The following is a 288,358-nucleotide window of genomic DNA, read 5'->3' as shown; positions in this document are numbered from 1 at the left end:
CTTAAACATAGTTAGTTTAAAATATGTTTGTCATACCTTTTAAGACGTGAATCATTGATCTTCACCTGAAAAACTGAGCATGAATTATCCAAAGCCATGTGACTGCTGATATCTGACTCTTTCTGCAGAGCAGTTTCACTGGAGTAAACTCATAGGGTTGGGGCTTTGTCTTGATGGAAAATAAGGAGATCTGTGGGGCCTGGGAAAGCACCCTGGGTGCTTTTGATTGTGAAATGGGTTATTGATGGATCAATACTCATACAGAAACTTTCATGGAGGGAGAAGTTTTAAATGAGATTACTGTCCATCTTTGTTCTCCCAGTGACTTTTCAACCTACGGTTTCTTTCATTCCACAGAGGAATTTACTGTCTGCTGTGTACCTCTGCTGCTCTTCATCTGACCTTTATTGCTCTGCTGCCCACTGAGTTGTTCTTAAAGCCTAAAAAAGGCATATGTGTCAGACTGGGAAATTTGCTGGAGAATTGTCTCAAACACTGAGACAAATCATGTGAGAACCAAATAGAGCTAGCTGGAAACTATTTTCCCACCTCACAGAAGTGTCACTTTTTTAATTTTGACCTTTATTTCCCCTCTATGTCATTCTGAAATTATGTTGAAAACTTTAATCTGTTTTAATAAAGAAGAAGCAGCATTAAGTAAGAGTGAGACTGATCCATAGCCATCTCTGTAGGCACCTCCTCTGGTACCTTGGTGGAGTGTGTCCCATTGGACAAGCCAAATCAAGCAGAGCAGGGTTTGGAGTTGAATTCCAGCAACCACTTCCTATCCCAAAAACCTGCACTCTGCTCTGCTCTTGTTTACACGCTTTTGTTTGTAACAGAAATTCCATCCTGGACCTGAGAAATGGTTCTTGCTTAAACTTTTGTCAGACCGTTGCAGTGAAAGTTGTTAAGTTTCAATTTCAGCAGATTGTTATCCTCCACTGGAAGAACTTGCACTGAAAAATTCCCAGTCCAGTCTGCTTCTGAGTTTGCCTTGTACATCTTTTTAATGGAAGTCTTCTGATGCAGGACAGTTATACTTTGTGAGGCCATGTTTTAAAAGGCAGAGAGTCTTGAGTCAGAGAACTGACCCAGAGCAAGTATGATTTGCTTCCTAACTCTCTCCCCCTGAAAAATGCAACTGTTGGTGACTGGTAGGGGGAAGAAGTGGGAATGGTTTAAGCCAACCCTGCCCAGTGCAACAGGTGGAAAAGGAGCTTGAGGCAGTGGGTTCCAGTATTTTGCTCTTCAATGCCATAAATAAATTCTTAATGCCAGGTCAGGTGTTTTGGAATTCGTAGTACACCATTCCCATTACCTCCAGCTGTACCTGCTGCGTTCCACGTGTTACCTGGTATTTGTTCAGCTCTTTGCAGGGTGAAAAACAGGAAGGGCAAAGAACTGATACAAGTAAAATAGGGGGGCACTAGAGTGTAGCAGCTGCCTTACAGGATGTGTGGGACACCTAAGGGGAGAGGCAGTAAGTCCGTAAGGAATGCTTGGAACTGTTGTTCATCTGCAGCTATTGGGTTAGCAGTTTAGAAATGGGCCCAGTTCTCCATGATGAAGGGAAGTGCAAATCTTCCAAGAATAGCACAAATCCTGTAAATTTTTTTGCTTGTTTTTTGTTTTTAGGTGATGCTTCTCCGAATGGTACCTCTGAGTGAAGGTGGCAAGATTTGCCAGTGCTTTTTCCTGTCTGGTGTTAATGCAACACTTGTAAATGTCAGGCATAACTAAAGTGATTTCCCTGAAGGAGAGATGGAGAGTAGAAGGAAGGAGTAAAATGAATTAAGAGTAAATTGTTTGGGAAAGAACAGAATGTAGGAAGAAGTAGAAATTAAGTAGGTGGCATTTGAAGTGTGCCTGTGGAAGAGAACACAGAAATGGGAACATTTTTTCCTAAGTCCCCTTTTTGAAATGTATTTCCTCACATTTGAGGGTTTGTAGATTAATTTCTTATGAGCTGGGCGGGGTCAGGAAGAGAAGGAAAGGGAAGATCTCCTTTCCTTTCTCAGCTGCCTGCTGCCCTCTTGTGCAGTGATCTGCTCTCTACACTGGTGTGTTTCATAAAGGCAGTGATAAACTTGGAGTTGCTTCTCAGTTTGATGAAACGCTGTGTTTACAGTGCTGACCTCAAACACTTTTTCACCCCCTGCAGATCCTGTCCTCATATCAACTGGCACTGGCCTTGACCCCTTTGCCATTCATTGTCTCTACGTTTCTTAAGGATTTAAGGGAGGATGAAGAGAGCTGCTTTGTCATAGTGTTTGTCTGATCTGTTATGATAAGCTTGATATGAAACCTGCTTAATCTCCTGCTACAGCAGTTTGTGATTGCTTCCCTCACTTCTTTGACTTCAAAGTGAAAATCTTTCTTTGTTGTCAGGATGTTCCCCTGTGGATGGTAAGGAAGTAAACTTTATATGGACCCACTAGCATGTTCAACTCTTTTTCCATTTTAATGGAATTGTGCAGCTGACAATCTTGCACCTTAGGAGTGTCTGAAAATTCCCTGATAACAGAAAGGAAGCTGGAGGAAGTGTAACAGGAGGAAGAAGATGAACTGGGGTTGGGAGAACAAGTGTGGGGAATTAGAGTTGGGAGGAAGATGGATAACCAGGGGTGGGCATGGAGAGAGGACAGGAAACAGTAGAGAAATTTAATAATAAGGTCATCTTCAAAAAATGGAAAGAGGTAAAAGTAAGAGGAATGTTTATAAAGTCTAAAAAGAGCAGGAGAATTCCTGATAGGTTGTTGGACACTTAATGAAGGGACACACGGACACAGCATCCATTTGTACATCCTCTTGCAAAGGGAAATGAGCAATTGAAGAGCCTGACTGGTGTGGTAAGGGATGCTTTTAAACATGGTCCTCATGATGTTACAACAGCAACACGATTGGACCTTCAGCTGTGTAAAGAGGAAAAAGGAGAACTTAAATGGGAAGTGGAGAATTTAGTTGTTAGGTCTGTGATGTATCTCAAAGCTCACTGTCACGACAGTGATACTCTGCTTGCTTCTTCTGTGTCTCGAACTGCTTTGAATTTCCACACTGCCATCAAAAGGTGGCAGTACAGCAATGGAGATGAGCAGCTTGGACAAGGATATTTGAGTAGGAAACGTTTTATTTCGCCTTTGCTCCTGTTACAACATGGGTGGTCAGCACAAGTTCAAAGCAGAGAACACTGTAGGGAAGTTTTGTAGCTACCTATTTGTAGTGAGAACTATTCCCTGAGGGTTTTCCCGCTGGGTGGAGGGATCCCTCCTGTCTTTGCACACAAGAAAACAGCAGGAATCACATGTGCTGGGATTGATCCAGAATAAACTGTTAGTCAATTCTGACTCACTCAGTGAGATGCATAAATACTTAGGAACAATTTACCCCACTCCAAACCAGGTCTGTGATAGAGGTGGCTGGAAAACCCACAGGGAATAGTTCTCACACGGATAACTACAAAAATACGTTTTTGAAGAAACGAGCAAGAGAAAACGGTATTAGCTAAAATTATTTAATATCACAGGCATATAAATTAATCAGACCACATAGTCCTTAGTACAAACATTCCCTTTACAGAAATGCAATAAATAATTAAATTAGATTAATCAATTGATATAAAAATAAAGAATCCTCTCAGGAAAAGTAAATATTATACAAAATTGTATATACCATGCTAAAACACATCTCAAAGTGCCTACAAAGGGCACTTATGATCAAAATCATAAATATATTGTAAAGCCTCCCTGGGAGGTAACGAGCTTTTATGGCTTACATGATGTACTCTGTTAATGAAACACACATTGTTTCTGCAGAGTGCACTTAGTACAAAGAGAGTTCATTTCATGAAAAGAAAGAAGTCAAGAGGGTGTACAACACATTTAGATTTGTGCTATCTGGTCCGTCCTAAGGTCACAGATTCCTCCTTGGGCATCTTCATTTTTCCTTCTGCGAATGCTGTTGCAGAACAAGATGATGTGTTCTTGAACGCTGATTTGTCCTGCACAGATTTCCTATTCTTCATTAATCCTGTTCTTCAAATAGCACACCCTGAATAATACACTCCATCTTTGATCACTCTGACAAATCAAAGAGTGAAGACAAGGCCACACATCTTGTAAATCAAAGCATATTTGAAGTGCACAAATGACCACAGTGCTTGTGCTGACACTGGCCAGAGGTGTGGTGTTGGCCAAAATCAGCTGTGCTGATTTTGTGATTAATATTCTCTATATGTAGCTGGACTGGTTTGTCCAATTATTTCAATTTTCAGCAAGGTCTCAGAGCAATTAACCCTCTAAAGTTATATTTGTTGCAGTTTCTCACTATTTTTTTGAATGCTACAAGTGAGCATTTTAAATTAAGTTGTTCTGCAGGTACAAGAAATAACCTCAACTAATAAACAAGTATATTGCGTTTAAAACAAGAAAAAATAAGCTTTAGCACTATGTTTGGTGTGATAAAATCCATAGTTAAAAACATTGAAGTAAGTCACTAAACAGAAATAGGTGCATTACTTAACTGGCTCTCAGACAAAACCCAGGCATTGCTGCAGTGTAGGCAGGAGTACCTAGTTAGCTTATGACATTCCTGTAGGGAATTGCTTTTCATTCATGAAATGTCCATCCCAGGCACAGAAGTTCCTTCTCAAGGCTTTGTCATGATTGCTAATAAATATATAATGCACTATGTTGTGTTTATCAGGGCATGCTAATCCCATTTTGTCTGCGCAGCAAAGATTTTAACAGGCTCTTTCAAAGAACACTGATTTCAATGCACTGAGCAATTTACTGGAAAAGACATTTATAGATAAAGAAGTGCATACTGTATTCTTTGTACAAAAATAAAGCTCTTTCTCCAAAACCCTGCACATGCAAATATTCCATGGGTTTGTATGCAAAGTGCTGGTTTATTTGTTGTCCTTCTAGGACTCACGTAAAAATGCACTTAATTAATGATAAAGCTGTTCAATTAAAACCCCTCCATTAAACTGCAAATGTAGAAACATCAGCAGTATGCTGTAACTGCAGGACATGCTTCAATGTTTTCCTGGTTGCTTTTATCCAAATCTGGAATGGAATTTTACCTGGCCTTTAAAATCTGTTGCAGTTACAGCAGCAGCTTTGCATAGTGCTCACCAATTGGCGATGGAGGGACTTCATGGGTAGGTGAAACAAGAGAAACAGGGATAGAAGGTGCAGAAAGAACATCATTTAAACTCAGTACTTTGATTACTTACATATGAGTGGTAGTTCTTTCTTAGTATGTGGATTCTGATGCAGAAATGTGGAAACATTGAGGTATGAGATAGGACATTACCCAGAGGAAAAGCAGGTTTTGAAACAGAAAAAAAAAAGGAGAAGAAGAAGACTTTCTAAATCAAAATGACCATCACCAGAAACAAGGAGAGTTCACTTGGTTTGTTGTGCCCTGGGGATCTTCCTTCCTCTTTCTGATGTACATTTTTGAGGAAGTTCACATGTCAGGACAGTGAAAATGTGGAGGCAGCAAAGCTTTTTGTATTAGTTTTCCTTTAGGCCGACGACATTGATAGGAATGGAAATATTTTTAATGGTACCTCATTATTTCTGGAGGTAACTAAGCCTAACATTTTCCATTGAAACACTAGATACAGTTTTCCAGTTTCCTCTCTCTACCACATTTCTACTAAGTAGAGAGAAAATCAGATGAAAGGTTAATTTTTACTGGAGAGCTTTATGCTCTTTTCCAAGATCAGTTTCCTCATGTGGTACCAATATCTGTTTGGGGTAGATTAGCAGTTATTGCTCAGATGGAAGAACCCAGAGGTTTGGAATCCTTGCAAACAGAATATGGTGGTATATAATTAAGCTGCAAAAATTAATATTAATTAATTAATTTTAATTTCAGTGGTATCTCTGGCCATAATTCCATGGAAATGTTCAGGATTCAGGAGCTGTACAGGAAAGTTTCCACATAACAAAACACTCTACAGATTTTTAAAGAAAAAAAGGCAAATAAAAAAACTGTTAAAATTACTCAGGAGGAGAGAGGTACATCAAATGTACCTGAAAAATGGTACATGAATATGAGGGTAAATGCTGTCCTCTGAGAAGGAGCAGTATGCATTAGAAGTTTTGCTCAGAATAATCATCAATTACTGTATTTATTGGACATTTTGTGGTGGCTGTCACTCCTCTGCTGTATCTATCATGTTAAGATGGGGCAGTGTAGATGAAATTCCTTTTTCCAAAACAGGATTTCCCCTCAGAATCCTGTATCTTCACTTAGAGCACGTGGGTTACATCTCTCCCTACTGCATCCCATGGCAAATGTGCCATTAACTTCAAGATGTTAATCACAGCCATACAGTCTGATTTGTAAATGTTTTTTCCAGTCCTGAGAAGGCAGTTAAATGCAGGATATTTTTACATAGTTAGCTAAGATGCAGTCTAAGAACTTATAAATAAAGCTCTGTGTGTGGTATTATTGTAAATAAGGAAATCAGTCCAAGAAGATTTCCTTTGAGGCTTCAAAGCCTCTGATAATTTTTCGGTTAATTTTCTTAAGAAAGTTGTAGAAATCTCTGCATGGGATTCAATTAAGATCAAAGCAAAAATACAAAAGTAACCGTCTCTTGTATTTCTAGTTCAGCAGAAGGGGGACAATTAAGTCCCTTACAAGAGCCTATTTTTGTGAAATTAGAATTTAATTTTCCCTGTAAGGTGGGGCTAGAATCACTTGCAGAATAGCATCCATCTCACAAATAGTTATCAAAATAAGACTTCTAAATATTTTGGGAGAAGCTTTCACTTACCACACACAGAGAATACATCATAATAGCACTGGAAAGTATTTACATTTTTCACATCTTAAATATAACATAGTGTCTGCTTTAAAAATTAGATTTTCAGTAGCCTTCAGCTCTGGTGTGTCCTAGATTAGTTCTTGAATAGCTGTAAAAACAACACATTGTTAGTAAGGATGTAAAATAAGGAATATCTGTAATGGTTTGCAAAATGTCAAAAAAGCACCCAGGAGGAATGAACTGTGCTTACCATCTGCATTAGATTTGCAAAGCTCTTCAAAAATTCTTTGGGGGTTTTCTTCTCATAAGATTCACATGTATACTCACACTGCTGGAAGATAAAGAGAGTCATGCTACTTCTGAAGAGCACATCACAATCCTAAATCAAACGTCAAACTTTCTCACTGAAAAATCAAGAGGGTTGTAATCAATGCCTTTTCTAGCTGCAAAAGCTTTGACACAAGCTTTTTCAAAAGTGAAGGAATTTAGTAATGACACTTTTCATTCACATTTTTGCAGTGATCCCTGTCCTTCTGCCAGCACATTGTGTGGTTGCCAAATGCACATGTGACTTTTTAGGGTCACAGGGAATGCTTCTTCCAAAACTGCAAAAATTGGACTTTTTAATTTCCAAAGTAATGATGGGCAGATTGATTTTTCTAACAGATTTGCTTTCGACAGTTCCCCATTGCAGGGGGTATCTGCTATAGAAAATAAGGAGGAATGATGACAATTATGAGCAATGTGAGGAAATCCTACCTCTCCAGCGTCTCTGCACGTCAATTTGCTCACAATTCTAATGGCTTTGGTGAACTTTGCATTGTCTTGGCTGCTCACTGGTTGTAGTTTCTGGATGCCCTTCTTGAAGCAGGTCACAGCTGTGTACAGACATGCCTCCTAGAGCAGAAGAAGGAAGTGTTCTAAAGCCAATGTTGCAGCGCTTTTCCCTGCACGTGTTAGATTGTGGTCCATGTGCAGAAGAAGGTATCCAGGATATTAACTGAAAATATTCAACTGTATCTTTTTTTTTTAAGTCAGTTTTAGATATACAGGTGATATTGAGGCTTTACTTTGGCTGTTCTTGCATAATTGCTTGAATTCCACTTGGTATTAATCATGACAGCATTTGAAAGAAAATAATCCTGAAGACCAGATCAGTACATTTTCACCTGCTAAAGCACAAGCATTTTATTTTTACAAAATTACAAATATCTCTCAGTGCTATGTATGGGAATATACTTTTTTTCTTCCTAATTTTTGTCCTCTTTCTAATAATGCCTAGTTAATAATTAGAATTGACATAGGACTGTGTATTTTCAAATGCTATTGGAATGTTCTTATATGATAGCATCAGAAATGATACAGAAACTATCCCCGAAACTAACCTAACCATCAACAGAGAAAGAAAAGCAATGTTTACTGAAGCCAATTTGAGTCGCTTTCTGTTTTCCAAAGATGGAAGCTGCTGATTACACATATCAGAAAGGCTCCAAAGCCATCATCCCTGTTTTGTATACCAACTGCTACCCAAGATGAGTCTCGTCTGCCTCCTGAGATGTCACTGCAGTTTGCTGCTTGGGCAAGGACAAGGCCAGCCTTCATCAATGTTGCTTATAGCAAATTTTGCTAGCAACATTCTATGTTTTATTTTCCTTAGAAGTCACACATTTATGCTTGTTTCAAGCATCCTTACCATAACGGGCCTTGCTTACTGGAAAAAAAAAACACTGCTCGTCTTTTAAAGAGATCGATTTTCCAGCTGAAACTGAAAACATTGTCGGTCTCATCCGTGCTGAGCTGAGAAACCAGCATTTCTCATCTGTGCTGCTTCTTCTGTTTTGCTGAGGTGTCACTTAGAGCTGAGGCAGCCAACTATCAGGGCACCGCAAGGGTTGTGGGGCCCAGCGTGTTGTCATGGGCTGAGCACTTTGGGGATGAGCCATGAAGGAGCACAGACCACTGGAGATGTGTGAGGGGGGCTAGAAACGTGTGAGATATTTGTATCAGAGGCAGTTGGCAGCAGTACTCTGCATCTGACTCAAACTGGCTTTGCAGATGAGTCCGTAGAGCCCTTGCTTCCGGCATTAGTGATCGGCGGGGTGAGATACAGATCCGGGGCACATCAGCATCGTGACACTCAGTGACACTTCAGCTGCCAGTGCCAGCCACCAGCAAGAGAGCTCATTTGCCCTCCAGGGATCACCTTGGTCTTAACACTGCTTTTTCAGTCTCAGCCTGTTTTCCCTTGGATTGATGTCCTCTAACCTCCCCTCATTCAAAGGAAAGGATACTTCATTGCTGAGGGTACAAGGAAATTGTGTGGGATTGAATTAGGGCTAACAGTCCACACAAAGGAACCTCAAGGAAGCCAAAACAGATAGGGATAAACCACCTAACTCTAAATGGTATAATAGGTTATTTTCTCATTGAATATTCAAGAGCAAATGCAAATCTGGCATGAGCAGGCTATAATAAAAAGAATTTCAAGTATTTTGGTGTTTGAAATGCAGTTATGTGAGCGACTTCTTATTAAATTGAGTTTCACTAGGCTGTGATGGCACCTAATCACCCTGAGTGCCACTTTGGCACACTGTGATACGTATTTGAGTCACCCTGTAGGATGAAAAGCTTGTTGATTTGGTTGCTGGTGATTATTATTATTATTATTATTAGCACACTAACAGCTTTTTAACATGTTTTTCATCAGAAGCTGAACTTTTATCAACTTAATACCTTCTAAATATGTGAATTCTCTGTCTTCTCTAGTATTCAGAGGAGGCACTTAGGACCTCCCAGAGTCAGACAGTAAAGCCCTAAGCTGCAAGTGAACTGTTGTTTTCCTTCCTGAGGTGAGCATGACTTTTTTTAAGAAAAAACCCCAACAACCTCATTAAGCAATTAGTCACTAGTTGTATTTGCTTAGTTTCAGAGGCAGCAGGAAACACTGGAGTAAAATGACAGCTAATGATCTCCTCCTTTTCACTTTGACACCACAAGTTAGAAAGAATTTTAGAGGAAAAAGCCCGGCAATGAGTTTGTGCACTGCAGCTGATTCTCGAAACTCAAAGGAATGTAACTGGTTTGCTCATGCTTCTCTATATTTTTTGGCAAGTTAAACATGTGCCCAGCTATAAAGCCTTGGAGGAGACTAACCAAAACCTGTGTGAAATTAGGTGAGTTTTTTTCCTTTCTTCTTGTAGCTGCTTTGCAAGGGACTTTAGAATCCCGAGGAGATAAATTTTTAAGAACGCCTACAGCTTTTATAGCATAGTAATGTATAGTAATCACTTTTATACGTCAGTCAGAATTGTTTGTACTACAAAATAGGACTCAAAAATTTAAGACAGCTGATAACACAAGTGTAATATTAGGTAACCACAGGTTGCTCTAGACCTCAGTTGCATGTTGAGGGATTATCAAAGTAGGATGCATTTACCCTCTAAGTTTTTATGACCTGATTTTACTGTGATTAGCATTTAAATTCACGGTACATCCTGCACCCTACCACTTTTGAGAGTGCACAGACTTGGTGACTCATTGTATATAAGAAGATCTTAACCTTGGAAGATGCAAAATATCAGCACTAAATAACATATAAATAAGTATCTGTATTAAAAAGGGATTCACAGGGTGCTGGTCTCGTTATTTTTAACTAGTTATAAGCTGAAGAGAATATTTGCAGGTGCAGTTTTGTCTTCCTGTTGGTAGCACAACCCCTGCAGAAACAGTTTCAGAGAGAGTAGTGTGACTGCACATGGGAGGAGGCGCTCAGTGACACAGCCTTGCAGTGCCACTCTGGCCATTTGGCTGCTGTGGGAGGCAAGGGAGGGCAGCTCAGCCATGCTGGAGCTCATGGCAGCTGGAGGCACTTTCAGTCCAAATACCTGCACCCCCAAAAGCACTGCTGCTCCTCTGGCTCTTGTATCAATCCTTACTCTTAGCACTATTTCTTAATAAAATGGAATATGTGTAACTGTGGATCTATTGGTGGGTTATGATACACATACAACGGCAAAATAGTAATTATGATGCCAAAATATAAACACTTCTGCCATTAAATATCCAGAAAAAGGAACTTTTTAAACATATTTTCTTATTCAGTCTAGCTTGTGTTAAGAGTACTAGGTCAGAGATGTGAAAAAGAAGACATCTTCCATTTGTCAATGGAATAAACCAGTACAAAATCAAATTGATATAATTATGAAAAGAATGTTAAAGCAGTCTCACCACAGGGTTTTCTGGTGTATGCAGCAATTCAGCATCCTAAAATAAAACAAATCTAAGTTAGAAAAGTTTTAACGTTTGAAAGTGATGTCCCTCACAAAATACGTACTCAGCAATACATAATGCTTGAAAGTAATTTCAGTATTATGACCAATACCATCACTTACCTTATCTTTCACCATAGTTTCTAACTGTTTAATTTTCTGGTGAATCTGTCTGTATGTTACTGTTCTGGATCTCCTGCAGTCAGCATCTGCAGTCAGCACCATAGTGGAGCAGAAGAAAAACATGCAGAAAATAATTGTCCTGTTCATCCTGATGGGTTCTATTTAAAAATGTACCAAGATCAAAGTTGTGCTGTTCAAGTGTAACACTCCAGTTTGAGCTGTGCTCAGGTAAGCTCTGCACCTACCTATATATTGCTCCCTGCTGGAGATGGAGAACCCACCCATTTCAGTTTGGAAAGCTTTGTAGAATGGATTAATGAGTAACCCTTTTTTCTTTTCCACTGGTGCACATATGCGAGCTTGTGCGTGGGGGGGCAGGGATTGGTGGAGTGAAAGAAAATGTGCCCCATCTGCACATTGGGCAGGAAAAAAAGAGAAAAGGGTGAATTCCCATTTTCACTTTGAGTCAAGAAATGAACGTACTAAAAAGTTGGTACTTAGAAACCACAGGCCTAGGTAAATAAAGATTCTGCATTTTTTTCCTGTGTCATACAGTGATGAATCTCTTCAGTCCATCTGCAGCTCTTCTGTACCGTTCTGAAAAAAAAATGTCAGGACTTCTTTCAAATTTAAATATATTTATCCTATTTTATGGCTCCAAGGAATGTTTGTTAGTTGTTTCCTCCTGACATCTATAAACTGTGGCTTTTTCATTCTCAGCTTGGCTTCTGTTAGAGCTGTGAGTAAAAGCTCATCTTAGCATTTAAACCAGCTGAAATTTGCTTTATATTTGCTTGGAACCAGTAGCAGATGTATTAACAACATTGGAGGACATGTCCACGGGGAGTGAATATTGCAGGGAGATACACTGTCCTGGGAGAGATTAATCCCTGAACACACCCATTACCAAGAGGGAGCAGTACTGGAAGAGCAGGGACTGAATCCTGGTGAGTCAGTCCCAAGGGACACTATTGCTTGTGGCAGTGATCCAGGGCTTGTGGCACACATTCAGTTACATCCTTCAGCAACTGAGAATTTCCTTGGGAATGTAGAAGACTGCATGACAAACAAAAGTCTGTGCAGGCACTAGGGACATACTGGATTTCCAGCTCTTGGAATCAGTTGATTTTAAAATCACTGATATTGATATTTCATCACAAAGAGAGGAAAAATAAATTCATTTTATGTATTACCATTATTTAATTACTATCAATACCATTAAAGCGTTCCCATGTGGAATTAGTAGAGTGCAGTTAAAATCACTTGGGCACTTGTGATGTTAAACTTGCAGTTAAAATCACATCACTTGTGATGAATAAAAAGATGGTCATGTGTCTGTCAAATTTTTTCCTCTGAAGATTCCAAATGGCTTTAGGGATACTTTACACGATCTACACAGAGTTTAGAGACTGCAGTTGGATGTCTGGTAACCTGTGTAATATTCTGACATCATATAAAATGCATCTGTATAAACCTGTCTGGTGGGTGAATCTGGGCTGTCAGGCTGGGTCACTTGTTCATTGTTCATTTAAAAATGCGTGTTTAAGCTGGTGAGAGCTCTATCTGACATACTCTAGCATGTTTCTTTTCTGTGTACAAATGATTATTTGCTCTATGCTGTTCATGTGCTTAAGTTATTTTTCACCACTCAGAAAATGAATAGCCTAAAGGAATAAATATTATAGGTGTATGTGTAAATACACATAACTGCACTCAGACTCTCGTGCGTGCACACACAGAATCTCTCCTGGTGAAAGGAGTAGCTACTAACACCCAGTAGACAGAAATCCTGAAAAATAAGAACTGAAACAAGTAAGAAAAAAATACTTTCTCCTACCACATAGTCTGAAATTTTATTTCTTGAAGAAAAGGTGGTGTGATGATTTTTCCCCCCCCCACAGACACATCTTAAAATAATTTCAGATAAGCAGCATAGCTGCACTGTGAAGTACAGAGGATCTCAGTAAGTTTTATTTGAAATGTCTGTTAATTTACAGCTAAGGTTCATTAAAGGAAATCAACAGTATCTTTGGTTTGAGAAACCACATGGTGACCAAAACTTGTTTTTATCCTCTCTCCCTCCATCCCCTTCCTGTGAAGCATTTGAAATATTTTCTTTTATCTGATGTCCAACACCTCCCTGAGGCTGCTGAGAACACAGAGAGATTATTTCTAATACTGGTGGTTCTCTGCACAAAGAGGGGACTTGGCTCTGCTCCTCTTTACCATAACTTTCCTGTAGGTTGCCTGGTAACATGGATGAACGTTCATTTATCCTCAATCCACTTTTTCATTTCCTATTGGAAGTGTTCATAGTAAAGAAACAGGCTGGTGATAATGTTTGCTTTTACTTCTTATTGTCACTATTGCAACTGTGAATTCTTTTGGGAACTTTCTTTGAGCCCAGATACAGTAGGTGGTCGGTAGCACTGTTAGCCGTTTATACATCTTTATTTGGTTGATAGGTTGGGAATTTTCCACTTGGATGTGTAAAAGGACTCTTATTAGCTGTGATGTCTTGTGGTGATTGGCAGTGTTTCATGGAAAGAGATCACTGAAGGTTTTTGCTGCTCCAGACAACTTCAGAACCACTTAAAAACTTCAGTTAATGGCCAAGGTAACTCTCCATGCGTTTTCAGAAGCATAGGGCTTGAAGGGGCAGGGACAGATATCCACCAAAATCATGGGAGGTGAGATGGCTCTGTCTGAGCTAATCCAAATTATATCCGAGATCAGTTTTAAAGCTGTTGGAGTAAATGGGAAGTTAAACAATGGGCATTTGACAATGACAACTTGTGTTTGCATATCAGGTCTCTAAAGCTGCTGTATAGTCTTCTGTTTAGTGTCAGAGGCTGTAAGGCCACAAGAATTGTATCAAGGAAGCCGTGCTGACAGAGAAAGTGAAATGCAAGGACAAAGGAGGACTTCCTCTATTGTCTAGGCAGTGGAGAAAACTCCTTGATATCCCTGGTATCAGATAAGAGCAAGCAGCAGGTTTTTTCTATACGTCACTGCTCTCTTGTGGCTTAGGAACAGGCTGAGTCAAACAATGACAGCCTCTTGCACACTGTCGCCAGCCCAGCCCCACAGGGATGGCTGGAAAGTGGAAATGTGAGAAACCTCCCGGGCCAGCCCTGCCGGGCCAAGTCTTCCTCTTTCCTCGTCGTGACGGTGCCACCCAAGAGCTGCATGACTTCGACCCCGAAAGCCCGGTTCCCCCACCCACATTTTCCTTTACAGGAGAGCTGAATGGAGGCTTTTCCCATGGCTTAGTCATTGCTATGGTTCAGCCAGAAAAGTCTGTAATATACAGGGCTGCTTTCAAAGAATTTTTATAGCTTAGGTTTGTGAAATTTCATGTATGTACTATCTGTGACTTGAAGGGATTTTAGGAGACAAAGGGACAGAGTTATGCTGGAAAATGGGAGACTAAGAAGAAGATTCTTGTAAAACAGATTTAGAAAAACTAGTCTTCAAAATATTTCTGACAGCTTTGCAAGTCAGTTCTATCTCCTTGCAATCTTATTTTCTTATTACAAGCTTTGGTATAATTCTTTGGTCTTTTAGCTTTGCTTTGTAAAGAGAAAACCTAACCTAGGAAAAAAATCTATTCTTGACTTGTATTTGCCATAAAAATCAGAGTAAATATAACTCTGAATGTGGGGCCACAGACACTAGAACATTAATAGGCAACAATATAAAACCATTTACATTCTCTGTAATGTTTCTCCAGGGCTAACTTGTAGCCAACTTCTTTCCCATCCTGCTCCTAGGTCAAGCAGTAGTGCTTTTTAGGCACAGTTTGATGTATTTGCGTCCTTACCAACTACTGATAGCAAACTGTACTGAGGAAACATCCTGTCAACACCTAGAGCCTGAGACAAGCTTAGACCAGTCCTGCACAGAGCCAGATAATCAGAAGTGTCCTCTTGTGGGCACATCCTTTTAAGTCTCCTTCAGAGCTGGGTGCAGCCTCCCACCTCCTGGGTCACAACTTTCTCTTCATGTAGGATGGAAGAAACCTCACTGGGTGACCAGTTGGGATCTTCTGCCACCACAGTCCGCCATATCATGCAATTCCTTTCACATCTCACCTAAAAACTCCTGAATAAGGCCTGAACAGTTTGATCTCTATAAGAGCTTAGAGTTGTGCCTGAGCTGTGTTCCAGCTTTCATAGAGAGCTTCATTCTTCTTTACAGTAGTGCTCGTAACCTTTCCACTACCAGAGGACAGCCACGTTCAGAAGACAAGGCAGCAGCTGACAGGATGTTTGGCTACCACAGTTCTCTTAAAAATTTGAGGGCAGAAAGGAGTTGTTCAGCTGAAAGCCACAAGTGGGGTGAGGTTGGGGCAAGTCATTGCTCCTGCTCTGTGTGGCAGCCAAGACTTCTGCTGCTCAGGCGTTTGGTGCATGGCAGGTCTGCAGGTCTCCTTGAAGGATGGCCCACAGAGCACAGCCCTTCTGCTACAGGACTGTTGTCTGTTTCCCAGCATTCCCAACACATTTCCCAGAGATTCCACTAAGAGAAAGGCCTACGGTGTGAAAAGCAGGGATGTGGTAGTGCTGAAACCCAACAGTGAGTGTCATGTTCATCCCAAATGTTGAGGAAGAAAAATCAGAAGAGAGACACAGAGGTGTTGGACAGGGAATGGAGGATGCAGAATGGCACAATGAAAAATGCTTCCTTTGTTCATTTGCTATTGTTAATGAACAGAAGGAGCAAAAGTCGGAAGAGAGTCACTTCTGTGTTACAATATCAGTAGCATAAAACAAGTAACCTCCAAACCATTACAAGCTCAAGATGGATGTGTCTGGTGCACAGTCTGGTACACAGGTAACTGCTCCACTGGCAGCTGGGACTGTACCCTGTATCTTGACATGCCTTGCACGGTGATCAGCATGACACTACAGTTTGAGTTTTGATAACAGAATTAAAGGTTTGATGTTACAGATTCTTTTGGAAATCACTCCCAGGGTTTGGTGAGGCTGCTGGGCTGGTGTGGGATCTCCACAGCAGAGCAGTTGTTCCCCTCTTCCACAGTCTAAGGCTGAACATGGGGCATGGTAACTGAGGGGCTTTGGGCCCTTTTCCCTCCTCCAGCAGATCTACTCTGATTTGGCCTTATTAATACTTTCTACATAAAGTTATCTTCAACATAAAATGCAATTTTCTCCTTTTTATTATGGTTATTATTGGTAGAAGCAGATGACTGAATACCAGTTATTTCTGACTAGTTCTGCTTTCTGATTTTCAGGTACTACCAAAATACTACAGATTTTAGCCTCCTTCATCTATGTATATGTGTTTGCTCTTTATACTCGGTTTCTAATAGAATTATTTTTAATAATAGAGTTGATTCCAAATCTTACTAAGTCAGTCACATTGTTTTCCTCCCCTTTGTTTTGTGTCTTCCCAGGGACGGTGTCACATCTCATGGTTCTGGGGCACCTCTGGCACAGCAAGAAGTCGTGAGGACAGAGGAGCAGTGTGACACTGCACCGGAGGATGCCATCTGCCTCCCTTTGGAGTGACTCCAAGGCCTTGCTTGCACACCAACTCCTCAGCTTGTCCTGAGCACTGCCACTGTGTGTTCTCAGACCAGTGGATCAGCCACCAGATGTGCTGTACTTCAGCTCCTGCAGCAGAGGAGAGAGAGGCTTTGGCATCACACTGCATAGCTGAAGGGAAGGCTGAGGCAGAAGCCACCTCTGCAGTTCTCAGGGTGTAGGAATGCAGGTGCTCTCTTCAGCTGCAAAGCCATTTAAAGAAATTTCTACCTCAGGTCACTGCTACTCTGTGTCACAGTTTGTCACCATCTGAGGAGCCTCAGTTACAGGGCCTTGGGTCATTATGGTGAAATCCCTGTTGCAAAGAGCTTGTTTGTTCAGCTTTGTTTTGATTGCAATCATTTCACTGTCAACCCTATTTTCTCCTTAGCACACCTGACAAATTTGCAAATAGAAATGAGTTGCCAGAATTCCAAAACTCCCCTTCTACTGGCTTTACTGTAGAACACAGCTGTGATCTCCTATGTAACAAGTGCCTCCTTGGCATGCCAGGCTGAGGGGTCCAGTGGCTCTCACTCAGCAGCATCGTTCCAGGAACAGCAATTTGGTGCCAGTGCAGACAGCATTTCAAGATTCTGGCAATGATTCCATCACTTTATGGAAGGATGTTTAGGAGAATCTTAACTGTGTACCCTTGTCTACATTTAAGACTCTTGAAGGTATGATGGTATTATTCATGATTTGTTGTTACTTTTCAGGCAGTTATATCAATAAAAGCCCTGATGGAGAAGCAGCTATACTGGTCTAGAATTATCTTAAATGGGAATACTGTTTTGTTTCTCATACATTAATTGCTCTGGTAATGAAATGCACTTAGTCATGACTTTTAACTTCATATATAGATTTGCTGTTTAATTGTTTACAGGAGGTTGAAGAATGCTGAGGTGACTAGCTCGTGCTATCCTTAACAGATAAGCTAGTAACTTTGTAAAAACAGTTTTTCTTCATGACCTTTTTTTCCAGATGTCTTTGCCTTCATCTGTAAGTAGATGTACCTTTAGCAGGGATGTGTGTGCCTGTGCCTGCAGATTTGTCTGTTATGTGCACACACATACAGATTTGAGAAGCTATATAGCACAGTTGTTTGCATAATGAGTTTCATTTCTCTTCACAGGTCAGCACCTTAAGCGAACCTTGGAAAAACTGCTGTGTGATCAGTCAGCACACCAAGGCAGCAGCACCCGTTGGGTAGAGCTTGTCTTGGATAAAAAGCTGAATGCTGTGGTTTCACTGACTTGTCGTTGAAACCTTGTGGTTTCTGTGTAGGAGGCTGTATAGGCTGGACACATTCAACATCCTTGTTTCTGAGCTGTGAAATCTGTACATCTAATTTATGAAAATCATCTCTGGCTCAATTTTATTTTTTTTTTTTTTAATGAAGTCAACATATTTTCCTTGCATTCAGTGGAAACAGTAATGGAAATGTTTTAAGATGCACTGTAAGCATGTTTTGACCTCAAAAAGCAAGACAAATCAAGATATTCTTGGTTATGATTAAGGTCCAGGAAGGAAATTTTAAATTAAATACAGAGAGCCACATGTGAGAGGAAAGCATTTTCTCAAGTGTGGAGACAAATAGAGTAAGTAACTGTGGGAAATGACAGAGGCATTATAAAATAAAAATCTTCCACCTGAGAATTTGATTTAAAAGACCCCAAACAGCTAGGTAAGATAATTTAGAATAAACTATGGTACTGGTACCATTTAAGGTAACCAGCAGTATCTGTAGTCTGAAAAGGTTGTCTAAATAAATAAATAAATTTATAAAATCCAAGACTAAAGAATCCAAAAGTAGGACAGAGAGGAAGCTGCAGCAGAAGCAGTAGCAATCACTGCAAAACATAATTGAACAGTTGATCAGTTGTGTGCTCTTCCTTCTGTAGTTGAGTTCCACACTCAGTGGAACAAACATCACTCAACATTCAGTGAATTGACTCTCAGGTTCACAGAATCATCACTTAACTGGTGCTAGGAGAGCCATGAACCCACCTGTATGAGCCTTCATTCCTTCCCTTACTCTCCTCCCTTGTGCTCTGGTGAGTGCCTCCCATCCTGTAACTCCCCAGAAAGCTGAGCTGGAGCAATACAGGACACCTGAACCTCTAATACTGGCAAATTTCATTCCCTTCACTGTTGGCAGCAGTGACTGCAGTGACTGCCCAAACTTTGAGTTTTCACCAACAACAGTTTTGCCTCTGCCAGGCAAGTTCCCAGAAGCATGTACACTCTTCCCTCTAAGTGAACCTATGGGAATTATTAAAAATGAACAAAGGCTTCTGGATAGAAAACGAAGAAGGAGGAGAAAATAATATTCAAGTTAATAAAACAAAATTTCTTGCTGAAATGTAAATGAAATCACTATTTGTGTGAAAAGAACTACTCAGTGTGTTTGTGGGAGTACCAAAATCTGTCTGAAAGCATTAGTCAAAGACTTCTGTGTGAATAAAGATTGAAAGTGTGATCACCCACTTATCTGTTTCAGAGGGATGACTGCAAGATTCATCTTAACAATTTTCAGTAATTTTCATATCAAATCATCAATAGAAGACCATAGATTTTATTTCCTTGTTACTATCTCATTGGTCCCTCCAGGAGAGCTGTTCCTTTTCAAGCTAAAAAAAATAAATCAAAAGTGCTACGTTTACACTGTACCTCTGACTGGAAAATTTAGGTGTCTTGTCCTGCTTGTGTTTTCTTTTCAGAAACTTGAGACAGTAAATATGATGACTGCATCTGTAGATGAATATACAAGAAAATAGTAAAATTGATCTCTAAAAATACTCTTCTGGACAAGGATGTTTTTCTTGCCTGTTACTTATGAGCTTCTTGCAGACTTTACAGTGGATACCCTTTCAGTTCCTTGAGCAGGACAGTGCTGTTTCTCTGAAATAACTTTTGGTTTGGGAAACCAAAAGGCAAAAAGGAGCACTGAAGATCAATGGCAGCTTTTGAAAATCACATTTTTCCCATTATCACTGCAAGATATGCAGATAGGGAGATAACCAAAGATTAAGTTTCTTTTGAAGCACCCGGATTTTACCCAGAAGCAATATCATAGGATTCACCATTCCTTCCCATATTCCCATTTCCACTCCTGGATCCTCCTCTTCTGATTATCGTAAGGATTACACAATTAATTTGTTATTCAACCCATGGAAAACCCCTGTCAATGCCTCTTCTACTTGGTAGCTAAGCCTCCCAGGATAGTTGCATCTCTTAAATCTTCCCTTCTGCAGGTTTGAACCCCTATGTTGAGGGCACAGCTGAAAAGTCAAGAGAGGTGCTGATGGCAGTCCCAAGGCTGCAAAATACTTGATACTGCTGCACAAATGGCAAAAAAGTGAAGTGGAAACATTAAACTTGAGAACAGGAAAACTCATGAGAACCTCAGAAACAGCCTGAAGAAGAGAGACAAAGAAGTAATTTCCAAAACAATGCCCAGGAGATCAAAGGAGGCTGATGCGCTTTCAAACACTCTGTCGGATCTGCAGGGAAAGGTTAAAGAACATTGTTTTCAAAGGTGCTGTGAGAAATGCAGAGTATGGCAGAGAACTAACACACCCTGTAGATTTTTTTTCTTGTCTCTTTTCCTTGCCATTGCCCTCTCCACGACTGATTTGGCCACGCTGAGACAAGTGTCACCGTTCACTTTAAATTGCCTTTAAATTGAGCAGAGATGAAACAGTTCTACCCTCTGATAGAATCATGTGCCATGGAAGCTCTCCTTACTCATTGTCTGAGCTGCATTGTTTTCTCCTTTATTGCTAGACCTAGTTCAGTGCACAAACTTACCCTCTCAGCTCTGTTCATCAAATCCTGATTGATTTTATTAAGTTTGACCAATTCATGTCAAAGCTAATAAATATCTAGAAATGTGAAAATGTTCTGTGCTGTCACTTTCATATGATCATTTCAATTTTCCGTTAATTATATTTAGTTATGAAGTTTTATTTGAAATAGTTTTAAAAGCTGGGAAAGAAACTTTTCTTCACTGTTTAAAGCAGAATGTCCAACCTGCAGTGAGGTTTTTTTTTTCTTGATCATCTCAATAGTTGCAGTGTATTTTATGCCACTTCATATGGTTTATGTCAAATTTAAAAGATCAGATGCTCTCCCTTGTTTAGGTGATCAGTCTAACATTTATAGTCATTCTCTGTACTTTCTTTGATCTTTATGATTCAGTATACATGCTCTGAAAAATTTTTGTTTCTTCACAGGGGACGAAACAATGCCTGGGTTACATACAGTGAGTAACCAGTATTCCAAAAAATGGAGGACAAAGAAGAAGGACACAAGTAAAACCAGACCTTTAGCATAAAAAGCCTGAAGTTGGTTCTTGTCCTTCCTACTTGATGCAGGAGGGTGAAGTGATATAAAAAAGGAGAGGAAAGGAAGCCAGTAGGTAAGGTAGAAATACCCAGGCACTTCAAGGCAGTTCATAAGGGGCAGGGATAATGTAGGTTAAAGGTAAAAGAACTTCTGCCTTAATAATTTTTGTCTGCTTCTAACAGGGCTAGGACAATTTTCATTAACTTACCAGGCTAGGGGATGTGGATTTGCCAGATGTTTGCACAGGCAATAGTTTAATTTTTCTCTGACAAAAAGATAAGTAGTGAAACTTTTGGAATTCAAACTCTTTATGTTGCTCCTTGATGTTTAAAGAAAGAAAACTTCAATGTTTTTATTAAGGCTGAGAAGATGGTTTGGAGAAACCAGTATTTTGTACATGAAATTGTCTTCTCTGTATAAAATTGTATTTCATATAATACATTGTTTTCTCATTAGTGTAAATCATTCTTCAGTGTTACTTAAGATCTTCCGTAAGTTAGTGGAAAATGGCCTAATATGGGTTGCTGTGGTCTGCTGTGCCTTATTAGTTCCTTAGACCTACACAGCACTTTACTGCACCTAGTGAAAATGGGGTAAAAGAGCCGTATTTAACAGTTTCTATATTCCAATTTTATCCATTTCCTGGAATGACAGTCTCTTTGGCTGCCTCTTGCCCTGGCCTTCTTCCAAGAAATCTATATATTCCTTACCGAAGGGATTCAAGGGAACTTGCACCTCCAGGGTGTTGATACACTTTTCTTCTCCTATGAGCTAAGATTTCTTCAAGAATGACACTGTGCACGAAGGGGAGCAGCTCAGTGCCAGGAGTGAGCATTCACATACCCGTATGAATCAAAGCAGCTGAGTCTACACCTCCGTTGCCTCTCAGTCTAGGACTGAGAAAGCTTTCCAGGGCTGATTAGTCATTTGAGTGAAGTGCAGTAAATGTCAGAGAAATGAATTAAAACAGGATCTCACTGAATGTGAGGCATAGCTGCTCTCTAGTGGACTTGTGAATAGTGTCAGCAGCTCTAAGTACACTTATCCCCAGAAAATAATAATATAGATATTCTGCTGAGAGACAGAAGGTGAAAACTCCCTACAGCTGTGAGTTCAGCTGCTTCACTTTCTTGCCACCTCTTCTCTCTTTGTAGCTGACTTACACCAGAGCTACAGTGAAAAAACAATGCAGAAGCAGCTTCAAAAAATATCTCCTGTCCAGTGCTATGGAGAGACAATATTCCATTTTCTCTGTGTTGTGGCTTTGTTTGCAGAGGACAGTGTTTCCACTTAGCATCATGAGAGTGACAAGTATCTTAGAGCTAAGGAAAACTGTTTCATCAGAAAAGGGGGAGGTGTTCAAAGTACAAGTGCCTATTTCCTGAGGTGGCACGGAAAGCAGAGGAAAAAATATCTGCTGCACAGAGGACCTTCACTTTTGGGAACCTGAGATCTTCTTGAGCTTTCTCAGGAGTAAAGTTAATGATTTCTATGGGGTTAAGGTCGAATAAGTGCATGCACACAGAGGGCCTTGGGAAGGCAGATCCTGCCCAGCACAGTCTGGGGCTGGATGTGGTATGGAGCAGTGCTCAGCCTACAAACACCCCCAGGGACAGCACTTCTATTCCTGACCTTCCCAGCAGCTGCACTGCCTCACTGTTTAGCCTGCTGTCAACTATGTTTTGAGGAATTCTCCTACATCCACCAAAATACCCCAAATACCCCAAGCAATAATCTTCTGCCGGTATTGATTCATGGAAAGATCATCTTTAAAAGAATTTCAGAACAAACCTATCAGTTACAGTCTTTTGTTGCAAGAATTTCATCAAAAATCAGTGACACATTTCATAAACAGCCCCTGAAATAACTTAGGGACCAAATAATGTGATTCAAACCCACTAAAGGTTTATTGGAAAGACTGAAAAATCAGTCTTTAACACCATGACCAAAATTAAGTGTGCTACAAATTGCCTTCTGGAGAGAGCCTTGGTGCTGTGCAAGAATTGTTCAGCCACAGGCAAAGCACTGGTGTGTTTGTGAACGTATTTTAATCAAAAATCCAAACAGCCCCAATGGCGCTACTGTGAAGAAAGGGAACTCCATCCTCGATGGAATTGGGACACCCACAGTGATAAAAGTGGTTTGATTATGAATCCTCTGGTTACACTAAGTCACATTCATTCTTTCCTGGCAGGGACAAAGTCCATGATTTCTCATTGTTAATTTGTTGCTCATAAATAATCGTTTGCATCTTCCATTGGGAAGGAGTTCACTGAGTCCTTCTCCCATCTATGTACCTTGAAAGAGGAGGGAGGGTATGTGGTTCTGTGCCTGAAGTGAGGAGCTAAGCTAAGAGTCTGGAAGGGCTTCCACCTCTGCAGAGCAGACTATTAAACACCTTCCTTTTACTGAAATTTAAGAAAGATTTCCTTACCTTATTAAGTAGAAAAATCTGGATTTTGTAGTATGCGTCCCCAGGTAAATGGGTATATTGTCCATTGCCCCTCCCATTGTTTGAACAGATGAGTTGCTGATCTTTGGCATTACACAAGCACCTGAATATTGCAGCATAGGTGGTAGCAGTGAATGGGAAGTAAATCTGACTTTTGCTGCCCTTATGGACCATCACTTCCATCCTTTAGTAAGGAGGTAACGGTGGTTTAAATGAAAAAGTCTCAAACTTTAAATATAGCAAATGCTTTTTTGTATCCATAGGGAACTTAACAGGCACATCTGAAGGACCACCTTGATCTGTGAAAACATGCCAGTCTGATCTCTGCAGAAGTGAAAATATGTACATGAAAACTAATATTGTCTATTTCCTTTTTGTTCAGCTTCCTGTATGCAGAGCCCAGGTTGTTTATTCTTGTGAATGATGCAATGGGTTAACGGATAGTATGTGGGTTATCAGTAAGGAAATCTGAAGGTATAAGGACCATAACAGTACCTAATGTTTCAGTTTGATTAAACTGGTGGAATTCTGTCTAAATGGAAAATTATGAAGGCGTACAGCCTTCATTTCATCAAGAGGATACGGTAGGAAGTAACTCAAAAGACAAATTGTCATATTATTTCTAAATTATTGTCATATTATTTTTAAATTATTAAATGCCTTGAGGGCTTTCAATTCAAAACCCATGCAGTCTTTCTACAAAAGATTTTACAAAATACATGTATAGTCCTTCCTTGCCAAGGCTGAGATTTAGGGAGATGTGGGGCTCATGGGAAGGCAATGGATTTACTTAGGAGCTAAGAGAAATCACCAGGAGTTTGCACTCTCTAACTTCGCTTGCACAAGAAAATTAGTGTGTTTCCTTTTGGATAACGCTTCCATGACAAGCAGCCTTGTGTATGTCAAAGCACTTTATTTACTTTAGAAATCTAAGTAAAAAATAAATATATATCTTCCTTTTTGTTTCTTTGCTGCTTTATTGAGTGTACAGCAATGCAGGATAAAGCTGAGTTGCCTCTTAAAAATGAAAAGAGCTGACACACAAGGAAGCTGCCTTTAATCCCTGACCCCTGAGAGCTTCAAGGTGTATGACAGAGCTTCCCTCATGGGGATCCACACCAGGCCAGGTGTCACCCAAACCTTCCAGGTAAGCCAGGAGAGAGGCTTGAGTATCCCTGCACAGGAAAGGCAGCAGCAGGACTATTTCAGTGGCTGCATCCACCATCCTGCATGTCAATGGTTCTGAAATGCCCTTTTTTGTGTCTTACGCAAAAATATTTGATGCTTTAAATGGCCAGCAATCAAGATTTTCTTTGAGGTGGGTCTAGGAGACACTGTTTGTGTGCCCAACTACTCTTGCTTGAATAAAGATCAAGAACAATATTTTGTTAAGAAAACAGTAGGGAGGTAATGCCCTTGGGTTACCCCACCTTAGCGGCTGCATGTTGATGTTTTGAAACTAGGGTGGGGTAGTTTATATTTTGATAGACCATTACCTAGGAGGGAAGCAAATAACCCTAAACCTTGACCTGATTAGTGCCTTGTTCCTCACCAATGTTGTTGTTGTTTATATGCTGCAAAACTGCCTGTGAGGGCAGCCAGGAGCTAAAGACAGTTCTTTGCACTAAAAGCCAGCAAACAGTTTTCCTGGGATGACCTCACCAAACACATTAGTTTACCCAAGGCTCTGAGAATTAACTGTACAGGCAATATTTTCCTCCTAAATTTATAGGTAAGAGGTACCTCAGTGAGTGCCTTCAGTGCCAACCACATTCATCCTGCTGCAAGGTGCAGGACCTGCATTGGTGTTGGCATCGGTAAGAACCTCTGTGGCATTAGTCACAGCTAGTGGCTACCCACAGTCGCTCAGGCTGTCTGAGCAAGAAAACTTGTGGGTTTGTTTCAGCTTTCTTGCTAGAAATCTCAAAGCCAGACATCCTCATTTTGGGCAAGAGATGTTCTCCCAGACCTTATTTATCCTTTCGTGCTATGGCCCATCCACATCACAAGCTCTGTGCTCCCCTGATGGCGCAGGAACAGCTCCCAGGGTCTCGCTGTTTGTAAAGCCCTTATCTCCCAATTTTCTCTTTTTTCACCTAGTACTGACCATTTCTCTCTCTGCCTTCTGAAACCTTGGTTTTGTTTTAAACAGATTAATTTTGTTTTCCTTGAGAGAGAATTTTTTGTAAAACTCTGCCTCGTTGCTGCTCCACTCCTTCCTAAATCTCAGATGGCAAATGCCTTCTTCTGTCCCCAGACTTGTTTTTCTCTTCTGCTGGGACTGATTTAATGCTTATTTTGCTCTCCCAGTATTGCTCAAAAGACATTGCAGAAAACAAAGTTGTATTGTATTGAAACAGAAAACAATTTCAGAATGGGATGAATCACCCTATCTCAAACCTCCAGATAAAATTAATAAAAAAAAAGATGATTCACAGTAGAAAGTCTTCATGAGGTTTCTCAAATTCAGTTCTGGTTTATCATCTGTGAGGCAATTCTGTGCTTGTCATTCTGGCAATGTGGTATCATTTTACTTGAAAATGGCTTGGAGGTTTTACTGATTCATTCTGGGAGATGACTTTGTTAGTAAATTAGAAGGTTATTTTTGCTTCTTTCATGAAGTATTTGAAGCATATTTCAGACTATAGAAAATTAAAGTAAGTAAAAGTAAATGTATAATAAAACGTAACAGTAAGTACAGTCAAAATGCAACACACACAAAGCCAGTGTGAGACAATGCTTTTTTTATGTGACACACAAGCTGTAGAACCTCAATATCATCGGGTGAAGACATCTGTGAGGTTGAGCACAACTAGGTACACTGGTAACATCATCTCTAGTTAAATTACAGCAAAGGGATGAAAAGAAAACATCAAACCTGGGGGACAGCTATGCCTGTCACACATTCCTTTGGATGCAGCAGTAGTGCCTGGTGACACAGGCTGCCAGAACTACCCCAGCTGGGTACTGGGGCTTGGTGTTCAATCTCCTCAAGCTGGATCTGACCTTGCAGTTCCCTTCACCTGGGCTGTGGCTGTTTCAGCAGCCTCTGTAAGGCTTGGCAAGCAGGACTGATGCCTGGATCTGGTGGTACATTGGCTTCCTTGGGGCTTTAAAGGACAGTGATTCCCCTACCTACACCAAAATTCCTGTCCCTATTGATCAAATCAGACCAAAAGTCTGGTCTGGTGTGAAGTCTGCTTCCAGTTCTAGATGGTGAGCAGAATGAGTATTTTGTAATCTGGCTGAAAATGTACCTTGTTTGTATGCCTGCTTTTCTGTTATCAAATGATTGCACTTTGGTGGAAGTTGAGCTGTGCATCAGCTGCAGGAACACTCTGGAGACCCAGCAGTGTTTGGTGGACTGGCAGAACTGGGTGCATTTGGGGGATTGGTTCATGAGGGTAATGGAAGTTCCTGAGCTCACAATAAATTGCACTGGATTAAAATAAAAAAAAATGTAAGTGCAGTAGTGAATAAAGAATAGTGAAATACCCTTTAAAATTTTCCATTTCCCTAACAGGCTTTTTTCAAAATTTTTGCAAGGAAGATTGTGAAGTAAACAAGCTTTGCTACCCAGGTGAGAGCAATGGAGCAGAGGAGTGGCACAAGCCTCCTCCTGAGCCCTCCCTGCTTGGCTGCCAGCCCCAGCTCCTGCAGGTCAGTGCAGTGCCTGGTGACTCCAGGAGGAAGGGTGACTAAGAGGGTGACAAAAGTTAGTGGAGGCTGCCATGAAGCCCTGTCACAGAAGGTGTGACATTTACGGCAGTGCTGACATACTTGCTGTGAATTGCAGGAAGGCCACACGAGGTCGGATGGCCGAGCTCCTGGGCTGTCTGGACTAGAAACCAGCTGCTGCCTGGTGAAAGCTTTTTATGAATCACTTTTAATTAATACTCGTGAATGGGGGGGGGGCAGTATGAAGAGGGATCAGTGCTGAGTGTGGCCAGAAGCAGCGCTGCTGACAGGGCACACGCTGCTGGCACAGGCACAGCGGCAGCAGTGCTGTTCTAAGATCTGCAGCTGCACATAAACTCCACGTGCTGACAGTTTCCCCAGATAGGCTCTCCTAGCACTGCCAACCAAACTGCCTCTGGAACAAGACCAGAGGAGAGCCACTGAGTTGATCACAGGGCTGGAACACCTCTCCTGTGAAGACAGGCTGAGAGACTTTGGTTGTTCAGCTTGGAGAAGGAAGGCTCCAGGGAAACCTTATAGCACCTTCTAGTGTGTAAAGGTAGAGAGAGGAAGTGGGTCTGAAGAGGGACTTTTCACAAGTGCATAGGACAAGGGAGAATGGCTTTAAGCTCAAGGAGGGCAGGTTTAGATTAGATTTAGGAAGAAATTCTTTACTGTAAAATTGGTGAGGCATGAAACAGGTTGCCTGGAAAAGTTGTGCTCTCCCTATCCTTGGAGGTGTTCCAAGACCAGGCTGGATGTGGCTCTGAGCAATGTGGTCTAGTGGCAGGTTTCCTGCCCATGGCAGGAGTATTGGAACTAGAAGAGCTTTAAGGTGCCTTCCAACCAAAACTGTTCTATTAATCTAAGATTATCCAAATTTTCACAATCAACACACTTTATTAGAGCTACTTTTCATATACTTAACAACCACACCTACTGCTAAGATGGTAGACATGACTTCTTTATGATTTATTTAGAAATCATTTTACATCATTAAACTAGTGTGCTTTGTTTGGGGGAATTTACTGTTCTTCTAGTGTACAATAGATATTCTTCCTAGCATTCTAAGGGTAGTCACATTCATGTGGAGAAAAATGAAATCCCCTGTCCATAACTGAATTTCAAGCTGAATATATCACAAAGAGAAAAGAATATATATATTTTTCATGTTTTTGGTGTATTTTAAGTCTATGAGCTGTCACACCAGTAAGCAACCATGTCTTAGGGGCAGAAATGAAAGCTTCCCTTTACAAACCTGGATTCACTCACACCCATAGGTCACAAAAGCTACAGCAACACGAGCACTGCAGTTCCTCCCAGGGTGCTAAAAGTTCCTTTCACATTGGTGCCCCCTTTCCTCGGTGGGAGGAAACCTGAGACCAGCCAGGAGCTCTCTGTCTACAAGTGTCAAAACCTGCACCTCCAGAAATCCCTCTGGGCTCTGTGGTCACTGGGCTCACACCTGGGCACGTGTGGGTGTCAGTCTGTTCCCTGCCAGCACATATCAGTGTGAAAACTTGTGCTGCTTTGTGGCAAAAGGGACCCTGGGGACATTCACTAACATTTTGTGGGTGCCCGGGCCATGTCTTTATCTCAGAAATGTAGCCTGGCAATGGTACATCACTACTCAGATGATGAGTAAGAGATGACCAAAGCTGTAACTACCCACAAGAACATTAAGCCTGTGGATGACAATAAGGCAGTGTTCTAAAAAGAAAAAAGGCAGTATAATAAGGGATTTGAAGATACCTTTGTTTTAATGATGTGAAATATAAAAATACAGGCTGATTTTTTTTGTCATTTCTACTGTTTTGCCGTACATTTTGCAATCCCATAGTAAATTTTTATTCTAACAGATTTGCTCACAGGTTTGTATTTCTGAGGGTAATATAGACAGGTGTTTTGATGATTTGGTCTTAATTGCAGGCAAACTCATCTGCCAAAGCAATGTTCAGCCACATGAGAATTTTCCAGCAGCAGGTAATCCACAGGTACTGAAAAGATTATCAGATGTTAAAGGTTCTCATTCAAGGTTGCCTTTAAAATGATATTGTCTGTCTCCTGGAAATATTTTATTATTGAAGACTTTGTCAGAGGGTGTTTCCTTAGGTATTTTTTCTCCAAGTGGGAATAGCATAAGAGAGGTTTTCACTTGGTTGCCACTGTAGAAAGTCAAGTTTCACTAAGCAGACTAAGACTCAGATATTCCGTGAAGTTCTGAATTGAATAAAATAAAGTGACAACATCAGTGAATGTGAAGTTAATTTAAATTTACATTTATATGAATCAGAGGCCTAGACAACCTAAAATAAGAATTTTAGGCTTATGAAGTAAAAGAAAAATTAAAAAATAGCAGCACTCACTGTACAGTTTGGAAAGCTGTCCTGTAGTACAGCCAAATTAAGTTCTTTCCTTTGCACCCATGCTCAGAGTTAGGGTAGAAACTTTGATTTCAGCCTAATTATTTCAGAAACCATCTGTTTCTGCATACATGCAGTAACAAACATGAGAGGCATAGCAGAAGGTTTCTGCCAGAGCAGTGCCACCCCCCAAAGGAATGACGCAAACAATGGACAGGTTCATGAATACAGCAAAAAGGTGTTGAAGAAAAATGTCTTTATCCACATACTCATGGAGTACATTGTAACATGGCCAATCTTACCAAGTTTCACAATGAATCGTAGGTGGGAACTGAAAAAAGCAAACTGTTGCCCAAACATTGTTACCGTAAGTGTAAAGGAAAAGAAACATTGTAGGTGGGGATCGTAGTTCTGAGCCATTCCTTTGGTGTCTTATATGTAACTGTCCCAAAAAAACCCCAATAGGACTTCACCGTCACAAATGTCCCGTTCTGCAGACAGCCTGCCTGTTCTTGCCTGGTTGGCCACAACCCCTGAGCACTTCTGACAACAAGAAAAAAAAAAAAAAAAAAAAAGCCATTTGACGTATTTCACATTTCCACTCCTGTTCAGTGATCTTTTTCCTTCTGTCTGCGGTTGTTTAACCTTGATCCAGTCATTCAGGTGAGAACAGAGAAAAGTGGAAACAAGGCTGTGTATTTTTCCTCCTGTGTGTCGAGACACAGCACAGTCAGAGATGGACTCAGTGGCCTTCGAGCTGAAGTGTTCTTTGAAAATAAAACAATATTTTGATTATGGCTCAGTGACATTTAATTTCTGCAGCCAATAGTAATTATTTTACCATCTGGAATAGTGACTGTTGCATTTTCCCCTGGGGATGGCTGAACCACAGAGGAGATTGTGTGGAAGCACAATCAGGTGCCAAGCTTCAGAATCCACTGTGCATCCAAGGATCGATTCTACATTTTGCAAAATCATCCTTTGCCTGTGCTTGTTCAGACTTTGTTATTTGCAAGCTGTTCAGCTGCAACAAAAATTTCCATGGAGTAGGGAGCAGGGAAGCGTGTTTTGGGATAAAATCCAGGCTGCTGTTCCCAGCCTGTGAGCTGCCTACATTGCACTGGCAGCTACAAATTATGTGACTCAGTCCTGTGTGGTCACAGTCAGTCAGAAAATAGCAATGTTTGTGGCATGCAGGGTGCTGTGTCTGCTCCCAAATCAGTGTTTACAATGACCACTGCACTTTTCCTTTCCCTGTTGCAACACCCAGAGCAGCCTGCTTGATTTTTCAGTAGCCAAGTACACCAGTGATAGCAGGGCCAGCACTTCCAGAAGTCAGTCTTGGAAACAGCGGGTGAAAATTGCCTCCTCTATTTAGACACCTAAATAAAATGCCTGCCTTCAGAAACATGTTCTGAAAGCTCTGGACCTTATCATTAGTGACATATTGTTGAGATCTGTTATCTATCTGTGTGGTTCCACAAGTGACCTAGAATAAGGAGAGAAGAATTCTTGTTTTTAGAAATGGAAGAATTTGCCCTTTAGGGAGTCCTCCATGACGCAGAAATATTCAGGCTGTCTGCTGGCCTTTGCTTTGACTATTGACTTGATTTGACTATCACTGCATGGGATGTTCTTTCTTAGCAGTGTGGAATTGCCCAGTGGCAATCAACAAGCAGAAGCACCTGGAGATGATCCAAGATGGTTTTGTTGGCCTTCCCAGGGAGAGCAGGGTTGGGGCAGAAAATCCACCGCAGCGTGAGGGCACAGAAGGAAAGCAGAGCAGGGGGAATTCATGGCGCACCACAGCAATTGTACTGACTGCTGCAGGCCACAGCCACAGTGTGGATTGAGGTTGCCCTCGGATTTTTCACTGATTTCTTTCAGCATATCTGCAGCCAAAAAAATCAGGTCTGGCTTTCTTTTCTCTTCACTTTAGCAGACTTAGCAACACTTAGCCAAAGCAGACTTCCTGCTGTCGGCTGCAAAGGCTTGGGACAGGGTCTGTTCTCAATGTCAGGGAGTAGCACACAGGTCCTGAGTGCAAAGCACAGTAAGGGAACTTGTGTGGGCAGCTAAGGGCATCAGAGGGGTTTGGGCTGTGGATTTCTACTGTTCCATGTTGCACAGGGTCTGGCTGCAGATTTATATCAAATGGGAGTCAGGAAACATGAATATACCATACCACATTTGATTTCGTTATTGTTATTGTGAAGACAACCCACAGACCCTAAATCTAGCTTATAGAAATAACTAAAGCCTATCTAATCTCCACTTGGATTTCACTTCAACTTAGCTCCAATTAAGAATACTTATTTTTTCAGATGTAAGCTCTTGCCAGAAAGAGTAGTTTCCTTTAAATCACTGGATTTAGATGGACATTATAGGACTCAATACATATGCTGAAGTGTTGGTCTAAGTGGAATAAGGAAGAAGTCCTTAATTTGGATTTCTACTTCTAGGTACAACCTTGTAATTTCTCAAACATCATCCTTTTCTGATTGAATAATGAAGGAGAAATGTTTTTTCTCCTTTTTTCTGAAAGGGCTTGTGAGAGGCAGAGCACTGTCTAATATTTAATCAAGACAAAGTTAAATTAGGAGGGGAAAAAAGACTTGCAGGAGACTATTAACCACTTTTTCTGTCAGAAATATGCAAAAAGAATTGCCATGCTAAGCAAAGTCTGTCTATACATCCTAGAAATTCAATATTTAGTAGAAGTATTCACCACTGCAAGATCTTTTTCTCTCTTTTGGTAACCTCCACAAGAATGAATAAAAATGGATAAAGTATATGACCCATCAGTCTTAATCCAGAATATACCTGTCTGCACATGGAGTTATTCAGAAATTCAGTTATTCAGATCTGCTCTTCAGCAGCTCCAGATTCTACCCCTAGAAATGCAGAGCAGGAACATTCCCTTAAACAAGAGTTAAAGTCTTCCAAAACTGGAGACACTATTCTGTAGTCTTACCTTTTTTTAGTGTGCATTCTCCTTCCAAATTACTGATCCATAAAATTGCAAATTCTATTACTGACATGAGAGCCATGCAAAGGGAAAAAAAAGATGATTAAACAATTTGCCTCTGTCAATGGCTTCAAGACAAAAGCCTATATCTGCAGTTCTGCATTTCTTTGGTATAAGAAGAAAGAGGTCTGCAAGGAGGCTTCTTAAAATAAAAGAAATTCAGCCTAACTACTGGTTCTGCCTGTGTGTTAAATACATCTTTTGGCTTGTGGGGGCTTCTCTTACTCAGAATTGAAGTGAGATTCACAGGAACATTTGTTTACTGTGTATCCGATCAACCACTTCCAATCATTAGCACAGCAACTGAATTAGAGAGAAAAGAGCAATGCAGTAGGATAGTACTGGCATTTGTAATGTAGTTTTAAAGGTCTGTTCAAGATGAAAAACATACAGAGCTCATAAGCACATGTTACTGGAATGAAATTTCGTGGGAACCAGAAGGCAACTACTTTTTCAGGGCAAAGATTGCTAAAAGGCATAATGTGACACTGAGAAAGATTAGATATATAAAATAGAGAATATCAGTTCAAGAAGATATAAATCAGAAGTCTCCAACTACAAGTCAGAGACTTACTGCTTAAATAGACTGCACTTGATTCCTCTGGATACAAATTTGGAATGCTGGACTTCAAAATTCCCCAAATTTGTGTGAAATGGAAGATGTGCAGGTGAGGGCATATATCATGTCAAACAAAAAGGAGTTCATAGTCAAAGACCCTGCTGAGAAAACCTGGCATCATCCTCAGGGAATATTTCTTCCTAAAATCCTTAAGCCTGTTTTGGTAGTGATTTATTGTAAACAAAAAATTAAAGGGGTTTGCTTTTGGAGGGTAGAAGAGCTTTTTTCGGGGTGTGGATTGCAGCCAGCACAAATTGAGATGCAAGCACTTTGTTTGTAGATCACACTGGCCAAAGCTTTTATGTCAGGCAGCAGAGTGATTATCACTACTGTTAATTTTCACCTCTGATAATTCTCCTGTATTTTATGAATAAAATGGGGAAACAGCACAATATTGCCTAACAGCTGTCTCAAAGTAAATGTGTTTGTATTAGTAAGGAATGGGGGTGTCTGGATGACTACAGCACAAAAGGGACTGTGGATTTTTTTACAAGACCTCATGCTGGATTTATCTGGTGTACAAAATAACACAGACAATGAGAAAGATTAATAAATTGAGTGCTTTTTCTGTCAATAGCAATAATCCAATGGGAAAATTTGCAAGGTCATGCAATTAAAGGCTAATAATGGAATTCAGCAACAGGCTGAATGAAGGTTGAACAAGTGAATATAACTGCTGCTCTTTTAATTATGAGAGTTGGGCTTTGAGAGACTTATGGACACTGTTTGAGGACAGGAGATGAGTTAATCATGCCTCTCCTGGATTCACAGAGAGATTTGTTTGAGACTCCAGTTTTACTCCAAAAGCAAAATGGTGTTCTCTTACATAAGCCTTATGGTATTAAATCATGGTGTAATGAGATCTAACAAAGTGGCAAGTATAATTTTGAAATACTGTGGGTTTTCACTCTTGCTCTTCTCAAGGTCAGTTCCAAAATCTCAAACAATTCTCCCAGCTCTCCCTCATTGCAGTTATATTGTTCAAATTCTGCCATTCCTGTCAGAACCTTCTTGTTAGGGTCCTTTGAACTGCCCGGAGTAAAGCTCGAGACATTGTGCTGATATCAGAGTCCTCTTAGGTCTGTGACCTCTGAAATGAGATTTGTCCTCTTTGAAAGTAGAAAAAACCTGTGTGTTCTCAACTTCCATCCACTGCAAAAACAAAACCTCCAAAACCTCCAGATACAACACCCAGCATTGCTGTAGAAATGCCTCTGTAATGAACCAGATTCTGCTGTTGTTGAAGAAGTTCTGTCTCTGGCTTTTCTTTCCAAGCTGTCTAACCTCATTCACAACAGAGCCACAGGCAGAGGTGTGGTGTGTGCCTGCACAGTCTGCTCTTATAAACTTATTTTCTGCATTAGTCTCTCACTACAGACTCGTGTTTTCCTCCACCTGCCCATGCTTTTGTACCAGAGCAAATCTCGGTGTTGAGGGATAGGAACTAAGAGGAGGTGCTTGGAACTGTTTCACAGGGTTTCTATGTACAAAAGCATTTCTGAACCACTTAAAATCCTTTGGTTAAAGTAGATCAGTATCTGCCAAAAATAAGCCCTCAGGTGCATTTCCACAGCCACATGAAACAAGCAGCCACCTGTGACTGAGTTGTGCAAGTTGCGTAGTACCAGCAGATCCTGGTTTTCCTCATCTTTTGCATCCTCAGTTAAGGCATGGAAGTTGTATTTGATAGGAGGTGCTGTGGTGTGATGTAAATAAATCAAACCTCGTCTGGTTTGCTGAAGAGGAAATTATCAAGGGTTTCTATCTTTTGATCAATAATGGTGAGAGACTGACTTAGAAAGGAAACAAGGAGCATTGATTAAATTATTAATCAATTTCAAGGAAAATTAGCACTGAAAGCCACATTGTCCTGTGTGCCTGAAGATTTATTTGGTATCCAATGAAATGCTGAGTTACTGACATCAGACTCTGGGCTGCTAAAATCTCTGCACAGATTCTGGACCAAGGCTGTGTGCTGGTGTTTAAGAAGTCATATGGAAAACCTGACAACTGATAAATTTATCACACAAATGTGCATTTTTATGCTTAGTCTTTAACACTGCTATTAAAGCCTTCTCGCTGTCCCTTTCCTTTGATAATTGAAAAGAACCTTTTATTGCACAGGGAAGAAGCTGCCAGCTTGTTAAAAATGAATAAAGAAGGGAGGGTACGTGTCACTGGAGATGTTCAAGGGATGAGCTGAACTGTACCATCCCTCTGCTTGCTGACAGATCAAAAGCCAGTACCCTGAAGTGGTATGGCTGCTGTTAATTTCAGAACAGCACCATGTTTCCCTGGGCTCTGGATTGTGCATACCTGAATGAATCACAGCTCCCTGGGCACACAGGGAATGTACTGGCAATTACACTAGAGAGGTCTTACTGGAGGAGATCATCTTTACACAAAGCAGGGCGGAGGAAAGATGATACTCATTGTATCTGCCAAAAATGTCTCTCATAGCTATTCCCATAGTCACATAAAACAAGCAGCCACCTGTGATCACACTGTGCAACACATCCTGTGTTTAAAGATGTTCATACTTTCGTGCCAGTCTGCCCGTTGGGAGGGATTGGGATTGGGATACAAAACTTGCATTTTCACTCTAAGCCTTGAAGAACTTCCTCCATTGCTCTCTGGTGTGTGCCTCTTGTTTGTGTCTTGAAATGGTCCTCTGTTGTGTTATTCTTCAGTAAAATGTGACAGTGCATCCAAATCTCCTTTAGAATTCAGTTTTTAATCTTTAAAAAGGAAATCTGGAAAAATGGCCCTGATGTTTACTGTGAGGAGCTAGACTGAGGACAGAGCATTATTGTTGTCTAGGGCTGTTCTGTATCCAGGTAATGCTTAAATCTGGATTTGTGTACTCAGTAACATGAAGATTTTATTGACAAGGTTAAGCATTCCTCTTGTATCTCTGTTACTGCAGGATTCTCCTTGACTTTCATGTAATCCTTCCCTGCTACTGCAAAGCTAATTTTCCTAGCCTACCTCTCTACTTAAATAATTTCTGTGATGTCTCTTGCCAGATTGGGTGCAAGTGAAATGCCTGTTCCTCCAAGGCCAGATCTGATGTTCTCTCAGCCTCGTGATCGTCTCTCACTTGCTGTTGGTACATTTCCTTCCACCTTCCAAGGCTTTGACTTTGTGCTCCAAGGCTATGCCACCCTCCTGTTATATATTTAAAAGTGAACTTTTTTAGGGTGTTTCCAAAGCATCCCAGTTTCAGTCATCTTCAGACAGCTTTTCTAATAAATGATTATTGGAAAGATGTTAACATTCCCTGGATTTCTGGCTAATACTGTCTTAAGTATTATCTGTCTTCTGCTGAGGCTGAAAGCATTCTAGGGCATGGGGCTATTACAGTTCTGCCTGGATAGTCCCTAAAACAACTCATATGCAAATAAAAAAGAGTGGTAATTGCTAGGAACTCAGTGAGTGTTATCAAGTAACATCTACTGAAGTTGATGTAATGTTTTTAAAGAGATGGGGCCTTGAACAAGCCAGTCTCTCAATGGAAACTGCTGAAATAAGTGTGAAATTATTTCTTTTTGTCTAAGGCTTATGCCACCTTTTGAACTGCGAAGGTTTCAGGATGGCAACAATGCCACAAAAAATTACTGTTCTAGACTCCATTTTCCATTAAATACCTAGATTCATTTTGAATCAGTGCTTCACTCCTAAAAACAAATAATTTTGTATGTTAAAAGGAATTAATCTGCCACCTTGACATTTCCAGGTGCTGTTCAAAAACCACCTTAAACTTTTGAACTCCAGGACAATGAGCCAGCAGCTCACATGCAATTCATTGATGTAAATTCATTCTAACTACAACATGTAGAAGGAAATTCAGTCTAAGAATGCAGCTGTAGATATTTAGAAATGTCCCAGATGGCCATGATAGGTCTGTAAACTACCACTATAAAGTGGTTTGGGTGAAAAGGGAAATGCTGAGCTCAGTAAAGGGAGCACCTGTGGTGTACCCAGGCCCATGATGGAGCCAACCTGTGACAACTATGCAGAAGAAAATGTTGGTGTTGAACACCAGTGTTAAAGCATCCAAGTGGTGACCCAGTCCTGGTAAAGGTATTGTGGGGCCTTGTTCCTCCCTTGTTGGCATAGATTACAGAGGCAGGCTCTGGTCTGCCCATCAGGCTGGGCCAAAAGCACATGGTCTGGTAAATGGATGCATGCCTAGGCAAAGCTAGGAAAGGCTGGTTTGTTTTTCCCTTGACACGTAGCTATTTTCTCCTGTCTCTCCTTTCCTGTGTTTTGGTCAGTATGGGCATGGAACAAATGTGACAGGGAATGGATGTCAGAGGAGGTTTCCTCTCCTTTATTTTCTGCATGGTCTTGCTGCTTAACCTTCCCAGGAGAGGTTTCAGGTGGCTGAACAGAAGGCACAGGGGCAGCAGGAGGCACAAAGAGGAGGATGAGAAGTCTTGAAGGAAACATGGCACTGGTGAAGGATTGTGTTAGGGTTATGGGATTGGCTGTGGCACTGATGCCAGTTGTGATCCAATGGCCTACAGCCACTGGAGACTTGGAGTGGGAGCGTTTGTGCTGCCTGACTGAAGCTGTTTGATTGCTTTCCTAAGGCAGCCTTTCCCAGTGCCAGCAGAGCTCTCCGGTTGCCACCTCAGCACGGAAGAGCACATTCAGGGATGTCAGGTCTCCTCTTGTCCCCTTTACTGGAGCAGCTTCTCAAAAGAGCTTTTGTCTGGAGCAGCTGCCCAGACAGCTGGGCAAATCCGTGCCGGTCTGTTCCTGTGTTTCCTCTCCCAAGAGCAATACCCAACCCTAGGCTGGAGAGCCAGGCATTGGCTGCCTGACCCAGGATCCTTGTGGTCTTCTCAGAATAACACCACCCTCAACATGAGCTTGGCAAGTGCCACAGGGAACACATGGAAGGAAACAAGATGGATCTGTGAGCAATGCCTTGGGTTGCTCTCCCAGCAGGATGCTTGCAGAGCCGTCATCGGAAGCAGTGTTGGCAGTATTCAGCCAGTACTGGAAAATTCAGATTTTGAAGCTGCCCTGGCTGATTGCACTCAGCTCTGCAATCATGGAATCAGGCTTGGGACTGAGATGGGTGGCAGGTGAGAGCAGCACCTCTGGTGACCCTCACTGGAGCCACGAGGGCTGTGCTCACCACAACAGCACGCCAAGAGCCGAGACTTCTGTAAGCCCCTGTGCTTGAAGATAAACAGCCAGGGCTGGGGACGACCAGGAACGGCAAGATGTGACACGCTCCTTGCCAGAAAGCAGGGACACAGGATGAGGTGGGACAGCAGAGGCTGCTTGCTGGTGGCCCTGGCATGTCCCCATGTGGGGAGGTAGAGCTGGTCACACACCTTGCAGTGTTGGGCTTGGCAAACCAGCGGGGCTGTGGGCAGGGATGCTGTCGGCGAGGCCCTGGCACGCTGGCCCTGAGCCCGCAGCCACCGCCCGCACCACAGTCTCCCCTTTGTTTTTGGTGCCGACGCATCCAGAGGCTGTAGCTGCGTTTCCTACACCCACTGGGAGGATGTGGGATTTTCCTGGCTGCAAAATGCAGCAGCAAGAAGCTCTGCAGGCTGGGCCAGTGACTCAGCTGCCAACGATGGGCAGAGGACACCTCAGACGGGCTCTCCCCTCTCCTTGTGTGCAGCAGCCCAAGCCACGGTGCCCTTGCAAGCCTTATCCTTTAGTTTTCCACCCCGCTCCTCATTTTGCCACGAGAGAAGAAATTGATCTTGCCAGCAGGAGATACCCCAACCGTTTTGGAGAAACAAACAGATGATTTTAATTTTCAAAATATTTCATTCCTTTCATCATAGTCATTTCTGCAGAAACACAGTCAGAAGTTGCTGTGTAGGAGTATGGATTTCTGGTAACAAGGCCACCTACACAAATCCACCGCAGGAAATAGGAAGCCCATACCTAAAGCCTCCACTGTCTAAAGCCCAGTTTTGCACAAGTGCTAAAGCACTGCTTAGTCCAGCAGCAGGCAATGGGAATAGATGATGCTGAGCCCTTGGCAGGAGGTCAGGATTGCACCATCCTAGACCTTGGCTCAGTGAGTCACGGCATTGCAGGCATTTGAGAGTCAGGAGAATTCTGAATCTCGGCGCAAAAATCCCCGTGCAATAAATAATATCCTATTAATTCATCTATTGCATCTAGGGTTGATAGCAGGGAGAATAAAAGTACTTGTTTCTTCCCTCCCACCTTCTAAAAGCTCTTTCATCTCCTGGAAAACCTCCTTTAATTGTGATACATAAGCATTTTCAACTCACATTTTCTCTTGGATTTGTAATATAGGCTATATTTAATGCCTTTAGCAATAACAGAGTTGTTTTCTGCAGAATGAGCCCACCCAGACAAGTGACCCAGTTTATCAGGATTTGATAAAAAATATTTACATATTTCACAGCACAAGCAGAATATGCAAACCTCTCGGCCATTTTGATGAGTAATTTATTGGTTCCTAATGTTAAGGAGGAGGATGAAAAAAAGCCAAGTAAAGGGATATGTTTACTGAACAATAGTCTCAACTATGGTAATTTTCTGCTTAGAGAAAATAATTGTAGTTTTAGCACCTGTTTTGCCTGATGTCTGCTCTAGATGGACTGTACCTTCACTCACGTGGATTTTTTTCAACTAGGCAAAAATCTCCTTTTATTTCTGCAAAAGGTACCTGTCATTCCACCACTAACATCAATAGCCTCATCAATAATGTAGTTAGCCCGATAGGAAAAAAGCCAAACAAACACTAAAAACTTTGTTTAAATTATATCCTTTCCAAAAGGAGCTATTCTGCAGCAATTCTCTTCAGCTTCACAAGTGTATTATGGAGTGATTTAAACAAAACATTCAAAAGATTTGTGGAAACCGTGCTTCTGTGGATTTCTTGGCCAATCATGTCCTAAGCTCTCTAAAGAGGAAACATGGGGAACACAGAACTTACACTGAGATGACCTAATACCATGTTTTTAGAAGCTGTTTAAGTATTATTTTTTTAAACTGAAATACCTTCTCGTGTTTCTAACTCTATCTGCAGTCTGTGGTCACTTTTCCCTTGATGTTTAAAGCTTTCATAGTACTTCTCATTTGGATGTCTGAAAAAATTTTGAGGAAAGTATGTGTCTGTTTTCTCCATACTGAGGTGGAGAAGAAACCATACTAGGAAGCAATTTCAGACAATAGCATGGATGTGTGAATTACATCGGTTTTGTTTCACTGCACTAAGCTATGTTTTTGGGCAGAGAGTGGTCCAAAATAATGCTGGAAATGGGCTAGGTTAGCTATTCCATTTTCTTCCTATGGAAATCTGTTTTTATGGCTTTATTTAATTGGGGGGCGTTAATTTCATAATGAAACTTATGTCACTGCTAGAACCAGTTAGAAGCTTTCAGAGGAAATAAAGTAGCCTTGAGAGCAAGGGAATTTTACACCTTTGCAGCTCAGGCTTGACAAGTTTTGCTTTGTTAGTATTCTCTGTGTTGAATCTCATCCAGACAAGCAAAAAAAAAACATGCCTTGAGCAATTTCAAGTTCAGTAATCAGTGGCAGCCAGGACTGCAAAGAGTTTAAGAGCTATAGGTTTAGGTCCCCACAAGGCCACTGGAGTTATGCCACATCCCTAAAGGTCAACACACTCACCTTGGGGACAAAAGTCTTAATTCTGAAATCCTTGTTCCTCTTGACTCGAAGCAAGGCCATGATTCCAGCTTTCCCACATCCCAAGGGAGGGCCACAAGCATCCTGCAGCAAGCCTGGCTCTGTCTCTCTGCTGGAAGTTGTTCCATTTGATAGCACTATTCCCAAAGGGTGAAAATAACTCTACAGAGCGGTCAGAGCACTTGGGGAGACTGTGTGAAAGGCAAGTTGAGTTCTCTGCTCTCCTGAGAGAGTGCCTGCAATTATTGATACAGAGTGGGAGTTTCAGAAAGTGTGGTTTGGGGGTTTAGCTTTGAACAACTAATGACTAATAATTACAGCATTTTGCACATGGGTTGTGAGAGCAGCCTTGCTTTCTTCATTTCAGAGAAAATAATTCTGTAACCAACCACATATTTCAAGCCTAGTCTGGATGATGTTTGTGTGCCTGCTTTCCCTGTCATTGAAAGTAACAGTGGAGGCAAAGAAGCATCAAAGCCTCACACGTCAGTAACTGGATGCCCTCTAGCGAGGCTGCCACGCTCTCAGACCTATGGGACTGTATGGAGAGGCGTGACACGAAGGAAGCTGGCTTTGCAGATTTATCCCCTGAGGCTGCCTTTCCTCAAGTGGCCGAGGCTCATCTCAGCCTCTAGACGGAGCAGTTTGCTGCCCTGTGCCCTGCTCAAAATCCACTTCTGCTATCCAGGGGCATTTAAAAGCAGCTGTAGTGTGGCAATATTCGATTTATTTAACTGAGGAGGTTTCCAAGGAACTAATATTCAACATTTCAAATGCTTCACCAGGCAGTTTGCAGGATGTGAGTTAGTCTTCACAACTGTAAATGACCAATTTAAATATTTTAATCTTAAATGCCTCATCAGTTTATGGAACTATTTGGGCTCTATTAGTAAGACTCCTGGCATGTGAATGTACACAAATGTTTCCTGTGTTGCTTCCCCCCATCCTCTTTTAAATGCCAAGAATAGGTGGACCTGAAAAGATGCCTTTTTTCTTCTGCAATGTTAGAAGCCAATCCTGTGCTCATTACTCTGAAAACAAACTCACACCTAATGAAGTGAGCTGCTCCTTGGCAGCTCCTTGGATCTTTCTACCCTAAAGCCAGCTGGAGATTTGCCTTAGTGTGGGACTGGCAGGATTGTGGGACCATACTGTCGGTTTAAGAGATGCTGCAGAACTTAGAAGCTGCATGTGGGAGATTCAAATTGCCATGCAATTGCCGTATTTTGGAATATAACTTGTAAACATTTTTTTTCTCTTGAACTATTTTGTATTTTACTGAAAGTCTGGTACTTTTTAATTTCAAAACATATCTCAGAAGACATTTGCAATATTATCTCTCAAGCACCTATTTATTGCCCTTACCAATGCTTTGATATTTAGGTGTTTGCCAGACACAAGCTACAGTTCCACTTTCCTTTCTGTACAGTATCTGCCTAGAATGAACACTCAGAGTGAAAACCAGGCTTTGCTGATAGTGCAGAAGGATCTCAGCTGGGTGCACACAAGGAATGTCTGAATTGCAGCCACCTGAGGGGAATCTGCAGATGCCAGGTAAGGACCCACTCTCTCTGTCAGTGTAAGGAGAAGAGGGAGACAAAGGACGGGGTTCACCAGCTGTCAGGCTGAAGAGGGGAGGATTTCCCTCACTATCCTGCAAAATAAAGCACCAAGAGACTTGCTAACACTCACAAGCTTTGTGCTCATTCAGACACTGCTTGACATTCCAGACTTCAGAGATTAATGGGCAAGCCAGAAATAACATTTCACCATTGTAGTACACACGGCAGGGATGATTGTGTGGCTTTTTCCTACCTTCAGGGCAGGTAATGGGATTAGAACAGGAAGAGAGAAGTGACATGCATCATAGGTAAACCACAGTCATCAATCTCTTCCTGTGGCAGCATAAAAAGAAAAAGTACAGTCACTCTAATAGGCTCTGGGATTCCCCATAATCAACTAGAACTTCAAACTTCCCTTTCTGAATTTATGTGGTTAGTACTAGAAACTTTTAATCAGCAGAGTGGAAGAGGAATTACGTGACAGACAACTGCACCTAAGAATTCCTCTCTTAGAAAGAAGAGATAAATGAAAGTGAAAATGTGCTTGGTGAACCATTTAAGACTTGAAAATAATTAAGAAAAATAGAAAATAAGCACAAAAACTTCTTAACTTGCAAAACAGTTTTATTTCACACTTATACAAAGTTAAGACATTTTAAAACACAGTACTATAGATTACATCTATGGCCACCATGTTAACAGGGGACTTCTTGGGTCTCTGGAGCTTTACAGGATTTGAAAGTTTAGAAACTTATATAGACTGATTGTCTATAAAGGATGAACTCTCCTGCAGAGCAACATAATCAGATAGCAGGCTATGTATCACTGCTGTATAATTCAGAAAGAAATTTGGCTCTCCAGTAAGTTCTGGATTGACAGCAGATGCAAGAAATACTGAAGAAAATGAAGGTACTCCTAAAAGAACCACCCCAAAACCTGTGATGTGCAAAATGGATTTGAAGCGCATGGATCTAAATATATTCAGTGCTCCACAGATGTCCATGGTGAGCTACTTTTCACTTCAGATGCAAATCCTCTCTGCAATGTAACTGTCAACAACACAAAATTTACTCTACTGCACCATGGAACCGAACTTTTTAATTCACCTGAAGGCCTGGACAGCAGTTTTGTAATGTGTGGGGAGTAAGAACAACAGCACAAGGTGTTGCCTGGTTATAAACAATAAACTTTGGTCACCCAAGTAGGTTACATTCAAGTTTCATTCTGTTTTCAGGTGATCAGATAAAAACAACATCTACAGATGGCACACAGCTCCAAAGGAAGAACCAAATCTACATTGGCATTCCATTAAATCCAGAGACAACTTGCCAGAAGGAAAACAGTGTTTTGTACAGAAATACAGACAAATACGCAATTTAATTTAGAGTCTTTCATGGAAATAAACAACAGGAGACAAATACCAAAAGATAACCCCAAAAACCTTCAAAGGAATAAAAAATACTGTGCTTGTCCCTTCAATCAGTAGCATTAGGGAAGGCAAAGCAGCCTTTCCCAGCAGGAGTGGGAATCTTCACATCTCAAGTGAAGTATCTTTTTGTTTAATAGTAAAACACAACGGTGTTTATCCAAAATGGCAATCAGGGAAGTTGTTATGGTGGAGGGGAAGGGACCCTGCCTTGCAGGCTCAGTTCATCCTTCCTTTTGACTTCTGCAGTATCTCATTTTGGCAGTTTTGGGTACTGCAGCTCTCTTTCCCCAATTATCTTTGTTGAAAAAGAGAAATAAACCAAAAAATCTGTCCTTTCAGACTTTGTTCACGTGGGAGAAAATATGCAGGAGGCACAAGCCCAGTTTTTAAGCCTTTTCCAGGTTATCTTTTGGACCAGCTGTATAGCAAGGCAACAAATACTAGTATAAGCTGGTTTTCTTCATGATTCTCAAAAATTCTTGCTCACTTACTTCTCCATCTCCATCTCGATCAGCTTCATCAATCATTTCCTACAAAACACAGTGTATTTTTGATCAGGCACTGGACTCTAAACACAAGATATTTCAGTCATCGAAACAACAATAAATCAGAGGCACTTCATGTGAAAACAACTATGTATTGTCTGCTTTTCGTATTTCTGACCACTCAGCCCTTTTGGTACAGGACTAAATTCACACTCAATCCCTAGGAGCTACAGGAATTGTCTGTGCCTGTTAGAAAAGCTCTGGCAAATCAGAATTTACCTGAAGTTCTTCATCTGTTAAATTTTCTCCCAGCTCCTTGGCAACCCTTTTCAAGTTTTTGAATGAAATTTTTCCTGTGCCATCATCATCAAATAATCTGAAAGCTTTCAGGATTTCTTCTTTTGAATCCTTTTCGCTCTAAACCAAGAGTAAAGCGTATGTTAATCAGAAAACCCCTGACACTGAGATGTTCCTTTTTCTTATGCTGCCACAAAAATTTCTGCTAAGAATTCCTACCATTTTTTGTGTCATCATAGCCAAAAAGTCTTCAAAGTTGATGGTGCCACTTCCTTCCTTGTCAATGTCTGCTATCATCTTCTTAATCTCTTCCTTCTTTGGCTCAAAGCCTAAGGCACGCATGGCAACCTGTCCCAAAATAGCAAAACAAATTCTGTCAGGAGGCCACCAGAATTCTGGTCTAAGAGCTGAGCTAAAGCCTGTTTCATTTCCTTGTCCAGAACTCTAGTCACAACTCACTGCCATGAAAACACTTTGGTGTCCTTCCTCTACCATCTTCTTTCATCTTGCTGAACAATAGCAGTGTAAGTTTGGTATTCTTAAGATGTTTTTCCTACATGATAGCGGAAATCCTTACTTTATATCAGGCAGATGTAGCTCATGTTTCCAGGTTACAGATGCAGAAATTGAGCAGAGTGTATGTGAAAAATCAAAGTAAAGGAGATAACTAAATTTAAAGTGTTCATGCTTACAAAAAAAAAAAAAATCAAACACATTAAATCACAGGGAGACAACTGGGAATCATCTTCCCCCTTGTGCACACACACTGCCTGAATTATTACTGAAACACAGCTCAGATCTCTGTTTTGTTCTTTTCTAAATTAAAAACCAGGTCATTTTTTGATTACATATATGCAAATATGGTTACAACTTTCCTGAATGCATGCAAAATCTGTGTTTAGTTCTCGGATGAAGAAAATATTTGATATTCTGATACTCATCCCAGAAAACAAAAGTCTTCCCAAGAACAAGCACCTTAATCATGAAACCTGAAACTTTTTAGTTTCTCTAATGCTCAGCTATTCAAAGCTGTGAGATTTAAACAGCCACACAGCACAGAAGCCTGTCTGCTGTGAATCATTACATGCAGAGTGCACCCCAAATTCAGTCACGACAACAAGCCATTATTCTTCTCTGTACTCCAAAACTGTTTTAAAGTAGGATTGGACAAACAGAAAAAGCAGCTCCAATTTTGAGATCAAAGATATTTTCATTTCAGAGGAAAAATGAAAAAAAATGTTTGAAAACCTTCAGCTCTTTTATGTCGATGCTTCCAGATCCATCAGTGTCAAACAAATCAAAAGCTTCTCTGATCTCCTGCTTTTGCTCTTCTGTAAGTTCAGGTTTCAAGCCACTTTTCTTCCGCTGGGCTGTACCTAAGCCAGGTTTTCTATAGTTGGATGCCTTCAGAAAGTGGAGGGAAAGACAATAAGAAACAGCACATTCCAGTGAGAATTTCAAATACACTAAATTATAAATGACAAAATAACATTAAATAATAAATGGCATAAATAACATTAACGCTGTAGCAGAGGCGAGAGACATTCCTTGCTGCAAGTGGTAGACATTGAGTCTCTATCTCAGCTTCCTTTAAGTTACTGTAGAAAGAAAAAAAGATATTTTGTTCCTGGGGAATGCAGATTTGGGCTTCCTGTTTTCTGTTTTAAACTAAAAGACTATCAATTAAAGGAATAATGCCAGAAAAACAGGTGGGCAACCTGAAAATGAGCACTCCACTGGGGTGACCACGACCCTGTGCACCTCCTGCCAGTTCCCTTCCCTGCAGGTTTACCTGAAAAATATGAGTACAACATCCTCACAGCTAAAGAGGGTGGTCTGTTAGGGTCTTGGCTGTAAACGAGACTCAAAATCAGCCACTCCTGTGGGGAAAAAAGTTTAAAGGGAGCTGTGTGGCTCCAGGCTGCCTGTCCATTGAGTAGATGTGGAGCCAGGCAGCAACATCCTGTGGGAGCAGTGAGACCAACACACAGTCTGTCCCACAAGGAGAACTTATATATATAGAATAATCTGCTTGTGCTGAGCTGGTGCATCATTATCCAGGACACTCCCGAGACCTTTCCTGCCTCCGGTGTAAGGCAGTGCAGCATAGAGTGTTCCTCCCCTCCTATAAAGCAGGAAAAACGCCTTCCTCAAGTATAGTTTTGTTTTTAAATCAGCAGCAGAGAGATTTCCACCCTGCAGTCCTGACTGCACAGGCTCGTGGAAGGAAAGGCAGGGCTTTATAAAAAACAAGCACGAAGCAAGGAATTTGTTACCTAGGTACTGCTGACCAGTCTCTTGCCTCTGCTGAATTGTTCCCATTTTTAGGGCTGGGATCTGTCTTTTCACTCAGAAGATTCCATTTTCTCGTATTTGTTAATGAAATTTCGTTTTTCACCGTGATTTGTCCCTCCCCGGTCGGATTGCAAAGCCATTTGTCTGGCTCAGCCCTGACTTCCCTCTGCCATTAACACACCTATCAGACTTCCACTCCTTATACGCTTCTCTGGGAAGCAGACGCACGAGGCCTCTTCCTGGCTACGGAGACTTCATCATTCCATTTATTTCACATACGAGTTGTGCAAATCCCTTCCGGGTTCCACCTCCGGGCCTGGCCGGTGCCATTCCAACAACGCTGCGGGGGTCTGTCAGCTGTGCCAAGAACCAGGCAAGCCGAGAGCAGGCGACGTATTTTGCGAATCCCGGTGTTTTTCCGGGCGTGTTTTTCCCGTTGGACTGGGGGGCCTCTCCGAGGTGCGCTGTGCGAGGTAACCCGGCAGCAGCGACGGCCTGGGCAGGGCTGGAACCTGAATGGGGTTTGCACAAGGCGCAGTGTCGGTGGGAAGGGAGCCCGCGGCGGAAAGGGCGCGCTCACCATCCAGCCGGGAATGCCGCTCCGGGACCGGACCGGACGGGACGGCAGCTCCGCACCGCCTCGCGCAACCGACACGCGCCGCCCAGGCGGCCAATGAGCGGGCGGAACGAGAGCGGGGACCCGCCCCCCTCGCGGCGCCGGCCAATGGCGACGCGACGTGCCCGTGAGGGACAGCTGAGGGAGCGCGAGGGCGGGCCCGCCCGCGGGGCGTCTGAGGGAGCGGCGGCCGTGTCCAGGCAACTCCGTGTCCAGGGAAGCGCCGGGAGCGCCGGGAGCGCGGCCCCTCCGGTGAGACACCCGCACCGACCCGCCGGGCACCCTCCGGCCCTCAGGAAGCGGCCAGGCCGCCGCCAGTGCAGTTCCGGTGTGTCCGCTCCGGGCGGCTTCCCCCCCGGCCGTGTGGGGCAGGCGGGCCGGGGCGCGCTTCCTCTCCCTAGCAATACTGTGACGTAATATTCAAGTGGGCTTTCGCTGTGGGACGGGAAAAACAAACAAACAGAAACAAAACAACAAAGCAAAACGCTATTTTGGTTTTGGAAATTTGGAATAGCTACGCAAAGGGGCCTTCAGGGAGCTGGAATAAATGGTGTGAATAAATTTCAGTACCTGAAGGGAATTTGTAGGAAAGATAAATAGGGGCAGAACATTTATTTATTTATTTATTTATTTATTTATTTATTTATTTAATAGTATATGATAATAATGTTTATTCTATAATATATATTTATTATATTTTATAGTGACGGGACAAGGAGGAATGGGTTCAAACTGACAGCCGATTTAAGTTGGATATTAGGAAGAAAGTCTTTATTGTGAGGGCGGTGATGGACTGGAACAGGTTGCCCAGAGAAGTTGTGGATTCCCCAAGCCTGGAAGTGGCCAAGGCCAGGTTGGACGTGGCTCTGAGCAACCTGGTCTGGTGGAAGGTGTCCCTGCCCATGGCAGGGGGGTTGGAACTGGATGAGCTTTAAGGTCCCTTCCCACCGAGACCATTCTGTGATTTGAATCTGAGCATAAGAGGTGCAGGACTCAGGGTTCTCAATTCTTGTTGTGTATACTTCATTATTCAAAAAGGGAGCTTTGTTTTAATCTGCCACACCAAATGGTGTAGAAGAGATTTTGAGGGAAAGAAGATTTCTTTTTGGTGTGTTAAGAATGAATGGTTGGTCAAAACTTTAAAGTCTCGATAATTTCTAAGTTATGAAGAAGTGGCATTGCTTTTATTTCACTTATGCATGCTAATTGGACTAAAGAGAATTTGGAATAAAATATGTTTTTCCAGACTTGAAGGTTAAAGTCAGTGGCCTGATTTGTTACCAAGAAGGATCTGTGCAGAGCTCTTGAGTTTTGCACGTAATTTGTCCATTCTGCTCTAATGAACTTCTGCCCTAAGTAAGACAAATAACGGAAATTCCAGGCATCAGGACAGGAGGGAGGCAGTAGTTCCACACAGCCTGTACTGCTGGAAGTGTAAGAAACCGTGGGAATTAACAGCTCTTTACTATCAGCCAGCCAGAAACAATTCCATTTTAACAGTGCCCCATTTCAGCAGCTCTGCCCATTGATTTATCGTAATAAGTGTGCAGGAAGAAGACCTGCTTTATACAGAGGAAAGCTGTGTTCAGGGGTAGACTGTTAAATTAATGTTTTGGTGATTGGTGCTCTGGTGTGCTGTGAGGATGGGGCAGTAATTTGTGATCTGTTCACAGATGCTGCCCACCGCCCATGGCTTTCAGGGATGTGAATGCCAGGAGACACACTGGACTCCAGCAACTCTCATCCTTAGCATCCACTGGGAGAACATTCCTGGGACCAATGAAATCACATAAATTCATCATGGATGAAAGCACCAACCAGAGCAGATTGATTTGTTCTGCTGTTAGGCTGATTGAGAGTTTGGATTTGACAAGTGCTGTTGGACAGCTTCTTCATGAAACCATTCAGGCTCAGAACAAGGAGTTTAAGACTGGGGTGAGCACCCTGTTGTTCCTGGTAGGGGCATGGAGCAATGCTGTTGTGGAGTGCCTCCAGCAGAATGTTCCTGTTCAAGCAATAGTGTCTGTGATGTCTGAGGGGTTGAACTCTTGCTGTGAGAGAGTCCAGTGTCTTCAGATACCAATACATGATGTAAAGAAAGAGCTTTGTTCTAGCAGAGTTAGGCCAAAGGCTTTTGAAAGCAGAACTGGCCAAGTTGGACAACATAGTCTCACACATCCTTGGAATTTGCTGTGTTTTCAGAGAGATATTTCTGCAACAGAAGTAATTCCAGTAAATTCTTGTTCCCATCAAGGAGATGATTGTAATTTTAACAAATGCCTGGTTTCACCCTTGGCTGGCTTTGGTTCAGCAGCTTCTGTTGTCAAAGCAGTGGGTGACAGAAGTTCATCTGCGCTGTCCGGAAGTGGTGTTACTGCATCCAGCTGTATCACACGGAAGCTAACCCACAGCAGACACTTCAGCACTCTAGGGAAAAGCTGTTTCTCAAGTCAGCAGGATAATTTTCAGGGATACCTTTCAGGACCACCAGCAGATCCATGTGGATGTTGCGGTTTAGGACACCTGGCAGTGGCTCTGAGCCATGGAAACCAGAGCAGCGTGAAACTGCTACAAAGCATTGCTGCTTATCAGCAAGAGAGAGCAGAGTGCGGCGGCTCTTCCCAGATTAATATCGCAGAGATTGTGACGTGCTGTGTGCTGGGCCTGCCTGAGAGCTATTCCTCTGTCTCCCCGGGCTTTGTCACATTAGTGTCACCAGAGCAAGCCACAGTCATCAAACACCTTGCAGACAAACCCCTCCGGATTCTGCTGATGGATGGTGACCTCACGGAGCGGTACCGACACTTAGGTTTTAACAGACCACGTAACGTAAGGACCGTATTGGAGCATCCCAACCCACAGGGAGGCAGGGCGGGAGACTTGTGGCTAAGCAGAATGTCGGATATTCTGATGAGCTTTGAAGTAAACCTGGTTTTGGTCAAAGGAAGCGTGTGCAAGAACTTCATGGAAAGGTGCATCGCCAGCAGGATACTGGTAATCGGCTGCGTGTCCCGGGATGTGCTGTGTGCCTTTGGGGCGGCCACTGGTGCCCAGGCAGTGACGTACCTGAGCCAGCTGAACGCTTCCCGTATCGGGAATGGGGCCTGGGCGGAGCTGTGGGCGGCCAGTGATGGGCGTGCGGTGGATCTGGGCGAGCTGGTGCCGGCGCGGATCAGCGCGGGAGGCATCGCCCTGCTCACGGCCGTGCTCACCACTGCCCTGCCTTGCAAGGCGCAGCTCCTCGAAGACCAGTTCTGGACTTTGCTGTATCGACTCCATCACGCTCTAAAGGACGGGAGGGTTTTCCCTGGGGGCGGTGGCGTGGAGCTCTTGTGCCTCAGTCACATCCAGGCGCTCGAAGGGCAGCCTGGGCGACCGGGAAACGACAGAGTTGTGACAGAGCTTCCCAGTCCCTGGCTGGCAGAGTACAAATCCGTTGTGCTCCAGGCATTGGCAAGTGGCTGGAAGCGGTACCTCGCCGTGGTCCTGTGTAATACTGCGAAGGCCAGCTCGGAGCTGGAAGCAGGTGCCTTAGTGGATCACCACCTCCAGAAAGCAGCGGCCTGTGGCTCTTCCTCAGCTTATATTTTGGAAGAGTTTAGGAGAGGTGGAGTGCTCAGGGGTGGCTGTGATCCCTTCCCTGACCAGGTCACAGATTTAAAGGTTTGTGATAACGTTGCAGCCAAGACAGAGGCGTGGAGGAGAGCTCTGGACCTGGTGCTGCTGGTGCTTCAGACTGATGCTGAAATTATCACAGGCCCCAGAAGGAATCAGATCCTGAACTCGTCTGTGTCGAACGAATTTATGTTTTTGTAGGATTTTCAGGATTTGTAAGTCCATGAGTCAGTGGGAGAAGCCCAGATGCAACCTAATGATTTTATAAAGCAAACAGTGAGATGAGATTGTGACTTTAGAATGTAACAGCAGAAGTCAGAATGAGAGACAGTCACAAGGTAATTTTTTATTTCTAGAAATGGGAAATAAATAACAAAAACCACTTGTGGGCTTACCTCTAACTCAGGCCATGCATTTCTGGCTAATGGTATTGCCTTTATGGATGTCTCCTAATGTTTTCTGAAGAAAGGTGGAGATCACCTACATAACGTTGCTGTACTTCTGCTATACTTCTGTTAAATGAAAGAATATAATGTAATTATTTCTTAATTAATACCTTGTTCTTAATTTTTTTAATTGTTTGTTTTGCAAACATAAAAGTTAGACTTGAAATAATGTGAGTGTTACATTTTATACTGAGAGATTGTATGAATAAATTCTATTTTTGCGTATTTATATGGTCCGTACATCTCCGATTTCCCAATATATACCCTCTGGAATTTCTCTGGTTTTGACCAATTCAGGCTGAATCCTTCATTTCGGTATTACAGACTGGATGCATCTCTACACAAAATTTTCTTTTATATTTCCAGCTGGATTTTTAGATAATTTCCATGGGGTCTTTCAGCTGTCTTTGCAGAGAGGAAAATGTTGCTGTAAGTTTTAGGTGTTGGCTGACAACTGGGAAAGAGTCTATCATGGTGATTGGGGCACAACATTTTTGCTGTGTTACAGCACTGACAGTTTGAAAGCTGGGCACTGGAGACCTGGCACTTCATTGCAAGAGAGAGGTGTGTAACTATGGAGATATTTTTTTTCTGAACTTGGCATTCTGAGTCACACTGAAAGTGAAATGTCTCACCAGTCTGGTGAAAATAGAATGGAAAACAAATGGAAATGGTGATGCTAAAGAGATCCTTGCATTCAAGAACTTTCTTATTAAAATGCTCATGGCTGGCAGCACAGATAATGAAATTCATCCATAAATAAGGTTTATCTTTGTTGTCTTTGGATTAAAGTCATGTTACATCTCTGACTTGAAACTAAATATTCTGGTTTTCTGACAGATCCTAGAATTTGGTGGATTTTGGCAAAATACTATAGAGGTTTCTAATTTTAATTTGGAACAGTAGTTCCTAGAAGCGTAAGGCTTAGATTACAGTTTTGATCATCCTGCAATTTTCATCATTAATTGGTTGGCAGATTGATGTGTAGCTGCTTGGCCACACTCTTGAGGTACCAAGACATGGGAGAGAAAGAGTCTGGTAGATCAAAAGAGGCAATAGGAGCTGGGGGCTGTTAAGAGAGGATTAAATGGAAATACAACATATAAATAAATATAAACAGACTCTGCTGCTCTGCAAGTGTTTGCAGCTCATGTTTGGCTTTGCACTGTTTTTCTTGAGCCTCCTGTGCTGAGCATTGCATAACCCCTATTCCCAGGAAAAGATCCACTTGGACTTTATTTGAATAATAGAGTGAAGTGTGTTATGGAAAATCTGCAGACAGGAATTGTATTGAGGTGGTCCAACATCTATTTATGGGACTTTTAGACACTGGGAGCTGACGCACCAAAATGTTGAGAAAGTCCAAAATGATGTAATTTTTCCAATCAGGCTTTTAAAAAGCACATAATGATAAATTTAAATGTTGTGATGCCAAAACCAGAACAAGAGATTTTCAAAAAAGCTGTCAGAGGCTACATTTTGATTAATTAATGCCTGTTCTTCTACAGGCCAAGGAAATGGAACATTTTATAAACTAGGTAGTTCTGGGTTACTTAAAATTCTCTCTTTGATAAGCACAGAAGATTACCATGCAAGCTCTCCTCAAGGCATCCTCTCCTGCAAGTTGGAATACAACATACTGGTGTGGCTCCCTCAGCCTCAGGTCTCCTGAAGCTCTCCGCACCATGGAATGGAGATCCTGTGCCTGTGTGCCATGGCGCTCGGCACAGAAACGATTTCGACATCTGCCACAGGCGATTCCAGCTCCTGCCAGGCAGAGGCTCCTTCTCTGGACATAAAGGCTGTTTGTGTAGAGCTTGGTGTGATGGCAGAGCTAAGCTTTTACATGTGATGTGCTTGGGAAATTGGGAAATGCCTGAGATTTCAGGGAGTTGGCACATCTTGCTCCCCGCTGGAACCAAGTCCCAGTCAGGTGCCTTGTTTCTCTCTTGCATCCCAGTATCATCATTCCCAGCTCACTCCACCTTCTGTTTAGGGCTTTGTATTTTGATGGCATTGTATTATTCTCTCTATAAAACAAAATTTTAGGCCTCTGCTCCTTGAGGATTTCCTGAAATGTAGTAGAGGTCTTCTTAATCATAGCAACCAGACCCTTGTCCCAAGCTGAGCCAGCCTGGAGAGCACAGCCACCTGCAAATTCCATCCCTGTAAGGGATGTGGACCAGTGATGAGTGGCTGTCAGGAGGCACCTGAGAGTTTCCCTGCTTCCCTTCAGGTGTGCTGAAAATGTGAGCTGGGAAATGTAGGTGACTGTGTGCCTACAGCAGTCCCCAGGTGGGCAAAGGAGTGACTCTGGGAGGGTGAGGAGAAAACTGTTCAGACTGTTTGCTTGCACTGAACTCCTTTAGATATCCCAGAGCATGGCTGATGGAGAGGCTGGGAGAACATTTTCCCTTTTTTTAGAGGAGAGAGTTGGAGAGGGCAATCGAATCTAGGAGAAAAGTTATGGAGTGACAAGAGATTTTCAGCTCTGCTTACAAGGATGAGGCGACTGGCAGGCCTGAGTCATCCCATCAGTCACACTGCCAGCAAAAAATCCTTCTGAGGAATGGGAGGAACCGACCTTCTTCCATGCAGAGCAGGTTGGCCTCCCATAACCAACTCAGGCAGGACATCTACAGGAGCTGAACCAACATCACCAGGTATCGAGTGAATGAAATGTCTTGTAACTGGTTTGGGGTTTTTGTTTGTTTGTTTGGGTTTTTTGTTTATTTTTTATCTTCTTGTGTGTAAACTCTATAAAATTCGTGTGTAAACTCCCTGTTACATGAAACTGCCAAATTCAAATGGGGCTGAGCTGCTGCTTCAAGAATGAACTTGCTGTTCTGGAGCCAGCTGAGTTGCCAGGACTGCTGTGAGCAGCAGGCACTTCTGGGAGTAACAGAGACCCATTACAAGCCTGACAATTTGTTTTACCCAGTTTTATCCCTCTCTCTCTGTAGATCAGCAGCCCTTTTGAGATAATTCCACACCAGCACAGTCAGAGCATAGTTTGTATGACATAATTTGGAAAAATCGAAAAATTACAAACTTAATTCTGCCACCTGCCACCAGCATCGTTGCATTACTTAACCATTTACTGCAAAGCTGCAGGACCAAGACCTTTCTTTTCTAACCAAACATGAATAGTTCTGAAGTCTTAAAGGGCTTTTTCTTTGCAGATAATGTTGCTCCAAGACCTGATGTCCACAGGGATGCTTCCAGCCCAGGTGACAGAGGAGGGAGAACAGCTCAGCTGCATGCACAAACCAGAGACTGGGTTTGATGCTGAATAGTGGGAGGGAGAAAAGAACACACCTCTTTGTTTTGGCTCCCTACCTGTTTATTCTGCTCGTAATACCCATTTCTGTAGATTTTTGGAAGGCACCCACACTGAAGCAGAAGCAGTGCTTCTGCTGATTTCAATGCTGGTTTGCTGTGAGTACTGGGATTCAGCTTGTTGCATTGTGTTCCTGAAAACTCTGTAGGGACAAGGGCAGTTTGGGGCAGAGATGTAGAATGGGAGGAGAGAGTAGCTCCCCAATTTCTCCGTCCGCATCAGGCCCTGGGTGACCCCTGGGGAGTGGCTTCATGTCACATTTGTTCCAACCCCGAGTTCCCAGCACCGTTCCCAGCAGCCACGTGTTCCCATGCTGAGACGTGTTTGGGAGGAGTCTTTCTCAGAGGGTGGAAAGAAAGGCTGGGCCATGATCATGCACAGATGGTGAAAGAGCTCATGAGAAGGGGGAGAAACCAAGGGCTGTATTTGGTTTCCCTGCCTAGCACAGATTCAAAACAAAAACGTGTTTAGTTCAAAAGGAATTCTTTCCTTGGGGACCAAGTGCTACTCCAAACAATAGGATTATTTTTCCATTATTGCAGGAGTAGCAAAGATAGCATGCAGTTTTTATTTAGAAGTAATGGGAAGATTCTCCCCGACTGTGTTTTATTCCAGCTGAAATAGAATGGCGTTTAGTGCTATTCAAAACTTTCATCCACTGTGCTGTGAGACCAAATATTTAACCAGCATTGCAGATTTGGAGAGATGACTAAGAATAACATAGTTGGTGAACTTACTTATTTCCAAGGTGTAATTTGAGTCACTGCTTTCACTGACTACACTTCAAAACAAAACAAAACCAAACAACAAACACTTCCTATTTGTCGGGACTGGAGAGTCAGAATAACCCCAGAGGAGTTGTATAAAATAATTTTTATTTATATATGTAAATATATTCACACATTCTGGAGCAGAACAGTTTCTCAGTCAGCAACATTAATCTACAGTGTAGTCATACAACTCTGAACTAATTCACCTCCTGTTAATGTCAAAGAAAATCATCAAAATACCTCTTTTTTTTAGAATAGCTATCTATTATCAGTAATTTTTAAATTTTTTTTTCAAAAGAGCCTTATAGAAAAAGGATCCCTCCAGTAAACTGAAAGGAATTGTGTCTTTTTGAGGTGTTAATTCCTATATTCCATCTGCTGCTTCCTTTTGCAGTTCTGCCTGTGAGTCACAGCTTCAGGATATGCCTGTACCAGTTCTAGGGGAAGTGAGCACAATTCCACGTGTGTAATTCCATATCAGTATGGAATCAAATCAGTCTTTGATTCCCTACAATGATGAAAATTAACTGGTACACCTGCAGCAATACAGATACGTTGATTAGATCAGGTTAATTAACTGGCAAAACCCTGTTATTACAACATTATTCAAGCTCCCTGAGTATTCCTTGCTCAAGGTAAGGGGCAGTCATTGCGCAGTACCTCTCACTGCCCTTCAACTCTTGGTTTATGTGAGCACTGTTTAAGTAACCACCCCAACCATCCCACCCAAATTCTGGTGCAAGGGTGCTTGCTTTCTGGAGCTGTTCAGCTGGGACAGTGTTGCTGATAGCTGCCAGAAGCCAGGAAACTCGCATGTCATTAGCAGTAAGAGAGCTTTACTGGAACTGAAGCCCAAATCTCTCATTGTTTATCTGAAGTACCAGGCAGTTAACTTGAAAAACGGTCATTTATTGTGACCCTCTCTGTGCAATTATTCAGGCTGGTAATTGACATCTCAAACACAAAAGCAGTGCTGTAGAGAAGCAACTGAGAATTGCCAAATGACAGAGCAGTAATTGCCATACACGGAGTTACTGTGGCTAATTTGGGAACTGCTCTCACATCTCAGCTCCAGTGCTGGATACTCAGGACTGTTTCCCAGCAGAGCTTGAGGAGGACCTCCGGCCTCCCAGATTCCTCCCACAGCCATTCATAAGGCCAGTGAATCTGTGGAAGAAGAGAGAATTTTCAAAGCCAGGAGAAGCTGGAGGAAATCCAGTGTCTCTTACTTGTTCACGTCTCATTATTAAACAGACTTATTATTAAAGTGCTGAAGAAAGGCCTTCCAAAAATGCAGGAGCTAATTTAGAAGACTTTTGTCTGTGCCAGGAGGTCCTGCTTGAATTAACTGTGTTTGCTCACCTTGGATGGGAATTCCCAGATGCTTTTGCTGATGTGCGTGTGTGACAAGATGTAATTTCCCTAATATGTTATTCTCAGGAGACAGGAGGGGAAGGGGAAATCAAAATTTGGTCCTGTGTTAATACAGGGACCAATCCCTTTCTCAAAAAAAACATCAGTGAAGTTTCCATGGCTTTGGGGTGTTGGTCCCTGAGAAACCAAATTTTGCAAAACCATGATTGTCCTTCTTCCCTCCTCTAAATAATGGCAAAGGGTGACTTTTGGATATTTCCTAGTGGCAAGAAATGTAAAATTGAAGATTGCAAATGATGAGGAGTGCAACCTTCATTAAAAGCCGCTCTCTCTCAGATGAACCCCTAATAAGCTCTGGTAGCAATAACCATTGGTCAAGGATGACATGGAAAACATTTCCTTCAAAGATACAATAGGTTGAGCCATGTTATCCACTAAAGAATTTAAAGAACTTAAAGAAATAAAAAGAATATTAAAGAATTTAATAAATTGGAGGTTTAGAAGCCCAGCATCCCTAGGTTAAGGGATGCCTCCTGCAGGGAGTGTCACTTGGGAAAAACAGTCAGCTTTGGAAACAGGCATATCCAGGTCTGTCAATCCATTTCTTATCTTAAAACTACAAACTCTGTAGAGAAGAAACTCTTTACTCTGTTCATATGGTGTGTTATAAATGCAAAGGCAGATTTGGGTTAAATAAAAACAATTTATTATAAAACAATTTTTATAAAAAAAATAAACAATGAGGGAAAACCACAATAAAACAAACAGCGCAGCGCTGGGTGGACAGGGGTCTATACCCAAAGGTATAGGTGTTCCCAAATCCACGCAGGAGGGTAAACTGTCCGGGGTTTTTATAGGGATTTTTAGCTTTGAGGCCAAATTCCAGGCAGGCACCATTCATCAACAGTCCTTGATTGTCGTATGAATTGATTTCCTGGCATTGGAGAATAGAGTCGAATGGACGTCCGGACCGAGTCTCCTCATATGTAAAGAAATTCTGAGTGGCTCTTGTGGTTCAGGCCATCCGGATGGGATGGCTGGATCCGGGTTGGAGCCGATGGATATTTCGGCTGGATTTTTCCTTTTGTTTACTTGATGGCTTTCCCCAACGGTAGCCCGCAAGGCGAGGTGTTCAGGTCCGGTGATGAATATCTCGTCGGAGCCTCTCCGTTTTGGCTTGATGTTTCGTGTCCTGTCTATTCTTCCCTGTTGATGGTCACCGAGCCTGTCCTTGTCAGTTTGAGGAGTTTTTTTTTTTTCTGTCAGCTTGATGGGCCGCGTCCTGTCTATTCTTTTTGTTGATGGGCGCCGGCTAGGATCGTTATCCTTTGAGTGGGAATTCGTGACTAGATCTGGGAAGGGCTTGTGTGTCATACTGTACTTTATATTTTATATCGTTATTGTTATATACATTTATTTAGATTTCTACGAATTTTTACAAGTTCATTTCTCACATGGTGCATAACAAAACGAGGCATTGGATAATCACCAGGAGTCAGAATTGTTTTAGGAATGAATAAATGTTTGGTGTCATCAAAGATGTGGTTTCTTCACCTCCAAAGCAATTTTCTTGATTTGCAAAGCTGATGAAGCTGATGGAATTTCTCTAAAAGCCTTCTCACTTGGCCATACACAATTCCCACAAGTCTGAACTTCGTAAGGATAATATCAGTAGCTCTTGGAGAGTAAACTTTGTAATAGTAAATAGTAAACTTTGACAAAGAACACAGTAGCTCTTTTTTGGAATGTAGGGTGAAGATTAAACCACAGCAGTTATTATGTGCCAAGCAGAGCTCTGAATGGTCCCACAACACACAGTGCAAACTCAGTGGAGCAGAACAGTTCCTCTACATCCAAGCTGGCATGCTGGCAGGATGGAAGGAATGTTGTCTTGTCAAATGCCTGGGAAATGAAGTGAGACCACAGTGTGAGGGGCTGGAGTTTCACTAATTCTTTTTAACATCTCTTTGAAAGAATTACCCGTAATCTGCAGTGGCTTTGTTTGCATGCCATCTCTTTATTTATGGCTTTAATATTAATCTCCAGGGTTGAGTCTCTGTTTGTCTTGGTCGGACAAAAGTGTTGGAAGTTGCCCCTTGTCACGTTTCCTGTATTGCTGATGCAGTGCTGGGTCAGGTAGATTTGTAGCAATGGTTTTAATGTTGCAAGCAAAAAATGAACCAAATTTATTGCTGCAGGTTTGAGGAAAATCCTTCCTTCTCCTCTTTGGTTTAGTTGGGGTTGTTTTGGTTGTGGTTTATTTTTTTAAGTGGAAACTTAAAATGCTTTTTTAGAATTGTGCTTTCATCTGTGTCTGCCTCTTCCCCTGCTCTGTTTGCTCTTGAGTCCCCAGAATTAGCAAGAGTGATGTTCTAGTTTGCAGTGCAGTAGGAAAGAATAACTTGACTTTCTGAAATGTAATAAACAGTGCAAGACCTGGAACATGTACAAAACCTTCAGACAAGGTGAAAGCCCCCAGAAGAATACTTCTATTCAAAATGTCTGGGGATGTCTGCAAGTACTGCCAGCAGCTTAAGTCTTGTCCTTTTCCTTTCCAAACATGTGTATTAGGTTTTCCTTTAAAAATACATACTGTATCCCTGAACTCTTCCACCCTCCCAGTCAAAGAAGGTAGTATTTCCTTTAGACCAGTTGATTCACACATAAAATAAAAGCTGTGAGACATTATTTTGGTCTTGGTTGTTTCCCTCTTGTGATACTGATGGAAAAGAGTCTCTTTGAAATATTCAAGCTTTAAAACCACCAATCATCTTTAGTTATTCAGGGTTACCTGGCTCAACATGTCAGGAGTTCCAGGGGGCTCAAATCCAGTTCTACCTGACGTGATCCAGCTCTCTTTAAAATGTCCCTTATCCTGTGGGGCCTGTCTGTGCTATACAGCAAATCTTACAGATCTGTACACTGCACTTTATTTCTTCATTGTGTTTTGGTTTTGAATGGAACTAATGATGGTCTTCCCTCCTCTTGTTTTTTTTTTACAACAAAATATCTGCTTTGCAGGCAGGGAAAAATGTTTTTGGTTTTTTTTTGTGTAGGAAGCTCAGCTACAGACTTACCTTTCTGTAATGCCTGTGGGTTAAATCAGTGAAGATAAAGCCCTTACATCACACAATCTGTTCTGTACCTGTGTCTCTAAATTTACATGGGATCACTTAGAATAATGTCTAGTAGATCTGGGATTCGTTCCTTAAATATGAGCTTTGTCATTATTTTGGGGTCAAATATGATGGAGTGAGAGACTGTCTTGTTTAATGTGTCATCTCTTCCACCTAGGTGACACCCATCTATTTGAGTGTCCCAAGCAGAGGCTAATTTTGTAGCTCTGCTGTTGCCAGCAGCCTGAGAAGGATTCTTTGTGGCATTTATTTACTTATTTTTGTCTTAAAATCACTGCTGATTATGGCCTGAGTTTCTCTTTGTGGTCAGATGAGAACAACAGCGAAAATTCCACTGAAATTTAACTTACTGGGAAGGAGCCATAAGTGGTCTAGGATTTATTCTTGGATTGTTTTGCTGTGTCACCATCCTTTATTAGCTGGCAATTTCCTGTTCATCAGTGTCAAAGCAGTCAAACAGCATATCCTCTGCAGTGGAGGTTGTCCCTACATGAGTAGTTTTTTGTATTTAAAGTCTAGGCAACAGAGAATTCTTCCTAGGCCTAAAAAATGTGTGTGGAAGGAAGGGATTAATATTAAGATGATGGCCTCATCATCTGATTTGGCCTCTTAAATCCTTCTGGGAAGTGCCAGGTCCTGAAATTCCCCCAATTAATTTTCTTACAATCCCCTCTGTATTCTGCTTCTAACAAAGTCCTGTGAGAATGACTACAACAGATGAGAAAATGAACTGAGATTTGAATCACATTTGAAATTGGCAGGAAAGTGAGGGGCTTAAAGCCAAGCTCCACAACATCCTCAAATACAGAATATTTGGGATCAAGAGCCCAGTGTTTGCTTCTGAGGAGTACTAGGGCTGCTTGTGATTTGCTGCAATCAATCAGGACTTTGCAGTCCCATCAAAGAAATGTCACTGGGAATGAAGTGCATGGGAGGGGGAGTCAGCCTGGAGGCTTGTCTGGGGGACAGCACCAGCTGTGGCTGGGACCCCCTTCCTGCTGTTATCTGGAGTGTGTCTGGAAAATATCATGAACCCATTTCTCATTGCTGTTGTTTTGTTTGGGTTTTTTTTAGTGAGTTGGCTAGCAGAGGTTGGCTGCAGTTGATAACAGGGATACCTGTGAGAACCATGTGACCTGCTCAAACATAATTCTGAAGGCATTAATTACATACTGCTGAAATTTCACACCATAATTGCAGATCAATGTTATGTTACAGCCTTTGCAGTAAACTGAAGCAGCTCATTTCCACAAGAAATTTTGGAAACAAGTAACCACTTGAAGCCTAAAACTGTTCCATTGTCATTATTGCTCTGTTTTCATTTCTAAATCTTGCAATTAGTGTTCTTAAAAAAATAATAAATAAAGCAAAAGGCAAATACAGACCATCTGTGAAACAGAAAGAAATTGTTAAAAGCTGCATCCATGAGGATCTCTGGGAAGAGTGCCACAACACAACTAAGCATTCAGTCAGCATGATATAATTACAAATTAAACATCTCTAAAACAAATTCCAAATTGAAAATAAAAATCCGTTCTGCTACTTTGTTTGTGGTAGAGGATCATATTAATCTCAGTTCTAGAAATTACCCCCTATCCTCCTGCGAACTGCAAGGTCTGTGGGGTTGCATGCCCTCCACAGGTGGGGTTTTTGGAGGAGGCACCTCACAGGGAATTGCTCAAATCCATGTTTCATTCAAGAGACTGAGTTCAGGAGATTTAGAGCAAGTGTGGAGCTTGCTGCATTTTTTAGAGCTCTGAGATAACAGCAGGTAATGACATTCTGTGTTGATGGCATATAGATGCCTCTTGTTCCTGGAGGTGATTTATTCAGCTCCTATCAACTGGATTCATTTAAATAAAGGGCCATTGACAATGATATCTTGAAACATAATCATTTTACACTTAACTAGAACACAGGCTCCAATATGTTCTCATTTCTTGCTTTTATCTAAAGAAACATTTTGCTGGCTTAAGCCAGACTGGATCTGATGGCTCTTGGGACTCTTGAGGTAAAAGTGCTTTCAACAAAGTCATCTAAGTATTTGTAATGACAACTTATGTTAGTGTTTACTGCTGTATTTGCAAGAGGAACAAATGGAAACTTCAGTCCTTGAAAAAGAAAAGCCAATAGAAGAATTCTGTAAATAAATTAAATGGATGATGACACAATGTTTAAAATTATTGCTGAACAATTTTGTCATTTAAACCAGACTCTTTTTCTAGGCATGCCCTGCCTTTCATAGAAAAGTGTTACCCTAAGTTTTGGAGGTTAGATCTGTATGTTATATAGGTCTGTCCATCAAAACCAGAGTTGCTTCTAAGAACTGAAGATGACTGTAATGAAACAAAAATCTCCAGAACAAAATTTCTCCATGAAGATCAGATTAATCCTGAGACTCAATAAACAAATTAGTTTCTCAGGGAAGTTCAAAGTAGCTGCAAGAAAATGGTTTGACCTGTCAGGCACAAAATAGTACACCAAACTCAGCACAGTTTTTGGAACCTTCCTAATTTAAACCAGAAGAAAAATCCTCTGCCTCATATATATAATTCTAAATGAATAATCAGTTCTTAAGATGTTTGGAATAGGAAAAACTGAATTTTCTGCTTTGAAGAGGAGCATAAATCAATGGCTTTTAAGGGAAGGCTCATCAGAGTTTCCTTTGGACATTTGAAACCAATGAAGATGTCCTTGGTAAACAAAAATACTGCAAGAGATGTAAAAATTCAAGTTTTTTGCTTGCTGATCCAATGTTTTGTTTTTCAGTTGTGACATTTTCATAGAAATAGAAACTGTGTATTTCATTGTGAATTTCTTTACTTGGTTTTGGAACTTCAGCCTTAAATTTTTCTTAGAGTTTTCAATACCTCTGAAGGGAGATGATTTAATTTCAGAATTCTGTGTGATGTGCATTGTAAGCTTTACTCTGGTCACAAAAGCTCCTTTTTCTGATTGCGATTATCACCTGTGTATTTCTTTAACAGAGAGATTGTCTGGGAAATAATTGCCATTATTTATATCCAGTCTGTTCATCTCCATACTTCCACTTCTCAGCTCTTCCCTCATGTCCTAGGTGTGTTAAATCAGGAAGTCTCAGCACTGCTCATCTGATCTCTGCTTCCTGTCTTTCCACTGTCTGAGAAATCATTCCCTGGACAAAGTGCTTTCTGGAATAAGCCTTCTGTGCCTCATGGTATAAAGATCAGCAGCAGCAGCCCAGAACTGTTGTGCTTAGTCAACTTAAAATGACAGATGCTGTTAATTACAATTAGAACTCATTAAAACCAAGTCCACTGGTGGCTCTTATGAAGTGAGTACCTGCTTGCTCACTGGTTATTTAATTGCTGTACAGACTGTCCAGCAGACAGCAACAGCAGTGACTGGAGAGACACTATAAATCCAACTGTCTTCCCTCATTTTCAATCCTCCAGAGACTGCTGACAAAATTATAGAGATTCTTCCTCCTCCAGTGAATAAGAAATGCTGAGTAAAAGGATATTACATAAATTGGCTGACATTTGGAGTGGACTAGCTAATTCTCATTGCCTCGTGTGTGGTGGCTGTATATGTGCACATGTGCCTGGTATTGTCAATGAGCTCCCTGCCCACTCCCCTCTGCTCCCAGCAGGCTGCTGGGAGGCTGAATTTTGGGGGTTACGTAAGAGACAGTCTAGGAAAACATCCCAACCATTTGGAATTTACCCTCGGCACTAACCTCTTTCCTCCATTGTGTCATGCAGTTAAAAAAAATTATTTTTTGTTTAGTGGCGTGACGGGGATGTGTCTCATCTGAAAAAATGAGGTCTGTCTGTCGTGGGCAGGGAGCTGGGTGTATTGACTTTTGCAAATTGACTTTTGCTCACTTCTGCTTTCCATGGGCTGTGGCTGCAGTCTCTGGAGTCAAAAATCTCTCCTTTCTCTAACAGCTGGGAGCTGAAGATCAGCAAGGGTAATCGTGCAGCAAAGGGAGATAAAAGTGAGCTGTTAGGGCTGTATCTTCACCCTACTGGCAGCTGCTTCCTGGGAAAGGGCTAGCAGCAGGTGCTGTGTTTACAAACATTTCTGACAAATCATCGCCCTCGAAAAGTAACAAAAGGTAATGCCATAAAAATACTTCATGTCCAGTGAAGATGGGGTCATTTCTAGTTTTAATAGACTGATGTGAAAATCATAAAACACATCCTAGTGAAAGCGCATTTCACCAGGAACATTGCTTGTTTACTATGTGTAAACCTACTCTGAGCTGTGCCCATTCTGAATGCTGCTTCATATTCCTGCAAGTTTGTAAGGAGTTTTATCCAACAAGTTTTGGTTGGCCTGTCTTGTAACACCAGAAGCACATGCCAGTACATTTTTCTTATACTACTTTGGGACAGTGCAGCGTTACTTTATTACATGTGATTTTTCTCCGGTGGCCTAGAACCTTAATCCTGATTCCACTCAAGTTTCATAGCAAAGATCTTAGTAATAATTTTGTTTTCTTTTAGAACTGGTTGGGATCAGACCTCTGGGCACTGCCTCTGCTTTGTAATGTTCTGCTTTGAATTTCTTAAACATTCTGCTCTCCATTTTTTGCAGGTTGAAATGAATGAGAGTTCAGCTCTGTACAACAAAGCAGGAATTACAGCTGAATTCCTCCCAGTCCCACTGCTTTTCATAAGCTAAAATCAATAGATTGGATTCAGGCAGGAGGTAAGCAAATGCAGCTCCTTTGTTTAGGCTCATTTGTACCACACCTGGATTCTGGCCAGTTCCATCCAGTCTCCTATGATAATTGCATACAGTTTGTTCCAGTCTTTTCATCCCATTGCTTACAATGCTCATGATTGGCCTTTCTTGCCTGTAACCATCCCGGAGAAAAGATCGTGTCTGAGAGGTAATGTAATTGTGTTTTCAATTACCCCCTGTGGGAGCAATCCAAACATCATAATATAAGCTAAACTCTTTTTTTGAAGATGGTGCACAAAGCTCACGTAAAGAAACTGAAATAAGAATAAAGACTATTCAGTGCTGATCTATTTTGTATGTGAGTGGAAGAACAAAGGTACCCTGCTTCATTCCTAACAACCAAACCTGTTCACTTCTGTTGTCTCCTAACACAGGATATAGCAACACACAAGCTGCAGCTTTTTTCCTAGGCCATTACAAATTTGATGTTGTGTCTTGGGCAGGTGGCAGCCAAAAAGCATTTGTTTACCCCTTCATAATTTTCAGGGGCCTCTTTTCAGAAAAAATTACTTCCATCTGCTGAGTACAGTTGCATAAAAAAAAATAATAATAAAAAAAAGTTGGGTAAAGTTACAAATTCTGCTTTTTACTTTTTTTTTTTTACACAAATCACTTCATCATTATTTCTGTCACATTTCTACTCCATTGTCCTTACTGCACATCCTAGACCCAGGCAGTTTTCCCACATATGATGCACGGAGCCAGGATTTCTAGTGAGAGCTGGCTGTGAACTGAAATGTCTTAAAAACAATGGCTGCCATCATCACTTCAAAGAGCCCAATAGATTTTTAAGGGATTTGGATCGAGGCCTGAACTGACTCCAGAGTGCTGAGATGCTTTATTGGTGCTTAATTTGGAGAGCATGGGAGATGTCTGGAAATCAACTGTTGAAAATGGCAGGCAGCAGAGGGATGCCCTAAAACATCAGTTCCTCTAGAAGCTTATGTTCAAGGTATTGAAGGTGAGAGTATAATGAAGAATGTCAGGAAAGATTTGTCATCAACAACTCCAGTGACAAGAATTTAATTGTAGTCATCCCCTAAGCTGGAAAAAAGTTTCAGAAGGAGCTCCCAAATAGGTCCAGTTGACTCCTGAAATGCTAATTGTGAAATGTGTGTGTCTGGCAGTCGAGTGGCGTTGGCCAGGCTGCACTAGACATGGGATCAGGTTGGTTCAGAATAATAGCTGAACTAATTGTGTAATAAAAATCACAGGTTTATTAGACAATTAACCTAACTTTTTATTTGTTACAGGCTCTGGAGAAAACATGCATTGGCAGTAACTCATTCCTTATATTGCACTTGCCACTTTCTTCCTGCTCTTCTTCCCTCAGCTCCTGGGTTTTGCTATGATATTTATAACTGTCTCAGCTATTTGCCTTTATGGAGCATGGAATCTTCTAGAAACCAGAGAAAAGCACACAATATAGATGGAGAAAAGCAGGAAAGGGATTGGCTCTAGTGCTTACACACACAAAAAAACCAAAAAACACCACACATAAGGAAGGGCTTTTTTTTTTTTGACTTCCCTAAGTAAATTCTTTGGGCTGTACTCAGGCTGTACTCAGGTCCTTCCCCTTCAGAATTTCAGAAACTTTGGTTTGCTAAAGATCACAATTCTCTGCTGCTCCATTCTGTTCTCCAATTCCACAGCCACAGCTGAGAAAGGTATTTATTCTCATTCATGTCTCTGTGGTGAAACTGGCCACTAGGAAAAAACCCAGTGCTCCATAAAAATAACTCTGCTCAATAATAAATTTGAGCATGAGGTCATATTCTTAACCTGAAAATAAATAGCTAAATAGTTAAAAAAAAATTAAAAAAAACTAAAAAGTCAAAAAAAGCAGCAAGCTGTTTATAAGGAAGAAAGGAGAACCATATTTCAGGAACTAATGAACTAATGATGCTTTATGGGCTACTTGGTACCACTGTAAGAAGGAAGTCAGAGCAAATAGGTGTCCTTGAAAGTCACCTCTACAAATGTCATTAGTAAAAATGAAGTAGTTGGCATGGCACTGGTGTCACCTTACAGTGTCTGTGGTGGTGGGGCTGTGACATGAGACCTGTTAGGGAAAGTTGCAGGAATTGTTCAGCACGAGGTGAAGTCATCTGATGCAGGGGCATAAAGGCTCTTGTATACTTGTTCTTGGGAATGTACAAGTGTTGTAGGTAAAAATATTTTAATACCTTCATATGGCATCTGTGTGCACTAAAAATACCATCTGGAGATGGCTGCCAAAGAAGTCAGTGAGAGGTGCTGTTTGAAGGGTGTGAGTAAAAGTAATGTTGCCATAAATTCCATCCAAGTAGGTGAGGTAGCCCAGGGATATATCCTGTGCACATCCTGTTCTTCCTTCTGTTATAAATGCAAAGGCAGATTTGGGTTAAATAAAAACAATTTATTATAAAACAATTTCTATAAAAAAATAAACAATGAGGGAAAACCACAATAAAACAAACAGCGCAGCGCTGGGTGGACAGGGGTCTATACCCAAAGGTATAGGTGTTCCCAAATCCACGAAGGAGGGTAAACTGTCCGGGGTTTTTATAGGGATTTTTAGCCTTGAGGCCAAATTCCAGGCAGGCACCATTCATCAACAGTCCTTGATTGTCGTATGAATTGATTTCCTGGCATTGGAGAATAGAGTCGAATGGACGTCCGGACCGAGTCTCCTCATATGTAAAGAAATTCTGAGTGGCTCTTGTGGTTCAGGCCATCCGGATGGGATGGCTGGATCCGGGTTGGGGCCGATGAATATTTTCGGTTGGATTTTTCCTTTTGTTTACTTGATGGCTTTCCCCCAACGGTACCCCGCAAGGGGAGGTGTCGGGGTCCGGTGATGAATATCTCGTCGGTGCCTCTCCGTTTTGGCTTGATGTTTCGTGTCCTGCCTATTCTTCCCCGTTGATGGTCACCGAGCCTGTCCTTGTCAGTTTGAGGAGTTTTTTTTTTTCCTGTCAGCTTGATGGGCCGCGTCCTGTCTATTCTTTTGTTGATGGGCGCCGGCTAGGATCGTTATCCTTTGAGTGGGAATTCGTGGCTAGATCTGGGAAGGGCTTGTTGTCATACATGTACTTTTATATTTTATAGTATTGTTATATACATTTATTTAGATTTTTAACGAATTTTACAAGTTCATTTCTCACAGTCCCCCGCCTAATAATTCATTACATTAAAAATTCGTGTTATTTCATCCAATTCTGCAGGGGAGGACTATAATTTTTTTACTCACATTCATCTTCTTCCCAGTCTGTTAACGAATTCTCACTATATGCTTGTGCCAGGTTATATTTATTTTCAACTTCTTTAAAGGCTTTAATCACATTTCGTTTTCTTTTTCCTCCTCTAATTTCATTAGTTTAGAGAGAGGAGTAGGTCTCCCTTGCGCTTTCTCAGGATCAATTGGAAGTGTGGCAATCTGCATTCCTTGCACAACAGAGTGAATTAGTCTAATGAAGCAAGGAATTAAGCAGGGAAGGAAAATTATTCCGGCAACTGAACAAGTGATGAAAAATACTAGCTTCTTCCACCAAGCCCCTTGCCCGAATATCTGGTCCCACCAGGAGGCTTGTAGGATTGAATTCCATTTTTGGACTGGCACATGAGCTACTTTTTTAATTTCAGCAGCCAATCCCTTTTATTGTTTCTCCGTAATCGTCTATTTCTATACAACACTCGGATTCGTTGTATCTGCCACACACTCCTCCCTTCTCGGCTAGCAAATAATCGAGAGCTAGTCTGTTTTGGTACACAAAAAGCTCTCATTTGTGAATGTTGTTTGGCTGGGAGTTCGTGGGCTTCTGAAGTGTGGTTGGAAACTATCTCTACCACCGCTTGTAATCTGATAAGTCTGTTGAGGAGATAAATGGGGGTTCTGTAACCCCAGCTGCCATCATTTGCCCAAGTAGCGGCCCGTAATATTGAATGATCCTTTTGGCAGGTCATTCTTCCTCGTTCTACTTCTGGTTGCCTCCCGCTATTGGTAGTTTCCGTTTTAATTCCTTCCTTTGTCTGTTTAATGTCTCAAAGAGAGGGGCTCAATGATTTACTCTTTGTTTTAGGTAGAGTAAAGAAAAAGGACCGAATTATTCCAAGTGTGCAGGATCCTTTCTATTTTCTGGGTAGCTCGCTGTATGCCTTTTCCACATATCTAATATATACTATTAGGAGCTTTTTAACCCTTGTTCAACTTTGCTGGATCATCTTAATATTCCTTCAATCCTATTAGCTCATGGAAGGGATTGGCCCCAGAGTTTTTGTACCAGTAAAGTTCAATTATTTCCATCTATTCACAGTTATTCCCCCGGGAGCGACTTCAATAGCCCGCGGGTGGTTCAGGTTGCCAGGTTTTTGTTTTTGCTTTCCGAATTCCACCGTGAGTGTGCTTACACACGGGGGTATAGCTTACTAAATCAGTGAATTCTTTTCCTTCTGGTTTTTGTTTTGTTTTTGATATTTTAGAGCTTTCTCATTTTTAGAAGTTTACTCTGGGGTTAGTCCCTCTCCCTTCCAAGGCCATCTTTCAGCTGATTTTAAACCGCCACAGATCTAACAGTTTAGATAGACTTAATTCTGTGGCTATTTCTTGCATTAGATCTATGAAAAAGATTCTGGTTGGGGTTTGGCAACCCCCAATTGCTGTATTGTTTCTCTAATTGCTCATAATGTTCACTAAGAGAGTTAAGCCTCTCCTGTTCTAGTTTCTTTTTCTGAGCTTCTGCTTCTTGCCTCTTTAACTCTAGGGTTAATTGTTTTATTTTGTTTTCAGGGTCTACCCCTTCCTCATCCCTGGAGAAGCAGAATACTTGGTTGAATTGCAAACATACCCGGTCATCACTACTTTTTAACAAATCAAGGATTATCGGTTCATTATTAAAAAAAGCCTTTTTTTTCATGTTTTAAATTTTTACTTTCCCAATATACTTTCCCAATATACTTTCCCTCCCATGGTACACATTTTTAAATTCGCTTTATTGTAACATAAAGGGTTAACCGCATAATATGCCAAAAAGGTGGATTGTCTTTTCCCCCCCTATCTAGACCGTTTTGTTACATTGACTGCAGATTGGAATTGGGGGAATCATTTCCACTTCTCTCTTATACCTGAAATGGGAATTTTCAGTCTTTCTTTTCATAGGAGTTTTAGACTGCCCGTTCTTAAGCCTTGCCCCTGAGTGGTAACACTGGACCTTCCCCTTTAATTCACAAAGATTATACTGAGTGCTGTTAGACAAACAACGTTCAGGAGGACAGTAGTTAACTATTCGTCTGGTATCTGTGGCAGTCTGACACTGCTCACACTTCCCCAGGAGACGCTCCCCCGGAGGTACTTCGGGAATCATTCTCTCGGCTAAGCACACGGCTAGACTCAGGACAGTCAGGATTCTCCACCGGTGTATCCCTCTGCCTTGCCCTTCGCCCGTATAGAAATATACGGCGGGGATTACCATCTTCCCGGCAGCAGGGATATTCTTCAGGGGCCCTTGTAGTTCTTATGGTGTATCTCCTTTTAAAGGTAGCCCACCGAGACGACTTAATCGTGTCTGTCCTGCACGGTACTTTTACTGTCTTTCGGCACTCAATTTCCAAAGCCTCTGCCTTGGAGTCTAGTTTCCCTCTTATCCCCTTTTTGAAAAAGTAGGAACCACTCAGGAGAGTCGAGTTCCAACAATCTCGCCCTGGTGGCAAGTATTAAGAAACGGCTAGTCAGCTCCTGTTCTTTAGTCAGACAATTGGTACACAGTCTCTTAGGTTTGTACTCTCCCCAACAGTGGGTTACTCAAATTTGTTTACAACAAGCACATTTAAAATGTATAAATGGAAAACAATCACAGTTTGCGTTGATGTAACTTATCTGGTCTGCAGCTCTACGATTTTAGAACAATCATGTACTAATTTTTCTGAATAGAAACTGAGCAGGATTTTTTGTGCAGTGGTTTTCAATTCTAAACCGGGTGAGCTGATTAAGATGGCTTCATATTTTAGAAGCCTGGAATCAGTCAGCCACTTCTCTGCTTTTTGCTGCAATATGTTTTTCACATCGTGGGGAGTGTAAACTACCAGGGGAGGAAAAGTTATTTTCTTTGCTTCTCTCACTAACAGAGCCACTGCTACAATTGCTTGTAAACACGTAGGCCAACCCCGACTGATTGGATCTAAGATCTTTGAAGCCTATAGGCTTTCTTTTGTCTGCCCATTCCTGAGTCAGGACTCCCTGTGTTGTTTGTTTACTCACATTCACAAACAACTGGAATTCTTTATTCGTATCTGGTAGAGTTAGTACCGGGGCAGTCATAAGAGCAGTTTTTAATTTCTGGAAATTAGACTCATTCTGTTCAGTTCACTTCAGCCTGTCAGTGTTTAATCTTTCATACAAAAACTTCACTTTTTCACTGAAACCCTCAATCCACTGCCTGCAATATCCCAAGAGCCTTAGAATTTGTCTAATTTGCCTTTTTGTTTTTTGGTGCAGGCAATGCAAGGATGTCTGCTACCCTCTCCGGGTCTAATTTTCCTTGAGATATCCAATGTCTGAGGTATTTTATTTTTTTATTTCAGGCTCTGTGAATTGCAGCTTGGATTTTGATACTTTCAAACTTTTCTTTCTTAGAAAGTTTAACAAGGCAATCGTGCTTTTCTTCACACTCTCTTCAGTCGGTCCAGCTATTAGCAAGTCATCTACATACTGTGAAAGCTTTGTCCTGTCTTCAAGAGCAAATTGGGTTAACATTTGTTCTAAAGCTTGTCCGAAAAAGGTTCGGAGACCTCCACAAACCCCTGGGGGAGGGGACCGTCCACTTTTGCTGTTGCTTACGGTTTGTATCTGTGTCCTCCCACTGAAATGCAAAATAATCTCTACTCCTTTCATCCAGAGGGCAAGTCTAAAAAGCATCTTTCAAATTAATCACACTATAACACATATCTTTCTGGTGTGAGTCTATTTTAGTAAAGTATAGGGGTTGGCTACCACCGGGAATTTAGTCCGGGTCTTAGCGTTTACCGCTCGTAGGTCCTGGATTAATCGGACGCTACTATCCGTCTTTTTACAGCTAGGATGGGGGTGTTGTGTTGAGACATGCAAGGCTCTAAAGTACCCTCGTTTAGGAGGTCATCAATTATTTGTTTCAACTCCCTTCTCTCTTTGAATGCTATACTTCAGGGTTTATTTTCTTTTCATTTTTTAGGAGTCAACTTAAATATTTTCACCACTAATTCAGAATTTTTAATCAAGATATTAATTCTTAAAGCAACAATCATGTCCCGTCTCAGTAAATTGTAATCTGCTTCTTCTACTAATAGCAAATTCCTTAAGCAAATTTTTATTTTCAGATTCTATTTCCACATCTTTTATTACAGGCACTTTCAAAGGGGTCTCCCTTTGCACTGATTACAAAAAACTTTTTCTCTGCTAGCCACTCATCCTTATGGCAATTTCTGCATGGTACTTTGCTCTGCCCCAGTATTTACAAGAAAACTTACTTCTTGACGTTAGGGGCCCACTTTTAATCTTAACCAGGGTTTCTTGGATGTTCTGGTCTCTAAATTAAAGAGCCCTGACACTCTTAATCTTCTTGAAAAAATTTTCTCATCTTTTATTCTTTGTTTACAATTCCGCTGAACGTGTCTTACTTTTTTACAGTAGTAGCATTCCGGGCTCTCTCTCCGTGGGGCCGGGGCTGCCCAGTGAGAACCTCGACTTTTTCCGGGTAGTGTTTTAAACTTACCCTGCATCTGTTCTTGTTTCTGGACTTCTTTTACCGCTGTTACTAAAAATTCTAGCTTGCGATTTTCTGCTTCTCATCTTCTCTTCTCATGTACACTTTTTGAGCTTCCCTTAGGAGCTCTTGAAGACTTTTATCTTGCCACCCCTCAATCTTTTCTAATTTCCTCCTAATATCTTTCTAAGATTTAGCAACAAATTGTGTTTTTAACAGAACCTCCCCCACAGAGAGTGTCGGGTCAGTCTCAGAGTAAATCTGTAAACTTCGCCGTAATCTCTCGATCTATTCAGTGGGTGGTTCCTTTTTTCCTTGACACACTCTTTGAAAACTTTGCTAATGTTCTGGCCCCTAGGGACCGCTTCTCTTATTACCTTGTACAATCATGCTCCTTAAATCCATTATGTTCCGTCTGCCTTCCCTCTGTCTGTGCATTCCAGCTCGGGCTTGCGCTAGGCCATTTCTGGTTACCTGGCATTCCCTGTGGGTTGCGTGTGTCCCCAGTCTCTGATCCCGGCTTGTTTAATCATTTCTCTTTCCTCCGGATTAAACAGTGATCTCAGGATTGCCATAAGATCGTCAAAGGTATAAATGTTACTCCTTAAAAATTCATCTAACTTCTCAGCCACTCCGAGAGGGTCATCTAACAACCGCCCCATCTCTTTTTTAAATGCCCTTACATCTCCAGAGTTAAGGGGTACATTCACAAAACCGATCACTTCCCGGGGCCGTCGGTACTTCTTTAAGAGGGAGCAACCGGTGCCCCTCTTCACTCTCTCCCCATTCATTATCTATCATTCTCGCTCTTAAACGGTTCTACTTGCGGGAGGGGAATTGGTGATTGTGTGTTGCCTCCCTGTTATTAATTGTGGATTTTCTGCCGCCACACGGTTGAAGGGAGGTGTCCCCTCCCATGTATGGGAGAGTCCCGGTTTGTGGCGGCTGGACCGGCAGGGATGGATAGGGGTGTTCCCCAGCCTTGCGCAGAAAAACTTCCGAGGAGGTTGCTGTGGTTACGGTGTTTACAGGCGGGGAAAGGGGAAGGGCTGCCGGCATCGCTGCTGGCCCCGAGTCTCCCGTCTGAGACACACGTATCTTAGTGGGTTGGTCTCGGGGGCCCAAGGGTGCTGAGGGCATTACTTGATCTGCAGAGGAAGGTCCCGCTGGTCCTCGATACGGGGGTGGTAAGTGATCGAGGGGTTCCCAGGACTCAGTTTTCGACTCACACACGTTTTTCTTTTTGCTTTATTGGAAATAGCCCTACTCTGGCATTTACCCAGAGCTTGGCGTATTCCCTCTCCTCAGGATCTGAGGGACTTTGTTCTCCACATAGGAGAACAACTTGTTACACGTCCATTTTCCAAATGTGCCTAACACTGGCCAAGTGAGGTGACTTCTCAACTCCTGTCCCTCCCCAAACCTCTATACAATAATGTATTAATTTCTCCTTTGATTTCCCCTTCCTCTGGGGACAATCTTCCCAGTGTTTTAGCATCCACCCCAAGGGACTTTCCAGTGGGATGTCTGGTGATTCCTCCCCCTGATCGGAGGAATCTTCTCCTGTGCTTCTTCCTTGAAGCTTACTCTTTTTTCTGCCCTATACTTCGCAAATATATTCTTACCTTTCTTCGACTTCTCCGTGAGTCGATATCAGTTTCTGCGTTGTGTACTTAGGAATCAAAATTTGCCGATACTCACCTTTCAGCGAGCTGAGCTGAGGTCTCTTGTAATCGGAACTTTTGATTCTTCCCTGGACCTCTCCCTGGGTCCGTTACTAAGAGGGTTTACCAGCCTCGAGCTCGACAAGACGTCCCTTCCCCTCTTAGTACCTTGCGATCAGTTCCCGAGACACCCTTTGGTCTCAGGTTTTACCAGTGTGTGTCGAGGGAAAAAAAAACTTTCACTCTGTATCGCTTCCTTCGCGGCCGGCCAATTCCCTCGCGGGAGGATGGAAACGCGACCTTGAAGTCCGCACTCGCTTCGTGATCAGATCACGTCTCACACACTCGCCCGATCGCCCCGCTCAACCAGCAGTACTTACAGCTATTTTTCCTGCGTGGGTGTCCCCTTGTGCGCACTAGACGTTTTACGAGCAAAGTAAGCCGCGGCTCCCGAAGGCTCCGTGCCTTCCGAGCTCTCCGATCCGGATTTATCCATTTTATTGTGGTTTTTTACCTCCGCCTAAATTTGGTTCGGATATCGGAACGAACTACGGGGGTTCTCAACTCACCAGGCCGCCAAAATCAGCGGGGTACCCGTCCTGGGGCAGCGAGATTCCCCGCAGTTTCTCCGATCCGAGTCACGGCACCAATCTGTTATAAATGCAAAGGCAGATTTGGGTTAAATAAAAACAATTTATTATAAAACAATTTCTATAAAAAAATAAACAATGAGGGAAAACCACAATAAAACAAACAGCGCAGCGCTGGGTGGACAGGGGTGTCTATACCCAAAGGTATAGGTGTTCCCAAATCCACGAAGGAGGGTAAACTGTCCGGGGTTTTTATAGGGATTTTTAGCCTTGAGGCCAAATTCCAGGCAGGCACCATTCATCAACAGTCCTTGATTGTCGTATGAATTGATTTCCTGGCATTGGAGAATAGAGTCGAATGGACGTCCGGACCGAGTCTCCTCATATGTAAAGAAATTCTGAGTGGCTCTTGTGGTTCAGGCCATCCGGATGGGATGGCTGGATCCGGGTTGGAGCCGATGAATATTTCGGTTGGATTTTTCCTATTTGTTTACTTGATGGCTTCCCCCAACGGTAGCCCGCAAGGCGAGGTGTTTCGGGTCCGGTGATGAATATCTCGTCGGTGCCTCTTCCGTTTTGGCTTGATGTTTCGTGTCCTGCCTATTCTTCCCCGTTGATGGTCACCGAGCCTGTCCTTGTCAGTTTGAGGAGTTTTTTTTTTTTTTCCTGTCAGCTTGATGGGCCGCGTCCTGTCTATTCTTTTGTTGATGGGCGCCGGCTAGGATCGTTATCCTTTGAGTGGGAATTCGTGGCTAGATCTGGGAAGGGCTTGTGTGTCATACTGTACTTTATATTTTATAGTATTGTTATATACATTTATTTAGATTTTTACGAATTTTTACAAGTTCATTTCTCACACTTCCATACTCTGCTGTCTGATATCCCTGCTAGCTGTGCATCCAGCCTTTCCTTTGGCATGGTGTCCCCACCTCCCCTGCTTTGAGGGACAGCATCATGGTAGCTTCAGGGAGGCCAGGGAAGACAATGGGAAGTAAAAACCTTAAAGGAATGCCTCATCACTCTCTTCTTGCCTGTCTTCAAATCATCCCAGAGCAAATTTTTTTTTTTCACATCACTGAAAACAAGGAAGGATGTTGGCTCTGAACTGTTCATCGCTACTTAGTAAGCACGGCTTAGCCAGCAGCGTCTGCTCCATGGCCTGCCTTGGCAGCACCCTGCATGCTGTGTGTGGACACCCAGGGAGCTGCTGCAGGAGCTGAGCCCCGGGAGCCAGGCTCTGGCAGGCTGCAGCTCCCCCGGGATCCCAGCCCCGGCACAGCCCCACACGCGCGGCTGCTGTGCGCTCCCAGATGTGACAGATGACACCGTGCTCCCTGCAGGCCCGCACAGCTGGGCCCAGTGACTAAGCCTGGCTGTGCACCCACACACTGATGTCAGGAGAGCAGCCAATAGCTCAGAGTGACTCTCCTCGTCCCTGTGTGCACGTCAGCCACAACAGTGGCAAACCCAACAATGGGCAAGGAGACGGTCAGAGGAAAACCCAACTTCAGACTAGGAGCAACTGATGTAAAATGGGATGTGCAACTCCCATTTCCAGTGAAAGGAATCATCGATATTAGCTCGGTCATTTTAAAATGTATGAATCATTAGATGACAAAGCCCATAAATTGATTCATAAACAGCTGTCATCTTAATACGAAAACTCTGAGATTAATCTGTCTGAAAAATTGCAATTCAATTGTGAATGGAAATAACAGCTAAAATCCAGCATTCATCTTGGCCAGGGTGAATTTTATGAAATAAACTTCAGACCACACTTCTGAGTTCTAGCCATCCTTGCATGTATAATATGTGTGTGCAAACATATGCACCAAAATGCTGTCTGGCCGCCTGAGTTTAAGTTAATTAATGAATATCATTATTTGCAATGACCTTGACTTGCTGGTCATTGAGAGGAAGGCTTCTGTCATTGTTTGCTTGCTGAGGTTTTTGTTGTTTTTCCAAGGTACTTGTTGGCTGTGGTGCAATGACTCAAGGAGTGCAATTAGTCAGATTGAGAGCCCTCTATACTTGTGGCAATAAAGTTTGGCACATACATTTTTGTTATTTTCCCTGCAGTGAAGCACTCCTAGATGATGTATGGGTTTGGGATTGGTTGCACTTGCTGAGGTAATCAATACCATGGTACCTTCTTTGAAGAAGACTGAAGAGTTTTGTAACTTGAGTTTTGTGGTAAGCAGGTGATGGGCAGCCTGATGGGACTCAGGGAGACTGCCACCCTGCCAGGGAGTGAAATGGGGAACTGGGAACTACCATGAGATGGGAAAGTCCTAGGGGAAAGGAAAATGAAGGAGCCTATGGAAAAAACAAGCTATAGGGTTATGAGGATTGGCTCAGGAAGAAGGCTTTGAACTTCAAGAAAGGAGGCAGGGATTAAGAAGCATTGGGGAAAGGAAAAACAGCTCTGGAGCACATGGCTAGGAGCCATAGTGAGATACAAAGGAAAAGTAGTCCAGAGGACAGAGCTTGGCATGAGGAACTGGGGAAAGATTTAGAAATAGGCCAGGAACCTGTGCCTGACAGCAGGGGAAGGGAAAAGAACAGGGTGGGGACAAAGGATGAGGAGACCAGACAGGCTGGGGGTGGAGGGTGGGGCAGCCAAGAGAAAGGAAGATGAGTCTGTGCCTATTTCAGTGTTCTCCTGGTTCTCACTCCTGGGTCTGGCATTACACAGCCTTTCCCTTCATCTGCTGTCAAAAGACACTGTCATGCCCTGATAACGTGCACACGTGGACTCCTACACAGGAGACAACCTGCCACAGGGGACAGCCTTTCACTGCTTGGGACACAGAGTCACTGTGGCCTGTGGCAAAGCCACTGGGCCCGGCTTTATCTCCAGTATCATTAACCCCTACAGGGGATGGGTAGGGAATTTGTGACTTTTAGATCAACAACATGAGCAGCCCACAAAGGTTTCAGAGCAAACATTCAGGCTTGTAACGACACCCATCTTGCTTTTCACTCTTAAGTCCCAGTTTCTTGAGGTTTGCGCCTGCAGCATTCTTTTTAAGGTACAGCTGGATTTTCCCTAGAAAAGCCTTCCCAAATGCCATGTGAAGTATGCGATGGCTGGAATTCATGGCAGTAAGACTTCAGCAGCTGAACAAGGCAGAAGTCAGTAGGGGGCCGCATTAATGTCCATTAGCATTTGCTGGGGGCTCTTGGAGCAGGTAATGCAGCTTTTACAGAGAAAATCAATCAAGACTGCACATGATAAAAGTTATGAGGGCGTAACAATGTGGCTTATGCAGGCATTCGTTCTCTGTTATTTCCTGAGGAGGAGAAGGATATAAATTAAATAGTTATTCTTATGTAATGAGTATTGCTTTTGCGTAAAAGGAGACAAAACACTGAGCAATTTAACCTCCCAGATGCTTGAAAGTTAATGATTGCAGGTCAGTTTTGAGATAATAGCCTGGGCAGTGTTGGGAAAGTCATTTTCTGGCAGATAACAGATCCCATTTTGGCATGTGGACAGCGGATTACAGTTCTTTAACCACCACGAAGAGCTGCACTAAGCTCTGGTCTCTCCAAGAAACAAACAAGATTTCACAAGAGCCAGCTGGCTTCAGTTGTACTTACAGTACTTGTAACCTCAGATATCGTGGGAGATGCAGTCATGGTGAACTTAAAGACATATAGGGATGGTTTCCTAGCTGAGAAAGGGGGGGATTGCAGAAAAACATGTTTGTCCCAGGCTGGTCACTGCATGGATGGATGCATTGGGGTGTGGTGGAGCTATAACTGCATCCACCCCAGCACTGAATGCTGCCTCAGGCTCATTTGGGAGAGTTCTCCCTCCCTAGAACTAAAAGCTAACGCAGCACAAGGGACCACATCACTTCTTTGCACTTCCAAAGGCATTCCAGGGCTTGTCTCTCCTTTCTCAAACGCTGCTGCACCGATATCCTGAACAGGGAACCGTCTTTGCAAGGGTTTAACGTGTTCACTGTGCCACTGGAACTCTGTTTGTGTTCTGCATGAGATGCTTGGTCTGTGACCTGCTGCTTCAGGGTGTTATGCTCTGGGGAACCCTGCAGTGGGGCCTAGGTTTGGGGATCCATGGAAACAGTCCTGAAACAAAGAGAAAACAAATGGGAGAGTTGTGACATTCCTTCTGGAATACTATCAGCACGGATTGTTACCAAGAGAGAGGGGTTTGGGGTTGTTTCTTTATTCTTGCTGTTTTCTACCTGCCAGCTGATACATCCTACAGAAATGACGCAGAGCAAGATTTTGGTTGTGCAAGTGGTAGAAATTAAATTCATGATGTAGTAAAATAATTTTTTTTTTCTTTGTAATGTCCCGCTGATCTCCTTGCCCTTCAGTGTGACATGATGAAAGCTGCATGATGTGGTAACTGCTGTTCCCTGGGAATAGTCTGTCTTTGCTGTATTCCTCCAGGAGGTTACTTTGGCCTTGTACTATAACATACCAGTGAATGGAAAGAGTATTTTCCTCACTTCCACCTATATTTATATTTCCAGCTGCAGTCCTGTGAATAATGTAACATTCTCCAGAATTAGCCCATGTGGAAGTTATGAATTCTATGACCTGTATAAGAGTCTAATTTAAGAGAGGATAAAGACAAATCTGTAACAAAAATTTCACTTTTTCATGATCACTTGCTAGGAGAGAGACAGCGAAAGAGACATTTTTAACTTGCGAGGGGTTTGTAGCTGATGTGGAAATGTTTAGAGTTAAAATTATTGCAGGCAGACTTGTTGCAAGCAGCCCTGCTTGAGCAGAGGGTGGACCAGATGTGCAGAGGTGCTTTCCAAACTTAATTATTCCGTGTTTATGTGAAGATCCACTTCCTAACAGTTTGGGTGTGCTCTGATGAAATGGGATAATGGGTTTCTGAAATGATAACCACGCAGGCAGGCACTGGCTGGATCTACCCCACAAGCACTGATATTCCCCCCAAACACAGGGAAGATCTCCCTCTAATCTCTGAATGTCTGTCCAAGCACTTCCCATGCAACACCAGTTGCTTTACCCTGTAGCACAAGACACAACAAAATGTGTCTTGAGTCCTGAGCAGGGGCCAAGTTATTCTGGAACACTTCTTGCCACCCCTCCAGTGCCATGGGATCAGAGAGATAAATACCTAAATCATGGTCTTATGGTTATAATACAAGGCTGTGAGAAAGAGATGTGATTGTATGATTGTTCCCATTAAGGAATCTCTCAACAAGTCTGGATTTCATTGAAATCCAGTATTAACTGAAATTGAGTTCATGATGTTTGATTGCAGAGAATTTTATTTTTTAAAAATTTTTTAATGTATATATCATCAATCTTTACACTGGCATTGTTTCTTTTCCTAACCTGGAGTAATTTTGCTAATTTAGATATATTACTCTATGTGATGTGGATTGAGAGAGAGAGAGAGGGTGTGTATACATGTTTGTATGTACATTAGAGAGAAGGAGAGGGGTGATTTTGCTGATTTTGAACTCTAACCCCCATAAATATTTATACTTAGGACATTATTTCTCATTTATCATAAGGTGAGGTCAGTACTCCATCTCTTAGACCTGCAACAGCTGCCAGTGCTTCTAGACAGTTCAGCTCTTCTTCCAAGTGCAATCATTCTGGACCACAGAAAATTTGATTTACTTCCAATTTAGGCCTCACTGGATTGTTTGTTCTCTTATCTTCAGCCGTGCTGGGCTGGTCTGTTTCCAACATTTGTAAAGACAACCCAAAACAAAGATTTGGCCATCTGTGGCATTCTCAGATTCAGCATATATTGAGAAAATTTTATTTAGAAAGACATAAACAAATGTCCACTAGTGCTTTAGAGAAAAAAAGTACTCCTTTGAACTGGAATGGAGACTGTAAGAGGTTTGTAATAGGGAGGAGATTTTTTTTTTCTATTATTGATGTAATATCTTTCTACTATTTGCACCAGAAAAAAGAAAAAAAATGAGGAGGAAAGAAATAAGCTTTTGTTTAAAAGAAATATTGATGAAGAGTCTTAAAGTCTTCAGAAAGGCTGAACTTCTGTTACAGATGTTCTTAAAAGAGTGACCACGCAAGAAGACTTTCCCAGCACTTAATATCCATACATACTTGAAGCAGAGAAACTTTGCCTCATAACCTGCACCTACAAAAGTAGGTGGGCAAAACCTGAAGCTGCTTTCTATAGTAACTAATATTTAGAATGAAAATTCATTTATAGCCAAATTTGTGGCTGTTTGCTTCCATCATACAAGACAGGTGCAGCATGTGCTTAAGGTCCTGAGCAAACATATAAATATTGATCCAGAATATAAATATCTTGATGGTGAAACAACTAAAAGTTCTGAGGAAAAAATTGCTACTGAATTTTTAAACTCATGCTCAGGCTTTGAAGGAAGGAAATCTTCCTCACAAATTTAAACTCAAGCAGTTAATGTACTTCAAGTTTTTGACATTTCCTGTGACAAGCGAGTGTGTGAGAATTTGTGGGAGACCTTTGGTGACAATATGTGCCGGACAAAGGAGATGGATGATTTTTTCTTCTGCTAGCTGAGCACTAGACAACACTGGAACAGCTTCAGAAGGGACACAGAGCTTATCCATCTTTTTGGCTAATTGCTTCTTGGATGTGCACCAAAGAGAGGGATTGGGAAGCCAAGAGTCCCAGGGAGTGGAGAAGCTCTGTGGTGGAGAGGAGGCCTGGGCTGATGTTCCATTCCAGCAGCTGGAAGTGTTCCCTGCCGCCACAGTGACACAAACCACCCGCTGAGGTGTCCTCATGGTGGGAAGATGGATGAGCCCAAATATTCCTGGGTGTCTTTGTTTTCCTGAAGTTCTAATTGCTTTTCAAAAGTGAGGGGCTTATTGTTTGTTTGTTTGATTTTAATTCCATAGTAATTCAGGTCTCCTGCAGATTAATTTAGGATGCTTTTCAAACACTGTTTTCATTATTCCTGTGTGAGCAAACTGGAGATGTCATCCTGGTAAACTGTCAGGGACATATGGCCGAAACCCCTTTAAAAGCAGCTTCTGTGAACTGGCATTGACATTTCCTGGGCTTGTCATATGGCAGGATTTGTAGCAATAACTGCTGGAAAGCTGAGAAAATTGTTGCCTCTTGGATTAAAAAGCAAAAACTGATAGATGGACCTGATGGAGTTTTTTACTTTTAATTGAAAATATCTCAAAAATTACTCTTGGATTTTTCAGGGTTTTCCTGTAACCACACTAACAATATAATTTAGGTTTGAATTGTACTTTGGAGTTTTTTTCCCAGATGTTGTTACTGGGAGTCTCTAGAAATTTAAGAATTATATATTGAATAAACGAGATGGTTGGATGTGCAGATGAGTGCCTTGTGTTTAGTATGGCCTGTATGTGTGAGAGCAGCACTGAATAAAGCAGCTTTTTCTCTGTAAGAGGTAAGGCATTCCTGCAAGGAGCAGGGAATTGGACTCAGATGATCTTTATGTGTCCTTTCCAGCTTGAGATGTTCTCTGATTCCATTAAAAATTGTAGCTGGTTACAAAACAGTGCAGGACAAACAGAGAATGGCAGCAGTTCAGACAAATGGAACAGGTTAGAGAAAAGGTCTCTAAGAGGTACTTTTGAAGTAGCAGGAAGGTGGGGCTGAAGGCACTGTAACACGGAGTGTTTTACACAGGCCAAGAGAAGGCTTGTGGAGGGGTTGGATAATTGATGGTCTGGGTGGAGGGGAAGCAGTTGGATGGGTGTAATTGTGTGGAACGTCTGAGTTGAGGAAGGGTGGTGGAAGAGGCCACAAGAAAGGAAAATGCTACTGCCAGAATCACTTTAGTTGATGTTTAAGGGCAGTATTAATGACCATATTAAGAGGCTGGACTGCAGAAGAAAGTAGAGTGGAGAAAATAAAACCAGGCGTGTTTTCCATTTGAAGAAGAGAAAGGAAAATATATTTAAAAATATAGAAGGTTGGCAGATCTTGAGGTGAGTGTAGATTGCTTAGGGAATAGGACTTTCATTTTAGCTCTGTTATCTTTTAGTTGTAGGCCCCATGTACACAATTCCCAGTGACAAGCTTCTAAAGAGTTCTCAAGTCTCACAATCTTATTGGTGAACTGGATTTTAGTGGTTTTCAAAAGGATTATTTGGTAAGGAATTTAAGCTGGCTGCCATACCCACCCTGCCACCACTGGGTTCAGCCCCCTCATGGAGATCAGGGCACCAAAGAATCTGAGAAATGCCAGGACCCCGTCCTGTAAAGTGCGGTGACTACTCTGCAGCTCTGGCAGGACATCCAGCTGAGAGCTGTGATGGCTGCCGTGTGTGCAGGGAATGTCAGGTTCCAGGAATGGCTGAGTGGAACCATGGATGTTTAGGCTTTAGAAAAGCTTTTTTAGTTTTAAGCATTTTGAGTTTGCTTTTTTGTTTTTTTAAAAACTTTAATTAGAGTTTTAAAAATCAAATTTTCACCCCTTCCCTTCACCTACTTGAATTCAGCTTCATCTTCCCTTCATCTGCCTCCCAAGAGAGACAGAAGGACTTTGGGAGGCTCCACAGTGCAAGGACACAAAACGCCCTGAATGGAGCTTCTCTTGCAGAGGAGCAAGAGGAAACAAGGAGGGTCTTCACCGTTGGCTGTGACTGTCCAGCTCTCAGGTACAGTGATACGGATTAGGATTTCCATGAGAAATAGCAGAGTGTTTGAAGTGGATGGGTGGCTGGGGAACGGAGGGGAGGGGGGATGCTCACGGAGGAACAGGGCTGCAGTGTCCGTTTGGCAGCAGCTGCCTGTCCCTGGGCTGTGCCTGTGGCACCGAGGGGGAGCTGACACGTAGTGAACCTGTGCCTGGGCTGGGCCGTGCTCTGCCGGCTCCCTTCATCATGAGGGTGTGGGAAGCAGAGGAATTGTCTCTGATCCTGGTAAAGAACTAAAATTTATGGCTTGCCAGGGGTCAGAGGTGGGAAGTTAAGCGGCAACAAAATATCCTTGACGTAGTCGCTAGCAAAGTGAACATTGCAAACTGCGTGTGCTGGAGGCTGTGTCTGCCTTGGCGTTGGTGTGTTCCTGTGGGTTGCTGCACATCGGCTCTGAAAAGCCCAGTGTTTGCAGTCTCGCTTGGGACTGCCCGGGGCTGCCTGTGCTGCCTTTGAAGCCAGAGAGCTTCCCAAGCTCCAGGCATGAGCAGCCAGCCCGCTGTTAAACAGGAGATTAGGGGCACAAAGAAAGCATGTTTTGGGAAACGAACCTTTTCATCCTGTTTTGTTGTCAGCCTCAGGCACAAAGTGCATTTGATGGATCACTACACTTTATAAACTCTGTGTACATTTGTTCTATTAGAGGGGGAAGGCCTGTGCCAGAATTTTCACCTGTTGCTTTTTGCTATCAGTTTGCTCCTGTTGGGTGGGAGAACTGGTTTCTGGTGAATGCAATGGAACAAAACGGTTGCCGCGGATTTATTTTAAACACATGTTTCACCATATTGCGATTTAAACAATTTAGCATGGTGCAGAGGCCACACAACTTCTTCTGGTCTAAAATAACTCTCCGGTTACTTTTTTCATAAAGCCAGAGGAGAAGATGTCCGACCGATGTTCGCTGCATCCCGTTTCCAGCGCTGCCGGCAGCGATGCTCCGCCGGACAGAGGCCGGGGTTCCTCGGCGCGGGGACCCGCTCCCGCCCCTGCCCGCCCCCCGCAGACGGCCGGCCCGGCTGTGCCGGCGCAGGGAGCGGCCCCCGGCGGGGGCGGTCGGGGGCGGGGCGCGGCGGGGGCAGCCCGGTGCCGGCGGGGAGCCCGGCCCCGGCGTGCTGGGCTCTGCCGCTCATCTTGCTCCCCGCTCTCCCGAGCCGGCAGGGGAGTTGCGCAGCTCCCGCCGAGCGGCCGGGACGGGACGTGTCGAGAGCTCGGCGGGGCTCAGGGCTTGCGAGGCGAGGCTGGACGGCCGGGGCAGGGGCCGAGGCCGCCCGGCACTGGCGGCGGGGGGCGGCGGGGGCCCTGCGCGGCGCGGTGCCGCCGGGGCCCGGCGCATGGCGGCGGCGGCGGCGGCGGGGGGCATCGCCACTCTGCCCCACGACGGCGGCAGCGGCGCCTTTCCCCCGGGGCACTTCAAGGACCCCAAGCGCCTGTACTGTAAGAACGGCGGCTTCTTCCTGCGCATCAACCCCGACGGGAAGGTGGACGGCGTCCGCGAGAAGAGCGACCCGCACAGTGAGTGTGTCCCGGCACCGGGGCGGGCGGGCGGCTCCTCGCCCGGGCAGCGGGGCTGCGAGAGGGGCCGCGCCTCGGCCGTCCCGCCCTGCCAAAGCTTCGGCAGCGAGCCGTGCTTGGGAAGCGCCCGTCAATGTGCAGAATGTTCCTATGCGAGTAACCGCGAGTGCGCAGACGGAGTTAATTCATACCGAGTTAATTCATACCCAAGTCCCGTAGCTGGTGGTTCCGCACCGGAACCCTCGGGATGTCCCGGGGCAAAGCCTCGCTGGCGGCTCCGCGCTCAACCTGTTGGGTACAGAGCTCGTCAGGTGCACAGAGGTTTGGTTACGGGCTTGAGGAGGTCCCGAGTTTGTTTGCTTGGCCCTTACGGAGGTCTAATGGCATTTGACGGCTGTACACGGCGGCGGTGAATGTATTGGATGCATCAAGGTAGAGAGGAGGTTGTTCTTTTTCCCAGTGCGGGTAGGTGCTCATGAGTAGGAGCGCTTTCGGCACACAGGTACTCTTAGGAACAGAGGGGCAAATCTGGCCAGGGAAGCAGGGCTTATAACAAACTGGTATTTGCTTTTAACAAACAAAGGTATCAGAACACCTTTTTGGCTTAAATGTTACATCTTGCATTGTGGTTTTTTTTTTTTTTTTGTTGTTTGTTTGTTTTTTTACTTATTTAATGGTGGTTTAGATACAGATAAAATCCAAGGATTCTAGCAGCAGGAGGAAGGCTGTCCCTCCAATACCTGGTCTTTTGAGGGGAGAGAAAGGCTCCTGGGCTGGGAACACAGCCCATGGACTCTGTGATTACAGGCTTGCAGGGAGCGTGTGGCAGGTTGCTGTTAGCAGCACAGGGTGCTTTTTGTCCCACAAACAAAATGCCTTTTGCAGAGCTCAGAGTATTTTGGAAGTATTCAGCACAGAGGTTTTGTGGATGTGGTGGTGAGTTTTTGACTGTGAGGCATTTCCCTCAGCACAGGTACAGGGAGCTGTCAGATCATCCCAGTGCCATTCCTGGTTGGACAGAATTTGTTGCTGTGCAGTGTGTGCTGGGCCTGCCTGCAGGCCCTTGGCATGAGGAGCAGGTGAAATGCCTTGCTGGGATTCTTCATCTGCTTTGCACCTGTGCTCTGAGTGATGGATGCAGGGATGGGGCTAAACTCAGGGACTAAGAGGACATGAGGACAGAGACCAATGATTCTTAATATTACTTTCCACTCTGGACATTCACTTTTTGCCAAACAATTAGTTTTACCCAACAATTCCAGAGAAACCTTGTAACAGGAATCCTTAAAGGAAATAAATCTCATCAGACATGGCACGTCACCCTAGAAGAAGCTATGGAAGTGTGCTGGCAATCTGCTGCAAAGGGAGGTGGTGTTGAGTGGAGGATGTACAAGGCTGAAGCTGAGTCCAAAACATTGCCATGGCTGTTGGGTTCTTGCCTCATTCCCTGTCTTTACTTTTGAAAAGTGCAGGTAGTGGTGGTGTGTGGTGTTGTGTGCTCACCTGGCTGGCCCAGGCTGCCCTGAGTGGAGGTGGTATTTATCACTGCTGCCTTTCTCATCGTAGAGTTCCCCCATAATAATTTCTTCCCCCCTGCCTTTTTTTATGATTCTCTCAGTAAAACTAATACTAGTTTTTCATTCTTGAGTCCACTGAATGTATGTTTTGTCTTCCTGCTGAGCCTTATCAATGCTAAAATTTCCAACTGACATCTTGTGCTTTCCTAGAAATTAATTCTCTCATTTTCTCATTATCTTGGCTTGTTGCTTTTTCTTCCTTTCTTCTTTTTTTTTTTTCCTGGAAGAACTCTAGTTCAGAGAAGCAGAGAATAATCAGTGCTGGAAGCATCAGCGAGGCTTATTGCTGAGGCATTGCGTGGTTCACATCCTCAGCATCCTTGCTGTAAATACGTCATTCCACACGACTCTGCTCAACTCTGACCTGGTGAGTGCTGCTCTGTGGAAGTCCCTGTGAAATCTCGTGGTATTCCTGGCATGGCAGAGGGTAATAAATCTTGGACAATGTGAGAGGACTTTAGAAACGAAATTAGCAGTGAAAATATACACCTCAAGTAATTCAGGGTGATTTTCTTAGCAAAAGGTTTTGTAAGGTGGTTTTGAGAAAAGAAATACAATATCTGCACAATTTGGTTTAGAAATAATTAAATGCCAGTTAGTAGAGATGCTTGTGGTTGCTGCTATTCTTAGGAATTAATTATACAAAATAACATTTCAGTAGCACTTCATCCTTCTTACTTTTAAAGGAAGTTATTATTTTAGAAGGCAAGTTATTGTCTCCTTATGTTTCAGACCAAAGTTTCAATGCTATAAACCAATTTCCATGATCCACGTCCTTTTCAGCTCCCCTCCTCCTGCCTCTATTTGAAATACACATCTGCTTTGTGTCGTGGCACTGTTTTACACTCACCCCACTCACCTCCATTTATTAATAATGGTGTCGTTAATGAAATTAGGAATGGAAGTTGACATCCTGCATGCTGGAGGATTGGGATCATATGATTCAAACAGCTGAAACCCAGGACAGGGCGTCTTCCACAGCCATTATTGCCACATCTGACGCGTGTGCTGCAGTGACTCCAGTGAAGTGCCCCTTTGGACACACTCTGGGGACTCAGTCTGGAGTGTTTTCCCTTGAAGAGGTACTTTCAGACAAACAAGAAACAGAAGGCGCTTTCTGAGAGTTTTGTTGTCTAAAGCAAAACAAAAAACACGGCTGGTTTGTTATTGTTGGTCAACAACTGTTGATTTATGCCCTGAAAAACGTACAAAGGGCGCAGTGTTTTTGGAAAGGCTTTTAGAAACTCTCCCGAGGTGTTTCCCTCAAAGAGGCTACAGTGCCCGTGAGGGGGAAAAGCCTGGAGAATGGAAAGGGAACACTTATCCATACATTTAGAACATGTCTAGTAGCACAGCTGGTTCCTTTCAGAGTTTTCCTAAATGAGGAATGGTTGGCATTTATGTATTTCCATAATTTCTTAAGCAGCTTTGTTTCATGATGAGCATAACCCAAGACAGTATCCAAGGCATCCTGAACCATTCTTGTCCACTCCTTAATGAGGTGACAAGGCTCCAGCCTCTCACTTGGAAAGGATTCTTCAGCTATGTGAGCTCGGTCAGCCCTGCAGATGTATGAAATACCTTCTTCCTTCTCAGTACCTCTCTCCTCTTCCATACCGGTCCAGGAAAATTTCTGAAGAAGGTTCCTTTCATAAATAGTTGTTAATATTAAGATTTTGACTTGTCTCTCTCACAACATTTAAATGGCTATGCTCTAAATGTTTTGGAAAGACTCTGCTGAAGTATAGACTGACTTTTAGAGCAGCTCAGTGAAGATGATGGAAATTTGATCACTGATCATGCAATGGGAGAAAACTCATGGCGATCCTCAAGTTGAGCAAATGTCAGGAAGTGTTTTCATATGAAGGTTCAGGACCTGGGGTTTAGCTTTTTGAGGTTCGTAAGTTGTTTGGGACTTGGAATATCTCCTTTCCCATTTTGGTCTCCCACAGACGTGGCTGGAGCTGTTGACAGGGCAAGATGTGTTCCAGATCTTAGCACTAAGTGAGAGGTGATTCAAAAAAAAAAACCCCGCCCCTAAATGTTCAAATACATTGCTTCCACCCGAGTCCTTCTGGAAACAGACTCTTTTTGCATTACTTTTGATCTGTTGCACAGACCTTAACTGCTTTGCCAAGTGCTTTGTGGCATAGCACAGAAATTCCTCCTGGCTCCTGGATGTAGCTGCCTTTAGGGGATGAGGTAGCAGAGGTCCCCTGTGTGAAAAAGTTGGGAATATGCTTCCTTTGCCTCTTTGGTCATAGAAATACTATCATGTTCCTGCTCGGGGGAGGATGCCTTCTCATCTCTCACAGTGTCTGCTAATCCTCTATCCCAGTTCCTAGTGAGTCTTGCCCATCCTGGAACTGTGTGGTCCAGAGGTGGACCAAGACAACCCGAGATGTCTCCAGTGGGCAGTGAACTGTCCTGTCCCTCCCAGTTGTTTTCCTCCCAGTTTGGAAGTGGGGAAGGTTCTGAGGGCACCCACAGGTACACTAGAGGGCAGGATTTAGCCCTTAAATTGTCTCATTTAGGCAATGAGGAGCACTTTTAGGTAAAAAGCTGGTTTGCAGGAGAATGATAATCCAATTCCTGTTAGCCACTGCGTTCCCAGAGCTGGAAAAGATAAATACAGGTAACATGTTGTGAGATCAGGTGGCTGCTCTTAGTTTTCATTTGGTTCATAAATGCTTGAAATTTGTGCAGCTGATTCTAAGAAAAAGTTTATCTGTAGTGGGATCATATTTAAAAGCATCTTACAGGAAGTAAATTATGTTAGTAACTCAACCTGAATTTTGAATCATAGTCTTTTCAGTGATACTTTGTTTCCATAAGCTTTCCCCAGCTCCCCTGGATTACAGGTAAGGCAGGCAGTTCTAATAAATAATTATTTGATCATTATAGTTTTTAGCACCCTTGGGAGCGTTGCCCTGGGATCACTGGCCATCTGTTCCAGGATATTTGAGAGGTGATGGATTGTGCTGAGCTGGTTCACAACCCTGGAATTAATGGTGCTTTTGACTGTTGGTGAGAGCATGTTTAGTGCAATTATCTAATAAAACCAAACCAGACCCAATGCAGCCCAGAGAATGCTCAAGTTACTGCTGCTGAAGAACATACATAAGTATATGACATCTTTAAATTGAATATCTATACCAGGTGATATCTGAAATGTTTATGGCATGATTTTTGAAGCCTTGAAGTAGTTAATGAGATACTGTTTCAATCCTGATGGAGAATTAATAGCCTTTGCTTTTGTTAGCACGTGTTTAAGACTATGTGTTTCAAAATAAAGCAGCTCTCTCACCCTTCATTGTTCTCAGTAGTGTTTGGTGACAATATGCCGGTCAACTGTTTTGCCTGTCTGCCTCTTCTGCTGCCTCCAGACTTGTCAATAAAAATATTAAAAGGGTGACTCTCTGGAGTGCCGGTGGCATTTTAGGGTTATTATCTTACGTAGTTTTTTGTTTGTTCAGGGTAGGGCCAGATTTTGACTGGAGCTCGATAGGATCGGCCGAGAATACAAATGAGATGATGTCTGCACAGTTGGGTGGAGGTCGTCCTGCAGGAGCTGTCATGGTGCACTGCTGCTGGAGTGACCCTGGCTGAGCCTGTCACTCATCTTTGACTTTCTGAGCTTGAAACCAAACTACATTGAGCGAGTGATTCAAAGGAGAAGGAGACTCAGGGTGCTGGGAAAGGGCAAAGTAGGATTCCATGGCCATGTGCAGTGCCAGTGTGGTGAAATTCTGCTCTTGTGCTGCAGAGCTCGGTGGTTTGTCTGTTACCTTCTGACAGGATTTCAGCAGATCTCATAAAACTGCAATCATTAGGATTCCTGGAATATGCGAGTCACAAAATCCTGGTAGCCATGGCTGTGGCATCCTGCACGGTGTTTTGTAAGGGCAAGGAGAAATGTCAGCTGTGGTACAGCTTGAAAATACTTGTAGTCTGTTTCTTGCTTCTTTCCTTTCTGCTCTCAGGCTGGCCCATGATTCCTGATGCAAGCGTACCCCATATCCCCAGACACTCCGTGCCTCTGTTCTGTGAGCTGTAGCTTTGGGGGTTTTTTTTGGTGTTAAAGGATGTCCTTCATATACTCAAATTGTGTAGTTACCACAGCATCTCAATCTTTTTCTTGAGGGAAGGTCTGTAGCACCTCTGGGGATGGGCATTAATTTTTTGGTATCTTTTCTTGGTGTTTCTGGGTATTGGGAAAAAAAATCTTGAAGCCTTTATGTTTCACCACATATCCATCATTGAGATGGCAAGAAAAGTGCCAGAGCTGGTGTGAGGGAAGTGGTAGGAGTGCGAGGCTGGGAGTGTGGAATGGAGGGACACGGAGTGCCCCTCTCCAGCAGCAGCTGATTGTCACTGCCTGTGCTGTGATGCCATGTCCTGAACCATCTCGTCTGTGAAAATGCAGGACAGGATACAATGTCTTCCCAGATGGATGTCTTGAAGAGCATGACCAGAGTCTATTCAGTTGTTACATTTCAGGTTAGGATAGTAATTTGGGGACTGTATTACAAAGAATGTTCATACAGTCCCACAACTCTGGGAAGACCAATGGAGAGACTGACATTCCTGGCTGTAGGAAGCCACACCTGTGGAGTGGTTGTGTGCACTTGCTCTGTGGCACCTGCTGGTACCCGCGGGAACAGAGGTGGATACAAAACAAGGAGCACGTGTTACTGTGGAGGAGCAGCCACCAAGGGCCGTGTAGGGTATGTTGAAGTCACTTAGGGAATCCTGCTGCACAGACTTGTTGGGCTGAGCAGTTCCTGGGAAATAGTATGTGGATTCAGTTCTTTGGGTTTCTCCACCTGTGATGGAGCAGTTGGGATGAACAGCTGAATGGACTCCTGGGCATTCATCAGAGTATGTAAATAGAAGGGATTCATTTTGTGGTTTTAGGGAAGTTTACAGACCCATATGGATGTTTTGCTGTCAGTAATGTTGTTCATTCAGGAAAATGGAGGAAAAAAATGTACAATGTTCTTAGAAATGCAGGAATTCCTCAAAGCTGAAGAGGTGCACAGAACTGCCTCATGTTGCCAGGTGTCATTTATTTCAGTCCCAACCTTCTGCTTGCTTTACAGCTTCAAGCAGTAGCCTCTTCCAGGGTACTTACCTGTGCTAGAGCAAGTACCAGTAATAGTAAGGTGTTTTCCAGTGACTAGGCTCTAGTCCCATGGATCAGTGTTGTCAGTGTGATATTTTATTAGGAGAAACGCTATTAGGAGTGGGGTTGCTGCTGCTTTGATGTGGTGTGACAGTGTGGTGGCTCGTGCTTGTAGCTGGTGTACTGCAGGAGCACCCTCTTGCAGGAGGTCTCTGGAGCAGTGTGGACATTAAAACCACCACATGGATCTAAACCAGGATATGGGCACTAGCAATGGTTAGGCTGAAGCAGCAGGGAGTCAAGTAGGTTCTTCCAAGCTGCAGATTCCAAGTTCTCTCTTTGTTGTCAGGAGAGTGCTCACATCTCTTCTTAGTACAGTTCAAATGTACTCAGAATAAAAGTGAGGAGTGTTACCCAAATATGCACTGTGTGTTTTATTTTCAGTTAAGGGATTTGGTTTCTTGCAAAGAAAACTCTTTACTCAAGCAGGGCTGCATTCAAAAGTAAATTAGAGTCTTTCTGTGAAGACTGGGATTCATTACTGTGCTGGGTCAGCAGTGACTGACAGCTCTTGTCCTTCACTGCAGCTTGTGCTGTTCCCCTGTGGATGCTTTATTTAAAGGTCAGCACAGGGTGGTTACACAGCTTGATGGAAGGGGATGAAATAGGAGGATGAAGTAAGACTCCGAGCTTATTGTGGCATTTGCACTGTCCTTGCAATAAAGGAGCTGGGCTAGCACCAGCGCTATGCTGTGTGTGCACATATATGGCTTTTAATTTTTACTTTTTGTTTGGTTTTTTTTTTTTTTTACTTTTTGCAAAAATATTTATTAAAGTCTCAATGATCCGTTCCGTTTCATTGGTACTGGAGATGGGGGAAGTACAAACCCAGCACAGTCGCTGTCTCGGCCTTTTGGCCAGGTTAAGAGCAATCACATCTAAAAGGCAGCTCCTCTGTATGGGGTTGTTCCTTCTTCCTCCCCCTGTCTGCTGTGCCATCTCTCTGAACCCTGGGTGCCCGGCAAGAGTTCTGCTTTCACCACTGTGCTCCAGACTCTCTGAAATCCAATTTACTGATTCTTTTTGGCCTTCCTAAAATCCAGCCTTTCCTTTCCTACTGTGACACTAAGGCTTATTGAGCTTATGGGTCGGCAATGTCTCACCACTGCTCTGGCAGCCTTTGCCTTTCATCTCGAGTGTTACTGCTCCGACATCTGTCACAGCCCTGAAATACTGTGTGTACTACTCAGCAGTTGTGTGAGGTGTACTGGGGGAAGGAACACTACAAAATACCTTCTAACAGTTACACATTTTACCTTTTCTGTCTTCTGAAATGCTGTTCCCATGTGTGCCTTGGGTTGTCCCTGCTTTTACGTGTTTGTTTTGCTGCAAGTGAAAAACAGGTCATAGTTACAAGGAGATGAGTGAATGCACTGTAAACATAAAGCTGAATTTCTGCAAGTTCTGTACGTGTCTTCTGACACGGCTGTGCTGGCTGAACAGTTGCACCAGCTTTGTTCTCAAGTTGAACACCCAGAAGTGGTTATCCTGCGATTTACTGCAGTCAATACTAAACAAAGCGAAAGTAGATAGAAGCAACACGGGAGACACCTTACTCTTGCAAATTAAATTTGGGAATAGTCCTAAAAAAACTACATGTGAGCAGGCATGCATCATTATTTTGATAAGGAAACCCTGAAACATTTTTCTAAATCAAGAATACAGGGTGAAAATAATGGTGAAACTTTATTACCTGTACGCAGTAACGACTGAAGTTCTTCTCTGGTAAAGTTAGGAATTTTTTCTGTTTACTTTTGTCCTCTTGACTTCCAAAGACGCATCAGTTTATCTGCAATGCCAGGAGTCAGCAAACAGTGTGGCAGGAGGCATTCAGAAGGGTTTTAGATGATGGTGACTTGGAGTTTCTGGCATACGATATCTTTTCGTAATGCGAAGCACTTGCTGTTTACTCGGCAGCGCAAAATGCTCAAGTCGCGCTTTGTAAGCAGAATCCACAAACTTTGGATTTGCTTTTGCATGACATTTTTACTTTTAAAGGGTTCTGTTAGGTTTGATCAGCCAGATTATGCAAGCTGTGAGAAGTGTGGCTGTGCGTGTTTTACACATGGGCACACAGGTAAGGAGCACGGTGTCACACTGATGCCAGAAGTGTTGGATGTCACACTATTCTGAAATTATTGTTCTGCAGGATGACTTTACTGTCTTTTATATGAAAAAAACTTTCAAACTAAAGAAACTTATATGAAGTTTATAGGGAGCACTAGAGAATGCTGTGTATTTTGTAATCAGTGTTTCATGGGAGGGATTCCCAGTGCCACGGGTGCAGGTTAGGTAGAGTTGGGTGTTTGTAGGAATTGAGGTCAAGATGTAAATCAGAAAAGGTGGAGAACCTGAACAAGGGAAATAATTTCCATTGTATTCAGTATCTGTACTACTTTAAAAGGTGAAAACTTTTAAAATCTGGGAATATCCATGTTAATGTAGTTGATTAGGATAGTGTGTGGATACTTAAAGTTACACAAGTTTCTGCTTTAAGCCTCGGTTTACTCTTAAGTGTAACCGGAACTTTCTGAAGTGTTTGTGTTTCAGGAGTGTGTATTTTTGTTGTAGATGTTTACATTTTGGGAGACCTTGGGTCTGTCTGCAAGTGGTTTTCTGCCTCTGGCTGGCAAAAAGGAAAAAGATACACTTAGAATGCTGTCATGCAAAAGCAAAGAAGTGTGCCTTTGTATGGGAGCGTGACTCACTGTTTCTCGCTGTGACGCTCCATTGGCTCGATTGTTTTTGTTGCAATTCTGATGGTTTGGTTTATTAGCAGCCCACCTCTCCCACTAAGGTTAGCTAGTTGTTTCTCCTCTCCCTGCCTCTCATGTGTTCCAGGTTTTAGGCAGTGTGTGCATCAGTGACTCTGGCAGTGGCTCAGTTTTACCATGAGCGTAAGAAAGCGAGCAAGGAGTTGTTCTCTTGTTCGTGGTCTGAAGACTCGGGGATGCCTCATATGTCAGCACGTATCAAATAGCAGGAGATATTAAATTGCTAATTGTGCCTTTGAGAAAGAGATATCAGAAATTGTCAGAGACTGATGTGGGACAGAGGGACACAAACATATTTGTAATTCCTAGAGAAAGTTACAGTAGGCATCACCAGGCTGGGGTTTGGATCTGATCCAGCAGGCAAGAAATGTCGAAATGGGGGTGTTAATACATGTGTGTTTGTAAATGCATGTGTAGCTCTGAACCAGTCCCTGGGCTTGGGAGGGTTTGTCGTGTTAGGTGTGGAGCAAGCACGTCTTGCTCCTTGTGTTTTTCTTGGACACCTGGCTGGGAATAGATGTTGCCCCCAAGCACGAAGGAATGGCCAACTTCAGCCACAGAGGATGGCGGAGTGGGAATTCGGCTGTAGGGTGTTGCATTTAGCGAAATGTTGTTGAGCCTTACTTTTTTATCTTTTTTTTGTGAACTTCCTTGCATTTCTGATGCTTATTCCCTCTGGAGCTGATCCACCTCGGCAGTGAGATTGCAAAATAGCTGCTTTGTGCTTTGCTGTGGGCACGGAGGTGCGGGAGGATGGGCAGTGGGAGCTGGTGCAGCAGCTTCACTGCACTGTCACTCGGGGGCCTCGTGGAAGGGTTTTCCTTACAGGGCCTCTGCAAATATGTTGGAGATGGGCCCTGAGCCTTTGGCTGGGGCTGAGCTTTTCCACAGCACACTGTACTAACACTAGTCATTGATCCAGAGACGTGCAGCCTGGGATTTTTGGGGGGTACAGAAACTCTCCCTTCTCCTAAACTGAGTGAGAGGTGTTTTGCTTTTCGTTCCAATAAAGCAGCTGTATGTTGGTGAAAACAGAGATTGAAATAGTATCCAATTTGTCCTCCCTTCCCCAGCCATGAGCTGCTCCCTTAGCTGCAGTGTGGCGGGCAGGGTTCTCACTGTGAAGTGATGGAGGCTGGGCTAGAGAGTCCTTCCAGCCTGAGTTTTGTGTGATCCTGACACTGGGGCTGATACTTGTAGCTTTAGTCTGCACTGAAGTCTGTGTGTAGGGTGTTTGCTAGAAGGCCTACAGTGAAAATACGGCGGAGGCTGTAACCAAACCTTTATTTGCTGTGTAAATGCATCCAAAGCCAGAAGCTCATAGTTGGTTTTTACTTCACAGTTTCTTTGCTATAGTGGTTGGAGTTCCCATTTCCTTGTGGAAGAGTAGAAGAATGGGGTTTTATTAATCTCTTTGACTAATAAATCCTCAAATTCCATCTCCTTCAGATGTGTGAGTTTGCCTCACGCTCCAGTACAGCACCCTCCTGTACTGCCCTTACCCTGCCCTGTCTTCACTGCTCTTTGCTGCGTTTACCTTTTATTTTATTCCTAATGTGCTTCTGTCCCTTTCTCTCATGCCTGTGACCTTTATTTTCCCTTTTCCTTACTGATCCTGAGGCATTCTCCTGCCCCAGAACATCTTAGCCAGTGCATCTGCTTGGGAGTGAAATATCAGCACGTGGCTTTGCTCACAGGGATTGCCCCGGGTGAAGGGCTTGCCAATAGATTCCCACTGAGAGTCAAAAGGTAGTGCCAGCTTAGCAGTGAGCAACTTCCAGAATGTGCAGCTCTGTGTTTCTGAAGTATTAAGTTGGTAGATTTTGCCCAGGTCTTTGGAATGAACTGATTTTGAAGGAGATTTTTGGCCAAATCCACTATGATGCAGAGCAGCGAAACCATTTGGGACCATTTAAGCTGTGCAGTTCCTGGGTCTGGGCCACTCTAAAGCTTTGGTTTATTAGAACTGTAAAAGGACCTGAGAGTTTGCATTGTACGTGTGATTTTCCAGTTCTAGTGCTCAGGACAATAAAAGTACTTTTGGAAAATGTTCATGTTTTCTCTGTTCTCTGCATTTGCCAGCAGCTTTCCTGTCTAGCTACTTGTCCTTAAAATTATTTTCTCCACTGGACTGTGCAGAACTGCCTTGGAAATAATTTTTTTTTGAGGTCTCTAAGAAAATGAGGAAGATCCATTTTTTTAACAGAAATCTGAAACCTTGCCAACCACAATGCTATTAAATACCACTTTTCAACTTCCATGTTCTTAGAAAAGTCTCTCCAAGTTGTGAAATAGATGCCCATTTGTAACTCTCTTAAATTATACTGTTTAGTTTAACCTGCAGCTTGTACATCTGTCCTGGCCGCATACCCTGTGAAAGGACATCTCAGTGCCTGTTGCAGTGTGGTCCAGCTTCCTTTAGTGCCACAGACTGTACTGGTTTCAGTGGAAATTTGGACTGGCCTGTATAGCTTGTAGTGTTTTTCAGCCAGAACATCAGTGAATACGAATCTCTAACAGAACCTCTGTGTATTGTTGGGAAAAACCATTCCCTCTCTCTCCATTTTTGATACTACTGGAAGGCACTGTAGGTTCACCCGAGCTGCATCACTCAGAGTTTCTCTGCTGGTGTGGAAGTGCATGTGTACATCCTGCAATTCATCCTTCTTCCTCAGCAGGGTGATCCTATGAAGCTTCTTGTGATAGGAAAGAAAGTCTTTAATAGGAGCTGTAAATTTCCTGGGTCCTTTGAGTTGGTTGTATTGTTTTATTTAATAATTTAGTGATGAGTTAGCCCCAGTCCTGGGGATGTTTGCGCAGCAGGAGAGCTCTGTGTTCTCACAACACCAGCAGGCATCGAGGCTTGTGCTTGGCGTTCCTTGTGGATTGCAGGGCATGAATGGGAACAGGGAAATAACTCGAGGGGCCCTCAAAGGAGTGCCAGAGTATCTGGGAAAATGAGCCTTTTTACCCTTGGTTAATGAACTCCTTCACAACAATCTGCTACTTTTGGGGGGCTACAAATGTCTTAATGATTTGACTTTCATGGATGGGTTTTGAGGTTCACTTGTGCTGAAAACAAGTGTTGGGAGTAGATGTGATGAATGGAGTCTGCACTGTTGCTGTTGGTGACCAAAGGCTGCTGTAAGGTGCGGTGTCAAGTGATAAATTTCTCTTACAATCAATTTAGTTGCAGTGAGCTAAACCTAAAATTGTCGCTTCTGGTGACAATCATGCGGTCAAAATGTGCTTGATCAGTAAGGCTGTGCTGTATCTTGGCATCTCCAGTTTAGTGTGGCTGTGGCAAATAATCACTGCATTAATAAAGCTGTAAAATAACACTGAAACCTGACAAACTCACAGTACTGTTCTGGTTCTGTTTGTTCACGTGTTTTTGGAGTTGGAGAGGAAAATCCAGTGAAGCTGATTTTCCTTTTGAGGCTTTCAGTATTGCAGCTCTTTTCAAACTCTGCAGGAATACCTTGGGGCTTTTTGATTCTTTTCACAAGCTTCTCCAAACTATACAAATTTTTACGGGACTTACAAACCTTTACCAGAAGTTTATTTTTACAGAATTTGAACTTCTGGCCTGGTGTGATGCTGTAGGATTTCGTGTGCGTTTTTGTCCAGAGAAAGTCACGAAGCATCATAAGTCAGTACTGCAGTAATTAATATTAATTTTCAGTTGTTCCACAGCTGTTTCTTGTTAAGTGTGTGGTGAAAGCTGTGTGCTTGGGCACATCTCAAAAGTCCATTTCCCACAGTCCCTGCCCAGAGCACTCTTCCAAGTTCTTGCTTCCCCAAAGGCTAAGGAGTTACACCGAAGTGTTTGGAGCTGTTCACAAGTCCGATTTTGGCCTCCTAACTTGGGAGCGCTGTATTTTGGATACTTGATTCTGAGATGAAATTGCGTCTGACTTTTTACTTTTACCCTGAAAAAGGGTTTGCAGCAATTATCCCAACAGTTTCACATTCCCTGTATTCCTGGTGTTGGAGTTTCGGTTTGTTTCTCCAGTACTGCCTTTTTTTCCCTTCAACAAAAAGCCAAACAAGCAACAACCTCTCTCTGAATCTCAAGAGATGCTCCTTCTCCAAAATTTACAGTCACTTCAGGAATTTATTCTGATGGCTGAAAAACTCAAGCTATTTAAAACTGCATCTCCAAAGGGAGCAAAGTCCCTGCTGAACCAAAGCAGGTGGGTGAAGGAAGCTCTTGTCTGAGATGTTGTATACAACAGGCAAAAGGGGAAGCTTTCACGTGTTCATCCAAACTACTGGGTTTGATTTATGGCTACAGAAATCAGTTAAGGCTTTTTGTTAATAATTCACAGGTAGCAGCTGAAAGCTGTTTGATAGGACCTTACAGGTTTTCATTTCTATAAAGTCTTTAATTTCTTTTAATTGATGCAAAACATGTTCCTGCTTTGTGTAACACTGTCTCTTGTGCCTTTGCTGCCCTCACCTACTGCTGCAGTTCTGTTTGTTTGTTCCACCCACTTGTTGGATGGATGAGGTAAACGAATGGATATTTTTCTGTTGGGACCTGCCAGGGCCCTTAGGAGTGATCTGGATCTGGATACTCTGACTCGCTGACCGTCTGCCTGTACAGAGCTGTGTGCATTCAGTGTCCGAGGCTGTTCTGCAAACATGGAGAGACACCTCTGGAAAAATTGCCGTGAAAAATTTCCATGTTCTGGGAGCAGTTGACTGTGCTCTAAGTGGCCTTTCAAGGAATTTCATGGGTTTTAAGCTGCCTTTATGCAAAATGAAGATAGACTTACTCAATCTCGCCATTGCCAGTTTGAGAGTAGCTGCTTTCTTTGTAAAAATGGGATCAGAAAGCCAGAGGTTGAAAATTTACCATCTTCATTGCAAGCTGAAGCTTTCTGTGGTGGAGGGTTTGAAGCAGTCAAGTGCTGCGATCCCACAGTGGCTGTGAAACCTTCTGTTGTTTTTTTTTTTTGTTCGCAGTCAAGCTGCAGCTTCAGGCGGAGGAGCGAGGCGTGGTGTCCATCAAAGGTGTCAGTGCCAATCGCTTCCTGGCCATGAAGGAGGATGGCAGATTGCTGGCCTTGGTAAGCAGCACTTCCCTGATGTCTCTGTGTTGTGTCCTGCCCTTGCTCTGTGTGGTGTAGCCTTTCTTCCTGCACTACTTGCTCAGCTGCTCGGGGTGGGATTTATCAGGTGGAGAAATGAGCTCTGCACAGCTTCTGTCAAGTACTTGAAATAGGAATTAGGAGGATTTGGGTATTTCTGCCCTAGCTAGGAGCTGCAAAATTTAACAGGAATGGCTTGTCTGAGAGAGAAAAAATCACAGTGATCAGGAAGTTATAAAAACAAATGAAGAATAAAGTTTCTGCCTTTTTACCCTCAGGAGTAATTTTTTCTCTTTCACTCACTTTCACATAAAGCAATTTTAAAAGACCTCTTTGAAGTGGAAAGTAAAGCAAATTTCTTAAAAAAAATTACCTTCATGGTACTAATCTGTGTAAATTATTTTCTCATTTTTCTCTTTGTAGAGAATCAAGGTTTTGTTTTGTTTTTTTTTTTTTGGGCACTTCTACTTCCTAACTAGAAAACTAGCAAGAAAAATATTTTTGAAAATATGATGATAAAATTTTAAAAGTTATATAAATTTGGGTAAATTAAGCTGCTCTCTAGTAAGACTAGTTTTAGTTTAAACTCTTGTGTGGTTTTGGTACCAGCTGAATTTTTAACCCTGTTTTAAAGCCAGTGCACACAGCAGACTCTGAGAGTTAATATCTCTCAGAGCCAGATGATAAATTTTGCTTTAAGAACTGCAGTTACATTCATTTTTCTTATGAGACCTAGGCACTATAATTCCCTCATCTGCATTTATATCCTTCAGTGCCTGCTGAAGCACCTCTGCAGGGCATCCACCCTACCAGAATTTTGGTTTGCAAGAGTCCCTGGTGCTTTGTGTATTTACACAGCCCCATTCAGCCTCTGTGCAAGTCCCCTCCATGGCTTGGGCTAAGAATGTGCATTCCTCACCCTGGCTGAACTGCAGCTAATGAAAGAGCCCTGACAGGGGCTGCAGAAATAATTTCTGATTCCACTCCTCTGCCTCCATGAAACGAGACTGAAAGTAGTTTCACTGGAGCAGGGCCCCCCAGGGCGATCCTCAGTTCTGGCTCCAGGGAGTTTCGTGTGGGCTCGGGAATGCAGTTCAAGAACCTGCTTCAAGTTACTCGGATACTGTGTGACAGCTCAGTTGAAGAAAATGTGAGGAGTTGTCCACTGTGCTATTCTTGAGTTAAGGATAATTGGGAATTTCCTGTGGTGCTGGTGCGGTGGCATTCGGCTTCCCATTCTAATCGCACTTCGTACCCTGAGCGATGGGGAATGGTCAAAATAGGGTGTTGAGCACTATTTGTAAAATGATAAACAGAAACACAGGGCTGTGTTTATATTTGGGACTTCTGACCTGCTGCTGCATGGTGGGTTTGGTTGTAGAACGTGCTTCCCCTGCAGCAATTCCAGTTGCTGAGTTCCTATAAAGCGAAATGCTCAGAAAGTATCGTCCAGTCACCTGGAATTGCTCTCTCAGAATATGTAAAATTGGGTCACTTTTTGCTTCTAACTTGAGCTTGTAAAACTCTTTTTTTTCCTTTGGTGTTGTTTCTGGAAATGGGTATTCCTTTAATCGTGTTTGCTGCATACAACATTGTTGTTATTAATAGCTGTAAACTCTCTAGTCTTTTTAAACTTTTTTCCTCCAACCAGCCTAACAAATGCTGCTGCAATTTCATGGCTGTTTTCTGTAGCACTGGCAATATTTTTCCATGTAGATTTCTGCGCTGTGACTTCCAGCAGTCTGTGGCTGGCTGTGCCTTTAGCATTTTCTGCCTCTAAATACATTCAAGAAACTGTTTCTAATTGCCAGCGTCCCTTGTTCAGTTAGAGCAGGGCTGTGTTTCACCAGAGCTCGCAAAGAGCATACAGGGGAAATGTCTGTGGTAAATTACACATGATGAAACACTGCTGAAATTTCTTTTAAAACTTTATGGAACTTTAATTCTTAAACACATAATTTAGTCCTCTAATCCATCAGTCACTCAAGTACTTGTCCTTTTTAATGTCTGGGGTTCTTTAATTACTTTTCAGCGTCCAGGATCAATTTGCAGTGTCCTTGTTTTACAAATAAATTAACATTTTCGGAAATACGTTTGTAAATTTTTCTTCAGGACTGTTTTTCGTCTTGTTGGATGTTTTTGTAATTACTTGTTGAGACATGCTGCAGGGTTTGTTCTGAGCTGGGCTTTGCAGGATGATTTACAGCCCGTGGACCACTGCTCACCCTGGTGCTCTGCGTGGGGGTGCTGTGGGTTGTGTTCTTGTCTGGAAATCTGGATGATGCAGCTTTTCATTGATCATTTTCATGCTCTTTACTATCAGGCTCAGTCGTGGGGGAGACGTGATCCCTAGCACTGGAGGAAATGCGTGGTTGTGAATGCAGATAGTGAAAATTTCCCCTTGGAAAATGCACTTTTAACTGAAAATACCTGTGCAGAAATGCATCTGTTCCATCAGATTTTTCGATGGAAAACCAGAAACATTTCCCATCTGATAATGGTTTATTTTGACTTTCCGGTTTAATTATAAGAATGAAATACTTTCATTTTATGGAATGAAATGTGATTATTTCATTTAACGAAGAAATTTCCCAAACTTCTCATGAAAGGATGAATTTTGACTAACTTGTATTTTCTGGTAAATAATTTGTTATTTAAGGGTATGACCTGTTCATTCTGTCGTGCTTGTGTGGTTTCACTGTGATCAGCGAGATTTTGCCAGACTTCAAGGACTTGACTCGAAGGGAAATTCTTGTCTTTTGATGTTATGGATTCAAACTGTGCTCAAAGAATGTTTGTGAGAATAACCTGCATTTAGTTTGAGCAGAGTTCAGGTGTTTCATGAGGTGCTGTGAAAGATTATACTGCCAGAACGACCCTCTGGATGCAGCCTGGACTGAAGTGTGTTTGAAAGGAAAAAGCTCAGATATCCAGGGTTTTTCCAGGTGCTGAGATTGACAGTGCAGTCAGTGGCTGGCATCCTGCTCTTGTTGGACAGCAGTACAGCTCCTGAAATGTTAAGATGTTAAGGAATACACAGTTCATGAAGCCTGAGTTGTCATTTGTCACCTAAATGCTGGGGTTTATGTCAAAATGTTTACATTGACAACATACTGTAGGAAAGCACTGGTGTCACGTATACTTTGGGGAGAAATAAGGACTTTTCTTTTTTCAGCCTTTATTGATGTGCCTGAATTTCCAGCTTGGGCCATTGTACTGAATTGTCTACACTCAGTTTAAAAGTTTTGGTTCTTAAAGGCTTCTTTATACATTTTCTGATCAGAACAAGGAATTACACAGTAAAAGCAAATTAAAAGCTGCTTGGTCTGTGTTAGAGACAATAAATGAACCACAGATAAAAACCTCTTGTAGGTGCTTTTAACAACATTTTCACAATAAATCAGTAAATTCACAATTTCTTCAGTCGTGAAACAGTCAATCTCTATTTCTTTAAAGCCAAGGTACTGTTCACATTCTTGCTAAGTTAGTCTCCTGAATGTGAACAATGGATTTGTGGTGCTACAGCGGTAATGCTTTCTCTTTTCCCTTTTAGAAATACGCAACAGAAGAATGTTTCTTTTTTGAGCGTTTGGAATCCAATAACTACAACACTTACCGGTCACGGAAATACTCGGATTGGTACGTGGCACTGAAAAGAACTGGACAGTACAAACCTGGACCAAAAACTGGACCTGGACAGAAAGCTATCCTTTTCCTTCCCATGTCTGCTAAAAGCTGACTTCCATGGCAGATTCTGAGCACCAATGCCACACCAGCACTAAAGATGTCGCCTTTCCTACTCCTCTCTGAAGTAGCCAAATATAAGCAATTATTTGCTGATATTATAACTACTTTTGCAGATACCAGATTAAATCATGAATGTTTCATACTGTCTTTACATTGCTCTTTAAACCTATCATGCCAGTGTGTGTGAGATAAAATGACTTGCAGAATATATTTTCAGGATCAGTAACACTTCTGTTTTCTTCTAGGTACTTATGTATTTTATTTACCTTGTGCTTGCTTTACGGAGTAGAGGAGAACAAACCTGATGCACACTCATAGCAATAATTACCTTTAAAAATAATTTATATCTTAGCTTATTAGAGAACAATTACAATCTAATAATTACCTAGAAAGAAGTCCACAGATAACTGTAATCTGCAACACTGCAATAATAACTCTAAATTATTACTATAAGGAAATGTGAAATGTATTGCTATCACGTCATGTTTCTGTAGGACTCGGGCAGCTCCCTGTGGTAGAGTTTATAGAACAGGCCTGTGTAGACAGCTGGGAACTCCCTCATGGTTATGTCAATCCTATCAAACCCTTCCCGGTACCCGAACAGTAATAGCTTGGCCACGTTGCTGGTGATGGGTGTGGCGTTTTCCGTCCTGGCCAGCTCCTCCAGGTCCATCCACTCGCACCGGAGGCACTCGTGCTGGCAGAAGCTGATGTGGAAGGAGGAGGGCTCCATGCGGCAGATGATGTACATGTCTGACTTCCCGAAGGCTCCGGGGTGTTCGTGTTGCTGCCTGATGCTTAGGATGGACTTGAACTCTGACTTGATGCCAGTCTCTTCAAAAACCTCTCGAACTGCTGTGTCTCCTGGGTGGAAAGAGCAATCCTCACAATACATCTGAGAGGAATTTAGCACTCCTTAAACCTTCTGGAAAGGTGGAAAGCCTCTTACTCAGCATGTTCTCTGTTCTGCTTCATAAGGTTTTCAGAACGTAAGTCTGTTTTTCCAACACAAGGGTAAGCTAATTTTTTTGGCCCCCAAACAAAAGTAATTACTGTGTGTTGTTCCTGTGTATATCCTACAGAATTACTTTGGTAATGCTGTACAGGGTGTGGTTTGTAATGGACAGTGATGGCTGCTGGCTCCACTGATCTGTCAATTCAAGCACTGCACCGTCTTTGCAGTCCTTTGGATCTCCATCCCTCTCATTGTCCCTGCCCAGTCTCAGGTTCAGACTCTGTGCACCTGCACCTGTACTCATGTCAGTTCTCTTGATCAGATCAGTTTCTCTGCACCTCACCCCAAGGGGTAGCAAAATGGGTAAAACTCTTTTTAGAAAGTAAAAGTTGGCACCAGGTCCTTTTCAAGATGTACCTTTAGAGTCTGGTAACATTTCAAATATTGCACAGCACCAGTGCAACACAGAGCCTGTTCTTGCAGGAAACATGCTGCGAGCATGTTGCACCTCTGCTGCATCTGTGCTGCACGTGTGCATTCTGTGCCCCAGCCAGAGTGAGGTCAGTGCTAACATTCCTCACCGCAAACGCAGCAGGGAGTTGAAGGGTCTGCAGGGTCTGTGTGCTGCAGTTACAGCCAGAGAACCACCCATCCATCCACAACTCCTCCAGAGAGATTTTTCTCTTCAGTAATAAATTCAAGAGCCCCAAAGAAGTTTTTTAATATTCCACTCATTTCCCCAAAGTCTGCAATTTCATCGTGGTCAAGTCAAATCCAACTTGCCTGGGGTAACTACTGGTGGGTTAAATACTGTCTTTTCCCAAATTAATGTAACCTCCTGGTCGTGTCTGTTCTGAGTGGTCAATGTACAGAACTCTTGTGCAATGCTATCTGCTCCTGTTAGTTTATCTTCAGTAAGGAATGTGTGCTGACTTGCTTCCAAAAGCAAATGCATTTTAAAAGACTTGTAGAGATTCACCATCCTATGGAAGCTTGCATCTTGCCAAGTCAGAGGGGAACAAAACAGACATTTCAGGGGTGATTTTAGATATTGGAAATTTTAACTCCCTGCAGGTGTTTTTGTTAGTGGGCAATGAAGGGGCTGTGTTACATGGAAGTGAACTGAGATCATGAGGCATGCTGAGGCAGGCTGTAGTTAAGAAAATTGCAGTAATGAGGGATTTCATTTAAGCTTTGAGCTTTGCTTTCAGATGAAGTGCTGTTTTGTTTCCCTTTTATTTAAATGTGTGTGTGTATATATAAATATCTAATGACAGTTAAACTAGAAGAAACACTAGGGCTGGAGTTTCAGAAATACTCAGATAAAAAATGTGTGCACTTAATCTGAATCATGAAACTCTTGGTGTCACTTGCAGGAGTCAGTTGGCACTCATTTAAGTAGGCACCCATGCATGTTGTCACTTCATGTAACCAAAGGATTTTAAGCATTGTAGTAGCAATTTTTAATTGTAATTTGAAATTTAGTCCCTTGACTGACTTGTGTTTTTAAGGTTTGATGTAAGAATGAGAAAGGAAAATTAGGCTCTGTTATATTTTATGCTTCACTAATTTATATCTTCTTATAATATAAGCTGTGATGCAGAGAACAGTAACTTTTATTATTCTGAAGTTTAGAAGTGGCAGGAGGGAAGCTGTAAGAGATTCTTCTCCTGCGTGGTTTTGAGTCCAGGCTCCAGCCATACTCTCGCCTGTTAAGTGAGGGATGGCTGCTGTTGTGCTCAGCAGTATCACTCTGGGGAATCCCACTGGAACACCAGTGCTGGTCATTTGTGGTTCCCTCAAGTACAAAAGTCCTGCTGCTGCTGGCACTAGAAGTGAGGAGGAGCCTGGCTAGACAACAGCCATGGCATTTGGGATTCTTTTGAAGACATGGATCCATTTCACCACGTTCCATTGCATTATTCAGCAAATATTTTTGATTTCAATTACCAGGTTTGACAGAAAGACTTAAAAAAATGACTCATGAGTTATAAAAAGTAAACTCCGCCATATGCTGAAAAGCAGAAACTTTCTTCATGAATTGAAGTAATAACTGGATTACAGCCCTACCACACGCTGTTGTAGGGAGACTGCTAAAGGAGGTATTTCTAAGGTATGGAACAGTCAGGAAACCTGGGCTTAAGAAGTAACCAGCCTACAGATCATGATTTTAAGGGCTGAGATACAAGGAGAAAAAAGAGATTTTCTCTCTCTCCATAAACACCCTTGTGTTCATTCATTCACCTGTGAAGATAAACTGCAAGCAGTGTTCACCAGTTGTGCTGTGTTGGAGAGAAATGAGTCCTCAAACCAGCACTGTTTCCTACCACAGGAATGCCTCACGTCTCTGTTGGGAATATGTGCCCTCAGGACTGAGGCCCTGCACTTCACCCTGGCTCTGTGCCAAGGAGCTCTTGGTCCCAGCTAATCAAGTGCAGGGGGTGGAAGGAAGCAAGTGCATTTATTTCTGTTTTGCACATAAAAAGGGAGAGTTGGAAATTTTTGCTCAGTCCGTCCCTGAGGTCATTGCCCTGGACTCCAGTGTGAGCCGAGAGCTCCCTGTTTCAGTTTTATTTGGGCTATGTATGGATTACCTTAATCCTCTGCACTTCTGGCTCATATTGCAGCATATCTGACCAGCCTACAAAAACTTAGCTGGCCTCAAGCACTCAAAAGAAAAGTGTGGAAAAGAGTAAATGTTACAAACACAAAACTTCTTTGTCCTGAACATGCTACTCTGTTACCATTAGGGTCCCAGGATTGTGTCACTCCATCTATTCACCATTAATTGAAGGAAACAATCCATCACAGGAGCGACAAAGGTCAGGCTGTATTTCAGCAGTGTTCATGTGTTTATAGTTCACTTGATGCTGACCTGTTCTCATAGAACTTACCAATGTCTTCTCCTGGATCAGACAGACCTCCTGGAAATTTCCATGCGTTTATAGTCTGTATTGGGGGAAAAAAATCCATTAATGAAACAGTCAGCCTGTGCTGCACTCTTTAATACAAAAGAGACAATTGACACGTAACTTTTTTGTTGAAGTTGCAGTAGTGTTATTTTACAAATATCAGTAAGTAGGAACTTGTTTGTTCCTGCTGATGTGATGATCAGAGATGGCTACAGTCTGTATGAACTATTGGAACAAAACACCTACTGACTGAAAATGCAAAGTGTCCAACAGTCATTAGACAATGTTGCTGCTAGATAGAGTAGTTGAATATTAAAAAAAAAGCTGCTATAGACTATATAATCTTATATTTAATCACTAATGTATTCCACTTCCATTGTTTTGGCTTTTAAAAAATGTATATATATTTAATCTTACAAACAGGTATTATGATTGTACTGTTCTATACTGCACTGGCTTTAAGATGTGTCTGTAATGATCATTTAATGTAACTTGTCATTTTCATGGAATACAAGAAATGAGGGCTTGTGTGTGGTTTATGTATAGAAACATTTATTGAATTGCAATAAAATTCAGTATTAAAACATGAAGTGCAGGCTTGGTGTTGTTACTCACACTGCTAAAGGAGTCCCAGTCCCTGCACCTCTTGCAAGGGCACAAAGATTTGTAGGTTTTACCTTTACTTCTATGTACTTTCTATTTCTTTCCTTGTTAAAAGTTTATGTAGGAAGAAGTTACCCTTCTCCTAGAAATAACTGCAGTAAAAAGGCACGCTGGCCCAAAAAAAGCTTTTTTTGTCTCTGCAGCGTAGCAGGGAAGCTGTGTGCTTTCCAGTGATTTGAAACCCTAATGACTACATTGGAAATTATTTTTTTTTCCTGGGCATTCTTAAAGGGCTTGGATAGGAATTTAAAGTAATAGATTAAAAATAGTGCAGATGGAAAATACATATATTTGTCTATTGGCTTTCAGATTTACTTTTAGTTCCTGGAAATCTTTGTGTGCTGTGGAATTGTCCCGTCACAATTAAACCCAAACAGCTCTTAAAATTCCAACAGCTGTTAATTTATTAATTTTTTTTTACCCTGATAGCTGCTTAAAATATTTACTAAAAGGTAAGCATGCACATTTATATTTTTGTGTATAGAAGGGTAAATAAACGTCATGTTTCTAATGTTTACAATGTGCTGTTCTGTCCCTGGAGACTCTCTGGAGCTGGAACCACTTTTGGAGTCTACAGCATGAGATGTAGGTTTATGCTTTAATTGGTAATTGCTGAATGAAAGCCTGAAAGTCTTCAATATTTTACTTTATTTTAAGTAAGAATATAAAACACAGAAATTAAAAATAAACATTTTCAATTACAGGAAATAAGTTCAGAGGAAGAATGTCTTTTGTGTTACAAACTCAGTGTGGTATGATTGCCTATGAAAGCACTCTTTCACTGAAGCTCATTAATTGTGTTGTGGGTCCTAATGAAGTGATGTTTTGGGTCCTGAGGAGAAAAGTCTTAGTAGCTATTTCAGGAAAGACAGGAGAATGTAGCCAGTGAGATTCTGACACAGTTTCAACTGTATAAAATGAAAATTATTCATCCAAGTGTGTTTCAGTCTACCTAGGTAAATTCTGATTGTTTCATGTTAAAACTGCATTAATCTCACTCTCTTAGAGAGTTAATTTGTGCGGTTTTAACACAAAACACTTTAACTTGCAAATGGAAGCATCATGGAGGCTAAATGTCCCTTGAATGGAGTAGCACAGGCAGCTGCCAGTGAGCTGGAGAGCTTTCTGCAGCAGCTGAGTTCAAACCTGGGTTAGCCTGCTAGGGGCTGGAAGATATTTCAGTGATGGATGGAGTGACCTCAGGCCACATCACAGGAGCCACCCTCACCACAGCCCTGCTCTGGTCTGGCATCCACTGTAGTGAGGGTGGGCGCTTCCGTGAGCGAGGAATTCAAGATCTTTACACCTGCTGGACCAAGGTGGTCTCCAGGTCATGGCTAACCATGCTACTCCCTGTTTAAAGCCACAGGTATGCCTGGAATTCAGGAAACCAAACCAAATCGGTATCCTCTCAAAATCTGTTTCAAGCCATGGGGATTTTTCAGAGGTCTGCATGGGTCCAAACGTGAGATGAGGGACTCCTGGGTCAGTTACAGGAGAAAACAGAAAGCTCCAAGCAGGAGGAATACTTTAGTTCTGCTGAATCAATCTGCAGTTATAACAAAGCTGTTGATTTTCAGAGTTGTTTTTTTTTCCTCTTAATATGGAATTCAGTGATTTGTTGATATATGTGTTTAAGACACTTGTAAAAGGAAGTAACTTTCACTGTTGGAACAATTTTGGACTGGAATAAAAATACATTTTTGTTTTATACTACAAAATAGACATCTAAATGAACTTCTCTGTTTTATAATCCTGCAACAAACATACCTTATTTCTGTCTTGTACAACCAACACCTTTCCAGTGCTTTCATCTAAAACAGCACCTGGTATAGAAAGAACATTGAAAAAGAGGTGGGTGTTGGACAATGTTCAATAAAGCATAACAAACCCCTAATGTACAGTTAGCAAGGTTTGTATGGATGAATCACAAAGTGGTTTTTCAGTGGAAAACAGATGCACAACAAAGTATCAGAAAAAGGTTAAGTATCCCGTATAAAAATTCAAAGTTGGCAGTACCAAGATAAATAATTGCAACATTTAAGTTCCAGATTAGACAAGAAATGAAAAGAAAAACTTGCTTGTGTTAGTATCAGAACTAAAGAATGCAAGATCAAGAGGTTACCCAAACAATCCGAAGCCACTTGCTTCAGCAGAGACGTGCCTGTAATCTTCCTCAAATAACAGGGAATTTTCCAGTGACTGTCTCAGAAGTCACCCTTTAACAGGGACAAATTTTTCTCTTTTTCAAATTTCACATTTCTTTTTCAAGTTTTTGTGAAATTCATGACAAAGCCCCCACCTGCTGCAGTGAAGGTTTGAGTGGTTTTGGGTTAATAACACACCAGGTTTAGTAATCTGGGCTGACTGCACAGATAATGTTCAGCTGTGTGACTGTCTCTGAACTGGCACTACCCAGCTAACAATTCATGACAGGAACTGCACCATAATCTGGGTCAACTTCTCAATCAAAAAGGGTTGCTTCCAAGTGGAGAAGTGACAAAAAACCTTGATGAAAAAACCTGAGAAGTGCAGCTTTTCCTTATGCCCTCAAGCTCAGCCCATGACTTTCTCCCACAGATTACAAGTTTTCCTACTTTCTGGAACCCAAGTGCTTTCATGTTTAATTATGTCATAATCACTGGTCATACTTTAAAAATGTCCTTCCTTTAAAGCAGGTATTTTTTCTCAGATTTTAAAGAGTGCTGTGGTGAGCAGGATGAGTGCTGTGGTGCAACTTACCAGGATCTTTTCCACATCACTCATGCATGGCTTTCAAATTAGAGGTTAACTGTAACAAAATGCTTATGTCATTTTACAGCAGGAGGGAAGAGGATACATGCACATCTGTGATGACATGTGCATTTAAAATGCTATGGGGAAGTATGCCCAAAGGAAGGAATTATTAAGGAATGAGTGTCCAGCTAAAAACATCCTGTTTTTTAATAATACATGGCCGAGTTGTGTGTAGGAGGATATTTCAAAGATGAAGTACCAGTCTTCCTTCAAGATATGTCAAAGGATGTGCTCTAAGAGGGTAGTCACGTATCTGCCTCCCTGTGGCTTGTGACTTTATGATTTCATTCCTCCTGTAAATATTTAGTAGTGTCCAAGTCCAACTACTGTAATGATTAAAGGAGGCAACAAAAGGAAAGCAGAAGGAACTTTGTGATTAGAGGATTTGTTTTCTAGAAAAGCCATTTCTCAGCCAAAGCGTTTGCTGAGGCCAGGGAGGACTGATGAAGGCAGGAAACTGCTGTTTGAATCAAACGGAAAGTGTGTGTGCTCTCCTGTCCCCCTGAAATTGAAGCCCGTGAATGTAATTTTTGGCAGTGAAATTCCCAGTGAGGTAATCAGAATATCTGCTAGGGGACACCTAAATGCAGAGCAAGATGGAAGAAAACACACTAACAGGATTTGCTGCCTGGTGTCATGTTCCCTCACTGGGCCACACCTGGTCGGCATCAGTGAGATTAGAGCTTGACTGCCCTGAATTGTGGTTTTTAAAACTCTCCCTCCTGCTACAAATGTGGCACCTGGAGGTTTAAATCATCCAATGCCAGGATGACTTTCTGGAAAGGTTTATACTTGAAACCCAACCAGGTAATCACTATTACAATACCACTTGGTTTTTTAATGTTCTCTTTTGGGAAATAGGCAAGAAAAGCATTTTATAAAGCATTTAAAAAAGAATCCCTCCGATAACTCCAGATTATGAGTAACATAGGAGAAAAGTATCTTTACCCCACCTGTTTTATTTATGACTGATGTAAAAATGCATGCAAAGATTTCAGTGTTGAGAAGCACTTGTTAAGCAGAGAATGAGTGCAGAAACCACTCCCTGCGGTGTAAGCATCAGCAGACAGGAGCAGGTATTTGTGAAACACCTTGGGAACTACTTTTAAGTCACAGTAATGCAGCTGCTGGTTTCAGACTTCCCTAAGTACCAGGACTGGCAAAGGCTGACAATCCTATGTGTGTGTAGGCTCTCCTTCCTGGAGTCCTTCAACTCCAAGGACTTTGTTTCAACAGGTGGATTCAGGTGGTAGCAATGCAAATAACATCTGTGTTGTAAGGCTTGTAGAGCATTTCAGGGGGAAGGAAATGCCTTTCACTTTTCTTCCTCTCCTTTTACTTTCCTTCCTCAGCTTGTCCTCTCATGCCATTGTTGCGTGGCATGTTTACAAACACGTCATTTGCTGGATGGCAGGCCACATCCTCCTCGGAGGTGGAGAATTTTGGAAATGCTTTTTAAAAACACGTTAATCACTTCATACACCAGAGACTCCTCTGTACCTTCGCACATGTGGAAAATCCTGCCGCCTACAAACGGATGTAGTAACTTAGCTGGGAGACACATCACATATTCCACTATTTCTAAACAATAATGGCCAAGCCCAATGAGTAACATTTGCTACTCTCTGCTTGGCCACTCTCTATCCAGTCTGGTAAAACACGACCTGACCCCGCTTATTCACACCTTTGTCATCACTTGGCTGCACTTGGTCCTGAGGCACAAGCCCTGGCTGTGCTGCGTTTGCTGCGTGGGAAAACTCCAGACAGGAGGAAAACCAGCTGCTGGTCTACTTGGCAATGAGACTTGCTACCTGCTCCCTGTTCCTGTGCTGGCTTCCTGCTGGCCAGCCAACCGCTCTCCACATCTCTGCTTTCCATTTTCAGGATGCTCACGGGACTGACTCCCACATTTCACTGACTGGCCACGGCTTTGAGATGGGGACTCTCACCATAAAATTTATTTTATTTACTGCAACATATCCTAAAATACTTTTTGGTTAGGGAATAAAGAAAGCCTTGTGTTTGACCCCCTCCCCAATACCCATATTTAAAGACTTGAATATTTCAATAAAATGAATTAAAAATATAGTGGAGCCTTTCCACTACCCCAGGTCTCCCTCCTAAAGTAGAAAGATAATGGAGTAAACCTACCAGGTGGTATCCACGTATTTTTGGGATGTGTTCCAGATCCACTGACAGTGAGTAGAACAAAGGACAAAAAAACCCCACATAGCAATCATTATTTTACACTTTTCACACTTTCAGCTGCCTAGAATGCTTTCCTGCAGTATTTATGTCCTTTAAAGAAAATCCCAATAAAGACTAAAAGCACACAGGTTTGAAAAATGGTAGCAAAGAACACATACATTATATGTTGTGCCATTTTAAAATCCATACAATAAATTATGAAATCCATATACCTGCACTTTCCAAAGTTTTCTTTAAAGATTATTCCTACTTACAGAGTGCAAAGCAGTACAAAGTACTTGCACAGTTGAAAATTATGCTCTGAAAATACATTTTTAAATATTTGCGAGTTTTTCAGAGTTATGATTTTTCTTATAGTTCTTTCTGATGCCCACCAGGGTCACAACAACAATCTCTTGCGTGATTTCCTTTCAAGGAGCACTTTCAGCTGTGCAAGGTCTACTTCAGAAAAACCTCTCTCTCACTTAGATTTCCTCACAGGAAGGAGTAACCCCGTGCTTTTGCGAGGAGAATGCTCTGTCCTGCTCCACTTTAATGCCACATATTTTAATGGTGAGGTTTCCATACCTCAGGAAAACATGCTCCAACACGCCCATTGACAACCTCCAAGGCCGCCTTCAGCATCCACCCTGCCCTCTGCTGGCCTGGAAACGGAAGACTCCCAGTAGTGATATCTTTTTCCCCAAACTTCACCTGACCTGCTGCTACACAGAGCAAACCATCTTTCGTGAGTTCCTCCTAACTAGATTTTTAGTCAAGAAGTAACACTCCCCAGAGTCTCTGCAAGCCAAGGACAAAGAAGTCAGGGTTGCAGCTGGAGAGATTTGCTCTCCCCAGTAATTTCTGTGTGTTAATGTAACCCTTAACCAGCACATGAGGGGTCCAAATCTCCAATTACAGATAACTGAGCAATGGGATAAGTAATGGCTTAGCTGTGGAACTCTGCTGAGAGAACACAACCACTGGAATTTGGTGAAGCTAATTTCACTTATTATTAATACTGGCTTATTATCAGTCCCTTGTGCTGTGCTATATGAAAAAATAAAAAAAGAAAAAAGGGAAACTGTCTTGTCTAAGTCCTTGGAAATTTTCTCAGTTATGGAACAGCTTTCTAGCTGTGGTTGTGGGAGGTCTAGATGGCTAAGAGTATGGCATTTGTTGGGTTTTTTTTGTAAAAGATATGTTTGGATTTAAGACTCCTAGGCACTTAGGCAGCTTAGATCAGCTTTCAGACCATTGCAATTTAGGCTAATAGATGCTTTAGCTTCTCAACAATCTCTGTTGGGTCAAGTTTTCCCCATTTACAGACATTAACTTGAACATAGCTTAGATAAATACACATACTAAGCACACGGAGCAGAGAAGTGCTTTCTTCTCTACTCTGGTGGTTAGTTTTTCATTCCAAAATGCAGGAGCCAGCTGGTTTCCACGTGCTGGTTGTACAGAGGAACAATTCCTACTGAACGGGCTCCCAAGGGCTCCTTCAAGACTTTCTGAGGGTGCAACCGCTCCAGTAACTCACCTGCAACCCCCAGCTGGTGTGTGGCGAAGCCTGGCAGCCTGCTGGGCCCCTCTCCCAGCCACAGTGTCAGGGTGGATGAGCCCTGCTCAGCGTGATGGAAAGCAAAGCCTTGGGAAGCAGCCACTGCCACAAGGCTGCTCTGGAGGATGGGGACATGGAGCCAGACAGCAACACGGCCTTCATCCCGCCACTGAGACACTGACTCTGCAAGAGAGGGAAGTGAGGAAGGTCAGGGATCCCTTTGCCCTTGATGTGCACTGTTTTGAACTTTACCACACGCTACAGCTGTCAGTAATGTACAAAAATCTGTATTTTCCACATTATTTACCACAGGGTAAAACTATTGGTGGTGTGAGAAACTCACCAGCAGTCTCAGAGGCTGCCAGCTCAACATTTCATGTGCAACAACTTGCTGTTCACGTGCAAAATGATGGCTTTTACATTTGGGTCTGCCATGAGAAACAGGGAAAACTACTCTTCTGGAGTGCTGTGTCCCATTCTGGGCTCCTCAGTACAAGGAAGATAAGGGACTAGTGGAGTGGTCCAGTGGAGGCCACAAAAAGGATGAGAGGTCTGGACCATCTCTCTATGAGGAGAGATTGCAGGAGCTGGACCTGTTTACCTGGAGAAGATGAGTCTCAGATGGGACCACATCCATCCATCCAAGTATGTCAAAGGTGGGTGCCAAGAGAATGATACCAGACTCTTTTCAGTGGCGCTCAGTAATGGGACAAGGAGCAATAGCCATAAACTGAAAACACCTTTAGTTTCACCTCAACACGAGGAACGACTTCACACTGAGACTGGCAGAGCACTGGAACAGGCTGCCCAGTGGGTGCGCGGAGTCTCCTTCTCTGGAGACATTCCAAACCCACCTGCTGTGATTTGTCACTCCTGTGCCACCTGCTCCGGGCGGTCAGACTGGATGATCTCCAGAGGTCCTTTCCAAACCTAATTAATCTACGGTTCTGTGAACGACCCCCTGCTCCCTCCTGCCAGCGCCCTTCACCTCCCGGCCGCGGCTCAGGGTCCGTGAGGGGAGGGCGGCGGCTGAGGGCGCCCCCTAGCGGGCCTTCCGCCGCCCCTCACACACCGGCCCCCGCCCGCCCCGGGACTCGGGACCCCCGCCCGGCACTTGCCCCGCAGCCACCGCCCGAAGGCGGCCCGCTCCAGCCGCGGGGAGCCGCGCAGCTCGCCCAGATCCACGCTCACCCCCCCGAACTTGTCCGGCCTCGCCCGCAGCCTCGCCAGGGCCACCCAGCCCCGCGCCCTCCGCAACGCCCGCCACGGGCCCGCCATGGCGCTGGGCGGGGCGGGGAGCGGGCGCCCCGGGGGCGGCGCCGGCCTCTGCTCCGGACCCGCTCTGCGCCGGCCGCGGGCAGCATGTCCGCCTCCTCTTCCAGAAGGAAGAGCAAGGGGCGCCCGGCCGCGGGCGGTGGCTCCCCTCGGGATGCGCCCCTCGGAGCCGCCGCGGGCGGGGCGCTGGCGCTGCGTGTCGCCGACGCCGTGGAGGCAGGTACGGGGTGCGGGAGGCGGGGACGGGCAGCTCCAGCCCCGGCTGCCTCAGCACGGCGCTCTGAGGGCGCCTCGTTTGAATTGGAGTCCCTGCCCAGCCGCGCTCCTGGCTCCTCAGGAAGGCGGGACCGGGGTTTGGGGGTCTTTCAGTCTAGGCTGCCAGGAAACCTGCTCTTTTCCCCGTGGAAGGGGAAATGTCGGTGGTAGCTGAATTGCGGTGGATGGGGCAGTGCCGAGCGGCGCCGTGGGACCGCCCGTGTTCCCAGTCCCGCCGGCAGCGCCTCACGGGGCTCCGCTCGCTCACCTGAGGGCGAGCGAGGTTGTGCTTGACGGGGAACGCGGGAAACGCCGGGTGTACTGAGGGGAAGGGGAGAAAAAAAAAAACAACTTTGTTTTTTTTCTTTTTTGGAGGAGATGACAAGGTCCCGAAGATGCTGCGCAGAGCTCTGGCACAGCTGTCGCTGAACAGCATGAAATCGGCGGATCTCTGCATAGGGAGGCCGGCCCTGCTCACCTCCGCTGAGGGGCGGCAGGAGGTGAGACCCTTTCTTGACCCTATAAGTGCATTTCCTGTTCTATTAGCTTGTTCTTGTTATATTTAATGGAACCAGCATGGATCGTGCATTGAGGAAGATGGTGAATGTGCTCTTCCGCCTTTTCTACACTGTAGTTGCATCTGTTGGAAAAAATCCGTGCAGCTGATATTTTTTTTTCTATAAATTGATAAGTCATGTGTGAATAGATGGGTTATGTATTATATTTCGCATGAGCACACACATCTCTTACGTGCAAATAAAGTAGCTATTTGCTCATCTTTTTTTCACTGAGGGGTAGCATTTTCTGATCAGCACAAGGTATGCTTTTGAGTTATCTGCAGAATGTTTAGAGAATCCTGGTGGAATTTTTTATCACATTTGTAAGCAAAATATAGCTCCTTCAATTTTGAAAGTGTCTTAGATCAAATCTAAGCTCAGTGCCCCTTATGTCTTGCTCAGTGGGACCAGGTTTTAACCTAATCCTTCATATTATATCATTGCTTATATTGACTGGAAATGAGAGGGGCAAGACCTCAACTGACAGCTGTTTGCTTTGAAAACTCTTCTTAGGTCTGTATTGCCTGGCCCACCACAGGCTTCCCAGGGGGGAGAATTGGGCTGGGTGAAACCACACAGAAGAACCTGAAAGTAAATCCAGGTGATGCTGTCACTGTGCAGCCTGTGACTGGTGCAGTCATCCAGGCAGAGGAAGTTGATGTAAAGTTGAGGTATGGAACTTGTTATATCACCTTATTGAGGTTTTCATTCAACCACTTCCCTTCAAAATTTGTCATTCTCTTATCATTTCACAGAATTGGCATTTGGATTGTTGCAGAGTCTGATTATAGTTATTTCCTAAATAAAGTTACTTCACAGGTACTTTTGAAAGTGTCCTAGCACTTAAATTAACATCACAGCTTCCAGGCAGTCAGTTGCAGATTTTTTTTTCTGGGAAGAAATTCCTCCTGATGTCCAGAGAGCCATAGTTTCATGTAAGAAACAAGAACATAAATTACTGAAAGAATAAATTGATGTCCCATTGTTCAAGCACTTCCCAGGTTTCTAGGTGCTTTACAGGTGTAGTTCATTCTCTGCAAATTAAACACCTCTGGGTCGTGCTTGTGTGCATAATTTAGCTTTTCCTCCACTTAAAAGAATCAATCCCCAGCTCCAGACCCCGACAACATAACTCTGTGTTTACTGATCAGGAAAGGCAATGAGCTATTAAGAAGTGTCCTCTGAATTAACTTCGTGCACCTGTTTTCCATGAAGTTGCTGTCTTGATCCTTAAAAGCCGAGAGACGGCTTTCATTTGCAGGCTTAGGGCTCCCCCCGTTGTTCACACTGTGAGCTGCAGCAGCTGCGGCTGCCTTCGGTGCCTTCGGTGCCTTCGGTGCCTTCGGTGCCTTCGGTGCCTTCGGTGCCTTCGGTGCCTTCGGTGCCTTCGGTGCCTTCGGTGCCTTCGGTGCCTTCGGTGCCTTCGGTGCCTTCGGTGCCTTCGGTGCCTTCGGTGCCTTCGGTGCCTTCGGTGCCTTCGGTGCCTTCGGTGCCGCTGCTTTTCGGAGTGGAAGTCACACCCAGGTGTCCGTGCTTACACAGGTTGTGGATTTCCATCTGCAGAACTGATGAAGTGAGTCTTAGCTCTGAGCCAGTTAACTAAATGACTACAAAATGCTCTGTGGGGAAAACTTGGAGTGTTTTGCTAATGGATGTGTAAATGCTCAAGGCACTGTTTTAGTCAATAGAGGTTGTGTCTGTGTGTATACAAGGCTGAAAAAGACATGCCTCACCTGAATTCTTCTCAGTTCAGTACCTGTAACGACAATTATCATGCCTGGACAGGTGAGATGCCTGCATTGCCTATTTGTGATCCTAAGAAATGATAAATACAACTTAAAATTTTGTTAATTACAGCATTTTGTTTGGCAAAACTAGCCCCAGATTAAATAGGTACGCTTCTTTTGTTGCAATGTGTTTAATATCTTCAGGGTTAAAAATCCATATGATATGAAGACTGTGAAGTTCTGTGGACTGCGGTTTTATTTTTAAGTGCTTGGAAAAAACCAATTTTTTTCCTTCCTACCACAGGGACAAAGATGCCACCGTGAATGCTGAGGAAATGTCTGTCTGTCTACTGAGAAACCTTGGTATGAGTTTTGCTGCTTCTCTTTTGACTGTTCAATTTTTGTAATTCTGGATTCAAGAGCAAACAGTTTCCTTTTACATTCTTAATCAAGGGCTTATGGCAAAATAAGGGATGTTACTTTGTTCAGGGATCTGTCCCTGATCCCTTCAGGCTGATACTGTGGTGCACTTCAGAGTTTGCTTGCACTGTGAGGAAGTGAGGAAGAGCGCACTGCTGCGCATTAATAACACGTTAAAGGATCAACGTTAACTTGAAATCCCAATCTCTGAATTCCCTTTTTCATGTTGGTGGTCAATAAGTCAAGTTGCTCTTCATTGGGTGATAGGTGTACTAAAAAAGCATGGTAAGTTATTCAAGGTAGTGAATACAAAACTTTAGCTTCTTACAATACTAATTCCAAAATCCACCCTTTGTATGAAGTTTAAAAAGCTGAAATTAATGATGAGTTTAAGTATGGGAGATTACATGTGATACTGACAATTGCTTATCTAGTAGAGCCTGCTTGTGCACAAAAGGATCATTGAAAGAACCTGAAATCACCTCCTAATTAACTTCTGTTAATTTATAGCACTTTCTAAGCTTCCCTATAAAGAATTATTCTGATGCAAGAATGTCTGAGTGTTAATTTGTGCCAAAATAGATTGAAATAGCATCATCTTTGTCTTTTTTCTTCTTTAACCTTCTCATAGATGGGAAAATAGTCCTGCCAGGAAACCTCTTGGCTTTCACTTACTACGGCAAGCTTTGCAACATCGTGGTGATGAAAGTGAAGGGGACTGACGGTGCTGAGCTGATTGCCCAGGGCAGTGCCATTCCCGGCGACTGCAGTGAGCCAGACCTTGAGAGATCAGATTTGGAGAGCAGTGCCTTAGACCTGTCCTTACAGCTCGGCAGGATGGACATTGGTGACAGCCCAGAGGTTGCCTCCACGAGCACCCCGAGCAAAGCCGTGGATCCAGGCTCACCAGCCACACCCTGCACTCCCGACTCCGGGCACAGAGACAAAACCTTCAGCGCGGGAGATGGTGCAGACCTCACCCAAGATCTGGAGCTGGCTGGGGAGCGCAGCACTGAGGGACTCTCACTAACTGGCAGAATCGGAGCAATGAGCAATACAGATTGTTTTTACTTCATTTCTTCAAGAACTAAAATCAATTTTATTGAACCAAGGACCGCTGTAGCAGAGGATGGCGACTGTGAGTCCCGGGTCACCTATGACATGATAGGAGGCTTAAGCAGTCAGCTCAGAACTATTAGAGAAACTGTTGAACTTCCCTTGAAGCAACCTGAACTGTTCAAGAGTTACGGTATGATGCCTGAGAGTTGGCTTTCTTCACTAACTTGCTTCTTTAACGTGGCTTTTTTTGCATTTCTTTAAGCACTAATTACTCCAGGATTACGCACCAAATTTTATGTAACTGATCTGGTAAACTTGTGCGTCCCATCAGTGTCAAACTGCTTTATAATTACACTGTATGGATACTGTGGAGATGTTCTGGTTAGCCTCTGTGAAAAACGGTTGAGCAGGGAAGAAGTGTGTGTCTGTACCAAAATTCAGGCATGCATGAGGAGAATTTATAGCAAACAGGAAAGGCTTCTCTACCTGGACACTTGAAAGGTGCAGTCGTTTGTGTTGTCACACAATTTTGGTGTTGATAGACTCAGTTGATCGTATCTTTTAAATGGAGAACTCAGATTAATTCTGCTTTTTTTATCCCTGTGTGTTCCTGTAAAATTTTAAGGAGGTCTTTTAAGGCTCTACTCAAACTGCTCAGTGTGGAGTTACAGGGTGGAAAACCAAATATGATTCCTGTTGCCACACATACATAAAAAAACTTGGAGGATTTTTGTGACTCTGTGCTGTGTATTTATCACAAATGGCTGTGTACCTTGTTGAAGCGTGCGTTGCTGTGAGACAGGGCTCTTCTACCTATAAATATTTCTTTAATATCTTGTCTTGGAGGCCCTTTGTTTCTCTCTATGACCTCTTCCCCCACGCACACTTCAGAGAGGAGATGATTTCAGCAGGGATGGTTTCCATAGTACACAGGTGGCTCCTTCCTAGTCATGACCCACAGGTGTCAGTAGGGCAGTGTGAGGCGTCTCCATCCACGAGCGGTCCAACCCCAGCATCACCACGTGGTTTTGTGGCAGCAGTTTGCTTCAGCATGAGTGTTCTTCATACTTAATCGCTAAAGCTTGATTCTCTACTAATTGCATGATTGATGATGATGTTTTCTCAGCAGTTACAAACATTTAGCCCCCGTACAAACGCTGGGGGTCCTTGTCTGCTCACGAGCAGTGAGGCTGGAGCTGAGGTGAGCCTGTGGTTCCACAGCCCTGTGTATTGCCAGTGCCAGAAACGCCACAGGAGGGAGCAGCACATGCTTGAATGGACTGGAGTGAAGGAACCTGTCTGTAGAGATGCTTTTATTTTTATCCTTTGTCAGAGGACAGATAAGTTTTTCTCTTTCCCAGTGTATTAGTTTCTCAGATTTGGGCTTGTGGCCTGCCTTTGAGGCATCATTCCCTGTCTGATTCCCAGTCCCACCTGATGTTTCTTTGGCTGTGTTTCACCAGCGTCTTTTGTGCTGGGGTCAGGCCTGTGTACAACATTTGTCTCTGCTTTTTGCTTTCTAGTTTTTCAACTTCCGTTTTTGGCTTTTGTGCCCATTTAATTTGGCTTTGCTGGTCGGAAACTTTCTTTGGTGGGCTCTTCACCTGGGCTCAGGGTAGCGTTTCTTGCAGTTTACCTGTGTTTTCTGACCAACTTCAGCTGTACACAGCAGTACCTTGTTCTTCCAAAGTCCCCTATGTTCTGTGCCTGAATGTTTTTGGCTCTTATCATGTGCCATTAAATAGGCAGACTCATCTTTTTAATGTGTGTTTTTTCATCATCTTGTAAGTATTTGTAAATCAGGCCTCACAGTATTTCTAGGACTTTCTGGAGTGTTGAAGAGGAGGGGTTTTCTGATGTGTGACATTTGTCATAATGATACTGTAGGAATCATGAATAACTTAAAGTGTATTCACGGACGTTAGGTACTCAGTCTAGTAATTTTTTTAAAAAAAAAAACAGTGAAGATTATAATGAATGACTGAAAATAGAGTGATTTAAATAGGTGATTTTAAAGAGAGTTTTCTGGACGTTAAAAATAAAAAATGTGGATGAATGTCCCATTTAAGAGTGATCTTTTCCCTGAAAGCCTAATTCATCGTAATGACGTGTCTGCTGAGGGGATTAATGCTGAGGTCAAGTTAATACTGGTAATAACAGGGACAGTGAAATGTGCACGTGCAGGCTGGGCCTGGCATTTATCACCAGTAACTTCTTTTCTCTGTTTGCCTGCATATGCTTATCCCAAGGGATCCCTCCTCCTAGGGGAGTGCTGCTCTATGGCCCTCCAGGAACTGGGAAGACCATGATTGCCAAGGCCATCGCAAACGAGGTTGGCGCTCACGTTACCGTCATTAACGGCCCTGAAATCATAAGCAAGTAAGTCCACCCACTTGATTTTCATTAATTCTGTAAATACAGTAGCCCAAAATACTCCCTGGCATCTGTGCATTGTGGAGGGATGTAGTATTTGGTGTGGGTTACCTGCCCAAAAGAGTCAAAACAAGCAGGAAAGGGTTCTATCAAGTCGGGCTTGTGTTTCTTGTATCAAAAGAGGTTTATTGGACTTGGCCAGGAAATTTGTGTAAGGCACGGGCTGAATTAAAGAGGGGATTAAAATCTGCATCTGCTGTTGCCTGTAGGTTAGTTCTGCAACAAGAAGAGAAACTTGTTAAAGTGTATTTGCAATTAAGGACACACTGCACAGACTGATGTCTCCAGAGGAGTAATTTCTGTGTTGTTCTTCAAAAATGTAGATAACACTGTTTCTAACACAGAAGAGAAGCAGTTCCCTTTATTTCTAATGGTTCTAACTTTGCCTGTCTCCCATTTCTTTAATTTCTGGTCCTTGTGGAAATAAAGATTATACACTTCAGGACTTTGAATATGTGCACTACAGCTTTTTGTGAAGTCACGAGCAGTAATTTTCCAAGTTGCTTGGAAAAGACAAAAACACAGTTTTTTTTTTATTAAAATCTTTTCATTCTCACAGGTTTTATGGTGAGTCTGAGTCAAGGTTACGTCAGATATTCGCTGAGGCTTCTCTCTGGTACGTTCCTTTGGGGAATTCTATTTGTGGTATCGGTTCCAGCCTTAATGTTCTTAATAGAAAAATATTTGCAAGAAGCTTTGAATTGTGATTTTTTTTTTTTTTCATCTATCAGCTTTTTAAAAGGAAATAAATTTCTTAATGTAGAGCTTAGCTAGAAGGAAAGCAGTGAGATTTTAGGATGCCTCTTAAATCCTTTAGGACACTGTCCTTTTTAACAGGCTGTTAGGGATGGTGCCAAATTGCTTGACCTGTGTGGTTAGTGCATTGTGTTCTTATTTCATAACAGACAGGAGCATGAGCCAGAGTTGCACCAGGATCCAGATTTTCCTCTAGTTTTTATCTTTGGAGGCCAGCTCTAAATGAGTTGGTGTTGGTACTGGATATAGCATTCTTCTGGAGTAGGGTGGCATCTTGTCCAAATTTGTTAGGCCTGGCTCAGGCAGACTTTAGACTTCCATGTGACTGGTGTTCATAGTACATTAGAAAAAGATTATTGCATACTGAGAGTATTAGTTGTCTAATATATTATTGATTTTCATTTTCTCTCTGAGTAACACTATACAAGATTGAAACTTCGAGTTACCTAAAGGAGTGGGATGCTTGTTAATTTTTGTAGGAACTGGACGTTTTCCATGAGCAGCTTTCCTCTGCCTTAGTGTTTTAAATCTTCCTGAGCACCGTAACATTATTTCTCCTTTATTTTTTTTCCCCTCAGTCGCCCCTCAATTATATTTATAGATGAGTTGGATGCACTCTGTCCAAAGAGAGAAGGGGTTCAGAATGAAGTGGAAAAGAGAGTTGTTGCTTCACTCCTGACATTAATGGATGGCATTGGCTCAGTAAGTTGAATCTAATGGGACAATTAATGTACATGGGGACTCACTGAACAAAATGATACTGCTTCTACAGTGGAGCCAGTATGAGATGTATCACTTGTGGGGAAAGGAAACAGATTTAGGTGAGACTTTTTAGAATAATCTAATGCTTTTTTGGATGGCAAGCAGAGTACATAGGAGAGGACGGTCTCCTGAAAACTTAGTTTAAAAGAAAGTAGGTTTTTTCCATTCACTGCCTTTCTTTTGCCTTCTCTCCCCCCTCCTTGTAGTTTTGGAGATCAAACTGAAATTTCAGTGATAGCCCATCATTGAACTAAACCAGATATTTTTAATTGCTCTGAAATCAAGGTCATCAGAATACTTCTGGTGATATGTGGGCTGCATGATTAAAGGCAACAGCAGCTATTTCAAGATTGCCAGAGCAGTATGTAGGGCATAAACAAAAGCCTAATAAAGAAACAGTAAATTTAATTGACTTGAGTAAATTATGGTTTGAGCCCAAAAAGTTTGGCAATCTCTGATCTATTATTTTATGATTATTAGCAGGAAAGATGAATGAACTCTGTCCAGAGTATGAAAATAAATTTCATCTGTTTATGTAATCTGCAGGTTTCTCATTATTTTCCTGCATGGCAGTTTGAGTTGCCCAGCCTGGAATTGTTCACAGACAGATCTTATTTTCTGGTGGCAGGGGCTAATGGATATTCTTCCTGGAGACTGCTTCATTCACAAAAAGAGAATGGCATTGCAAGAGACCTCCTAACTGATCTTGCCTCATTGTAAAAATGAAGAAGCAGAGCTTGAGGAAATTTATTAGGATTTTTGACCTTGCTTTTCCTGCTAGGCCTGCAGGAAGCTTTATAACCTCCTGTCTCTGCTGGGTTTGATACCTGAACTGATTTGTTTCCCAACCTTGTTTATTCAAGGTCTGCTGATACCATTTTGTTCTTGTGCCAACCCTGCATTTTAGCTTAAGCCTTTCTTTTTCTCTCCTTGGTTCTTTCCCAGTTTAGGAAAGCAGATTCTTGGGGATTAAAGTGGGAGTGCCTCTTGTATTATCTGTTTGACATTTAATTGTATTTTTAAAGTAATATTTTCTGTTGCTTGATGCCTTCAGGAAGGCAGTGAAGGGCAGCTGTTGGTCCTTGGGGCAACCAATCGCCCTCATGCCCTGGATGCAGCACTGCGCAGGCCAGGGCGTTTCGATAAGGAAATAGAAATTGGAATTCCCAATGCCCAGGACCGTCTGGACATACTCCAGAAGCTTCTCAAGAAGGTTCCCCATTCACTCACAGCAGAGCAGTTGGCCCATCTGGCTGATAGTGCACATGGTTATGTGGGTGCAGACTTGGCAGCCTTGTGCAAGGAAGCAGGTAAGGCTTTGTTTATCTTATTTAGGGTAATACTTTACTGTTAGTCTCTTTATTAGAGAAAAAAAAAATCCACAGTCTATGCTAATAGCTTTTGAAACAACTGAGGTCTTGTTAATTTTTGTGTCAAAGAAAACACAGCCAAGCATGTCTCTTCCCAGGCAGATGGAAAGAATTATTTCAATATTAATAACTTTTAAAATGCAGTGTTTAGATCAATAACCCTTGGGAACCTCCTGTGCCATTTCAAGGATCTTAGCTTGCTCTCTCTCAGTAAAGCCCTGGTTTTGGGAGTTGACCAACATCCCTGAGAGTTTTTCTATTCTCTAGATAACCCCTTGCTCACAAAAATCCTGAGTCACTCTGGCTGCACAGCTTGTCCTGCAGGTCCTTCTTCCCAGGATGGCTGTGGGTCTCAGTGGTGTTTCCTGTGTCTCCCTTCCATGTATTGTGCCCAGATTCCATTTTCCTGCAGATGAGAAGCTCCTGGCAGGGGCGAGGGCGCTGTGTGCACCTGGCTCAGGTTGTGCAGCGGAGCTGAGAGAGCTGCAGAGCGCGGCCTGTACCGGGGGCTGGAACGTGGCTCCTGGCCTTGTGAACAGGCATAGCCCTGGAGAATTACCCATGCATCATGCAGACAGAGTTCAGTATGTTCCAGGGAATACTTCAGCATGATTTCAGTTCTGTTTTCATTGGATGAAATATTGCAAGTACGCTCTATCAGTTCCCAGGTTTTGCTGGAGTGCGTCTGCACAGTTTGAGTGTTGGAGCTTAAACCTGCCCATGAGCAGCCCTTTAAAACAGCTGAGTCAAAATACGACTGTCCAGCTCTGCTGACATGTATTTGCTGCCTTGTAGTTCACAAATAAGTTAGCTGCATGTGCTGGTTACTTTTATTTCCTTTGGCACCAGGACAGCTTCCTCTGGCAGTGGCACAAAGCACGGATAATTCTTGCATCAGAGCTGACTGTGAAGATGACAGATGTTTATTAGGGGTGATGGCACCTGGAACAGCAAGGTCTTTGCTTGCCAGCTTCCAGAATTTTTAAGGGATAGTTCTCAAGTATGAATTTGTGGAGTTTTCATGGATCAAGAAGATAAAAACATATGAGATGATTCGTTTTCTAGCGCTTTCTTCTCGGCTTTGGTTGTGTTTGAAGCTCTGTTTTAAGTGAGAAAACATCGTTATTTTTCCTGCTTGTATATATTTGTTAAAAAAAAAAGATAAACTCCCTTTTCCTTCCGCTGTGTTTTTGAAAGCCTGTCAGTCTGCCTGTGTCTCAGGACTCAAACAGCAAACACTTAACTAATGCAATCTCAAGTTCTCAGTAAGAAGTGTTGTGGTTTCATTTCCAAACATGACCCAGCCGAGGCTTTTACTTACGCATGTGCAGATGGATTTATAATCCAGCTGTAAATAGATTACATTTACCCACTTCATGAGGACCACTTAGAAAATAAATCTGGAATGTTGTGCCGGTTGAACATTACATGGATAAAAAAACTTCAGGCATCGACTTGTGGCTGATTGCGGGACACGGTGTTACCCAGGATCTTTGCATCCAAAGCCAGTGGTGTGAATGAGGGGAGGAGGATGTCTCTCCTTCCTACTGCTCTTCTTTCTTCAAGTTGGAATCCATGCTGTCGGATTTCCCTGCCGTTTGTTACCGTGGGGTGACCTCTGCTGGGGAAAATACAGTCCAGCGCTCTTAACTCCTTGCAGCCCACGTGAAGTTTTCCTCTTCAAGAAGTTGCAGAAGCATGAGTCAGTCGAGTTGTTACATAAACTGAACTTAAGTTGCTCATCACTAAGGAACGTTCTTAGTTGGAGTATTTATTTTTCCCCCAATTAAGCTCTTTATCTGCTTTTTATATTAAGTTTTCAATGCCTTATAAAAGATTACTGCTTTTGCTGGAGTTGAACTTAGCAAAGACTCTTATAATCTACTGTTTCTCCTCAGGAGAGCAAGAGTCCTTCATATGGCAAATTTTCCAGTGTTTTGTCTAGCTTTTTGTGTTGTTCCAAGATACATGGGCTCCTATTGCTTCACTTCAGAAACTGTGCTGTGGGCCGAACTAGCTTGCTGTCCAGGAATGCTCTCTGATACTCAGCCTAAGCTTTCCTTGTTTAGTTTTATCCCATTATTTCTATTTACATCCTTGTATAACACGTTTGCTCTCCCTCCTTAGTGTTTACACCCTTCAGATATCTCTAGGCTGTTCTCATGTCCCCTACCTCCTCATTCATTACTGAGCCAAACTATAAATATTTAGCTCTTTTAATCTTTTCTCATAAGTAAGTCCTTCCTGCCTTCCGAGAAACTGTGTTGATTTTTCTCTGAACTGCCTCCAGTTTGTCAATAATCTTTTTGGTGATGTAGGCCTTAGAATTGAATATAGCATTTCATATATATATATATTACAGCATAAAACATGGTATAAACATATAGTTAAGGCGACTAATGCACATTACTAAATGTCCAAAATGCTTGGTATTGAGACAACATCCGAGCTAAGAATTCTTCCACAAATATTAAGGTTATTTGTGCCACATTCAGACTTGATGTGTGTATAAGTACAGGTGAAATGTGGAAACTAGCTTAGAAAAAGGATTTCAGAACTCAGGAATGTTTGGTTTTTGGCACAGGATTGCTGTTGCTTGCTGATTGTATTTCTGTTGTGGTCTGTGGGAGATTCTCGGGTCCTGCATACCCCATTTATATCCTTGGGTTCGTGGCTGGAAAGACTGCAAGTTTGCAAGCTAAATATGTTTATATTCTTAATACAAAGTTTAGATCATTTTCCAGAGGACTCATCTTTCCTTATCTTTCTACTTCAACTCTGTTTTTTTAACACATGTATTGTGTATATACTGCTTATATAAACCAAGGGTGTAGTAATTAGTGACATGGTAAATCTAGTATTCGTAGGGCTTTTGCATCACTAGTCAGGTTTCCTAAGATACTTCATTATAAAAGCTTTGATGCTTGCCTTCTATATAGTTCTGAAGACCATTTTTTAATGGAAAGTAAGTAACCATGGTAGAATTAAACATTCCAACTGTGTTTTTTTTGGCAGAAGTTGTTTGTTCTCCAGTGCGGGATTTGCTTAGTGGTACTGCTGGGGTCAGACAGGCAAGTTTGTTCTCTTCAGCAACTCTGCATTTTCCTGGGAATTCTGAAGCAATTTTGGGGCCCTGTAGTGTCCATTTTGTGTTGAATGCTTCTAGGCCCCTGTGACTATGGTGTGTACAGAATTGTGGTGTGGTCTATGCTGGGATGGACAGGGAGAGGAAAAGAGGACAAGGAACCTGGAGAATCTGTGCAGTGTGATCTGGACTTTCCCAAATAGGGTATTGTGATCAAAATCTATGAAACTTTTATATGGAGATGCTTATAATAATCAGCTAAGAGTGTTTTTATCTGCTGAATTTTTAAAATATTAGTGGATTTTTCTCCTTTTCCTGCAGTGAAGATACAGCTCTAGCCTCTCACAAAAATGAAACCACAAAATAGATTTTTATAGGATATCTACATGTCCAGGGTTACAATATCTGTAATGGCTACACTGAAGAAATTAAGATTTGCTGTGATTCTCTACTGCCTAGCCAAGATCCTTGTGATTTACACAGAAGTTAACAGCCAAATGTGATAAACCTGCAGATTCCTTGGTGGGCACTGGGCCACATCCCATGGACATCACCTCCCAGTGGGATCCTCTTGGTACACTTCTGAGGACTTGAGTACCATCCAAGGGATTCACACACAGAGAATTCTTGACAAGAAAATGGCTTGTTTATGTGTGCAGCTGAGAAAGTCTCATTCTTCAGGTTGGGAGAGGTCTACTGTATCCTAAATTATTTATTAGACTGGTTTTTAGTGTGAACAGCTGCCTTCTGAATTGGTTTATCTCAAGCAGAGGAGTGTATAGAAGACAGACTGCCATATCCTTGCATATAATGTCAGTGTTTGTATGCCCTTGAGATCTTGTTGCCTCTCCTTTATTTAATTTGCCACGTGGTCTTCTATTAATTCCCTAAAAAATTATAATGGTTTTAATTTATTGGCAAAGATAAACACCGTGCTTCTTTTTTAAAAAAACCAAAACATATGAAATGTTAATTATGTAGCAGGGACATGAATGGTATAAACTGTACTGAATGTTAGAAGATGCTTAGCAACAAAGGTTTCCAAATATAGCAATTTATTATAAACTTATCCTTCTATGGCTGCCTGTAGCATTTCAAGAGGGTGAATATAAATATAGCTTGATTTCTTCAAGGAGTGGGTTCAGTCATATTGTTTACAGAGAAAGGAAGTATTTGCTTTGTGACTCTCAGAATTTATCTGGAACATCCTTGTTCATTACACATCATTTCAGTGTGCTGATATAAAACACTTGGGCTGTGATAAGATAGCATCATGAGGAGAGGAAGAACAAATGGCCTTGTTTAAATAGTGGTCACTCTGGCAGGAACACTGATTTGCTTCCAGTAAGGATGCTGTGAGCACTGAGACTTTGAGACTTCTGTGAAAGAGGCACTGGTGGCTTTGTTTTGCATCAGAAGTTTTTTAATTGCCTGGAAAAGGTATCACCCTGCTTAGCCTTTAGGATTAGAATGTTTTACTGGCTTGAGGTGTCTGTTACAAAAAAAATCTTAGAGAAATAAGAGATTGAGATGCATCTTTGGCCAGTATGAATCAGCATTACTCTACTGAATCTGTGAAGTCACTTTCATGGGCATGTGATCATGGACTGTTGTCTTGTGCTCATAATTTTGAGTCCTGTTGTTTGGAGATCTTGTCTGTGCTGTTCATTTGCCCCTTTAATTACCCCCGCATTCTTGTGAATAATACAGAATGGAGAGGCTTTATGCTGTTTAATCCATAGCTCTGTGTAGTGATTTTATCTGGATATTAGAAATGCAAAGGTGTGTTTTATTTAGGAGCATGCTGTACTTGGCTTTTTGTTGGAGCTGAGAAACTTCCTGCTGTATCTTCGATGCCCCCAAAAAAAGGGTTTCTGCAATCCACTTGCATTAAAAGTAAGAATTAAAAAACAATATTCAGCTGAAGGACTGTCTCTTAGGATTTTTCTGCTTTTCCCTGTAATTGGCAGGGAAGTGAATTCCCCTGAAGCCTGGGAATGTCTCTTTGTTAGACCTGTGTAGGTTTTTTCCCCCCAGCCCCTGCAGTTGTGGTTGCCTGGCCACCTGCAGGAAACATGAGCCGTGTGGGCTAATGTGATTAACAGTGAGGCTCTGTGCACCCCGAGGAGCAGCCCCCGACTGCTCTTTCAACCAGACAAACGCTGCCTTCACTCCTTGCCTTCCCAGCCTCCTATCTCCAATCGAGCTCTTCCTTTCAGCTCAGCCACAGCCCTGATGAAACAGCCCAGTGTTAGGGCATCAAGGATATCCTTCTTTTCTTTAAGCCATAAAGGTTCTGAGCCTTTCCCAGCGCTGTCTGGACCCGGGTTCTGCTGGGGGTGTGCAATAAACATAGATATTTTTCTTGGATTATACTGTTAAATGTAGGAATGTGGGCTTGAGATGCTGTTGAAAGTGCAGATTTTGACAAGAGGCAGTTGATGACCAAGGCAATGGGATTGCTTATTTTGCAGGTTTTTGGTTGGCTTTCATATTAAGTGACTGCAGTTACAGATTTGAAAAGGGAAGCGCTGCTTGACATGCTATAATTATTTTATTCCCTTATGGAAAGTGACTGAAAATACCGTGTCTGTGTTATTTATTTATTAGTAGCAGGGGCAAATACTGAAGCTATGCTGTTTGCAAACAATCTGCAATTGCATTGTGTGAGTACTGGTCCCCATGTGACACTCGAGGTGGGAAAGGCTGCTTGCCTTTTTGTGAAAAGGTCATATAGAAAATGTGTGTGTTTGGGGAATATTAATAGCATATCTGGTCAGATGGTCAGTACAAAAACAAAAGCATTATGAAGTTTTTGCAGAAAGGGCAGAATGTTGGGTTTTGAAATGCACTGAAAAGCAGAGACGTGATGCGAAAGTAAAGCTACAAATGAATTTTTGGACTGGGACAACTGAGTTTTCTGGCACTGTGTTCCATCACTCTTAATTTATGGTGTAAGTAGAGCAAGAAAAATCCAGTGTCCATCTTCAGTGCTCATGAGTGTTGAGTTGGTACTGTGTTCTGTGGTGTTTAAGTTGGGTCCCTGAAGCAGAGGGCGTTTCTGAACCAAAGCAAGTGGCTGAGCAGGTTAGGAGCAAACAGGCCCTGGCTTGCACACACACACATGGCAAAGCAGTGTGGCTTTTTTGGCCCCCTGTAACATGTGTTTTGGGATTGTTTCTTTGAGCAGCAGCTCGGAATGATGCCTTTTCTGCAGAGAAGTGGCTACATGTGGCTGCTGCCTCTCTGAATCAATGCTGGTGCATGCTGTGTTGGTTTTTGGTGTTATATATTTCTTTAAGAAAATCTTTGCCCCTTTTTTTTTGTTTGTTTTGTAATGGTACTTGATTTTTGTTTTAGCACGAGGAACGTTGCACTCACTGCAGTTGGGGCATGCGAACTTTCAGTTTTCATCATAACTAATTTTAAGTGGGTGTTTATCCAAAACTTGCAGCTAATTGGATGATGGGATTGCTGACTTCATGCACACAGTTGTGGGTTGAGTACTTAATAATCTGTTTAAATCACATCCCATTCTGCCTGCTGATATTTATATAAGCAGGAAATAGGGATTATTTTTCAGAAAAGTTGATCAATAACTTTAACTAATATTTTAAATGAACCTTCTTGGCAGATAAGTCACCATGTTCTTGCTTCTGCAGCTGGAGTGGTATGGAAGAAATGATATTATTCATGTGTGGCAGTGCAGTCAGCAGTAGGCATTTGTATGTAGAATGATTAGCTACTATTGGGGGACAGAGCTTAAACATTTTCAGGCAAAGTTTTCGTAAGTCTCATGACTTCAATTTTTAGCTGTATCCCTTGCCAACATTCCTAATTACAATTACACCGGGCAGTTAGCCATTAACTATTGCTTCTTGTCTTTCTGCCCTTGCTGTTCTGATAGCCTGGCAGTCCTTATTTTTTCTCCTCACACATGTGTGTGACCACCCTTAGGTACATTTATGTCTGGGAGCAGGCTAGGAACAGGCAGTCTGGTATTCCTTATTTCCCTCTGTTGTCACAGTGTTGGGATAAATGACGTGTGTGTGTACCTGATCTGTGGATAAACCATTTCCTCTGCGAAAGAAGTTCTGAAAGTGCAGTTCCTCCTTCCTTCCTTCCTTGCCCTCCCTGTCACACCTCTCAGCAGCTTTCAGGCAGCTCCACAGACATGTTCTAGCAAATGCCAGGGCTCCTGAGGAAGGACTATAAATTGTGGAAATAATCCCTGTAGTCGGTTAGTGCTCAGGTTAGCCCAGTAAATTTGCAATGTTATGGTTAACAAGGGATTTAAGGGCATTATCTTTCCTATGCAAACAGTGCATGAAAGTTCTTCAGGGATTTTTCCCATATAGCTCTGGCAGCTAAAGACAGATTGCAGAATATGGTTTTGAGAGTAAAAAGTTCTGCTTCCTGACTTGTTTTCCTAAATACAGTTTTATGTACAGGTTAAATTAAAATGAAGTTTAAAATACATTTATAAACTGATTTGAAGTTATATGAAATGCTTTTTCTATGCATAAACCTGTTAAATTTTGAAGTGTATTATGTAAAGATCTGGAAGCAGAGGAAGATGCCCCCTCCAGTGCCACAAGAAAGCTGAGATCTTACACGTCCATGTCCCTCTGTTGAGCATTCCACTGCCAGCCATGTGGTGGAGGATCAAGTTGGATCTGACAGCTGACACTGGGAGATACAGTGTCTGTGTTCTGGGTTTGGGCAAAAGAATTTGGGAGGGAAATGCCAGGTCAGCAGAGAGAGAAGAAACTTTTCCTTTTGTAAACAATCTTACAAGAAGATAACAATTTCTTTGAAGCTACTTAAAAATTGTGGTATTTGGATTCTGGTAGACTAAGTCCAGACAGGATGGATTTGCAAAAGGAACAGCTGATGGGCAGTAAAAGATACACGATTAACCATTTTGCTGGGCTCAGTTTATTTCCTCAAGTGTTGTGTATATATTCTGTTTTGGAAACCTAAAGTATATATGTTGGTCATTCTGAGTGGCTGCTTCCTATTATTTACAGTGATGTGTAATTATACACAGACTCTGACAAATATAGCAGTGTCGTAGGGTCTATTTTTAGGCTCAGATATTTGTTATTATGACCTAATGTGCCAAAACTTAGCCAAGCTATGAGCAAGAAAATCTTACAGGCAAACAATGCTATCGACCTTGCGCATAGCCTGGCACCAAAGAAAGATCATCTGTACCAGGACAGGGCGTTCTGCTGGATTTTTCCTCTTTGTCCTGTTGGTTTCCTCTGTTCTAGACAGACAGGATGAGTTGGTGAGGTAGAGCACACAGTTGCTGGGCTGGAACAAGATGTTTATTTTCCATTGTTTGTAATCATGCATGCCTTATTATGCTGCTTTTTTTTTTTTTCTTTTATTTTCCTTTTTTTTTTTTTTGTTTTGTTTGTTTGTTTAAACCAGGATTTTCCACTGCTGCTTCACTGAGGATCTGTGTTGTTCACTATCCTTTTGCTCAAAATATGTATCCCTGTGCCTGTGTGAAGTCCCACTGACCCTTCAGCAGGATAACTGCACTTCAGTCCTTCCTCCCCTTGTGCAGGACTGGAATAAAACAGGGAAAACCCAGTCACCCGCTTCAGAGCCCCCTTCCAGGCTCTGCCAAAAGGGTTTATTGGTACTCATTAACCCCGAGGAATGGAGTAACATCTGAAAAGCAGCAAGCAGAGCTGAAACAAATGCTGAGCTCAGAGTCAGTTCACAGCAGTGACATTATGCTCAGCCCAAAACATTCCCATGTGGAAGACACCCAGGAGGTGCCTGATGTTTTCGGAGGTGATCCTGTCTGTATCTGCATTAGAACTTGTGCAGTGGTGAACGTGGCTTTGCTGTAGGGTTCTACCTCCTTTGCCTCTGCACTGCTTCTGGCAGCAGGGTTTGCATCCTACCTTGCATTTCCTTATATTAAATCCATCCTTCAGCGTCTCAAGACATGGATGTGTTTTCCTGCCTATGGCAAGCCCCTGGCTGTATCCTTCTCCTGTTACTGAGGCCCCCCCCATCCCCTCTCTTGTTAGAGGTCAATCTGAAGTGCAGGAAAGAATGATTATGATAACAGGAGGAAACAGGAAGAATCATGCTTTCTTTTTCAATCTGTTTTTTATTATTGTTTTAATGTAAAACATTGTTTCAATTAAATGCTGACCTGTGCGGTGGCGTGTGCGTGCACATGCTGAAATGAATTCCGGCTTTGTTTGGAAAGCTGTGACCTCTTTATTCCTGTTCTGGATTAAGGCTGTTGCCTTTCAAACCCACTGCTGAGGACTGAAATTTCACTCGTACTCCTCGTAGCTCTGGCAGTAACAAACCTTAGGAGCAGTGGTCTCCTTGGGCATTTTTATTTGCTGATCTTTCTCAGTTTTTAAAATAAGCATGCTTGGTTTATTTATTATAGACTTATATATATGACATATATAGACTTATTTATGTCAGGGTAAAAAAAAACCAAAAAACTGTTGCATTTAAAATGCATCAAATGAATGCTGGGGTACACTGGCACTTGGTGGAGTGTCCATACTTGGTATAAAAATGAGCAGATATTTTTATCATTTACTTGCTTTCTCTATGCTTTAATTTCATGTGATGTTATTTACTTGCAGTTTTTTAAACTGGGAATCCCATGTGAATTGACTGCCCTGAAAGAAAATACAAGACTGGACCCCAATGCCCACTCCCACCCCACAAAATCTTTGCTGCAATGTCACTGGAATAATATGTTGAGTTTGTTATTTGTTTGGGTATAAATTTTAAATCTGGGGGGTTGAATTTATCTTGTCTCATTTAAGTTTTTTGTTGTGGTTTGTTTTGGTTTTTTTGCTTAAAATGAACTTCTTCAGAGGAAGGAAGAAGTGGGCAAGGAATAACATGAAATCTGCCTGAGTTGTTAAAATGAGTCAGTTACATTTTATACTTGTCCTCTGGTGACCAGATTTTCATTTTTCTCCTTGGCCTCATGGAATGTTTTTGTTTATATATCTTATTAGTTTTGGATGTTCTGTGGAAAGGGAAACCTGAATTACAAACTTTTTTTCTTTCTGCTATTGTATTAAGAGCCTGGGTATTGGATGCAGGTGCTCCGACTGTGCCGTAATTGGCACTTTATGGAGAGACAGCAGCTGTACTGCTTCACAGGGGACATATTATATCTCTTCACACGTTGTATATATCGTAGGAAATGCAGAATTCCTGTCATTGTCAGAAACTTTGCATGTCTGCATCTACCAGAGCCTCTGCAGAAAAAAAAAAAGACAACAATCTGCTGAAAGTTAAAACCATGTCTATTTTCAGAAAAGGCTTTTATCCCTTTTATTGTCCTTTAATGTAGCACTAATTAATGTTTTGTTTGGTTAAATATAGAAGAGACTTAACTAATGTTTGTCTTTTTATGGTTATGCAAGGTGAGCTGGTGTGGTATGAACTGCCTCATTTGTTTTGGAACACATGGCAACAGATACCGCTTATCTGGATGTGCGTATACCTGTACTTAAAATTATACTCATCACATAATAATATACCAAAAAAAAAAAAAACCTTTAACATTTTCAGTCACAGGACAAGGTTGGAAGCAGAAACAATAAAACTCTATATTATATTAGGCCTTAAAAGGGATAATTATACAGGGGAAACCATCCTGCTTTTGGGTACATTGGGGGCTGCAGTTGCTCTCTGGGGAATGCCTGGGAGCTGCCAACAGTACCTCTCTGTCCTGCCTGAGGAGTATTGATGTGTGAGTGGGTGGGACTTGTGTGGCTTTTGAGGGATTGATTTATAGAAGGAGACTAGGAATTCATATCAAGATTTACAGATACCGCATGTGAGTGATTTGTCCGAACAAAAGAGTGGGTAAAAGCTCTGCCTGCATTTTAATAGTGTAATTGCTGAAGGGAACAAAGAACTGTTGAGTGTCACAGGGAATGTTTGTTTCATATCAAGAAAAACGCAGGTGTCTGGCATCTTGCTACATGGAAAAACAGGGTTCCAATGGAAGTTATAACAATCTCATCAGGTTTTTTTAAAAAGTTTTGAAGGTACTGTCCTGATAATAAGAGAAGTGGGCAAGGTTGTGGATTTCTTGTGAGCTAATTTAACATGTCCTTGAATGTTCATTGTCCTTCCTCTGTGGTTTAGAAATGTGTGCAGATCAATGTATGAACACTTGGAGAGTTTGCCCTGTAAGCTTCATCTCTGGGAAAACTGCAACGAGGCTGTTTAGTTCTGTCTTTTGGAACAGATATAGCTTATGTTCTATCTGTGGTTGTTAAATCCCCTTTCTTGTCCTCCCTCATCAGAAGTGTTTTGCCTGTTCTTTGGCGTGGTTCAGGCCCAGCACTGAGACGCTCTTTTGAACATCATTTCCTTTCCAGTGCTGCAGTATGTCTGTGTGTGGTACACTCTGCCTGTGAGAACCAGGAGGAAGCCTACCTATTCCCATGTTTTTTTTGTCCCGCTAGGTTTGTACGCCCTGCGGAGAGTGCTGGGGAAGAGGCCCGGCCTGTGGGACACTGCGGCGGCTGGGTCAGTGATGATTGCTTTCAATGACTTCCTGCAGGGGATGAATGATGTCAGGCCCAGCGCCATGAGGGAGGTGGCAATTGACGTGCCAAAAGTAAGTTGTTTTGTGCAATGCTGTGGCAGCATTGTCAGGGCCACGTAAAGAGAGGATTTTTATGGAGTGGAAGCCTTAATTTAATGGTTAATGTTGTGCCATCATCCTTCTGTTTGCCTGTTTGTTTATTGGTAACTTTGGAGAACTGTTTGCAGAATGGTCTCCATCAGGAAGAGTTTGGAGATCAGGATCATATCTCCTGATCTATAGATTTTATGTTGGGTGGGTTAATGGGGTGAAAATTTTCAGATGCATGTTCAAGGATGGTCTGGAGCAGCTGTGAAAGCTGGAGCCTTTTGGGAAGCAGACACAAACTAAAGCAGAAACCAGCTGTTAGCAGTTGTAACCAAAGTGTGTTGAAACAAAGCTGTGAAGAGTTTGGTTGCTCTGATTTCTATGTAAATGTGGCCTGAATGTCTTCAAGTGGCATTATATGGTTTTAAGTGAAGGCAGAATTCAATGCTGTAGGCTGATTATCACTGCCAAACAGTCACCTGTCAGATGACTGTCATAATATGAACAGTTCATTTGGCTGTGCCAGGTTCATCTTCACCCTGCTCACTGCCCTCTTAATTACATATTATAATAGTTCAGACTATTATTAATAGCAGACCCAACATAAATTGTGCTGGGGAACTGATCTGATTTAAGGCAGCTCTTGATCTACGTTAAGAAGATTGAGCAAAAGAATTTTGTGTTTAATCTGACTAAATCCTGATTCTGTGAGCAGTTGTGCTGGTGTTTCTCAGCAGCTCCCCAAGCCCTAGAAGAAAACATTTATGTTTCATTGCATGAAAATGAGTCATTTGGGAATTGGATTGCGCAACTGTAGAGCCTTATTCCCAAACTTATAGGAATGGGAAATAAAATCCGTGAACCTGATGCTGCACACAGCCAGCTCGGATGTCACACTTGGCTTGCTAAGAGTCCATGCTGTGCAGGGTGGAATTGCCTGGGCTGGCCCCAGACAGCTTTTCCTGGAAATGGTGTCATGGCACCAATATCCTCAAGGCTAAGTGGTTCTGCTGAGAGCCAGAGTTACTGATTCTTGCCTTGCTCGTTGTGCTGCTGGCACGTGGGCTCAGGTTGTCATCCCTGTGCTGTGCCTCTCAGGCACTCCAGCCCCTTTGGAGCCAGGTGGAATGCTGCCCAACAGCACAACACAGGCAGGTAGAAGCAAGGTCTTGAGGTACAGCAGGGAATCTCTTCTCAGTCCAGGATAACCTGTTCCTCAGGCTTCTCTTGTCCACTAAACCATCCTGCCAGTGGCTTTCTTGATTGTCACTTGATTTTATTTGTTAAACACCCACTGAATTACTGGAGTACTACTGGAATTCATTCATTTATTAACATAGTGGAGATTGGTTTTGTGGTGACGGAGACTGCATTTCCACAAAGTAATGTGTATTCTCTGAAGATGTAAGGTAAATGTCAAGCCATCTGCTTGCTGCCTGGGGTGAGTTTAAAGTAGAATCTAAAGTACTGGGTGCAATAAATTTTGTGCCCTCCCATATCACCTGCCAAAGGAAGGGAGTTTGGAACTAGATGATCTTTAGCGTCTATTCCATCTCAAAATATTCTGTGAATTCTGCAATCTAAAAAATCTTTGCTAAAAATAACTTCAAACACCAAATAAATTATTAAGACATGAGATTTTTATTTTTTTTTCACAAAGAGAAGACAGGAATTTGAGCCACATTAATAATATCAGCTTTTTAGGTATTTATTGCAGATACAGTACCCACTTGGCATCCCCCTTGATGTGGATGGGACTTTTGGCCTATGTAGCTAATTACAAGAAAAAACATTGATATACATGAGATTTTTTTGATTTTTAGCTTAATTTTTCAGATGGTGGGGCTCTTTCATATTTCATTGCTTTGCAGTAGCTGTGTGCCAATCAAATGGCAAGACTTCAAGGAAACTTCTGAACAAAGCCACAATTCCTTCCTCTTGTGTCTGAATTGTGTTGGCTGTGACCAAGGCAAACGTAAAATCCTTGCTGCCTAGTTCTGTGTGGCATCTTGCCTTCCATTTTACCAGAGCTTTCCTTGAACTTCGCTGTGTGTTACAACCTTTTTAGAAGGCTGCTTTTTCTGCAGCAGGGCTTTAGGAGAGGATGCACATTATAAATCAGGAAGTTAATACTACAGCTCTTTGGAGAGTTGCACTGCAGTTGCTGTTCCTCCCTCTCCTATGGGTCTTTTTGAAATGTTTTTGAGAGAGTGCTGTGGGTTTTGCTTGCCTCTTTCACTCCCTTTACTGTAATTCAACGCTCAGATTTGTGTCTTTGCAGCCAAAAGGTTCTGGACAAGACATCCTTTGCCTGTCTGCTTTATTTCTTTATTACTGGTTCTTAATAACCTCTGGGGAGCTGCTGCTCTGCATCACACTCTTAGCTCTGTTGACCTGGGGAGAGCTAAAGATTGCAGCAGTAATGAAATGTTGGTGTCATACACGCTGTAGCAGAGAGCTGGTTTTGTACGTGTGAGCCCAGCCCCAAGGCTAATCTTTAAAGCCATTTCCACAGTGACAGAACATCACACCTCATTGCTGGTGTTGCAAGACCTCTCCTTTGAGTTCCTGTGCAGGTGAGAGCAGTGTAACTATGGCTGGTGGACTCGACCCCAGCCTCTCTCTCCACTCCCCCCCTCCTTATCTCTGTCCTTTTGAAACGAGAACAAATTTGTTCTGTTTAGAATTCACGTGTGAGTTGTGAAGGTAGTGGTTTACTAGCTATTTTTACTTTTAATACTCTTGCCACACCAATTCCACACTTTGAACTGTCGGAATTTAAAATGTAACCGAAGTCAGAATGGGTTTCCAGATTGCTGAAAACAGCCTTCATGTAAGGTGGCCTTACTTCACCTTTTCTGTACAATTCTGTCACTTGTGCTGGTGTTAAATGACATGTAATGGCTCTGAAAAATCACTTGAATGATGCCTGAATGATATTCAGTAGACTGAATATTTGCAGAGGGTAAATGACTGAATATTTAAGAGGATAAAAATAGCATTTAAGTGTTTTCTCCCTGGCTTTTTATGTGTAAGTAAAGTACTGCTAATAGAGCTTGCCTTCTGTTGCTGAAACTTCTAGGGAATTCATGATGCCCTGATTAATTTCAAGATGGTCATGTTTGTCAAAGTCTTTGTCTAGATAGAAAGACATGATGATAGGAATGACTAGTCCGTGCTTTGCCAGGTATGAGTAAGGACTGACACTGAAAAAAAGGAGAACAAGCTTATGTTGTCTTCTTCCCTCAGAAGAAGTTGTCTAAGAGTATCAAGATTTAGTTCTGTGCAGTTAAAAAAGCTCCTACACAGAATCAAGGGATGTAGGGGAAGGTAATAGATATTTTTAAATGAAATTTAAATCAAACTAGTTCATATATGACTCAGAAACACAAACTTTTGTTGTGTTTGCTCTCTGCTCTCTTTGTAATCTTCTATGTCAAGGTCTGACAATCTAAGAGAAATTTTATTTGATTTGAAATTTGCTTGGTCTTAAACAAAAGTGCTTGCACCATCCAAATGCTCTTTTTCATCCACTTCAATAGCAGACTGGATTACATTTTTCAGGGACTGTCTACTTCTACTTTCCACTCCTTGTCCTGGCATCAGGAGAAAATAAGGACAAACCTTATTTATAAAAGGGTGAGACCAGATTTCAGCTCAGGGGAAAGGCAATACCTTACCTCTCAGCAACACTTTGCTTGCTTTTCACATGTAACTCATTTTCCAGAGACAAAGGATGATTTATGTGGAGCAAGTGTCTGGAAGAGTGTTTTAAGGCAGATCATTTGATTTAGGTGTGCCTTGACATGTTTAATACTTGAAGTGAATGGGAGTGGATGGTGACCAGAGGAAGAGCAAGCTGGGAGGATGTGGAGAAAAGTCTCAGGCTTGTTGACAGCCATGTAGGAAGAGGTGTGGCAGGTTTTAGATCTGCCTGCTTTTTTGGGTAGGACGTATCATGTGCCTTTATGTATTCCTGACAAGCCTGTCTTGTGCTTCTTGTTTAATAAAGACTTTTTGAAGATGTAACTCATGAAAAAAAACTTCATTAAAGAACTAGTACACATTCTACATAGCATTTTTTGATTTGTTTACTTTTTAATTGTTCTGTTCCATTGTCTGAATTCAGCAAAAATGCTCTGTTCTGCAGGTATCTTGGTCAGACATAGGGGGACTAGAAGATGTCAAGCTGAAGTTGAAACAGGCAGTTGAATGGCCTCTCAAACATCCAGAGTCCTTCATCCGAATGGGGATCCAGCCTCCCAAAGGTGTCCTGCTTTATGGACCTCCTGGGTGCTCAAAAACCATGATAGCAAAAGCTTTGGCTCATGAAAGTGGCCTCAACTTCTTGGCAGTGAAGGTAGGCCATTCAGACTCACGTTTTCTTAACTCCTGCATAACAATGGATGGTTTACCAATTTCCAGAGTTAAAATCCAGTGGCTCTCAGTGTTTCTGATCCCTATACATGCTCCAACAAACACCTTGTAAATATCAAGTAAGTTTGTGTTTTCTTGTATGCTGTTAAAAGAATTGTTATTTATTTTATCACAGCACAGATGTTGGATGGACAGGTAAGCTGTGGAGTGACATCTTAAGTATTGGCAATGTTTAAAGTCTTTCTAAAAGACTTTACACTTTAAATACTGGTAACAGTATTTATACTGCAATTAAAGCAATGTAAGTGAGAAGTGACTCTGGATAGTGGATAGTAGTAATTACTCGCGTGCATGGAAATATTGTCATCTAATCCCTTACATTCCTTTTCATTCCTCAGGACAGTCACTTTCTTTATCTCACTGTTCATGTTTCATTACAGATTTTTCTTATTCTATTTGCCTTCTTTTCTGGGAAAATAGTTCTACTTCCTCAGTTTTCAGAGAGCTTGCAAAATCAGTTGTGTCTTGAATGCTCTTGGATAAATGGGATATTCTCTCAGCGTTAAGAAACACTTGGTGTAGAAAAATTTTGGATTTTGTTGCCTATGAATCAGTGTAATCGATCACTGTGGGTTGTATGGAAAACACATGAATGGAAGTTATTTAATAATACTGAGCTTCACTGCATAGGAAAGAAAAAAAAAAGATAGTAGAGTGATTCCACATGGGGTAGTCTTGCAGCTGTGTCAGAATGTTAATGAAGTGCAAGAAAAAACATTTGTTTAAGTATTTTGAAAGTGTCTCCTCCTCAGCAGTAAGATCACGTCCCCTTCTCTGTCGACCATCTCTTTACTCACAAAGCCTCCTGTGTTGGTTTCTGCACAGCTTCCTCCTCCTCCCATCCTTTCAGGCACGCTGTAGCTGTGGATCCTCTCTGGGAGCAGAGAGTTGTGTTGACCCTGGAGCCAGCAGCCCTTCATTGCCCGGGTTCCCTGGGATTGAAGGGAGCCCTCTGGGTCACGGTCACATCGACAAGGGCAGCCTTGGAAACCTCAGCCCTTAAGAAACACTACCTTTACTGCCTCTTCCATAAAGACAAAGTAGTTCTTTGTGCTCCAGAGTTAGTGGTAAACAAGGTAACCTTTTCCTCTGCCTCAGCTTAAAAGAAAACATTCCTCTTTGTCTCACCCTAAGCACTGGTGCCTGGGAGGGTGGGGAAAAAGGGTGGCAGTCTGGAAAAAAAAAAGCCAGTTAAAAATGGATGGTGTTGCTGTCTTATATCCCTCAATCATGGCACCATCAGACATTTTTACTGATGCAGTTAATATCCAGAAATGAAGGGTGGCTCATGCTGACCGCGAAGTATCCGAGGGTGCAGTGGTGGGAAGTGCTGGTGTACAGTAAATGCAGCATTTTTCTGTGGTGGAGTTCTGCACGTGCAACATCCCCCATCATTGACAAGCTGCAGCAAAAGTGTCTGGTTCTTGGAAACTGCCTGTGATTCCCTGTTGGTTTAAATCCCCTGGCCTGGAACTGGTCAAATATTCAATGTACAGATGTTTTGAGAAGCACATCTCTGGAGCATGTCCAATCCTGGACATGTTGACTCCAGGAAGGGAACATAGCCCATTTCTCTAACTTCACATTTGTTTCCTGGACAGAAAAAGGCAACATTTGTCATGTACTAAATGTGTTAAACATCGTCTGTAGCACTTTTTCAAGCACAACAGGCATGAATTAATTTCCACTGTAAATGTTCCTGCAGTAAATCCAAAGTAGATGAATATGTGGGGTTTTGGTTTGTTTTGTTGGGTTTTTTTGAGAGGGGATTTTTCTTTTCTTGCTTACAGCCCTATTAATTTTCCCATTTGCTACATTATGTCTTGGATGTCCGTGCCTAGAACTGACATCAGGCATTCTGAAATGAAAGTGTGATCCTTGATGATTTACTTTTCAGACTTTAATTTTCCTTCCAGTCTCTCTCACGTAAGTAATTCTGATGAAAAGTGTCGGCTGTCCAGCTTGTAGGATACTCTCCTGGGATAGTGGAGAGGGCAGAGGTTCTTAGGCCCTTCTGGTGCAGGGGCTGCAGGCAGGAGGCACAGCTCTAGCTGTGGGAGCCTGCTCTGGATGCTGCCTCTCCCTTTGTCTGTGAAGCCTGAGAGAAAAATCAATGCTGTTACATGCAGTGCTTGCTCGGTCCAGTGATTTTTTGGAAGGCTGGACCTATTGTGTCTGCACGCTGCATTTAAGATCCATGAGGACAGTAAGTCTCAGCTCCCACCAGTGCTGGATGTACTGTCCTTGTCTGAGCTGGCTGTCCTGCCTCAGTGCAGCAGGTATCGCCCCTGACCCAGCTTGCCTCTAGGAAGGCTTTGTTTGCCACATGTGTCTGTGCAGTTTGGACAGCTGACTCTGTTCAGTCAGACATTTCAGCTGGGTTATGAGCAAACTGTTCAAATGTGACCTTTCCATCAGTCTTGGGCATGGGGAGCTGTCACAAGGCAGCCTCTGGCCCATGTCTGACTGGCCTCTCGTGAGGTTTGGGAGATGGGCTGAGTCTCGATGTCATTTCTGGGCAGAGGAGCTGAAGAAAATAACGTGATAACAGATGTTTGACGTTGCATCCTGTTCTCTCCTGAAATCTATTGTGAGGTTTGAATGGTTAGTGTTACAATGAATGTGGCCCTTTTGTAAACATGCTCTTTGATACTTGGCCAAAAACTTTATATAGCTGTATTTTCACCGAGATTGGTGACCTTTTGCTTTTCCAGAGCAAAGCAGCTTGTTGGTTGGTTTGTTTTACAAAGCAATCTTGCATATAATTCCTAGGGGGAATAGTTTATTTTTGTTCCTTCTCTTGACTTTCTTTGTCTCTAATACAATGTATCTGCTAAATTTACTGGGGAGGAGGTTGTCAACTACTTTCCAGAGGATGTCTCTTCCTGCTTGTTCCCGCCAACTCCTTTTTCTAAATCTCTTGTAGCATTGAGGCTTTTCAGGGTTTTAGTGGTCATCTGGATTATTCTCCCTCCAAATCTCTGTTACTGAAAGGCAACTGAATTGTTCTCAGCTGCTTGGAGATTTTTCAGTGTTTTGCAGTCATGGATACAAGCGAGTCTAAGACTGCATGAAGGAATGGATTAGGGTAATTTTTTTTCATTCTTCACTATTGAACATCAGTCTTGACTTATCAGTAGCTTTTGATCTGATTCACTGCTTATTTCAGTCAACCTTCTCTGCACTTTTGTCCTTCACAATCCTCTTGTGTTTGTCCCGGAGTTTATAATTTTCTTCTTAAATGTGTTTTATGCATTTTTTGTGCTAGTAAGAAAAACCTCTTGTGTACAGGTATTGGACCTATCCATATGAATATGATGGGGATATAATTTTCACCTTCTTCCAGGCTGATAACACATTGCTGTTGTGTACAACCTGTGTCTCTGACATTTTGATTTAGATGTCATCTAGCTTTCTGAAACTAAACATGAAGGAAATTAAATCCTTTGTCACTGTGTTCCCTCTTTTGGCTATTTATGTGGTAGGTATTTCTGTGGACTGTTTTGACAGTTCCTGCACTTAGCATCTGCTTTGACTAGCTGTTTTTTTGAGCTATATTTTTGTGAGACCAGTAGGATTTTTGTGGTCATGTTAGATTTTTGGAAGAAACTCACCTATCTTGCTGTATGGCATAGAAAATTATCTCTGCATTTGTCTTGCATCTTAGTTTATTTAGATGTGTTATGACTGCACTCTTGGATTTTAAGTTTCTTAGTTTATTTTAAGAAATCCTGTGTCATTGTGTTGTGCTAAGAATCAAATGAGTAGTACTTTTCCTTACAGATTTTCTGTTGCTTTTCTAGAAGCAGTGGCAGAGACTCCATCTAGAATTTTTTTCCCCCCCTCCTATTTATTGCACTATTTAGGCCATTAACTTTACTACCAAATAAGAAAACCATTGAGCTTTTTTTGATTTTAACCTATTTCAAAATGAATATTGGAGTCTGCTCTTAAGGTGTCAGGCTGAGGCACCATCAGGGTACCCATCCAGATAGGCTCTATCACTCAGCTGTGATGGTCTGATCCATTGGGACCTGGAGTTCTGTTTTCCGTCCAGCAAGCGGATTACCTGAGTTTATAAGATATATAGCAAGAAAAACTATGTACCTTCTATATGCTTGTGATGTTTTGAGAAACATATTTTTTCCTCTTGCTGCTTAGTGCTTTTTAACGTTTGTCTGTTTAAAATCAAAAGCAAGGCAAAACCTCACTTAGGGGTAGTGATGAAAACCAGCTTAAATTTTAAAAAGTTAAATACCTTGCAGTTCAGCTAAGTGAGACACATAATTGTTGTAAACAGGATGAAGCAATACTTGGAAAAAAACCTCACCACACAAAACAAAGAAAACCAAACCCACCTGTGACAGTAAGGAATGTTTCAGGATGCCAGCACTGAACAAACCACTGGTACAGATGATGTGAACTATACTGTTTTTAAACTTTAATTTGAAACATTGATTAGGAGATCCAACTACAGCGTGATTTAAAAAAAAAAAAAAATTAAAAAAAATGAAAAAAAAGGAGAAAATATTCCTGACCTTTTATTTGCTGTTACTTAAGGGCTGGGACTGAAGGAATCTTTTCTTTTTTTCAATTACCAGTAATTACAAAAATATACACTGTTCCCAGGGCTTTGACTTCGCCTTGGCTTGGTTTAGCTTCCTCTATCACCCAGCCGATGCTTTTGTACCACTCCCCGTGCTTGACATGTGCTTAAGCTTAGTTTGTCATCTGGGTCAATTATGTCAAAATATTTTCCAATTCAAGTTTCCTCTGCTTTTCCCTTCAGCTCTTGGCTGTGGCAGCTCCAGCAGATTAATGAGGCTTGGAAAGGTTGACTGCTTTGCTTTGTGAAGAACTGTCACTGAGTTTTGGGGGAGATAGCTTAGCTTTTTGATGGGGATTTCAGTGAGCAGAAGCCTGAAATAAGAAAACTTGGTGACTGTAAGTAGTTATAAGCAAGGCATTTAGGATGAAAAATGCAGAAGCATTGTGGTTTTATGAGAAATTCTGGCGAACATTTGATAAAATTTCTAAAAATATCCACAGTAACACATTTACAGCAACTTGTTAGTTAATTAGCAGATAGTAAAAATAGCTCTATTTGAAAAATTTGACATTTTTTACAAGGGATAACAAGTTGAGATACTTTGGTGAGCTCTTTTAATCCTGAAGCTCTCTGCATATTTTACTCAACTAAAAATAAAAAAATCATTCATCCGTTCTTATCATAAGCTTACCAAAAGTGAATATGCAGGCAGAAAATGGTTAAATATAATCCCCATCTCTGTTTCTTTGTCCCTTCTCAATTACTTTGCAAATTTAATTTTTTGTTAGCACTTAGTTTCTCTCTCTCTCTCTTCAAGTTTACAGTGGAGGAATGGAGTTTTGCTTGAGGTGTGAAGCCTTAGCAAATAGGTTTTGCAGCAGGGGTGGCTCATTTTGTGTGGTTTTGCTGTGTGATTTTGGATCCTGCATGGATCCTGCCCTTATGATGCCAAAGGCACTCCGAAGGCACTGGTGCATGCAGTGAGTGTAATTCAATGTTTCCAGTCAGTTCATTCTGCAGTGCAAATCCTGGCTTCTGTCCTGTGTAAAGAAGCCTCAGAAGAGTGTCATTGGAGTTTGCTGGTCAAGGCAAACGGCAAACAAGTCTCTGAGGCATGGAAATAAAGAAAATTAGATATTATAGTTACCTTTGCAGTCTGACCATGCTGTTTGTTGCAGCTTCACTGCAGGGATTGGGGATGACAAGGTTTTGCCAGTTTGCTCCCGTAAATACTTTGGGAGCCCACAAGCACCTGCTGAAATTGAAGCTTTTCAATCCCCAGACAGGTGTCAACAAGTTTTTAAGGTCCTCTGGAATTCAGGGCAGAGGGAGAGGAAGTGATTAAAGTGGTGCATGGTGCTCAGCCTGGAGTTTCCTTGTACTGAGAAGCTGAGAGTGATGCAGATTAAATCTTTAAGCAGCCCTGAAAGAGAAAAGGCAGGCTTTATTCTTAACAAGCAAACAGAATGCGTTATCTGAGCAAATATTTTTCTATGCAGTGCAACAAATTACCAAATCACACATGCATGGCCTCTGCCTTAGAAAGAGCCTTACTGTTAAAATAAAGGAAGTCTCAGTGTTTATCTTGTTAACTCGCTTCCCTGCAGCCACCCTGAGTCATGTGCTGCTTTGCTTGGACTGTGGGAGGGATAGAATAGTATTTTGCCATGGAGATCACAGTGCCAAAAGACTCAATAACTGATTTCTGAGTCTCTTCAGTGTTGTTAGAGTAGAGCATGAAGCTGAGAGAATTGGGATTGTTCAATCTGGAAAAGAGAAGGCTCTCTAGTCATTAGGTCATTAGTAGTGACCTAATTGTGGCCTTCCAGAACCTAAACAGAGCCTACAAGAAAGATGGAGAGAGCCTTTTTCCAAGAGCATGTAGTGACAGGACAAAGGGGAATGGTTTAAATTGGAACAGAGTACATTTAGTTTAGAAAGATTAGGAAAAATTCTGTACTGTGAAGGTGATGAGGGAGTGACACAGGTTGCCCAGAGAAGTTGTGGGTTACCCATCCCTGGAGTTCTTCAAGGCCATGCTAGATGAGGCTCTGAGCAACCTGGCCTGGTGGAAGGTGTGTGTCCCTGCCCATGGCATGCAGGTTGGAACTAAATGATCTTTAAGGACTCTTCCAACCCAGGCCATTCTGTGATTCCATGACTCTATCTCACCTTCAGTGTCAAAACTGGAAAGAATTAAAAAAAGATGCTGGTTTTAACTCTGTGAAGGGTGTAGTGGTGGGGTGGGATCAAACATTGCTCCACTGAGCTGGATGTCTAAGCTTCTCCTGCAGTCTTAAGAGAAATTAAGCACATGGCACCTGAGCAGTGAATGTCTGTCTGCCTAAAGTGTAGGCACTGAAGATTGACCTGGGAACACATTGTGAACAGCTGAAAAATAACTTTGACACCTGTCTTTTTTTTTTGTTGTTGTTCATTTCTGAGATTCACAATACAGGGCTCAGTTTCTAAAGCCATCATTTGAAATTAAATATTAATCATGACTGATACTTCAATGTCTGATCTTTTCTGCTTTGAATACAGCAAAGAAGGAATTGTGCATTATCTTGTAGTAATAATCTAGAGTAATAATCTATTGAATGTGATATAAACTCTCTAGTTGGATTTTTAGAACGCAGGAATTGTACTCTGTGGATAACACAGTTTAATGTGTCTGTGTAAGAGCCCAGAACCTGTATGTGAGGTTATCATGGTATTTCTGAAGTGTCTAGACTGAACTGTGTGCTGGAGACATCTGGAGCTATGCCCATGTGACTCAGAAAGCCTAAGTGCATAACTTGCCTGATTGTCAAAAGAGTAAAAAATATGGAAGAGAAGTCACTGACTAAATTTCCTACCCAAGTGGTGGAAAAAATCTGCAAGTGGTCTTAAGCCCTGCTCAGAAAAATGACTGATACTCTTTAACTTCAGGGATAGCAGATGTCCCTCTTGCAGTTTAAAAACGCTTTGAGAACTTCTGTCAAAACCATATGGGCACAAGCTTATCTCATGTTACAGCATGTAGCAGGGGTTTTATCTTCTGTGCAGGTAATCTTTCAAGACTTGATTCTGATAATATTTTAAATGTAAGGAATTTTTGGTTTTTATGGAAATAAAAAATAAATTAAGAGTCATCCAATCCAGACCCTGAGCAAGTACAAGGTTTCATAATACACAGGATAGATCCTGTAAGTGAGGGTGGAATAGTCTTTAAGCAGAGCATGCCTGGAAACTCTCTCTACTTTGAGGCTGAATAAAGAAACCTCAGCAGTATCTAGTGGGCCTGAATTAGATTTTTTACTGTCAGTCTGGACTTTAGCTCACAGATGCTTATATGCATGGCTAAGCTACAACTAATTCTGCCAATTTTCTGCTCCAAATCTTTTACTGGTTTTGGAGTCTCTGTGCAAATGACCACAAGAAACAGGTTTTATTTCTTCATGTCTGTTTGTATGGAAGATTACTTGTTGCAGATGAGAACAGAGCTGTGCAGCATTAAACTGGGCCATTTTTTACTAGCACCTCTTGGTCAGTCTATCAACAGCTATCAAAAGCTTTTAAGAGAATCCTTATCCTCACCCCTTGGCCAGAAATGATCTTTCAACAAATGTCAGCTTGCTAAGTCAAGCTCATGTCATTTGATTTTTAAAGCAGTTAGAAAAGCACCAAAAAATAAAAAAACTCTCCTGGTGTTCCTTCAGTAGCCTCCAAAAAAAGTCTGCTAAAGATGAGCTTTGTAAAAATGAGAAGCTGTGTCAGCTGCCAGCAGGTGACTTTGTGGTGGCCTGCAGACTGCCTGTCCTGCAGATTTATTTTTCAAGTAACAGCTGCCATCAGTCTGAGCTGAAGGACAGCACAGGTGCGGACAGGGTAAGGCAGAGGCTCAGCTCAGATGGGACCAGAGCTCACCCAGTTCATTTGCTATCTCCAGCTGCTTTGAACATTTCTAGTTTTTGTGTTGTGGTTTTCAGTGTTTGTATGTTTGAATTGTGCAGCAGTTCAGTCAGTGTTTCTCCTCTTCTGTGTGTGCTTTGTCTTACGTTGGAGCCTTTTCTTTTCTTGCCATGGACAATAAGGATTCTGAGCTGCTCACAATAAAAAATGTGGTACTCAAAAGCAGTTCTGGTAGCCCTCAAGAAGGGTGAACTTGGAGACTTTCAAACCAACTTTCATGAAAATTCTCCACAAAGAGGCACTGGTCATTAAGATGTAGCAGTCTTTCACCTAGAGTTGCAGCTTAATGAAGAGAAAAATGGAGAAAAACTTCATGTCGAAGCTTACAGCAAAAAGTTGCATTCAAAATAATTCTCTTTGAAACATTTTAAACAGTATTTATTGCTTTGATGTTACCTTCATCATATTTTAATGCTTAATTAAAAATAAAACTACAAGCATCTGAAATTAGCTTGTGCCTTAAAGCTCAAATAGAGTAGTTTTGGGTTTAAGTTTTGTTTTTGCTGAGACAAAAGAAAATGTCAGGCTGTTTGATGTTGGGTCATAGGAGAGGAGCACTCTATTGGCACTGATGTGTGTGATGTTGGTTTCCATGGGAATACTGATGTGAACAAAGATTACTTATGGGAATCAGGGCATGAAAGAGAAGGTCCACAGGCTCCAAGGAAAAGTTAGTGAGAGAAATCTGTAATTGTGGGTAGAGTCTGCAGTGGTTTCTCATTGTAACAGAGAACTGGATGGAAAGAGAGGACTCTGCTCTTGCTCCTTATGGATTTGTTAGAGCCATGCTGTTGGATTGCTCATCTGTCCTGGACATGATGAACAACGAGGGTATGGAGCAGCTGGGCTGCAGTCTGTCCTTCACTAAATGCTGCACGATCCTCATGGGTGGTGTCAATAGCAGCAAAAGACTCTGTGCTTCTCTCTCTCACCTTGTTTTTGGTGTTTCTCACCTTGTTTTTCCCCTTCTGTCTTTCCTGTGTTCCTTGGTATTGTGTCTGTGTAATTCTGTTTCCATGCAAGTACCCACCAGACTCCAATTTTGCAGTCATTGGGAGCCTCCAGGTGACACTTCAGCTACCACAGAAGTTGGTTTAAGGGTGGATGTTGCTGAAAGAAAACAATGCTAATTGTATCATTTACCTTTCCTACAGGCAAGGCACACAGTGCTGGCCCTGTCAAGCCTTGTGGCTTCAGCCTGTGTGCTGTTCTGGGTCTGGCTGCTGCACTGTCTCACCTGGTCCTTTGGATAAAGGACAGCTCTTTGAAAAGAAAGAAATAAAAAAGGTGTCTATGCCTGGATGCTTTGCTGATACCAGATAACCTGTGCTTTGCTTTTCAGAGGATGTATTTTTTAATCCCTGCTTAAGCACAAGTGTTTTCCTGTGTCAAGGTAAAAGTCAGTGCATTTACTGTTACTGCAGGAATGAAGATGAGCATGAGGAGGGGAGGCTGCAAAAACCAGTGTGCTGCACTTTTAAAGTGATGTTCCACCAATCTGGGAGCAAAGTCCAGATGGTCCCATTCAGGGAGGGCTTGTGACAGAGGCTCTGTCACTGCCAGTGCATAAATGTGTGTCTGTCACACATTTTTAATTGTGACACACCTGCTGTTAAAGCTGCTCTGGGCTGAGTGATACCTGAAGGCACCCACAGCTGGGAGGAGGTGGTTCAGCTTTCTGACTGTGAAGGATGTTGTTTCTTGGGAAATCACAGGGATACCTGTTGTTGCCTGGGAAATAGGTTGGAGCCAATGGCTCTTTTTGTTCAGGGCAGCAGATAATGATCCTTGTTTGTGGCTGTAGATCAATGCTGATGCAAACCGGGCTGAAATGAACAGCATGAAATGAGTCATTACCAATCCCAGGAGAAGCTGAGACCTATTAGGAAGCATGATTTAAGCAGCCTATCCTACAGTATACAGCAGAACAGAAAATACTCTGAGAATTTGCCATTGGTTTACTTTTTATAATTGTAAGAACTTGTTCAAGACTGGAATGCTGACCCTGTGGTCTCCAATCTGTTTCTGGTGGACAGGGCTGTGAGGAGAAACAGGCACCACAGCAGCTGGCACTCATAATCCTGCTTGGCAGCCTCAGCAGAGGAGCAGGAATGTGCATGAGCTCAGACACTAAGCAGTTTCCTCACTAGGGATGGGTTTCAGGTGTGCTGCTGTGGAGCTTCTTGCTTCACCTGCAGAGTGTCAGGTTCAAAGAAGTGCTGCTAAATATTGGTTTAAGTCACTGTTGTGGTGCTTGGTTAGACAGGATGCAGGTTGAGAGTGCAAGTAACTGCTTTACTGTGATTTGTCCTTCTGGCTGATTTGCAGCCCCTTGGTGTGCTGTTGTTGAGCACTTTTAAGAGCCTCACAGTGTTTGGTTTTTATTGTTAATTCCATTTCTCATGAGGGTACTGGCAAAGTATTAGGATGAGAGGACTAACCAATGTGCATAGGTACTAAAATTAATGGAGAAAGCTTGGTGCAGGTAGAGGGTAAGTAAAAATGCACCCCTAACACTTAGAAATGACAAAATCCCAGAATTTTTTTGTAACAGCATGACCTGTGTAGCTCTGGCAGATTGTCTCAGTCATTTTGTGTACAAATGTATCATGCGTTTTAATTTTCTATTTTGCAGGGGCCTGAGTTGATGAATAAATACGTTGGTGAGTCTGAGCGAGCAGTGAGAGAGGTGAGAAAGGGCAAGCTGTGGATAATGTTAGATAATAAGCTTCTTTGGCTTTCAAATTCTTCTCTGCTTATGCTTATTAAGCTTTCTGAAAAACTCCTTGTAGTGTAAGCTTAAAAAAGGAAAGAGGAAAACGAAGCAAGAGGAATATTTAGCTTCCTCCTACATCGGCCTAGTCAAATTTGACCTGCATGTCAAATTTGGGATCCGGTGGCAGCTTTTACTACAAGCTCATATTATTAAAAAAATCTGTTTTAAAATGAAAACAACCCAAGACAAGACAGGCTGATGTCTGTTACATGAAGCTCTGTAGCTCTTGAGGTGTGCAGGGGGTGATAGTGTACTATAAAAAGCTTCCACCCCTTAAAACTGGGTATTTCACTGTTGTTTTTTGTAGATCTTCAGGAAAGCCAGAGCAGTGTCTCCTTCAATTCTTTTCTTTGATGAAATAGATGCCTTGGCAGTTGAAAGGGGAAAGTAAGTAATCCTGTAACAAAACCAACAGACATTATTTCCTGATAAATTACTCTTACACGGCACAGTCACAAATTCATTTACCTTTCTAGAATTGTTTTATTAAATATCTTCATTCTTTGTACAGAAGGGTAACGTGTGACTTTTAATCAAGCCTATTTAACTTGGCATAAACAGGTAAGCTGATGTAGTTCCTCCTTTCTCATCTCATTAGCAGGAATGAATCTACTGGTTCTCATGCTCTTTGGCTCTTTTCTGTGGTTTTACCTTTTATTTCCAGTAACATAATTCCTTTCTTTTCCCAGGCCCTGGCCTAATTTGGTGTCTCCATGAAGCAAACAATATGATCATAGGCTATATAGCACAAATTTCCAAAGAGAATACTCATGTACCTAAATTTACATCTATGTTTAAATGTTTTGCCAGACTGGGAAAAACTTCATGAAAAGATTTGGAAACACTTGTGTCCTTTCATGTGTGACATTAAGAAGGGATTATTGTGCAAACAGCTAATAGTAATTTTTTTTTTAATAACCTGCTTTGTGGTAATTCATGTCTGAAGTAGGATTATTGCAGTTTTTAGTTCTGCTACAGCATATTTAAGATTTGACTGGCTCTGTAAATGGACTTTCTTGGGGAATACCTCCTTATAAATGAAACTGCTACTTGCTGTTGCATTAAATACTTTTATCCTGTTTTATTTTGCATGACAAGCTACCAGATTGGTGCATCAGAAAGTATCTGTCATTTTTAAAGGCACATCAAAACTTCAGTGTTTTTCTGGGAAAAAAAGCTCCCTCAACACACCTGCAGATCATTTTTGTTTACAAGAAGGGCATTTGTATCTTCAGGAAAGGATAGCAGGTGTAATTTTGATGTTTTGGTGGCACAGGAGGTGGCATCACATGTAGCATAGAGCTGCCCTGCGAAGCTGTTAAGATGTGAACATTGCTGTTGAAAATGCAAAATCTGATTGAAGATGTTTTCCTGAGAATCCTTCTCATGTGCAGTGTATGCAGCTGTGAAATTTGTGAGCTTCCTGTGTACTGAAGCAACAGAGAAATTGCAAAATTGTTTGCTTGAATCAAGCCAGTGGAGGGGAAAAAAAATATCATCCCCTGCTGCAATTGTTAATGTGTTTAGCTTTCAGAACCAGCACTTCATCAAGATCAAACCTCTTGGAAGGTTAAGCCATAGTACATTTTAAACGGTCTTTTCTCACAGTGCCCTGGAGGTGTTGAGTTTGTTTGTTTGTTAGCTTTTTTTAGGGAGTAAACAACCTGATTTTACCTTACCTGGGACTGTCTGTGGGGAATAGTAGGCCTGGCACAGCTTGCTGAAGAATGTGGTGTGACCTGCTGCAGTCGTGTTGTGCTGGAGACATCTGGTTTTGGAGCTTTAAAAAGAACAGGGTGGGACACACAAATATTTCATTGTCAAATCTGAACCAGATGGGAGGTAAAATATGTAGCAGAGTTCTCATAAAATTCATCTGAAATTGAATGGTGTAGGAAACCAGACAAGGCACTTATTAGAAATGGCCCTTTTTTACAGGCTGACTTTGCACAGTAGGAATTTGCAAATGCACTAGAGATGCTAACGATTTGTGGCCTCTGGAGATCCATTTCCTGTACTATTACTGACCATGCTGAAGTTTTCAAGGAAACACCTGTTTATATTGTCTCCCCATTCCCTCTGTTGGCTCAATTAGTTTTCTTTGCCTTGGCAGTGAAAAACACTCTGTGATACAGCTTTGTGAGAGTTTGAATCCTCTTGGTTTAAATCCTTGACAGGATGCTGTGGGCTTGGTGCAGAATATTCCACATTCCATATCTCCTGGGTAGGCAACCTCTCCTGATTCTGTCAGGGATGTCCAGAAATCCAGAGAAGCTGAAACTGTTAAGTTGGGGGAGTAATTTTACGTATAATTCCGATCAGAAATATGGGTGTGAAATAACCTTGAGTAAATGCTTAATGCTTTTGTTCTTCAAAGCATCCTGCCAAGTATTCATTAACCCATTATTTAGATTTGACTAAGGCTTGTGGGTTTAAAACACAAATGTTTTGCTCCCAACCTTCTGTAGAGATCATTAAACAATCCCTTCTCAGCAGCAGGCACATATGAACCAACAGACTTTGTAATGAAGTGACTGTAGAGGTAGACAGAGAAAGCTAAAGAATTTTCTTGTTTGGACCATTCATAATAATGTCTCCTTTGCACCAGGTAGTGGATTCTGTCACTGCACAAACCATTACAAACACTGTGGCTGCACTCATTGATTTCACATTCCCAAGCCATAATTAATTCCATAATTGTAATGCATCTAACACGCTACCTAATGTAACTGTCCCGTGTAGCAGTTTTGTTTTACAAAATCTATTTGTGTTCATCAGTTAGAACTAATAATACTTTGAAGTTAGAAAAAATTAGAGTAATTGACACTGTTCATTGTCAAAATGTTGTTTTATTTGGAAAAGATTATTTCTTATCCTGCTTAGAAGTTCTGTATATTTTATCCATATGAACTAAGCTCCTGGATTTTTTTCTTGTCTGTCCACATCCTCCCTATTTTGCATGTAGGCAACCCATTAATACATATTAATCAAGGAATTAAGAATGTGGGATGGATACATACCAGTGTTAAAGACAATTTATGAAAATATAATCCCGCAGCTTTGAAGAAAAATAATTCAATGTTAGGTGCAATTGCTTGAAAGAAAAATCTGATTTATCTTTGATGCAAGAGAGGGTGATTCTGAATGGACTTGAGTTTCCAGTGTGGTAGTGAAGACATAAAGATACTTTGAGCTGTGTTCACTTCTGCTTTTTGTTCTGTTACTCTGAGCTTGTAATGCTCATGGATGATTTTTCCATCTCTTTCTGATTTATGTTGAGATGTTAGAATAAGTTTAGAGAGAACTGAAAATGAAAAATTAGTGGCTCAGTGGCCTGACAGTAGAGAAAAAGGGGGCATTCACCATGACTGTTTCTAAAGAGCAAATGATAAACCTGCAGCAGAAAAGATGATAAAAAGTTAGAGGTGTCACTGTGAAATTTGAAGAGGAGAAATGATTGAAAAAGGAAAGCTGTCTGCAGTCGTGCACCAGGAGAGCTGAACCATGAGATGCACAGAGCCTTTTCCTCTACTTTGTGGTTCTAGTTAGCATTTGTTTATAAGCAGATTATGGCTTTTTATTTTCTTTCCCCTTACTTCTGAAAGATGCTGTTATGACTTTTTGTAGGACAGATTGCAGTGAAGCAGGACAGGTCCAGATGCAGCATAGTGTGAGCAGGAAAGTTTGCCTTGAAGTGATCCCGTGCCTGCACAAAGCTTGGGAGGCTTTACAAATTGTACAGCTGCTGAGAGTAACGGGTAGTTGTTACCCTCAGTATCCTGACCATATAAAACCTAATTCTTCTGGCCATTAGGGGTTGCCAAGAGGGAAATAGCTTGGTAATTAGACTTGAAAGTGATGAATGAATGTGGGTCTGTGTAAATGCAGCGCAGACAGTCTGTTTGCTGAACTTCAGAAATCTCCATGCTTTGGAAATGGGACATTGTTTATATAAGTAAGATTTTTAGGATTTTTCAGCAAGAGATACCCTTCTCTTGTTTTTCAGAAGCAAAGCATTTCCCCTTTAGCTGCAAGTCTCTATAACGTAGGATGGGAAATGCTGTAGACTGCTGAAAAAGACACTGAAAAATTCTCTTTTCCAAGGAGAAAAGATAAAGACAAGAGACAAAATCAGCACCTTGCATTTGACTTGTGGAGGCCAAAAGTTGGTAGATGAATGTTGCTAACCTTTTCAGAGTGAGGATAGAAGTGACAAAGTGAAGGGACTTTGGTACCAATCCCCTCAAACCACAGCATGATGATGCTTTTTTTTGGGAAAATAATGTTGTTCTGTATGCTGGTGGGAGAATAGATAGATGGATTCCTAAGTCATAATTTAAAGTAGTCAGAACCCCTGAAAAACACTGTTTTCACTTTAGGTATTAAAATCTTTGCAATCTCAAATTTTGAGGCTCTTGGGCTTTTAGAAGGAGCTGTGAGGAGCAGCAGCTTCTGTTCTGCAATGTGCCACCTCCGCCTTGAACAGGGATAGTGATAAATCTTCTCTTTTTAAACCAAGATATCTTTAAGGGATGTTTTAGCTCATGTTTATTTATCCTCTGCACTTGAACTTGTCATTGCATTTCAGTACCTGTGCAAATTCCCTGGTGCAATGGACAGCGTCTGTCATTGAAGGAGGTCAGTGTGATGCATCCCGTAGTGAAACCCATGGGCTGGATTCTGTGGGGACACAGCAAAAGAGAGAGGTTCTTGGCAGAAATCCACCTTGCACAGGGTAAACTGGCAGAACTGAAGCTGGAGGAAGTATTGTTCCCCTAATGTTTCTCATGCAAAGACAGAAGAACATGAACAAAGTATACCTAGAAAACACTGAGTTTCCCCCTGTCATGATTGTTTTTGAGGGACCCAATTCTCGTTCAGCTCAGACAGAACTTTGTGTTTCTGGCCTCTGTTGGCACTGGTGTCCCTGAATTGGGGGACATCAGCTGATTCCCTGCAATATCTGAGCCATGTTTGCACATGATGGAGAATTGAAGCATTCAAAACTTTTGTGACTGCTGTATGAATTCTTTAAAGTTTTGGAATTTGGTGTCCAAACAAATATTGTCTGGGGAAAAAAGCTGCATGCCTAGTGCCAGCATCTTATTTTAGGCCTAGAGAGGAGTGGTGAAAGAGGAAAGTTTTGAAACAATTTTATTGTACAGTAAAGGTTGTAATTGGTTTTGGAAGAGCAATTTTAACTAATAGCATTACCCGTAGCTGATATGTGTATACAGTAAATGTCTGCAATCCCTTTAATTTTAAGGTAAACTTGTTAGTGCTTTTGACTGTCAAGAATCCTTTATCACAATGTGGTTTTGAATCTGTGTTTTTCTTCTTTTTTGTTTACAAACCCCAATAATTTGTAACTTCCCAGCCTGCATTATAATTTGGATATTTGAAGTCAATAGAGACTTCTGTTGACATCAGTGAAAGGAAGACTGGGTCCGTAAACCCTTTCCTTGAAGTCAACATTTTAATGATATGCTGGAGGAATGTAATTATAACTAAAATTTATAAACAGTGAACCTATTATAAATAAATATTGTTGTAATGAAATTAAATCCAGTCTAGTTAGTTACTCCTAGGTCTAAAATACTTACAACTTGGACTGTGCTTGCTTGCCTGATAGACATGATTGATTGGAGTTTTAAACTTGATTAACTTCCAGGAATGCACAGAGGAGAAATGCTGAGAAAAACAGAATGAAAGGAAGTGGGAAATTTACTGTGCATCAGGTGTGTGCTTGGTTTGGGGTTGTCTTTTTAATTTTGTTTCGTTGCTTTTTTTTTAAGGCCACATCAGTGTTAGCAGAGTAGGAGAATGATGTTAGCATCCTTCCTGTGTTAGCCAGACAGTGCCAGGGCCAGCTGGAAGTGTGGGCTAATGCCAGTCTTTCATGGTTGTGCATCTGGAATTAGCTGCAAGCAGATGGAAATGAGTGATGGATCACCACCTAGGCACTCAAGCATTTGGAGATGTGCTTGGGGAAAGCCCTCTGGAAGAAAGGCTGTTGATTCCAAACCTGTCTCAAACTGGCTCCTTTCCTCATTTTCTCTCCTTTCACTTTGTTTCATTTTTCTGGGCCTACTTCATTAACTTTTGGAAGCTGCAATAATGAGAAATTTAAGCAAGTGGAAGAGGCTGCTTACACAACCGTGAAGGATAATTAGGATGTGTCTGTAGCTGTCTGCAGGCCATTTGTCTCAAAGTCACCTGCTGACAGCTGAGCACTGTTTCCTGTTTTCACAAAGTTCATCATCTTTATAGGAAGGCTTGCAAGCTGGAGACCACTCGAGGAGTACTTGGAGTTCTTCTATTTTGCTGTGCTCTTCTAATGCCTTGAAAACCAAATGACATGAAAGGCATTTAATCAGCGACTTGATGGTTGGCAAAGCATCATTTTGGTGTGCAGGTGACCATGAAGATAAATATTCTACCCAGACTGAATTTCCCAGACTTTTTGCCTAGGTTTCCTCTGGATATTTTCCTTCTGTGGTACTTGAATTTTGTGCTTGAGAAAGCAGGGAAGATATGAAACAGTGTGGTGGGTAATAGTTGATGCAGGTGCATACAGAATCCAGCAGCATCTAATTGTGGGGTGCTGATGGAGGGAAGGGTTTTGGTTTCTTCTTGAAGGGTTTTCCTGATCACACAGGCAGGAAGATTCCCTGCCATGGGGAGTATTTCTTATCTGAGCATTGAAGGGGCTTGTGTGTGTTTTGGGGTTTGTTTGTTTTTTCAATGAATAGTGAATCTTAAAGTGGTAATATTAAAGTTTTGCATGCTGTATGTATTTTTTTACAACATCCAAGCCTGTAGTATCTGTAGTGGTCTGAATAATGGTCATTGAAGTTGTACCATTCACACGATAAAACATTCACACAAGTAAATTTGGCCCAGTGTTTTAATACTGGACAACCCTGCTTTTCCTGGCTGGCACGGCAGTGTCCATTCTGCTGGACAAAATGTCCCAGTGATGGAATTTTTCCACAAAATTTAATATCTGTGACCATCCTGCAGTTACTGTCTTTCTGCTAATGCTGTTGGAGTAGATTTTTTTATTTTTCAAACACTGAGGAAAACCTTAACCTGCCAAAGCCATATTTCACCCGAGTTCATGAGGGAGGGCAATAAAAGAGCGTGACAGATAATTAGGATAGCGGCAGCCGGATGGAAAAGCCGGGCTTGGCAGGTGCTCCTTGCTGACAGGTTCCCCCTGCAAAGCCCCGACACAAATGTCAGACTCAATAAAAATCCTTCAGGCTGTGCGAGCGAGGCGGCTCTTGCGTGGGAGTCTGCTGGCAGGGCGCTTCTGTATTTCATGAACCTTTTACCTCCGTAGTTCAGGGAGATGTGGAGAGTCCTGCCAGGAGGGTCTATTTCAACCTGTTCAAATCTTTTTGATACTGAGCATTTTGTCATGTCAATGAGTTTTACATTTGTTTTGATATGAAATTATTTCCAGAGGTTTCAGTGAAAGGGTTATTTGAGATGATATCATGTCCACAAGTATTTTTAAAAGCTATAAACTTTTATTAGGATTGCTATTCTTTTTTTTGGGGGGGGGGGGGTAAAAATAATAAAGCCAGTTTTTATCCATATGTAAATCTTGCCTGATAGGATGTTTTGGAAGAGAAGGTGGACTGGACTCCCTTGTCACAAAACCTGCATTATAGATTTCAGCTCTGTGGGGATTAATCCGTCTGCAGTAATTTATCCTGGATACTTCTCCTGAGCTCTGCCTCTGACCTCACAGCTCTGCCTGAGGTAGGGTCAGCTGTGCAGGGGAGGAGTTCTCCCAGACCTCCTCCTGCTTTTGCAGCCTCACGGTTGCTGTGATGTTAACAGCTCTCAAAATGTTATTGTGTGAAGATTTCCTGCATTTCCACATCTACAGTTTAGCTGTGTAATTAAATTAAGGTCCTGATTCTGAAACCAAGGTGTTCTGACAGGCTCCAGTGCCATTGAAGTCAGTGGTGGGATGGACAGTCACTGGTTCTCCTTTATGAGATTTAAGTGGTGGTGGAGACTTAAATACATTTTTCAATGAAAATGACTTCTGGTGTTGGAAAGGCAGTGAAATGAGTATTTTTTCAGAAGTGCTGTAGATGGTCAGATGATGCAAATTTATGTTTGCTTTAGCTCGCAGTGGTGATGCTTACCAAATTTCATTGTGGGGTGAAACCACAGTGACTGCATTCTCAGACTGTTTTTAGTTTTCAAATATTTAAAAATCTGTTAGAAAAAGGGTGGGGGGGAGGAAAGGAAATTAAATAAGTAAAAATGTACAAAACAAGAAGTTGCTGTCCAAAATATGCCTACAGCAGGAAGGGTAACAGATTTAAATGTGATTTCATACATCTGGTTATGTCTGGAAACAAAATACTCTTGGCTTGAAGATCTGTATAAGCTAGTGAACTGTATGTACTCCTTGGTGCAGTGATAGGATTGGGCTGTGGTTGCTTTCATATCCCCTGGAAGAAGTGTGAGAGTGGTTTAAGGTGTCCAGGGGGAAATTTCAGTGCCCACTGATACATGAATCCAGCTGGCTTGAACAGTCATTGGATAAGGCCAGAGGAGATAGAAATAAAAGCTGTGGAGGGCCCTGTCCTTTTATATTGATTTTGGAGCCGGTGCTCCTGATCTCAGGTCCATCAGATAAAGGCAGAATTAATTCAGATTAATTGCGAGTCTTTGGTAAACTGTAGGATACCCGGTGTATTCTGCCAAAATTTGTATTGGGAATGCCTTTGGCCAGAGTAAAATACAAAGAACAGGTTTGTCTTTCATATTCACTGTGGATAGTCTTACCTGACAGGCTTTAGGAATCTTCTCTGGTGGTCAAGCTGAGTGCCTGTGTAGGAGTGCACATGTGCTTTGTCTGAGACTGGTGGGACCCTTGCAGTATTAGCTGGAATATCATACAGAGGAGGATTTCTGTCCCTAAATGCTATAACTTCTCTACATTTAAAAACTTCATCAAGGATTGTAAATAAAATGGGCTTGGCAAGAAACTAAACCAACACATAGCCTAATGAATTTCATTAGGGCAGCAGCAGCGGTCGCCTGAAGTTCTCAGGCAGGCTCCTCTTTGCTCACACGTTTTTTATTTCAAAGGTATTTCTGGCTGGGGCACGGCTCCTGCGTGCACACAGCCGTGCACACACATGGCCCTGCATGGATTATGTGAGGGGCTTAGCTCTGGCTGCCTGGATTTGCAGGCAGCGTGTTGACAGGAAATTAGTTTGTACCAGGACGTGCCTTTGGAGGACCATTTCCAGGCAGTTGTGAGGATGACATCAACGTGTGGAGGTCAGGTGGAGGCAGGGGCGGGGGGCCAAGGCAGCCCCTTGGCTGGAAGTTGGTTTTGGCACTGCCTCCCTGGGACTGGAGGGTCGATCATGGTTTGTTTCTCTGGCTGGTGTTTGCGTCAAAACTCCGGGCTGCCTTAATGAACGTTGCCTGTGTTAATTTGGAAGCCTTGCTGGGAAACCATGGGAAAATGGAAAATCGCGTCCCTGTGTCTCACCGCTGGAATTAACGGCTCAGGCAGCGCTGGAGCTCTCAGAGCACACCATGGCTGTGAGGCAGCTCCCAGCAGCTGGGGAAGAGATCTGCCTGCCTGGGCTTTTTATAGGGTGCCCTGTTCAGGCAAAAGCTAATTTACTGTAGGCTGTGCTAAAATGGTGCAGCTTGTGATAGCTTACTGAACTATGTAAATAAAAGCACTGACATTAGAAATCCCTGGTGTCAAAGGACCCAGTCACTTCTTCATTGATACTGGTTTTGTTATTGTTATTTACAGTCAGTGATTGCCTAACTGCAGTTTCCTGATGATGCCCTGATTGCATGGAATTCTTTGCAATGTGCAAATCTCTTTGGGGATTTTCCTTAGAATAAATGCTTCTTTAGTGTGTTGTGGGTTTGGGTTTGTTTTGGTGTTTTTCATTCTGAAGCTTGTAAGAGAAATGTTTATATTGGGGAAAGATGTAATATCCGTTCTAGCCACCTCTCTCTAAAACTAAATATTTGTTTATTTATTTTTAAGGAAACAAAGAAAAGTTTAGCATCTCCTCCAAAGTCTTACAGCTTTAGATCATCTCATAAAACGTTAACATTTTTGTCCCAGTTTTATAATTATTTTTTCCTTTGCTTAGTGTTTTCTTCTGCTCAGTCTGTTGGGTATAAAGTGGAGTAAAATTGAAACTCATGCAAGATGGGAGGCCTGGATCCCTACTGGGACTAGCTAATGTTACAAAGTTGATTTTAATTTCCTTTAAGCTGTGTCTCTCCAAAAGCATTTGCTATCCATGTCTAATACCTGAAGTGTTTTATCACATTCAGCTCTCTATAAGTCATTGAGAGTCTGACCCGTGGGTATGTTAGAAATGCTCAAATATGGCTTGGGAATTTCCAGTGTGGCTGCAGAAACCCCAAAAGCTGACAAGCAGGTAACCCAAGTCCCTTCTCTAATATTTCTTAGCAACCTAAATATTTTACTCTCTTAGCCAACATTTATTATAGCTCCTTAAAGATGTTTTCCAGACTGGGTGTGATAAGTTCACTGTTTTGCTCTGGAAAATTGCAGAACCAGTTGTAGGATAGGAAAGTTAGGGGATTTATTTGGAGCCATTACTGTTGCTTTGGCTCTGGGACATCACTGTGGTTGCAGGTAGGCTGGTGGTGGGTGCTGCATATATATGTGTGTAATAACTGTACAAGTGTATTTGTGCACTCTCTGTTGTATGGAAATACTTGGAGCACTTATGTTTTAGTATCTTTAATATTTTTATTTTTGGAAAATGAAAACATCAGGATGATCGTACTGCACTTCTGTGTGTGTAGGGGCCTGTTTACCTGTATAAACATTAAAGAGAACTTTTGGAAAAGGGCTTTCAAAAAATTTGAAATTAAAAAATTATCTTAGTCCTCTATAGATTTGGTCTTGTTTCAAGTATCTTCTTTGTTTATAGGGATCCAGAGGAATGGGAGAGATCAGTTTTTTCAAACTGTATTGAAAAGAGCCTACTTAAGGGTAGAGAAGTGAAACCTTCCCCTGTGCAACAGAGGAGGGAATAGCCCTGGGACAGCAGCCCCATTAGTGAAAGATGGTGGAGGTATGTGCCTGCCATCCACAGGGGAAGGTTGTATGGAAAACAGCAAGTTTTAGGTGTGTGCCGCCACAAGCAGGATTCCCAGTTTCGGGCAAAGGTGTATAAAACTCACATTTTGGGTGCAATCTCCAGCTGCTGTCCCTAGCCTGCTTCAGTTTCCATGCCCCTTCTCAGCAGAGGGAATGCTTTGTTTCTCTGCTTAGGTTTTTCATATATTGGTGATTTCAAAGCTGGAGTTCTCAGTTTTTTCAGTGTTGGGTTTTTTCCCTGGTATCTGGAAAACGAACTGAGTTAAAGGACTGACAGTGAAATTATGAGGCAGTTGGTCAACACTCAATTTATTCTCATGTGATGGAGAGAGTAGAAAAATGTGGAGCAACTCTGCAAAAGACATAACTGCCTAATTTTTTATACTGCATAGGGTGGTGTAAGCTCTCACTTGGATGCTGCTATAAATGAAAGTTTGTCTGACTAGTAGAGAAGCTGTGTGAATTCAGTTTGCTTAAAAAAGTTTATTCCAGATACCCTCATTGTGCTATGTTCTTTACAACCTCCATAGCAGTTCAATAAGTAAAAAACCCCAAAATCTCAGTTGCTTTGCTGAATACCAAGAAAACTTATGGAACTCAAATTATCTGATTTGGTTTTACTTCATATCACTTTTGCTGTTTCAGAGGTTGAAGGCGAAAATAAATATTATGAAGAATTAAGGCAAAAAAGTGCATCCCTGTAAATTGGAAAGAATAGTGCATCTTTTCCTTTCTCCTATTTCTAGGAAGGGAAAGATAATGCTGTGACTTTTTCTTTTTTATTTCTGTAAATCAGCTCTTCAGGTGCTGGGAATGTAGCAGACCGTGTCTTGGCTCAGTTGCTGACGGAAATGGATGGGATAGAACAGCTGAAGGACGTGACAATTCTGGCAGCTACAAACAGACCGGACATGATAGACAAGGTACAAATAGATGCATTGTCTGTATCCTGTTCCTCTTGAAAATACCAAATTTTGGTATAATCCCACCCTCTTTTACTCTTCGAACTGTTTTCTGATCAATTTAATGATGAAGAGTAGAAGTTTGGAAATTAAGACAAGGTAGAGGAATGGTTCATGTCCCTCACTGTTTTTCCCCTCTCTACAGAATTTTTAACAGAAAAAAAAATGCTTTAGGGTAGCCTTAAATATCTGTTTCCTAGGAGAAGCTTTCCGTAAGTCAAGCTCATTGAACTTGTGTAGCAACATTTCTGTCAAACTGCTGCTGTGGTTTTTGCTTCTGTTGTGTTTGTTTATGCAGGAGTTCGCTGGAGTTTGTTGGTTTCATTAGTTACTTCCTTTCAAGGATTAAGTGTCTCAGCAATTCAGTTTCCAACTGTAAACAGGGAAATTTCTCCTCAAATCCCATGGCAGCTCTGCTGGTGTGACAAGAACATTTAAAGTTTGTAAAATCTGTAACACTTCCTGCAGAAAACCTCCAAGCAACAAACCCAACCCAGCAGCCCTCTAGAAAAGTCACTTTAAAACCATTTAGCTTCCTCAGAGCTTATTTGTGCATTTATCTCTGAGCCTACCATGGCAAAGCAGAGCCAGCAAAGAGTTTTCAGTAAAAGATAATAAAACTCAATAGTGAAAAGTGTGCCTGTGCAAGATTGAAACTTCCAAGATTTCACTTTTGTCAAATTGATTTTGGGTTTTTTTGGTGACTGTTCTAAGTCAGTAAGACTAAGCTGAATTTGAAAACATTCTGATTGTTGAATAGCAGGGAAATTGCCTTTGGAGTCAGTTCAATGTTCTGCTGTGTTGTCTCCATCACCACCTGGGAGCTGAGTTATCTGTCATTCTCCCTTTTGCTGGATTTCTCCTGGGCACACAGTGAACGCTGTTTTCTCATATTTGAGGTTTTATTTTAAATACTGGCAACACTGGAACAGAAATACCACAAGTTAAGAGTGACACCCTGCACTAGAGGGGACTTTAGGATAGAAGCTAAGTTCCTGTGTACTGTACCTACATCACTCCAGATGCAAACCCAGACCTCTTAGCCTGGGAATGAAAGGTTTCATTTTGATATGATGCATAAAAATGTCTTGTGTATCTCTCATGTCTTCTATACATATGAATTTTATGGGAGTGGTGAACTTTTAAAAATGAAAAAAAAAAAAACTTAAAAATGAACAAAAATGAACAACAGTTTTGTTATCCAGACCAGACAGGGTGTACCAGGCCACTATCTTCTCCTAGGTCCATGCAATATTTGCAGTGCATGAGTTGTACTTTTTCCCTTCCCTGGAAGAAAGATGACACCAGAAAGCATTTGTACTTCAGTAGTGGGAAATCTTTTAGTGGGGGCTTTTAGTTTACTCTGTAATTGGTGATCCCTTTGAGAAGGTAAGAATTTGTGAAATTAATATTTTATATGGAAATAGTTATGTATGACAATGAGTGTCCTGTTTTTTATAGGTATGCATGGTGACCATACAGTGGTATTTTTTTAAGGCATGACTTTTGCATATGGTATAAAAGTGCAATGCAGTTTCTGTTTTCTATTTCCAAGGACTGCGAAAATGTCTGGAATAGTTTTTTGTCAATATTCTTCAGCTTTTCAAAGCAAGAAATGTTTGAGGAATGTGTGTTTTATGCCTGCAAAATTGGTAACAATCCATCCAGCATTTTAATTTATGTGGCTTCTGCTTAACTGACAATGATGTGATGATTAATCTCTTGTAATTTGTAAACAGCACGTGGGGATATCAAAAGTAAGGGTATTCCCCTGAGCCTATGCAGACTTCACTGTCCCTGGAAACACCACAGCATGTTGCTTTCGGAGACTGAATAGATTTGAGTCAGACTTTATACAACGTTATGTGTAATGGGAAACTTGTTTGGACTTGTCACAGATGCCTGTTAATAACATATTTCTCTAAGATGTCATGATTGTATTGAAATATTATTGCATCTTAAAGTTGTGTCTTGTGTTTGTGTCTCAGCTACTTTGCATCTCATTCATGTGATGCTGGGGAGACTTTGGAATTGTTTCTATTTTCTGTAAGAATACAAACCCAGCACGTACTGTTTTCAGCCATGTATGGTACAGAAAGTGATTTCTCTTGGAAGGGAAATACTCTGGAACAAGATGTTCTGAACATTCTTTGAAAGTGATACAGAAACAAAACACTCTGAGTCAGTAATAATAGTAAAATCTTAACTTTTCTTCTTCATTCTATAAGCAGAATTGATGAGCAATAACTGGAAAAACTGCCTTTGGTTTTGGTGACTTACCCACTCGGGAGTGATTTTTCATGCCTAAAATATGAAGCAGTTACTTTATGGAGCTGCTTATGATTCAAAGCCTGTTTGTATTTTCCTATGCATCAGTTGTCCTAATGAGAGATCACTCATCCCCACATAAAATTTTTTGAACCCTGTGTATAAATTGCTCAGCTTGAAATGAAACATTCTGTCTGGACATACATGTGAACAAGTTTTCAGGTGTGGTGAGACAGATTTCCATGGAAGAAAACCTAGACCGACTCATTTGTGTGCCCTTTTTTTCCTTTTGTCAGTGGAACTATTTTCCTGGTCCTCTAGTGCTGGGCTTAGTTCTAGTGTGAGAAGGGCGAATTGGGAATTGGTATCATTACCTACCTATGCAAATCTTTTTTTTTCCCCTCTTAAGCAGCATTTCAAACTCCCTTAGCAAGGGTACACAGGCAAGAAAGGGAGACTGTCAGATCCCCAGGGACCTCGGTGAGTGTTTCAGCACAGGAAGCAATATGCACGTTGCTGCATCGGATGGTTTTCCCTCCTGCTGGGTCAAATTTGAATGTCAAAACACTTTAGCTGTGATGTAAAACACGAGGTGCTGAGTGAAGGGATGGCCCCGTGGTACAGGATGACATCCTGGTGCTCCTGACAGCTTCACTTCTCCTTATCTTGGGGTGCAGAAAAGATGTATCCTCAAATATGCTATTTGCATAAGAATGACAGGATGTGATAGGACAGATGAAGATTAATGGGAAGCTGTGCTGTCAGCATTGCCCATTGTCTCCAGATTGATGATGGTCTGGATTTTGTCTGCATTTGTGGGCTTCAGTGTAATTTAAACTGGAAGCTGCCCTGGTACCAGAATACTGAAGAGCTGAACCTTTACAAATGCTTTGTTAACACAGGAGGGCAGTGCTTGGCTCCCCATTTCCAATCATCCTGCTTGTTGCTATAAAAACATGTATTTTGCATATTGTGCCGGTGCAGGGGATTTTTCCTGCCTCCTTTTGCATGTTTATTTTGCTTTTAAAAAACTTCCTGCTCCCTAGTCTTCCTCCTTACTTTTTTCCTTTTCTATCACCTGCAGGTTTTGCTGCTCCTTATGTAAGCTTTGTTGACTTCATTCTATTAACCACTGGCTTTGAATTTAGCTTATTTAGTTTGAGTCATGTGGATAACACTGAGTTTTCTGTTCTGGTTGCATGAACAAAATAAAACAGAACTGCAGCTGATACTCTTCCTAGCAACTGCCAAGCATGAGAAAAGGGAATAAAACTCTCTTCCTCTATGCTTCAGTTGGGTTTGAAGGAATCTTCTGGGCAGAGAAATGAGGCAGAGAGTTATCAAATTGATCTGCCCCTCAAAATGTTGATTACTGTGTAGTTATGGGACAATCTTAATTTAAAGTGGCTTGTTTTGATGAAAATAAAAAATGCGTGATAGAACCATTTGGCAGAATCAGTAAAGAAATTATAATTTCTTGCCTGCAGCAAAAGTGTATAATCTTTCCTCTTTAAAAACATCAAAGTTCAGCCTTTCTGAAGGCTCATGGAAGAAATTCAAATATTTAAGTCTTCAGTTTTACAAGTTAAAAGGAATAGGAAAGAATCTTACACATTTATTCATTATTGTCTGGAGATGTGTATGTGCTGTTACAAAGCAGGTGATGCAGTCAGATGCAGTGGCACAATCTTACCTCTGTACCACGTCACATATTCTCCTATTTACATATTTGCCTATTTGTGATCTCTGTTTTGGCCAGATACATCTCACTAAAAGTTATTCCTGTGTTACAACTGTGACTTGGTAGGATTTCAGTTTTCCACTATTATTGTTATTATTGTTATTATTATTATTATTATTATTATTATTATTATTATTATTATTATTATTATTATTGTTTCCCTGTAGATTTAGAAGCCACATAATCCATCCATGTGTCTTTCAGTGGTAGGGAAGGAGCAGAGTAAGGAAAAGGGGAATAAGTCTCTTGCTGCCATTTCTCAACTGTGCAGATTTCATCCAGATTTGGAGTACAGGGGACCCAAGACTGGGTGCTTTTTAGAAGGAAATGGTGCAGGAACATTTAACTTTCCCACCTGTTGTATTCTTGTGATGCAGTATTTTGGAGCAGGAATCAAAGTGAGGGAATGCAATCACCAAGTCTGTTCACACTGCTGGACCATTAATTATTATTTTTTTTTTTACTTTAAATGCTGAAATGCCTCTCTGCTTGTCAAAGGACACTCCTCATATTCTTGTAAAACCCTGGGATTAAAAACAGAGAGGGAGATTTTGTGGGTCTCCTTTTCAGTCAGCCGGTACCTAGAGCACTTACATCATCTTGCCCAGGTGCAAGTATGGCTCTTTGAAATAACAGAAGATGTGGGATTTCTTTTGAAGATAAGATTGTTCTGGAGCATATAATAAATTTTCAGAAAATGAAGCTTTAGGGAAAAATTATATCAAACTACATGACATGGAAAAGAGGATCTGATATTCTAAAATACTTTCACAATTTTGGCACCATCACATTTTCCATCAATTGGTTTTCTCTGGTATGTGTTTGAGTTTTTCCTCTTAAATTTCTTAAACCTGCAACTCTGACTGGGGTGGAGAGGTGCTCTGAAAAGTTTTTCAGAGGTTCAACTTTGCCTTTATTAATATCAGATCTTTACAATTTAGGGTGATTAGAAGCTTATTACCTTTATTTTTTAAAAAAAGAAGAGCAAAAGAGTAAAATAAAATTATTTAAAAGTTTTCACATGTTCTTTTCACCTGCCAAACTGAAATGGCTGAATTGACACAGTTGATGAGCAGTGCTGTTTACTGGCTGAGACTTTCAAGGGGCTGAGAATTCCAGGCTTTGAGGCTGGATTACTTAGCAAATCCATGATTTCTAAAGATCCTGACTACTTTTACTATGCAGAGGTAGTTTTGGGGTTCATATATACATATATATATATATATATATATATATTTGTACCTCTTTAAGTCAAGAACCAGGTTTTAAGATTCACCTCAATCTCCCTTCTGTCTCGCTTCCCTTTCTCCCCTTGCCTCCTTCCTCACAGATGAAAACTTTGTTTTCTCATGAGCACAGCAAATAAAATATTTCCAGGTGTGCAAAAGTGATTTTTGTTTCCAACTATTCGATTGTCAGAGTGTGGAGGGCTGAGTAGTAAATCAGCCTTAAGGCTGCTATGGTTTTAAAAAACAAAATCTTAGTGGTGACAGCTGAAGAGCACAGTGACTTTTTCACTCAAGATTTATTACTTGCCTGAAAAGAAAGGTTGGAGGGAAAACTTGCTGGGCTGCATATTTTCTCCTTTAGCAGATACACTATAGGGCCAGGACAAGTTGGCTTTATTTTGTCTGTGAAAACATACATTTAAACAATGTATGTAAAAATATAGTAGTTTTACTTCAAATAGAACAGAAAAGTCGATACACCCTTCTCTTGTTGCTTATAGTGGAAAGCATTCCTTATGTCAGCTCAGTTGGGTGTTTTAGCATCACTTACACTTTTATAAACCTCCCTGCAGCACATGCCAGAAAATTTACTTCAAGATATCAATGTGTATTTATTTCATTCCAGAGATGGAAAGGTAAAGGCCACAGGCCAAAATTTGTTCTTATTCAGACCTCCTGCCTGGAGGTCACAGAGTCCAGCTAAGGTACACAGGGTGCTAGCAATCCTCTGGACACATTGGGAACTTGGAAAGGCTCTCAGCTAAATGTCTGTTTTGTAAATGCCATCCTGGTTCAATGAGTAACTCTGCTACCAGGTGTGATTTTGGAGGTTTGTGTTTGTTTTTTGTTTTGTTACTTTTTATGTGTTTGGTTTTTTTTTTACTGTGACATGGAAATTATGCTGTATTTCTAAGATAACATGGGAATATCTGGGGTTAAAATGAATAATGCCTCTAAAAATGCGGGGCATGTAAGCAGTACCTGTTGTAAACTGGGTGTAAATTCCTCAGTGTTGAGTTGGGTCAAGTTTATTCTTCATGCAGGTTTAGTGACAAAACAAAAAACTTCATCCAGAGAAGTAACAATAATTTTATGACTAAGTGTAATGTACCTGTACAGCAAAGTACACAGGAGGCAGAGAAGCAAAATGCAGCAAGGCATATTCCATAGTCAGCGTGCTGGATGGCATGAATCTTGATTATATTTAATTAGCTTCTTTAGGATGGTGATAACAGTTAAAGAAGAGACATTCCAAACTGCCTTGGGTTTTAAATATTTATGGGAGTGATGCTGGAAGGGATATAAGTGTAATTCTGAGAGCTGCAGAAGCTCGAGAAAGGGCCGCAGTTACGGTACTTGGGCTGTAGCCACAGATACATTTAGAGCTTGCTTTGCACTTGGTCTTCTGCCCAGCTTTCCTCTTTGTGGATGCAAAATGCAGAGTGTTTGTCCAGCTTTTTGTGTATGCTATATTAAAATAGCATTATAGAGGACGTGTTTGTCGAGCACTCATGAGTTAAGAACTGGCTGCAGTCTTAATTCATTCATCCTCAGTGTGTGCATCATACTGCAGTCTCTATTTACCTTAATTAAAGATGTGTGCATTGTGCATGATTAATTAAATTGCATTCATTTAGAAAATTATTTCTGCAAGTCATTACGATTGCCTATACTTTAATTACCTTAATACTCACATTTCCTTGCTTTTGAGGGCTCTGATTAACACTGTTTAAAATCAGATGAACCATCACTAGTTTCTGGGGAGGAATTATCAGGTTCTATCAGTTTGTGTCATACTGAGATCTTTGTGGTTATCAGCAGTACAGGACCCTCTGGGTCTGCCACAAAAAACTTGTTTACTTCAAATAGGTGATAAATTGACAACATTAAGCTCCTTTGCTGTTTTTTTTGGTGGGGTCTACTGTGCAAGAATGGGATTTTTGCCTGTTACCCAGGATATTTTCTGACAACCAAAGAGTGCTTTTGCCCCAGTGTCCAGACTCTTGGTTTTCAATTTGTTCTCTCTTCATATAAGGCTTTTCGTTCTGGTGTCTTCTCTCTCCTTTGGCTTGACTGTATTCAAACATCTCCAATAAGGGGAGAGGTCGCTTCCCTGCTGTCATTTTGGGAGCCTAAATCCAGCACAGGCTGCAGACTCCTTGAGCCGTGGTAGGATCAGTCTTTGAGTGGGCAAAATTTGGAAAATGTATCCACAAAATGTCAAGAAGCCTCACAAAGCCTTTTCAAATTGAGATATTTCAAGTCCTCCGTAATGTGGTCAGGTCTCAAGACCTCTCTCCAAAGGTTAGGGTGAAAGAGTTTTATTTTTATTAATTTTTATGAACTGTAAATAAAGTGACATTTTTCCTGGTCTCCTTCTCATGCAACAGCTGAAATGTTTTGACTGGAGCATTACAAAACAAATCAGTCTAAGGCAGCCAGCCAGCTTGGAAAGGACAAGAAGGTCAAAGCTCCGAACAGCATAAGCTACTAAATGGATTATTTTATAATATAAAATGTTGAGTGACTTCTATATTAACTGTTGATAGTTATCTCTCCCCTAATAGGGTAGGGAGCTGTTCCAGTGAAAAGGGAAGTTGTGGTGAAATGGAAGGCCTAACTTTGTACAGGTCACTGGTTTAGTGTCAGTCAGAACCAAGGGCAGCTTGGGGGGATGAGGTGGCCAGTGCACAGTGCCACTATTTGGTTGCCCACTTAAAGATTGTGACCTTTTCACTTCTCATTTTAGGTTTAGAAAACCTTTGAACCTCAGAGCTTTATAATGAGCAAGCTGAGATAACAGTCAAGCTCTTTACATCAGTAAAGGACTTTAAAGAGCAGCTGCATTTAGGGGTTAGGTGCTATGCACTTGTTTCTCAGTAAGGATTTTAGTAATATTTTGTGTTCTTTATGGATATTAGATGCCATCATTAGTCCTTTCAGTTGGTTAGAACCGTTTCTTTGTGAAATTTCTGTGGGGAGAAGGAAAAATAGATCTCAGGCACAGTTTCCAGTAGCTGATTTTTAGAAAAATTTTATTTTGTTCCAGGAGATCTAACTTTAAATTCTATTTGCTCTATCAGTCATGAAAGCTGAATATCTTGCACATGTGATGCACGTACTTTCAGGGATAAATGGAAATACCATTCCCATGCAGGGTATGTAACACTGAAAGACAATGGATTTGTTCAGGAAAGACAGGTTCTTTCTCTAAGATGTTAGTTAAATTCTTAACATAAAGCTGAATGTGGTACTGTAATAATGTAGAACAGGGGGAAAGGGAGCAATCTGAAGGTGACTGATTAATAATGTATCATTTCATAAGGTGTGTGGAAGGATCGATGTGCACTGAAGTGCAAAACTAGGGCTCTCCATGTCCATGTGAGATGTTTACATCTCCTGTGAACAGTGCACACTTGGATGACTGCTAGATCGCTTGGATGCCTCAGGGTTGGATTGTATAGGCATAATAACAAGATTTTAGGGGTGTTGTAGGCTGTGTATGATTCCATGTATAGGCAACTGTCAAAGTTGGCTCAGGCTCAGGACAGTTTGCGATATTTTTTGGGATAACCTAGAAAAACATGTAAATGACTAAGTGATTGAGAGCAAAGGGTCTGAAAGTTAAATGGGTATTTTGATTGAGTGGTGCCAGGCAGGATTCAGCAGTTCTGGAAATCTGAAGTGACTGCTTGTTTTGGAGGTTACATATTACGTATTCTTACCTAGTTGAAGAATTCAATTAAAGAGGGTGTAGTCACTTCTTCCTTTGTTTTACATGTAAGTGTATTCCCTCCATGGCAAATGAAGTCTTGTGTTACAGAGAAGCATAAACCAGGTATGTGTGCTTTGAACACACTTCACAACAATACTTTGATTGCTGTCTGCAGCATCTTCTTGAAGTGCTGTTCCCAGTCAGGTGCTGGAAAATATAATTTTGGGAACAGCCCTTTTTCTGGGGGTGTTGATTGTGTGATATTGTTTTGTGCAGAATGAAAGGAGTCAGCTATTCCTAAACAGAAACTGGTTTATGCCTTTGATCATCCTTGCTGCCCTCCTCTGAACCTCTTCCAGATCTACTGCATCCTTTTGGAGAGAAGGGGACCAAGGTGCAACCTGGGTTTGTGTGGGTACGCAGTGATGTTTTCTGGTTTGATCTGTACCCTTTTATTAGCTGTTCTGAATTTTTAACACCAGAATTGCTTTTTTGACTGCTGCCAAGAACCAAACTAGAGTTTTCATCACTGTTGAGAAGTGGTAATGATTCATCTCATGGCACATCGGTTTATTTATAAAGAGAATATTGAATTTCCCATGCTTGGTGCGGTGCCTTTACTTACGTTGAATATTATCCAATTGCTGTCTTCTGAGAGTCTTGGACAGTTCTTTACCATCAGTCTTCATCCCTGTTTCTTTGAATAACTCAATCATTAGAAATTATGGCTCCTATATGACATAATTTTGCTGGTATTAAACCTCATAAAGGAGGTGTGAATTTTATACAGGAAAAGTAGGTGGAGTTGAAGGGGTCTGTATTGTGTCGCAATAGAGAGGTAACAGGAAAGGCCTCTCCCCTGCCAGTGCATGCTGTTATCTCCAGACAGATCCTGACAAGCACAGTTGGACTCTTACTGAAAACAGAGAAGCAGAGGAATGAGAGATAAAGCATCACACAATATAATGAGCTTGAGGGAATTTGTATTCCTTTGCACTGTTTTTTATTGGTTCTGAAAAAGAAAGGGAGAAGAACGAGGAGCCTGTTTTTCATGCTGGTTTGGGTGCAAAATAAGCAAGTAGAAGCAAAACAAAAATGAAAAAAAATTAAAAATCTTGAAGAGAATGATCATTCCAAAAGGAGTTTGTATAAGAGCGTACCTTATTGTGTGGAGAACCTAAGCTTGCCTATCTGTTTATGAAGAGGAAAACAGTGAAACAGGCAGTCACTGAGATTTACTAGGTGGTAGGAAAATAAGCAATCTGTAAGGAGGGCTGTGTCTTTACAGTAGGCAGCAATGCACAAGAAAAGTGCTAAGTGCCAGCGCAGTCTGGGGGGAAACACTCCTGAGAGTGGCACAGAAAATGGAGGGATCACTGTGTTGGTTCTCACAGACAAGAGTGAGTCTTCTTCAGACTACAGAGAGCTTAGCTGTGCTTCAGAAGTTGTTTTTCTTAGCGGTGAATGCTTTCTGCAGAAGTCACCGAGTGAGGAGAGGCGGCGTTAGCCAGTTTGCAAGGCAAGTCTTATTCCATTACTTAACAGGGAGGCACGTGAGCTATGTAAGCAAGAACACACGCCAGGGTGTGTGTGTTCATCAGTCAGCATGTGGGGTGTGTGTAATTGGCAAACACACACCTTGGAACATGTTCCTGCACCTATAAAATGGGCATTTATTTTAGTTTTATTAAGGAATGTAAATACCCTCTGCTAGCAAAAAAATACTCTCTTTTTTACATCTATAAAATTGAAACTGTTCTTTCATGCATTTAATGCTGAAGTGTATTAAAGTCCTTAAATACCTGTTTTAGTGCTTAAGTACTAGTTTGATCTGATATCTGAGCCTCTCTGTTGTCTTGATGCACTAACAATTCCAGTTGAGTGGGTGTGAGGAAATGTAACTTGACTTCATCCTAGATTTCCCCATTGATTCGTATTCCTTGTGCTCCTCTGAGCTTCCCCGCCTGTACTTAGAAACAATACATTTCCCAGGGGAGCTGCAGTGCAAACCTTATTCTTAATCCAGAAGGACTGGCTGCAGAGGATATCACTCTTAAATGATGGTTTGATTCTGTGTACCAGCAGAGAGGGGTTTCATGATGTTGCTTCTCTCTCCAGAAAAAGTCTTGTCAAGGGATGGAAGAATGCAGAGAATTAGTGCCGTGGAAACAGGTTGTGCTCCTTGCTGCAGTTATGTCAATGTACTGCTTATGGAAGACTGACATCTTCTTATTGAAGGCCTCTGTCTCCTCTGTGCACCGTGAGCAAGAGTGATGGAAACAAAGTGAAAGAGCTGTAATTGCTGTAGGCACTGTAATTGAGGCATTAGGTGCAGTTCCGTCACTGTTCCTCCCAAAATTGCTGATTAACATTCACAGAACTCAAAATTCTTCCCTCTGTGCAACCTCAACTGCATGTGAAGGGATTTCTGAATTATGGCTGAAGGGGAAGTCTTGTGTTTCCTCTGTTTTGGGTTACTTTGAGTTACTTTCCAGTGAACAGAGCAGGGGAAAGGAAAGAAGCCACCACTGAAGGCTCTAGATCACGTGCAGCACTTGTACAAGATCAATTCCTGGCTTTGTAGCTAACAGGACTCTGTCCTGCCTTTGTTTTTCATGTGAAAATAGAGTATGTTTCACAGGAGACGCCACATCACAAATAAAGAAACTGTTTAAGCAGACACATTTCCACAACAAAGGCATATTTTGACGTCATCTGCCAGCCATGCTGTGACAGAACATAAATAATGTAGGCTCTTGGAAAAGGGAAAATATTAATTGGAACCATTAACCTTCTGAGACAGTGAAGACATTTGGAAATAAATGATTTTAATTAGTACTGTTCTAAGGGAAGAAAAATTGTGGTTTGATTCAGAATTGCCAGAATTTGTGTACCTGGCATGCCACCTGAAGTTTTGGGCTCACAGAGAAATGCAAACTCATTATTCAAATGGCAGCCTGGTTTGTTTTGTTGTTTTGTTTTTCTTCTGTGGTAGGATTTCCATGGGTTTACATTTTATTCATATGGATCTTATAAAAATACTGATACAAAAGATCTTAACCTGGAGCTCCTTCAGTCCGTGCTCAAACCATTTTCTTTTCCCATAAGCTGAGGATTGCATTTCTTTCTGACACTGGAATCATTTATGTATAGGCTTTACTGTAAAGCTCAGTGTGGATTTGAATGTTTGCAGAATTGGAATTTTAGGAACTAGCAAAGGGTGACTAAAGTCAGTATCTGATTAGGCAGAAATATACCATGCATGCAAACAGGGCTGAAACAATGCTTGTTTTGGCAAATCTGAACCCTTTAACATTGCTTATATAAATATAACATATATATATAAAATATACCTAAATAATTATTAATATAATCACTTGCTTTTCTTCATTTCTCATATAATAATGGAGCAAAAGAACTAAGCTTTGCTGGAGGAAAAAATTGAGAAAAACTTGTTGGATGTAAGAGTTCTGTCACCTCGCCAGAGATGAGGGAGAGAGGGAAAATGAACCTGGTTCTTTCTCAGCTGGATGGTCCTAATGCCCTGGGCTGATAATTTCCTGCACATGGGCAGGCTGCACAGTCATCTTTTGTAGATGCACCAGGTAAAGCTGGTTTTGCCAGAAGAAATGTTCTTCTATGGAGCACGAGAGTAAATCTTGCTGCTTCAATTTCAGCTTCGAGCAGTAGTGCTGTGTCTAAATGTTGGCTTGTACAGATAAAAAACATTCTGGGTTAGAAAAAAACCCCACTTCAAGTCCTGTCCTCATCTCATAGTGTGTTCCCTTCGAAAGGGGTGGTTGGTGTAATCATATTCACATCATTCAGCCCTTCACCAGGTATATGCTATCTTGAGGGAAGTAAAAGGACAAATGTCAGGGTCCTGAAGGTGAATTTTCTTTCTTTTGTGTGTGTTTCATTGGAGCATGATGAAACAAAAACTTTTTATATTGAATATTTTTGTGGTAAAACAGGTTGTTGTGGTGTTTTCCCTTGTGGAAGAGAATATAAAGGTAGTTAATTATTGTTCTGTATTTTCTTTGGGTTTTTTAATAGTTGGTTCAACTGTGATTCCCTTTTCTCTGAAGAGCAGCTGTTGCACCTGATTTTCTGTTTCTGACTATCACAATGGCCCTGGGCATTACATGCTTTTGTTTCAACAGTCATCTTATTCATGCACAAGAAATTATTAAATTTTCTTTGTCTGCTTATCTGAAAATTAGCTAAAGGATACTAAGTATCTGGACACTTAGTCTAATTATATTTCTTTAAACAAAGACACCTGTTATCTCTAGTTATCTGATTTCTTCGTTGCCAAGAACTGGAAGAAGAAACACTGAACATTTTGAAAGTTTTGTGCACATGTTTTTAAATTACTCTTCAGGTTCCCAGAACTTGGGATCAGCAGATGGCAGTCAAACCAAAGTTCCATCTCTCAGCTTGCACGGAGATTTCCAAATCCCGTGCCTGTAGGAGAAAGTGGAAGAGAGACTTTGGGACAGAATTGTGTCAGAAGAGATGTTCTTACACATCTGTAAATAGATACAGGTTTGTCAGACTTTACAAAAGAGGAGCTTTGATTTCTCTCTGTCTAGGATTTGCAGAGGCTGTTTGTGTCAGGTCTTTGGACTTGGGAAGCTCTTGAATTTATTTTTTTTTTAAAGCAACTGTGGGTGTTTTGAAAAGAGGAAACTGCTGATTAGGTTGCCTCACTAGTGTTTGAGAGCTCTGTCTGTTTAAAAATATTTTCTTATTCGACATGTGTAAGGAAAGAGCTTTGATTTTATACTTGGAGTGTCTGTCACTATGGAGTAGGTGTTTTTTATTAATCAGTTTTTGTTTTTTTTAAATAAAAAAACATACATTTCTATAATTCATGGTGGTTAATGCTTAAAAGGAAATTTTTTTTTTCACTTTCTACTTGTAGTTTAATTATTGTTTGATGGGATATCAGCTAAGTGGCTGATGATTGGTCAGTATTATATGGTCTTTTTATCTACATCCTGTTCTAAATAGTTGTGACACTTGCAAACCAGTACAGCTTTATTGAAGTTGTCGATGGAGTAATTTCCTAGATCTGCACCTTCTATGTTACATAGTTATTCCAAAGCTTAGTTACTGAAAGCATGAGAACTGGAAGGAGTTTGAAGTATCATTATGCATTTATTGTACTATTATTTTATTCTGTTTTCATGTTTTTCACTTTACAGTGTCATTGAACTTCAACCATTGATTTTTTTGGGTTTTTTTCCCCATTTATGTTGCAAATTCTGTTTTCTCCTATCTGCTATTAGGAGGGGAGAGGGAGAAAAATCCCCTTAATGAAAAGCAAGCCAACAAAACAAAAAACTTTGTGGGGAAGAATACCTGCAGGTTTTATCATGAGTCGGTATTTTCAGTTCACACTTCACATCTCCCTTTCCCCTGGAGGGATTAACACTGCCTATTAATTGAAGAGCACAGTTTATACTGAGCATTATTTAACATATTCTGGTGGAATTACTGTACTTCCTGTTTTGTATTCACAATACTAGGTTGCTGAAGAGTTGCCTTTGTATAAATACCTCACTGACATTTTAGGCAAGTGTATTCATGTCTTGGAGTAAGCACGAAAGAGTAATATGTTGGAACACTGCTAAAGAAGGAAATCTCTTTGTGTTTCATAAATGATACCCCTAAAGCCTTTTAAAAAAATCTGTGTTTTTAAATGACAGCTCTGCAATGGTTTTGTTTCTTTGCTTTATGTTATTCTGGCTTGAATTGGCTCTAGTAAAGCATAAAGGGAAAATTGTGGCTTCAGCAAGGAATCTTCTCTGCACCTGGAGTGCTCTGCTGGGAAGCCTGAAATACTGTCACATGGAATAGCAAATCTGCAGAATGTGTTAATGTTAAAAGGAAGTGATAACTTAATAACAAACGAGCTATTAATGCAAGTACTAATTTCCTTATATGTCTCTTAGTCCCATTTAAAGTCACTTGCAAAAAAATCAGGGGGCCATGGGGAGCCCAGGGAGTGAAGGTTTCCACCAGACTCCTTGTCCAAGTTTTGTCTGTAGTGGTTGTGGGACTGCAAAGTTCTTATGATGGCCAAAGCTGATAATGCATGATGGAGATCAGGTCAGAACTAATTAGGTTTTATTATCAAAAGTCATTTGCTAATACTTAGCGACCATCTGGTTAGTTCTGAAATTTATTTTGAGTCTCTAGAGGAGAAAGAGATTAGAGATAACAGTAATAGTGACTTTTTTACATGAATGTTGAAATTAATAGGAGATATTTATCCTCTGTTAAGGAGTTGTAAGCCCTCTGATAATGTTTATGTTTATTGCTCATTTGTTTAATGTGCACAAAATTGACACTGGGCTGAATCATTGGTTCTGTTTTCTTTACCTCTTACTTAGTTTTTACTGTGTTATGTAGGCACACCACTGCTCTCCAGGATGTGTGAAGTGGTTTCTTATATTCCAAAATGTGTAGAAAAAGTAAGAAATAGGAGGATATTTTTTTCTCCTTCAAATTAAAGCTGCTAAATGTAGCTTTACATATTTGCCAGTTAAAATCTCTGATGAAAATACTGTAGAAAAAAACCCCCGTCTTGTGTTTTTGTGCTCTCAGTTTCACTTCAGTTTTCACCTGGTCTGAAAGTGACGCCGCAAAGATATCTTGTGTTTAATCCTGAAATCATCTTTGTCCTGTTTTATAGTCTGAGAGGGGAAAAAAATGTGGGGAATTTCCTTTTAAGATACCCTCGTTTCCTGCCTTCTCTTTAATCTCCACACAAGATATTCTTCCCAGAGAAGTGTCAGCTGGCAATCGCTAGCAGTAGCAATGCAGCATGTGCAGGCCCTCAACTGAAAAGAAATTCAATTAAATGACACATAAACCTGAATTCACAGAAATTTAAGTAACTTGGCAATCATTCTCCCCTCTGCACGAGTTTTGATTTGCCTGCCTGAAGCTCTGCTCGTGGCTGGTCTGCTGGCAAGGTTTGCACATTTGTGATGGTGCTGGTGTAGCTGAATGTCCAAGAACTGCATTTCTCTGGCTAAGTTAACAGAAGGCTCTGGTGGGGACTTTCTGCTGATGCAGCTGTACCTTTTCCCTCAATGATGTGAGCCAAGCAAGGCCAAAAAACAAAAAAGAAGCCTCAATTCTTTCCAATTATTTGACTGTTGTGGTACCAAACCTATATACCCCTAGAGGAATAATGTCCAACATTAACCACTCTGACTGAAACATTCTGGGCTTGCTCTTAGTTCTGGGCTGACTTGTCTCTTTAAGTTTTCACAACGATGTTGCAGATGATTCTGAGAATTAAAAAAAAGAAAAAGAAAGGCATAATTTGTCTAGATTAAATCAAGTCTCTGAAAAACTCCAGGCTCTTTATCTTTGGAGGATTGGTGATGATCCAAACAGGAGGATTGCTTTCCCTGGAAGGATTCACCTAGATTTGGCCATGGAAAATATATTTGCTCAGCAAATTTAATCAGCTTATCATGAAGTTCTGCAAGCATCTTCTCTGTGTTTTGGGTAGTCTGGACAGCATACTGCTTTCTGAGTAGCTGCAGCCCTATCCTCCATGGTGTCTTGTCTGCAAAGCACGAAGCTGGACTTTGGGCCTGGGGAGAGGAAAGAGCTGGGAATTCTGAGGTCCCCCTACTGTCCTTTGTGGAAAGGAAAAGGGCAAAAGGATCCAGGAAAATCTTAGGATGTAAGTTCTCTGGATTTTATGGTCATCATGGCACAATGCTGCAGACCAGAAGGCAAGCAGGGAGCGCTTACCCTGTTTGCAAATGACATGATTGAGATGCTGCTTGTGGTCATATTAGATGCTTGTGGAGAAGCAGAGGTCTAATTGTAGCTGCACCAGAGCTCTTAAATAGCATCCATTTAGTCACCCAGACTTTGAGAGAAGTCTGTGTTTGGTTGTGATGCTGGTAACCACTGCACCACATTCCTCCTTAGGGGCAGAAAAAGAAGCCAAGTCTTAAAAGAAATAATTTCTCCGCTGCCTTGCAAATAGTAGCGCAATCCACAGGCTGCGTATCTGTGGTAGGGTTTTTGAGTGGCTGGTCTGTGCACAGAATAACATCCTCCTGCTGCCACAAATTGTTCTCATCATCCAGATGGAAAGTGTCTGCGCTGTGGATTGGCTGCTTATGTTAGTAAATTTAGGAAGGCTACTGGGAGCTGTGGTGATGGACCAGCACCACGTTGGGCGCTGTACAGGAAAAAACCTGAACTTGCCAGCCCCAAGAGGTGAGGAGCCCAAGTTGCCCTTCTGTCAGCACTGTGCCATGGGATAGACTCTGCTTTTCCTTGCAGGTAGCTCTTCCTTTAAGCTTCATAAATAAAACCTACACAGAATCTGATAAAAGGTTGTATAGGCAGATGCTGGGAGTTAACCAGACCTGCATGGGCAGCTGCAGCGTGATTTTGTTCTCCTTTGTGCGTGTGTGCTACAGGGTCCTGCCAGAGATTTCCCAAGCGCAAAGTATTTGTTTGAGGGATTACTTATGGATGGCCCAGTGCCAGTGAAAATATCTGCTCTGAGCACAGCAACAATCAAAACCCAAACAAGCATTTTAAGATATATGCTGAGCAGTATGGGGGTGATATAAATATAGTTTGGTGTTTTGCTCTGGGATGGAACAATGTGGCCAGTGCCTACATGGTGCTGTGGAGGAGGCTCAGAGATCAGCATCAGTCCTGCAGGGAGTTCAGCCACTCTCAGATAAGGGAAGGTGGCTTTTATCGTTACAGTTTTAAACTTGGCTAATTAAAAAGAAGGCAAAAGTGAACGGGGAACAAAGATGGAATAAAAATACCTATTTGTATTCCTTGTGAGTTGAAGGAGATAATTACATTGAGTGGATAAGCGGCTACCTGGTGACTAACAGGGATAAGTGGCTAATGAAAGAACCGGCTTCAAAAAGCTATTGAAGAGAAAAATAGCTCATAGCAATCACTGCCATGCAGTGTCACTGAGGTAAGCATCTTAGCTGGGTTACACAAGGGATTTTCTGTTTGTTCAGGTAATAAAATTATCCAGATTTTATGAAGAAATATTATATAAATGTGTTTTGTCATGTCTGTGTTTTAAAATGAAGTCCTTAAAGGTGATTATATTACTCACACTCTGCTTCCTGGAGTTTGGAGGGTCCTCACCAAGTGAAGGCTGAAAGTTTTGACTCAGAAACAGCAGCAAAGTTGTGGTAACCCTTCCTTTGCACAGCACATTCTTTATTTGCTGCAGCAAGTGTGTGGTAATTTGCCCATCTGGATTTGAGTTATATGCTGCCTCTCAAGGAAAATGTGTGTTCCAGCCACCGTTGCAGGGAACCTGAAAGATAAAATGTGGTTGCCATATATAAAAGTGTAAATAATGCAGCTTCTTGTCATCAGATGAGCCATGGTGGTTCCAAGTCTGTGAGTACATGCTCAAGAGCTTGAAGGATGGAGAGTACACAAGTAATATTTCTTCTCTGACAAAGGTGTGTGTGAAATGACATGCTGAAATAGGTAATTTTTGTATAATAATTGTTGCTCATTTTCTAGTTTGGAGCAGTTTTCTGCTTTATACAGTTCTTCATGAGGGAATATGTTGTTGCAAGCTTTTTTTATTATTATTTTATTTTTATTATTGATTTTATCGTGTTGGCTGTGGAAATATTGCCAAATCCTTCATGGTGAGCTGTGTAGCAAAAACACATGGGATTAATCAAAATGCAAAATAATATATATTATTTCCACTTTTATAGGGTAGGAATCCCATGTGTGCATGCCAGTTAATTTTATTCAAGGAAAACTTTCTCTTGCACTGCTACTTGTCACAGAAGTAGAAATAATATTACAGTTGCATTTTAAAAAATCCAACACTTTACTCTGAAGGTAAACTGGAATTTTTTTTGGTTGATTTTCACCATGTTGTCAATTAACTGGAACAAAAATAAAATCTCTTTCTGTACAGTGTGAATAGACAAGCAGAAAAGCAATGCAGAACTGCTGCCCTCTTTGCCTTGTATGCAGCAGGTGAGCACTAATGTGTACTTGTAGGTGCAAATACCTCTACAGAGTATAAGCATGTACAAATTACATTTTTACATGCCCAGATCTATTTGACAGCTTTTGGAGCTACAGGAATGGGTGCAGTAAGGAACAGTACTACAGACAGAGATCCCAGCCATGATTTCAAACATCCCTGTGCAATTTGGATAGTTTGACACACAGTAGCAGACCAGTACCTTTTGTAAATAAACAAATGTCATAGATGATGAACAGTTAACTAATTGAAACTGTCCACCCCCAGCCAGCATTATAAATGGACTGCCATTTAGCAAGGCAGAGAGGGCTGCACGTATTTTTTTTTTCTGATGATTAGATGAAAACTATTTTCTTGTAAGCAACATTTTCAATAAAGTGGATTGATGTCAGGTTCAGTAATGCATGTAGAAAAACTTGGTAATTTACTGAGGTACGTGATGGTTTTGGTGGTGTAAGTTTGATGTAGTTGCATTACTCAAAGTGTGGCTGTAAGGAGCTCTCTTTAAATCTGTGTCAATATGGTATTTAAACCATATCACCGAAAAAAACCCATGTAGTGCCATTTTTTTCTATGCAGGACCATATAATTTTTGGAAAAAGCTTTGTTGAATGAAAATGTGTCGACTGTCCTTATGATACTTTTTGGTTAATCATGAGATTGACTCCTCCTCATGCTTGTAAGAAATGACAGTGTTTAATTAAGATATATAGTGAGAAGTAAATTGAAAATACGTAATTAATAATATCTAAAATAATCATACTGGTTTGGGTTGGGAGGGACCTTAAGGATCATCTAATTCCAAAGGAGGGGCACCATCCACTGGACCAGGTTGCTCAGAGTCCCATCCAGCCTGCTCTTGAAGAAGAAGGTCTGATGCTTTACAACCGTACCAGCCTAGGGAATAAAAACCCCAGAAATCCAGGTTTCATGGTGAATTTCTTTCTTTGGCTTAGTGGTAGCTGTCTGGACTGGCAGATTCTTTAGGAGGGTAACTACCAGATGGTGTGCAGGACAGGCAGATGGTGGTGCAAGTGTGACCCATCCCCTTATGTGGTTCTGCAGTTCTGGCTTGTAGGTGTCAGTAGTAGCCAAATATAGACAGTGATTAAGTTATAATTACTCAAACTTAAATAATGTAATTCTTTGTATTTTAGTTGCTCTGTTGATTCTTACTTCAGCTCTATCTCCTGCCCACCCCCTTATCTCAGCTGTTTCATTTTAGCATGTCAAGGGATTGGAAGAAAAGAGAGGCTGCAAGTGTGTGGGGACAGCCTTGTGCCTGTGGAGCAGATTACCTCCGGGACATACAGCTGAAGTGTTTGAAACACCCTGGAGTTTGGCAGCTTTCCGTTTGCTTTCCCTTTTCCTTCCTTTTTTTAGTCCTCCAGTAATAGCTCCCTTGTTCCAAAGAACAAAACCAGCACTTAGTGGTCATTCAGAAAGATTCATTAAAAACAGGAATGGAGTAATTGTAAACAGGCACCCCCCTCCTATCATTCCTCCCCCTTCCATTCTAGCCCAGAGCACAGCAGCCTTGTGTTGTCTGGCTCCAGACAATTTTTGGGAGAAAAAAGGGAACAATAGCCTTTGGAGGTTAAAATAACCATTCCTCATTCAGCTGTTACAGTACTTTCTTAGAAAAACTGAGAAAATAACTACAATTTTATTTTTTTAAAAAACCACACACTTAAACTGATAAATGTTCTCTTGTTGCAAAATCATAGTATGACTTCTATAATAAAATAAAGGTAGTGATTGTGCTAAGATTTCATTAGAGAAGGTAAGAAAGGTAGAAAACAGCAATGAAAATGTTAATTAATGCTGTTTTCTTATAGACTGGGGTGATCAGTGTCTGATAAAGCTGTGATTCACTCCTGGTTTGTCTTTTTCACAAGAGCTATCCAGTAATATTGCAGATTTGTTAACCTTTGTGCTTACCAGGAATAATTGGCAGCGGTATAGCCCACAAGGAATAGCGGTGATTTGCTGGATAGATGATGTTTGTGGAAATTGTTAAGAGACTTTTTTAATTATGGAATTATGGAAGGGAGTTGAAGATGTGCTCTGGGTACCTCTCCTTCCTCCCCTTTGCCTTCACAGCTGCAGAACCCTTGTAGTGTCTGCTGCCTTCCCACCCTGTTACCTCTGCCCTAGACTGACCTGAAGCTGGAGCTGCTAAAATGCCATGGATTTAGATGCAACAACAGGTGCAGAGTTGCTTTAACATTTGCAGCTGCTCCAAAATTGAGCTTATTATTGATAGCAACCAGTACATTGGACATGGGGTGGGTACTTTGTAAGAATTGTGGCATTTTTTATTGACAGATGGTTTGGCAGTCCTTCTTGTATAAACTGTTCTGTTACCTGCAGTAGTGTGAGAAGCCAGAGTTCAGTTGGAGAGCCAGCTGACTTCGAAGCAGGACAGTCCATGTGTTTGTCTGACCTGGCATGGGGTTGTAGAGAGATGAACTGGATCTGAGTGAGGCACACCAGGCAGTGACACTGTATAGCAGTGATTGCTACGAGCAATTCTTATTTTTCTCTTTGATGAACAGTGCAGTGGCAAAAACTGCAGAGCTGCTCTCCATGGGGTGTGGAGAAATGCATTTAGTCTGAGGGCTGCGTTTTTCAAACTGGTACATGAATTAATTGAGTTTGAATCATCCTGGGTTCCTTGTCATGACCCACTGTTTTGCCAAGGGGGGGGGTCTACGTGGTGCTGGTCGAGGATGGTACTGCAAGGTTCAGGTGCAAGGATGTTCAGGCCAAATTACAGCCCTGTTGTTGCCCTCGTGACTGCATGGTGTAGCTGTTTAAAAATAAATACCATTAGGAACAGTCTAATCCATCTAATATTCACTGCTAGTGATTATTATTATGCAAGTGATTGGGAAGAAATTAAATTGTTAGCATCCTTGGGTTAGGATCTATCCTGTGTATTTAAAAGCTTCTCAGAGTGACCCATTTTATCCCTTTTTTCCTCCCTGCCTTAAGCAGAAGAGGCCAGAGCTGGAAAGCATGGGAAGGACAGCGCATGTAGGGTCTCTTGCCGTAGCAAATGCAAAGAGACAAGTTTTGTGTGCTGGATTGATGGGATGTGGCACAGCTCCCCTCACCCCCAACCTGACCCTCGTGGCAGAAGACGGTGTAAGTGGTCCCAGAAGCGATAGGTCTGTCATGGGAAGTCGTGTGTGGCTGTTGAGCCGAAGCTCCACACCTGTTCTGTGTCATAGCAACTTCCCCTTCACACAGGGGGGGTTCTGTGAGTTATTTGTTTAGGTATTACATCAGCAAAGCTTTCACCTAAATCTTTTTGGCTTGTCCTCTTAAACTTGCATGTAACCGTGTGCATGTCTGCAAAGACTGTTACTGCAAAGGCCTCTGAAATCAGACTGTGACATGGAGGGTAATAATTACTTTTTTCACAGCTTTTTTGTTTTGTCACTTCACAAAGTAAGCATGAAAAAAATTTGTGAGAATTTTCTAATGTATTATGGAAGAATATACCAAACTTACACTTGATTTGCCTTGCTGTTACCCCATTTACCCTTCCTTTAGCTCTGGCCTCAACCAGGTTTGCCTGTTACAGATTAGTGTTTTCAGAGACTGTAACAGCATCACAGCTTGGCAGCATCCTCACACCCACAAAACCACATTTTTCTGTGGTTTTTGACTTGCTAACCTCAGTCCTTCATTGGTTCATACCTATTTAAGTAGGTGGTTGTGCTGTGTCTTCAGAAAGCATCACCAGAGCTGTGTGCTTCAAACTGTGCATAGGGAAGATGGAATTTTTTCCCTGAGCCTGTTAAAGTCACAGGGGAAGTGAGCAGGGGAAGTGCATTATCATTATCTTAGTATTAGTTTGGGTCAGTGTCACGCACCATAAAGCTATTATGCTTTGATTATGAGTTGTAAGTACGAGGGTGTGACTCTGAGAGTGGTACTTGAGGGCTTTCTTTAATAATAATGCATATAGTCAATTTATTTTGGTATAAAAATCTTAAAGCTTAGTTTAATATTGTACTAAATATCTGCATATCTTATAGTCATCTACCTCTTCCTTCACTAGAATCTATTTTATAATTGTTTTCCATTTTTCTGTGTAACCTGGTGAGAGTGATCAGGCTTGGGATTCAGTGATTAGTGCTATTTTAGATCTGCAGATACCATTTATACAGATGGACCCAGCTGTTTCTGGCTGATTTTGATTCCAAGCTGCTGATTGCTGTTGGCAGGTTTTTTTTACTACTGTGCTGCCCTTGGTTGTCCTTGAAGTTGTGAACTGTCAAAATATTGGGGTTTTGGGGCCCTCAATCTTCACTACATCACAATTGTTGTCTTGAACCTTGCACAGGTGGGATGTTGGAGGGATCGTCCTGTCTTGGTTTGTGGGTGTGAGGAATTGCCAAAGTTAAGGCACACAGGGAATATGAAATAGATATAAAGGCATCTTTAGGAAACAGGATCATTGGCCCCAGAAAATCCAAATCAAAAAGCTTCTGCAGCCTGACCTCTCATCAATGTTGAGGTATAAAAGAAATTTGAGAAATTTGTGTTTAGAGTTTTACCAGGATTTCTGAATGTGTTATTGAGAGACTAAAATCTGTGTTTAAATAGTCATGACATATTATTGCTAAGACTTAGTGATAGGAAAGGAACTTGAGGCACATGATTTTCTTGTCACAGAAAATGTTGGTGCTTTCAAGTATGAATACTTATATGGAACATCTCAGCTTTGTGTGTGTGTTTTTAGTTTTGACTTTCACTGTTGACATTTTGCACAATAGCTTCTGTAAGGTGTAAATACAGAGAGTGTCCAGCAAAGGGCGAAGGCAGGTCATGGTATTGTACAGAGGAGATAATACTGGATGGGAAAGAGGAGAAAAAGCACGGAGGCGGTGTAAATTATAGCGATTCAGTTACTTTTGAAGTGGTAAGTGCTGCAGTATTACCACAGTTGCTCTTCCTTGCCTTTGTTCTGTCATTACCTAAGAAAAGATTGTTGTTTGATAAACAATGTGCAGCATTGGATGCCAGATGAAAGCGTAGCCAAGAGATTAGATTACATTATCAAGGGAGAGAGGAAGGAAGATGCATTGAGAATGGGTCTGTTACCAGTCACCAGGTAATTATCAAACTCCGTAATTATAAAGGGACAGCCTCTCCTTTGTAATGTCTGTTTTAAATGTTGCTTGTGATTAAAAGCAGATCATTTTGGGAGGGAGGAGTGTGCTTTGTTATTTCTCCATCCAGATTGTTGTTGAAACAAAAGCTGCAAAAGTGGAACAAGTCCTCTGATGGTGTGTATACATGTGCATGTTTGGAGGGCAGATGGGATTGTGAGAGCTCTGAACTTTGGATTTCCCAGCAAAGTGGATGTAAGAATCAATCTGAAAATAGTGTGGCATTAAGTAAATTAGTTTTTCTTCTGGTAATGAAATCATAGGTCTGGTTTAGCTAATGTGAAGGGTTGTTGGTGGTGGTGTGATATGCTGAGGTGTCCCTACAAGTTTCAAAACTGGGGGAAAGATAAAGGTCAAAATGCAGGTAGCTTATTCTGTATCACACATAATGCTGATGTTTTCATAATAGATAATATCATTTTGTCACGTGACGTATTTTTCCTTCGGTGTCACAGGTCATTAGAAATTAAATTTTGCCAGCTCCCATTACTAGAATATTAAATAGAAAAACAGGTTTCTCCCTCTTTAGAATCACTACATACGTGGTTGAATAAGGACTGTTTTTCAGGCCCATTTCCTGAAATGGCCAAACAGCCAGAACATGTTTCCACTCACATAAAATTGTCTAAAATCCCACATGTAATCCTATGGAAGTACCTGCATGATCACCACTCCTCTATGTTATGTTCTCATTAGTGATCTATGAGGAGAACGAGAAAGAAGACAATCTCAAAATTATACACAACAGTCTATAAAATGCCTTTTTATTCCTTCAGCGTTTCTAACTAGGAAGATTGCCAGGATGATGTGCTATGGCCTTTGTACTGGTAGAATTATTTCTTTTCTGTTGTAGCCATGCTCACCTTTTCAGGCTTTTCTGCCTGCCCAACCCCATGGTTGAATATGTAGATGCTGTGGTTGCAACCATCTCTCCAGAGAGGTGAGGCTCACCAGGTGCAGAGCACCTGTCACTGTGAATGGGCTCGGGAACACTGTTCAGAGAATGTGTCCTGGAGAGCCAAGGAAAGGATAGACTATGGCTAATTAAATGGAAGAGCATTAATGTGCCATAGAAGAGGAAGAAGAGAGAAAAAAACAACAAAAAATAACCCAAACACAAACACAACCCAAATGAAACAAATTAACTAAACAGCTTTCAGAAATATGAGGTCTTCTAGTTTGAGCTCAGACTTGGAATATGTCTTAAATCTCAGACTACTTCATCAGGTTCAGTCACAAAGGGAGAGCAGGCACATGCCTTTGGGAGCCAAAGAGAAATATTGATAAATAAACTGCAATGGATAGTTCTTCCATTCCTTACAAACAATGCTCTTAAAGAGGACAATGAAGGTGTTGTTTTAATGAGATTCTAATCCGTGGTTGGAATGGTTTTGCTTAAAACATGGAAATTTTGCTTTGTCAGAGGCCTGCGAGTGGTACTGAAACTGTAATTGTGGTCAGTGCTATTGTGAGATGGAAACACTGGAAGATGTGATCTGTTATGAGTTTTCACATGTTCATTTTATTTGCCTGGTGGCCGATGTATAAAAGTCTTGTCATAGTTGGTAGAGCAGGGAGCAAATGGACTTGCTAATGCCAGAGTCAGCCCCCAGTTGGCATGTGAATGAATGGCTGTGGGCTCAGCAGCGTTTATTGCACAGTCTGCTGTGTTCAGCCTGTTACTCCAGAATGAAACCTGAAATTCTTAGAGTCCTGTGTTAGACCTGATTCACTCTGAACTGATTAAAATGTTTCTTTCTGACATTCAGTACCATATTTAGTCCACATAATGTGGACATGTCCGTGAGAAGCAGCTTGCCCTAAGTACTACTTAGTAGGGTCCCAGCCTTCCTGAAAAGCTTCTCCCCCTCCCACACCTGTTTTTTTTTCTTTTTCTTTTTTTTTTTCTTTTTTTTTTAAAGTAGGTTTTGTGGAAGCGAAGTATTACTGTGGTATTTCAGAACAGAATCGTCAGATCTTAAAAAAAAAAAATTAAAGGCAGGGAACTAGAGGGATGTAGGAAGAGAAAAGCTCTGCGTGGCAAACCATTGTCTCCAGAAATGGAACACGCCCACTAGGTATTTTTCCATCGGGAGCCATTGAATTAGTCCTCTGCATCCTGATCAGATAGATTGTAAAAGTAGGATGTTTGCAGTGAATAGACTGGTTTTTGTCAATAGCTTTGAAACTGCCTGCCAGAGCTGGCATGCTTTTGTGCAGTAATTTGTTTATGATTACTTCCTTCCTGTTAAAACAGAATAAAAGGAGTGACAAGCAAAATACACATTTGGGTGAGAATTTGCAGTTTGAAGACTGAAGGGTTTCGTAAGAATAATTTGATGGTGTGCATTTGTTCCCTCGTGCAGTGGGAACCCAGAGGGCAGTGTCTGCTGGGGTGTGCTCTTCAGGAAATGGGAAAGCAGCACAATGCTCCATCTCTGCAGGGGACACAGTCACTACTGAGATGTGAGAGATTGCATTGAACTCAGTTCCTTGAAACACTTCATGATGCCATTAAAAGAATGGTGCTTGGCAGCAGAAATTAGCTGCATCTCGTGGCTACAGCAGTGTGGTGAAAGTGTGGGTCAGCAATCACAAGCTGCAGAGTTCCCAGGTTGTGACTTAGCTACCCCTGAGACAGGAGCTGCTGCTGAGAAGAGTAACTGAATTATGAGTAGGTGCTTCTCCTGTGCCAAACAACTTAACTTGAGCCGTGAAGGTGATTTACCTGAACTCATTTTACTCATTGTTTACACTTGCAGACTTTAAGCGGGGTCAGAACTAAGGCCTGAAATGTGAATTAAGGTGAAGGATTTTAACCTTCAGGTAGACAGCGCTTTGGTCGGTTCCTCTCCTTTGGCTGTTGTGTCACAGTGAGGAATCTCACAGTGAGTTGATGGCAGGGGCAGTGTGAATGAACAGTCACTCACGTTAGCACCTCACAAACAGCTGTGAGGGAAGCTTGCAACGTTAGAGTTCTCTAAACCGCAGGTAAGAATAAGTTGCTGACCCTGAACATTAGGCACTCCTTACCCCACCCCTGGAGTTGCCTGGTTCCTGGAGGGATAGGTATGCTAATGTATTTATTTTATAATTCAGAAGACATAATTTCACCTCACCTCTTCTTTAATAAAATAAGTTACACACAAGCTCAGCACAGACTTGGTTAGGAAAGTTGGAAGTCCCTACTGTTTTTTGTAAATATTTGTTAGCTATTCATTTCTTATTTCTTATTCACTATTCAGTTCAGATAGCATGCAATGCCTGGTGTTTTTTTTCATGAAGGCTTGGCATAGTCAACGATGAGACCATCTTAACCTTGCAGCTCTCAGCATGAGTGAGGTGAAGAGAGCCTGGAAAGTGCGACTTGTTTTCCACAGCGAGTCGTGGGTGATTAGCAGTTGGCAATGAGCTGATATGAAATGATAACGCAAGAGTGGCTGTGGTAATTGTTGTGTTGTCTGTGTCTCAGGAAGAGGTGTGTCTGCCTCTTGCCTGCAGTAAAACTGATGACATGGTCTGATAGACAAGTGCTACATAAAGACTGAGAGGAATTTATAGGCACCTGAAGGCAATACAAGCCGATGATGAAAGGCGTTCTCAGTTTTAGACACTAATTCATAGTGAGGTGAAATCCTCTCAAGGGCTTTGTGTCTGCCATGCAGCTCACCAGGATGAAAGCCCACCTAAATGGCAGCAGGTTGTAATTCAGACACACTTTGGTACCATGTTGAATTCACAAGCCAAAAATAAAAAGTAGAAATATTAATTAGATCTTAGCTGCAAACTTCTTGCTGCAGTTTGCACTTAAGAATCTCCTCAACTACTCCACCTTTTCCTCATCTGTTATTTTGCTATCTGCTTCTTTCCTTTTCGGTTATCTTAAATATGTGTATTCAGTGCACATAAATAAATGCTTCTGAAGTAGAGGAAAAGATATATTTGAACCAATTGAGTTAGAATTTTTCACTGCCTCTTTTACAGCTGACTAAGCATTTTGTTCTGGGGAGTAACACATTTTCTCAGTCTTGCTGTCTGTCTCCAGAGCCTGTTTATGTAGTTCATCCGGTTTCTGCGAAACAGGGGCAAGGTGACACACTCCAAAAACTCAGTAGTGCTTAAGAGCAGTTTCACTTCCTAAAATATTGCTCATGGTTTAAGGACTGCTGTGAACTAGTCTTACTACTTCGTTTTCTTCCAGAAGATACCAGTTTTCAGTGATAAGCCAAAGAATTGTTATAGTACCGAATGGAGAATAGAAGACTGGGGCAATTTATGGGAACAGATTAATTATTGTTATGTCCTGTGTTGTAATCATGTTGTTATGGCCATCATGGTCTGGCTCTGTAAGAGAGGCGAGGCTTATAGAGAAAGAAATACATGAATACATGAAAGAAATGGAAGAAGTTTCAGGCACGAGTTACCGTGATCTGGAGAGTGGTGTGTTTGCCAGAAACCTTCTTTCTTTTTTTTTCTTTGTCAGCTGATTCATAAAAGATAGTGCTTTTTGTGTATCTTGTTGGAAAGAGAGAGTTACAAACTGCATTTTGGATTACTGCAGCAGTAGTAGTAGTTGAGGTGGTGAAAAATTGGTGTTATTGCACTGTCCTTTCAGAACCATCCTGTCAGATGCTCAGTGCACTGGTGGAAGGACATGTTCTTTCATTTCTCAGAATGCTGAAATTCAGACTACATTTTTATGTATGTATAAACGTAACTACATTGTATAATTGTCATTGTGCTCTCCTTTTCCCCACATACTCAAAATCTGTTTTTCTGTGTATGGTCTGTGTCATTTTGTTTGCTTGCAAAGCTAAGAGCAGTGTAGTGGCAGAATCTTTTAGAAACATTAGACGTGGCAACAATAATGTTGATGATACAAAGTTCATAAATATTTTTCTTTATTTCAAAACTAATTTCTTTTACAGTCTTCACACTTTGTCATCTTGTAAGTTTAAAAAAAAAAAATTGGACTATGTCATTACATCCCGTTAAAGGAGGGCAAGTTGTACTCTAACGCCTAAAGTTGTCTGAGACTCTTCTCAAATATGCCAAACAAATTCTCCATTTCCAAGGTCAAAACCAGCTAGATTCCAGCGGCTCTGGAAGTTGTCTTTTTTCCCTTTTGGAGCTATCTTGCTGTTCCCTGGATGGTGTCTCCTGTTCACTCCTTCAGTTCATTCACTTGAGTTGGTCTTTACCAAACTCTGTGTGGGTTTCCCCCCCCTCCGCCTCCAAATCTTTCTCAATTGTTTTTCTGTGAACCACAACTTGCCCTTTTCCACCACTAATGATGCTTTTTTTTCTGACTTGCTCCTTTTGTGAACACTGGCCTATTCAAGGCTGAATTTCTCATTGCTCCCAGCTTGACCTTTCTTCATTTTGTTGACTTCATGCTTTCAAATTTTGTCTGCTTTTCCTCCCTCTCTTTTTGTTCTTCTTCTCTTGTCTTTTCCCAGGCACTGTATTTCTCCATCTTAGTGTGTCCCACCCTTCCTGTTCATGTCAGCTACCTCTCATTTTGTCACTTCTGGCAAAATCAATCACCTTGGGAAGGAAATTCTCAATTATATTGTATCTTCCTTTTCAGTTCTTTGCTTTGTAAATTGTTTGATTCTGTCCCTTTTCCACTAGTCATTTACTATCTTGGGTTTTACAAGCTGATTAGTGAGATGTACTGAATCAAAAGAGTTACTCTCAAAAAGTGAAAATGTATCATGAATTAAAAAAATATGTCTTGAGAATTATCCATGGCAACAGAAACAGCTCTTTCCTCTCAGAGCTGAAACAGGAGCTTCCACAAAGCTGCAAAACTAATGAAACTCCTGAAAAATTTGTATGTCTGCTTGTTGACTGACTTCTGCTGAATTTTAGGAGGGCTGTAGCCGAACTTCTGGTGTATTACATACCATAGAACCTACTGCAGGAAAGAAATATTACTCCCAGTGAGCAAGGGCTAAAACCTTAACTGGAGTTATTACCAGTGTGGACACTGGATAATTTGCATGGCGATGGTATTGGCTCTGTTGGACACGGTGTGATGGCACAAACCTGATTTCCTGGTGAAAACAGACCAAAATATGTCAGTGGTTTCAGATCTGGCAAAACAAAATTCAGAAAGTTGAAGACTGATGTGTGTTGGGTGTGTATTTGTTTGCTGTTGTAATAGTTTGGTTTTGATTTTTTTTTTTAGTATCTTGTTCCAAAGTGTGAAAGCTTTTAGGTGTTTTTCTAAGCTTTATTGTCCTCTGATTTCCTTTTACCCACTTTGAACATTTCTTCAGTTGCATTTCTTTCTTTACTGACTCTTGTCCATTCCTCACTGCTGCACTTCTTTCCCAGATTTCTCCTTCCTGGTATTTCTTGCTTTGAACTGATGGTTGCTGTGTTATATATAGCAAACCTTTCTGTTTTTTTCTGAAACTTTTCTGGTGAGGTTTTGTTTGGGTTTTTTTTTTCTTATATTATAACGTCTACTTTCTTATTTCTCCCTAGTGCTAACTAAAACAGTCATCGTGGTTTGAATTCACATTATCACTGTCTTTTGGCCGTTCAGATCCTTTTCTGAAATGGACAAGTGGTTTCTTCAGTAACAAAAGCAGTGATGCCACCCCAGGTCTCCTTCCCCCCTCCCTGCAATAGCCAGTGAATTAAAGTTACAACAAAGGGAGACAAGGAAAGGACTTGTGATGGCACAAGTGGGCAGCAGCATTGCTTTGGTTGCCATAGCAATGAAGTTGCCCATTTTGGCATGTGAGCATCAAGAGATTTAAGTAATGGCATCCATTAAAATATAGTGTGGGTTTCCTGCAAGTTGGCAGCAGGGCTGCAGGGTTATTCTCAGCTATCTGGGGCTTTTTTGTCTGCTCTCTTAACCTTCCTGATTGACCTGTTTGCAAAAACATTCTGTATCCAGTGGCTGCCTTCCAATCCGAGACAGCCCCGAGGGTAAAGTTCACTGTTTAATTCCACAAGTGCTTATGGACAATGTGTATTATAAAGGTACACAGAAGACTGTTGTGCTTGCTCTGCCAGTGTTAATGGAACTAATGTACTTGTCAGGGGAGGAAAATACAGCTACCCCTGTGCAGAGAGTGAGCACAGTCTCTCACTGAAAGGAGAAAAAAGATAAGAAAAAGTAAATATCAAAAAAATGATATTATTAGTTATATGGGGTCCTTCCTGGTCTGTAGGGTACATACACTCGGAGAAGAATAAAATGACAGTTTTGATTTTATTACTTTTAAATGACAGCTAAATCCTTGCTTCGAAAATAAACCACAGAATGAAAATCACTTTGTAAAGCATCCCATTTCTTACTGCATTACTTTTTATTTCCTGCTACTGTAGCTTTTGCAGAATTCCTCATACTTGAGATATTCAGCTATTTTATACATGGTAGAAATATTATGGATGTATTCCATGGCAGAGATGATTGCTATTAATTTGTTAGGGTGACTTCTGAAATGTGTTTTTCTGTTGATGTGGACATTTGGTGCTGGTTACATATATACCTGAGGGTGCATCCTCTCAGAATGTGATTTTTCTTTTCTTCATGGCAATATTTCTTCTATAGGTATGGAACCTTATTGCTTTTATTTACATTCATTTTTTTTGCGAGTAGAGGAAGCATTTCTGGATATTGTCATAACATAATAACATTAAAGCAAGCATTGATTTTTCTAATCTAATCTACTCAGAAAGTAATGTGAATGGAAGGAGCATTTTCAGTTTGTGAATACTTCTTTGTTTTTATTTCTGTGCTTACAAGTCAGAGTATTAAAGATTTAAGTATTACATATTTAAATATTTTTTTGTTTAAATCCCTGATATTTTTCTGCTTGATTGTGCAGCATTTGGTGCACTTAATTAAAAAAAAAAGAAGGAAAGAAAGAAGTAAAATTGGATCCCAGCTAACTGTTACTGTTGCTCATAGAAGTAAAAAAGTTAAAACTTGAGCTGAATGGTTGAAGAAAGTTTGAGTTTAGACAGAGGTTATTAATTGTTATTTAGCCTGTACCAGTGAGTATTGGGGAACACCAACATAAGAGTTTTTATGTAAACCTGCAATCACAGCTACATAAACAAGTCTCTCAGCTCCTTTGAAATCACAGGCGGCTTGAAACCATGAGCAAGTTTCCTATGGAAATAACTAACATTTAAACCCTTTTAAATTCCACTGGCAGTTGAGAAAATAACCTGTTATTTAAGTCATGGAACATTTTTGTCCCTTACTTTGCTTGTACTCATTGCATCAAATGAGGCTTCCCCTTCTATTAAATGTGACTTTTTACAATTGGTTTTATGCCTCATGTTTATTGTAGCTGATGGTGGGGGGCAGTGGGGACTGGACATGTTTTGAGTCTAATTACAAGTGATTGGTTTTTCATTTTTCTTTACACATCATTGTTTAAATTCTGCTCTTTTGACATGTTTTGTCCTAAAGCACTGCCTGTTTACAATTCAGTACTTCTATTAGCTTAAAGCCCAGCTAAGAAAATCCTGTTCTGTGTTAGTAAATGTCTTAGTTCCTGACAGATGCTGCAGCAGGAATCTGATGGATATGACATTTACAGCATTAGAGCTGCAATGGTGAGAAATGATCCATATCTTGTCAGTCTGTGGTAGAATCAAACCTCTCTTTTAGTGGAATGAAACAGTAGCTGTTTCCCTCTGCAAGTAAGAGAGATGCATTTTTGGTTGGTTTTATTGGGTGGGGGTTTTTTGTGATTTTTTTTTTTTTTCAATTTAATGGAAGAAAAATCAACTCTTTCCCGCAATCTGAATTTGTAAAATAAGTTGTGGTTGTTACAAAATTTTTTATAAAGTGTTTGGATCCATAAGCATGAGAAGATAAATGTTGTATTTCTCAGACTCAGAAGGCTAATTCTAAGTCTTTGTTTTATATACCCAGATGTTTTGGATTTACTGGGTCTACATTGAAAACTGTGGGTGAATTTGGCACAGAAACTACATCACTTGATCATAAAAAGTTGTGTTATCTTCTGAGAGAGAAAATTTTCATGATAGATGAAATAGTCCCTGAGCTGTCCAGCGGTTCCCAAAGCAGCAGACAGGAGAACTGCTGGTCTTGGCTTTCCTTTTCATTTCAAGTTAACAGGAAAAGAACAAATGTGTGAAGATAAAGGCTTTATCCTCTAAGGAAGTTCTTTGATCCTGTGGTGGCTATCCCTGTGTAACTCCTTGCGAGGACACTTATATCCCAGGATGAAAATTCCCCCTTTTTCTGTGTACAAAATACAAGCAGAAGAGGCTAGGCAGCATTAATCCTGGAGTACAAGTGTCCCAACAGGATTAGCATAGCTATTAATGTCTCTGTAGACAAGCCTGAGAGAGTTAAAGCAGTCTCTATTCTCTTAATTTTCTTTTTCAAGCTCAAAACACTCCCTGCCATGCCTGAGGCTAAGTTCAGAGTTGAGGGTTACCCCTTCCGTATCACAAAGAGGAGTCACACCCAAAATCTGCATCAGGCTGTTCACCTGTCCCAGTCACAAACCCTGCTGGAAGGGAGTGTTTGCTCTCAGGTGGGATAAAACGAGATCTGTGCTGCCTCACTTCCAGAGCTTGGGGTTATTTAGCATGTACAGTCATTCCCAACTTGCTTTTTTTGTTTTGCTCATCAGTGCAGACGTGTTCTTAAGGACAGAAATCACAGTGGCCTGAGTATGAAGGAAGCTGCTGACAGCTTTACTGCTCGTTTTTACTTGCTGTTATTCTCTGTGAGCAGTGTGGCTTTTCCAGAATTAGTTCTGTGGAATTCTGAAAATCATACTCTGAGTGTTAAAAAGGTGCTGTATTTTATTGGTAAACCCCTCCCAAAATTATGCTAATGGAGAATTTCCTGTTCGCTTTTTGAGCATTTATTATTCTGAAGCAGTCCCCACTCTGGTTCATAATTGACATTCTAATTTTTGGACAAGTATGAGTTTTTTAGGAATAATGGATTTTTAACAGTAACAGCTTGTATTAGAAGTATTTTTCCAAACTCATGTACAGGCAAAACAATATCCCTGCTTTATAAGGAATTGTTAGAATAGACCTCAATTGTCAGTCATGGGAACATTCTGAAAACCTGTGTGACAAATTCAGTTATACTGAGGGTGTGAATTTTTTTTTCCAGCTTTTCTTGTTTTAAGGAGTCTTCTGAAGCTGATTCCGTTTGTAATCCATATGCCATGTGTGGAGCACTGTCCTTTATTCTTTATTACGCTCTGCAGGTTGTTGTTTGCATGTACCTTTTGAGTCTATCCTTTGGCATCCAGGAGCATAAACAAAGCTGCAGACACTGTGTTTTCCTCTCTCAGCAGCATGATGTGTTTGTGAATTAACCAAGTAGCCTTGGGTTCTACTTGGGTTTCCCCATTGTTGGAAAGGCAATTTATTCCTTTAATGAGACTGGAGATTAAGGACTGAATTAAAGGGAGAGTGTGGGTTGATACAAAAACCAGTTAATAAATAAGTTGAATTACTGGTCTTTTCATTTTTAATAGCTGATGAGGTGTTTGCTTTCTTTTGACGGTGCTGAGTTGTTGGGAATGATTGTTTTTTTTATGGTTATAACCTCTAAAGAATACTGTGCGCTTAGTTTTTCATAACTGAGAAACCACTGAACTAAAAAAGTAGGCAGCTCCAGAAGTGGGAGTGTGTGATTTAGGAAAGATCATGTGAAGATCCTGTGGTTTAGAAAAAGATTGGCCTGTGAGGAGGAGAAACCACCCATTTTTCTAGGGTGGCATAAAAAGATTCACTGCAGGAGGGGTATTTTGCAGCCATGTCTGTGAGCCTTGTTAGGCATACAGCCACGTGAAAATTAAAATAGAGAAACCAAACATAGCTCCCAGATGCATCCTACAAACAATCAGGTGTTGGCAAACGGACCTTATTTCTGTCTGGCTCCTGTCTACTGCCCTTATCCTTTGCCATCCTGAGCTTTTTCATATCCTGAAGTGACCTTTGTCTCACTGCATGGTGCTTTATCTCCTGTTATATGGGTGCTTCTCCCACATGGCTCCTCATGGGACATGTGCCTTTCCCCTTTCCTCTTCCCCGCATCTCCCCCTTTAGGAGAAGGGAGAGTTCAGACCCAGCTGCTCTTACCAGAAATTCACACAAGTACCTGGCAGCAGAGAGGGAAAAAGCCTTTGAAGTTGTGAGTAGGAAGGAGAAAGGACCCTCTTGGGACTCTGGTGTGTGTTTCCTGGGCATGGCCACAGGCTCTGAAGTCACAGGTGGCAGGAGGGAGCCCCTTTTAGCCCCAGGTGTGTGGGCAAGAGGCCACCCCGCAAATGGAGGAAGCCGTGGCACTCCTGAGGCATCTGGCACAGGTTAGGCATGCTCACGGGTTTTGCTCCTCGTAGTCCCTTACGGAGCTACAGCAGGGAGTCAGCCATGGCCCAGGTCCCCTTTGTAGTTGCAGAGGAAGTTGCTGGCTGGAGATAAGGCTTCCAAAGATCCGGCCCGAATCAGACTGGATGTCTGGCACTGGGCTGCAGCCGCGCGAGGAAGTCCTTTGGCATCAGAGTGAAATGAAACGCGGGTCAGAGACTATGGGGTCAGAAGACAAAAATTGCTAAGTTAGCTTGAAATTCCAGGTCAAAAGTTTTTCCTCCTTTCATTAAACACAGCAAAAGGCATTTCTGATTACCAGGGATACTGATAATGCGGTATTGTAGAGATCCAGATACTTTTGTACTCGGCCTTGCGCTGCTGCCCATGCTCTGGAGAACTTTCTTGAGATTGAGACTGGTGCTTGAAAACAATGTTCCCTGGGGTTTTATGTAAGGAAACTGGCATATTTTAAAGCAAAAAAAGTGCTGAAAACCATGATATCGCCATGTTTTTACTCTCTTTTAGAATTACTGTATTATACCTAATAAAAAATTCCTTATTCATATGCAGCGTGATCAAAACCCTGTATGTTCCAGGGACCCCCTGTCTCATAACCAAAGCCATCCTGGAAAGGAAAGGGGGATGTTCCCCTTGAGACCATTCTCCTTCTCCCTCTCTACTGTGCTCTTCTAGGCTTGTCTTCCTCTCAGTAGCTTCTTCACCTCCTGTCCTCTCCTTGCCCAGGAGCTACCTCAGGAACATGAGCATTTGCCCTTACTGGATTTTCAATCCTTTTTTTAGAGTCTTTTCCCCACTCCCCTACAAAATGAACTTGCTCTTGGTCTGTAAAACCTCACCAGATTTTGGTTGTCTCTTGAGTGGTTCAGTTGACTGGCTTCAAAGGTCTGAATGACGTGGCTTTTTGAACCATGTGGCTGACATATCCTCTTCCGATTTTTTCTAGCAGTCTAAATTATAAATAACAGTAGTAAGATGTGTTTGCAGTCAAAGTGCAGCATGTTATTGGAACCAGTCTCACAGCTGCCATTCTGTCTCGCTGTGATATTTCTCCACATTTGCATGTTTTGGTTCCATCTGAATGAAGAAGCTGTAGAACAGCTTTCCCTCTCAGGCAGTGGAGTCCTTTTTTATGATTTGTTCATCCCTTTGAATTTACCTTTCCAATTTACCATTACCTGTCCTTGTTTGTCTGTGAAGTAACTTCTTGATGAGAATGCAACCCAGTGGCGGCTTGCCAATATTTTCTTAGTTTTTCTTGGAACATTCAGTTTAGGAAGTGGACTAATTAGCGTGTAAACATTGTTTAGCAGAAGAACTCCAATTAGCACTGTTTGGCCTGGCTTCAGCGATAAACAAAGTTTAGATGCACATCAGTGTTTGTCCTAACAGTTTATAAAGTCCATTTTGTGGTCCTAGGGGACAGCACACAGCAGATATGTTAAATAGTCACTGCAGCTGAGGCCATGAGAAAAAGCTTGCTGTGTCAAGCTTATTAGGCTGTGCATGATACATTAGTGAGCTACTTTGGAAATTTTCCATTAGTCTTAATTATTCTCAAATACTAACTAAATCTTTATAAATACGTCTTTTTCTTGTTATTGTCTGTCTGGTACCATAGGAAAAAAATATATGACGCACACTTCAGTCCTTGTAAACTAATGGAATTTACATTTTCAATGTGTATTTTTGTGTTGTCACTGTACTTTTCCCCTGTTTTGTTAAAGCCTAAAACTAAGCTAGATTCTTATCAGTGCAAGCATAGGCAAGCTTCTTGCCCCAAGAAAACAGCTACCCTCGTTTTGACATGACAAAATTAATGCTGATAAATGGGTGGGATAAGCTTGGACTACCCTTATGGTAATATTGCAGGTAGCCAAGTGCAGAAGCATACACTTGGTGGTTCTAAGAGAGGGGTGCTTGTCCAGCCATGGTGGGCTTATGTGTAAGAAACTGAAGACTAGAAAGATGTTGAAGTGTAAAATGAGATGTAAAATACCATCCTCCTTCCCTACTCCACATGTCTTGGTCGCAGTTTTGTTGACATTTTTTTTTCTGGTTGTCCTGTGAATTCCTTGAGCCTGTATATGAGCAGGGGAGTTGGAGGGAGTGGATAACTTCATGTGCCCACCCCTGTGTTGGGACTTCTATGATATAGGGAAGCTGGCTCAGGAGTTAAGTCCACTAGTGGTATCTTTAGATCACAGTCAGTATTAGACGGCTGAAGTAAATATGAAATATTCTGTGGGTGCTAAAAACACTTGGACTAATTGATGTAGTCCTCACTCTGCATGAGAGAAGGATGCATGGAAGCAGCTGTTAATGTTTTGCTGGATTAGCTCTATTTGTATTTCAGGAATTACTATAACTAGAGGATCACACAGAACAGGTCTGTTCTTAGCTGTTTAGTGGCTTGAAAATCTCGATTTTTGCTCCTGATAGCAGTACACAGACCACAGAGGCAGCCCAAAAGAAATAGTTTTCTGCTGGAAATCTTTCCAACCAATTGAAAGGCATTGTTAAAATGTTTTATTTCGATTTCATCCATCAGTTAACTGAAAAATAACAGATGCAAACAAAGGAAAACTATTCCTTTCTCCTTTAGACATTGAGACAGGTCCAGAACTTTTAGACAGCCATGCAGGGATGCCTGCTCTTTGCTGCAGGGTCCATGTGTTGCATGTGTATTACTTGTCATTAAACAGTGCAGGATGTGAAGCTGCCCTTTCCCTCAGCCCTGGGTGGTTAACTGAGAGAGTGAAATAGTCCACTCACCAGGGGAAGGAGGAATCTAATTTTAATATTTAACTATTTATTGCACTTCAGTGTCACCCATGCTCTGCCATGGCAGTTTCCTAGTGTATGGAGTCAGTGGATGGCATTCTTGATAGTCCAGCTGCAAAAAGATCATGTGATCCTCAAATGAAATTTGTTGCAGGTTTTTTATAGCAGTTGGAGAAAACCCTTCCTCCAAAAATAAACATCAGAATCTACTCCTGTTGCTGAAAAGGATGGGATGTGATCGAGGACATGGTTTAAGTTACTTGTTAGCTTTAACTAAATGCATTCACATTTTCTATTTTTCCACCTTTTATGAATATTTTACTCTAATATTAAGTTACCACTATGTCTCCTCATTCCCTAATGTTCTTCCATTGTATCCCTCTTTCTCTTCCTCTCATTACTCCCCTCACCAACATACCAGATTCTGATTTAACTGTTTCGTGGTTGATACTTTACTCAAACATTAAAAGATTTGCTCCTTGGTATTTTTTTTTTGTCTCCTACAAACAGGTTAAATTAATTAACCTATAATTACAGTAATTAAAAAATAATAGACTCTTCTTACCTGCCATCATGTGGGGATACTGCAGAGTAGCCATGTACCACTTAAAAATTTTATTTGGTTTGTAGTAGTGGAGTTCTCTATGAGTTTAGCACATCTAAAAATAAGTCTTTGAATATGGCAAGTGGAAAGGTGCACAGAAATTAATATAATTTTAGATGTACAAATTTCCTAATTATTCACATTTGCAATTTTAAGTTCTGACTTGCAGTGAACTGATAAATGGTGTCTCATTAATTTCCAATTTGGTCAAAGTTTGATTATGGGTTTTTTTGTTTGTTTGTTGGGTTTTTTGTGGGTTTTTATTTTTTTGTTTGTGTGGGTTTTTTTGTGGTTTTTTAATTGGATGGTTTTTTATTTTGTTGTTGTTGTAGGGTTTTTTTTTGGTTGGTTTTGGGTTTTTTTTTAATTAAAAGGGACCACTCTCGGGAAATATTCCAAAGACTGGATTAAAAATGAGCTGTGATAACAAAGGTCCCATAAAGATGGGAACTGTCTGATGGCGAGGTAAGTTGATAAAAATTGGTCTCACATCAGAAAGTAAATTATTAACTGCTTGATTTTTCTTGAGGTCTGCTGTTCCCTTGGGCCTTGGAAACTTTATTGGGGTTCTAAAACAAAATACACCCCTGATTTAATTCCAGCACACGCCAGGTTGGTGTCGCACACTTCTCCTGCAGGTTTTAAAGAGACTGCAGGTGGTTTTTGTTACACTCGCAGTCTTAACTGTGGGGCTCTATTCTGGAATGCACCTTTGTGAAAAAAATAAATGTTATTTGAAAAGATACAAACCATTAGTGGAAAGCCTTTGAGTGATATCTAAAAATATAGATGGTTCTTTTCACTAAAACAGCTCAGGAGCTCACATTCATACAGTCATGGATGGTGTTTGTACACCTCAGAAACAGGTGAATTACAAAAGAATTACATCCAAGTTTCTTCAAGTCCAGTAACCAATTTTGCTTAACTACTCTTTTATGGTTTTTCCCCCTCCCTGTTGATTTTTTTTTTTAAGTCAGCTATAGAACAGGGCTCTAGTGAATTGAGCAACAACTCATTTCCTTTGCGATCACCAGGAAATACACTGAGCAATTAAGGGTGGCTGGATGGGAAAAGGGCTTTCATTTCACTGAGATACAAAAGTTCCCAGGCTTTCCTGGCTTTTCAGCAGCCTTCCAGGTGGTCTGACTTGGAGCTAAGTCCACCATGTTCCAATGTCCATGGTAGCAGCAAATTTGAGGAAACAGGACTGACGGCCTGAAGGATTTAAATTTTTTTCCCTGTGTTTCATCATTTAACAGCTCTTGTACAAATCTCAGCTTCCATATCTTACCTGTTTCTTTATTGTCTAGATAAAGAGCAAAGAGCTTCCACCAACAGCCTATAGATTCACAGAGTTGTTCCTTATTAAGAAGGAGTATCTCCCAGTAATCCTTGAATTCTCATTCTGTGTAAAGATTAACAAGTATGGGGCTATGTTTGAAGGGAAGGTGACCATCTGCTGACCTGTTTTGCACAAAGATGCTCAGTGGCTGTTTTTCTTTCAAATGTTGACCTAAAATATAGCATTTCCCCACAATGTGAGCTCCATGTGCAAGTTGTAGCTTGTTGAAATGCACTATGCCCACTAGTGTAAAATGAGAGTATCAGGATTTCATGTGGAAACATGACTTTGGCTTGAAACTGATACAAGAGATTTACAAGATAAAAACCCTGAAAACTCCAGCAAGTCCTAACAAAATACTCTCTTTAAGTAATGCACACAAAGTAAATATTATTGTTTATTGGAAACCCTTTCCCTATTAGAATCTGTTTTGCTGTTTACTTCCGTAGGACCTGTATAACAATGCCAGTGCTGTTTTCCAGGAGACAAAAAAAAACCAAAACCAAAAACTGAGTTTTATATCTCTTTTAAAAATTCAGAGTTCTGTTTTTCATTGCTGATTTATCCAAACTGAAAGAAACTGAATTACAGGCATATCCATATCTGCTAATGTGGCATGAACTTCTGGTCCCTTGCCTCCATGGTTGAGAACTCACTGTCTGCTTTTGAAAGAGATCTCACAGTCATAACAGATGCCAAATTTACTGAACTTTTTTTATTCACTTGCTGACAATACTCTGAATTTATTTATTGTAGAGGGGTTTGCATGTGTGGTTGTGTGCACATGTGGATTATCTCAATTTTGTGTTGTTTCCCTCCCTTTCAATAATGTTCATGCCATGGCAGTGTTTTCACCACCATTTCGAATTCTGTTTAGAGCTCCTAGCCAAATAACACTGTCCTGAATGTTAATTCTCTTGTGAACAGTGGTAGAGTTCCTGTGTCCTTCCTCTCTGAGGCTCTTAAGTGCGCTGTGATCTGTAAGACCCATCACAGGATTAAGGAACAAGAAGTACTAATCTGGGTTTTACCCCTTCCTGGCTCTGTAGTTTAGGCTGCGCTGTGAAAGGAGAGAGCTGACCTGAGTTTCTCAGAGGGGTGGGGTAAGGATTAATTAACTGCAGAGGTGAATTGTTGCATGAGTGCTGGGGAATGTTTCACCAAGATTTTCAGCTGGTGCAGTTCAGCTGAACTAAACAGAAACTTCCATTTTGTTACAAGAAATATGTAATTGTCTGATGGAAGTAGATCTGAAATGTTTTTAGCCTTTTAAAATGCAGAGGAACAATTTCACTTGTATCTCACTGTTCAGAATACACACCACATTTTAAAATTTGCCTGCACCTGTTTTGGCATCTAATCCAACTAGGATTTTCTATCTGAAAGGTAGGAGTGCAGTTTTTTACTTGGAATTGTAAAAATAGGGATTGGTGCCGTATTCTGTATCAGCAAAATGTGTCATCAGCCTTCAGCAGGGACTTCTGAATGCAGTTCCCAAGAGGCCTCTACTACCTGAGACATCCAAAGGCTCTGATGCCGTCAGCTGGAAATCCTGGCCTAGAAAAATATTTATGTCTTTTAATTTTCCACCTCAATTTTCAGTAGGTACTCCAGTTTACAATAATATTATTTGTTAGCTGGAGCCAAGACCAGGAAAATATGACCGCTGTGTAAAACCTCTGTAGCTTTTGTGGAGGTTTGATAGCGTTGGCCACAGAGAGAACTGTACTCCCAAAGTAGTGTTAATATCATTGAAACACCTGATTTTCATATAATCTATTTTGGAGAGCCAAAGAGAGAGAGGGTGCTCTATACATGTGCACATAATAAATGTCAGTCTGGTTTATTCCTTCAGAATTAATGTATGTGGGACTGGAACTTCTGTAAAAGGCATTAGCACGGTGAATATTCTTGCCAGTGCCACATTTGCGTGATTGATGAATGATGCCTTGGTCATGAAGCCCTTGAGGAACAGAGTGTAATAGCAGATTTTTTTAAAATTTTTTTTATTTTTTTTTTAATACTTACTCTTTCAGGGATTTTACAGGTAAATCTTTGAATAGAGTAAAATTTTAAATATGTTGTCTTTTGACCACAGTGTACAGGGTGCTACATTTCCTTCTCATGAGTTCCTGTTTGGGACAGACAAAGCAGATGTTTGGCTTGGAAGCAGGCTTTATTTGGCGTGGTGGCAGGAAGTACTGAGAGATTTGCTATTGACATTTAATCCCTGATGTTTCTGTAGACTGAAAGAACATTTTTTTTCTTTATTTCCCTCTTTTTTCTTTTTTTGTTGCTTGCTTGAAACTATGTAAAATGAACTGAACTCATAATACGTATTTGGCAAGGGAGCTGGAAACACAGTATTCTGTTTCTTACAATCTTGACAGTTTTACTCATAAATCCCAGTCCCCCGATTCCTCTGATCACAGTGAGTTTCTTTTTTTTTTTTTTTTGCAGGTGTTTAAAACGTGAAATTAGATGTTTCCCCCAAAGCTGTATGTCTCATCTCCATCACTGCAGCAATCTGACTCAAGGGCTTGTCCTCCAAATCATTCTAGCTTAGGGAAGTTTCTTCCTGCATCTGGCCCATGCTTTGTGTTAATCTGTATTAATATTAATTAATATGTATTAATATTAATCCATTTGAAATTTAGGGGTCAAAAAGAAGGGTGGAAAGCAGCTGAGAAGATAACTGAGCTGTGAAGGCAACCAAGCTGCTTTGCATGAAAATACTGGAATGAATAACTGTTTTAATAAATTCTGATGTTTTTTCTGTAAAACCTCTGGGATGGGAGTTTTCACACAGAAAGTTATTCAGCAGAGATTTTTGTTGCAAAGATCTAAAGTGTTAGAAAAAGATCTTCACCTGTTTTTCTCCATATTTGCATTTTCACACAACAGACTTTTTGCTTTTTATGGGTGATAATCTTGGTTTGTGGGGGCCATGAAATTGCCCCTCTGCTTTCCCCTTACCTGTGGCTCAGGCTTTGATAATCTCGGCATTCCTGTGCTGTGCTGGAAGCAATGAAGTGATGCTCTGTGCATTTTATATGCAGCAGATTTGAATCCTGCAAAAGTAAAGTTACTGGGGGCAAAAAACAAGTCCATGGAAGGATTTCAGCTAGTGAACTTCATTTTGGGTTAATACCTGGAATACTTAATTTTTAGTGGACTGGATTGAGGTGGTTTGGGCTTTAGAGCTGCTTCAGCTTGGGCTGTCTCAGATGGGAATATGTGAGGGCTGGTTCTGTTGTAATAGGAATGCTTTGGAACCAGAATGTAACTCCTTCTATTAGGCAGTCAACAGAAGTTTAAATGCCTTTTGTTCTTAGGGGTATTTTTATAAAATCTTAACAACCCGTGGTTTCCCATTTAATTTGAATATAGCTTAATTCACCAGCTTGCCTTTCAAGATGGTCCTGGATTTACCACCTGAGCCACAACTTCCTTAATGTCATGCCAGAGTAGTTTTAAGGGAAGGATATATTCAAATAATGCGGAAAATGTGTCCAAGAGAATGAGCACTCTCGGGTTACAGAGTGCAGTGGAGTCTGCAGGAGAGAAACATGTATTACCCATTAACACCCGACAGAAATGAGTCCTGCAACAATAGTTACTGACTGGAAAGAGTAAAAAAAGAAGGCTAATTATTTTTTTCTTCACCAGTTCTATTTTTCACCCCTTCCTGCTGGTTCTTAGAATGTGGGTGCTCTGTTTTAAAGAGCTTATCTATATAATTATGCAATTCTATTATTATGTAGTGACTGTGTGGTTACAACCAGTCACTAAATTAGTTCTTCCGCACTAGGTGTAGCTGTCCTTGGGTAGCACTGGAAAACAGAATGGTTTTTAACAGCTGTTTCAAGAAATAAAAGAAATGGTGAAGCCACCAGGCATACAAGGAAGAAGAACTGGAAGTGTGAAAAGCTCTTCTTTAGAGCAGGAGGCTTCATACTTTAAGAAGTGTAAGGAAGAATTATAAAGGCCTGAAAAAAGTTGCTTCTCCTCCCCTCACACAGCTGGAATAGATTTTATTTTGTGCTTTAATCCCAGGTCTTGCTTTTGTTTAGATAATCTTTTTGTCAGGTTGCAGGGTATGTTCCTGTGCACAGTTTTTCCTAGTACTGACAGCCAGAAATGGTTTCCAATCCATGGGGTTTTTTAAGTTTTCTAGGCTGTCTATGAATTAAATGAAACTGCCTTAGGTCCAATAAATTTACTCATTAATGGTATCAGCATTAGGTTTTGGAGCTTTCTGGGTTTCTATTTTCCTGTCTTTTCTATGCTCTGTGGTCTCTCACCAGGCCTTTCTGTGCACATGGAACTGCAAAAAAAATCAGAATAGGAAAGAATTACATGACTCAAGTTGTCGTCGCATTGTTCACAGGAGCCTGCCCGTGGGAGAAAAAAAATAAATATGGAAGGCAGAAAATTCTCCTCTATTCTTCCGCCAAAACATGGCTGTGCCAGCACAGAGAGCTTCCCTGTCTCTAAGGAATGAGGTTGTCCATTTTTTTCCCCACTGCTGATCAGCTGTGCTAGAACTGCCCACCTATCCTGGGTTACTTGCCTGTGGCTGGTTTAATGGGAAGAGATCTCAGCAGCTCAATTCTCCCTGCAAAGAGCACATATCCCTTGGCACAGGCACAGCTGTTGATCCCCAGAGCAATTGAGATTGGCCTGGGAGTCTTTGGGAGTGTGGAACATGTGCAGAAGGTGGTGATGTCTAATGGGTGAGCCCTGTGAGAAAGGGTAGAAATTTGTTTTGGTTTTTTTCCTACTGCTCCAGTTGTTTGTGATAGGAAAATTTTGTGACAGAATAAATCCAGGCCTTGTGTCTGGGAGCTAAAGGATGTCAAGGATAAATTTAAAGTAAATTTAAATTATTTTAATCTGATTTTTATTTTAATTTCCTTTTTTCCCATGGTTTAATAAGTTAGCACGCTTTGATATTTTTATCTACAGCTTTAGCACGGACAGTAATCGTTGCCAATCCCTGTAATTATTATTTTGTGATCCTTTGAGAGCCTGCTGTACCAAGGCATTCTCTTCCCGTTGCTTCGGCACCTGGGAATTCAGGCTCCAATGATATTTTCCAGCAGATGTGACTCTCGGGGCTTGTTTATTTTTAGCTGGGGATTGTGCACCTTGATCTCGGTGGGAAGCTTCCTGTCCTCATTGTCTTTTACAGCCGGTTGTAAAGGCAAGTGGCTTATAATGACCTACCCTTACTTCCCCTGGCTGCTTCCAAAAGACACAGGAATGTCATCATCGCATGTTATAATTTACTCAGGGACTTTCCGATGAGGACCTCACAGGTTTAACCTTTCCAAAAGCTGTGTTTGTTCAAGAGGGTAATAGTGTTGGTAACTTAAATGTTGAGGCTAAGAAGTTACCAGATTGTGTTTGATAGGTTCACTGATCTTTGTCCTCTGCAGTTTTTATTTTGGGGTGAGTGGATCTGTGTTTTTCAGTGAAAGGCATCACCTACTTCCATTATAATGAAATTTCTGAGGAAAACTCTTTTTGTTTTTAATGTTACATATCCAAGTTCTAACTTCTCTTGAATTAGTTTTAAATAATGGAGAAAACGGGGGGAATGTACAGGAATGTTTTATATTTCTCCATCATAAATGGCAGCAACTGCTTTTCTTAAAATGTATTTTAGAACATCCCGAGACTTTAAGCCTTGTGTGTCTGTGCTCCTGCACGCAGGTGCCTGTATATACATTGTCTGTGTGTGTTTAGACCACTTTAAAAGCCTTGTGTAGCAGGCTGTGATGAAAAGTTTTTAATTTATAGATACTTCCAATGTTCGTTAAAAGGAAAACTTTCAGCAAGAAAGGGCTCTGATCCCAGGATCAGGACTTTCTGAAGCCCCTGTGAGCGCTGCTGTTGTGATGCTGTTTTGTCGGTTTCCTGTTGTATGAAAAACAGTTTAAGGAGCAGATTTCCATCTATTATATTCTTCAGAAAACAGGCAGGATGATCCAACTGATGGTTGGGTTTCATATATGGGGGGTTTGGAATAAAGCCCAGGCTTGCAGATCACTTCATCTTTTGCTCACCTAACTTGTTTTGCCATTACAGGGAAAAAAAAGTTTGTTTCCTAAATCTTCCATGTGGTAGATAGTGGAAACTCCATGTCCACTACCTTTCTCCCCCAGGAAGTTTCTTCCCCACTAATGATATGCAGATATTTTTTTTTTGGCAATTGTGTTGAATTTTAGAAGAGAGATATTTTACAAGGATCCTCTTTCAGTATTTTTCTGTTAAAATTGAAAAAGAAAACAGACCCATCTTTTCCTTTGCGAGGTGAGCAATTAACAGGAGAGCTCTGCTGCTGTTGGTGCTTGCCATGTGGTATTTATTGTTGGTGAATGTGGCATGCTAATAATCCTATGAGTTGTGGTTTTGAGAAAAGACTCAGAGGCCTTCAGTTCTCCTTGGAGTTCTTAAAAAAAGCCAGAGTTGTTTTGAATGGTTTGTTTCAAACACCTGTCCCAGGACCATCTTTAGTGAACTGTTATGATTTCCAGTGTACTCTTGAGAATATCCTGCAAAGTTTTGGTGCTTTCCTAATTGCTGCTTCTCTTGTCCCAGAATAATTCTCAGTCAGGCCACTGTTTTCATCCCTAATAGAAGTAACTCCTAAAATGCATTCTGTTGTCAGTGACGGTGCTGCAGAATGAAAAACAGTCAATGTTGGAAAAAAATTGGTAGGCCTGGTAGAAGGGACATATTGGATGTGTTGTGAATTTTTTCCTATGCACTTTTTTACAGTATTAAATTGATCAACACTTGTAAAAGTGGTAAGATGGTCAGAGGGGACCTGGTAAACTGGTACAGAAATCTCCCTGTTTTGTTCCTTAAGCATTTGTGTGCACTCCTGGTACTGATCCTGATAAAACCCCTCTCAACATGTACCTACAAAGCTCTGTAGGGTGGCATAGGGTGAAAACAGAAATAATAATAGGGCTGAGCTAACTGAAAGAATGGCTTGGCATTCCTGCTGCTGAGGGGAGCTGCTTTTGAGGAAAGAAAGGTGATGGGGAGGAGCCTGGCCAGTGGTGAGTGTGTGCATGGGGTGTCAGGAAGACGGGCTGGAGCTAAAAAGACCACATCCATGTTTTTCCAGGTGTCTCTTTTGTAATACTTCACTATATTTTTAAGAAGAGGCAGCACACCCAGTCATTCAGAGAACTAAGTGACAAGAAGAGAGAGAAGCCAGGCTTGTGCTGGGCTTTCATTAAGTGTTTTACTGCAAGTGGTACCTCATTTTATAATGCTTTCTCAATTACAGGGTCTCCCACACACCCATTGCCCCTCATTTTGTTCCTCATTACTTTATTGCTTTGTTTAATCCTTTATAATGTGTCTAACCCACTGTTCGGGTTCCTTGCAAAGGTCAGGCTGCTCTTGAGATGTTTTTGCTTGAACTAAGTGAAATGGTTCCAAATTGTCTGTTTAGTGTGACCAAAAAAACCTCAAACCAACCCAATCTTGTAAAGCTTCAGAAATGAGTGACTTCTTCCCTGATCAAACAGGACTTCCAGAATTGGTACTTGCCTTCTACTTAAAAGATTCAGGAGGCCCCCTCCATGCTTGAAACATATATAAATGATGAAAACAAATTAAATGTGTACATATTTTACAAGATTTAACTTGACAAGCCTGAATAAACTAGCTTCTGCCCTGCACCTTTGTTCTTGCCCTAGGACTTTCTATGTACTTGCGATAGACTTTCAACTCAGTCAGAAAAAATTCTTTGTAACCAAAAGACTTGGCATCAGAATTCAAACACAACTGTTTCAGGAATTGCTCATACCTTTCCCATTGCTTTGGCAGTATGACAATTGCAGGTAGAAAAATTAAGCCACAAAATTCTCCTGAGCCCCCCTTTGCTGCAATTGTTTGGTGTAGTTTTTACAGAAGGATATCCCGCAAAAGCAGCTTGCTAAGAGAAGAGGTGGAGCGTGTGCTTCAGTAAAAATCTGTTTTTCAAGTTAGGTTTGCATCCTTCTCTTGCATTGTTTCAAGGTGAATTTCAGTTATAAATAATAAATCTCTCTGGAATTCTGCACTGGTGTATCTTGCGGGCTGGGTGTAGTTGTTGGTGAGAGCTCCCATCTTATTATCTCACCAAATTTATTTTCATTTTGATTTTCTATGATTCTTGATTAACCAAAATATGTTTGTATATTTCGGTGTTCAAGTTCAAAATATTACAGTCACTGATGTCAGAAAGGCCAACACTATGCTGAGAATTACTCAAACTTTCTCAGTGAAAGCAAATGAGATTTTTTTTTGTTTTTTAGGCAGGGGGCCTTGAAAAAGTGTCTTCTTCTCCTGTTTTTCTTGAGAGGTGAGATTTAGTTCCATGTTGCTGGCTTTTTGACTTTGAGTTTTTCAGCATGTAGTTCCAATAGCTTGTTTCATTATATAGCTCATGAACCTGTTGAAGGTTGTGCGATCGTTAATGCAAATGAATGCATTGATGCAAAGTCCTGGTGTAAAATAAAAGCCTTTTGACTCTCAGTGGTATGAAATTGTTTACATTTGAGTTTACAGGTATTTCAGCTGTCTTACTTACCCTCCCTGCCAGTTTCTCCTGTTAAGCAGACTGATCTTGGTGGCCATAAAGCCTATTTCCATGTTTATACAGCTTTTTGAGCAGCAGAACTAGGTATCATACACACATACACACAAATGAAATAATACAATGATGTAAGGAAGAAGCCTGATGGTGTCTGTTTGTATTAGTAAGTGAAGCTGTGACCTTCCCAGAAGTTACAGCTGTCTTTCTGGTTGTAATCATTTAACAGCTTAGTGAAGGATAAAGGGACTCCACTACCAGAAAGAAAGGTACATCTATTATGAAGGGCATTATCTTTGAGTATAAAATGATAAATAGCATTTATTTTTATTTATTATTTTATTTATTTTTATTTATTACTCCTTTGTGATTCAGTAGTGCATACTGAAATTTATTTCGGAATGGTAGTTGGGGGGGTATGCAGTATAGCCAAGAAATAAGTGAGACTTTACAATCAGCTAATGCATTATTTTGATTGTTTTCATGGAATATTGAATGGTGTGGGAATTAAAAGGCTTGGGGAAGTGTTGAAAGAAAAATCTTCACTAGATTTGCTGGTAGGGCATGAATTGCTCCCTGTTCCCCAACCTCCATGTTCTCTAAACTCAGGTGTCTCTGTAGTGAGGAAGTTTTTCAAGCAATTTTTTAAAAGATACTGTAATTCAAAAATTGTCACGTGCCTCATAACTTTTAGTGAGCGATCTGAGCTGCGAAACTGACAGGAGCATCTTGGTTAAAAGCCCATTAAAAGATTCATTTCTGACTATTTATACATCTATTGTGGTTTTTATTATTTGATGACAGACTAGGAGATACCCAGTGATAGATCAGTTTGAAGGAATACCTGGCCTTTAAAGAAAAAAGTTGTTGTTATGATTGTGGAGAAACCTGAGCCATGAAGTTATATAAGTTACAAACAGCACTGAGCTCAGTTTACAGCAGAGCTGTGTGTGATGCTTCTTCCTCTCACATGACTGTAAATTAGTGTTACCTGTCAACAGGTAGTTATTCTGTCTGTTTGGCCTGTAAGTGCTACAGAAGGAACAGGGAAAGGGAGGAAATCGGCTTTGGTCATGACCCAGAATCTGATGAAGATATTGGAAAGATTTTTGTTGGCTTTATTATGCTTGAGATCAGATCCTTGGAGTTTGGAAAAAAAAAATATCCGGGCAGGGAGAAAAAAACCAGAGGCTCGAAAAAGAATTTCTGTCATTTGATTGCTGTGTGAATCTATAGGTTAGTTCAGAGCAAGCATTTTAGCCCTGAGTAAAGAGAAATAATTTTGACATTTTTCCTAAAAGAAGGTTTTGCTGGATAGCCATGATGTGAAAATTTTGCATCATGCACAGATGCTCTACCAATTTATCAGGTTGTTTTAAAATAATCTCAGGAACAGCAAAGTAGCCAGACTAAGGATTCCAATTTCCAGTCTCTAGCAGTTGCCAGAAAATAGATGCCTATGAGAGAACACAAAAAGACTTAAATTCCCAATTTGCTTCCCCTTGAAGGTACAGAGCACCAGAACATTTATCAAGAATATCACTCCTTTTTCTCTCCTGTGTATTCAAGTAATTGACAATATACACACAACCATATGGTTTGTTGACCAAGAGAACTGCAAAACAAACAAAAAGAGACCCAAAGGAAGCTTTTCACCAAGACTTAAAAAAATCATTGTATGGCAGTGATCCAGTTTTAGCATTTGCCCATAAAAATGCTAAGTCACAACCCTAAGTTATTGTTTTACAACTCTGCCTGTTTTTTCATTATGAACATTGTCTTTGGCTATTTTGTTCTCAAATATTGTTGGATCAGGTCTATTAATAAAGGTGCCCTCAGGGTATTTGCAGCTAGTGAGGTGGTGTTCTGGGTACTGATTCAGCACTGAATAAGAAACTATTTGTTACCTTTTTGTTAGCAGCAGCAACAAGTTTTAACATTAAAGCATTATGGTATCTGATTGCCTACAGGAAAGGGATATAATATTCACTTAGCAGCCAATGAATGAATGATTAAAATCTTAAAAGCATTTAATAAGATTGAAACACAGAGCAGGGCTGTTCTCTGGTGTAAAGTTACAGAAGAGGTTCACTGGGTCAGAGAAAGAGTATGGGAGATTGGATTTTTTTGTTGTTGAAAAAAATTGCAGTGTTACTTTTGCTGTCAAGTCAAGACAGCTCTGAGGGGAAAACCATAGATGAGTGATGGTATGTTAAAAACAGCACAAAACCAAACAAAAGAATTGGTTCCATGCCTGTAATAGGACAAAAAAAAAAAAAAAAAGTCATTCTTATACAAAGATGTGCACACAGTTTCTTTCCTGACCATTAGTTAAAGCTGTAACTATTATGGTGTTGTAAACAGAATCTGAATTTAAGGGAAGTACTCAGCTGAAACTCTGAAACTGCAGTTCAAGGAGTTAATTAATAATAATAATGATAATAATTCAAGGGACAGCCTTGTTGCCTGTGACAATCTCTGCAGAGTCTGACAGCTGCTTCTTGCTTACTTGTTTATTAAGAAACAGGCTGTTTTTAATGACATCTGAACACTTCGATAGTTCAATATATTGAAAGTGTTTTTTGATGCTTTGTGCATTTTGAGTTTGGCAGCCTCTCTCTGGAAAATGAGAGGTTATATAATTGGTTCTTATAGGACCTTAAGTTAAACAAAGATTTCTGCTAAACAATTTTTAATGAGCAGGGAGAGAGCCCAGGGCATGATCTGCCCAGCTTTCCAAGCACAGTTTGTGCTCAGGTCCCCAGGGTGAGGAGCAGCCTGAGAGACATCACGGATGAAACAGGGAGAAAAGGGCACTTTGGAAAGGTGAAATTATCTCCATTTAAATCCTCTACAGCTTGATAAAGCTTTGCATCTCCTGAGTAAGTTGTGCTGGAAATTTAGAACTCCAGGACTAGTGGGATGTATCTCTGCACATGAGAACTGCTAATATCTTTCTGGGATTATTTTTCTCCAACTTCATGCTCAGGCTTAGAGGCAGAGAAATGGGGGCAATACAGTTTGAAAGTTCCCAAGAACACTGAAAAGCTTTTGGATACCATCATTTCCATTTGAAAGTGCTGTTAAAATAAATTATGTGATAGATTGGAGTGGGTTTTCTGACAGCCCTGAACTGTTTCATTTTCCTCCATTTTAGTCTGTCTGCCCTGTAAAACCCGCATTTTTTGTGTACAGAAATTGGATTTGGGTAGAATAAGATCTTCTGTTCATTCATTAGTTTTTCTGAATGACTTGATCCAAACTGATAATTGCCTGCAGAGGAGATTACTTCACCTCACCAGAGCATCCCTGCACTGGTATCCTGGGAGTGCAAATAACCATGAGCTTTGCAGTCCATTTCTTGATTTTTCAGCTTTAAGAAAATAGCTTACTGAGATAAGAATTTTAATCCTGTCAATAAAATAACAACAAAAAAATGTAAAAATAGGAGAAAAGGAAAGGGGAGGCTGGGCTGACAGGTTTCTCTAACCCAGAAGTCTGTGAAGATTTTTTCCCTAGTTCCTGTCTGTCTCCCCAGCCCTCACCCTAAGGACAGCAGCACTGCTCTCCCTCTCGCCATCAGTGTTGGTGGCGGCAGCCAGTCTGACCTGGAAAGGAGCCGAGGCTCCGGAGATCTCCCCTCAGACCCGGAAATGTCAGGAATTCCCTCCCTCATCCTGCTGTGTTTATTCAGGGCGCCAAGAGTCGGCTTCACCTGATGGCACTGTCAGGAGGCAGCCGGAGGCTTTTCCCCAGCTGTGCCCATGCCTGGGTCTGGCTCAGCTTTGTGCACGCGATGCTCTGTGTGCCTCAGGAAGGGATGGACTTCAAGGCTTTCCTTTAAAGCACAGTACAAATCAGGAGAAGGCATTGCAAGGTGCCCAGTGGGTCCCTGACAGAAGCTGATGGATGGCAGATAACATCATTGGAAAATGGGGGGAAATAGTTTGAATATTGGTAAGGAACGTAATTTCCGATGATTTGTGTGAAATAGACTGTGGTGGAAAACATCAGTGAAGACAGGAAGATCAGGATGTCACTCAGATAAGGGAAGAGGGTTGGGATTGGGCCGGAGAGAGTGAAGAGTGAGATTTTTAGGATGGTAGAAACCAGGGGTGTGTTCCATGGAATAAGAGGTTAGAGATTAGACTAAAAGGACGTGGATTTGAACGACATGAGCAGATGAGTTGGATGAGTTCAGAAGGACAAGAAGAAGACTGAAAGGACAATGAAGAGGCTGGATGAGCAAAGGGAAACTGCAGCTGGGTCAGAAATACAAGAGGAAAGACTTGGTGATACAAATGTTGATGGAAAATGGAAAGCTGAAAGTATTATATTTTCTATGGGAAGAAAATTTCCAGGTTATGGGTGGGAAGAAAGTAGAGGCAAGGAGGAACAGTGAACGAAAAGTTGGTAAAACCGAGTTAGGATTTTGAAAGTTCTTTTTACTGAAGTGGGAGAAAGAGAGCTGACTTAGATAGGGTTGTGGCAAAACTATCAGTAAAGATGAACTTGCAGTGGAGTGCATCAGCCAGATCTTGAGACTTCCAGCCCAGATGATCCATAGCACAAGAACAGGAACAGAGGAAATGGCTGTTGGTTTATTGGGAACATGCAGGTCTCATGCCAGGTGTCTGGGTATCAGTGTGTCAGTGAATGTTGATAGCGTTTCTTAAGTCACTCTTTAGAAAACTGTTGCTCTGAAAAAGCTTCAACCATGCTGTCCTCTTACAAAAGTTATTCCTGTCCTAACATGCTGTAAGTTGGCAGGAGAAGGTGTGACTGTTCCTGCACTGTCTGGAATTTGGACAGTTTTTGGCTGTAACCTCTCAAGTAAAGGTAACAATAACAAGAAGTCATTGCCTTATTGTTTCTTTTTTCAACTATAAATTACAGACTTTGGGTTGTACTGTCAGGAATTTAGAGCTGGAAGCAAGTTTCTGCCACCTTGTTCCATTTATGTTTTAAATCTTACTTGATGAGTAATAGAAAGAGCAGGCATTTGAACTGAAGTGGGATTGAGGGAGAGAGATTTTTAGAATTTTCAGCAGGGCTATACTGGGGCAAGAAGAAATGCAGGTTAATAGAGTTCAAGGAGTTGTGCTCAGAACCTTGTCATTGCATAAACCAACAAAATCAGGAAAATCATTGTTAAGATTTCTTTGGTCCAGTCTACTGCTGAAGTCCAAGCTACCTGTCTTTATCGTAGAGCTGGAGATTGCTTATGATTGCTCTGTGGCAGTGACATACAAGTTTGTAAGAGCTCAGGAATTACTGGAGACCTATGAGGGTTAAAAAGCTGCACAAATGTAAGACTAGATGTGAAAAATGGTATGCTAGTTCTAATTTGAACACAAATTGCTATGATGCTTCTGACAAACCACTCCAAGTCTGTTCTCCCCAGTTTCCACACCTGTAAAACTCTGATGTTCCTTTTCTCACAAAAATGTAACTAATATAAGCTGTTGCTGTTGTTATTACAGTATTTTGAAGATGTAGAGTGATAAATTATTAGCCTTAACATCTGAAACTGCTTGCCTGACAGAAAATCAGAGAAACTGTGGAAACCTGGAAGAGTCCAAGGCCAGACTGGATGGAGCTCTGAGCAACCTGGTCTAGTGAATGTCATCCCTGCCTGTGGCAGGGGTTGGATCTAGGTGGTCTTTAACCTGAGGCTTTCTCTGATTCTGTGAATATCAGCTGCAAATCAACAGGCTGAGAAAGGCTGTAACTTTGAGTCCTTGTCAGTGCCCAGTTGAGGGCAGGGATCTGTGTGGGTGCTGGGTTTGGGGTTAACATGAGAAAGCCGAGCACCGAGAGGTTCTCAGATGGTTTCTAGAAGTGCAAATGTTGGGGGTTTTACCTTTTTGCCTTCCTGTTCCTCCCCCAGAGGAAACATTTTCTGCTGATTTTCCTTCCCAGTAATGATGCATTTGTGTGTGTTTTCTGTGAAGTTGCAAATGAAAGTGTTTTTTGGTTTTTTTTGGTCAGGGGACTGGCTTTCACACTCCCTCCGTCTCCAAGTCCAGGCCTGCAGTCTGTCCGCTGCATATCTGATTCATTTTAGTTCCTTCAGGGATATGTTTGTATAACCTTTTAATACCAGGGACCCGGGTGACCTTGGCATAACACCATGAATCATATATGGGAAATGTAAAGTTAGCAAAAAGAAATGAAGTAAGCGTAGTTACGGTCAGAAAAGCAATTGTACGAATCTCATCTTAGGCAGGAGATAGACTTCCTGTGTATGTTCTGAGTTGTCTCTGCTGACTTTCCTGTCAAAAAATGAACCCACAGGGATCTTAATTGGCTCTTGAAACCCAAGCTGATTTTGCAGGCTGATAATTAGTGTGTTTCTGTGAGCATATTTATATACATGTTGAAACCAGACTGTATCTAATTTAGATCCTATTGAGAGACACAAGACAGGGACATCCACGGTGTGATTTCCATTATATTTGTTTATTTATACAGGTTTCTAAAACTCATTAAGAGCACATTCTGCACTCTGAACTCATGACACATAAATCTACATGTGTATCACTAACTTATTATTATTATTTTATATGAAGACCTGCTCAGCACATCCTAAATCAGAACTGCACACCACCCAGCAGTAAAATCAACAAGTCTGTAGCCACATAAATCTCTCCAGCCTTGTGTCCATCTCCTCTTTGGAGTGCAATTGCACTTTAAGCACAAGATCATGTGTGGCACATCCTGGATTGCAGGCACTCAAGAGTGAGTTATTCCCAAACCAATTTTTTGAAAATTGCTTTTCCTGAAAGGACTCTTCTTTTTGTTTCTTCCCTCTTTCCCTCCAGCTGATGAAACTTTATTAGCAACTGAGCTGAAGGTGTCTCAGAAAATTGCTTGAGCTGTAGTCATTTCTCTAGGTGATAAAGATATTTTATATAATATTATATAATGAATTTAGTATGATGTGACCTCTCTGTAGGTGAAACTCTCAAAAGTCCTTTTCTCAGTATTTTTCAGAGTGGAGGGCCTGACCTGTCACTGGAAATATGAAAGAATCACATATTTGGGACTCACACTTCTAAAGCACCTTGAAAAATCTTGCAATGCAATATGAAATTAAAATACACCTTCCCTAACTGACTTAACTATTCGTGTTTTATGATCTATTCTAGTTAAGCAAATGATGGTCATGATTCAAAATGCTGGCTTTTTGGTGGAATGCTTTAGAGAAAACAGATATAAAATAGCAGAAAATACTATTGGTTGTCATATTTTTTCCCCTGCCTATGCCTCCCTCCAGGTGAGAAGTTCATTTCTTTGACAAGGCTATGTAGAACATTTCCTGCATGTCACATCCAATATTCACTTGAATTTAAATGATTAGCAAGTTGTTGTTTCAATATGTCAGCACAATTTTTTAGAATTAGGAAGCAAATAACGGCACCAACATCTACAGGGTCCTTAAAAAGCTGTTTATACTTTTCTTCCTTTCTCCAAAAAGGCTTGCAAGGGCATGGGAAGATCTAGAAGCAATTGCACTTGATTTTGGTGAGAGAACATTTTTTTCAAGCAGCTGATTAATGCTCTGAAGTTATCAATAATTAACCATTACTTTGACTAGAGCCAAAACATGCCCATTACTTAATCTGAAACAAATCCTTCCACCTCTGGTTCAGACGCATTTCAGAGCCTTTTTCTTCTGACATTGCCTTCTCGCCGTCTCTGAAGTGCCTTTTGTTCATTTTTTGTTTTGTTTCATTCCATGAGGAGGAGGTGCCGTTCTGCTGTGGTTCCTCTCCCGGCCAGCAGGGGCGCCGGTGGCTCCCGGCCGGGCAGGGCCTCCAGGGGGCGCCGTGGCTCAGCCGCGGCTCCCTCAGGCGGCGATGGCGGCTGCGCTGCAGCGGGAACCTCCCCAAGGTGACAAACAAAATGTAACAGGAAAGTCCACAGCCTTAGCAGGAGCTGCGGGGGTCAGGTGGGTACACAGCCCAAGGCAGGGGCAGCCGACTCCTCTGTAGCTGCTGCCAGAGGACATGCCCTCACCCCGGGAAAGGGGAAGGGGTTGGCCTCCTGTGTTTTCCCCTCAAGCACCCCAATAGATGGTGAAGGGCCTTTCCACTCAGATCAGGTGTTAATAAGGTCCTGGTTCAGCAGCTGCTCTAATGAGCAAAGCTCCACTCATGGTAGGAGAGGACAGCAGGAGACAGAACCCGCAGTGGAGGCGGATTCTCCCCACAGCGATCACAGTCTGTCTCCCATCGGATGCCAACAGCGAGAGAGGGAGAGGAGCCGAGCCCTCACCACCTGGCCAAAACCTTGTGGTATCTTTGCCCTTCCAAAGAGAAAACCCCCCAAGGTAAAAGAGTAGCCAGCTGCACCCTTCCCTACCTTGGCCATTTCTCTCTTAAGGAGCAGTCATTATTGTCTCAGCAACAGATGGGACAAAATTCTGTGACAGAAAGAAACAGAAGGAAAAATCTTAACCCCCAACAAAAGGTTTTCAAAGTTACAGTATAAAGTCTTAGGCCTTGGTTATCCAAAGTGCTTTAGCAAAGTGTTTTAAGTCCTTTATTTTAAAGGTGCTTATTCACTGGCTTTTGGACATTGAACAGAATAACAGTTCAGTTTTCTTAGTTAAGAGCAGGCAGTAGCTTCCCCGAGCTCTGTCTGCTGATTTGTTTTGGAAACCAGAATGGCAAGAGAGTGTCTTTCCCGCTCCTGGGAATCCAAACATTTTGGGGAAAAGGGTGCACATTTTTGTGTCTGACAAATAAAACGAGGACGCACTTTTATGGTTCAGAGATGAAACTTAAAAAGAAAAACCTGAGTGCAAAGGTAAAGATGTAACAGTTGTTAATTGTATTTACAAAGCAGAACTTGTTCTGTCCTCTATAATCTACATAGTATTTAAAACAGAGCCAACTCCCTTTTGCCAAACTTTTGTGGCTTCCAGGCACCTTAAGATGTTCCCTTGAGATGTACACAGAGACAGGTGATTACTGAAGTTCATCATAGGTACAAAAAACAGGAGAAGGAGCTGCTGTGTTGTATCAGGTGATGTAAGGGGACATCATTGGTAATTAGCCAAGAGTACTTTATTTCTCTTTTTTCAGTTTCAGAGGAGAAGAAAATGTTGCAGAATTTTTTTCTGCATGTGTTTCTTTTGCCGAGGAGATGTATTTACATCTGGTTTCTTTGCAAATATCTACATTGCCTTATTTACTTTTCTCACTTAATTTATGCACACTTTTATAGCCAGGAATAACTTTAAAAGATGGTTCTTTAAGAAACGGTTTCAAAACATTTGATGTGTGAGAGACTTTGACTTGATGCATTGAAGCATAAAATGTTGAGATCTCTACCTGTTTGTTGGAACAATTTTTTCAGCACAGTCCTGCTGCTTCTCCTTCATGTCATATCAACTCTTTTTCATTATCTCAGAGGCAACAGCATGAAAAGGGCCCTGCTCCTGCATTCTGACAGCTCCCTGCCTTCCTTCTCGAGGGACTGTGCTGGGAGTGGGCTGTAAGAGGGATGGGATACTCTGCAGAGCTGGCTCTCATTTCATTGATATTTTTCCCTTACATGAATGATGGGAGGCAGTCCTTAATTTTTTTGCTCTGAATGGAGCTCAGATTTTCAACTATCCCTTAATTTTATGTAATACCTTAATTTTGTGCTATATGATTGCCTCCTTGGCAATAAAACCCTTCATACTCTATTGCACTGTATTTGTTCTCCTTTGGAAGTCAGCGTGTTTTCATCTCATAATTGTCCCTCATTATCCAGGCCCTGCTGCAGGAGGAACCTCGTATTTCTGAGAAATATTTGGAGCCAGTTGGCAACTAAAGCACCCCAGCATAGTTAGCAGAGAGAGCTGTGGCCTCGCTTAGGCACGAGTGTGAGAGCCTACATGTAACTGGAGACATTTGTTTTCCTGCTGTTTGTGAAATCATTGCCAGGAGAGGAGCATCAAACAATGCTGTAGTGTCTTTTGATGTTTCTCCCTTGGTCTTAAGTCAGGCTCTGATGTTAATTAGTTTGGTGGGGTGGGTTTGGTTTTTTTTAATCATTTAATAATTCAAGTATATATAAAATAATTTTCTTTGCCTACATCAAAATGTTGCAGACTGGTGAGATGCTGCTTGAGGTTTTGAGTGTGAAAGCCAGAGTTTTACACAAAAACTCAGTCAGTAAGAGGCAGAACAAGCATCAGTTCAAATTCAAATCAGTTCAAAACAAATTCTTCAGCAGCTTTAGGGTCTACAGTTGCAACCAAATGTTGATAGGAGCTGAAAAGTTCTTTCAGTAGCTCCTAGAGAGCCAGGAGCCACCCAAGGCAAAAGGTTAAGAGGTGGCACAGGGTTTGTAAAGCCCTACCAACAAATATCTGTGTTCAGGAACTTGGGTTTATTCTGAATCTTTCAGTATTTCTTTCTTGACACAAATTTTTCCCCATCCTCAGAGCACCCTTTGTTTTCACAGTTTTAGACTTTCTGTAGCCTTATATGGAATATTTGTGTTCAGCAGAATTTCTCTAAATTAGCCACTATAGAGAATGAACTTTAAGCAAAGAAAAATGGTCATTCCAGAGAACTGGACGGGAATAACTTGAATAAAATGAGAAAAAACAAACCCTTAGGACAGCTTAATTATTTATATTTATCTTATGACTACACAAAATAAAATTGTATTCATTGTACTTCTGGATTATCATCATCATCTGTATTTCCATACAGAACATACCAAATAATTTAAAATATTGTACCTGTTTAATATCTGTTGTTACATTAGCATTTTGCCACTAGTCAGATCTTTCAAATAGTGTTTGTTCTTAGTTATGCTGTTCATTATATATTATAATTCAATATCCAGAGGCCACAAGAATTTTATAGGGTAAGTGTTAAGGGATGCACAAATAAGATGATAATTTTATTGGTGTGAAAGCACATCATGCTAAATGGTTCTGGGTTTTCTTACATATTTACTTTGCGTTTGTAATGGTGTTGATGAAATAAATGTTCCAACAGTGAAGAGCAAGAAAGGATTCATCTAAGCTAACCAAACTGGTTTTTTATTTACTGTGAGGCTGGAACAGGTTGGCCAGGGAACTGATGGATGCTCTGTCCCTGGAAGTGCTCAAGGCCAGGTTGGATGGGGCTGGGAGCAGCCTGGTCTGAGGAAGGTGTCCCTGTCCGTGGCTACTAAATGGTCTTTTAGGTCCCTTCCAACTCAAACTGTAATTCTGTGATTTCCTTTATAGTCCTTTGCACTTTTATAGTCAGTTGGAAGTTTAAAGGCAAAAATAATTTTATTTAGTTATCTATTTTAGTGAAAAAAAGAATTGGAGCTTGAACTCCCTGACTGTCAGAGGCGTGTGTAGTGATTAACTTCAAGACAAGTATCTGTGTGGAACCCCAATTCACTGAGGTTCATTATCAGACACTTCAAATACTCATGGTCATGACACAAATCTGACTTACCCTCCTCTTAAACAAGAAAGAAGGAAAGAAAAGACTGGAATATTCTAAAGAGAAGTTTCTTGAGGCCATGGTCTCACATGATGATGCCATTGCTTCTCAACAACAGAGAGACAAAGACCCTAAACATTTTGTAGAAGTCTTTCATCAAAGGGAGTTCATTCCTGAGAAGTATTTTTTGGGTGTAGTGAAATTTCTGGATTAGTCTATCAAGGTAAATCATTATCATCATTAATCAGTTTAATATTTCAAGACCAAGTGTCTAGATGCTCTGTTTGGCAGGGACAGCATTTTGCCGTCACTGAGAGATTCTGAATTTTGAGTGTTGCCCTTTCTAAAGCCTTCAGAAGCTTTTGCCTGTGTAATGTTGTTCTGAGACTGGAAGAGAAGTGCCCTAAGTAGTGCCCTAAGTATAGCTAATTATTTACTTCCCTCATCAAAGGTAAGCAATACTACTCCTTGGGCTGAGTTTGTGACTCCCCACACTTACCTCTATCTGCTACCTTTCCCCTGTTAAATATTTTGAGACAGTGGAATGTGAACATGCTTCTGGAGCTATCAGCAGGAATGTCAATTTGCTGGGAAAAGAAATAAAATATACCTTAAAAGAATCCACAGCTGATTCTGATGAAGTTATCATCTTTGCTGACAAGGTAGAATGGCACACACGAGCCTGCCTTACTGAAGCTGAAGTCCTAGATGCTTTTTAGGATTATTATAGGTGATGTAGATAGTGCTGTCTGTACTTGAAGTTGTCCAACTCTTTGTCAGATGGATCAGTTGTAGGAATCTTCATAATAATTTCTTCATGTCAACAAAAAATACTTTTGTTTTTCTCAGGAAAAGCTAACAGGAGTTTATCTCTTACCACAGTTGCTGGTTTTGCCCATACAGATATTGTTGGGTTTTTTTACTGTGGTTTGGTTTAGAAACTCTCTCACCCCTTGCACAGTAGAGGAGAGACTTCAAACTTTAGTTATGTGTGTACCTTTTCTTACTTTTTTGAAAGTTCTGTCCAGATTTGGGTGGATTTTACTTCTTTCTTCTCTACACATGACAGAGTCTGGCAGCTAAATTAAACAGTTGTCATGGGGTGTGATCCATTCTGGTGTGGCTGACACTTTGGTTTTCTCACCCCTCTCACTCAGAGGATTGAAAGTTGAGAGTGGGGCACCCAGAGGTGTAGGGGAAGCTTGGAGAGTGACAGCATCTCTGTAGCTGGGTATCAGGTGGCTGAACAAATTGGAGACAATTGATGTAGAAGTCAAAACTGGGAAAATCAAGCAGATGGATCTTGTAAGGGGCACTTTAAATGTCACAGAGAATCTAGATTACTCTGCACACTTATGAAATCAAAACAGAGCTGTGAAACCCAAAGGCACGGTATAATCTTCATTTTCCTCTGCTGAGTGGCCCACCTAACAGACTGCTACTGCTTTATTAGTTCCAGTGGTAGATGTCTGTACTGATATTTCACATAAAAAACCTGGTATTATTCCATATGGTGAAAGGGGCTTTTTCTACTACGCTTCCTTTTCTAAAATGTCACATGGGAAAGATTCCCATAAATAATGTTGTTTTCACTCAAACAACGTTCATAGTAGGAATGGTTGGGTAATTCTGGAAAATATTGACCTAGTTCTTTCATGTGAAATAAAAAAAAAAGGCAAAGGGAAAACCACAGAAATGAACAATACAGTTAATTCCACATGGATCTCCTTTTGTGTTTTTGTATATGAAATAGCATTATGGGCAATACTAAATAGGCTTTTAATGTGCCAGGAATTTAGCCTCAGGTATTTGGCTGCCCTCCCACGTCCTGCTTCTACTGCTCTGTCAAACCATACAAGGATAACCCATCCCTGTATGTTGTGTGTGGATGATAGCAGAGACTTCAGGGTGGCATGTTCAGGCAGTAGGGCAGGTCGGGCATATTCCCTGGAGGAGCTCTAGGATGTGCTTATCAGTGGAATTTCAAGAATAGGCAGTGTTACTGTGTTCAGTGTTTCAGATTAATTATCAGTAAAATATTAGCAAATAGTTTTCATGCTCAAAAAAACTATACAAGAATCATTTCTAAAATTGTCTAAACTTGGCTAGCCTGGATAGAAAAAGATAGGTTTTTGACGGTGCTGCTGTAGTTACAAAAGAAAGTCAGCTTTTTCTATGAATAATCAATGTTTCCGATTGGTCTCTTTCAACAGAAATTGCTGTTTTCATTGGTAACCAGTTGGGGTTTTTTACAAGAAGCACCTGGACATGGAAGGACATGCTTTGGTTTGGAAATACTCTTGTTGGGCTTGCAGAACATGTTTCCGCCAAAGTTTATGGCATGCAGGCAGAGCCCCAGGGAAACACCATATGACCATTTCTGAGTCTTTAACTTGCTTTTCTGACCCAAAAGTTTTCAGCCTAAAGTTTTTCCCAGAAAACAAAGGGTTGCAAAACCTGTGCAGGTCTAGATGCCAGTGTTCATTCCAATTCACTGTCAAGCTGCAGTGCTAATTGGGGCAGATCCTTCTGAGAACCACCTTTGTGTGTGACTCTCTTGACATACCTTAATGGAAAATATTCTCTCTTCTTTCTGATTCTAGTATCTTCTTCTTCCTCTGTTTCTCCCCCTTTCCTCTCATTCCTTCCACTGTGGTCTGGCTCTAGCTCCAGGTGTTTTTCCTCTGTGCTAGAAACAATTAGTGCTGGTTTAGTTTTTAGCTGCAATTCCTCAGTAAGGAAGCTCTTTAGCCTGGGCTTTAATTTGGTGGAGCGGGGTGGAGCCATCTGTAATCCTTGGGTGTTGATCACAGTGAGCTAGTGATAATTTCCGAAGTCTGGAATTCCTTGTTGGCCAGGAGGACTCAGTGATGGGACAATGAGTAAATTCAACCACCCAAGTTTTAGGATTTTGAGGTTATATAAACTTGCTGATTCATATGATGAGAAAGCTACTGGCCACTGTTTAATTTCTGGGATCAGCCTCTGCTGCTGTAAATATTAACAGAGTGCCAGGAGAGAGGAACTGCAGTGGTTTGCAGCAGCAGGCTGGGGCTCTAATGTCTTCATAAATGTAAGTGTGCATTGTTACAGTGATTCTGCCTTTGCTGGACTCATCAGTGGAGAATTTGGAAAGGCAATGGAAGGGTACTGTGAATAATAATCCAAGCCCTCAAAAAAGATATTTCTAGTCTACTTCATAGAACTGACTGTGAGCACTCCAGCTGAGCTTGATGCATAAAAACATATTATGTGTGATATGTAAACTATGTATTATTAAATCTCATTAAAATGATTGCCACTCCTAGAAGAGATTTTGTCTTCCAAAAGAAAAACCCCGTGCATGCTGCAGTTTCCGAAGACTGAAAATCATAGAGATTAACAGCTACTTTTCTACTTTACACATTTATAAATGCCACCTGAATTATATTCTCTCATCAGTTATAAATGGTATTTGAATAGCTTTTTTTCTCAATTAATTGTCAGATTTTTAGAGCACACTGTTAATTCAGACTCGTCTGGAGAGATTTTTCAAGAGAGGAGTGGGTATTTTAAGAGTGTTAGAAAACAGTTTGGAAATCTGATCAGGTCTTCAATTCCATGGTTTTCTCTAAATATTTTACAGCTGTTTGTTGCCTCTTCTAACTGATTTTCATTAGTTTTATTGCTTCAGTCCATTCCTGCCAAGTTTTCTGCAGACTCTGGTGTTGGTGGGGTGATTTGCAGGCAGTGATTGTGTGCAAGGGCCTTGTCAGTCCAGTTCCTGATGGGACCAACTCCTCATTAAACTCCCCTAAGAACACAGCAGAATGAATTGCATGTACATTGCCCTGCAAATAATACATTGTAATTAATGTAAAATGACTCACAGAGAATAATTTTCTTTGATAATCATACCATTATTTAACAATAATTCTTGTGGGTTTACTTTTAAGTAACTCCTCATAAGGAGTGTATGTGCCCACAGGTACTGTTTAAAAGCTAGTTGGGTAATTAAACGTTTTTGCTGTAATTCTTACCTTTTACAGCTGCTTCACTGAAATTAATAAGAAAGAAAACCTGGGAAAAAAAAAACCAGCAGGAAATGCAAAATTGAAAAAAGTCGGACTTGATTTAAAAGAAAATACAAATAGGAAGTTAAAGGAACAGTCTCTGATACAACTTGGGTGTGTCAAGTTTCATTTCAGTAATATGAATAGTAACATCAGCTGCATTATGATAATGTAGCATCCATTAGTATACAGCAATGCATTGAAATTTAGAAGGCATTTTTATTTTATTCCAGATTTACCAAGTTGTAATTAAAAAATGAGTGAGAAATCATCCTTCATTTTGATAAATTCAGTACAGTTTTGCAGTGATTATTGTAAAGGTGATGGGAATTTTTTTTCTTTTATCTTTGCTCTCCTCCAGTCACTTTCCTGTCTCATTGGCACAGACAGGGAAAGCAGGGATGTGGCTTGTTTCTGTCAGCCTGGCTGAGCTGGTTTGTGGATACAGAACTGAGAGGAGAGAAATGGACACTTCACGATGAAATCCCAGCAATTTGTAGACAGGTGAAGCCTGGTGCTTAGAGCTGCCTGAATTTCTGCAGATAGTGTTCCTTGTCAATGGTTGGCATTTTTGGCAGGCAGAGGACCAGGGATGCTCGCCAAGCAGAGCCCTGCACAGCTGTGGCCAAACAGGCTTTTGTCCATCCTAGGACTGCACTGACATAAGAAAATAAAATATCAAGGACTGTGCAACTCTGCATTATGTGCAAGGACTAGGAGGATTTTTCCTATCATCAGAGTGAGATGAAAAAGCAGTGTTAACTAGGAGATATGCATTAACTAGGAGATCATGCATTCCACCTCAGCCCCCCTGAAAATTTTGTCTGTGGATATTTGCACTCTTAGAGGGGTCAAAAAGCTGTCACATTGGCTAATAAACCTTCCAGGAATTTTGAAAGCCTGTGAGCTGTGGAATATTTATGTTGGGCTGTATGCAGGTATACCAGAAGTGAGGGTAAAACCTGCAGAGATTCTGAGTGCTGCTCTTGGAGACTCTCTGCTGCTGAGGAGGTCTCCAGCACAGACCCCATCACCCACCTGTGTAGATTATTGCGGTCTGGTGTTTTTTGATTCACTTATATTTGAATGCTGGCAGTTCTGAAGTTGCAGTTTAAGAATGGAAGGTTTCTGAGCTTTTAAACTGTGTTCTCTGTGATACAAGTGTTGCTTTTGAAATATCAGCGTGTGAAAAAGAGATGATAAGTGTGTTTGCAAAGGGGGGGTTTGATTCGTGCATTAACTGAATTTTAACTTGCCTTAAGCAGATGAAAAGGCGTAGTTTCGTCAAAATCTGACAGTCATAATCCCCAACTCTGTCCAGGGAGCAAGTTATTTCCACTTACGTTATAATTATCTTCATTTTTGTGTTTTGAAATGGGATTTGATTCATTGTCATCACCGCTTGTGACCACTTTGATGGTGTTCATCATGAGAGGAGCTGAATTTCCTTGCTCAGATTTCCCATATAATTAATTTTTGCATGCATGTGCTATTGGTACAAAAAGATTTTATCTTTGCATCCCCGGAAAGAAACTAAAACTCTGATTTTTCCATCACAGCATCTTGAGCAAAATGAGATTCTCTGTTTCCTCCTGCATATTCTGGCCTTCAGCCAAAGCATGGCTTTATGAATTCAGAAACTTGAAGAATGAATATAATTCTGAAAGCTAAGTAATGTGTGGGAGGAAATGTCGGTAGTTGTGCAGGTCTTGTGTTAAAAATGTAGCTATGATGAAGTAAGGTTTTTTTCCTTAAATTCCTTTGATAAATCCTAACCCTAGAGCCCAAGAGTTGTCTCTATTCAAAGGGCAATTCGTATTTCCTCTTGGTTAGAGGACAGCTTTGAGTACTGATGGCCCTATGAAGTAAGTTAGAGTAATTTAAATTTTAAATGTCTCAGTGGTTCCTGCAATTTGCAAATGCTTCGGGAAGGTCCAGATCAATAGAAAATCGAGGTGAGTGTCTACAAGCCACATCGCCCTTGGGCAACATCAAGCTCTGGGCACACTATTTCTGAGTTGCATCCTGAACTGGGCTATTGTCTGTCTTAAACGGTATGCCAGGAGTAATCAGATAGTTATGTTGAATTTGCTACGGGTTTGAATCTTCCTCTGAACAGTGATTAGAGCCCAAGATAAAGCTGGTGGTTCAGAATGACTCCTTAGCAAGTCACTTAAGCTCTCAGGATCAAACGCTGCTAAATTCCGGGTAGACCTTAGCATGAGCACTGAAGATATTTCCTGTTTCCACAAGTGAGCGATAACTCACCACTGGAGTTTAGTAAGGAAAAACAACAGCGTTTCTTTTAAATAATAGAGCAGTCAATTATTTTATCTAATACATTGCAGGTCCCAGGTGCTGAAGAGGGGGATTCTGTGACATTGGCAGAAGGATGGGAATGAAACAAGCTGTTTACTCTTATTAGCTGACAACATGTAGAGGTCGGGTTATGGCAAGAACTTCCTTATGCTTTGAAATTGCTTATGGTTTCCAAAATCTGCATTCTGTAAGGAGAGGAGGCTTGTTCTCTTAGGAAGCTCACACCTATTTGGACACCTGTAAACTGAATGGGAATAAACCTCCCTCAACACTTCACAGGAAAGCTTGGCTGAAGGAAAAAATTCACCCCAGGAGCTCAGCGTGGCTTCTTTTGGGCCTTTCTGCTCGACAGCATCATAGCTGGCACATGAATGCAGCTTTCCAGACAGCCAAGTATTAATAAATCATAGTCGGTTTATATATGTAAAAGTTGTTGAAATTATGCAAATTAACTGTTCAAACAGACCCTTTCGGGGGGAAAACCCAGTTTCTTTGAATTATACAAGTAGATGCAGTCTGCTGACTGCATGACTGAAATGAGATACGTTGCTGACTGTAACAAAGGAGCATGAGCAAGTGTTAAAATGATGATAGGAAAGCACTTTATCAGCATAGCTAACACCTCCGGAGACTTCCTAAGGAAATCAACTAAGTATTTTTAACAAGGAGAGAAGGAAATAAGCAGTGATGATATTAAACAGCTGAGTAGAGCAGTGATCTCTAAATCTTGGCAAATAAATAATCCGTAAGTAGATCATCATAAAGCTCACAGCAGAGAGGGGAAAAAAAAAAAGGTTTAAAAGGGTTTAAAAGCTATAAATGAACATGGATCCAGAAAATTACCAAAAAAAATTTGGTAAAGGTAACTGAATTTTTAGTATGGAGTCATTAGAAAAGTGTAATTAAGGAGAAAAAAAAACACAAAGAGAAGAGCAGAAATTAAAGATGGCCTGTACTACTATAGTAATTCATATGATTCTGGTTGGTTTTTTTTTTTGTTGCTGGAAAAGTCTTGTCCTGTGTTGTTTCAGGCAGGATAAAGGAATGAGCTGAAATTCAGTAGAACAGAAAGTCATATGTTGACCAATTTAGTCCTGCACATGACTCAACTGAACCCTTATTTGAAACACCTCCCCCAGTGTTTTATCACATAGGTTGTACTCATAGATTTAGAGATGTCTGAATCTGTCCATCAGGACTGGTACTGTAGCACCTTGAAATGACAGAGTGCATTAAGAGAGTTCACTGAGGCTTTAGGTCAAGGTGCAGCTTTGTTGATTGAAGTACAAGTTCACTGGATGAATACTCATTCATGCAGACAAGTAGAGGTGCAATCTTTCACCCCTGCTGTTTGGAGCCATTCTTCATTTAAGTGGGTAAATGTGGGAGATAAAAAAGGTAACGGCAGGTAGAACATACATTATGTTACTTAACAAAAACCACAGCTGGGTTGTTTTCCAGCAGATGCTCATGAGGGAAGGAAAAGAAAAAAAGAGAGGGTGAGTTAAAAATCAAATAGACTTAATGAGAACCGCAGTAATTTTCAGCCTTGATAATGTGATGGAAAAATAAGCAAGATGCAAACCAGGTATCTTCACTTTGCATGGCAGTAAGATGCAGGATGTGCAGAAGGAAATACTGCAATACATCAATGAGGCAGCAGCTGCATTTGGCCAGCATGAAAAAGATGTAGGTGTTGATAATCCACAATTTAAAACCAATGTAGGAGTCTCCCACTGAAATTCTGTTTCCACCTTAACAGTTGGATGTGAAAGCTGGAAATCCACCAAAGGTACAGACAGACGTCTAAAAGCTTTTGAAATTAAATGCCTTGGGGAAACAGTAGGTATTAAATGGAATGAATTTATAGCAAATACTGAGATTCGTCGGGGAGTTGAACAAGACTTAATCTCCTAAATTATCCAGAAATGAAGATGGAAATATCTAGGATATGTGGTAAGAATGAAGCCAGATCTGATGCCAGACAGTCTGCCATGGCAGGAATGCCTTCAGGCTGACTGTAGAACATGTAAAAGGGGCTGACCAAAATAATTCCTCCATTGGAAAGTGCTTAGAGCCAGAAACATCACAGGTGGCTTCACAAAGTGGGGGGACAGTCAAGGAGAAAGCCAGATGGGCAAGAATCCGCAAGGTCCCGCATTTGTTTGAGGGAACTCTTGGAAGTGTAGGGGAAAAATGTGAGTTCAGTGTGTCCAAATGTTTTCCTGTAATATTTCATGTCTGTTAGGGGGCTATAAACGCTTGGCAGACCTGCAGAATGATTTCAGGACTTCTATCAGCACTGCTGCAGTCCTGAGGAGCAGAAAGGATGTATTTTAACCCCATAGTTCCAGCTCTCTCTTGTCGCTTGCAACTGGCAGCTGCAGTGAGCTCTGTAATTTATGTAAACTCTGCACCACCCACAAGACTCTTAAGATCAACACACAAAGTGGTTTCTGCCGGTATGAGGGAGAAAACCACCAGGTTGTCTTCCTGCATCCGGGTGGAGGAAGTCAGTGATTGTCTGCTTGCACTAATAAGAGGAGGCATGTCTGTGGGGCCTTTTCTCCAGGCAGAGTGTCTTGGCTTCTGACCCAGCCGGTGCACCGCTGTTCTTAATTAGCCGTGTCTTGACTGCATTAATATCCTGGCATCCAGCTATCTGGGATTCTGGAGTCAGGCGTGCAGTTCTTCAGTGTTACCCACTCTTTCTCAGTCACTGAAACTATGTCACCTGCTCTGTGGCACCAGCAGCAGCCTCAGTGACCACATCTGGCTGTTCCCAGTCTTTTTGCTCATCTGACCCAAGAATGTTCTTTAACTGCTTAAAGACTCACGCTGCACATCTGCTGCTAGATGTTCTATGTGAAATAGAGCGCTTTGCTGTGTGAGCATCACTTTGCAGGTGCTGCTTAGAGGCTTCTTACCCACCTGTTTCTCTTTTTCTCCTCAATTTATAGCTTAAACATGGCTTAAGAATGCACCTTTTCAAAGGAGGAAAGGGCTTCATTGGTGTTCAGGCATGTACCCATAGCAGAGGGGTTGGAACAAGATGATCTTTAAGGTCCTTTCCAGCCCAACCATTCTGTGATTCTTCCACTACCAGGTAGTAAGTTAAAACCTATAGAGTGTCTTCTGGTTGTTCCTTTATCAAAAGCATGGCTGGCATCCTATGAACAGAGGCATCCTCTGTGCTGTTTCTTCTGCTCAGCAGGCTCCTGCCTGGCCATCAGCTATGCCCTTGGCAGGAAGAAAGACCCTTTGGATCTCTCCCCGAGGCTGCCAGGTGTTCCCAAGTTCACCTCAGTCGGTCTCAAATGGGCTTGGCACCTGCATTGTACTGGTATTTGTTAGCTATGAGAGGGCAGGAGGGCTGTATCTCCCAAAGAAAGGGGTTTAAACCAGGATTTGGATTTTTTCACTCCCAGTTTGTTTGGAATATAAGCTTCGAGATGGGTTTGTAAAAGACAAAGTCTCCTTGGTTTCCAGTTTCAAGTACAAATGAGTGATATTTATTGTATCGTGGCTTTATTCTCTCCCTGAGTTGAATGACTTTTCCTTTATTGGGACCAGTATCTACTTTATTGCTTAAAACGGTCTTCCAGAACCACAGTAGTAAAATAAGATCTTTCAAATAATGAAAACCAGAAATTTATTTTTTTCAGCCGCAGTGCTGGCAGTAATGACGGAAAGTCATTGATTTCCTTTTGAAACTGTTTCTGAATTGTTTCCTTGATGTTGCCTACCTCTCTGCTGATTTCTTTCTTTAGAAGCAGCTGCTTTCACACATCTGGTTTGTTCCAGGAATATTTCTTTTGCACTTTGTTTATCTGTAGTTTGTCAGACAGGTCTGTAAAGTTTGGTCACAAGCCAGGAAAAATCATGAAGAATTTTGTGGTAGAGTAGTCACTGAAGTAACCAGGTGTAAGGAATACAGAAACTGCTATGACAAAAGGTTATATAAAATGGATCATGCAGCTTTAGAAATACATCCTCTGGTCTGCAGCGCAGCTTAACTTCTCCTTGTCACACACTGAAGTATGCGGCCTCGAGAAGTGTTCAGAGCATGTCCTGTGGATGAATCCTAGGAAAACAGAAAGTAGGAGGTGAAAAGCTATTACAAAGCAAGTCCTGATGGAGCTGACCTGCTGTCGGTTTTTGTCATTTGAGGCTTAGTTGTCACTCAGAAAAGCATCTCATCCCATGCTGGTAATTTAAACACTCAGAGCACTGGTACTATAGAGGTAAAGCTTATATATGGAAAATAATGTATTATGTGGTAGATCATTGTTGCAGTGTTCAAAAGCTTCTGAGGAGAATTGTGCTATTTTGGCAGGAGTTCAGAATTCTCTTTCCTGCAAGGAACAGGTTCAGTGGTTTGTTTTTTCTCTAACATGTCATTTTGAGGTTACATGGTAACATCTGTCAGAGCTATGCTAACCTCTGTCATCCAGCTGTTATAATTGTGGTATTTTCCTTCCTTTTCCTTTTCTTTCCTCTCCTTTTTGCTTTCCCTTTCTCCCCCCTCAGAAAAAAAAAAAAAGAAGGTAAAAAAACCCAACAACGAAAACCACCTCCTTTTATACTGAAACTTCAGGTGGAATGAAGTGGTTATAAAAGCATCTGTCAACACAGGAATGGTTTGCCAAGCCAAGTATTTGGGTTGGAAGTCATGCCTTCCCAACTGCTTGAAAACAGGAAGTATCTCTGTTAAGTGATGGATAGCTCTACTTTGCTGAGAGGAAGAAAAGGCTTTTTTCTTTCTTTTTTTTTTTTTCTTTCTTTTTTTGCCTCTGGGCCAACAAATGAGTTCTGCAGTTGTTCCATGTACGTCAAGAACGACTCCTGTGGAAATGTGTATATGGGTGCACACCTCTGTGTGGATGTGTGTGTGTATATATATATATATGTGTCTATATTTGTGTGTGTATATGAATATACAAACAAAAAAAAAACCATAGAAAACCCAAAACCAGCAGTCATGTACACTTCGTACATGACTGGTCCCTGTCAGAAGCCAGCCCAGGCACATCTTATCCCAGTGATTCCTGTAAAGCTCTCAAAATCTGTCAGAAACAGCCTGCAGGATTGCAACGGCTCCTGGGTGATTAATTGCCAAAAGAGTCTGGTTCCAGGTTCCATTACATGTAATTGTTATCTTTTTCTAAAGGGGTTCTTTCATTAAACCCCCATTCCTTCCCCCACCCCCAAAAGAAAAAAAAGGGAAAGGAAAAAAAGAGAAAAAGAGCTGACATTCCTGAGGTTTTGCACCTCTTAGACAGGAGCATAGAGGACTCTCTTACATAAACATACACTGAAGAGGGTGTGTTATGTTGTTTATTAGCTGATGATAGATTTTTTTTTTCCCTTCACTTAATTTTAACTTTACTAAAAATCATTTTATTAGAAATAGGGGAGAAAAGGCTGCATGGAGTGCACATCTTCCAGTGTCTTCTCCACATTAAAACCTTACTGTGAGACCCAGCAAGTGGCAGAGCACTAGATCATTCTTGATCCTTGCTAAAATTGCAGGAAGACAGCTGAAAACTGGGACGTCCTCTGTGCCATTGTGTTCAGACTGGACATGGGGAGAGGACAAAACCTTGTGTCTGACACCCCCTTTGCAAAGGAAGATGGTGGCTTAAAATGTGTGGTTGAGTATCTTGAAGATACGGGTAGATTGTGAAGAATGAATTGCTTTCCTGAGGCCATATTGACAAAGCAGGGGGGATTGAAGCCCGATTCCTTGGTGGTACCTCAGTGGGTTTGAACACACGTAATTTGGAGCTGAATTTCTGTGGTGCCATACTGGGATTGTATCAGCACGGTTGCTTGGGTTTGCAACTGCTTTTACTGCATTGAAAATGGGCCGTGTTCCTGACAGGTTTGGACTTTAATAGATGGAGGCTTGGGCAAAGCTTGCCTCCCAATGAGCACTGCAGTGATTTGTGCCAGCCAGCCAATTTAACTGTTTGAAATATCAGATGGGAAAAAAAAGCACGGAGATACAACTTCTGCAGCTGCAGAGTATCTGCCTGCGGATGTTTCTGCCAAGAGAAGTGGTTGAAACTTGGTTTCTTGAGGTATTTTAATCCTATCTGAACAAAATGACATAAAAACGTGCCCTGGTATTGTCTGCATGGGCCAAGGAGCACACTGTTCCTCGCAGTTGCGTTTGCACTGTCTCATTGCAACGGAACAAGTTTCCTCAAGTCTCCTTTCTCCACGATTCCCTGTGAATTGGCTGTATCCATCAAATTCTGCCAGTGGCAGGATGCTGATGTGCAGTGGTCAGGACACTGCTGTTAGTCTGATTAAAAAGATGAGAATATTTTGTGGCATCCAGGTTTGGAAAGCCAAGCCTGGCCTTCCTTAGAGGCTTTTGAGGCTCGATACGCTTTCACATCAACTCTGGAAATTTTTGCTTTCTTGGAGCGCTTCAAGCACTGCCTATCTGTAGTTACGGAAGTTATACCTGTTTTAAATCACTACCCTTGGTGGAAATGGCTGTGAAACATACAGAAGCAGGGCATGTTGTTCCAGCAGGCGATGACAGTGGTTTCAATTGACTCAAGGCAGTTCTTTCCCCAGGTTTCATTTTGTAAGGAAAGATGAATTCACTATTTTCCTGCACACTGCCACACTGCAGGGTAAACTGTTCTGCTGTAATAGCTTAAGAGACTGATCTGTAGTGCTGGCTGAAGGTGCTAGTTCCTGTGGGTAGCCAGCAAAGAGCAGATCCAGAAGACACATGGAATTACACGGAGAAGTTTCCCGCTGTTGATGTGACAAACTGGAAAGAGGTATGAATTAGTGGCTGAAGGGAAAAGATTAACTGAAGATGTGTACCTGGAGGATAAGCAAAGAGAGTAGCTGCTACACAGGCAGGGGCATCTGAGGGACAGATCACGTTCTTATTTTGGAGGTAGTTCACTCTCCCTATGGCTTCATCTTGCTTTAGACTGGGATCATCTCAGCTGTCTCCCGTTTGCAGTTGGTTTGCTGTTTGCCAGTGTATCAAAGCACACATTTGATCCCTGCCTTTAATTCGTTCTCCTGCTGAATGCCTGAGCAGAGGGTTCCCGCCGCGCTGCTGCCGCTCGGTAGCGCGTTCCTGCTGAACACCTGCTGTCAAACTATCATGTCCTTTCTTGTCAGCTTGCACAACGCTCCGGGTCTTGAGCAAGACTGACAGCGCGGAAGGGCTGTGCAGCCTGGCTTTTATAAATCTATGTGGAAAGCAAAGCCTTCACATAGGGAACTGCAGCATTTTCTAGGAGCTGGTTTCTAATAATACTTGATAAAATTCAGTTAGCAAATGCATTTTATGAAGTAGTGGATGGAAGCAAAGTGCTCCACCCTGAGAGGAGTTGTAGGTGTTGTGTAATGACAGCAGAGAGTAATCTGCACAGATCTTGGGAGACGTACAAGGGTGGTGACCAGCAAAAAAAGTCATCAAAGAGGGGAACTGGTTAGAGATGTTGGCATGTGCTGATGGTGGTGACAGACGTTGGCACAGGAGGAAGAAGGTGGGGAGGTGGAAGAGTGTGAGGAAAGGGGCTCTTGGCAGGAACAAAGCAGTATCACTTGACTCGGGAGCCTGTAATTACAAGACTCCAGCCTTGTGCCACGATGAATAAGTGTGTCACCTGGAACAGAGGAATTTGGGGTTGCCTCCTGAAGCAGCTCGTGCCAGATGGAGCGGGAGTAAAAACCTTGTGGGAGAAAAAATTTTAGCTCTACACTGGACCATAGTTTTTAAGTCCTTAATAATAATAATCGTCCAATGTGTCTTTTCCCCTCAGCACCTTCTGTTAATTTTGGTAATTAACCCATGCAAAAAAGCTTCCACTAATCTGTCTAGCAAACAGGATGGATGAGCTTCCTGTACTTGAAACTTTCAAAGATCCTAAAATGCCAGGCATTTCCTGATCTGCTGGGCTGGGAGCATGACCTGCTCTGGCACAGAGCGAGAACGAAAACATCAGGCACCGAGATGAGCCTCAAAAGCGTAGGAGAAGCACCTTGATGGGAGCTGCCTTCACTCCTGCCAGAGATAAATGATGGCACAAGAAGGCCTTAATACTTGCCACACTTGCAATGCATCTGTCCTGACATGTGAGCAAAACCATGGAAAGCATCTCACAAACAGCTACTGCTTGCACAGGCTGCAGGGGTGGTGAGACCCTGGCACAGAGAAGCTGTGGATTCTCCATCCACTTGTAAGTGTTCCAAGCCAGGTTGGATAGGGCTTAGAGCACCCTGGTCTAGTGGAAGGTGTCCTTGTCTATGGCATGGGGGTTAGAACTGGATGGTCTTTAAGGTCCCGTCCAACCCAGGCCATTCTCTGATTCTGTTTCTTTAAAATTACTTAGAAATGTTCAAATACTGTAATGATGAAAAAAAAAAAAAAATTACATTACCCAATGAGGTTACAAGATATGGAGCATCTCTGGTAATGAGAAGTCCATGTAAGTAAGAGACATGACTACAACTCATAAATAGCACTTGTCAATCTAAATTGGAAGGATTTAGTTACAAAGGAACTATTCCCAGTCCTCTCATTTTCATCAGTGGTCTAATCTCAATGGACTCAAAGGCAAAATTAAACTTTTAGTTGCATTATTTGGGTTTTGCATTAAAAGCAGTGTATTTGCTTGAAAGGAAACAAATTTGGTATAAAAATCTGTTTCTGCTTGTGAAGATTGATTGCAGCAGAGAACATGCAGTAACACTGATTCTCCAGATGAGCTTCTCTACCTCCTGAACTGATTTGCTTTCTCTTACTCACCTCAAAATGCCACTTACTGCTTGCGAGTTTTCAGGTTGTATTTATTTTTGCTAAAGTTAGGTTATCCTCTGGCACAGTTCATGTGTGAGATTTTGTTATAAGATGTGATTAAAAATGCTTTTGATGAATTAAGCATGGCTGCAGAGATATATTAGTAGGAAAATATTTTTTTTTCCTGTCCCATAGAGATCTCATCAGCTGGTTGTTTCTGCCAGTGCTGTAGTTCTTCATTCTTTGACAATGAGATTTTTAAAATGACCAAATATCCTATTACAAAGCTACCTAAAGGTAGATGCTTAAAAAACAAAATTAAAAAAAAGGAAAGAGGAGGAAAATTAGCAAAGCCCTAAGGTTAAATCTGGTCCATTCTTAACAGGAACCACAAATATTTTCCAGGCTTTACCTATTAACGTTTTCTTTCCTGAAATAATTCTCTTCATAATTGCACAGAAAAGACATGTTTTTGACCTAGCTATCTTTTCCAATGATATATTTTGAGGATATACTCCATTTTAACTACAAAAAATTGAAACATTTCTTTTTGAAAGGGGAGCAGTTCCTCCTTAAAAACCTGTGACTGTGCTGTTGATGATACTCTGTATTACATGACAATTATCCCACTCTCCTAGTGTTCTCCAGAGGAGCATTTTATCTGTGTACCACTCATAACCTTTCAATGCATGAGTACTTAGACCTCTTTCATAACTGTTGTGGTAACAAAAAAAAAAAAAAAAAAAAATAAAAAATCACATAAACCTGTCAAAGAATTGCTCAGTGGTACAAAGTATTCTGGGTTTGAAGTATTATGGTTTCTACCAAAACTCCAGTTATTTAGTTTTGTGCCCTTCCTGGCCAATGTAAATTATGCAGCCCTCGCATCTCGACATCAGTGAGTTATGTAGGTTTGTGCATACATCAATTCATTTTGGTCCCATCAACTTCCCACCTCCTGTGTGCTGCTCACCCCAAATCGGGTTTGCACCTCCCAGCCGCGAGCGGTTCATCTCGCGCTCCCGGCAGCTGCATCTGCCCGGGCCTGCAGCTCCGCTTCAACTCTTCACCCTCCTCCTCCTGTCTCTGCTCCTGCTCAGCTGAGCCACTGCCTGCTCCTACTGAATCCCTCCTCCTCCTCCTGCTCCACAACGTGGATCCATCCTTGTGCCTTGCCAGTGGGTCATCACCTAATCCCAGTGCACCCAGCCCAGGGCAGTGGGGCTGGCCCAGAGGTGACCTGGTTGTCCTTATCACTCTCCTCCCCATTTTCAATGTGCATGTTGTAAAATTGAAGCTACATCTTCTGGAGTGGCCTATGAAAGTCATGGTGTACTTGGAGCAGCCACCTCCAAAGCCCTTCCTGTGGTGAAGGCTGGATCACACAACATCTTGCTGAGAAAAGCAGTAGCTTCTAGGACTGTACAAAAAATGGTGTTGAGGAGAAAGGTGGCACCCATCCAACTCAGCCCTGCTAGTTAGCATCACCTGGGCCTTGGGCTTGAAGTGCTTAAAGTGCCCACATCATGTGCCTCAGCAGGCTTCCCTATGCAACCCATTGATTTTATGTCTGATTTTACCTCAGGAGCATGGAGAGGGGGAGACTGGTGGCTTTCCAAAAGGCTATGGTGATGGCAGAAGGGCCAGGAGCAGTCAGGCTGTACCCTGGGACTCCCAGGGTCACTGTGTCCAGAGGGCTGGGGGAGCCTCCAGGGGCTGAAGGGAGTCTGACTCATCTCAACCTGAAGTTATAGAATACTTTCTCTCCTTTTTGTCTGTGTTGATATTGTCAGTGTGCAATGCTGTAACCGACTTGTGCTTTTTTTGTATAGTTCCCAGCACATCTGGTCACCTTGGATAAGGTCCCTGGGCCTGATTGTAGCAAAAAAAGTAATGCTTAAAACTTGGGCCTTCAACTACCACCATATGTAAAACACAAAGCACTGGGGACAAAGTGGAGGAAACACAGATTTTAGTTACTGACCAGAAAAAAGTATGTTCATTGTGTTATATCTGCAGTTGTGCTTTTTGTGTTTTGGAACTGAGAGCCAAGCAATGGAGTGCTTGTCCCAGGTGATTGGCACTGAGCATTTTCTCTGTCCCATCCGCACCACAGCCCTGGTCATTCATCATTGGGAAGCTAAGCTGGCTCTAGAAAATGTTCCTAATTATCTGGTTGTCCTGATGAAACCTGCCTTGGTTTGAAAGAGGCACCACTGTACTCACGTGAACATTTCTTGTTTCTTCTAAATAATAGAATTAGCTATGGGCATTTCCTTAAGAGCATGCAGAACACAATTGCAGTCTAATTCCTCTCCCTCCAAGCCTAGTCTTGAAACATGCAAATTTCTCTTTCAAGTGTGTTGGCAAAAAATGGCAACATCCTCACACACACACACATGATTTAGACACTGAATTATACACTGCACTGGTTGAGATATTGTCAGTGAGCTGACTTCTTGGGTGGATTCATCAGGAGTGCTGTGGAGAACAGTGCAGTCTGCTGAGCAAATATCAGTGGACAGCTTGTTTCTTGCTCTCTTCTATAGGGATCCACCAGGATCTGGCCACTGCAGGGACAGGGTGCTGGGCTGGGTATGGACCTGTGGGCTTCCCAGCCTTGCTCTGTCCTTGCACAGCTCCATGCGGCACCACGGGGCCATGTGCCTTCTGCTGAGCATTTTCATGTTCTGTTTTAAAAATAACAAGACATCTCTTAACATTCAGGATACATTTTTCCACTCTGAAGCACCACAACAGTCTTTTTAAAGAAACTCTAGGAAGGGTGTTAACTTGATCAATGCTGTGCAGGAAGGAAAGCTCTTTCCTACTATTTTTTCAGCATGACTTTCACTGACATGATCAGGCTGGGAAAAGACTTATTGGCTGACAGCCCAGGACAGCCATGCAATATCTCTAGTCATCTGGAACTCAAACTAGTCTACCCAAGGGAGAACCATAACATAAAAACAATTTAGGTTACATGCTGAATTTTATAAACATTGTTCAGTTTTTAAAAAAAATGTTTAAATACTATTTATGTGCATTCACTGTGCACAGGATTATTGTATTTTGCTTTTCTTTTTTCCAAATGTAAGAAAAGTAAAAAAGCAAGAAAGGCTGGAAGGGATTTTTCTTTTTTTTACTGTAGATGGTTTTCAGAAGTCTTGGAGATTTTTTATAAACATAGGGAAATGAGCTTCCTCCCTTCTCATAAATTTAAGCTCTTGGCTTCTCCTCTATATCGGATATAATTGTTTTATATATAGATAAAGTTTACTTTTTGACCCTGTCCAGAAAGCTGTTTGAAGGGAGCTTCCAGAGGCCCAGCAGTCCCCCTCCTGCAAACACAGGACTTTCACCAGACCAGGTCGGGGAGAGCTTGGCTTCCTCTGCTGAGCCATAAAACCCCCAATGGCAGAATTTCCACAGCCTCCCCAGTAACCTGCCCTGAGGCTGTGCTTCTCTTCTAGAATTTTTTTCCTCCCATCCAGTCTGAACCCTCCATGCTGCCCTCCGTGGGCATTGTCCCATCTGACATTGTCTGTCTCTGTTCTGCCACCCTCCCATGTCCATTATAATCTGAGTAACCCTGAGCACCCAAAGTGCAGGGTCAAACACGTGTATGAAGCTGAGCATCCCTGGCCTCTCTCTGTTGTCACCTTATTTTGCATAGAAAACTCTGTCAGAATAACCTGCTCATCTGTAACCATGTGCAGCTCTAATAATGTGGGATAAAGCAATGTGGATCCACAACGTAAGATTCACTCCAACAAAACTCTTCTTTTCTTTGCTCTTTGTCTTGGTGGAAGATCTGTGGATGTGTCCATTGCCACCTGTCCTTCTGCCAAGTTCTAACATTCCAGCACACCTTGCAACAAGTTTAGAGCTATTGTTTTAGAAAAATGACTGTGGTTCCTTAATGATTCCTTTTTTCCATAAACTGCTGTTTCAGAAGCTGAGTAGCCTTACTGTCTTTTCTTGTGCAGGTTCGTGCTTTTGTTTAAACTGTTGGTTATTTGGTGGTGGTGTTGTTTTTGAGTTGTGTTTTTTTTACTTCCTTGACGTGCTGTAACTTTTGCTGTGACGCTTTCATTGCAGGCCTTGCTGAGGCCGGGGCGAATAGACAGAATTATCTACGTGCCACTGCCAGATGCAGCCACTCGCAAGGAAATCTTCCAGCTTCATTTCCAGTCCATGCCAGTCAGTGATGAAGTCTGCTTGGCCGAGCTCGTGGAGCGCACACAGAAGTACTCGGGAGCAGAGGTAAAACATCCTGGAGTCGGTGCGCAAATGGTGTTTGAAGTTGAACTCAAATATCCCTGGAGCTTTCTCAGAGTGCTGGTGGGAATTATGAAAGGGAATATTTCAGATATTCCTGTGTTTTTGCAATCTGGGGCTTTTTTACTTTACTACCCCATGACTGGAGTGGTGCCAGGGGAAGGGTCTCTTTCAGGGTGAGCCCTCATACAGTTGCAGGCGGCCGCATTAAGGATGTGCTGCTAGGAGTGGAGGGAGGCGGAGGCAAGTTCTCCCAGACAGTTCCTCCACATCTCTGGGAATCTTTTGAATGTAGGATTGTGACTGAGAGCCTCAGGAGGAGAGACAGAGTTAGGAAACACTGCAAAGGAATTGCAAAGGAGTCACTTTGAAGCATGTATTTTCCTATTCCATATAATCAAGACCTCACAGCAGCACTTACTGTTACAGCTCGTTGCTATTACTCAGCTTCTGACACTGGATGTCAATTACTTCCTGTCTTGGGTAGAAGGAGAAACTTTCTCAGATGCTGCTGCCTGGCAGTTATAAGTATCAGTACATTAGTGGTCACCATTCTGCTCCCTGAATATTATTCATGTCAGTGTCTCTTGAAAGGATATTTCATTCTTTCCTCATTTTAATTAATTGAGAGTAATTATATTAATTAAAAAATTCAAAGAGTGTTAATAAGGTTGCCAAGTTGAGCTCTTAAAAGGTGTGAAATACCAGAACTTCCACCTAATGTAGCCAGCCCTAGTGTCTGCATTATCATGCCATCTAATTACACAGTCGCCTTCTGCTTTTTCCATAGCAGAGTGGAAAATGTGATGTGCTTGCCTTGGCTCCCCATCTCTCTGTGTGCTGTTTACAAGGGCAGGGAAATAAGCTAAACTTTTGTCTTGGGTGATTGTGGAGGATTTGTGTGATTGCTGAAGGCCCTTCTCAAAGGACTGGTGATGCTCCCAGGCAAGGCTTCTCTTCATGTAGCTGTCACTTGGGTGCTGGTAGGCTGTAAAAGACTGTGCTTCTTCCTATTAATAACCTCTGGCTGGTGAGGGCACTGCTGTGTGTGCTGTGGGTCATTTTGGGAAGCTGTGTCACAGCAGACACCAAAGCCAAACCCACGAGGATTTTCCTCCTCCACAGCACAGGGCAGACTGCACTCTGGGAATGAATGAATGACTGAATGAATGAATGGAAGCTGTGTAGTGAGCAGAGCTGATTTGTGTAGCACATCTTTCTGCCCAGAATGTGGTCTCTCACAATGAAAAAAAAAAGGCAACAATAAAAAGGATTTCAGGTTTTACTGTTGGTCTGGAAAACTGTCACAGCTCTACTGCCTCCACATTTTGGAGCAGTGACCTGAAACAGTGTTATGTTTATATTTGGGGACAGTGGCACAACTTGGGAAAATTTATCTGCCTCTGGCTGAGTTACAAGCCTCCAAAAAACATAAATATAAACATATCCTCTGTTGCATATGGCAACTGTCGCCTTACCAGGCAACAACTGCAGTGCTTGTATTTTAGAAATTCTAAGCATATGGGGATTTCCTTTGGATCTGGATCAGCTGAAAAGCTAGTGGTGAATTCCAGTGCCTGGCTGATAATGAGTCACAAATGTCTTGGTGCTGGCTTTGTACAGAACCAAAAATAAGTTAATGGGTCATTGAGTGTAGCTACAGACTGGTTGCAGGGGGAAAAAAAAGCTGCCTGTTTCTAATATGGCATTTCTCACGAATTTTATTCTTTTGCATCATGCAAAGGATTATAATAACTGGGATGTAAAGAGTAAATGCAGAAAAAGCCTCAGTCAGGGTTCCTTGGAAGAATATATAAAGTCTTGACAGTTGGCACACACAGTGGCCAGTTTCATTAAAGCCTTTTCTTCCCAGTGTCTCCAGCTTCCCAGCTTTACAAATAGTTTCCGCTGCTGAATGGCAAGTTCCCATTCCACTGTTCTAGCTTTTGTTCAGAGAAAGAAATGGAAAATGCCTGGTTTTGTGACTAGAAGATGCTGTGTGAATAGTGGGCTGCATGTAAAGATGCGTTGAATCATCCTGACATGAGCTGAATAAACAGCCAGGAAAGTGGATAGTTTAGTGTGCATCTGGCTTCCAACTTGGCCCCTATTCAGATCAGATACTTGTGTGTTTTTGCCTGTCACTGCTTATGACCAGTTATCTCTGTTCACCTGCTGGATGTACGTTGCTTTTAATGACTACCTTTAAGGATATATCAAGATAGCAAAATAGGGTGATTACTTCCCACTGTTTCATGTGAGGGAAGGTGGAAGATAATTTATGAGGGTGAATTACAGTTTCCTTCCCTTGTGTGTCTGTGAGGTTTAATAAGAAAAAGGCATTAGATGAGCAATGTCTGTACAGTTAACTTCTAGGTCGAAGAAATCCTCAGCTTTCTGGAAATACTTGAATTTGAGTGCAATCTTCATTTCCAGACCCTTCTGAAGTAGTGCTCTGCAACACTGCTTGGGCTCTTCTACAGGGACACTGCATTTTATTTTGGGCAAAATTGCAGGAGGTCCAGCTTTTATAAAACTGGTAATTTTTTAATGGTTTTATATAATTAGAATGTCTGCACTCTGAGGTTGTTCACACAGCTTTTCCTAGTGTTTTCACTGTTGTACTTCATGCTGAGAAGTTTTATCTGTTTCATTTCCCACTGAAGTAGGAATAATTAGAGATCTGACCACAGAAGTATTTAAAAGCTATGTTTTAAAGTACTGGCAGTGTGAGTTCTTTGGGTCTCATTTGCTTGTTTTCATGGTGCTGCCATAGCCAGCTCACCTTAGGAAAGATGGGCTTTCCACAAACTCAGGTGCTCCATTTTTCAATTTGGGGTTAGACAAACAAGGGATGAATGGAGTATCTCCCCCCTGGAGAAATATTTTGTTCCAGAAAGTAGGGGATAAAAAGGAAAATAAACCCAGCAGAGTGAGAGATGTTCTTTTATTGTCTGAGCCGCAGTCGGATGATGTTTTTGTTACAATTTAAAAGGCACAGAGGGAGGTTTTAGGTGGAAACTGAAATCAAGTGTTGAGTTGTTTTGAGTTTAAAGTTGGTTGGAAGTAATAAAAAATTAAATAATCTGGGTATGATGACAATATTCCTCAGATGAGTGTGCTTATAAAAGTAAGATAATGGGACTGACTGCTTTTAAATTGGTGGAAAGCAGGTCATGGTGAAAGCCAAGGCTGGCATGGTTTCTATAGTATTATCAGTTTCCATGCTTACAGGACACAATGGTAGAGCGGGAATCTTGGAACCTGTAAATCTTTCACTGGTTCTGAATCGAAGTGGAACAGTTAATGTAAAAAATATCTTTCTCACTTTGCAATAACACTCAATGGGAACATAGAAAATGAAAGGGAAGAAAAGCAAGCTGATGAAGGTTTGCTCTGGCTCAAATAAGAGCAGATGTGATGCCAAAAAGATCTGTGCAGCAGCAAACTAGCTCAAATCACCTCACATCTTTGACTCTTAAAATATGTATTCCAAAACATGCGTGTTCTTGTTTACCAGATATTGACATATTTAAACTAGTAACTTTAATTAAAAACACCCCCAAACAACCAAACCTTTCCAAAATCCTCTGTTTCGTACAGAGGAAGATACTAATTACAGAAGGAATGAGGATGTGTTCCACCATAGGTGCACAGGAGGGTAAAGACCCTTTTAAGAAATGGGGAAAATTTGTCTGTTTAGTAAAGAACACCTACAGTAAAGGAGAGAGAGGGTTTAGATATAGGGGGAAAAAAAAAGGACATTGAAAAGATAAGGATGTGTTATCTTCTTTACATCTAGCTCTCCATGAAGGAAAATATCTTCCATAGTTGAGGAAAAGGTTTCTGCTTAACATTTTTAAAGGGCAGTGGATTCAGTCCTATATAGTAGCCTGAAGTATTACAGTGAAATGTGATTTTCAACATGAGGTACTCCATCAAATTGAAATGTAGCAAGATTAAGGCCTCAGATGAACTTCTGATGTTTCTCTTGGAATGGTGCAGAGGATCTGTTAATTTATATCACTCATTGAAAAGTGAACATTTTTGTGTGGGTGGGTGAGGAAAAGTCTCAGCCTTCATGCAGTATGGGTAGCATGGGATCACCTCCTTCCTACACACATTTATCAGTGCTAAGGATGTGTTTGGCACAGGTGTCTGGAAGGTGAGGAAATACCTGGCATTGGGAATGTTTTCCAAATGTTAGTGTTTGGGATAAACGAGATGAATCACCAGAAAGGAAGGAACTAACTACACAGGACTTCCCATGGGATTTTGCCTGCTTCTGGTCTCGCAGGAGGCTCCTACGTGCGGAATGTGCTTGGGCAGACTGGGAACAAGGGCAGTGTGAGCACCTGGGGATGTCTGGGAATGGCATTGGTGTGGCAGCGCTGAAAGCAGGACTTTGGGGCATTACTCTGCCTCTCCTCACTCTTTTGAGTCACTTCAGAAAGATCTGGTTCCCATCGCCCATTTTTCAGAGGTGTTGTCCAGAGTGGGTGGATTTTCATCGTGTTGTGTCTGTGGCCTGATCCATGAGTGCTGTGTGCTCTGACCTAGGGATGGTGTAGAGCATGGCTGGAAATCAGCACATTTATGCCAAACATAAGGTTTAGTGTGGAGAGGAGTATTGGCACTGAAATTTATGCATGGCAAGCTCATCTGGGAAAGAACATTTTCTCCTTCAGTGAGATAATGATTTCCTAATAGTTTAATCAAGCAGGGGAGATTTAATGCGTCTGGCTGAAGGGACATTAGTGTTTCCGAAAAGGTCAGACCCATTAACAGCTCAGGAGGACACAGTCGAAACTGCTTCCTAAGTAACTCAAAGAACAGGGATCCTCAGAGAAACTTGGAGGAAAAAAAGTCAGAGGGAATTTGAATGAGCATCAACCAGTGCTGAGGTATGAAATTTTGTTTGCTTCTCAAACCTGACTTTTTTTTCCCCATAATGCCCAAAGAGCTGATATTTTGATTCCTTAAACACCAAAACAGTTCAGATGCAGGAACTTCACAGCTGATTTCAACACATTTTTCTTCATTAACTACTTTAAAATTATCGTCCACCCAGGTTCTGTAAGTGAGCACTCCTGCGTTTGCTTTTCAGGGTTGTTTTGTGTTGTGTTTGGAAGGAAGAAGATCAGTAGGAGCATCACCTGTGTCAGGAGCAAGCTCCCTTCCCTTGAGCTTGCACAAACCAGCTGTAGCTTCACCAAACCAGCTGAGGCCAGGGGAGTTCCCAGGCTTTGCCAGCAGCACCGACTGTGCTGTTTGCCTCCGTTCCCTGTCTTTTCCTTCCCATTTTCCCACAACCTCACCCACGGCAGAGTAACCAGGAGCTCCCGGTTGCTGGGGGTGGCAGAGGGGTGCATGCTGCCAGCACAGCAGGGCACTGCTGAGCTGCCACTGTCACACAGGCTTATAAAAGAGGGACCTAGGCCCAGCCTCTGTCAGCCAGCTTCACTTGCCCTCTGCTCTTGCCTCTGGCTTTGCTGCTTTATTGTCCTGGGCTTGGCTGTAATTCCCAGCAATGGAAAAACATGTTGCTCTTTAAAAGCAGATGGGAATTCATTCCTGAAGGAAAAAATATGTCTCTTTAGGCAACTGCTATTGTTTTCTTTGAGTTTTATTTTTTGCCTGTGAGTTATTTCTAGCAACTTTTAATTTATTTATTTTTTTAAATCAGACAGTGGGGATTATTCTTCAGTGTCTTAAAGCACATGCTCTTAGTATAGCAATGATCACAAGTGGGGGTACATAAAGTTCAGAGTGAAAATTGCATTTGTAGTGATCAGGAAGGAATTGAAAGTGTTGGCTTATTTCTGCCTTTTGAAGTACTTTCATTCGTGTAATACAAATGCTTATATCAGTTCAGAATTGAAGAACTGGCTTTTATGTTTAAAAAAAAGGAAGATAAAAAGTAAAAAGTGCTTTTTTTCCTCACACTGGCCTGCTTTTTGATTTAAACCTGCAGTGCTGGTACTTGATCTCATAAGTTATGATGTGTCAGAGTGTGTGGTTAGGAGTGAGCTTGCTGCTTGGAGTTTGTCTCAACTCTAGCACTAAAGTATAAGACAAGGTGTACAAATTGGAGAAAGTCACCAAAAAGTTACTGCACTTCAGAGAAAACTGATTCATGGTCCTCCACTCTTATATGACAACTTCAGGGCCAGATCCTCTCAACGTGCACAAGTTGCTGTAAATGCTGAGTATGTCTTAGTACATTAGTAAAAGGTATGTCTGAGGTTTTCTTGTTTCATTGATTTGTATCCACTTCTTTCATAAACTGGTGAGGAAAGTAAATATTCTTACCTATTCATTGCTATGCCTCCTGCCCTTAAGATTAGTAAGTGTCTGACTTGCTTAAGTGCTTGTGATTAATTTTGATAGTATGCAGTGTCTGACCATCCTCAGTGTTCAATTTCTCTTTCTTTACATGCATATTCATTTTCCCCTTGGATATGCTGCTTTAAGAGGAGGGCCACCAAGTTGATTAGAGGGATGGAGCATCTTTCCTGTGAGGAAAAGCTGAGGGAATTGGGATTGTTCAGCCTGGAGAAGAGAAGGCTTTGGGGTTACCTAATTGTGGCCTTCCATTACTTGAAGGGACCATGCAAGAAAGGAGAAGGACTGTTTGCAAGGGCATGTAGTGACAGGACAAGGGGGAATGGCTTCAAACTGAAGGAAAATAAGTTTAGATGAGATTGTTATGAAGAAATTGTTCCGTCTGAGGGTGGTGAGGCCCTGGCACAGCTTGCCCAGGGAAGTTGTGGCTGTCCCATCTCTGGAAGTGTCAACAAGCCCAGGCTGGATGGAGCTCTGAGGAGCCTGGGATAGTGGAAGGTGTCCCTGCTCATGGCAGGGGGGTTGAAAAGAGGTGATCTTTAGGATCTCTTCCAACCCAGGCTGCTCCATGATTTTGTGATTTCAAGGAGGTAGCACCAAGGCATGATGTCCAGCATCAGCTTGGCCAGGAGAGCTGCAGAAGGCTCCCCACTTCTGCAGTGAAATTACCTTCCATCCTTAATAGAATCAGCCCTCCAAAATCACTGGCTGTACTTGGTCAATGAGATCTGAAATAATCCTGATTGTGATCTTAATTAGCACTAGGAATATTTAGATGTAGTACCTGAAGGCTAATTCAGGGTGTTTATACCAGATGAAAGCATCCAGAGGAACACCTTGTGCTGACCTATTTGTGCTTCTGGGACTGTGCCAGTTCAATTGCTGTCGTGGTGGAAGAAATGTTAATGAATGGCAGAGGAATAATAGGGCCCAGGTGTAAAAGCCTGTTAATCTACCTGGCTATTGTTGCTGTGAATGAAGAACATGTTGTTTTAATGGCAACACTGGTTGTTTACACTTCACTGAACTGCAAAGATTGGAGAGCTGGGGTTGTGTGTGTGAATTAAAATCTTTGAACATATATTGGTATCTTTGTGTGCAGGGAAAATAGGATGTTTGCTTTTGGCAGTCATCTGCAAAAAGTCATTGTTTCTGTTGCAAAAATTTGGAACCTAATAATGAATAATAATATCTAATAAAATCAAATCACAATAGGCTGTGAATTTCTTGAACAATAAATGTACCTAATTTCAAGCTTAAATGCTCTCTCTAGTAAAATTACCATTGTGTAGTACATACACCAACTATTCAGCTCCCATTGCTTTCTCCCATGATAGAAGTTATATTTCACTTGTGTAAAGTGAATTTTGAGTTTGTTTTCTGAGGGGTGATCATTATTGATAAAATATTTAGAGTGGGGGAGTATTTTGGCTTCTTCCTTAACATTTTGATTGTGATTTGTTTTGATACTTCCTGTCCCTAAAAATGTGTATAAGGCACAGGCTCATGCACTTGTCATCCCATAAAGTTATTTGAGTTTGGAAATGCACTCTGCTATATTCATTTCAAAAAGGTTTTGATTATGAATAATTTATTTTTCCTAAGTGAGATTTTTTGGGGATAGAATAGTTGAAATGTCTGCTTTTGTTCCGCTTTCTTTTTTATCCACAAACGTCAGCAATGGTGTTGTTGGTGCTGGTGGCTTTTTGGTGAGATTAAGCTTCTCAGTGTTAATTCTGAAACCATTCGAGAAGTTGTTGGTAATTCAGATAGTCACTGATGCTGAATGTGGGAGCAGGGAATCTTTCAAATGTTGCAGCCAAACCTACATTGTCAAACGGGGCAGTTTTCATTCTTGCCATGTAACTTCTGTTTTCCAGAGCCCTGCTCTGTTATTTCTGAATATCTCTGTTATATTCTGAAATTGTTATTTCCAAGTTATCTTTTACTGTTACCCTTACATACATATGGAAAAGCTTTGGATTGCCTTGGGCAAAAGGATTAAAAGGTTACTACTGGCAGATGGAAGCAGCACAATATATAACTATGCAGCAAATTATTAGCTATGTTAGAAGCAATTCCATGGTCTGTTTTACTTTCTAATTAAACTTTTTTCAAACTATCACCTAGTTTTCAGCTTAGGCTTTTTGTTTCCTGTCTTTGAGTAATGAAAATGTCAAGGATAGCTGGATAGGAAAAAAGCCTTTCAGGTCTTAGTCTTCTGTAATTTGTCCATGGCATTGCGTGTATAGAAGGGAGCCATCGGATCTGTCCTGACCACTTGCAGTGGGAGAAAACAGAGCAAACCCCAAGATGACTGCAAGTGCTAATTGGTCTTGACATCCCCATTGTCAGGGGAGGAGAACCAAGAGAGTTTTGTCCAGTTTAAAAGAGCTGCTCTGGGTTTTGTTTGATGGTTTATTTTCTTATTTAGGAAGGTTGGGGGTGGGAGTTATTTTCTCAAAGTAATTGGCATCTTAAAGACGTGGTGTGTGTTTCTTCATTTCCTAGCAAACAAAGTGAATTTGTGATAAAACTAGAAAATGACTGTTCTATTAACATTGCACAGTGAAACACACCGTTGGAGGGAAAGGAGGGGGAGAGCAGCAATTTGCCCTCTGTTTTGTCCTCTTGTCTGCTTTTTACTGGGAAAAATCAACTTTTGTCTTTTTCTAGAACTGCTCCCAGTGAGCTCTCATTTGATGATAAACCAGTGAAGAGGGTTTAAAAAAAATTGCACCCAGCTCGTGGCTCATACTCTGCGGGTTTGCAAGTATTTGTGAGTTTGTGTAAGGAGAACTTTTTCTGCTTGGTCTCTTCAGCAGCTGATTTCCCTTGCACAGTGTGAGTTTTGTTGTTCAGCCCGGGATGAGGGACCAAAGAGCAGAAGCCAGCAGGATGGGTTGTTGGGGGCTTTCCCCAAGGCAGGAAAGTACAGGGGCTTGAGTGTTCAGCACTGCCACAAGCAAGCAGAAAACACCAAACCCAAAAGCCTCGTGCCACTTGCATTTCTGGTTACCTGTGCAAGAGGCGGTCATGGTTGTGCACCTGGAGAGAGGGATTCTGGGGAGTCCCCTTGCCAGGGAGGGCACAGTAAAGCTGGAGGGCTCATCAAAGGCTCCTCATTTCATGGGATCTTGCCATTTCTGTTTTCATTTCTGGGTATTTCTCTGCTATATAAACCAAGGGGCAGGGAACCAAGCCACGCTCCTTTGTTAGTGAAACAGAATTTGCAAGGCAAGAAAATGAGTGCAGTATGGTGTAAACAAGAGAGAACAAAACTTTCCTTGATTTTGACTTTTCTAGTTTAAGGCCTGAGGACTTCCAAAGAAATTTTGTTGGAAGCCTTGTTTTAATCTTCAAATAGCAAGAGCTCATCATAATGAGATGTCAGCTCTCAGAAGTGGAATATAGAATATAGTCAAAATGTTAAAAGCTAAAAACTTGCTCTTCATTTCTAACATCTGCTGCTACTAAATTTGCAAAAGTATTTGTGAAGTAAGCTGACAAACCTGGGGTTAGGGGGATTTTAGGAGATTTTTTTGCATATGGTTATATACATAAAGATCCTTCTCTTCTTGTTTATGATTTTCTTCACAAGAAAATAAGTTTCATGAATTTGCCAATACAAAAAGGGTTCTGTTCGTTCCTCTTCTTTGTTGTATACTGTCTTCATACCCATGAGCTTAAAAAAAAATAAAAAAGGATAAAAAAGGATTGGTTTATTTATTTAAAAAAATCTATAGTTTCTATAGCTTCATTGAACCATGTTTATTAGTAACAATATTTATAGAGGAGCAGGAAAAATTTTTTTTTAAAAAAATAAGTTTTAAATTAATTTGTCTTCTATCAGTGCTTGGAAGTTGGAATAAGAAAGGGAACTGGAGCACTGAGACAGTATCTTACCCTAGGCTAGTTGTTTACCATTAAAGAGAGAGCTTGCATGCGGGAGGGAGTGTTATGTTTTGGACTTACTTCCTTGTAACTCATAAATCTTGGCTGTATAAACGTTCAGTCATTAATTAAGGCTTTCAAATTAATCTGTTTCCTGACTGGACTTGGCTGGTTTTGCATAGAGCAGTGCTGTTGCCCAATCTCCCAGTTTCGGAGTGCTCTCGAACGTGTGACATGGGAGGATGGTGTTTATTGTGGAGAGTTAATGAACAGCACCAAAGGAGAGAGGGGGAGCCCCTGGGTTACCAACATGTGCAGGAAATAGGGTGCTGGTATCAAAATGGTTTTGTGCACTTTAATTGCTTCCCTTACTTCAAACAATGGCAGAAGTGGCTATTTTATATTAATAAATGTCAGGCCCAGGCAGAAGTATTTTTCATTCCTTTCATTATTCTCACATAGTGTTCTGGTTTTGCAGTTCAGCCAGTTTACTCAGGATGATGTATAAGTACAGCCAAAACATCTTTCTCATGTGATGGAAAAAGATTTCAACTTTTATTAGAGACTTTTTAGAAATTAATTGGTAATCACTCAGGTGCTGCTCATCTGAGATTTGTGTCCTACTTGTTTTATCCTTTCTTTACAAATGTGTAAATGTATAGATATGTGTTTCTGTGTCTCCTTTCTTACTTACGTAGCCATGGAGGAGCTTTTAGCATATATTTAATTATTTCTCAAATATTAAGTATTTTCAGAAATTCATCCTGGAGATGTACTACTTTTTGTAGGCATTTCAAACCAAAAGTATTTTCATTACCTGAGTACTAGATGTGAATTAAAGCAGTCAACTTCCCTCAGTTCTGCATGTGCAAAGGATTTAATACATAACTTGTAAGGTTTAGATTGGACATATGGAAGAAGAGAGTGGTGAGGCCCTGGTACAGGCTGCCCAGAGAAGTTGTGGATGCCCCATCCCTGGAAGTGTTGAAGGCGAGATTGGATTGGGCTGTGAGCAACCTGGTCTGGTAAAAAGTGTCCCTGCCCATGACAGGGACATTAGGACAAGAAAATCTTTAAGATCCCTTCTAACTCAAACCATTCCAGAATTATTTTTTTTATTATTATTTTTTTTTTAGTAAAATGATTTTTCCATATCCAAGAAAGCACCTTGCATTTTAATGGCATCAAAGTGAAGGTGTGTTTTCAATGTCATGTAGTCCCAAGCTAAGCCTTTCTAAATATTTCCAGGTCTTTTCAGTATTGCTTTTTACAGATTTCTGATGAGAGGCATGTGTTTGTGGGGAGCACTGGTCAGAGGAATCCCTTTTCTTTTAATCAGCACTTTGAAAAACTCAGTGTGTCCTCAATGCTAATGTCAGCATGTGAAAGAACAGCCTCACATTTGAGAACAACTCTGCTACTCTCACATGTTTTTGGAGCAGGAAAAGAGATTATTGTCAAATCTTTTTTCAAGAGCAGCTTCATCTGTAGGAAGTTTGTCACAGAGATGCAGCATCAAAGATGTGCAGGCAACAAGTGACCCACTGAGTTGGGCAGGTGGTGGAAATCCAGGTGGGCTTGTTGTGCATGGTGAAAGTACCATGTGGAGCATGATAGGAGCACTTGCTAAATATAAATAAATATAAATATTGCTAAGTATAAATAAATATAAATGATGCATTAAGAAATCGTGGTAATAAATCACTCTTCTTCCAGTACACATTTGATTGGAGACAGTCCTGGACTTGCTCGGAGATAGGATGGATTGTTGGATTGTCTCATTGGTTTCTTCTTTCTTACGGATTTGATAAATCACTTATCACATCGTATTTGGTAACAAGTAAACTGTATTTCAAAGCCTGAAATGAGGCCTGGATGACATTTAGAATTTGAAATCCGTTGTTACATAAGACTTGACATTCAGTGTTATGTTCAGTGGTGTCTGTGTGAAACCTGAAGGGCAGAACAAATTACAGATCACCTTATTGCTTGCCATATACAAAGTAGGACTGGTTTTGCTGTGTGCAGATTCAAAACAAGGAGCTACACCTAAAATACCTGTAGGGCTTTATTACAGATGGTGTGTTTTGTGGCTGCCCATTTGTTCTGGGACCCTGAGGGGTGTTCCCAGGCAGTTTCATCAAGCCACTGTGCTGTGGCTGGTGCTGGTTTCAGTGCCTCTCCAAACCTGTACTGTGCAGCAGAAGTCATTCAACCTCTTAAAAAAGGGCTTAAATCTAACTAAATCAAGTAAATAATCAGTTAATGTGGTGCTGGGAGCCATGACCAGTGATGACTCCCTGGACCACAGGAGCTGCTCTGCTTATCTGGCAGCCCTGGAGCTCTCCAGGCTTTCCCAGCAGAGCCAGTGCAGAGACCCATGCAGGACTGCCTTGTGATCGTTGCTCCTGCTGTGGTTTCCCAAGGTGAACAAAACAATGATCCTGGTGTTAAAATGATAAACCAAGTCCAGTCTTAGCCCAGTCAGGATCCACGTGGAACAGGTTGTTCCCTGCAAGTCGGAACAATGCTGATAACATTTAGCAGGAATAGCAAATACACATTAATATTTGCATTATGGTAACAGGCAGAGTCTATTTAGAGGGTTATATTTGGTACTAATTATCCATCCTTGGGTTTGAGATGATTCCTGAAAGTGCCTGTTTCCTACAGGAACAATCTTTCTTGAATGTCTCATTTTTCAAACAGAGAGCTTTTAGTCACTTTATTTTTACCATTTGAAATCCAGCAGTTTTATTGTACTAATATTTAGCCTGCCAGGATGTTTTAGGACCATATTTTTTTCCTTTGAAAATAGTGAGGGTTTTTTTGCTGTTTGTTTCTTCTTAATTCATATGCAACATTTAAGGAAAGCTTAATTAATTCCAGCATACAGGGAGAGGGGAAGGAAACAGTGCTCAGCAATTGAGAATATATTTAGCTACATTTATAAGGAAGTGATTGTATTACCTAAATCCCCTTTTCCTTATTTTTGGATGAGTTTGGGGGCTAGAATGGGGAAGGCAGGCACAAGCTTGGTAAAAAGAAGTGCAGGGAGGAAAAATACTTCCATGGATGTGGAAAACAGAAATATAATGAGCTATCTCTCTTTCTCTGTAGAGCTGAAGCAGGTCTTGCTCTTAAAAGCCCTTGAGTTGGAGTTTAGATTTCAGTTTTAGGAGGTTTGCAAAAGTTGGAAAAGCTGCGGAAGTCAAATTCTATTCTCAAGGTGTGAACACAGGAGCGGGCTGATCCTGGATAGGAGGGCCAGTTCTTGTTACTGTTTTTTATTAAAATATTTTGTTACTTCTGCTGCAAATTAACATTGGTTTGAACATTTTCTCTCTTAAGTATTGTTCAGTCTTCCTCATTAAAAAAACATTTCCTCAGTAATAATAGGTTCCATATGTAGATGTACTGTGTATGTAAAGTGATACATATTAATATAGCAATTGCCCACGAAAATGTGGTTTTTTGCTTTTCCACCATGTAATGACCCTTCCTGCTCCTGCCCCCAAACAAGCAGAACAACAAGAGGGCCCACTGAACGGAAATGTGAAGTTTTAAACCATTTTCCAGACCCGACGTTTTCGGAGCTGGCAGAGGAGGCCGGCAGAGATGGATCGCTGGCTGTTCCAGGAACAGGCTGACTCTGCAAAGCAGGCTCAGTGGCGGGGCTGGCGTGCGCCTGACAGCCAGCGCTTGGCTTTCCTGGGAAAGCTGCTCCCCGGGGGGTGCTTCAGCAGGGCCCTCCTGCAGGATCCTTCTCTGACAGCACCAGGCTCACTCAGGTGCTTCCAGCTGAGCCCTTGCTCACGGCTTTGCTGAATGCCAACGTTGCAGTGAGATGGGAACACTTTACAGCGCTCTGCACTTCATCTCAAAAACCTGTGGGTAAAGCATTCCTTAAAAAGAGGGAAAACAAACCCCCTTTTCATTTGTAGAAAGTTACAACAGTATCCAACATCTGCCTGTAGAAACAACATCCAACCTCCATTTCATGAAACCATTGACCTATAAAAAGCCAAGTTACCTTGTGAAATCTCTATTTTTTTAATCTTTATGCATTCAACAAAAGGAATATTTCCGTGTGTTCTGGTTAAGTATTGGAACATGACGCAATCAGTCAGTTTGGCCGAGGAGATGTTCTCCAAGTATCCTGCAGCAGATGAGCGTGCCAGGTTCCACAGGGAGAGGAGGTGGGGGAGAGGTACAGGCATTCTTTGCTCCATCCAGTTGCTAGTTAAAGGCTACCAGAACCATTTCCCAAAGCAAAGGGGACACAGCAAATTTTTCTTCAACCCACAGGTTGATGGGAAATGAAAAAGAAATATTTAATTCCTGAATAAGATGGAGCAGTACAGGACATAGCTGTCTCATTACTTATGTGGGAAAAAATATAGATATTAATTTTAGTTTTATAAATTTTACTTTGATTTTCTTCTGGTAAAAATTTATTCAGAAACACTAAACTCAGTAATTTCTTTAGTTCTGGATCATTGACCTAACTTTTAAAATTAGAAACAGAATTCAGAATGTTTCACCTTTGAAAAAAATTTAAGTATTTAAATTCAAAATTACTTTTTCAAGTTTTTCTTTCAATTCTGTTTCTAAATGGAATGGGTGAGGTTGAATTTGACCCTTTGTTTATTTGGCTTTGGATTAAATAATATATTCTGCTTGAGAAATATTCTACACTCTATTCAGCAGAATAGAATGCTTTTGCAATTCTGCTTTTGGATGAACTTAAAAACTAGAGGGAATAAAAAAGAGGGTTTTATGAAACAGAAAATAAAAAAGAGGGGGGTTTTCACATTTTAATAGATGCACTTGAGCATCAACATCTATTTTCAGCTCTTTTACTGTTTCACTTTATAATTCTTTTGCTAAGAAAACTGAGCAGCCCAGACTGATAATTTGCTGGCTGCACTTTTGCATGGACCCAGGTGTTTGTGTTCTTCTGTTTATATTGACTCCACAGTTGAAAGATAAGACTTTCTGTCTCAGGTGGAAATGGAAAAGTTGTAGGAAATAGGTTTTAGAAAGAGGACTATTTAGTTGATCTGTATCTCAGAGCATACTGTTTTGAAAATGTATTTAAATGATGGTGTGATTATACATAGTTGTGGGCGACTAATCTAGTCTGTTGCTGCAGGTCATGGGAATAGTCATAAAAAGTATTTATTGTGGATGTGAACCCGGATGCGTGCTTTCCCGACATGTTTCCCATATGGTCTGTAAGTAAACAGTAAATCAGATAGAGAAGAGCTGAGGAAAGAGAGGAAGTGGGTACGTGGGGATTCTGCAGCATTAAAACCCTGCATGGTTTGAAGCCCTGGCTTGTTTTGTCTCTGAACGAAAAAAAAAGAGCAAGTCTAAGCAGAACATGCTCTGCAGACCTTGGAACCCATGTTGATTCAGGCACTGACTAAAAACCATATTTTTTTTTGTCAGAAAAGCCTAGGTGGAAGTGCAGAGTGGACTGGCCACCTCTAGAAATGATTTGCCACTTGTCCACCTACACTTACTGCTGTGGCAGAGCCCGGCACGCATCTCCAGACTGCAGCCTGCATGTTCTGTTCCTGAAACCAAACCAGTTTTAGGGAATTGCTGATTCCATTTTGACAATTCACCATTTATATCGGACATGTGGTTGCCCCTTGGTCCTCTCTTCTTGCTCTGGGGAATCCAAACCAGGGCGGCAGGGATGTGTCAGATGGTCTCAGTGGGTGTGGATGGGGGCCTGAGCTGGAAGCACTGCAAAAATGCCTTTTTTTATTGCAGCCAAGGAGCATACAAGAGGTCCTGAGTTGCAAACTCCCTACGCTGGATGTGTGAGTGCGAGGGTAGGAGTTGTGCCTGGCAGGAGAAACACTGTTTTCACACTGCCACTTCAATAAGCATGAAAAATTTCACTCTATACTCGTACATTTGCTCTGTTTTACCTAATTTATCTTTAAAGCCATCCCAGATCTCTTAAGTGCTGTTCCTCCATACTTGTAGCCTAAGCAGGTTTTCATTTAGCCACTAGGGCAATTTCTCTGTCACTAAAAGGGGCCATTTCATAGCTCTGGTATCTCAGGCTGGGAAATTTGCTCTTGCATACAGCTCACACAGGCTTTTCATGCCATGCAATCCCTCTGATTTTCCTGATTTTTGTCTTCTTTCACGAGCTAAAGAAAGTACAAGTTTTCTGTGGGAAATGGTTGGGAGATTGGAGAGAAGCTGGCTCCAATCCAAAGGGTGGTGAGATATATTAGCACAGTTTATAAGATAAAGCCAGATCTCTGTTCTCTGCTACCTCATGAGACTCCAGCCTAGGGCTAAATGCAGCCACAGACGAATGCTCTTGTACTTCTGAGGGCACGTCAATGTGAGGAAGTTATCCTGGAATGAGATAGGGTGTGAATGTAAATGTAGTAGCTGTTCCAGCACAACATCCTGTGGAGACAAGGCCTTGCTGAAGTGACTAAAAGCAGTGGAATGACTCCAGCAGAAGCTTAGGACACTGCATTCCCCTCTCAGCAGGCAACCCTGTGGGCAGAAGACAGGCTGGACACCATCTCCCAGGCCTTTTTTGTCAGTTGGAATACCAGATCTAACCATCTTTGCACAGGCTGCTTTTCCTGTTGTTGTGGAAATGATGATTTATTGCTCATGTTATCAGTTGTGAGAATGGGGTGGATGAGGTGATGGCCAGCAGCATCACTGTAGGTGTCCAAAACATAGTTTAAAACCTTGTGTCATGGGGAATGTTTTAGCTCTGCCTTCTCTTACTGTTTTTTGTCATTCCTACATATTATCACTCTGGCTTTGACTGTCTCTGTGGGTATCTAGGGTCTATTAGTGTATGTTTGTAGTGCTGGAGAGATTTGTGTGTGCACACACTCTTCCTGTGGTACCCTGGGCCTTAAGACTCAACTTTTTTAATGCTTGAGAAGTTGCTACACACCAGTTTTTAGGTCTGTGCGGTGTGATTCAGTTGTTACCTATCCTTTATGGTCTGCTGGAAATGAGTGTTTATTTTCAAAGTTCCTTTTCCCAGATTAAATAGAGCATTAATTAGTGTGTGTGAGGAACAGGGTGCATTATTCCACCGCAGCTTTCCATTGTGTCGAGAGCTCATTACCAGATGTAGAGACCATAAACAAACACACATGGCTGCTGCATGTAAATCTTCTGCAGGAGAAATTACTGCTGATCCCTCCTGATTACATCACTTTGTCTTCCAGCTCATTAATACACTTTTGACCATGGAGACTATTTAGGTGCTAATAACTCACAAAGCAATATACAGGAAAGTATTCACTTTCCATATTTGTTAAACATATTTCCATCTGGGATTTGGATGTCCGTGGTCTAGACTACTCTTTTTAATTTTGGAAGAGTAGTTGTGGAGTCAAAGATTTTCCTTCATAATTAGTGTTTGCTTCCACAAGGTCTGTAGCAGGATATACAAATAGTCTTCCCAAAGCCACACAAAGATGATGATACAGAAATTAATCTGAAATTATTAGGCCAAAATCTTTGCTGGCACAATCCCCAGGGGAGTTAGGCCAGCAGGTAAATTGGCCTAAGGATGAATAAACTTAATGAACTCCAGGAATTGCTAATTTAGGACTTGATCCTGCCTGTTACTGAGGAATTATATCCCACTGCAGTAACTCCCATGGCATGCCAGGGACTGCAGTGGCTGCTGTGACCCCTCCACTGCTGATGGTCCTTGAGGTCTGGGACATGAATGAGCTCTGACCTGAGGAAGGCAGCTCACCCCAGGGATCAGCAGAGCTTGCTAGGTGGTGACAAATGACATTTGTGACAGAGCCAAGACTGCAATCCTACATTCAGTCAGAAGTGACTTTTGCCTAACTCTGCCAGGATCCTTGGCAGGTAATGCTTCACATAGGCTTGTGGAAAAGACCATATTTCATACTCCTCTCCTACATTTCTCATCCCTCTCCCAAACTCTCCAAGAGCACCAACCACACACTGCCTCAGCTGCTGACCACAACAGAATGACCTGCCAGGGATGAGTAGCCTTGGACCAGAGTTTCTTCCTATTTTCCTTTTACTGGAGACATCAATATGTAAAAAATAGGTAGAAATATCAAGCACCAAAGGAATGTGACACACTGTCATTAGTCACAACCTCTCTCTGTGACCAGAGCATGAATTTTAGCATTTGTAATTTGATTGAATCCTGCATTAAAAATCCATCTCTACTTCTGATAGTGAATATTATTGAGTCCAAAGCTTTGCAGAGCCACTAAGTTCCATCACCTTAAAGGCAAAAAAGGTCTTGTTTGTTTATTGTCCTGCTCAATAACTTATAGCTTCCATTTGACTTCCAATTATTAAAATCAGATAAGGGGCTTGGAACATACTTAAGCATGTGCTTTACTTCAGTGGTGTTTGCTGACGTCAGAGGAACCCAAAACAGATGCTTGTATGTTTTCAGGGATGCTTTCTTGAAACAAGGGGAGAGGAAAAGAGAGAAGCCTCTCCTTCCCTTCTTGGCTCTCCTCTTTTCATGTGTGAGTAACACACTGTGCGCCTGGTTTTGTTTAAATCCAAGGACGGCAAACAACCACGTTCTGTGAAAACGTCCTACTTCTTCCCATCCTTCGTTCTGGTTTGTTTTTTTTAATTCTTGCTATTGATATTTGGGAACCTGCAGAGACAAAGTGATGTGAAACTTGGAGGTCTGACAGAGGAGTTCATTCTGGCAGTGTTTGTGTGAAGCCCTGTGGTGCCATGAAATCCCCCTCAGTTCCACTGCTTGCTTTGCTCTTTCAAACACAGCCATAGCGTGGGCTGGTGCTTCATTTGCAGGGGGTCTGTCAGAAGACAGGGAGATGGATGGGAGAATCTCCCAGCTCACAGGCTGGTTGAATTGCCTCTTTTATGGTAATAACATTCCTGAAGCGTGTTCTAATATTTTATAGCTTTTGTGAAAGACGTGGATACCCGTCGGTAAATTACAAGTCTGTGAACCCAGTAAACCCATTGGTTCTTCTGAATCAAGGGTGCTTGATGTTCAGATGAATTTGCATCCCATTAAATGGCAGTTGAACTCATTGTGTACTTCAACTCTACAATAAAAGAGTGTGTATACAGCCTCTTCTTTTTAAAAGGGAAATAAATTTATAAGAATTTCATTTGTGGTTCTATGTTTTGGGTTTTTTTAAACAGTGAAGCATTCCCTGACGGGTTTGCAACAGCTAAGCGAGATGTGTGTTGAATTCACGTTCACATGTGTTACGTGGCTGTCCCTGCTTTGCCAGCTGCTCAGTTCATGTGGTGACAGACCAAACGACTGCAGAGTGGCAGTGCTGAAAACAATTTCACAGGTTTCTCAAGAAAGTGTAAAGATGAGAATTCTCCACCATCTAAGCTTAAGGGCCACGTGCATCACATCTGAAATATTCTGTACTTTGTAAAGATGAGGAGAGGAGTATTTTGGAAATATGAATGTACATAGTTGGGGCGCTGATAATTGCATGTCACATCTTTTTCTCTCCACCAAAGTTTGGTTTATGTGAACAGGGTTAAGCTGACCCTAACCATGAAGTCTAGTGCTGATCAGAGATTTCAAACCTACCCTTCTGTGTGCAAAAATGTCAGCGTGAACTCATGTTTAAGCATAAGTATAGACTTGATTAGGATCTTCTTTTAATCAAGAAATCATATTACAAAGTACATCTGCTCCCAACAGCTTAAAGAAATGCCTTGTGGCAATTAAAGCAATCACTTGCTCAGAAAATAATACCAGGAAGAAATCCAGCACATTTTACTGGGTTTTTTTTCCCGTTCTAGATACATATACTGTGTTAAAGAGAAAGATCAGCAGTCCATCAGTAGTATATAAATTAGGAAGTCCCTTGGTTGATTTAATAATCTAAGTAGTGTGTACTAGCTAAAGGAGAACTGGGAAGTAGTGTGCACACTTACTGCAAGGTTGTCAGGCAGTACTTAGTTATAAATCTTGCAAAATCAAAAAAAAACTCATCCTGATAAGATTGCCAAGACATGACAAATGGCAGCCATAAATAGATTTCTTTACTTCCTGCTCATCTCTTCTTTCTCCTGCCCTTCACACTCTGCTCTGGTGTAACAAAGCTGTCAGGGCTGTGCAGCTCCTCCAGGTGAAGGTCAGCTCTTGATATATTTTTGATCATTGTGTGAAGTTCCCCTGTTAGTATGTGGTCCCCGCTTTAACCTCTTTGCAGATTCCCCCGATTATCCCAAATCACTTTCACATGGAGCTGAGGTTAAGCTTTATTTCTCTTGGCTTGTCCCTTCCCTAGCAGACACTTAGTCTTCACTTTGAAAGGACAAAGCGATGTTCAGCTGCCTGGGCCTGTGCCCAGTATTTGATTTATACATTATTTAATTTCCTTTAGAAAATTGGAAGCAGAACTTTAAGAGTGGAAGTCAGTCCTTTTCATTTGTTTAAGGATCTTTTAGGACTAATATAATCATCGATAGTAGATGTCAGCATGATTAGGGTGACTTAAGGTAAAGCAAAGAAAATTGAATACCAGGAGAGACTCTTAGAGGAGAGAGTGCCAGGATTTATAGCTGTGCACAACATCTGTGGGTTATGAATTGTGGCATTAAAAAATGAAAATAGAAAATCACCGGGTTTTTGAGTGACACATTGAAAACACCTGCCTGCCCTGGCTGCAGGCTGGGGCAAGAAAGGCTCACACCCTTTGTGTTACATTTTGCAGTCGATCCTTGGGCTATGGGTTTCTCTGGAACTTGATTCAACCAAGGAACTAATTCTACAGAAATTCATCACTCAGTCTGGAGGTTTGCATTTGGGCTGACACCGCATTCACACCTGCACTTAGGTCTGCACATGCCTCTAAGTGACCGCCAAGACAGTTTGAAAATTTCTCGTGCAGTGGAGTCAGGAAATTAAAAATTAACTCTGGAAAGGACATCATATAATATTTGGCAGTGTGGTTTGAGTGCTGTGTCCACTGAGGGGTAGAAAGTCCTGTTCTCACCAAAAAAAAACCACCAAAAAAACCCAACCCAAAAGTTGAAATATGTTTTCCATGGGGTTTTGCATGATCCACGGCTGAGGGAAATGTAGGAAGGGGAAAGGCCTGTGGCATGCATGTGCTTATGACACACCAATACAATATGACTTGTGGCCTTTAGTTTAGCAAAATAGCATTTAATGAGGCAGAGTGAGAGTCCCACATTGTTTCAGGCTCCCTGGTGCTACAGCTGCTGTTCCCAGCATGGTTACATGGGGGGGGAAAGGGCTTCAGTGCCAGAGTGTCACTGTGGTGCTGTGGCCATTCCAAGTCTCAGAGTTACCCATTTGATCTGGAAGTCACTTGATAAATAGGAGGTGCACACAGCAGCACAAGAGAGGCTTTCTCAGTCACAGCCCTTTGAGCTAAAACAAGCACCTTCACCAGTCTGGGCTGCTGAGGGAAGTACCAGTCGTGTTGTGTCTCACAAAACGAAGGGAAGGAATAAAGTCCAGCTTCCCTGTGACATTTCATGCATGTAAAACTTGCTCACCCCATAAAAAACAAATGATTGATATAAAAATCTACCAGATAGCGCAAAAAGTATTAAATATGATACCAAGTAGGAAATGTTGAGAACATCTGCTCTTTTGCCGTACTGAATAATTACAAAACTGAGAGAAAATAGCATTTGGTTTTTGGTTCAGTATGGAAAACTGTGCTTCTGTGGCAGCATCCTGGATGTGGTGTCTTCATTCTTTTGGTCACCTTTTATTGTTTTTGCAGATGGGTTCAGACTTTCTGTCTGAGTCCTACTATCTGTACATCTAACATGAAATGAGTAAATACAACGCACAGGGAAGTGGGAAGTTCACACTTTCTCATGCACACAGGCAATTCCTGAGCAAATCTCCTGAACTCAGCTCTTGACAAGGGTCTGGAAACAATACCAGCTGTAGATACCCACACAAGGCAGACAAAGCAGCATCTGCTAAGGACAAAGTCAATGTTACAATTAAGATGTCCTCTTTTTTTTCCACCTCATTGACTCATGGCCACTTGGCACGTGCTGTTGGATGCTGTCATCCTTAGAATCCTCCTCTGTGCCATGCAAAGTGGGTTGCTGGGTGATTCCTGAGCCTGTTAGGATGGAATTGCTACAGAGAGAGCAATTGTGCTTTATTGTGTCATTAGATAACTTGGCCACACAATTCAGCACAGTAAAATATTTATGGACGTTCAGGAGAAGGTGTATGTATGCTGCAGGCTCTAGCAAGAGGAGTGCACTCACAGCACCGCAGGTAAGAGGAGCAGATGGTCTTTTCCTGTGTATTATATACTTATATATTATATATATACTCAAATTCTGGTAGGCAAACCAGCCCTACAGCAGGAGGCAAAAAACCTGATGGTGACTTCAATTTGTAAGTGTCCCTCAAAGCGTCCCTCAGGATCACTTCAGGACTGTCCTGTCGCTGGTTGTATGTTTCTTAGTGTTTTAGGGTCTTAGGGTCCTTAGTTCTGTTACAGTTTCTGAGCTCGCTCTTGTGGCATCCCCCTTTGGGCATCATCCCCACCACCCTTGAACACTATTAAGGATAAATTTCATTCTTTTCCAGCCTCAATTGTTTGAGTATCATGCTAGACTGCAACGTCTAAGAAGTTGAAATGCTGTTAGCATTAGAAAGAAAAGCTGTATACAACATGGAGGAAGGGGAAGGGAGACTCCTTTGCTTCCCCCTGTGCATATTTGCAGAAATGCTGAGGGTAAATTTTGAATGTAAAGCATCTTTGTGAAGAGAAACTCAAGTGACCTGTTTTCTAAGCCTTCATAGTGTTGGAAATGTTGGAAATGTGCATTACACTGTCTTGCCTAGACAAGGAAGGAGTAGGAGAAAACCCAAGAGACCAAGGAGGTTTTTGCAATAACATGGCACAAATGGAGAAGGAGTTTAGGAATATGAAAGAGAAAAACTTGTTAAATTAGATCTGTTATACATGGGCTAAGCAGATCTGGATGACTTTCAGACACTATGTGGATTCAGTTTCCTCAGCTGGAGGAGGGCACCCGAATTACAAGCTGTAACGTTAACAATGGAAAAGCAGACACCTTAATTGACTTTCTCTTCCATTAAAATATAACCCTTCCATCAGTCCTTAACTCAAGGTAATTGTTGGTACCCCACTTTTCTTGTTCTGTATATTTGCATCATTCGTGGTTTCTTTTCTTGCTGTAATTATTTCATTTCTTGCACAAGCAGAACCTGCATTAAAACTTGTATAAATTATTTTCCAGCATTTTTTGCTTCCTCCTTTAGGAGTAATAATCATACACAAAGGCATTTTGCTGCGGCTTAATGGCATTGCTTTCTAGATCTGCCTATCCTCCCAGCCACACTGCCTCCCTGGAATACAGACATGCAGTAGTTCCTCCTCCCTGATTTTCCTGGGAAACATGAGCAGCTGGTGCCATGGGAAGCTCCAAGAGGTAAACTTAGAAACAGCCTGAAATTTACTCTGACTTTCTGCTGAGGAAATAGAGACTCCACAGGAGACATCTTGCACCTTCCAGGAACTGAGAACACAATAAATAAAAGCTAGAGAGCTTCCATTAAGGACATTATTCATTTTGCAATCCAAAGGCCTTATGTGTGTTCTCCCCAAATGTCTTTTCTCACCTCCTGCCTCAACCTAGGATGTGTATGCAGGTGTCACCCAGAAAGTATAACTCCTATTATTGTTGGATTTGTGTGTTTTCTCTCCAAACTGACAGAAAAACTAAGTCTCTAGAAGATTCATCATTATTTTTAACTGAGTGAGTTTGCTTTTACTGTATTGTATTATGATAGCTCATATGTACGTAACTACAGTTGCTGTTTTTAACCTGTTGTGTAAGATCCAAATCAGGACAATATTTCCCATGGCTCCAAAGACAGGACGAAAGGCAGAGTTTAAATGAACACATGAAAAAAGAAATTTTTTTGCTTTCCTTCTTTGCTAGTAGTTGGATTCAAAAGTTTAGGGTTGTAGCTACCTTGAAATGATGATATAATGTAATAGAAATGAGGCTGGAGCTGAAAGGAGATGAAAGACAGTTCTAGACTGGCTGTGCTCTATTGACAAAAGAAAAAATTTAGGGGAGGGAGAGCACTTCTTCCAGTTCTTTTTGCAGAATTGCTTTAATTTGCTTTGTTTTGATAGGAGTCTGAAGCCTCTGCTCAGGTTAAACTTGAGAAAAGAAGGGCAAGAATTATCTTCCAGTGTAAGAAACAGGGAATACACTGAGTATATCACCCAACCTCATAAGTGCCTCGAAATCTGAAAAGCAAGCAAGCAAACACAGCAACCACTTAACCCCTCCACCCTGATAGGTTTCATAAGGTAGGAGCTGCCAAATCTGTTTTATACAGGTTTTTTTTTTCTAGGGAGAAACTCATGACAGCCACAGCTAATGATGAAGTCTTCTAGTTTAAAATTTTTAGTTGCATAATCCAATCTCTCTTGCCGGCGGCGTTCGGCAGAATACCCTTGGCTCTGTGTCCAGGCCCTCTGCAGCACCAGCAGACTGTGAGTGAGAACACAGGATTCTCTTAATTACTTTTAATTAAAATGAGTGCACGCACACACACACACACACACACACACACATAGAAAGACTGTTTTTCTAGTGGCTTGGCTTCCTTTTCCTCATGGAAGGGAAGAAGTTAAACTTTCCCATTAAATGTTTATATAAAAATGAAATAATTCTGAGGTTAACCAGAAATGCAGCTTAATCTTGTATAGAAACATACATGTGATTTTTTGGGGGGGGTTGGGTATTTTGGGATTTTTTTTAGTTGCACAAATATAGCTGAAACTTGAAGTTGGCAGAGAGTGCTGTTTAAAAATATTCAGTCCCAGCATGTAAAAACTCGTTTTGTTACGGAATTCCTTTGTGAGAGGTGTAGCTATGCCATGTCTCTGCCAAAGTGATGGGAGCCATATCGGCTGAGCGCCTCTTGGAAAATAGCTGCGTTTTGGGCTTGTAGTTACAAAATTGAAATCGGAATTTACATGTTTTGTACATTGCTTGGAAGGATACCACATCTAGGAATATTTTTTAAGAGAGTGGAAGGAAGAAAAAAAAAGAAAGCTTGCAGATGGAGCCGAGGCTTTGCTCTGTTAGAACATGTCAGGATAAGCAGAGGTATGTGTGATGACACTTAGCATGTACCACTGCGAGCTCTGCTTTATTCCCCTTAGCTGTCATCATGTGCTGGAGTTATGATACATACACCTAATTTTGGCTACATACCTCATCTTTCCCTTCCCTGGGCGTGTGTGAGCTTTATAGAATAGCAGGAGCTACTGATACATGTGATGCTGTCTGCTGCCTGGGCACAGCCCCTGCTCAGTTTCTGGTACTGGAAGAGCAATTGAAGGCAGCATTTTGGGATCACTCTGCCTCATTAATTGTTGCCATGATTGTCCCACATGTGCAGCTGGGCAGTTGTCTGGCTCAGCTCTTGGCTCACCTTCAGCTGATTCTGAAGCCTGGCTGAGACCAGGAGGAGAGGGCAGAAGGAGGACTTGGTGTGGCCACCATGGAAAGGGTGAGGGGGAACCCCCATCCTGGTCAAATCGGATGGATTCAGGCAGCAGGACAGCTTTGTGTCCTGTGCAGCACCTCAGGTAAGCTGTGGACACCCACACACGTGATCACCTGTACATCAAGCCACAAAATTACACAAATAAGCAAATGGTACATTAAGTTTTGTAGGTTTGGGGAAGACTGCTCTGAACTGAGGTCACTTACACACATCATTATTTGTATGGTTTTATTCAATTACATGTGCTTAACACTTTCTCATGAAAGGGATCAGGAATAGCAGAGATCATTTGCTCTCAGAGACACAGGATACACATAAATCCTGGGTTTATGGTTTGGGATGGAAGAAACCTTACAGATAATCTCATTCCACCCCCTGCCATGGCCAGTGACACCTTCCACTAGACTGGGCTGCTCTAAAAGTAATACCTGTCCTTTCCATTTAAGAATTGCAAAGATGCTGCCTCATCAGTACAGACCTGTTTTAAAGTGGACAGTCCAATGTCTGCTCATACTGAATGTCTCTTTAATAAACAAGAGAGAAAAAGTCTGTATTTTTATGAAAAATAATATCTAATTATAGACTCTCATTGCCAAGGGTAGGAACTCATCTGCTCCAAGGCAGTGTGCCTAAATACAATTCCTAAACACAGTAGAGATCTAAGTGCTTTAATCTGAGGAAAGTTAATAACTTTTTTCAGCATAGCTGTGTAGAGATCAAAGAAGCCTCTGTCTCACTGAGGCACTTGTGTGGCCTGTGAGGGCCTTGCACACTTCTGCTGGGAAAATTTTATGGAGCAATAATCATATCCTAAACAAATCCAGTCCATAGCTCCCATGGTTCAGTACATGAATCTGAGGAGTGAATGGTCTAAAAGCGTGATGCTAATACACTTCATAATTTTTCAGATTAGAACTGCTTATTCTCTCTTTGCAAAATGCCCAAGTGAATAATTGTATAATTTTGTGGATGCCCCATCCGTGGAAGTGTTCAAAGCCAAGTTTCTGAGTAACCTGGTTTAGTGGAAGGTTCCCTGCCCATGGCAGAGTTAGAACTAGGTAATCTTTAAGGTCCCTTCCACCCCAAACCATTCTTTGATTCTACGATCCATCCCATTTAAATCTACTCAGATCATAGAACTGAGCAGGGTTCTAGAGATGCATATACGGGGTGATTCTTTGTCTTTCAAACATTGGTCAACATTTATCACAAGGTGATCAATAATTCCATAGTATTGGAAACTTTTTCCTCTCTACAGGACAAGATTTGTAGCAATCTGTAACAATTTCTTTCTGCAGACAAGAAAAAAAAGCTGTTTTCTTGTCTTTCCTTGTTTTATGCTTGAAATGGGGAAGTTGAAACACAAGAGAAGTACTGCATTTAAGCCTTTTTGAAACACATCAAAAACCTCACCTCTCAGCAGCTAAGACCCTCTCAGTTTAGACCATTTTAAAGAAAAAATGATATTTATGACATCTTAAAATAGCATTTTTATCTAGGGCAGGTCTCCCCAGCAGCTCCTGGAGCATAACGCATCCCACTTGCTGCGCTCCCACTCCTCCCATGCCGACTTGTCGAATCCCCCCTGAGCCCATCTCAATACCCCAGCAGCAAGCTAAGGCTTCTTTTATTTTATTTCTGGATTAGTTTTCTGATGGTCTGGTGCATTGAATCGGTGAATGAAAGGGCCAGCTTAGCGCCGGAGCCAGCACAAGAGGCGGGCAGCCGGCAGCGGGTGGTGCCTGCACAAAGGAGAGGGGGGAAAGCGGAGCTCTGTGCAGGAGTGACCTGCTGGGGGTGGCACAAACACCGAGCTGTTTTTACGTCTCTGCCCGGTACTGCTTTTTTGAGCCCCCTACAAATCCCTTGTGGGAAGTTGTGCGCTGCTGGAGCTGCATTGAATTGTTTATGTTAGTTATTATGGATTAAGAGTACAGTCGCAACCTCTTCCAGCTACTCTGTGTCTGTGGAGCAGCTTCTCGCTTTGGGAAGGCATCCGTGCCCACCTTTTCTCTTATTCTCAAGTGGGTCCTGAGAGCTTTCCAGCTATCCCTATTTTATGGGGATAAGTTTTGCTGTCAAGAGCAGCTCCTGGCACCAGGGGTAGGGCAGGAATTCGCCCGAGTGAGACACAGATGTCGAGACCCGGGGGTTATTCACGTCTTTTTCAAGTTTGTGAAGCTTTTATCCCTCGCTGGCTGAGGGGGAAGTGGGAAAGGCGAGTCCCCAGAGCTGGTCCCGGCTCCCTTTGAGGTGCCCGGCGGGCGCTGAGCCTCGCAGGTAGCGCTCCGCCAGGAAGCGCCCCAATTTACGCTATTCACAAGCCGCAGGGCACTGTTCTTGTTTCCAGGCTCCTAATCCCTCTCTCACACACAATCCCTTACAACTTTAACTGGCGGGGTGGAGGAGCGAATTAAAAAGGAAGGAAAAAGGAAAATGAAACACAATGTAGGGCCAGGCAGTGGCTGCCAGTTACGGCGCACACAATCGACACCAGCTGCAGCCCAATTAAACCCGACATTCACAGGTGTTCCCAGCACACTCGGCCCTAACAAAACCACTTTCTTGAAAATACCTAAGGCTTTAACACAGAATCTCTCTCTCTTTTTTTTTTTTTTCTTTCTTTTTCTTTTTTTTTTTTTTTTTAAGGTTCTTTAAAGCTATTTAGAGCGCTTTAAATACAAAGAAGCTGAAAAGGACTTTGAATTCGCTGGAAAAAGTTGTTGCTTAATGCCAGAATGGGGGAGAATCAGCCCAGCTGAAGCAGCCAGTGTAACCATTGGTTTCGAGGGAAGATGGGTTGTGCTCAGTGCTGTTTATTCAGAGAAAAGTAACTTGCACCGGGCATTTTATTGTTGCTGGGAGTGGAATGGGGCAGGAGGGAACGACTAGGTGTAAATCCTTTTCTGCTGGGGGGCTCATCGTTGTTTGCAGCATAGCTCTGAGCTGGTGTGTGGCTCAGACAGCAAATTTTAATTCTCCTTTCCTGCCAGGAAAGCTTGACTCTGGTGCCTTTTTGACTTTGCCTTTTTGAAGCAGAATTCTAAATGAATTGTTTATTTTCTGATCTTAAAGCACTTTCTGAGATGATAAATCAGTCCTTTAAGAAAGCAATGTACTGGTTTTTATACATGAATTCAAAACTATTCCCATGCTAAGAGACGACTGCAGACAGCAGATGAATGCATTGGTTGGTAAAATGCTCTGACTCTATTGAAAATGAGAATTCTGTTTCATAAACTTCCTTTTCTAATTATATTAATAGTAACCAAACTAGGGGATATTCTGGTACTCTTAGGTTCAGCAGCTTTTTACCCCACCTGTCTGGCTCTTTACTGCTGCAGTAGCACCCATGTAGTTGCAGTAGTTACAGCTTAATTACCTGCTGCCTGGTGTGTTGCTATTTAATCACTGCTGTCTCTGACAATCACTTCCTTACTGCCTTAGAGGGGGTGCTGAAAGCAACTCTGCATTCAGATGCAGTCACAAAATACCTATTTTGTCCCTCCATACAGTGAGATGTATTTCCAAAAGACTGTGCTCTCATTTGTCTTTTTTTTGTGTGTACTGAAAAGGTAAAAATTAGGATCCCTTGTATTTTTGTCTGAAACTCATTAAGAATTGCCTTGCAGGTAGGTAGTGTTGGCTCTTAGCAGTCATTTATAGAGGTAGGTAGAGGCTGTTCATCCTACTAAATGCAGTGAAGAAAGAAGAATATTGCCCAAGCTACAACATCACAAATAATTTGGCCTAAATTAAATACTGTCACTTGGGAAAAGATGCTGGAGGCAGCGTGAATAATTTTCTGAGAAAAATCCTCTCAGCACAAATACAATGATAAGAAAGGAACTGCAGGCAGCCCAGGGACAGGGCTGTGGCCTGGTACAGCTCCCTCTGTGCCCTGCACAGCTTCAGGCACTCAGCAGGGAGAGCTCAGGGCAGAACTGGCCAAGGCAGTGATGGCAGATGGGAGGAAGAATGGACAGGTTGGGCAGGAGCAAAGTCTGAGTCACTGGGGACTCTTCAGCTTGTAAAGACTTGACTGAGAGAGGATGAGATAAAACTCTGTAAATTCATTGATGGTACAGGGAAGGTGAACAGAGAAGAGCAGATGAATCATCATTCTCATAACACAGGGAACAGGAGGACTTGCTGAAATTGCCAGGTTTAATACAAACAAAAGTGCTTTTATTATATGAGGCATGATTGGACCATGGCACTTGATACAGGGTGATCTTGTAGAGGCCTAAAGAAGAAGTGATTTAAGAAAGTCACAGGAGAAGTTCATTGGGACCTGTTGCAGGGTTTTGAAGCTGATGATGTGAATGCAGCTTCTGGGTTTGGAGTGCTGCTAAGCTTGGGAAATATCCACATCTTGCTGCAAAGGGTCTCTTTCCTCTGCTGTCAGTTACAGCCTCTTCTGTGGCCTTCCCTTTTTTCCTCAATCCACAGAAATGACATTTAAAAGCCCTGCTGTTCCTCCATCTGATAAGAAATGTCCTAACATGGCTGTGACAAGGAGTCTCCACGACAGACCAGTGACCTTATGACAATGAGGCCTAATTCACCAGATGAATTCACCCTCCTGTCACTGTGGCTGCATTACTACCTGTGCTTGCTTTCCACGAGTGAGTTAGCTTTACCAGCTAGTGAGAATGATTGTGAGGACTTTGTTTTTTAAAGTTTGCATACTTGAACAAAGAAAAATAATCAGACTTGCCTTGTTGAATCTCTTACCTCAGAAACCTGATCCCCTGGGTAAGCCAAGGAATGGAAACAACTCCGTGTGACTCTGTGACCAGACACAAAATTTTCAACACTGTGCTGTAATGCCTGCTGTTTATTACTCAACAATATAGGAAAGATTCAGTCCACAAAAATTCTGAGTGTAGCCAGAAAAAGGTAGAACAATAATTTCTGCCATAGAAGTCTTTCCTTGTCCCTTAAAAGTAGCTGAAATGCTTTTAAGAAGCCAAAAATAATCAGTTTTCTGGTGCTTCCTCATGTCTAGGGTTTTTTATTTATCACAGAATTTATGGTTCAGTGTTTAAGAGTAAAATTTTTTTAAAAAACTCCTTTGGAGGTTAGTTATCATCACTGTTACTGATAGTGTTGGCAGAGTATAGAGAGCAGATGAAAGCACCATCAGGACTATCAGCCTATGGGTGGATTTCTCCTGAGTGTATCGGTGTACAAATGAAACGGGAAGAAATAGGATTGGCAGAGGTGTTCCTTTGGTTTTGGATGTGACAATTTGACAGTGTCTCCTTCAGCTTCTCCTTCACTAAAACAGCTGCTGACAAGAGAACACCTTGGCAGTGACAGCGTTTCATGCTGTGGGTGGGTGATGGTCTCCACGAGAAGAACGGGGCAGTCAAAACTTGCTGTGACTGCATTTGGGGATTGTTTTAATAATGCCTGTGAAAACTTGCAGGGAGTCTCTTCATTTTGTGGCCTTACTGCAGTATTTATCAAGGGGAAATGAACCTGTCCTTCAAAGGCCAGCACAGTTCAGAGTCCGGAACGCTCGGGATCTGTTTTTCCATCACCAGTCTTCTCCCTTGTGAGAGAATTCTGGGTTTAGTGATAGGCAGGGAATGCAAGGGTTGTTTGATCTGGTGCAGGTTTTTGTCTTTAAGTAGCTTAATATTCCTGTTTGAGATGGGGACACAGTCACAATGTCTGCTTAGAGCAAAACCTGCACAGAAAGAGCAGGGGGCCTCTCTGTTAACTTTCTGGGTGATGTATTGCTGATCTCTACGAGAAGCTGGTGCACTAAATCTCAGCTGCACTTCCACGTTCAGCTGTCTCTGAAGTCCTGAAAAGCATTAAAATGCGTAACAGCAGTGTTTAGCTTTGGTGCTCATTAGAGCAGCACAGAACTAATAGTAATATTGTTGTAACTTGACAAAGCCATCTAAATCCATGCATGTTTTCTTGTGAAAGCTTCCTAAACATGCTGCTAAATCCCCTAAAAAGCTACTAAACGGCTTTGGCAACCATTAGCAGAGCATAAGCGGGGGGAACTCCTTTCAGTAAGTGAACAAACAGAGAAAATATGCTGAATAGCCGGACAAATGCGTTTCAGTTGGCTCTTTCATTTACAGATATAAGGGAGCAGTCAATATCAATCACTGTTTTCCCTGTTGCACTGGAAATCACAATATCTCTTTTCATTCCACAAGCTCCTTTCACCGCAGTAATGTGTCTTTAGAGTGACACTGGCATCAGTCTGTTTCCGCTGTCTGAAGTCCAGAGAGCTTAAAAACACATTGCAGGGTATGAGACCTTAACCCTCCTCCCCTTCCACACACCCCTCTCCTCCGAGCCTCCTTTTGGAATTAATTGTTTTTATTTCTTTCCCAGTGCAAGGCTGGGAAAGAAAAGTGCCTGCAGAGCCTGGGAATATCTGCTCTTGCACTTCGGGGATGGAAAAATGTATTGCTGGTGGTTGGGGTTTGAATTTATCAGGTGTTATGGGGAGTTTAACACAAGGTAATATGATTAGTGAGTTAATTTGCAGCATGCTGTAATGTGAAATGTAATGTAACTGTGGTTTGAGTTTCGACCTACATCCTGTTTTTTGGATGTCCTAATCGCCCACAAACTCATATATTTAAAAAAGTTGGGAAAACTCTACTTATGATTATTTGGCATTTGGAGTGGTTTGATGTTCTTGTGTTCTCCTTCTTCAAGTAATGTAAATAACAATAATAATAATAATAATAATAATAATAATAATAATGTGGGGTTTTTTTGTTATTTCTTTGCAGATAACAGCAGTCTGCAGGGAAGCAGCCCTCCTAGCTCTTCAGGAAGACATCCATGCCAAATCTATCACGGGCCGGCACTTCCGGAGCGCACTGACGGTCGTGAGCCCGAGGATTCCTGACTCGTTAATCCAGTTTTATGCAGATTACCAGCAGCAAAGTGGACTGCACGCGCTCTGAAAGGCAAATTAATACATACCCCATTCACTGTGTGAATGGCAGATTTCCTTTGTGAAGCTGTCAGAAGCCAAAGAGTTTTGTACTGTGAGCGAGTGGAGTGTCTGGAGTTAACTGAATGCAGAATTGCCGCAATAAAAGTCCCTGTGGAAGTTGTGAGTGTCATAGACATTGTCCTCAACTTTAGATTTTACCATTTCAGTGGTATAACCTGCCTTTTAGAGGAGGTAGTCTGGTTTAAGAGATTTCCAGTTTAAGTCAGTTTATCTCAGTTGTATATCCATGTATCCAAAAAAAAAAAAAAAAATATCAAATTCTGAATTTTGGTGGATTCTTGGCCCTTAAGAGAGAAGCAACAAATGCTATTACTGCCTTCATTTGTTCCTGCCTCAACCACAGTTTAATCCCAGGGACCATCCCAGTGAATGGCCTCATTACAAAAAATGCTTAAAATTACTGTGAATTTTTTGATTTATGATCTCCAGCAAAGCTGCTGAACAGGCTTTCTGAGATAAAGCTGAGGCATCCTGATTGCTTACAGCCAAACATTTATCTTTGGTCTTTACCAACTCACTTTTAGACATGTTGGCAGGTAGGCACCTTAAAAAACTGTCCAGCCCTTCGCTAACCTGAAGCCATTGCCAGGTGTCAGCAAAAGATTCTTGTTGTTCATGTTTGTTTCCATCAAAATAAATGGGAATGTTGATAAAATATGTAATTTAAAGCTGTCCACTGAAAATCTGTAATGAACCCAAATTAATGGATGAGAAAACTTTCTTGCAAAAACTGTTATAAATGACCACGAAATACTTCAGGGACAGATAAAATCTCCTCAAGTTGTTTCTTTGTTATATCGTCTGTTGAAACGATGACAAGTCCTTGTGGGCTCTCTGCTGTTGCACTCAGGATGAAATGCAGTTAAGCAAACTAATATTCAGCTTTTTTCCCCACAAGAGAAAGGCTGAGCTTTTCTAGTCCAGACATAAAAAGTTGAGGAAAAGGTAAACCAAAGCCAACACAAATTTCAACAGAAAGGTAATTTCTTCACCTAGATTATGGTTTTGCTCTCTTTACTTCCACACTGTACACATTTCATAGCTTTTAAACAGAAATCTGCTATTTTTAAATGACAGCTTTTTTTATTACTCTCGTTCTAACCCACTGTTGCTGTAATTAGCATTTCATTTTACTATTGCTGTGAAGAATTATAGAATGAGGAAAAGGGGGTCCTTTACTTAGTTCAGCTGATGTGTATGAGTTTATTTTTCTTTTTTTCATTGTTTTACTCTACTTTTACATAGTCAAACAGACAGAGGGAATTAAGAAAATTATAAACTGGAAAACTTGCCTTGGGGATCAAGACTGCATCTGAAACTACTTTATCCTTCTTTTCTAAATTCTACATACTCCAGCTTGGAGCTCAGGATGTGAACCATTCATCATAACCATTAAATTTTGAGGTTTCCAGAAATTAAATGCCATACCTTTATCCCCTAGCACTTCACTCCAGTGTCTGTTCCTGAAGGGAGGAGAGACTGCAGTTCTCACTGCCAATAATGAATTCTGTTTGTGATTTTGTAGCCTAAAAATAACACTGTGTGGTGCTCCAGATGAGTGTTAAAACTAGATGGCCATTCCTTGGGAAGTGCTCAGGTTTATTGGGAACATGCACCAAGGAGTGAATGTGAACTGAGAAACTACAAGAGGGGCAGGTGGGAGCTGGCTGCTCTGTCCCTTTGTGGAATCCTGCTGCCATCAGAGGGAAATTCTGCACATCAAATTTGAGGACATTAGGAGGGAATGCTGGCCCATGTCTGCTGTTTGTGCCTTGGAAAAAATCCCATCCCTGCAAACATTTATCCTTTTACCTGTATGGTGCCATGTGGGCACCAAATCTTTTGATACACACCCATATATGTCTGAAGTGGTTTTAAATGTAGGAAGCTCCCCTTTTTATCCTTGGGTTTGTGGAATTTGATTTTTTTAAAAAGTAAGATGTTCTTAAAAAAAAAAAAATAAGCAATGACAAATTTGTGAAGTCCCCAGGAGGTGTCTGTTGCTCCCAAAATATTCTGTTTGAATTTTTTGGGATTTTTTTTGGAATTTGCCAGTCTGATGCCAGTCAGGATCTTACTCCATCCCAAGCCACTCTTACACTGAGATTTAAAAGAAGCTATGATGATTCCCTGTATCTGTCCTAAAGACAGATCACTGCTGCAGTGGATGAGCAAATTGAAACCCGGGTATCAGAATTCTGGAAAATGACCAAAAATTTGGTTTTGATTAAAACACAGTGTAGCCCTTTCATGATCCAGCCTGGTGAGAGCTGTTGCACCCTGAGCCTCTTGTTGGAACTTACTGATGAGGGCACTGTAGGACAGAGCACTCCAGGAGCATCTCCTGTCATTTACAGGAGCGAGTTTTGATTCAGAGCTGACTCCTGAAAACGTGTTTTGCTGAACACCTCGTGTCTTGGCACCCACTCAGATCTCTTGCAGTGTGAGCCCATAAAAGCCTGAATACCTCTGTGCTGCAGAGCAACTCAAAGATAGAGGCACTCTCTCTTCTGCTGGGTTTTGTTGTTGTGTTTCCACGAGATTTAATTTTAATAAAAGGATTGAGGATCAGTGAATCACAGCAGAGAAGGCAGCTGAGAAGAACATCTCTGTCCCATCTTCTCTTTAACTGCCTAGACTTCCTAGGCTTACTTCTTTAAGTTTTTTAGAAACACAGTCTTTTTCCTGCCTGCTGTTATCTTTTGGAGCTGGTTTTTGGCCCAAATACTGCTTGAGTCGCAGAATTGTTAACATTAAATCAACTTTTCAATGTTTCAGGCACACTTTGTTTAAATAAAAAAATCTACCTTTTTCCTCCAATAACAACCTCTTGCAAAATGGCATAAAATGTCTTTTGACAGTTTGGCCAGAAATGACCAGGAGAATATTTATGATCAAAATGCAAAATTGTCTTCACTTAACTTGAAAAAATGTTCACTCCTGTGTTCTACCTAATGCATAAAACAGATTTTCACTGCAAGTACGATATACAATTCTTAATCCTAGAAGAAAGAATGAGGTTTATTGTGGATAGTTTTCCTGCAGCCTCTAAATGAGAGTGGAACATAAGTTTTACCAAGCTCAGGTGGCAAGGGCAAACATCAGAGACAGAATAAAGACCATTTATTTCAAAGTTGGTTATTCAAAATCATTGAATTTAGACTTGTCAGCCCTTTTAAATATTATGTCTTTAAAGCTGATTTTTGTGGGCTCTGTATCCTGGCTCTTTCAGCTACTTTACTCATTTTGAATGCCAAAGTGTGGTGATTCCCCTCTGGAAGCTGGATACATGCCAAACAATGCTCCAGGAACTGAGCAGCCATGGAAGGCTGGAAGTGATGTTTCCAGGTGAAGCAGGAGTCTGATTCAGCTGATGGGGTGTGGAGAGGGGAAAAGTGGAAACCAGATGTGGTGTTTTGTCCTGAGGATGAAGTTCAGTGATGGACACAGGTTGGTGGGCAGGAGAACTGTCTCTGCTTATTGCAGTCAGGGCTGTGAGGAGCCTGACCCTGAAAGGTTGTTTCTGGCTCTGCCACACAAAGCAGCTGATGTATGGGTAAAACAGAACTGCCATCTCTAGAAATGCTACTGTCCAGGGCTTGTGGTATCCTAGTATGTAGTGCTGGAATTTGGGAGGGAGTTGACCTTGAAGAAGAATCACCCACTGAAGGCGTCATAACCTTGGTGAAAGGCCCTAAAAGAATGAGTGAAAAGAGGCACAAAGAACTTGCCTTGCTTCCTGTGATCCCAAAGCTGGGATAAAACCAGCTGTGCTTCCACTCACGCTCCTGAGCCTTGGGATTACTCCTGTGCTGATGCAGTCTGGGACATAGGAGGCGGTTTGCAGTGGGAGCAGAGTTACATTTGGAAAATCAGTTTTACATTGGGACCTATTTGTATTTGTATTTAATATTGTTGCTACGGTTGTAGTGAATTTTTATCTCCTAGGAACCCCAAAAGCTTTTGCTGATGGTTTTTTATGTTTGACATAGATGACAACACCACAGGTGATATTAATGTGCGCAGTTTGATAAAGAGCTTTTATGAGGTAGTAGGTGCAAGAAGCAGAATTGCTGTTGTTGCTGTGCAATGTTTTCCCCATTTGGCAGGTCAGCAACATCTGGAAGAGAAATATTTCAGTTGAAACCTCCTCCTGATCTCGGGGTTTGTGTCAGCTCCTTCTGGAAGTGCTACCTGTTCATTTATTCACCTCCTCTGCTGGAAACTTAACTGCGCGTTTTCACCAGGGCTTTATGTGTGCTGTGTTAAACATTTTAAATGGTGTCATTCTTCCATGCAGACTTAAATCCAACAGCTCCAGAGCCCTGACAGAGAAGGAGATGTGTGTTTTCTCTGTTAACTGACCTGCCAAGGACAGGAGGGATGAGGGGGGAGAGAGCCCCTCTCTGTGTTTGCGTGGCAGGACTCCAGCGAGAGTGCAGGTGTTGTGAGAGGAGGCAATGGCAACCAGATGACATTTCTTCCCCTTGGACTAGCGTGGAGCCATTGCTTAAACTGATTGTGGGTCCAGCACTTGGACTGGATCATCTTAATGGTTCATTTCCAACCTAAATGATTCTGTGATACCCTTCCAAGAAAATTGGAGGCTAGCGTGTTGTCTGCGTGTGCCTGTGTGAAATCCATGACATTAAAGCTTAGGTTCCTCTAACTAGATTAGGGAGGTGGAATCACTCTTGGCAACTACTGGGAAGAGACTAGAAGATAGTCCAGACAGTGATTTATCCCAGCTGAGAGGTGAACTACCTTTCTGGAGGTGCTGATGGGGCAGCTGGTGTCAGGAGAGGCCCTCAACACTTATCTAGAGAAAGTGCCTTGAGGTAGAGAGAAGGAATTAGGAGCAGCAACCCTCAATATATTGAGAAAAAATATTTTATTAACTTGTGGAAATATATCCTGTTTACCTAAATGGTTCTGGAAATGCTGCTGATCTCTTCCTCTCATACCTGTGTGTGTGTGGCATTAACCACGCACCCCAGGGATTTTTTTATCTCTTTTGCTAACACTGAGGAGTTTTCACATCCCTGTTTGGTAAAATGGCTCTGCCATCAGCCAAGTGTGGAAAGGGCTTTGATAATGTTCAAGGTGAAACACTTGTCAGCTCTCACTTTATCCAGGAACGGATTATCTGGGCTGTGGAATAATGAGGTCATGTCTTTGCTCCACACCGCTGGCAAGAGCTTCGGATTTCACACAGGGGCAGCTGCTTACACCAAGCCTGCTCTACTTAATGCCTTTAAAGCTACCCTGCTTCCCTGTCAGCGAGTTCTCCCCAAGCTGAGGGTGTGAAACGTGCTCACACAGCCTCCTTTGCAGTGCCTCTGAGGGGCTTCCTGGTGCTTGGATTGCTGTCCTATCGCAGAGTTGGGTGGGTGGGATGTGGGAGCACAGGATGTGAGAAGCAGTGTGACCTGTGCGTGGCTACTGCACCTAAAATACAGGAATGTGTGGAGCAGGATTTGTGGGTGGGTGGACCAGAGCCATGCAGCTCTTTCCAGGTGTCCCACCAGCAGCTTGCAGTCTGAATCTGCAGCTTTAATGCAGAGCTGTGGCAGTGAGAGTGGCCATGGACATGAAAGATCCCTAAAGCACACAAGCTGTGGGTGTTAAAGCCTATGGGTGCTTAAGTAGATTAGCAAACAAACAAATCCTTTAATATTCTGGAATGCTTCCTCACCACCTAAGTAGGGATTATTCCACCAAGCCAGCAGATTCTACCCTTCTGCCTGACTGAAAAGTCTGCCTTTCAGATAGCCGTGCTCTTTAATGATTTGTACTCTTAGGCAAAAAAAAAGAAAAAAAAAAAAAGGAAAATCTGAAAGCATGTTGAAAGTGTTGGTGAGGATTTCAAGAAAAGCACAAAAATGGTAAAAAGAGCTGTTAAAAATGTTCAAGACCCTGTGACAACTGAGTTTGCTGCAGTGCAGGCAGTAGCATATGTAGGATGCTACACCACAAAGGTTGCTACAATTTTATCCTTAAAATTTGTTTTACAGAACTCACAATGATTTTATGTACAAGTATGTGACACAATTCACTTTCTTCCTAACACTGTGAAAATCCTGGTTAAACTGTCAGCTTTCTATCTGAAACACACAGAAACAACCAGTTACCTTGGTCTGATTCCACTTCCAGGCTTTCATCATCTGGGATTTTGGTAAAAAGCTGCTTTTGTTAATGTGTAATGCCTCATAGTAACCGGTTACACTTTTACTACAAAGGGGTGTTTTATTTTCCCGAGGGATGAATAGTAATCAAGGATCAGCTGGTAGTGCCAAGTGCCCTGATAACACAATTGGCTGCATACAGCTTTGTTAGGCCTCTTCCTGCACTGGCTGGCTTGGGGAGACTTTAAGAGAAGATGTTGGAAGAGCTGTTCTTTACCTACTTGCCTGTTGGGGAGCTGAATTTTGGGATCACTTTGTCTGCTGGGTGAGGAGGTAGGAGCTGGCTTAGGGGCACATGAAGCCCTTACTGGTTAAGGACAGTGAGGGGCAGCTGGGAGAGGGGATGGATGGAGAAAATGCTTGAAAACAAGCATGTGAATTAGAAAAATTACCCCAGAATTCATCACTGAATGATTTTTGTGGAAATGGGTGGGGGTTGATGGAGTTGGAAGGAGACAGGAAATGAGAATACTGATTCTATTGAGAACAGGGGCTGATTTGTGTTATTTTGATGCTGACTTAGGTGAGCTGAAGGAGGGCTGCAGTCACCCTGGCCCTGTGCTAGGAAGTGTCTCATTGCTAAGCACAAAGTGGAGTCTGGCTTTGAACTCATTAACCCCATCAGCACTGGAATAGCAAGTGTGTTTCTGGAGCTTGACTTTCAGACACTTGAGGCACGTATAAAGCAGCAGAGATTACTTCAATACCAAAAAAGGTAAGAAATAGATCTTCTTCTTCAGATTTTTTCAGAAATTTAGGGTCCAGTAATGGTATCAAGAGACAGGAGCAGAATTCTGCCTCTTTTCTCAATGAGAAGAGGAGAAGTTGGGGGAATAAATATCTGAAAAGTGGGGAGGAAAATAAATTGGTAGAAAGCATGTGTGAAAAATTTCCTTTCTTCTGTCTGCTTATTGTTTATTTCTAAACTCCACAAGAAAAACAATGAGATGGAGAAGAAGGAAAACCCACAGTGACAAAAACAGGAAGAGCATCTTGGAGATGGATTTGCACAAAGTCAGTTCTATTAGGATGTGACTTAGCCCGATTTTCTGCGAATACTCAATATCCTTAGTAAGTGCCCTGTATTATAAGTGCCCCTTTTAAGCTGGATTTGTCCTGCTGGATTATCTTGGGAGGAAGGGTCACAGCCACACAAGGTGAGCCCAAGCTGTGCAGACTACTTTGAGACTTCTAATTTAAAAATAGGATATAGAAGTAAAGTTCTGTGTTAGCTCCAAAATTCCACTGTTCCATCCATGAAGGCAATACCCCCCCTCATAACTTTAATAGTAGAGAATGTGTGGAAGGAAAATAATGGTGGTTGTGACTTGCTGAGCCCTCCCAGTTGTAACACACTTGTCCTAAGTGAGGGCTGGAAACAAAACTCCCATCATAACCTCAGGTTTTTAATCTCTGCAGAACATAATGAACTATTTTGAAAGGGTGATTGGAGGGTTAAGCCAGGAAGGACTAACTGTTAGTGTAATAACATCTATATTAAAAATAAAAAAAACCCCAACCAACCAACACAGATGTAACGTATTATATAATCTCTGTTAAACTTGCTCTGGGAAACCCTCCAAGAGCCAGTGTCAGTCTCCATTTTGTACAAGTCTGTACATAACCTTTGTAAGAATTTCTGTGAAGTTGGGTGGGGAAACAGAGAAACACAAAGTTAGAACAGAATGTAGCCTGGCCAAAGCCTTTCTGCAGCAGCGCATTCGGAGCAGGGATGGAGCGAGGTTTGCTCCTTCCTGGGCCTTCCCACCAAGGCACCCCCTCAGCACTGCTGCTGTCAGCCTCTGTTAGTTGCTTACAGATACAGCAATTAATTTAATGACTGCTAATAATTAATGTGTATGATAAGATATGGGCAATGCCACAGGGCTGTTTTTTTTCCAAGGGCTCGGTCACTGCCTGTCTCACCATAGATGGTGTTCACTTGCCTCCCAGCAGAGAAAAACTCGGAGCAAAGTGCTCTCAAGCATGGTGTTTGGATCCAGGGGGAAAGCTACTGGGAACAGAGGAATTATAGTGATAAATCTTCTTGTGAAATGTGAAAGAAGATTTTTATGCTTTTCTGACAGAACATCAGTCTGACTGTATCGATTTACTCCTGCTGAGCTCTTGTCAACTTCTTGCCACCTTGTCACTATCTTTCCACCTTCCTCCTTCCCTGGATCTGCTATCCTATTCAGCTCTTCTTGTGATACCTTTGGAGGTCGTCTCTCTTAACACAGGCGTTGTTGTGCTGCTTCCTTCCCATTCCCTGCCAGGAAGGATTGTTTTCCTCTACACAATTCAGCAGAGCAGCCACTGGTGCTGAAAATGTTGATGATGTGGAGGTGATTTGGAGCATGGCAAGTTTCCTCAAACAAACAAGTAATGCCGTTACATTCATGGGCTTTGGCTGAGCTGTCCTGCCATGAAATACACTGAGAAAATGTTTTTTTTCCAGGCTTTTTTAATTTTAGTCTGAAACCTAAGTTTAAAACAGAGCCGATGGACCAGCTGTCTCCTGTCTAAGCTACTTTTAACAGGAACAGTAGAGCTGGTTTAGCTGCTCCTCAAGGAGCAAACAGGGAATAATTCCACTTTTACTACAACTCTCATGCTAACTTTGCATCTTTATAAACACAAATTAGGATACATATGGGTATCCTAATACCTAACAGCATGTGGAAAGCGGGATGTGATTTAGAAAATGCATTTCTTGGAAGTTCTCAGCATCTCAGCTTGGTTTTCCTGTGGTGGTTCTTCTTTTCAACCTCTCTTTTCTTTGCCCAGGGAGGTCTGACAGTAGGAATTGTCCCTTCCTGCCTTAGAAAGAACTCAGAGCAAATGATACTTTGTCTTCCTAAGAAGCTGAGCACTTTTACTCTATAACAATTGGCACCCTGGAAAATTAAGTCTGCAGGAGCTAATGAGTCTACAGGAGTGTTTGTAATTGACTCAAAGTTGTTGTTTTTTCATGTGGCAAGTTTAAAAAAAAAAATCAGCAGATGGTTTTGAAAGGTAATTCTTGACATCAGTCCAGCTCCAAAAATGTTGTTTTCCATTTACTTCCCATGTTTCACACTGTTGGTGTGTGATGAAATATGAGTAGTGCTACTGCTGAGCTCTTGCAGGCTTGTGGTGAGAGATCTTTTCCATGTCTTTTCAACCATAAAAGAGTAAAAAGAAGGTGTGGTGTTGGTTTGTTTGTTTTTTCCCCTGTACTATACCTGCAGCAAAGACTCTGAATATGGTAAAATATATCTGGATCTTGGGTGCATAAAGGTTTAAGTTTTCTGGAAATGGGATATTTGGAGGAGAAATAGAGAAGTCATGTTGGTTTGCTGAGAGAACAGAGTAGTGTGTAAGTTCTAACAGATTGATGTTTAGGTTTTGATAATTGCCTTCTGCAGAGCTGAAATCCAGCCAAGTGGTGACAGCTATTTCACTACTCTGAGAGGTGTGGACATAAATAATACCTGAGCAGTTGACCTCAATATCTGCTGGAGCTGAAGATGATCTTTCTTGAATGCTCTGAGGTCTCTGTCTGGCCTTCAATGTAGAAAAGACTAGAAGCCACTAGGGAATTGTTGTCAAGGATTTTTATTTTTTTTCTTTTATTTAATAAACAGGATGGGGAATTGCTGCAAACACTGAGTTCAGCTAGGCAATGATGACCACAGTTCTAAGCTAATATAAAACGTGTTTTCTGTTTTTCAACTGGGCACACGTGGCATTCTTATCTTTATTCAGGTGCTTCTTTTATGCTGGATTATACTGCTGAAAATCTATGGAACAATTACTGTAGGCAACAGTGCAATCCTTCCCTTGGGAATGCTGCTGCTCCAAGAAATGTCACCTTGAAGCAGCATCACTGCAGTGTTCTGGAAGGTCAATGGGCAGGCTAATTTAGGAGGAAATTCCATTTTCTGCATAAATTTCAAAACTACTGAACTTGGGAGGCAATAGAGACAGGATCCTGAGTAGGCTTTGAGATACTTTAAGCAAGGTGTGTTTCACAATAGATGTGCTCTTTGTACATGGGGATTCTTTGGCTCCTCAAGGACAGCATGTTTAATTGATCAGGGAAAGAAACAAGAATCACAGGAGTGGTTTCAAAGCAGAGAGTCATGGAGGGAGTCTAAAAGAAAGACCACCCCCCAGCACACACAAACACACAGTTTCTGGTGTCACAACCTCCCTGTGTTGAGTGTGTGTCTGTACATGTCCTCCTGGGTGGGAGCCAGCAGGAGAGGCAATGCAAGCTTTCCCCATGGCTTGTGTGGAACTGGAGCAGCCTGTCTCCCACCCCGATGGAAATGAGGTGGGTTTTCATCAGCAACGTGACAGTATGTGCAGGGGCATGTGTGTTTTCTGTTCTTCACTGTCAAGGGTTTTCCCAGTCCTTTTTGGTGGGAGAAATCTGACCTTTTCAACCCAAAGGCTCCTGAGGGATAATATTTTTTACACTGTCTCCAAAATACCAAAGTCTCCTGACTTCCTCAGTCTCAGAGGGAACCAAGGTTAACTTTGATTTCCTCAGCAACAGAATCTGGCCCTTAACACTGAATATTCCTTGGCAGGTCATTGTTACTACGGAGCTAAATTCCAAGATGTGCCTGACAAGCTCTTCTAGAGCACAACAAACCAGGTCAAACATGCAGGAGGGGGTGTCTTGGCACTTTATATTTGAATTGCCAACTGCAGCATCTGTCAGAGAAGTAAATCCCAGAGAATGGGAAAAGGATGAAAAAATAGAGGTGAATAGCAAATTGTATTTTATCATTTTTTTGTTGGGATGTGGCAAAGTGTGCTCTCTTGTAGATTTGTGGTAAGAGACTTA

The 288,358-nt window shown here is 41.6% G+C and overlaps 6 protein-coding genes across 15 annotated transcripts in view; 4 read left to right on the top strand and 2 right to left on the bottom strand.

Moving 5' to 3' along the window:
* Positions 1-43,041: 43,041 nt before the first annotated feature.
* Positions 43,042-47,605, bottom strand: LOC102104907 (uncharacterized). Its single transcript, XM_005530893.2, has 5 exons — positions 47,525-47,605; positions 45,898-46,053; positions 44,869-44,997; positions 44,632-44,769; positions 43,042-44,397 (listed from the first exon to the last, which is right to left on the bottom strand). Exons 1-5 carry the CDS (start codon positions 47,525-47,527, stop codon positions 44,308-44,310), a joined length of 516 nt encoding a protein of 171 aa, XP_005530950.1. The 5' UTR covers positions 47,528-47,605; the 3' UTR covers positions 43,042-44,307.
* Positions 47,606-47,731: 126 nt separating this feature from the next.
* Positions 47,732-51,850, top strand: BBS12 (Bardet-Biedl syndrome 12). The gene is made up of 2 exons (XM_005530907.3): positions 47,732-47,812; positions 49,234-51,850. The coding sequence occupies exon 2, from the start codon at positions 49,250-49,252 to the stop codon at positions 51,374-51,376; it is 2,127 nt and encodes a 708-aa protein (XP_005530964.1). The 5' UTR covers positions 47,732-47,812; positions 49,234-49,249; the 3' UTR covers positions 51,377-51,850.
* Positions 51,851-84,937: 33,087 nt separating this feature from the next.
* FGF2 (fibroblast growth factor 2) lies at positions 84,938-103,498 on the top strand. Its single transcript, XM_005530892.3, has 3 exons — positions 84,938-85,118; positions 99,626-99,729; positions 103,304-103,498. The coding sequence occupies exons 1-3, from the start codon at positions 84,938-84,940 to the stop codon at positions 103,487-103,489; spliced, it is 471 nt and encodes a 156-aa protein (XP_005530949.2). The 3' UTR covers positions 103,490-103,498.
* Positions 103,499-103,971: 473 nt separating this feature from the next.
* NUDT6 (nudix hydrolase 6) lies at positions 103,972-115,852 on the bottom strand. The gene is made up of 5 exons (XM_014259631.2): positions 115,693-115,852; positions 114,554-114,757; positions 109,798-109,853; positions 107,347-107,401; positions 103,972-104,361 (listed from the first exon to the last, which is right to left on the bottom strand). The coding sequence occupies exons 1-5, from the start codon at positions 115,850-115,852 to the stop codon at positions 103,973-103,975; spliced, it is 864 nt and encodes a 287-aa protein (XP_014115106.2). The 3' UTR covers position 103,972.
* Positions 115,853-115,936: 84 nt separating this feature from the next.
* On the top strand, positions 115,937-277,432 carry AFG2A (AAA ATPase AFG2A). 9 transcript variants are annotated; one of them, XM_014259630.2, is made up of 16 exons: positions 115,937-116,069; positions 116,480-116,604; positions 117,175-117,332; positions 118,693-118,751; positions 119,440-120,057; positions 122,117-122,246; positions 122,860-122,916; positions 123,635-123,758; positions 124,873-125,128; positions 136,760-136,914; positions 141,080-141,289; positions 152,505-152,558; positions 152,953-153,032; positions 164,588-164,714; positions 244,335-244,499; positions 277,107-277,432. In XM_014259630.2, the coding sequence occupies exons 1-16, from the start codon at positions 115,937-115,939 to the stop codon at positions 277,281-277,283; spliced, it is 2,628 nt and encodes an 875-aa protein (XP_014115105.2). In that variant the 3' UTR covers positions 277,284-277,432. The 9 variants fall into 9 exon arrangements, 8 of the variants coding, with proteins under 8 accessions (XP_014115105.2, XP_087912797.1, XP_087912795.1 ...); XM_088056671.1 differs by lacking the exons at positions 244,335-244,499; positions 277,107-277,432 and adding an exon at positions 207,492-207,604; XM_088056669.1 differs by lacking the exons at positions 244,335-244,499; positions 277,107-277,432 and adding an exon at positions 165,996-166,625.
* A 6,232-nt stretch (positions 277,433-283,664) lies between these two features.
* Positions 283,665-288,358, top strand: part of SPRY1 (sprouty RTK signaling antagonist 1) — a 16,479-nt gene continuing 11,785 nt past the window's right edge. The window contains exons 1-2 of one of the 2 annotated variants that reach the window (XM_088056299.1): positions 283,665-283,794; positions 284,045-284,236. The gene's annotated coding sequence lies outside the window, so the exon portion shown is untranslated. Of the gene's footprint in view, positions 283,795-284,044; positions 284,237-288,107; positions 288,276-288,358 lie in introns of those variants that run through there. The other variant, XM_088056298.1, reaches the window with a different exon arrangement.

This window comes from Pseudopodoces humilis, chromosome 6 (genome assembly GCF_049639895.1).
Source record: "Pseudopodoces humilis isolate 2021_Gansu_Grassland_sample_001 chromosome 6, ASM4963989v1, whole genome shotgun sequence".
NCBI lineage: Eukaryota > Metazoa > Chordata > Aves > Passeriformes > Paridae > Pseudopodoces > Pseudopodoces humilis.
Note: the sequence above shows the minus strand (reverse complement) of the source record. Positions and strands in the feature narration are given on the sequence as shown.

Coding starts and splice junctions, on each gene's coding strand:
- BBS12 (XM_005530907.3), top strand. CDS start 49,250: ATGGCTTTCAGGGATGTGAATGCCAGGAGACACACTGGACTCCAGCAA.
- NUDT6 (XM_014259631.2), bottom strand. CDS start 115,852: ATGGCGGGCCCGTGGCGGGCGTTGCGGAGGGCGCGGGGCTGGGTGGCC. Junction 109,854..114,553: donor ACACCAGCTGGGGGTTGCAG/GTGAGTTACTGG, acceptor TTTCTATACCAG/GTGCTGTTTTAGATGAAAGC. Junction 104,362..107,346: donor TGATCCAGGAGAAGACATTG/GTAAGTTCTATG, acceptor CTTTCCACCCAG/GAGACACAGCAGTTCGAGAG.
- LOC102104907 (XM_005530893.2), bottom strand. Junction 44,770..44,868: donor CTATGATGACACAAAAAATG/GTAGGAATTCTT, acceptor CTCTTGGTTTAG/AGCGAAAAGGATTCAAAAGA. Junction 44,398..44,631: donor TAACAGATGAAGAACTTCAG/GTAAATTCTGAT, acceptor TGTGTTTTGTAG/GAAATGATTGATGAAGCTGA.
- FGF2 (XM_005530892.3), top strand. CDS start 84,938: ATGGCGGCGGCGGCGGCGGCGGGGGGCATCGCCACTCTGCCCCACGAC. Junction 85,119..99,625: donor CGAGAAGAGCGACCCGCACA/GTGAGTGTGTCC, acceptor TTTTGTTCGCAG/TCAAGCTGCAGCTTCAGGCG. Junction 99,730..103,303: donor ATGGCAGATTGCTGGCCTTG/GTAAGCAGCACT, acceptor TTTCCCTTTTAG/AAATACGCAACAGAAGAATG.
- AFG2A (XM_014259630.2), top strand. CDS start 115,937: ATGTCCGCCTCCTCTTCCAGAAGGAAGAGCAAGGGGCGCCCGGCCGCG. Junction 122,917..123,634: donor TTCGCTGAGGCTTCTCTCTG/GTACGTTCCTTT, acceptor TTTTCCCCTCAG/TCGCCCCTCAATTATATTTA. Junction 125,129..136,759: donor AGCCTTGTGCAAGGAAGCAG/GTAAGGCTTTGT, acceptor TTGTCCCGCTAG/GTTTGTACGCCCTGCGGAGA.